Here is a 243,793-nt window from a genome sequence, read left to right as displayed (position 1 = left end):
ATTGCATCAAATAACAAAAAAAGTGGCAGGGTGTGTCCATTTATTGTTATCTTCAGGTATGTATTATTATTTACTTTTTAATACACATAGTTTAGCAATTTTGTAGTATCGTTCGCGAAATTACGGGAAAATAGGCTCAAAAAGTACTTACATTTATTACTGTAATGGCCTCGTTCGAAGGGGGTTCTAGGTGAATCTTGAAACCCTGCCCCAGTTTCATCGGAAAATCGCTAGACGCAAAGTGCGTCTTCCGATGAATTATCACTTGAAGTTTAATAATTTCACCCTTAAAACGCAGGAAACGGCTCGTAGATATGTAATTTTTGCAACTTTCCTAACCGAATTTTATTCACTTTCGTATTACTCCGCCATATTGTCGAAGTCGTAAAAACAAAAGACAACCGTCCAATAGCGAGTTTTCAACCGACACTTGCCATGACGTCCATATTTGAAGCTAAAGGTGTCCATGCGCGTTAATTTATTATTTTCCGCACTATTTTAAATTGTACAATGAAACAACAACTACTAAGGGCAGTTTTATATTACACTAGCTATAGAAATATCCTTTTCAAAATACAAAAATAAAAAGTTAACATATTTAGAAATAAAAGAACGAAACTCAAAAACAAGCACTTTTACTATTGTTTTCGAACAGTAACATTCATATTATTAAACACCCTGTACACGGTTCTACAGTTTCATCTTAGTACAGTGGAAATTACCTTAATATTATTTACATTATTATCGTTATAGTTTCATTGAAAAAAGATTATGAAAGGCTGAGTATTGAACTTCTGAAATTGCATCGCAGGTTTGTCATTTTCACTCCTATTTCCTGGATAAATAATAAATAAATGAATGGATAAATAATGTCATAAACCTACAAACGTCGCGGGCAGATAAAATACCTGTAACTTAACAATACCAAAAACACTTCGTGACCTCTACTCCTCGTCAATTTGTTATTTTATTAAAACCATGTATAAATAGAATACTTATTTTAATGAAGAATAAGATGTCGAATGACTTCTTTCGCCTATAGCAGAAACGCACAAAACATGTACCTATCTATCACTTGACTTAAAATAAATTTTACTCACACATTCACCACACCATAAATAACTTGTTGAATTTGGGAAGGTTTCCCGATACTAGTGCAGGTAATTCAGTATTTGTTGTGCTTCGATGTTGAGAGTCGCTGATGCATTAGTAGTGCCCTTGCCTTTGATATATAGAATTAAATCGCGGATCACTTTAAGTTAAGAAAAGCTTTTTTTCCATAAATCATCAAAAAATCTAAATTTGAAATCGTACTTACCGTTAAATGGTATAGCGTCAACTCAAGTTTTACTACGATTGTGAACTACCCCTAGCGAAAATAAAATTTAAAAGAAGTTTGTAATTAAAGGTAAAATCTTAATTAGGTCACGTTGGCAATTAGAGATGACGTAACGATTGATGACGCAACTTCACTAGTTTAATACTCAGACTATTTTTGCACGCAATATGGTGTGTTAATAGGGTGTCCCCTTTACTTTTTGAGCTCGATTAACTGTTGTGTGATGCTCATATAGGTGCGAAACAAAAACTCTCAAAATAAAGTAGACACACTATGTATTTTATCGTTTTTAGGGTATATTGTTGGAGCTTAACGTAAAAATAAATAGAACTTATTTACAGAAGAATAAGCAAAATATTCGTGACGATTACTGGTAATAGTAGTTATTGTATATACAAAAAAATCGTTTTATGATATATACACACCTAAAATAAACGATATAGCTTAAAAGTAAGAGTACTGGGTTTACGTAGAAATAAAAGACAAATTTATAGCCTAACATACACGGTATTTGTACCTAATAAACGAGCCCAGATGGTCGGAACTTTAACCTTAAATTTAGGACCGGAATATGCTATTAACAACTGAACGATCTATTTAAAATGCTACGAAGTTTATTAAATCAAATCCCCGATCAACGAGGTACAAATATTCACTCATACATTTAAAATTACCGAGTAAACGATTAAAGTGGCGACTATAGACAAACACTAAACACACAAATTAATTACATTTCAGTCTTGGTAATGAGAAAATAAATGTTACGTTAACACTACTAATTATAACAATATTTGAGTCTTTAAGACACTAAGGTAGATCGTAAGCCATAGGTGCATAAGACAGATATGCAGTAAATACTGCTTAAAGAAATAGTGGCCCAAATTAGCTTAATTAAAACAGACGTCTTACGAAACACTGCCAACTAAAGGAACGTATGCAAATGTTGCTCTGGAATCCGATACTTAAATGGATGCAATATTCATTTAAATTCAATTCAATTGCATTACAATATCTTCATACAGTAGCCAGCGCATGTTTAATGTGGCATGCACCTGTGGTATACGACCGAGCTTAGACAGTACAGTGTGTCACGTGAATTTGATAAACATTGAAAGTCTAATCTAAACTTTTACGACTTTACCTAGCTCAACTTTTATAGCTCCAAATTGTTGATAGTTTAGTCAAAATTGTAAGAATATTGTTGAACATTTTTATCAACTATTTTTTACAAATATTATATGACTATTTTGGGTATTTTTTTAGAATTTTTTTCTCGGCAATTACGGTAGGAACTGAAGCTACAAATCCAAATCGTATAGAACTATTAGCTCGCAAATTACTTAACACCGCTTTTCTGCTGTTGCACGCATTTTAAATTACCACGATTCCCTTACTTTTAGTCATACAAAATCCAGACGAGCAGACAATATTAAGTATTATTAAGATGTTTCTCATGGAACACTTGACGCTAATAAATTTGTCTGGCGACAGTCCTCAATTCCTAATCATAAAACTCCAGAAGATATTTCTGTCCATGTTTTCAAATGCTAGAACTCATTAGATCCAAAATAATTTGCTTTTAACCTTAAATAAGACTGCTGACATTGCCTTTAACCAACAAATATTAAACGAAAAAGACCGGAATTGAATTTTTTTAGGTGGTATGTGCTTCTAATTACCCTACAGAGGCCTTTAAACAACCCCTACGATCACTTTAACCATTTACTCGGCCTCATGCTTGCCCGGACAGTTAAACGAATACCTTGGCCAAACCATCGGCGCCTGCGCTCGCGATATAAGGCCGGGACGGGTGGAAGGCCACGTCCAGGATGCTCTCGTCGAATTTCTTGCGATGGGCGGTGATTTCCTGCACGCACGTCTTGCTATCCAAATTCCACAGTCGGATCGAACAATCGTGTGAACCTAGACAATTAATTAGCAAGGGGAAATATTTTTCAATTACTAATTTTACCAGAAAGAAGGTATAAGCCGTTGGGATCTACTGCCAGACTAGTGACGGCGTCCAAATGAGCCACCATTGAGTGCACCATTTTGCCTGTGTGATTATCCCAAAAGCGGATGTGTCTGTCCTCGTGAGCGGTTACAGTAAGCGGCAGCGTGGGATGACAAACCACTTTGTAGATCTGCAAAAACACTCATAGGAAACTATATTTTATACACACTAATACCCACCTTCTTAGCACTTAAAGTGACCCCATCTTGACTGGTCGATTCCAATCGTAGCAACTGTTTCCCGGTTTCCACATCGAAAATGACGCTATGAGAAGACGAAAATGATGCGACGATCCGACTTGGATCGTCTCGGACAAAGTCTACGCTTGAGGGAACTCCGTCAGATTCGGAAGAGAAAGTATTGAGAAGCTGAATCTGAAAAGAAACAATAAGGACTTTCAAAAAAATAAACATTTAATTGTACAGGGTGTACCATTTATTGATAGCACTAGTTTTCAAGACTTACCCCTGAACGTACATCTAACACTATAATTTTATGTTCTTTTCGATAATTTCATACTAATTTAGCATTGAACGTAGCATTGTATTTACTTTGTTATCTATTAATTACGATTTAATTCATAAATAACGGAGACGGAAAATATTCATCTCTTGGTTGTGGAGAATTCAGTAATGTGTGAATCGATTTTAGAACACATGGAGTATTATTTGCTATGCACCTATTAATTATTCAAATTAATACAGTTCCACGGCATAAGAAGAGAATTTGTATAGATAAACCTTCCTATAGGCCTTACTCTTTGTTTCTCCCATTTTTTCTTCATTCAATTTGCTGCATTGTATTTTTCCAATTATCATTGTAATAGCCCAGCAAAATGATACTGCAAACCCACACTCCCCATATCCTTACCTTATTATGAGGTGACCACAGCTTTACGGTACCATCAGCTGATGAAGAAACCAACTGCTGCTTTGAGTGCAGAACCGCCAAGCCCCAAACTGCATCTGAATGTCCATGTAAAGTGGTGTTCAACACATCCGGTTCAAATAAATCATAAGGGTCAATATTAGAGTTCGGTACATTCCAGCAGTTGATCACCCCATCCAAACCGCCAGAATAGCAATGTTCACCCGTTCCAGATATAGCCAATGAAAGCACCGCACCTAAAATTTTATCTCAGAGAATTACTTAAAATTCAACACCACAACTTCAACAAACCTGTGTGACTCCTAAAGGTATACAAAGGTTCTACATCAAGGCTCGCGCTCTTCTTGGCAGGAACAGTTTTCTGCAGATTCCACAACTTCAAAGTGTGATCCTCGCTGGCAGTAATCAAAACCGGTTCGGTGGGATGGAACGCGAGGGCTCGGACTCCGTCAAAATGACTCCGCAAGGTGTATTTAGCGTTCCACGTTTTGCGAAAAGCCTCTTTACTGCTCGAAATATCGTAAGTGCTCTCAGCGTCATTGTTAACTGTTAATTGAGCCAATTCGCCCAGGCCTAAGGTGGCATCGATGTTGTCCTCGTCGCCCATACCGAGACCCCGTTTGGGACCCTGCGAGGTTACTGGAAAATACTCTAATTAGACGCTTTATTAGAGTAAGATTCCTACTTACTTTTGTCCCATTCGGCCGGAACAACGTTCTTCATTTCTTGCTTCTTCTCGGCTTCGCTCAGTCGGTTTAGTTCGTTGAAGACCTCCAGAGCTAGTGCGTCAACGTCTTCCCCTTCTAAAGTGCAATTAAGTTTAAAAAATATATAACACTTTTCCAGTTCTATAATAGTTCACCTTTCTTGATGGGTTTAACTTCATCCTCCATCTCCACATTGCTAGAATCCAAATCTCCGTCATCACTCATGTCCTCATCGTCGTCCATATCGATATCGGTGTTTGGTAGGAAGTCCAAATTGGCCATAACAGCGGCTTCAGAGTCGAGCATCATGGCCTCAGCCAGCGAACTAGGCTGACTCTTTTTAGCCGGAGTTCTCCGTCCTAATCACACACACATTTCGCATTGACAACAAATCGGATCAACACAAAACAAATGAGAGATTATTTTTTCTAATAATAACAACAGGAAAGAGGTTCCAATAAAACCATTTTCAACTATTATAATAGATCCACTAAAACCTTATTATTAATCTGTAATAAAACTTATAGGTTTCAGTATCTTTATAGCAGATAATCCTACATAACCTGAACTATGTAATGAAAGTTTTGGCTAAACGTTGCACTTGAAATCATTGAAGACTGCTTATTTATTGAACTGTGTAATTCTTGTTAAATTATCTTCTCGGGAAGCACGCTAACATAAATATTCTATTCACAAACAAAAGGTTGTTTTAAGAATAATTACTAAGCCTCGCTTATTAACCAGTTTTCAAAATGTATTTAAAGCAAATTTCCTTTTGGTTAACTGTTCCAGTTATCTCAGTTTTGAACACACAGTGTGTCTTTAATTAATATTATTTTTTAACGTCTTTGAACTTCAACATATAATTACAAGTCAATTTTCCTTAAATAAAAGCTGTTATCTATCTGTTTATTCTTACCTTGGGTTTCACTAACTCTTTTGTTCGACTCGTTGCCGTTTACAGGCCCTCCATTAAGATTTTCCTCCTGATCCGCATTATTGTTCAGTCCCAGTAAAGCTCTGACTCGAGTTGATCGCACATCAATAATTCTATCTGTGTACCCAATCTCCTGTAGATATTGCCTTAATAGCTGCCTGCCTTGTTTCCAAGTAGCATTGGATACTGGAACGTAGCTTTGATCCTGGTCAAGTTGCGAATCTCCAGTGTCATCCAGCACTGGAGGCTTCATATCACCTTGTTGCAGCTCAGTACCATACTTCAGCTTATGAAACTTGGCACGCTCTTGCTTCAGGGCATACTCCAGCATCTTAATTCGGCGCACTAGATCATTTTTCAAGTTTTCTTGACCCTTGCGTTCTCCTTGCAAGAACGCTATTCGAGCCTGGAAACGTACAAGTCTATGGTTGAATGAGTAATGTCACAGCACTTCCTAAATAAAAATTGAATTTAGTTGTTAATTATCAAAAGAAATAGTCAACAAAATAAGTAGTTTTGCAACGTTTTTACAACACTGTTGGATGTTGAAATCAAGCTTTCCATAGTGCACTTCAACCACAAACAATTCATTTATAACTTAGAAACAGGTAGCGAGGTAGTCATTAGTATAGTAAGAACTTATTGCTTCTTCCTTACTACTAATAAAATTAGAAAGTGAAACATCATACATGTGTTTATTGTCTCAGAGGCGTACCATAATAATTGCAAACAAGGACTTAATGAAAAATGGTGCTTTTGACATTTTTTTATTTTTTTTTTAATTAAGACTGACAACAATTGGCTATGTTTGAGTAGGTAAAAGGAAGTGATTACGTATTTCTATTTTGTGATAAAATCAATAAAATACACACCACTGGCAGTAATTGTTACGCCTAATAATGTTATTCAATTCATTTTAAGAAGGTTAAAAGAATAATTTCTATATATAAAATTGTATAAATACATTGCAATTTCCTAAGATATTTCAATTTCGGTGCTACCCTAACCATAAGTGGCTTTAATCCTCTTAATTTAATCTTAGAGTTCAAGGATATTGTATGTGCTATATTTATTAGGTGTATGTTCTAAGACTTTTTGCATGAATAAGAATCGCTAGATCAATGTCCTGGCAACTTTACTGAGAAGATAATATTCATGGGAACCACAAAACTGACCAATACCCTTATTTCTCTGTTTCTTTTCACTTTCTAAGCATATTATCCTCTTGATAAAGTTACCAGGCCTTCAATTTATTGACAAAATTATAAGATTGATTGAATATCAACTTGACGTCAAAGTTAATAATTTGGTTCTTAGTCCATACAACCAAGTAACCTAAGGATACTGACAGTTAGTCACTTGGTTACTCAGGTATTTTTTCAAAATACCCAATGGAAGAAAGGGGACCATTAGACTTTTAACTCAAACCAATCTGAGAATACTAATAGTTACTCGCTGAGTTACTTTCTACAAGAAACCTAACGGAAGAAACCCTGAATCGATGAATGTTTTGGTGAGTTTTTCAATGTGATAATAAAGGATTTATTGGAAAGTAATCCCATCTTGATTTATATGTGTAGAAGATGGGATATTTCTAACCAGAGAAATGTGAATGTAAGTTCTGCCTTAAAATATCAACTGAAACATTAACTTGTGCACAAAATAAATTATTCAAATAACAGTTCAGTTCCAAAAATAGACAAACAGGATAATTAAGAAATGAACCTTGTAAAGACATTGGGTGGATTAGATTTTTGGATTAGATAGAACTTACAGACAAGTTAAAGTTGTTAATTCAAAGGGCAATCAAGTGCCTTACCTGCAGTTCAGCCCTATCCACTTCCCATTGCGACCTTTCCAGTTCGAACCTGGCCCATTCGTGTTGGATAAAATGTAAGATTCCCGGTATGGAGTAATGGTTTTTGGGCTGAGGCTCCTCGTTTTGCTTGTTATTTGAGGCGGTGGCAGCCTGCGAGCCCATCTGAGCCCCGTTCTGGTTCAAAGACGACGTGTCTTCCATTGTGCCCGTTCGTGAGAAATCCAAATCAAACGTCTACCATTCCTCCTGTTCAAATCGCCATTTTACTTTTCGGACGGGCCCGTCTCTCCGTTTCCTTCAAACGCACATACACTGAAATAATTAAGTCCAATTTGTTGGGAGTTGGATGTCTAGACGCGCCAAAGGGTACAAATGCTCGATTTAGCGTAAATTTTTCACGGAAATATGGATTTTTTTGAGAAAATTTTCCAATCAACTCCTTAACCAAAACCAACCCATCAACATCTGGCACTTTTTTCTCTCTCTGACACGAAGGAATCTGTATCGATTTGTCTTTGTTGTGTGTTGAAGGCATACGACAAGTGAGCATGCGTCCTTGATCTTCCTTCAAAAATCTTTTGTCAGTTTTTTATCCCCCTCTTCACTCTATTTACAGATTTTAGATAAATAAAAAATAATGAGTTTAACTCATATTCTTCCACTTCTTGAATTAGAGAGTTAATGAATATTTTTAAGCATTCGAATAGCTTGAATGCTTGCATTTATCGAATTATTATGCGGCAGTTTAAAATAACTTTAAAAACCAAAAATGCATAGATAAATAAGTCTATAAAAATGTTAAAGTCTTAGCAAAGTAAAATCCTAAAATAGAATCCAACAAATTCACCAATCAATAGTGTTCCATTTCGCAAATAATTATTCAGTTGACATTTTACTCTAGATATGTAATGTACACAAAATGGTGACTGCGAAAATCAAAGATTAATTGGTTTTTTCAGTGGACTTTATGCACAATGCAATGGTATCAACTAACGTGCCTACATCACACCTTTTACATGAAATGAAGGGGAATATTCGGATAAACGTCTGCATTTTGTTTTATATAGTACATCTAAAAAGAATTTGGCTTGAAAACAGTTATCATACATTTTTTCTTTATTAAAAAAAATTATTATACATAAAAGTTCACAAACTTATGTTATTTGCTGATGCATTGGCCTTTCATTCTTAAACAGGTCTACAGACTATTCAAGATGCCCATCAATAAATTCCATATATTCTTTTTAGATACTACTTCCCATGATTCTAAAACGCCCGTCACTAATTAAATTATAGTCAAGCTCTCTTTGCTTCACTTCAAATTTCTGTTTCCTATTGGACTTCGATCCAGAGAAAAAAAAGTAATAATATTTATGTTAAAATGCTTTAAAATGTTTTGATAATTGCTAATTAAATTAGTCAATATCAAGTTAAGTGCAAGTGTATTTATTAAAATAAAATTCGCTCTTATTATAAAACATATTATGCTCTTAGGTACAAATGCATATTTACATTAAATTTCTACTCTTTTGAAGCTATTATGATGACGATAAAAAATTCACACCAATTAATGCCGGATTTATACAGTGAATAACATAGAACTTAAGATGCTGTGAAGACCTAAAGTCTGTTCACTAGTTTATATATTACAAAATAATATCAAATATAAAAGTTGCAGGGTTTCATTCAACCTTTTCGAAGGAGTAATTTATTAATCCTAAAACTAAATTTTTTTATGGGAGACCTTGTATATTATCATAATTTTGGGTCTTACATATAATTCTAAGCAGAGTTTATGTAACAAACCCTACCTATACCCAAATTCAACTGTTTTCACCTAATGAAAGCCATTTTTTTTAATAAAAGCTAAGTCTTCAAATAGGATAAATGGAATCATAAAACTTGTATTTAACATTTTTTTGTAACATTTGAAATAAAAAAAGTTGCAGGGGGACTGACAGACTTTAGATCCTGCTTGTATAAAAGTTTCATAGGAAGTTAAACATATACCTTTCTATGTCATTTATGTGCATGTTATGCATTATATAAACAATTATAGGTGTAACTATAAAGTCAATTTTCTATGCTATTCCTTCTATAAACTCAGCATAAGAGGGTTTAATATTGTAGTATTAAATTTTGTATTGCAAAGTAATTGGAACTCTTAGAGATCCCCACTTTTACAACTTAAATACATACTTTGATTTTCGTAACAATACATAAAACTAATTTACAAAAACTCTTCACACCAGTCATTGAGGCACTGCCAGCAATCATTTGCTTGCTTAGAATTGGCCGAACATACATCTTTCATCCAATCCCTAAATAGGTCTTGATTCTTCTTGAGTACTAGAAATTGGCCTAGTACTACATAGGCCTGAAAGAAATATAAACATGAATTAACTTGAAGCAAGTGTTGGTATCCAAGAATGCATTTGATAGTTTCAAAAACTGCTTTTTGAAATGATCAAATGTAGTTTTTATACAAACATTTGTATCTCTCGTCCATTAAACTAGCATATTAACCTTATCAAAGCCGTTTTCAGTAAGCCGGTTACCCAAAACTTCACCCACGCCAGCCAGCTCTGTAACTGGCTTGCTCCCCATGGGTTCCGCCACGAAGTTCCTATGCTTCTGCGAAGTATTGGTCATTGTCATATGTCTGATATACTAAATAAGGTCTTTTTGAATTGGTTGGTGGCTTACAAATAGGTTTTTTGCTCTAATTAAAATACGGGAAAACTGCTTTTCTTCAACTATTTATGCTGATGATGCCGTTTGATGATTCTTGCTTGTTCTGATGACTTTTGTTGACTTTCATTTTTCAACATAACTTCGACAAGTGACTTACATTGACAGTCTTCAATTATATCTTGAACCTTGTCTAGCACATAAGTTTTGTTTGTATTACCAAATTTTTTTAACTTTCTGGCACTTCTTACACCGATCCGTTATTTATAGTCAATTTCATTGGTTTGTGGTAGAGCAGATGGTTCAGGGCATGTCAACAATGTCAGAAATGTACATAAAGGTCATTTTGTTATTTATTTTATTTAATCAGCTTTCAATTTCATTTAACTTTAAGCTGATAAAATTCACATCACAAAATTTATGAATTAATGTCTGGCACTGTGTGGCAAGGCGTAAATTGGAATCCATGGAATTCCATGAATCGTTATGACAATTGTGCTCTGCTTAAAAATTCCCGGGTCTTTTACCCCAACAGTGCACCAACTGTCAGAAGAGAAAAACTAGTTGATTTTCGAACTAGTGTAAAAAAGTATCAAATTAGTTCGGAAATAAAAAAACAAACCTATATATTTTCATTTTTGCCAGTATCAAATCAAAATTTTCTCTTTTCAGCCGTGTGTTCTCTGTTGATTTGCTTCGAATTACTAGAAAAACACGTAAAATTACAAAATAATAAAACTGCGAAATAGCAGTGTTTATTAACACAGCATTTACTATCTTAATTGTAAAATGTGGCACGAAGCCAGGCGACAAGAGAGGAAAATCCGGGGGATGCTGGTGGACTACCGGAAAAGAGCAGAAAGGCGACGTGATTATTACGAAAAAATCGTATATATTGCACTGTTACACTCTTTTTCATAAATTACCAATTTCCAATTTTCTAGAGAGCAGACCCTACTCAGTTTCTTCAAGTTCATGGTCGCCAGTGCAGAATTCACCTTGATCCAGCTATTGCAGCTGCTGCTGACAGCACTGTAATGTATGGCCACATTTATTCAGTTCCTAGAACTATCCTCTAAGTGCTTACTTGGTTAGGATGCCATGGCAAGGCAATGAGAACAACCTCATAGACCGGTTTGATGTCCGAGCCCACTTAGACTATATCCCTCCTTTGAAGAAAGAGGAAGACCCGGATCTCACCCAGGAGGAGAGGCAGTTAAACTATGAAAGATACAGAATTATTGCTCAAAATGCTTACTTGAGCATATCAGAGGAGAAATTCCTTAAACAGCTTCATTTGGAGGAGCAGTTTGGATATACTGAGACAAAAACAAAAAAGGAACCTAAAGGGACTGGTGCTGCTATTGGATTTAATTATGAAGAAGGAACGGGTGAGAATGCTTTTCTTATATTGCAACAGAAGTGTTAGTATAAGTGCTTTGGTACTCAGCCATAACTGCCCCACCTGCTCCTGCATCTCCAGATGAGCCATTTGAAGATGACAATTCAGACAGTGATTTAGATGTGGATTTGGCTATTAATGTCTCGAAAATTGAGTCAGCTCAGGCTCATGAAATGAACAAACAAGGCCAACATTATGGTATGGCTGGAAATGACTTCTATTCCTTCTTGACAAATGATTTAGATGAAGCTGAAAGCTATAAACTGGCTAAGGAAGAGGAGCATGAAAAAGCGTTGTATTCAGGCAGAAAGTCAAGAAGAGAGAGAAGGTAAGTATAAGCTTAAAAGGAATTTGGTTCTTTAAAAAAAAAGTTTATTCTTGTAAACAATTATGTAATTTCATTAAATGGATAGAAACTTGTAATGCCTTATTCAATTTTTATATCATACACTCCTGAGATCTTGATTCAGAGGTGTAGCTTTCAGGTGATTTCAGTCTTTTTTACCTGGTGGAATAAACATTTTTATTGTTATTTTACACTAAGCATTAGTTGCCTTAGACATTTAATTAGCAAGTTTCAATTCATTGATAAAAGAAGAGGAAGTGAGTTTTTTCAATGTTTAAAATTTTGCTGTTAGTTTATAAATAGTTAAATAAATATGTGTTTTATATCTCATTAAAGATCTGTCTGCATTGACGTTTTCAACGAATTTTTTTCACAGAGCCCACAGAGAGAAAAGATTAGCCAATCGTAAAATCAGCCCTCCTAGCTATGCAGCTAAAGAATCGCCCACCAACTTATCCATACAAGACGAGAGCAGGTCGCCCTCAAGATCCCCATCACCTGATGCAGGGAAAATTACATACATCACTTCATTTGGCGGTAACTTAACCATCTTTCAATTAAATTCTGAAAATTATTATCCCAATTCATTAAGGCGACGATGAACCTACATCCAGCAGCAAACCCACCTATGCAGATAAAGTAAAATACGGTCGGCCAAAAGCGAAGCAATCATTCTCAGATCGAGTAGTATTCTTTGACCCGTTCAGTCGATCTGGAAGCAGAGACGTTTCTTACGAAAAAAGACGGCGGTTCTCGAGGTCGAGAAGCAGATCAAAAAAGCCCAGGGAACGCAGTATTTCTCCTCGGCCTAAGCGTAGAAGATCCAGATCTACTTCAAGTAGCCGGCACGCTATGAGACGCTCTAGAAGCAGGTCTTTGTCGTTCAGACGCAGTAGTAATTTGAGAAGGGAGATGCGGTCATCCTGGCCCCGAGGTAGACATCGGAAATCGTCCAGTCCGCGCAAGAAAAGTCCCAGTAGGTCAAGAAGCAGGTCAAGAAAACCGCAAGGAAATAGATCTAGCAGTTCTAGTTCTAGAAGCCCTTCTCCAAGAAAGAGTCGGTCTAGAAACTCAAGCAGAAAAAGGTTATTATTAACTAGTGAATTACATAATTCAGTGCCTGCAAAGTTTTTGCATTTATTTAAGAAATGACCGCCACTCAGAATCAACGTCTCCTCTGTCCAGCGACGAAAGCTCACAAGGAAAAGCCAAATCGAAATCTATATCGCCAGTAAAGATGAGTAGTAAGAGTCCAGAAGCGCCTGCACCACCTCGCATTAGGTATTATGGCAGAAAAAGGAGTGACGTAAGCAGCTCTGAATCTAGCAGTAGCAGCAGTAGCAGTGAAGATGAGCGTTCATACAAATCAAATATTCCGTAAGTTTCAATTTAAAAAAAGTTTAATCTCAGTTCAAGGTGTGTATTATTTCAGGGGCAGTAGTTCGTCTAACAACAGACCTGGTAATAATTCAGGCCCCACGTCCAAAGTCAGTAAGAACCATCACAAGATAAACAGTTTCCTTTATAGCAGACCTTACTGTGCTCCTTTGTGATCTTAGATATTTTCTTTGTTTTGTTTCTTATACTTCACATGCACTTTTTTCAATTTTTAGCAATCTTCCACTATGACCGTTATAGAGCGTCTTAGGCTGAAGAGACAGGCCTTGATCAACAGACAATGTAAATATCTTTGTTCATAATTGAGAGAGTATTAGCTTTTGGTTTCAGTTAAGAAGGATAAAATTGCGGAAGTGCAGAAGATTATGAAGGAGAAGCAGGCTCAGCAAACAAGAGAGGACGAGCTTAGGGAAATGGCGATAAAATTGCGCCGGAGGTAAGAATCGCATTTGTTAACTTAATTTAGTAGATGCATAACGTTTTAAAGGCAAAGGGAATTACGGCACGCGTACGACAGAAGCTCGTCCTCAGACTCAGATCGAAGTGATAAATCGAAAAAAAGTTCTTCTTCGCCGCGAAATAGAGACAAAGACTCGAGTGGAGACAGAGAAAAAGATAGGAGGGAAAGGCCAAGACGTTCGAGCAGAGATAGAAGCAGCAGGAGGGGAAGCAGAAGAAACAGCAGAGATAAAACCCGACGAAGTAGGTCCAGATCTGATTCTAGGAGAAGGTATGACAGGAATCGAGAGGATAGGGAGTCCAAAAGAGGCAGGTCGCCTGAGGATAAAGAGACTTCGAGAAAATTGGTGGATTATTAATCAAGAAATAACTTCCTATATTTTCAGTTGTTATACTTTAAGGCAATAAATATTTCAGGGGAATATTCGCATTTATGATTTCGTTTTATTGATTGATAATAATACATTGTTATTGCTTCTGTCAATTCCTTTGGATAAAAAAGGGGGAAAGAAGAAAGCAATCTCTCCCTAAAAAACTTATTGATAATCCTGATAAAGCGTGTATTTAGGGTTGCATAACCAACGTATTCGCTAGTCCGCGAGAATAGCAAATGTCTGTTTCAGCGTTGCCACGTTGTAGAATTTTTCTGGTATCTTGGTAATATCGAAATGGTTACTAACTTTTAACTCTAGTTTTTAAACTAAAATTTTTTACAATTCCATAACGACTTTGAATGTCTAGATATTTGCTCCTGTAAAAAGTACAATTACTGCATTTTCCAAATCGAAATATCTGTTAAGCTATTACCAGTTTATAATTTTATAAAAATATTTGGCTAAAATATGGCAATGTCGCATGTTTTGGAGCATGAGGCGTGACTTAGTCACCTTACAAAATTTTCAGAGGTCAATCTAGCTCTTTACGTGCTTTTCCGGTTTTCCCTTTTTCGAAATATTAAGGGTAAGAAAACGTTATTTTCTAATTTATTACAGGTAATACGTTAACTATACATGTAAGACGCCTTCAAGAAGAGAAAAGTTGTACCTCTAATAAACCCTTCTTCACTTTCAGTTAATCCACTCCCAATAAAACCATGTCCTTACAGACGCTTAAAGTTATTTTAAATATTTGTACCGGTAATAAAACCTACTGATTCCTAATTTATAAGCTCAAAAAGAATTGTAAAATTCATGCATTTATTCGCCTGAATTCATAGTCTAACAAATCCCTTCCTCAAAGATAGATTAAAATGTAAATCCCTCTACGCTTTTTCAAAAATTAATTAAATTTGATATTTCCATCCTACTTTGAACCTGAAGTTGTAAATACTAAAATCTCCGTTTATATTAGTCACTGTCAAAGTCATCAAAATAACCACAACATGCAGGACCAATTTATCTCACTATTAGTAACTACACATCTCCAGTATAATAATTCTTCACATTTATCCTTTAGGACACACGTTTTAATCATATTTTGTAATAAACTCACCCACATTCTGCAACAAAATGCCATTATCAAAAGCAGTGCTTTTGTAATTGAAAGACACTTTCAGCAATCATCTACCATGGGGCGCAAATTCATCGTAGGGGGGAACTGGAAAATGAATGGCAACAAAGCTGAAATAACAGCACTAGTGGACTTACTGTCGAAAGCTTCATTGAATGCAGATACTGAAGTTGTAGTTGGTGTTCCAACAATATATCTGGATTATGTTAAGTCAATAGCACCTGTAAATGTGCAAGTTGCAGCTCAAAATTGTTACAAAGTTGAAAAAGGAGCTTTTACGGGGGAGATTTCACCTGCCATGATAAAAGATATCGCCGTTTCCTGGGTTATTCTTGGTCATTCTGAGAGGCGTCAGATTTTTGGGGAGTCTGATGAACTGATAGCTGATAAGGTAGTTTTGGCCCTCAAATATGGACTAAAAGTGATTGCTTGCATTGGGGAAACCCTGGATGAACGTGAGGCAGGCAAAACTGAGGAGGTTGTTTTCAGACAAACTAAAGCTATTGCTAATAAAATCAAAGACTGGTAAGTACAAAATCAATTTTCTTAGACAATACTTATTAGCAGTTGTGATGTAAAGGTCCAACGTGGTAATTGCCTATGAGCCAGTTTGGGCAATTGGTACTGGCAAAACTGCCACTCCTCAACAAGCGCAAGAGGTGCACCAATCTTTACGACAATGGATATCAAAAAATATCAGTGAAAATGTGGCCAATTCAATCAGAATTCAGTATGGAGGCTCAGTGACTGGCGCCAATTGTAAGGAGCTGGCTTCCCAACCTGATATTGACGGTTTCTTAGTGGGGGGTGCTTCTTTGAAGCCAGAATTTGTCGATATTGTTAATGCTAAACAATAAGAGAGTGACTTGTAGCAGTCTAACTCAGTTAGAAATGAAGGATTTTGCAAATGCAATGAAGAAAAGCATATTTGATTTTTTTAGTCAAAGAAAATTGTTATTGTTATTTATGTCATCAATCTCGCTTTATTTCAAATTTTATCTTTGATTTTTATTTATAGCAGGCATGAGTTTACTTATATTTTAAGACCTTATTATAGAAGCGAAAGAATGTTTTGCAGTTTTATTGTGGGTTAATTTGCTGACTGGCTCAAAACGAGGATCGTAGATAGTGACCGATGTACTGACTGGCCACTGCTGACATCAGCATCTTATGGCCACATAATGAGACATCCGGACATATGCCGGTAAACCGTTTAACTTACATGTGTGCCAGAAAGAAATCTGTTTTTACCTCTTCTCATTATGTTTTCTCATCATCAGTTCAGCCAAAAACATCCTTCAGGTTATCAATAAAAATCCATGTGCAATAAAAATTCCTATAATATAGAAACTTGCTTATATAAAATAATAGCTTACCTATTATTACATAAGCCTTTTGTCCAACACATTACCCTTGACCTTAACGAAACCCCTTGATTCCAGTATAAAAATTTAATAAGAAAATTAATCCTTCTTCCTTAGCCTGGCGCTGGACTTTTCGATCGACTTTAACCAATCCTCCAATTCCGGCGGAGGTGTCGGCCTATAAGTAACATCTTTCCCAGTCAATTTGGCCATCACCTCTGGAACATTGACTCCAATAGTGCTCTGCTTGCTCAGGATTACGGCCCTCACAAAGTTATCCGAAAGGGTAACGAATTGTTGCTCGATAAAAAGCGTAGTTTCATCCCAAGTTATTATCTGCGAAAGCTGCGATGTTATTAACACCAAAGAAATTATTGTATATTAGTTTAACCTTTGTAGTGATTTTATAGGCGTTTAACAAAGAAATAGTTCTCCTGTACCGAATATTTGAAGCAGTTTGCAGGACGTGGCCATTGACTTTCACGATTTCCTCGTAGATGCCCGTTCTGTCGTAGAAATGGAATCTGGCAAAGTCCAATTCTCTAATATAGCGAGCGTTGTTCATCTGCCTGAAGAAAATGTCAACATCTTGAGTGGTACAGAACCCTGAAGAAAATCAAATTGAGTCTCGTGTAAAAGACAAAATCATATTGAATAATACCGTAAATTTCCGTGCATTCATCGACCTTCTTCTTGCTTCCAAATAGTCTTCCTCGGCCTATAGTAAACAGGATTCGCAGGAAATAATTTACGTCGAAAAATACGTAGAGTAGCAGAAGAATTGTTATAATTACTGCGTAAATTGTAAGACACACGACCATTTTTTAAAAATTATTGGAATGTTCTCAACTGTCTTGCTAGAATTTCAGTTTATACTGCCGATTAGAAGGCCACCGAACTTGACCTGTGTGCGACGTGCTAAGTAGGTATAACGGTATAGGTGGGGAACCCATCGTAAGTAATTTCAACGTTACGGTGTAACAATTTCCATTCGAGGAAATAATGCAGCAACCTTCGATTTATTCTTTTTAATAAGTGTTTCTCTTATCGACAATAAAGATTCAAACATAATATTATCCTTCAAAATAAATGAAAAGACGCAAACGTATTTTATTTGATCACACAATGCTCAAATCCACTCCTTTTTTCCTATTTTTCATATGGGCCTCAATAATTTTCGCAAATTCCTCTCTATCTATTAGTCTATAATTAGTGCTCAAACAGCTGGCAATAGTTCGATTCAAACTATCAACTCCATGGGCCAAAATGTCCAAGCCCAACTCAATCCCTGCACCAAAATCGCACTCATCTGTTGCTATTGTTACATTAGTTATGATGTCTTGAAGCTGGGACAAAAATTTCCGTTTTTGCTCAGGTGACGCTTCGGCAATGTCTGTGAGCATTTTTTGGAGTTGTTTGTTTGTCACACTCAAGCTGCGATAGCCTACTTGGGCTCTAAAATGCGATTTTTAACTTTCTCACCTTTGGATATTGAGGAGTCTTACCTCCTATTATAAGGAATTACAATTCCTAACTTGCTAAAGCTCCTAAAAACAATTTTCTTATCTCTAATTTTTATTTTCTCGCTCTTTTCAAGTAAATTTAACTGCAGTTGCTCAGCTCTCTTCTTCAATTTGCGATGCAAGTTTTTAACTGTAATCTTCTCAAAAGGGTTACAACTCTTCTTCCAGTCCTCAAGATAGATACTAAAAAGATACTTTTTATTTAAGAAATAATTGACTGAGTTATAAACTCACTTGACAGCGGCAAAAATGTTATCTCCAACAACTCTAAATAATCCATCAACATTCGCTGAATTGTTTACCAAAAATGCTGGATCTTCTTTTGGAGAATCCCTATAGTAACCCAGGTGATATCCAGTACTGTCAGCTCCTTTAAGAACTGTTTGGCATTCTGGAGGGTCATAGTAGTATCTCCAGTGGATTAAATAGTTTTCTTCAGATTGATAAGGTGTATTATAAAACTTTCCTGCCAATACATCATAGGGACCTACTAAGATAAGATGAACACTTTTAAAGGCTTCTTCAGGGCATTTTTCATTCAGACTTTTACAGAAGTCCCAAAATTCATAAAAGTCTGTAGGCATATCAACTAAAAACTTTTGTTTCATAAAAATCTTAGGGTCACAGTTTCCTGGTGAGTTTATGGTTGCACTTTCAAGAGAAAGATCACATTTCACTGGTGAGTTTTTGCCTGTGATATCACTAATGATTTTCTCTGGAACTTCACAATTGGCATTAGCTGCTTCATTGTTTGGGTCCATTACAATATCATCTTTTGTCTTAGGAGGTTTACAGTCTTCACTTTCAGGGGATTTCCTTGAAATATCTTTTTGAGCTTTATCTGGGACATTATTTTGCCGAGCATCATCAAATTTAAACTTTTTAGTTGGTTGTTGAACAGGCGTCTCATCTTTCTGTGTTCTCTGAAAGGGGTAAACCCTCTGAAAGGGAAAAGGGGTTTAGGGCTCTAAAGAAATAGCATTTTTAACTTACTTTTGGAGGTGGGTGTTTGTACTTTTGCAAATGCACTGGATTCTTTTGGTAGCACCTTACCCCGTATTTACAGGCCATTCTCGGGTCATTCACATTTTGATCTGAAACGGTTGTAGCGCCGGTCTCGGCCATGTTTATTTCAGGTGTAAAAAAGGTAAAAATTCTAAATAAGAATTTTTTTGTACTTGAATTTGTTATTAATCTCGAATCCCGCCAAACCCCCAAACAACGGAGTTCCTTAAGTATGTTGACAACAAAGAAATTGCGTCATGGCGTGACATCGCCCGTCAAATCATCATCAGCTGATTGTCAAGAGGAATAACAAAACTGTGTTTACATTGATTTTTAACGCAATTATAGTTAAAATAATCATTTAAATCAAATTTAACGTTAAATATGAAAATTACCAGATGCCTAACGCATACTTGCATGTATTAATCTATCCATAACGGAAAATCATAACATGCGTGTCTGTGAATTTATTATTTCGAGCAGTCTTTTTGAGCACTGCAGAAGCCTTTTGGGTCACAATATTGATGGTGCTTATTGTGAGCTGTATGATTAAATAATGTTATGATAGGCGTAATTTAGAGTATTTGCTGTATACCAATAATAGTTCGATTTATGAGTAAGATAATGAAGTGAACAGAAATTGATTAAAACCAATGAATTTACTAGTACAATAGTAACTTTTTGATATTTTATAGCAAATATTCCTCTTTGTTTCTTGCGTTTTCTTAAACAACTCTATAATTTTGACTTTCTCCAGGTTTTTTAAAACTTTCACGAATCAAATAGTTCAGCAATAAAAGAAATTCAAATGGCATAGCTAATACAATAAAACCTTTCTGTTCTCAAATAATTCTTTTAATAGATCCTTTATGAAATCTTCATTACCAGTTGACATATACTGAGAGATCTACATTTATTCTGCCTTTCTCTATATGAAACTCTTCCAAATAAGGGTATTTTGTGAATGGTCTAGAAATATTGGTCTCAGTTTATAACATCTTTTATTGTTATATGTGTGTTTCATTAATACTGCTTTAATAAATAATCATCTGCTTGATAAAATATAATATTTAAATAAGTAAGCAAATACACAATTATTTGGCCCTTAAATCTGCAAATCATCCTGGGGCACCACAATAGTGAAGACCATGAATTATGAGATGATATCCTGACATCTGGATTCAATAATTAAAATGCTTTATTGTCAGGTCAATGGTTACTTCTTGGCTAAAGGATTTGGGTCCTTTTTCACAAGGAAACTCTAAAGATACTCAGCCTGATCTTCTAGCAACTGGGAATGTAGCCAACTCACTAAAATCTTAAATTTGAAGGCAACCTTCCCCAACTCCAAATCTGTTCCTGAGGGATAAAATGTCAGGGTGTGAAAGTTGCTAATTGCGAGTCAACTTGGTTGTTTCCTCCTTTCTCTCTCATAATATTGTAGAAGGCATTGCTGCATAAGTTCCTTGTTACTTTACCTCCCATCATTCAACCAGCAGGTTTTCTAGTGTTAATGCATTCGCTCTTGCTCTCATCCTGTGTCTTTGAGCGTGAAATTAAGGACGTTGAAAATGCCTCGCGAAAATACTCTGTGGAATCTATGTCGACGCATCGTCTGCACTCTGGCGCAGTTTGTACCACAAGGTTGCTGTATTGCCTGAAGCTTTTTTGTCCGCTTAACTTCTTTCGTGTCCGTACATTAGCCATTTTCGAAGGTTAGGAGTTAACCTCTTTGTCCACTATTTTTGGCCTTCGGAGTTCGCCCGAAGTACTTGGGTCTACATAAAAATTAGTTTTTCTTCGTTGTTGTATCAGCCTACTGTTTTTTCTTGGCAGAATCCGATTTTTTTTTAATAAAAACGCAATAAACTGTGAAATTTTAATAAAGATCCATAAAATAGCGATGAGCTATTCGGATTCTCATATAAACTTAGGAATTTTAGGTTATGTTTTCCTTCAGCCAAGCTGAATACTGTTCTGTGACGTCACATATACGAGATCAATCCAAAAGAAGACTTGTTGTGACGGGTCAATTTGCTTATAACTACTTTTTTAATATGTTAAATTAACTGCAATTGATTTTAAGTTGATTACCTACAGACCAATTAGTTAAAAACTGTTCCTTAACAGTTAACCCAAACGCACAAAATGCGAGTTCCTAGAATCTATAGCGACAAATTTTAAACAAATATAGTGAAGGTGTGGCTTGGCACCTTTGATTAAGATTAGATATCACAATAATTACAAGAACTGCAACTTATCGGAATTAGAAAAGGGCATTTTTTCCTCATTTTTCCAAATGGGAACACTGCCTGTATTAGACTTTGACCGGGGATTGCACAAAAAATATCTTAATGGATTCCTACACCACCAAATACCCTCCTTTCTATCAAACATGGATACAAACAGGTAAACCCGCATTTCATAGGGCTTTTTCAGAAAGTTACTCAGGTTAACTCAGTCACAAGTGAACTTTGGAATGTCAATTTACTCCAGATTTAGAAAGTGTAGAGTAACCTGAGGTTACCAACAGTTGTTCAGGTAAGTGGCCTTAGTAACTTTCCGAAAAAACACTATAGTATAAGGCAACAATTTATCTTGTATTAAATTGAACTGGGACAATTTGTATCAGTCCTCTACTGTGTCTTAACCAACCCCCAGGAAGAGACAGAGAAAATACTTTTCCACCACAGGGGTAGATCATTGATGAAACTCTTGTTTGCCAAAATATCTAAAAATACCTTGTAATATCTAGAATGTATACACAAAAATGCCTCAGCAAACTGCCTCTCAGTGTTCCATGTTAGTGATATCCTATTTAGCTATTACTTTTCTTTTTTTCAGATCAGTAATTTTATTCTTCTGCGTCTCTGGCTTGGAAGTTTTAGATGACATAAAAGAAACTCCCCAAGAGCGTAAACATGAAATGATAGATTGGCTATACAGTTTGCAAGTAGAAGATGATCCTGTCAGCGGTTTCCAAGGCTCAACTACTGTCAATACCTGTATAAATAGAGGCCAAGGTGCTCCTTACAAATGGGGACACATAGCCACAACCTATTCTTGTTTGCTTAGTCTCTTAATATTAGGCGACAATTTAGAGCGTGTAAATCGCGAAGAAATTGTAAAAAGTATGTTTAATTTAGAGACTTTATTTAAAGTGGTTGTTCGATATAGGTAATTTAGGTTTAAGGGTTTTGCAATTGGAAGATGGCTCATTTAAAGGGGCAATAGAAGGAGCTGAAAATGACATGCGGTTTGTGTTCTGTGCCTGCAGCATATCATATATTCTTAATGACTGGAGTGGTATTGATGTTGAGAGAATGGTTGATTTCATCTTGAAGAGCATAGTAAGTTTAATAATAAAAAAATTGTTTGTGAAATGCTGGTTAAAGTCGTATGATGGGGGAATTGGACAAGGCCCAGGACTAGAAAGCCATTGCGGATCCACTTTCTGTGCCATAGCTGCCTTAGCATTAAGCAATAACCTTCACAGACTTTCTAAAATGCAAATAGGAAATTTGAGGAGGTGGTTGCTATTCCGTTTTGATATAGGGTTCAATGGTAGGCCTAATAAGCCTTCAGATACTTGCTATTCTTTCTGGACGGGGGGAGCATTGAAAATACTGAATGCCTATCAATTTATAGAGTCTAAGGAGAATCCAGGCTTTGTTTTAATGACCCAGGACAAATATGGGGGATTTTGTAAATGGGTCAGTTTCTCACTAATTATAAATTAAGTTTTTAATTTAAATCGTCATCGCAGGTAAATTCAGGTACCGATCCAATGCACACATATTTCGGACTCGCAGGACTGAGCTTAATGCGCTATGATAATTTGAACGAGATGTTTCCGGCACTTAACTGTACAAAGCGTACACATGATCGCTTGAAGAATCTTCACGCAAGGTGGAACTAAATCAGGGTAAAAGCTGTTGAAACTACTGTGATTAGTTTTATTATTATTTTTATCGACCTCCCCGAGGCGTATTTCGATGTTTTTTCTTGCAGAGTTTGTATCAAATAAAACACAAAATAGCAAAGAATCCTCAATTTTATTTCACCCTCATTCGCTTATACCGAGAGAATAAAAAATCACAGACATCTTATTGTATGATAAAAATAATTTTGGGAAACATACAATTTAACACTTATCAGCGATACAGTCATAAAATTTACAACGGCCTGAGTACAATACCTGGCATATTGCAAAATATACATTTTACAGGAAAGCAAAATGACCTACTAATTTTATTTAAGTTAGAATTTTTAGTACTTATGCAGAAGTAGGTACAATGAATATGAAATAAGTAATAAAATTGTAAAGAATTGGCTTAGCAACTCTCAACATTTTGGAACAAATTTAGAACGTCCGAGCCGTGAATTATGGCTAAATGAGCCAAGTCCGCCACGGATGTTCTTCTAAAGAAAATAAACTGAACTTACTGCAAAAGTTCTTTAGTGTGTGTCTATAGTCATTAATCAGGGGAATAGTTACGGACGTCCGGGGGGGGGGGGGGGGGGGGGGGGTAAATGGCAGTGCACACTATATAGAGACACCAAAAACGGTAAAAGATTTGTTATCAAAACGTTAAGAAGCGTTCGACCAAGCCCTCGCCAAAGCGTAAACATTATTTTCATTTAGTTTTAACTGACAATAACGTGTGTAAAGCGTTATTTAGAAAGAAAAAATGAATAATCCGTCTCAAACGTATAGAACATTTTTCCATTTAAATAAAGTAATTTGAACGAAGTAACAAATAAAATCAAGTAAATGGATATTGATGCCGCCTACGAACGAGTTGATCTTGTTTGTGTATTTATGTGGTTTAATAACGTAAACAATTTTTTTTATGACTTACTATGTTTGCTAACAGATTAAAGTAAATACAAAAAAAATTGAAAAATAGTAAAATAGTAAAATCTCACTTTCGGTGATTTGCGGGATACGAGGTACCGTACTTCAGCCTTCGACACATTTATATGTATGGGTAAAAGGGGCCGTTAGCTCCCAATATCAAAACAGGAACCACCAAAAACACAAGTTGCAACGTACAATAGATAACTACAAAAGATTAAAATAATAACAGTGTCTTAGTGGGTTGCTTTACTTCTTGAAACGATGGCACAGCTACTAGAAATTAGTTCAAGAAAGCTAATAAGAGTTGGTAACTAGAACGTATTGGTTTTTCAAAGATCTCATAATAAACATTACTTGCGGTATATAAGTTTTGAGATATGTTCCAAAGTAAGATACAATTTTTAAATCTTGAATGAGACACTTAATAGTAATCCTGAGTAACAAATAACCGCTATAAATTCTTGTCCTGGACCCTAAGAAGCCACGTCAATTTCTCGGGGCGAAGCCAGGGATGGCGGCACCACCTGGGGAATAATATTATGCGAGGGGGAATTACCCAATGGCTGCATCACTCGATTTTCGGAATTTTTTCGGGCCTCAGCACTCGCCTGTTTGATCGCCTCTTTATATGGCCCTTTCTTTTTTTTGTTGTATCGAATCTAGGTGGATATCAAGCCTTGATAATCCTTCGCGAATATCTTTAATAAAACATACCTTAAAATTATCCAAATAATGGCTGAGTTGATCGCACTGCATGAGACTTGAGGTGGAGGATCCGTACCACGCAACGTGGGCTTGAGGCCCTTGGGCGTTACAGTTTGTGATAGTCAGGATTTTTCCTGGCCACCAGGGAAATCCGTGGATTTTTCCCCATACCACGTCACCAACCAACAGACGAACTCCTAAAGAAAACCTTAATTATGCGTTGTGATGATATTAGAGAAGTTCCAAACTCCTCTTCATAAAAAAGATAGGCCATTGAGCGGCAAAAAAGGCCCCCAAGAACGTAATTGCAGGGATTCGACACCTTAGGTTTACTAGTACTAATACTGTGATCAATAGTATCTTACCATCAGCTCCAAGTGCACTGGCAAGGGTCTGAGCATTGATGCGCAACATTAATGGCGGATTGGGTGGTGGAAAATCCGGCACCACCTCACTGTGCTCATCGGAACTGGAGGTGGTGTCCTCTGGAGTTGCACAAGAGGTGTAGGTATTTTTCAACCTTTTAAGGTTGATTGACAGCTTCTGAGTCATGCATTGCTCTTTGGTGTCTTCCGGAGTCGAACTACTTACCTGAGAAAATAGAGGAATGCCTCTAGAAACTCATTTCTCTTCTTAAGAAGATAAACTTTACCTCACTCTCTTTGTGTTTTTTGTCTTTATCATCCCTATGCTTTTTTTTATGTTTCATCTTATGCTTGCGTCTCCTTGGAACTGCCAGTTCATACGGCGACATCATGTACCTTGGAGAATTATTACCTAATAAAACATAAATAATAAATCTCGAGTTTTTTTATAAATGGAACATATTTACCTAAACCTTGCCTCGGTGAAGCGGCTCCCACAGTGTACCGGGGGCTAGAGCTCCCTAAAGCATACCTGGGAGACGCCCCAGGACTGGCCAAATATCTAGGCGAGGCCCCACCTTTATAAAACATCAAACTTTACCTAATAACTTTTTTAAAAGGCAAATTTAAACATACCCAAATAAAGGGGGCTCCCCCCAAGCAACACTTTCCTCCGGGCCTCCTTCTTCGCCCTTTTCATCGCCTTCCTGGCCGCTTTAGTGTTGAGCAGCTTCACCGAAACACCTTGTGTTGGTATATTGAAATTCTCCTCAGTGTCATCATCAGCAATGTTGTCTGTGTGTGCGTGGAAATTAGGAACATTATTCTACGTCCTATTTATTTATTGCTCAATATAAACTATCTTGCTATAAGTTTTCTATTGCGTTTAAGAAGACAAACAAAACAGCAAAGAACGCTGAGGTAAAGTGTATTAAAAACATTTACTCAAAGTATAACAATAGAAAAATTAAATCAAGTAACCTATTTGCGCTGGGATTTTAAGTACAGTCCCCTCGCCTTGTGGGCCATAAGATATTTTCAAGGTTCTAGTGTTCCCACTTAAGGAGCTACTTGCTCCTCCTTGGTCCCCCGCTGAGCTCTCATCATCGGTAGTACTCGTACTTTTTTTCTTTCTAATATATCACAAATGAGTAAGGGCTGAAATAATAGGAACAATCTTACCTGTTCCTTCTTGCAACCCTTAAAACTTGCGTTTGAGTGGGCTGCTGAAACACCACTTGCTTGACGCTTTCGGTATTTGGCTGAGACTGTTCGGAATGTTCGTCGGAATGCTTTATAAACAACGGGTCTTCTTGAGGTTCGTTTTCAATATTGGATAAAGGTTTTTTGTTTGTTGGTATCGTGTCTGGATCAACCCAATTGGGATTCTCTGCTACTGTCATTATAGAATTATATAAGCACTTATTTCTTAGGCTTTGAACAACAACAAACTTACCTAGGTCTCTTTCTTCGCTTTTCTCAGTTTTTTTACTACACCTTTTAGTATTTTCCTCCGCCTCCTCTTGGCTATAACTTCTAAGCTTTTGTTTCGCACTTAAATAGTTTTTAACCGACCTAGAAAATATGGTTACTTTGATTTTGTCACATATTAGCTTTGGACTTGCCTTGTGACGGGAGCATCGCTCGCACGTTTTGCTGAAGGCGGATTAGGAGTAATTTCTGAAGATTTTCGTTTTCTGGAGACATTCTCTGTATCATAATTATTAAACACTTTAGATTTGGGGATTAAGTCCTAATCACAGCGTTTATATACCTGAATTTTCGTTGCAAATTCCTTTGCATTTTGAACACAGTACTTGTCTAGGTCTCAGTCTTACTGTCATTTTACTGTTTTTATATTTATTTGGTACCTAGAAAGGGTTAGGAGGAATCATTGTTAGACTTAAGTGTGTGAGAATGAATGCGTGAAATTGATGAAATCTTGGCTTATAACGGGTAACCATTAAAAAAAAGCTCATAGTAGGCGAACAATTGTAAATGTATGATGTTAATTAAACAATTTACTATTTACAAAGAAACACATAACTAACTCTTAGACTCTTCCAAGACATGCCTTTGGTATTTCAGTATGTACTTGAGACTCATTTCAATGATTACTCTTTACATGCAGAAAACTTTTGGGATACAAAAGTTTTTAAGAAAGTAAATAAAGAAGGCCATCCCATGCTAAAGCGTGGGTACCCAGGAGAGGGAAAGGGGATGGACCCTAAATTAGATCCCGTATCAACCAATGTAGACAAGTCGCAGAAATTAAGACATATATCACATTTCTATTGCAATCAGCGTGTTATAAAGTATCATTTGCCGCACTTGTTAGGTAGATACTTTTTTTTCTTATAAGAGCTTAAAGAATATAATATTAAAAGGGGAGGTAGAACATTAAAAAATTAAATAATTAATTTATGGCCCAGTATCCACAGATGTCTTGACACCTTTTCAATCACCATTAAAGGGGAATAAGGTAATTTCTAACCTGTGTATCATAATTATGGACATTTCCCTGAGCCACACATAAAGCAATGTTTTGCTTTACCTATATCAATCATTCAAAAATATGTAGAAAAAGCACTGTTAAAAACTCGAATGAAGAAGGGCATCATATAGTTGTCCTTTTATCCCAGACCCATAATGAATCTCATAAGCTTCTTTTGCAGTGAGAATCTTTACTCATCTTCACAAAAAGAAACAATGTAAAGTATACTGATCTGATCCCAGTGTAAAATATGTGAGATAAGAACCACACCCATGGCTTCTATACAATGTTTCCTCAACCTTCTTCCCTTTTCATCCTTCTGTCCTTAACCTTTCCCCCCCCTGCCTGGTGAAATACACACAATGCGTGCAAGATGACTAATCTGGGGAGGTTGGAAAAAGAGTTAAACCACAATTAGAGAACCCAATACCAGGATCCCAAAAATATGCGGAACAGTCATCAAGTGTGAAATTAGAGAAAGAATTTTGTTCTAAAGGCTCTGTGGTAAAAAAAATATGTTCACAGCTAAGTGATTCTACCTTGGACATGTTGCTCTTATTGAGAGAATTTTTGCATGTAGAAGAGGTTATTTGATTTTTACCACATTATAAATTTGTATGTATAAGAGCTTCTATGTTAACATTACGAAAATCACCGACATGCTCGCCAGGGGGGTGACGGATTCAATCAATAATTTTTTAAAACTTAATTTCTAACACTAACCTGAACTTTTTTCTTTGGTGCATTTGGGTCTAAGTATGCAAACCTCTGATTAACTGAATACAATGGATCATCATCTGGTTTTTTCGGAACATTAAAGGCTGGATTTAAACTGGAAATACCACAGGGCAAGTTCCTACAAGCAAACATAGCCCTACATGAATGAGTAATATACAAAATGGAGAGAAGCAATAGGACCCCAATAGGAATACTTTTGTTATCAGCTCACTTTAAGTAGAGAATTAGAGTTTGAGATTAAGTATCCAAGATCCAAAAAGGGTGTAGATTTAGTGTAAATTTTGAGGGCCCCAAAACAGTGTTCTATACCTTTTAGTAGAATCTAGTAGCACGCCCTTGAATATCGTAAGTCCGAACTCGTATGTAACCACTAAAATATCGGGCAAAACCTCGTCTACATGCACGGAAATGTTAGTTTTTTTCAACAAAGTTATATCCCCCTTTGGGTCCGCCATATTTGTTAACTAACTGGAAAATATCTGTGGTTTCAGGGGTCGTCTTTATGTGCTAATTTCCTTTATTTCCAGTTGAAACTCCGGCCTTGACGTCTCTTCCTGAGAAACTGGAGAGATTTCTTGACTCTCCTTTCAACCCCTCATCATTGCATCGTTTTTCCTTTAAATTTTGTATAAAATTTAAAAATTAAATAAACGCAAAACGCCAAAAAAATTGCAAAATTATCCTCCAAAATTAAATGTTCGACGGTTGACAGTGACCAGTGAAGTTTTTGTTCCAGGTTACAACGGTTAAATAAATTGTTATGTAGCATCAAGCTTCTATCCTCTTTTGTTGCACTGATTAATAGCACGAATTAAAAGAGGACAATAGACTGAAACCATAAACGCGGCGATAGCTACAGTCCTATCGTGCTCCATTGTAATTGGTCAGGTAGGAAATGACAAATAGGCACTTGTCAACTTCTCACTGTTTTTGAAGGGTGCCAAAAACTGTGGCCAAAAATAAAAGGGGTTTTTCGCTTTGAACTTAATTAAGAAATTCGAATATAACAGCGCAAAATGGCTCTACAGTTTTTCAAGAAAGTGGTAAGTAATTTCCATCAACTGTTATTGCATGCCAGTGCTGTTTCGCTGCCTTTGTCCAGTCGCGAATGTGAGTGCCTGAGGGTGCGAAAAAGTCTCAGGAATGTCTGGTTTTTTCAGTGGAAGGAAAGTGAATGAATTGTTCAATGTGCTTTTCAAGTTCCTCTTTAAGAACCCTCAAGGGAGCCCTGTTGAGAATGTAAGAATTTCTAAGTGTTATGTAACCCAAAGCCCCCAAGCTTTCTAGGTTATATCACATGCCAGAAATCGGCCTGCTTTAAGAAAAAAATGTTCCAATTTTAAATCTAATTAATTGCTATTTCTGGCTGTAGATTTTTATTTCATATAACCTATCACATGCAATTTCCCTTGTATACAAACATGTGTGGGGTGTGCACCCCAAATTTCCCTCCTATTGCATAACACATAACATTAATCAGGTGATAAACAAACCCCTTGGCTCGCGGCTCTACAGCGGCGAAATAAAAAAGTGCACCCTCATCCCTGGAGATGGTATTGGCCCCGAAATATCCACTGCAGTTCAACAGATTTTTGAGGCAGCTAAAGTCCCAATTGACTGGGAAGCAGTGGATGTCACGCCAGTCAGAGGTCCAGATGGAAAATTTGGAATTCCACAGGCTGCCATTGACTCAGTTAACAGGTATTCATATTGTGATTATTATGTCATTGTAATGTTCCTAAGCTTAAATAATGTTTGTCGTGGTGATGCTACTTATCATAAGTAAATGACCTTTGCTAAATCATTGTAATCCTTAGATAAAACTGTCTGATGAAAAATGTAGTGACTCAATTTTGATAATCAGCCACGAGTTTCAAGTGATCTTATTATCTTTTATGTGACTCATTTACCTAAGGAAATTGTTGCTATATAAACCAATTTTGAGAAATGCGAATAATATTTCTCTCTTTTTCTTCTAGAAACAAAGTGGGTCTGAAAGGGCCACTTATGACCCCAGTGGGTAAAGGCCATAGATCTCTTAACTTAGCCTTAAGAAAAGAATTTAATTTGTATGCAAATGTAAGGCCATGTCGCAGCTTAGAGGGTTATAAGACTCTCTATGATGATGTTGATGTGGTCACAATTAGAGAGAATACTGAGGGTGAATACTCAGGAATAGAACATGAAATTGTTGATGGTGTTGTACAAAGTATCAAGCTCATTACTGAAGAGGCCTCAATGAGAGTTGCCGAATTTGCTTTTCAATATGCTAAGGACAACAATAGGAAGAAAGTGACTGCAGTGCATAAGGCCAACATTATGTGAGTTTTTACAGAAGTTTTAGAAGTGGAAAATTTTCATTGAATCATGATTATACAGGCGCATGTCTGATGGCTTGTTCCTTCGCTGCTGTCGCCAAATGGCCAAGAAGCACCCAGATGTGAAGTTTGAGGAAAAATACCTCGACACTGTCTGTCTTAATATGGTTCAAGACCCATCAAAATATGACGTCTTAGTAATGCCTAATTTGTATGGAGATATTTTGTCAGACATGTGCGCTGGTTTAGTTGGAGGTTTAGGTCTTACCCCTTCAGGAAACATCGGCCTCAATGGAGCGTTATTTGAATCTGTAAGGAGAAAAAATTCTGTTTTGAAAAAAGTCACAGAAAACTGTTGTTTAGGTGCATGGAACAGCCCCAGATATAGCTGGTCAAGACAAGGCTAATCCCACAGCTCTGTTGCTCTCGGCCGTGATGATGCTAAGGTATATGCAATTGAATCCCTATGCAGACAAAATTGAGCGGGCCTGTTTTGCCACAATTAAGGAGGCAAAGTACCTCACAGGTAAGAATAATTTATGGGAAAAGGAATATGTGTGCAATTGGTTTTTTTATCAGGTGATTTGGGAGGCAAAGCCAAATGTTCAGAGTTCACGAACGAAATTTGCAACAAAATCACCCAGTTGTAAAAAAATTTCGGATTCCGATTGCTTCAGGGATATCATTGCGTTTAAGTTATAAAGCAATAAGGGCCTTGGTTGTTTGACAGCTGCTCTGGACGTCTTGCTTATATTGTATTTACCGACAGTATGAAGCTGTGTAAATACCCATTGACTGGTTTCTTATTGAAGGCAAAAATTAAATTGCCAAAAACTTCCTGCTGGCGAATTTAAGTAGGAATATGAAAATTTAAATTGTATCTTTTATTACCTGATTGTAGTTATAATAACAGTCAATTTTATAGGTCAACCTTAAACTGGTGGCATTTGACATCTTGAGTTAAATTTAGGAACGGTCTTGTTTTATCGACCGATTCCTCAGTTTAACCATCAGATTTATTTTACGTGAACCTATAAAACTGACGGTAACCAATTTACGTTTACCTACAGTAGTGGTGTCAAATAGCAAAGGCCTTACCAGTAAGTAAGCCAAAAAAAAAATTACCATAGACCTATTTATTTATTCATTATTAGTTCCCTTGTAATATATTAATTTAAAAATACCCTTAGAAAGTAAAACCCCGTGATCTTTTGAGAGATAATCGTGTTTAATATGCTTTCTATGTTAACAAAACCAATGTCCCAGCTCATGTTATTTCAGGATACAAAAGTTCTTGGAAAAATAAGTGATTATTGAACGATAGGGAGCCTTTATTGGCTTTGTATATAAATAAATGAGAATAGGTATTTGATTAAATCTTGTAGGTAAAGTAAAAATGAATCTAACAGTGATTTAAAATGATAATAGTTTTATTGCCGATATCGTTTAGTTATTCTTATAATCGAATTAATTGATAAAAGTGTTTAAATAGATAATTACCATAATATTTAACTCAAAGAGAACGTTTCAGTATTCTTTCAAATGCGATTATTATCGAATGATTTCCCGTGTGTGATTTTTATGTTTATGTATTCTCATTATTATGCGTTAAATAAATCATCTCATTGTATAATTGTTTTTTATTTCAAACATAATTTGCCACTACAACAAAGATTAGGCGGTGAAACGTAGCGGGTAAATAGGGCTAAATGTCCTCTTGTGTTTTAACTTTATTACTAAGAGAACCTAGACGATAAGGTGAACAAAGTGTTTTCACCAAATAACGGCAACGATTCTAAGCGAAATAAAACCAATGCGAGGCTTTTACATAATTTATTTTCACATAATATATCTTTATAAAGTGTATTACCAAAACATTCAGGTTAATACGATCTATGAGAAGTCAAAGTAACGCTACAATAACAAAAATTCTTAGGCTTAGCTTAAAATAGGTATATATAAATTACAGCTATTACACACAGAGTAGTTATCCGGCTAGTAAATTCCGATAGTGATGTTTTCGAAATAAAAACAAACGTCTACAAAAAAGGACTTTCAAAAGTAGCGCTTTGAAAATTCCCACAAATCAAGATAAACTGCAGCATCAACATTCAATATCCTTAATCTGCAACCCCTGAATAGAAGCAATAAAAATAAACATCACAACATGCCCTTTAGGGGGTTAAAACAAACCATTCTGAATCCATTGTTAAGGGTAATTCAACTATTAGATTTTAAACAGTGGAATCTAATTTTATTTTTAAGTTTCTACAACTTAAGCTAGGCATAGATAAGAGAAGTCGCTTAATTACATGTATTATGTACAAATGTTATAGACACCACTTGAATATTGCTAATAAATTACAATGTCTGAAGGAAAAATGATGTTGGGGAGCTTGTTCTCAGTATTGCACTACTCTAATGCACCTTAAAGCTATTTGAAGCAACATGGACTTTTATTGTTATTTACAGTTTCGAGCTCCAATTTTTAATTAAGACTGATCGTGGAATCGGTGCTAAGTATTATAAACTAGTATTCTTTAAATAATAATTATGTACAGGCATTTTTCAAACGTCCTCTCTTTATGTACTTTTGAAATATTTCGAAATTACTCTAAATTTAAAGCTTCGTTTCGAGGGAGGCTTAACAAGATCACTCCTTTTAACAATGATTTTTTGTCACGAATGATTACCGTTAATTGTCTGTGACATACTGCAAAATTAATTAACTGCAATAAAAAAAAAATCCTTTAAATTTAATCATCAAGGTACTAATTTCAGCTTTCAACCTTGCGCGAAAAATCGTTCAGGGATTGTATCACATTACTTAAAAAACTGATAATTATTCTTTGCTGGCGTGTAATCTCTTTGTCGATGAACCTTGTGGTGCCCCTGCTCTAAGTTAAACCCTATTAAACATCAATCAATTATTAAACAACATTTTACTAATAATTAATTTAAACAATATGTACTTACAGTATGTAGCGTTTATAATTTTTAATGTACATTAAACAGCGAGTGCTAGAGACTGTGACAAGTCTACGTTTGGGCAACCTTGCACATGATGAGTATCATATTTTACATTGATGATTATATCACAAATTCAATTAATGAAACACTTCCAGACAGGAAATAATATCTCGCAAACACTCCCTCACATTCAAACTATGCGTGCGCCCCTTAATCATACTAGTTTTCACCTATATATAGAATATTTTCAATTTAACAGGTAAGTATTGAACCAGAATACGACGATGTCTTAATTACAAGATCGAGCAGGAGGCTGAACAACAGCTACTGTTACCACCTTTGCTTTTTTGTCGTTGATCTGTGAAATTAAATAATGTATTAATTTCAAGTGTTATTTGTCAGTCAAAGATGCATTAATTTCCCATCAACCTTAACAGTTTTATTGCCAGTAATACCAGCGATAAAGTGAACGCCATTAACGTTAGAATAATTGATTTTAACGCTTTGGTTTTGGATGTTAATAGGCATATTGGCAGAATAATTAAAACTAATTGATTGAATAATAAAAAAAAAACCACCAAAAAGGGTTTATAGAAATTGTTTGAATTTACCATGTGAATTGGGCTCGGGGAGGTTTTCCCTAGGGACCAAATGCATTACTGTTGTTTTTCCGAAGGGTAATCCTAGGGCTCCGAGCGTCACGTTGCTATGCAGAAAACGCCCTTGATAAATGAGTCTAAGTATTTCGGCCTTGGCCACTGCCTCCTGACTCCAGTCTGGAAACAACACTTTTGTTACCTCTAATTAATAATGAATCTTTAATGGTGACCATCCCAAAAAAATGGATTAATAATATTGAACTGAATCGGTGAGACCTTAAAATGTCTCAGTAGTAACTTCCCTTTGTAACGTTCTTTTGGCTTAGAATTTTTGCTTATGCTGTACAAAGCCTTCAGGCTATTTATACGTATTTGTCTTTAGAGGAAGTCTAACAAAAAGGAAAAATTGTTAAATCTTCAATGAAAACATGAAGTTTTTCTGATAAGCTACTTAGGTTAACTCGATCGCAAGGGAGTTCTGGAACGTTTGTTTATTTCAGATTTAAAATGTATAGTGCGAAAAAGGCGTTCACATAGAACCTTTTATCAGCAGTACCGTTCTTGGGGAACGAGGTTGGAGGACAGCTCTGGGTGCCAGACTTGTTGCGGCCCTACTTAGCAGTACAACTTCTATGTAGACACACTGTATTTCCAACATTAATAATACGTTTCTCCGGTATACTGAAGTCTAAAAAAATTTGAAACTGCTTGAAGCCCAATTCCTCAGTTGCGGCTCGAACGTCTCTAAGCAGGATCCCCAATACTTTCGCTATCAAAAAGTACACAATTTGTGTACTATTTCTTTAGATTCGATGTCCTCTGTGAGTCGAAACTCTGTTCATAGTAAATAGCAGATTTTGGCTTTGTAACTATTAATACAACATGAGTGACGAACATGTTTCGGACAATCAACTCTGGATCCGGAACAACGAAAAGAAGCCTAACAAGGAAATATCGAGGAAAGTAATACGGAAATCAAATCATAGGAGTGGCCTCTCCTGATCAATAAACGAATAAAAGCATAATGCAACAAAGGGAAACCGAAACCAAAGACCCCAACAACAAGACACAGCACAAGTCGTGCCTTAAACTTTAATCCAGAATTGCGAGTCCAGATCGCACGACAAAATATATATAATAATTAATAAATAAAATCCAAAACTCAAAGCACTCAAAACCAAATAATAAAGCTGGACGGGAGATCATTCAGGGCCATATGTAGGCCAGGCGCATATTGTAACACATGTAACGCAACCCAAGGCAGCGCAGAGTCATGTACAATTCTACGCAAGTGAGCCATCTAGCGGAAAGTGGCTCGAGAATCGGGGATTCTGCTACCCTCCGCAAGAGGTCGCGTCGGGTCGAAAACAAAAAATGAAACGTCCGTACACGAGGTGCTTCTACAAGAAACATATGTCTTCTAACATTTACGTTGTTAGCGGGAGCAAGAACAATAAATGTTCTGGAAGAAGACATTGAAGACAAGTCGATAGATCTCTCTCCATGTTCATTAAAATTTTGAAATAAACGGTGCATTTTAATATATCTAAAACTGACAACTGCAACACCTAGTTAGAAAATCAGCATGATTTATTAAAAAACGATTTTTTTAGCAGAAGCGCAAATACAAATCATATTATGTTAAGCATCGTATAATCCGTTATAAATCTAATTCAACTATCTGAATCATGCCACACTTTTTTCCAATTCATATAGTGTGTCCAAGATAATGGTAGTGAATAGAAATCTTGGAAACCATAAGAGATATAAGCTTAACAAATTTAGAGAAAAGATATATAATACATGATAGAGCATTTATTAAGTCCAACTGACATTTATTTTCACTTCTGGTTTAGCCAGAATTGGTCCTAAATTTTTAAATTTATATGGACGCCTGTATATCTTTCTTGTGTATTTTATTCGTCTTAAAATTACCTTTCTGACCCTGTGTAAGAAATTTATATTTGTTGCTTTATTAAGACATGAAATTAATTTTAACAAAACGCGTGTCTGCAGCTCAAAAAGTTGACTCATTTGTAACGTTAATGGGCTGGATCTCAAAAATATGAAATTCTTAACCTTTTACATTATGAGTGCCTACACCTACTCTGATAAAATGAATTTCGTCCCTCAATAATGGCAAAACTCAGCTTGTAATACATAATTAAAGGGGTGACGTTAAGACGAATAAAGTATGGTAGAGAAGTATGCAGGATTCCAAATAAATTAAAAAAACTTACCACTAGTTTCAGCAAACTAGAAGTGGGAATAAATGTTAGCCCTCCTTAATAAATGCTTAATCATATGTTCTTTGAGATTTCCATAATTTTACTTACGCTTCAGTCTATTGTCATTGCAACAACAAGGAGTGAGGAGCCTTTATTCTTATTAAAACAAGTAACCTTAGCAACTTTCTAAAAATGTCTAATGTTGATGGTCGAATGATACTAGACCCATTTAAAATTAAGGGTTATCCAATAATCACTTGGTCACCAAAATTGTTTTAATAACTTTTTGTTGAACTGCATACACTGGAATATTTTCAACATACCTTCAGGCCAATGATCAAAAACATGCTGGGCTATGTCTCCTGCAGAATCACTAGGACTAAACAGGTATTCCTTTGTCTTGCCGCTAACCAGGATTAATCGCAGGTTTATCTGGAAATAAGGAAAGGCTTGAAACCTGAAGAAAATAATGAGATGTTGCCTAAATTATCTAAGAAATTCAATAAATTTACACACTTAATTATTACATTACTCATTCTCAATGATGAAACTATACAAGAATATGGAGGTCAAGTTTGTAGAGTTGCTCAAAGAATAATTACAGATCCACCACAAATTGCTGCTTCCTTATTTTTGCTTTCTGACTCAATTAAAGAGAAACTAAAAAGAATAACCACACTGTACAGTGTTGAAGACATTTGGCCCTAACTACAAGCACAGTTAGTTGACAGTGAAAGTTTCATAGATAAATAATATATTTAGAAATAAAAGAATTCTACACCAGGTAGAGGAAAACAATGCAAGTAACAGTTTCACATCAAAATCGTGAAATAATGAGGGTGAAAATGTAGGTCGCCTTATGTGTTCTAATCAGGTTTCTAGCCTAGAAAGGAAAAGGGTGCGGTTGGTTTGGAAGGCCGTTCTTACCTTGTCCGCGGGAATATGCCTGTTAGACATTGTTATCACCAGAAGAGCATGAATTTCAATGTTTCTAAGCTGGGGAAAACCTTCGCGAAACTAATTTAACACACTCATTTTTACACCATGACAGATAGTACACTTTGACTTTGATGATTCAGGGGCCCAGCAAAACAAACATCCTGCAGCTTCGCGCGGCCCCAATCCTGCTGGGTGGAACGATTTGCTTTGGAGGGATTTGATTTTGGCAACAGCAGTACGCTCACGATGAGAGAATTTTCACCAGATATGGGACAATTTACCAAAAATAATAAACACAATGCAATTCACTGCAGACGACAAATCGTTCTTTCCAATCTGCATTGGCGAATGCGCACTGTCAGAACTTTCTCAGACCAATCGCATTGTCGTTCTTTGTTCAATTGTTTTTATAGCGACCTTCAGAGAAATGTCATTATTATATTTGACGTAACTAGAACTGTGGGGTTCATCGAGAGATGGAACCAGTATAGCGAATAGCGGCGTCTTTCTTTGGCTTATCACATTACGAACAGATGGTCATACTCTCATAAATTAACATTGATCATTTATTTAACTTATAATTAGAACTGGCAATGATGCACTAGTGCTAATCAGTAGTGCAAGTTGGCCAACAAATTAAAACTAGTGTGATTTATAACTTCTTTTATGTGAGGTGTAGGGCACAAAGGCAATACCCGTTCACACCGATTCAACGAGACTCAACGTTTGTAACTGCAACATGTTTCTAAAAATTCTCAATGTCGTATTTTCAATATTAATAACATGTCGTCTAGGACTAGAAAGGGCTAGAAAAAAAAGATATTTTGTGGAAGGTTAATTACCCATTTTTACAACATCTTTTCACTAAAGAAATATTGTTTCACAAAGTTTAAATAAATATGTCGACAATTTCCTTAGCACTTTATACACTTAGACTTAGACTTAGACTACTTTAGACAAAGCTAATGTAAAATATGACTGACATCTAAATACATAATTTTCAACTTAATTTTAAGAAACCGAAAATTCGACTTAACCATATTAACACATGGTACAAATTTAATAATTTGTTAAACATTTAGTGTAACAAAATTAGTAGGTGGTGACCTCTAGCCTTAACTGCGACAATGTCTTGCTTCCACTCATGGCTGAAAAAGTAGTTGACAATGTCCTGTTGTCGATGTATGGAATCACTAGGCGTTTTCCGTTGGGTGTCAGAAATGGGATTGCCACACAGAATTCATAAAACAGGAACGTTATATGTTTTATTACTAAACTTAGAATAAACTTATATCTACTGTGTACAGAATATGATTGTTACCAGTTGGAGTACATGTGGAGGAGACGAGGCCCAAAAGAGGAAAGAGACTGTTGGTGGTGTGATCAACGGTTTTATATGGTTTTTGATCGAACTATCCAGAATGTATTCCCGGAAACCGTTACGGAAAATGTTTTCCTGCCGTTGTTTTAGTTCTCTACAGAACCGAGATGTTGCTCTGGTTCGCAGTGCACTGTCACTATCATTAACAGACGGGTGACATTGCACCGCGCTGCTGGCTCCGCCACAACAATGTTAAACGTCAAAATAAATTGAGGTTAGATTATAGATACATGAAAACTGCAATCATTTCACAGTTATTTCAAAACTAAATAAAAGTTCTTGTAAAATTAACCAAAATGGAACAGCCCCAATTTGCAGTATTCAAAACAGTCCTGGCATATTCAATATTCATATTAGCATCTCCCGTTTTAACCTTTTTCTTCACAAAATTTGTCTTTTTTGAAGGTAAATAAACCACAATTAGCATCATAAATTTCTTCTCTGTGTTCCTTTTAGGTATCTTGGGGATTTCCAGCACTAGTAGTAATGTTTGGTCGGCGGTCTTGGCTGTGACTATGTTGCATATCGCCCTTGGGATGTACATATACAGGGCATATTCAGAGAGTGACAAGACCAAAGCAAAACCAGCCGAAAAGGTGGACTAGTCATGTGATCTGGTTTTAAACTCTGCTGAATTTTGTATATTGAAAAGTAGTATTAGTTATTATACAAATCTAATCAGTTGATAGTGTGTTTGTGATGAAGTGTATGGGTGTTAAGGGTTTATAAAAATCAGAAATCGCTGTTGGAGTTTTGTAAGTTTCTAAAAAATGAAAGTAACCTATAGATGAAGTGCTACTAATAATTTTTTTAAAATTGTAAAAATGCATTTTCTAGTTTTTTGAAGGTCTGGTATTGTTTATTTAAGGAAAGTAGTGTTTTATGTTCATTCCCATTTTGTAATGAAAATGTGACAAATTAAAGGAAAGTTTTCTCTAAAGGTTTTTGGAAATAAAAATCTGGATTGGTTGATTATTGTTTCAGAAAAAGGCTTTTGTGAGTAAAGTAATAAAACAAAACCCAATATTAAAATTTATTGAAGTATATTTATTGCATTGTAAATAAACTTTATTCTTCATATTTATATATTTACAAGATTCAAAAAGATATTAAAAAACAATATTACAATAATTATACAATAACTAGTAGAGACAAAAATTACAGAACTTACATAACTAAATAGGCATAAAGAGACTTTTTCATTGCAGGTGTACATGAACCTGATAATAAGAATCTTAAGAGGTGCAATGACATGTCTGAAATTATTGTTTTAGAACCTTATAATTAAAACATTATAAGGATATAAAAGAACTTCATTAATTTACCCTTAAACTGAATATAACAAATATTTATATTGAGCCAAGGTTTAGGTGAAGATATGTTCCTTATTGCATTTTTATAAGTTTTGACAAAACTTAAAAAAGCAGTGGTTGTATGAGAACGTAAAGTTGGCAAGGATTGTGGTCTTTTTTTGGTTTAGAAAAAATGGGAAAATTGAGTATAATACAATTATTATGGAAGAATAAATTGTAATATATTACTGAGTTTCGTCATTTCTCTGGACCCTTGGGTAGAGCTGAAACATAGAATGTTTAATATAGTTGTTAAATCGTCACTTTAATAGTCTCACCCCCAGTAGGTTTCGAGGCACGTATCCTTCTTTGTCCCCTAATTTGGACCACCACCACTCCCTTTCATTTTCATCCCCTTTGCGCAAAACTGTGAACTGCTGGCCGGCTCGGAAAGTCAATTCATCGGGCTGCTGTGCCGCATAATCAAACACCGCGTAAACAGTCCCTGCATTCAAAATTCCCAGCTTTTCCTGCACACCTGCACAGCAAAAAATTAATCGACAACTCACTAAGAACATCAAATACTTACTGTACAAATATTCAGAACACCCATCAAACCCTTCCTCATCCTCCTCGCACTTCTCCGCCGCAGTTTCATGGTCACTGAGGGTCGTGGCAAAAATACAAGCTCCATGCTCCACCAGGAATTTCACCATAATCAAATTATTGCAACTAGCTGCGCAGTGCAGGGGCGTCCACCCATCACTGTCTTGCGCGTTTACGTCGCACCCGTACTCCACCAGGAACTTTACTATTTCTATATGCCCAGCACAGATTGCATTATGCAGGGCTGTGATCCCTTCATCATTGGCGGCACTAGGGTTTGGTACCTGTGTAGCAGTCTTTTTAACCAATTCCAATTCCCCTTCGAGGCTGGCGTCCAACAAAAGGGCCAAAGGGTCGAAGCTGACTCTTCGTGATAAGTTGTGTTTACCAGTTTGCTTGAGGTTGCCCTTTTTGATTCGCTTTATAACGTTGTCCTCCTTGGGTTCTTTGGAGTCTATGCTGCTGGTGTCGTCAACTGAAGAGCGAGAGCTTCGGTCTGTCTCGTCTTTCGATACAGGTTCTTGATGGTTAACGTCTGATAGTTTATCTTGTAGCGTCGATCCCTGCGGGAAATGAATCGTAGAAATTTATAAAAACTAACGGGAACTTCTATTATATTCTATCAAGCACACTGATGAGAACTGTTGGGATTCAGGAAATGTTTTATAGGGCTCATAAATGTTACGTGGGATTAGTTTCAGTAAGTTGAATTACGCATTTTAACAGGGGAAAGCTGGCAATGAGAAAAACTTTATTAATAAAAGGGTGTTTAGGGATGTTAAAGGGGAGCAAGTTTGGGGCAGTTACATTGAACGGGGGGAGTAACATGTGTTGCAAATCTCTCATTTCTTAATCTCCATGTAAAAAGACACAGGTCACCAGTTTAAATGGAAACGTAGAAACTGTCCAAGTGGGAGAAGGACCGCATAAGTTTTAATATGCCTCCGACAAAGACCAATGAAATGGGTTGAGACACTAGCGGCTAAAGTGGACAGTCAATCCAGTGTTTTGCCGGACCTCTCACCGTTTTAAAATTTTTACTAATGTAAGTTCTAGTGGTGGATTAAATTACTTTCGAATTTTTAATTATTTATAAATCATTACACATTTCCCCATTACAACTTAGTTGCGTCGTTAATGAATTCGCTGATATTTGGATATTTATGATCTTTTGGTGGGTCGAAGGCTGAGCCGGCAGCATTTGCCTTTCGAGGTTTGTTTACTGTTTAAAACGAAGTTTAATAGCGATCAACCGCCGCATTGGGAACGTTAAAGGATAATACGTAAAAACGCGTATTTATGCATGCTTTAATTTATTATCGCAGTTTTTTTAAATTTCCATAGCCGCGAGAGCAGCCAAATCGATATTAATCGAAACATTGAAGTGGAGACGCCTGCCGGATTCCGCCCACTGCATTGTTGGTCTTTCTCGGAGGCACGTTAAACCTTATGCGGTCCTTCTCCCACTTGCACAATCCCTATGTTTCCATTTGAACTGGTGATACCTGTACAAAAGTTTTAACAGTGCTTTAGCCCTCTCCCAACAGTAATCAACTAAAACGTCCATTCTTATCTCCCAAAAAATTACAGTGGATGCTTATAACGTTGTTCCAACAAAACTTTCGATTATCCACTCACCTGAGACTCCTGGTTTTGAAATGGCGGAGGCACCTCCTGCAACCTCCTATTATTATTCAAAACTAACCCATTCAATTTGTTGGAATGAGTAGCGAGGCTGCGCAACTTGGGCTGCTCGCTCAGGGGCTGTTTCTTAAAGTTCAGAGGCTTCGCCTTAATGATCATCTCGGCAGATTGAGCGTTAGGGGCTAATTTACTAGAGGTTTCAATCGCAGGAGGCTTTTGGCCAACTAGCGGTTTAGCAGCCAACGCAGGGGAAACCTTCTCTTCTGGAGGCTCGGTGAGAGGCAAAGGAGGAGGCCTGGCCGGCTCCTCGTTGAATATCTGAGTTTGCCTTGGAGGGGGTTTGATTGCGGGCTTGGGAGGTAAAGCTGGTTTTGGTGTACTGTCATGGGAGGCCTCTGGAGTTCCAATAGGAGTGCTGCTAGACTGCGGAGGAGACAATAAAGTTCCAGGAGGCGATTGCACTTGACTGCCGTGCAAAAACGGCGCTTTAGTGGTACTCTGCGGCTCTACCGGTTGTACTTTAATCGATGAAGTTTGATACACGGTTGAAGGAATGCTGCTGTGTTGGATGGAGGTGGGGGCCACGCTGCTTATAGGTTTCTGCACACACAATAATTTTTGTTCATAAAAAAAACGGAAAAAATGAATTAACAAACCTGATATGTCGTCGGAGTTCCCGTTACCTGTGGGTCATTTTGGAATTTATTGGACCTTAAAACCACCTCTTCCTTATTGGAACAGAATATATTCGGATCCTTATTCCCATCGCTAGTTTTCCGACTGAGCAAATCATGTTGATTTAACGGAGTTGCTATATTTTTGTTGACTTGACTCAACGGAGCGCTATGCACCATCATATGCGCCGCCTGCACTACATTATTTGTATTCCCATTTACAACGTTAGATATGTAATTATTATCCTCTTTCTCGATATGATCATTCTTTAAATTTTTATTGTTAGTCAGGAGATTCACTGTGAACTTCGTGTTATAGGGCAAAGTCTGGTACTTAGGGTCCGACTTTGATACTGCGAAATCTTTAATGTTGTCCTCTTCGTTTCTGGCTATGAAAACGTTCCCCATTTTCTGCACCAGTTGGTCAGCTTGGACATCGTTGATGTTGGCATTCGATTCCAGTTTGATATGTTGAGTGGTCTGTTGATATGCTGGGTGATATGAAGTAAACTGCGAATGATAAATTACTTCACAACCAAGCATTTTTTAAGTGTAGTTTATATAGAGTGATTCCAAAGTTGAGAAACTCCCCATAAGCAAATAAAGAGGAAAAAGTAAGTATTTGTGGAAATACTTGGAATTTTTTTTAATTTCTGACAAACCGCTTAAAATATTCGAAAGAAATTTGGCAGTAGGAGTTTTCTACATAGAAATCACCATACATAGCAATTTTTTTCAATATAGAACACCACGTCACCCTGTTGTTATTGAGTAGCAAATTTTGAGACTGAACGAAAAATTGCAACGCCGCGATTTTCTTTTGTCGCTTTAGGTCTTCTTAATGTTATGGGGGTGACGTCACGCAGGACGACTTTAACAAGCGAACAATGTTGCCGTAGTTGAAATTTTTTATGTCGATTTCATGAATAGAAGACTATATTTCGAAAATAATAATTCCCTCTATTCTCACTCAAGCGATAAATTGTAGCATCTTAACCGCCTCCAAACAATCCCCTGCATCGAATATGTCAGGCTCAATTATCTAATGTTAATTAACCGCTGAAAATTCGATTATGTCAGCCATGCATTAGTGCCATCCAAGACTGATTTCGCGGTTTCGAAATGAGTTTACCACACTCTTACCTCTTGCGTCTGATTGTTTCTGAGCTGTTGATTCTGCTGTAGAGGAACATGGTTGTAAGGCTCGACTGCCGCAATGTTATTGCGAAGAAATCCGTTCGGAGGAATGTTGCCTTGCAGATGGCTTCTCGCGTAAGCCTCATTGTTTTGCTCTGGAGTGCCGGTTAACCTGAAATACGCGTTAAAATTCTAGTTTATTCGAGAATCAATTTCGGGGAAACGAAAACGAATTTGGGTTGTTTCCAAGACGATTTAGACCCCGAAAAGAATGGTCTTATTCGAATATAATGCAGCACCAAATTGGAAATTCGATTAGGGCAGGGCAGGAGGGACTCGTGGTTGATTTATCGGTTCGGTAACATATTGCATCGTTGTATTTGTTTTTGACGGGGGTATTTTCCACGAAAGGAATCGTCTATCAATACTGTTTTTTAAAGAAACTTTCGCAGAAAACGAGAAAGAAACAATGGTCTGGCAGAACCGAGAGTCATATCAATCATTTTCTACGGTCTATAATCGAGGCAATTTCGATAAATCAACAGTTTTGGTTTGCATTATCTCTTTGCCTCGTTTTTCTGCAAGTTTAGTCAACTATTCGAACAGGAAAAAAACTCCGATATCATTTTTCAGCCTCAATTGAGTATTTTCTATGTCTATTCAAGTCAGCTCCGGTGAAATTGTAAAATTAGACAGTGCTTCAAGGCACTGACTTCCAATTCCCTAATTATAGAACTTAGTTATTAATAAATTATTTATTTATTTACAAAAATAATGAATAATTCACTAAAATTTCTTGACAATGGCGAATGTAAATTTTATTATTGCCTCCCTTCAAAAGTTTGCCGAATTTCCCATTAGCAGAAACCGAAAAAACCTCCACCTAGGACGTCGTTGTTTAATCTCCCAAGAGAAAGAGTTTGCCCCTCTTGTCACGAATTCTGTGTATCCGTGCTCCCGGTGACTGTATGTCAGTTATTCGTGCTTCATCAATATACCAAACTTAATTGTGGTGCGATGGCGGCTGAATAAATTCGATCGCACATTCCTCTCTGGAATATTCACTTCAAACGACTGTTTCAGCCTTAGTTTGTCATTCGGACTCTCCTTCTCTAATAGCAGGATTGGAATATTTCGTCTCGTGTTTATTCTCACTGTTTTCAGGCTTCAATGTGAATTCCATAAAAAGTGATTGCTCCTCCTATGGGAAGCCATAGCCTTCCTCTTGATTCAGATTAAAGGCTCCCGCAACCCTAATAGGGTGCTGAGCGCCGCTCCTGGTGTAGTTCTCAATGCATCAGTGAGGAGCAGACAGACCAATCTCTGCAGTATTGTCAAGTTCAACGCATAACAGGTTCTTATGCATCGCTGGCGATTAAAACCATACAACACCCAGGATATGCGAGTCAACGATGGGTGCGTCCAAACACTAAGTGCAATCCTTTGTGGAGCATTGTCAGGATTATGTCGTTGAAATCCGATGGCATAATCCTGACCCAGCGTCCAGTCGTGGTGCACTAGATCGCCCCTCACGAAGGGCGGCTTCAGCATAAAAAAATCTATGAAAAAACACAGAAAAAACAGACATCAAAGGTAAATCAACATTGATGTGTAAATGGTGAAGTTAAAAGACAATAATTTGTGTGTGTATATGAATATTTCCGTAAATAGGGCTACAAATTTCAGTTTAAAATACCTTGTCAGCGGTACAAAAACATACATGATCAATTGAGGCGCATAAAATGGAAAACTAGAGAGTATTCGGATTAGATTTCGGAGTGAAATGGATGAAAATCGACCAGGAATCGGATCTGGATGGAACTGCAACTGAAAGTTTCAATTGCATGCGTTCCGAATTTCAAATTGAAAATTAATGCGGCTTAGCCAAAAACCGTGCTAAAAGAATGATTTTGTTTTAATCGCGAATCGGCGAACCGGAAATCCGTGTCTGAGCATCCGACTGGCAAATTTGTTAAAACCATCAACCGAAACGAAACATTATTATTATCCACCTCTGCCTAGCAATTACCATTATTAAACCCAAAGCATTTCTTGCAACTTTCCAGAAACTGGAAAAAATAAATTTAATCTCTTGCACGGAGGACGAGTATTGTATTTACAGTCCACTGACTGCTTCAATAGCAAACCGAGTTAAATGGACGTTTCTCCAAGCTCCCGACGTTTACACTAAACTATAAAACAATTCAGCTGTTTATGTGGACGGACAAGAGTGGACAAGGCAAGCGAAATGCATTATTCATCTTAAAGCAGGAATACAACTAAATATTTCTGTCGACGACCTGACGCTGGGGCATAATAATTCTAAGGGCCGTAGATTTAACCGGGCCTATAAATTTACATGAGATTTCCGTCTACTCGAGCGGTAAACAGCTCTTAAATTAGATCCGTTAATTTTTCCTTACCTGACAAATTGGTGGTAAGCCGCCTTGTGCGACGCCGCACTAATCTGGCTCGCCAGCTGCTGGTTGAGACTCCTCTTTCTCTGGAGCCGCTCCTGAAGCTCCGATATCCGCTTATCGATGGCGCTCATTTCCTCCTGCCTGGCCGTGAGAGCCTCTCGTTGTTGGTTTAGCCTTTGATTTTGCTGCTCATTCAGCTTATTTCGATACTGCAACACAGCGTACAGATTGATGAGGGTCGGGAGTTTTTTAAAACCCAAGCGAGGAAAGTTCTAATTTAACTGTCTGAAGACGGCCCTGCAAATCTATCTTACTAGCAGAGGAAATTATCCTGCGACTGGTCTCGCACAATAACGAATGGCCTGAACTCCTTTTATTTGGAAACTGACTGGAGTCATTTGCAAGACCTAGGCCGAGAAGATAAATAAGTTTAGGCGGCGCTGGCAGGAAGGACGTTAATGAAATGGAAAAATTTAGAGAATTTTTGCGACGTCCGCGTCGCATTGTTTGGAAATGACAAGAAAACATTTGGAATTTTCTCTGCCCGAAGAAAATATAAATTTAAACTACTCGGCTAGGATCGATCGCGATTTGTCTGGCTCTTAAAGGCAAATTCTAGTCCAAATGGACTCGGCAATGGCATATATAAACTGTGTGAGGAGATCAAATTTGCAGGAATGCAGATGCATGCAACTAAACGTCTGTAGAAGATTTACGGGCAATGGAAATTCTATTCCGGGGAAATTGGATGTCGATGCAGTTTTAATGCTATCTGTTTTTTGATTATTTATCTGTCACCGGTGCTTCGAAAGCAATTTATGGCGATAAAAGGCCTGTCGATAGATTCTGATATTTACCAGTTAAAATCAAAATGTTGGGAGTCAGGTTGTGCAAAAAAAATGGGCTTTTTGGGAGTCTTTTACCTGTTTTTTCATGCGCCATTTAATAAAAATCACTATTAAAAATATGTCTGATATATATAGAATATATATAGAAGTTTGTTCAGGATTATTTCAGGATTATTTTAGTATACAGTATGACTTTACTACGTATAATTTCTATTATTGCATGAAAGACACGTTAATCTGCGTTTTAGGAAGAAGTACAAAAAAAAATCAATTGAAAACAAAACAGAGACAGAGTCTATTACTCCCATTTAGGTGGCTGATTAAAAATTTTTACTCCGCACCTGCGGATAAGTCACGTTGGAGCACTCTCTTAGGAAAACCAACAGGGGTGCGTTGAATGGGCGTGTCACAGTAAATCTCATTATTGGTGCCAGTACGTGATCATCTAAGCTATAATAATTGAAAAAGACGTATAAGGCAAAGAAGATTGTGGGGAATGGCCTTAGTACAGGAAATATTGAGCTGCCGAAAGCTCAATATGAATTAAAAAATTACTTAGAGCTGGCGCATTCGCCAATTCATCAACAATATGACGAAACTAGCTACTAGACACTTAATAATATATCTTGCGTATTATCTTATGATGGATGTATTTTCATTCATCTCCACCTACTACGGCTATTAAAAACTGCTCGATAACAATCAAAATTTACGACAAACTTGGCAGGTGGAACGCCAAAAGGGACACTTCATTTAAGGCGACGGGAAACTGGCGCGTGTAAGCGTGGAATCCGCTGTCTCAGATAAGGGAATACAGAGTAAAAATATATTTCCTAAATGTTGTCAGCTTGTTTTTTCCGCTAGGTGCGATAAAACTGAAGTTTCTTCAGCTCCATTCGTGATTGGGTGTAATTACACCAAAAAAACCGTCGTTCGACTCTTAATTTGGAAACTTTGCTACGGCGATTTTATCAACGGGTAATTATTAAAGTAAGTGATTAAGGTTAGTATATGTCAGCAAGTTGGAGTCTTTTCACTGCTGCAATTACTTTTAAAACATTTTTTTTGACCCGTACCAGCAACTTCACAAACTGGAAACACAGAGACGGGTCTCTCCACTCCCTAGAGATCAAGACGCAACAGGAAAATTTAACGACCTATTTTCCCCGATAACATTGCCTTTTTATTGGAATTTCCCTCGTTTGGGGCGGCTTAATGCCATTGTTCAGTCAATTGACGTCAATACGAATCTGAACACATTTCTTTGCATGCTTACCATGAGCTCCCTTCGCAGTTTATCCAGTTCTAGAGCTGAGGCGGTCGGAGGCTCTCTGTTGGTCTTGCCCCGTCTCAGTTCCTCGAGTTGGCGGGTGAGCTCCTCCACTTTGGCAACGGCCAAGGAGAGCTCCTTTTCCTTTTCATTGAAGAGGGCTCTAATTGAATCAAGGTCACTTGCTAGGAACAAGGAAAGAGAATGTTGTTAACAGCAAATAACAATAAAAGAGGAACTCAGTGTAATTTATGTTTGTGGAAATAGGAAATGGCTGTGCAAAATACTGCCGCGTGTGCGCTAATTAAAATAAATAATGCCGATTCTCTAGTTGCGGGGCGTGCTTAATTGGGCTAGAGTAACAGTCAATAAAAATGCGTCATATACACCCAAATTATGTCAGGCAATATTGGCGCTGATTAAATAATTAAATTGCTTAATTCTCACAGCTGCAACTTAGTTAAAAACCAATTTCCTTCGACGAGACAAATTTTGTTCCGGAAGTACATTTGTGCCCGCCAACCGCATCGTAAAGGCCATTCTGGCGCCTGTGGGCGCAATTCGTGCCAGATTCTCAACCATTTTCCCCTAATTGCTATAGTTTTATATGGAGCTCCGAATTTATCAACTTCTTCTCTAATAGCCCGAAATGCACTCCACTCGGCCCCGCCATAATCCAGTTTAATTCGATCCAGCAGCTTTAAAGTTGACAGATGATAGGGGATGCGCGCCCGTCCTTTGTTCACGTTAACACTATTGTTCCTGCATTTAGATGTTTCCAGAACCGGGGACGCGGGTATTTACGATTACAATGGGATCGAGGATTGATGGAGTTGTCCGAGTGATTTGGGGTAAATTTGAGTCAAACTACGTCAGGAAACAAAGAAATTTAATGGCAATCTCTGTGATCAAATACTTACTGAGACTAATGTTATTTTGCTTCTGATGGTCGACTTGGCCCCTAAGCGCGCGCAGTTTGCGCAGCTTGAGTTCCTGCGCCTCGACCCGATCCCGCAACCTGCGCAGCCGCTCGCTTTCAGCTTGGACGCGTTGCGCTCGCGCATCCTGCTCCTTCAAGTAGCGCAAGCGCTGCTCTTTCGCGGTTAGCAGCTGGTGCTGGGAGTCGATCTGCGCTTGCTGTCTACACGCCATGTCGCGCAGCTCGGTCAGCGTCAACTGCACTCCGTCTGGTAACTGAAAACAAGACATATTCCGTTAACGTTGATACAAAGTTTCGTTCAGAGCATGCATTGCTTACAACGCAAGTAGACATCGAGGTGGTGGGGTTTTACACATGAACGAAATTTGATACTGCAAGCTTCAAATTTCTCAACAGACAATATGAGTAATTTCCGTTTTACAATTGTTTTTTGCGTCATTAATCCCGTACAGTAATGCACGGTGTACTGAAAAAAACTACAATTTCCCAATGGTCCGAACGATGAGCTCCGAAATTGAATCACCCTGTGAATACTTAAATAAAGTGCAAAATATTCCTTAAAAGTCTCCTTTTCTTTCATTTTTAAACAAGAGCGTAACTAAGGAAGCAGCAACTGTCCTGGGAGGTATCACTGTCGTTATATTACTGCTCTCTTTTGATTGATTAATCGAGGTTTTATTTATCGGCACGAAAATACCTAAAATTCAACCTACAAGTCTTATAACCGAACATGATCAGGTGCTCTTGAGGGATGAGCGAACTTTAAGCGGCTGCTCATAGACGACGCCACTTAATATTCACATTTTTGGTGATATTACCAACAGTTCATTCGCCAAATAATCCAGAATTTATTAAAAACTTTAATAAAACCACTTTTATTGGAATTGGTTTATTAAAATAGGAACTTTTAAGGACAAGTTAGATAGGAATTTAAAGTCAGTTGCCTGAGTATCAAGGGCGAAAACTCTGGTTTTTGTACACACTAGAATGTTTACACCTGAATGGTGCTTGGTTACTGAGCAAAGAAGTTTGGTTTCGCACCTGTCCAAACTTGTATAAGTAGACTGACAGTTGAATAGGTGTAACATGCCGCGAGCAACATCAATAAGCCGAAACTTCCCACGCGAAACTCTTGCATAACTGCTAAATAAATCTGGATTTTTAAAGTTAAATCGATAGTTCCTTTGGGCATGACATAAGACGAGAAGAAGTCGACTCGAGGCGGGACTTAGAGCAATTGTGTGTCATACTTCGCTGAATTATGATATACTTTGTTTGTAATGGTGATATCCGAATTCAGTCCGTTCAATCTAGCTGATTGAACGTCGCATGCAGTACCTATACGTATCGCAAACGAACAAATATTTAATTTACATAATTTTCGGTTCGGATACGTTGCGATTCATTGAGCCATAAAATGCTGACAGATCCCCTTTTTGCGATCGACGCGCCTGGAAAAAGGACGATCGTTTTGCCTGGCATGCGAATAAGAAAATTGCTCCAGTTTCCAGGCGTGTTTATTGAATAATTTCCAGCGAGTTTAATATTAAATTTTAAGCGGTGCTCTCGATAATAATACGAGAAAGGAAGGGGCTAACAGGGTTTCCCAGTTATTTTAATGGAATTACTCTTTTACAAAGTGTCAGCTCGTTTCAAATAGCAACTAAAACCATAAGAAATGAAAGATCGGGCGCAGCTCATGCCGGAGAGATTAAACTTTAATGAAGTTGTCCCTAATATGTTTCAGAAAGATAAATTATACAGCCCGGAAAGAGCGTCTTGCTGACGTTTTATCGCATCCCTTTTAATAAAGCTGCAAAATGCAACAAACTGGGAATTTTTAATATTTAAGGCCGATTTTTTCGAAGGGAACTGATAAGACTTTAGGTCTTATATACCCATCGAAACCCGGCACAATGAATCTTTATAGTTTTTGTAAAAGAATAAAAGCGATATACCTAATAAATTCCCAGCTTCATTGCACAATGAGGGCGCTTAACATGAAAACCCTTCCAAGAGATAAGTATGTTCTTTTGCGCCCAAAACTTCTGTCTATGCCTCAGGGATTTACAACTAGACACACTTTCTCATCTAACACAACAACCATGCATCTACGAAATATACCTCATCCAGATACAAAACAGAGCTTCCTTCGCTTTTGAAAGAATCCCTGTTGGCTTCTGTGTCAGCTTCAGCTGTAGCTTGCAACTGATGCTTGTCACAGCTATCATTTTCTCTGTTTTTCTTTTTCGTTGCGGTTGCTTTGACATTGATCTGGACCAGTCTTTCCGAACAGCCGAGTTTATCTAGCGGGTTGGCCGAAAGGTAAGGAGGACTAATTCGCACCGATCTTCCGGGCTTAGGACGGACACCCTGGATTGAGCACAGACGTTAATTAAAAGGGACTCCTCGGTATGTCATTTATTTGGCCGGGGTTGAATTATGCTGGTTAATGCATCAGATTTGGAAAGTTTAATTTGGATTGGATACATGATAAAAAGAAGTACTGCGTGCTTTGTTAACGATATTGATCGTTTTCCACAGTCAGTGGATTAAGCACAACAAAGCATTCTCGTTGAATATGTTCAAATTTCTGCCTTATTCTTCTGATATCTTCAATGTACTGCAAAATTAGAAAAAAATCATGTGTGAAGCTTATTGGGAAATGCTATTTTGTGGAACTTGTATCGAATCGCGGGAGCTCGCTTCGTTCGTTCCACGCGTTACATAAAATTGTGCATTTCCTAATTGGTTACATAAATAGCTATTATTTCACACTGTCACCGAATTACAAAGATTTGTGTTGTATTTATCTAGTATTTATCTACAAGTAACAATCGAATGAATGAAAGTTCAAAACGAGCAATGTTTCTTGAAAATATGGCGAAGGTGTGCTGCCATATTGTTCCGGTGCAATTATAGATTTATCGAGATGTGCCAGTGTCAAATGTATTCGTTGAAGTGATACGCAGAAATATACATTTGGAGAACTCCTGAAGCCAGTGTGAAAATTGCAAAGAGGTTCTTTTTAATTCACAAAATATTTAAGTTATTCGCGATGGAAGCAGAGCCATAAAGTCTCATTGAATTGCAATTTCTGGCCACCAATGGTTCGCCAGCTGTCAAGAAGAACGGTAGCTCTTGAAACCTTATTCCCAATACTTGCCGCCGAAAACTTCTTAATGGTTACGAGATGTTGTGGGGCCCCCGCGACATCTCGTAACGTAGGCATCACACTCTCAAGAAGGGGAAATTTAAATTTTACCTTGTCGGTGGGGATTTTCAGTGGCGGCGCCCCTAAAGGGATAGGGGATCGTCTGAACACAGAGGGATCAGCCGGCTGGCACACGCAGGCCAGCATCCTTTTTAATTTTGTTTGTCAAGGAACCCATTCATTTTGCATGCCCTCGAACGGGCGGGTATCTACAAATAATTAATTTAATCAGTCCGATAACAATTTGAGGAAGCACAGGACCGGCTCGTATGGAGGAGTCATTCACACACACACCATTAATAATATCTGACGCGAACCTAATTTACAAGCCCCTTTTAGCCTGATTAATTTCATTCAAGATGTTTTGTATATTATTGTATATTAATGATGTCAGGGCCGGGCCTTTTTGTTCCATGCGAGGGGGTGTTTTACTTTTGAATAATGTATGAGCCTCGTTCAAATTTCTAATCGGATGCTTCTGGAATTTAATGATTTTCCTATTTATCTTGCCTGGATACAGACGATACTTTGCAATTGACGCGGATATGTATTTATAGGATTTTCTTTAATGTGGGTTTATATATACGATGACTTGACAGAAATTAGGAAAGTTAGTGTGTCGTACTTTCCGAAATTGTGCTTGATGACACGATAAGCTTTCATAGATGGGAAGACCTAATGGGATTAACTCTGGTTTTCCAGGAAATATCGTAGACCGCATAAAACAGAATATTCTACGGTGTGCCGTAAAGGTAAAATACACTATCTCATGAACAGCGAACTCCAATAAATTGCGGTGAACAGAGAATGGAAAGAGCGAAATTGGTACTGATAGAGAAACGATATAAGAAAGGTGTCAAGAGAAGAGACAGGCCGATCTATTTGCTGGACGCAACGAGAAAATTGTATGGGCAAATGGCTGTGGAGGGACTAAGGCAAGAAATCCAAGAAGAGGGGGAGGTTTTGCCACAAATCAATGCAGGTAAAAACCAAAGTGCAAATCACCGCTAAAAGCATTAAACAGAATTAGAGGAATAGTGAAAATTGTAAAACAAGGCCGGTTGTATAAAAAAAAACGGGGATTCTATTCGATGGGCAGTTCTGAACATAGAGCATGCGGTCGATTGGGCAGACTGGACAGAATTTACAAAAAGTCTAATAATCTTCATTGTTATTTTCTACACACCTCCCTTTTCAGTATGTTAAAAAACGTGCTAGATATGACAACAAATAACACATACATTACTACTACAAATGGCAAAGAGATTAGAATTACATGCGGAGTGCCTCAGAGATCCGTGCTAGGGCCGAAACCCGGGAACATTTATTACGGCTCAGTATTGAAGGCGGAAATGCCGGAAGAGATGGAAATAATAGGCTTTGCAGATGATACTACAATAACAGTATACCGCAAAAATAACGGAACTGTTACGACACAAAATGGACCTGGTTCTTTACAAAATAGACTGGGCAATTCAATGGAAAGAATTAAAAGTAGCGCCAGAGAAAACTGGAAAAACGAAAGCGAATACGAATGGGCTCAAATAATCGTACCTAATTTTGGTTTCTCGTGTTGTTTAAGCACACAGAGAAACATAATTTCTTTGAATGCAGAAAACGGAAATAATATAGAGTCCTCCGTCCGAGGAGAAAAGTAACAACGAACGTGCTCAATACAACGATCAAATACTAAAGACGGTAAAAAGAAGCGAGCACGAATGAAGGTGGATCGGTAAAAAACTATTGAGAGGAAAAATAAAAGATGGAAGGATAAGGAACAATTAAACGGTACAAACACTGGAGAACTACGTGGACTCAACAAATCTCTTGCTTCGCAGCAGAGGATAGAGGGATGGAGTTTAATCCTGGATGAATGCGAAACCGACATTATGCGGGTGTTCAATCGCTTTTAGCCCATATATCTGTAAACAGCTTCTCCCCGCCTCCAATTTTGAGCACTTTTCAGCCTGTGTGGAGGCATCAATTATCCCAAAATTTAACTCCAATTTTTTCCAGAAAAAGCTCGAATCCTCGAAGCACCATCTCAAAGGGCTAAGGCTGTAAATTATTGCTTCCCAACTCTAATACATTTAATAAATTTTCCCTTTTATTACTACAAATCTACAATAAATAAGGAAAAGCACTAATTTAAGCTAATAAAGTTGCTTCACATAAGTTAAATGGCGCCCTCCTGAAAGCGCTGGATCCATTACAGTATTTTGCGTTTTGATGATACTTTATCCTTTTCCAGGCTCAAACTGCCGTCTTAAGTGTCATGGATTTAAATTTATTGCCCTCCTCGTGACGTAAAAAAAATATAAAATAACCACGTTAAGGGAGGATGGAAATTAAATTCCCTTTTCTTCGTTACACACGCAAAAGACGTTAAGACGTATGGCCCGAAGGGGTGGTTTGAAAATTTGCTATTGGAATAATATTGTTTAAGGAGTGCCCTGCAGGTGTGTGCGAAAAAACTTCGGTATTTTCCGAGAGCAGCTTATAATTTACATTTTTCTTTTATATCAGAATTTATGTGTCAACGATGATAATAAATTCGGCTTTCTGACAAGCAAAAAGTGAGTATACGCTTAAAAAAAGGGGTGAAATATGGGCAAATCCCGACAGAACAGCCGGAATGCTTTACTTTTTAGGAGGCTCATCGCTCTGCTAAAGTGTATTAATGCTGTTTTTCCATAAATGACTTTTTCGGTCTAGAATGATACACAGGGCGTCCCTGAAATAACTCCACAACGCTTAACCACTATGTGTGCACACCTATTTGTTGCAAATGCCGAAATAGTTGCCTGCTAAGTCAGAAACGGGCTGCTAATAAAAATTGCAAGTTTTGAACGATTTAACGAAGGAGAAGATGCCGCTGCAGGGTCGCGACACGACGCTTATGGCTATTGTTCGCAAGAGAATTCAACTTATAAGCAAACATATATTATTCAGTCCTCGAAGTGGTTAAGTTTTTAACAGGCACAATGTTGAGGTTGATAGTGGCTTTGTCTCTCCTACGCAGGGTGCCCCAAAAATTGCGGAACACCTCCACACTACGTCTCGAAAGACTCTTCGAGCAATAGGGGAAAAATACTGAAAACATTCCCGGGGGGCTCTTCATCGAGTTATTAAGAAACATGTGTTTGATAAATTTGACAACACTGCTAGCGAGTAAAATACACCATTTTAATTAAGTGTCCCCCTTATCCACACATCCAGCAGTTGTATGACGTTGAAGGATGGATGTCTTCGGTTTGGGCATCTTCCTGCGTGAAGTCCTGCAGCAGCAGCTGCATTGTTGCGGCTTTCGCCCAGCAAATGAGACATATCGGGGTATTCGCGATTTGAATGCATGATAATAATTTTTGTACTGCTGTCACTCTGACGTTTGAATTGACATTTTACAGACAGTGGAGGTTCAACGCGCATTCCATGGTTGCCAAGTGTATTTTTTTAGGTGTTTCCATTGGATTTCCAATTTTAGTTTCTTCGTTATTTGAGTACTCATTTCTTTATGGAGACTTCTAAAAAAACCTTATATTTCTAGAATAACACAGGCGGAACTGCAACATACTGTAGAACAAAGAAGATACATGTTCATATCTCCACCCTTATATATCTGAAAAATAGGAAATCAAGAATTTTTTGGGATTTTTCCCATATGCCTTGGAGGGTTTTTCGAGACGTAGCGTGGCGGTATTCCGGCATTTATGGGACACCCTGTGTACATATGTACATTAATTACGGACATGACGTGTTTAATACTGTATGAAATTCTCAATTAGCATTGTTCTTGAAAAACCTGAGGCTTCTTTCCATCCAAGTCCTCTTTACAATAGGAAACGTATTTTTTATTCCATCGGGGTGTGTTTGAATAATGAAAGTGCTCCCTCGAATTCGCACCTTTTCCCCCATTTTACTAAATCTGGAAACATCGCATTTATCGATTCAAGGGCCGATCAGCTGTACCTTTACAAAAGGCAGGTCGTACTGATATCACTTCGTAGTTGATTCATTCGAATGTTAGCGCGGCGATGAGCAAGATGTCAATAATGTGCGCTACACTAACAATCGGGATAATCAGGTTCTCTTTTGTTTTAAAGACTCGTAAGGTACGCCGCTTGATTGATTCAGTGAGTGACTGATTTAGTGAGTGAAAGTGGGCGGTGTTTAACCGTTGTTTTGTGAGTGAAAGTAAATGTTGCCGATGCGATTCTGGCTCGCGTTTTTGGTGTTCGGAGATGAGTTCTGATGGTAGTTTTTGTGATTCACGGTAAAGTTTCGTCAGGTCAATGAGAACGACGTGCTTAGAATTTTAGTTAAAAGTCGAAATTATTTACCATTTTGGCTCTTCTAGAAGGTACTTAGAATTATCTTTGGACGTGGCCGAAGAATGATGTAACCTGAGCAGCTTTAAAGGTTTTTAAAAATTTGTTTGTGTTTCAGGTTTCAATTGTGTACGCCTCTGCTTTATAACGAAATTAATTAGAAATTTGAACTATTTCGAAGATTTAAATTTTTTTTCAGGAATTAATATTGTTTTTTTGTGTTACAAGTCTCAACAGTATACGCCTCTGCCTTACGTCGAAATTAATTCGAAATTCGCACTGTTTCGAAGATTTTTTTTTTTTCAGGAATAAAAATTTAAAACTTTTCAGAAATTAATATTGTTTTTATGTGTTTCAGGTCTCGACTGTGTACGCCTCTGCTTCCAGTCGAAATTAATTCGAAACTCTAATTACTTTAAAGATTATTTTCCAGAAATGAATACTGAATTTTTGTGTGTTTCAGATTTCAACTGTGTACACTTCTGCTTCAAGTCAAAATTAATTAGAAACTCTCTTTTGAAGATTTCTTCGCAGGAATTAATATTTAATTTTTTTGTTTTCCAAGTTTCAACTGCGTACGTCTCTGCTTCGAGTAAATATTAATTCGAAACCCTATTTTCAAATTTTTTAGCGGCAAAACGAAGCAGCATTAGATCTAAATAAATTTGTCTAAAACGTCTAATTTTTGGTTCGGGAATTTTTTGGTCAAGCGTTGCACAGTAATTTTGGAACACCTTGTATATCTAATAATTCCATACATTTAGACATAAGGGTCATAAATTAAAAAAACATTACGTTAAATGTAAGAAAACTACTTTTTCCATTATGCATATAAAGGGTTGAAAGGTTAATGGCGCCAAGATAACCGGTTCTTAGGAGCGCTAAGGTCTTAAATCCAGTTTTATCTGCGCTCAAGTCCAGTTCGGATTTACACTTTTATGGACAAAACGGCCTTCGAAGGCGGCATTTTTACTCATGCACTGCTATAATATTCAATGTAGCGGCCCCAATTATCCGCGCTATTAAATTTGTAATTAAAATCGTAGTACCAAATAGCCGGCATAATTCAGGTCCGTTACGGAGCACTGTAATCATGATACATATTTATGAAGCCCTTTTAAGGCTAAATATTCCGCGAGAGAGCTGCAGTGCAGCCATATTTGTTCAGAAATATATTTACAGGGCTGTCTCCTTTAGCATCTAATTTCAGTCATTGCAGAAGGTAAAAAATAGTGAGTTTGGCAACATAGCAGAAGGTAAGTTGGTGCACCGTCCTTGCTGAGCTCGCGTGGCTCAAATACAGGTCGACAACTGAACGAAGCCACGTTGCCATTTTTGTTGAAAATTGATTATATTATCTTTCAATTGCATGCGCCCTCTGTATATTATACAAGGGAGTCGAAAGAAACTCAGTTTGTTATTATTTTGTAAAGGCATGTGATCGCGATACGTGATCTTGGTCACGCACTTTCGCCTGCCCCACCGTCATTAACGTCGTCCAGAAATAGGAAAATCTACCCATAAGGCTCTAAGCTTATGACCCCATTAAGACTCAAAGGTGTGAGTCAACTATATGAAATAAGCGAAATAAATGATGCGTAAATAAAGGTCATTTTCCGAACCGAAAGACATTTTTAACATTTCCAAAATGTGAGAGGCATTTCACTTCACCCTTTTAACCACCATTTATCTACATATATGTATAAGATATTCTTATTGAAAACTGCTTTAATATTACTAAGGCCCTTGTTAACTCCCTAAACATAACCTAGCCCGTTTTCCAATCAAATTTCGGCATGGACGAATGGCACACTAAAGGCCCACTTAAACTCTTAATAAAGTTTAATTAAAAGCTTTAAATAACAAAACGGAGTTCGCAAATTTTCCGCTCGTTATTGTCGTTTTTAACGGGGTTCTCCCGTCCGACATCTTTTGAAGGGCGCATTCCCAAATGTGGGGCCTTTTTTTCCCAAAAATGTAATTCCCGAATGATTGACAATAATCTACGTCTTTGTGCAAATGTGGACCATCAGGTAGAAGGCATGTGACATCTATGGGTGTGGTTGCATGTTGATGGATGATTTATGGGGCCTGAATATGTGAACAAAAGGGAGTATAAGTTTCGTCCGCACATGGAATCTAAAAAAAAAATAAGGACTCATAGAATAAAGTTGAAATCGCTTTGAATTCTAGGCATGGCCTGGGAAAACAACCGACTTTCGGGGGTTTAAATGAATTTGGAAACGCCGGCAGTCAGTTAAATGTTCCAGGCATGCATTTGAAGGTAGGTTTTTAATATTTAGCTGCTTTTCAAAGCACTTTTATGCCTGTACTTATAAGAAGTTACTTTAAGTTTAGAGAGGTTGACATTGAGTCTGTCCTTCTTTTGGACGAATTGCTGGAATCCACGGAAACATCTGATAAATTTTAATGAAGTGAGGTGATACGTAACGTTTTAACGACCCAGTAAACGACAACAGGGCAACGCTCATTTGTCAAAATGATATGAATGACGTAGTTAGAAATGGAAATACGAGTGTGACAGAGATAGCGAAAATACGACTAATATCCATTGGTAGAGCCGGGTTGTCAAGTCTTGATAAATTGTCTGACAGTATAAAATCTTTGAGAACAAACATTTGTAAACAGAGATTTGACAGAAAAAGATTTAGAATTTTTATTTAAATGTTCTCAAGGAAACACTAAATGACTGAATTTAAAATTTCTTAAATATATATTTAAAAGTCATTCTTAGCTGACCTTAGAAAAGGCAGTTTTGTAGACGAACTGTGCAGGGTGACCCATTTTAAAGCGACCATTTAAACATCTCGTTAATCATAATTCAGGTATTTCTCAATTAAAATGTCACTTTGAGGACATAATATCTCAAAATTATTTAATGGCGCAGATTTTTACGGGTCCATAATTTTGCCACATTTTGAAGAATCAGTGGTTTTAGACGGACAGTTTAATAATATATTAAAGGCCGAAAAATTCTCAAGAAAGTGACGTAGGAAGTAGATTGAGAAAATAATTAAGTTTACGTTTTTATAAATATTTCTAGCTTCTCATTTCTAAAGTGCTCTCTCAGTACGCTCTCGGTTTTGGGACAAGAAAGTAACACGTTTGCAGTACGTGTAAAACAATAAAGTGGCATGTCCGCAGATGAGCATTTTTTGAACGCCTCTTTTTGAAAATTGATTAGTTAAAGTTAATTAAATATTAGCTGTTTATGAGGCCTAGAATACACGCAATAAGCCCTTGATCTATAAATAGTAAGTTCAAATTTGCATAAAACCAGTAGCAAAGCATGTTCCGAGATCAGCAAACAATGTTGAAAACTAATTAATAGGAATGCTTCACCTATTTGTCAGGGTTTCGACTTTAAAACCGTCTCTCGCTACAGTGCTGAATTTCCAATTCTCCACTGAAAATTTTGAGGATTATATCTGTATGAAATCAGTGGCGTAGTGTCTTTCTAAAAATGGAAACAGATTATTGACGTCGTTTACATTTTTACAGACATTTCTAGAGTCTCAGCTATAAAATCACTTCGCCCCCGATTTCGAGGTAAGAACGAAACAAATATCTTCTCAAATAAAAATATTCGAAAGTTGGATTTAATAGTAAGCCAGTGACACAGCATGTAAACAAAGGGGCAAATAAATTCTTAAACCATAACCGCACAGGTAAACGAACTTCTTTTAGTTTCAGAGCAGCTCCATCTTTTCAGGTCTAAAATTTCCTATTAGTATGCCCCTGATCTTTAGGCAATAAGCGGCAAACTTCCAGTTTTTTATACGAATATTCGAGGATTTTATCTTCACGAAATTAGTAGCGCAGCATGGACCCAGAACCATTTAAATATCTCGTAAACCGTAGTTTTTATAAAACTTGTGGGGCACAGGGGGAGTGGGAGAGGTGCACACTGAGTATCGTTGAGAATTTATTTTATTATACTAGTTTATTTGAGAGATCTGCTACAAATATTTAGAAAAGTTTCGTGCTACAAACTGTAAAAAAATCGCTTAAATTTTGTAATTTTCCGACTTTCTAAATCAATCACGGTCCCTTGAAAGGAAGAATTAAAATTTTTCAATTCGCATTTAGCTCAACTCAGCTTCCAGACTATCGCAGATAATTTTAAAATTGTCAAGAGATTTTTCGCTTCGAAAATCGTCGGGGCATGTAAAAAAGTGTGATCTTCCTATGGCGACACGGCTCTTAGAATTGTTGGAATTTCTTCCTCTTCACTTTAACACAAAAAATTTCTTGATATTCGAAGATTCACTCCATACCGCCAACCAGTAGCATATCTTCCAAACTCGCTTCATTTTCATAAGCATAAAATTATCTGAACAGCTGTAAACAGGAATTAAGTACCTCGTTTTATTTTAACTCCCTCCAGATTAGCATTCCAGTTAAAACATCATCAAAACAGTTTCCATTAAAAACATTCATAAAGTTTGAAGCAGCAAGTTGATAAAGAAGTTTGAAATAGACGGAAGACTTCGTTCCTGGCTGAAAAAATTAGCAAATCTCAACACACGGTTTTTCCTATTTTCGCAGATTTTTTGCTAATAAATTACACAACCAAAACCTGCATCCACACTAACGGGTCCTTCCTGAACACTACCAAACCAATTACATACCACTTTGATGTCTGGTCGATCGAGAAAAATTGGTCAACACCGGCAAAAACTTGACCACCACTGAAAAGCCCCCGGGAAACAATCGAACTGAACGGGACACCACATCCTCGAAGGGCAAAAACGAATTACTTCCGGTCCGGTTTTTGGGTACGTATTTGAAAAAGAGCCGATCGCGCCCTTCTTGGAACAGCCCTACGGGGTGAAATGCCGGCGCCGCACTGTCATTCACCAGTCGGCGCGTCATATGATATACCCTGTGTGGTGCGGTCCTGCATTCCATGACAGTTCAACCCCTGGGGGTGGGTTTCGAGGGCCTGAAGGGGAGCATGGGGCACCTGCAGTTTTTACTTCCCAATGTCATCATTATAGCTACAGCAGCGTTGTCGGATTCACGAGTTCAATGATGCGTTTCTCAAGGGCCACAAATCATTAAAAGAGATAAACAAGAATAAAAAAGCTTTAAAAACGAATTAAAATAAATCAAGTCGAAGTTATTGTCTGGTTCTGAACGGAGGGCTCAAAATCAAATACCAATACGAAATCAGTGCCCATAAAAAGTGGTGTTCTTTAGAAAAGTTGGGCAATAAACATAAAACAAAGCCTAGATAGGTGTATGTGGACGGGTCCACTGGGCCGAACCATCAAAACTGCCGGCCAACTCCTTCGACCATAGAAAATTCATAAAAGAACATACAGAATAATGGCTCTCATTGGAGTTCGGATTGAACGCAATCGGGAAATATTTCTCCTTTTGTCTCAGCTTGACGTTGAACCGAACCACTGTTGAGTCAAGAACTTAAAGCCGCATTTTTTGAGAAAAAAACCCAGTCGGCATCTAAATGGCTCCTTTATCCACTTGTTGGAAAGTCGAACTTAGATAAAGGCATCTGAAACTTTCCACTTACAAATCCACTTATAAATTGTTTATCAAAAAAGTTTTTGTAGTCGAACAAGCACATTGACATGCAAATGCCGCATAAGTCAGACGTGTGATGGGCCTGAGACGCAACTTCCGGCACTTGTGCCTTCGTGAAGAAAAGCAAAACGCAATTTAGTCAGGTCACTGGGGCATAAATCGTCTGGGCGGGATGTCTCATGGTTATCTGCGCGCAGGCTTCCCTGACGTCTACACACTTTAAAAGCAAATATTGGTACTCACGTCGTGAAAGTTTCATACCTCGAGATTAGGACTTGTGGTAACTCACTTACCTGGAGGTAAAAGATAAAACGAAGTATAACAAGAATTCTTGAAGTCGCATATTTGTAAACGATGTTCTAGTAAATAGCATCAAGGGGACAATCATTTGTCGAAATAGCGGGGTGGCCATATTAGAAAATGCACGAGTTAGACAAAGAGAGTGATATTATGGCTGTCGTTTATTAGTAAGGGCTAGGTTGTGGTAACCTTCTGCAAAAAGTAGAAGGAAAATTACGAAAGTAAGGAGAAATTCACATGGAAACGGTAGGAAATGATTGATGGTTTAGGTCCATGTAAGACCACCCGTTTTATGCCCACACAAACAAACTGCAGGTAGCATAATAATGAAGAAATCGCATATTTTACTGCCTTATAATCTAGAAAATGAGGGTGAAATTTAGTGAGATCGGCGGCTGCCGGAAAGGCGGGGAAACCTTCCCAAGAATGATTCTTTAATCACTCCCATCGAGGGGATTACCCGCATAGTGATGAATTGGATGATCATGGAGATTACCCACGTAGTCAGGTCCTGGACTGTGATTGGACCCTGTATTGCCCAGCATCAGTTTGGAGCCGTACCTAAGGACTACCCCATTGGGGTTTCCAATAGAAGATGCATAGACTTAGTGTGCATCAGCGCCACATGTGTCTGGATTGACCTCGATCTTCTTCGGCACCGTCTAACATAGGAAGCAAATCAACCAATACTCCTTTCATTGAGGTCTCCACGGTTTATGGTTGTTCTGAGAAATTACGCCTCTCAGAGGGTGCAACATTCCTAGATCTCAAGCCTTTGCAGTCTTATGTAGGCGGCCAAGACATGGGGCGAAAGAGGTACTCATTGTGTAGAGCTCTCCTTAGCGGGGACATTGGGACTAATGAGGATTCGTAACCACGATGTGTTTGGGGCGTGCCTCATATAGTTAGGTACTGCCCCATCTACAGACCGCAAAGACGTGCCAATAATACTGAGGGTGGACGGTGTGCCATATGAAAAATGCAAGTTTAGTTTGTCGTGAATTTGTAATGAGTTCTGAGATATTCACCAAAGAATCTGGGACTCCCACCTTAATGATCCTTCAGTCTCCATAGAAAAAATCTTAAGCTGGGGTGATTTTCAATCGTTTGAACAGGCCAAGCACCTAATAATCATTTGTACCATCGTTTAGGAGACACACTGGAGGACCATTTGTTCAAGCATCTCGACATTTTTCTTGAGGTGGCCAACGGCAATAAAATCTAGCTGGGCCGCTTGACCTTTACAAATGTAAAGAGTCCCACGTGGGCCGAGCCGCTTTTCGGCTACAAGACAAACATTTTTCAGGTGTTTAAGGTGTAAATTTTGTTTGTCCTCTTACTTAGTCTCATAAAAGGCCTCGAATAAACGTCGAAAAAGCTTGAATGAAATATGTCGTGTGAACGGAAACGGCGGCAAAGCCTTCGGGAATTTATATGCCGACCGAACTACCCGCATACTATTGGGACAGATTTGTCTTTCTGGTTTTCTGATAGGTTTATTGGAGGTGTGAGATGGAAATTGCATTCATTTCGAAACTGTTTTTTCTATTTCGTCGTCGATATCGATTTTGCAATTTTATCGTGCAGTAGGACAATAAAACAAATCTGGCGTTCGCCTTGAAGCTGAAGCTAATACGAGCGGCAGCTGCAAGGGTAGAAAAATATTAATCACCCCGGGGGATGTCGGGCTCCTTTTTATGTTGATTCGCACACATTTCGGCGATAATCTTCGACGTTTTCGAGGGAGAAAAATGAGGAAAATTGATAATGATTTGTATCTGACGAGCTGACGATATAATAATGGCGCCCCCTCGAAAGAGATATTAAATCGGGTCCTTATTAACACCTTTAAAAGATCTCTCCTTCAGGAGCATCTAGCACTGCCGGGGTAATAATAGTAAATAACTCGGCTCCATTAGGTGACACTCAGTTGACAAAACGACGGTGTTCCATTAGGGACCGACCAATCACTTTGCTGTGAAGCTAGCATGAGGGATAGACTAAATAGGGAAATGTGTCTTTATTACCCTAGGAATGGCAAGCCTATTTACCGAACTCTAGCCCGTTAAAGGTAGACAAACTTAAACGCTAAATAATTGCTTTTGGGGCAACGCAGTACTCGAAAACTCGCAAACAACGGAAATTGTTCAGTCATTATGGTTGCCTAGAGGATCGGGCATATTTGCCCTTAGAACGGCGAGATAAATCAAAGTCTTGACGCGGATAAATTATCGTCGTGTTCCCGTCATAATAACGGCAATCAATGAGAAACTACACGCATTTAGACCGATGAGTAGAACGCATTCGACAGTGATCTAGAAGAACGGGATGTAGCATCGTTTTTTACATTTTCGACAAATAAGACAATCCATGGCGGCGATTCCGCCATGGATTAGTGTCTCGCATTGATCGCGCCTGGCAGCATCTGTGGACAAAACGACGTTTTAGGTGCAGGTCGAAAAATTCTCTCACTTTTAACGGAAAAGGAGCAATTGTTTAATATATCAAAATAACGTTCTTAAGAGAAATTCCTTGCTTTCTAAGCTTTTGTCTCGTAGGGATTGCTTAACCGTATCTGTAAGCACAGTGCTGCTGAATTGTTTCTACTTCAAATTTACGTTCGGCAAGCAACCAGGATATTCCCCTAGGTATATAAAGAAAACAAAAGGCTTTCAAACAATGTCTGCTGGCTTGGGACGCATTCGACCTATAACGGGGTTAATGCATATAAAAACATTTACGTATATCGCTTGATTTATAGAAAATACATAATTGAAATAAATTCGGTCAATAGTTAATGCGACGCTGAGTGGGCGTAGTGGGTTGCAGACATTCGGGGTGGCTTATTGTAACCTTGACTACGTTTATGTCGTTGACAGTTATTCCATATCGGGCAAAATAAACGAGAGCAAATATAACTTGTGGTTAAGACGCTTATTAAAACTTAAAGTCTCAGATTACCAATAACAAAGACAAACCCCGTAATTTTCGTTTCTTTTCTTAAATACACATATCAAAATCGAAGATCTTCACTTAGACCAAATTGCATGCTCTAGTTTTAGATTCTGCCTGGATTTATGTCTCAGATTTGACGAGTATTCCATTTAAAATACAAACTCTTAAATTTAATTGCAGATGGAGATTAAGACCAAGCTATAAAATAGAGTCTTCGAGATAAACCTAGACAATACGATGATGCATGAGTATGTATGGTGGGTTTCCTGCATTTATGGTTATTTCTTATAACTTTATTTACGTTGGTTTATCTCGTGGATGAATGTTCCAGCGCAAAACGTGAAAATTCCATGTCAGTGAAAAACGGATCGAACAACTTATTTTTTTTCGAAGACGAGGCTCATCAGTTAGAGCTTTTAGAAAACATTAATTTGAATGTCATCGAGATAAACCTAGACAATAGCACGATGGGTATGTATGGTGGGTTGCCCACGTCCAGTTGATGTTTATTGCAATCTCAGCTTTGGCCGCGTTTGTATCGTCGATGTTTGCAACGACGAGAAAAATGTGCTTTTGCGTGATCAAAAAGCTTTTTACGACGTAACACTTTGAGGTCGTTGGTGTCAATGTAACGATAAATAAACCTGGCGATTTCGATATTTTTCTGAAATAATTAATTACCGAAAAAATGTTAAAACGCCCTCGAGGTAGCTCTAAGCCACGGCAAGGTATTTGCTCACTTTTGGTGGGCATGCGTAGTGAGTTGCCTGCAGATAGGTGTTTATTGATCTACAACTTTAACTATGTTTACATCGTTGGTGACCATCCTTCGATACACGTTAAAAGAGGAAGTACAAGCAACTTCCTTTATCAAATGCGAAACGTGTTCCATGCCGACTACGTCCATGTTTACATGCAACAAACAAATCACATGAAAGTACCAATCAATGCACTTCTGACCTTTACTACAAATTTACGATGCGGCCACGATTGACGCTTTCCGCATTTCCTTTTATAGTCCCAAGATTCTAAGTAGACCTAATGGACTGAAACGTCTTATTGTTTCATCAACATCAAACGGGCAGTGCCTTTCACTAGTCCGCCCCTGTGGGGGGGATCTCACTTAATCCAGCTCTCATGCATTAAACATGGCAATTAAGCCAAATTACAAAGTAATAAATTTTACTCACAGGTTTAAAGCCCGCCCAGCGCAGCGCCCTTTGAAGTCGTTCGGCTTTTGTAACCACGGCTTTACCAAAATCTTCACATTCTTGACCTTCGTTGGCCATTTATTGAGGTAGATCTAGAATTTTCCGGATTAATTAAAAGGTTGATTTGCACGGGAGTGGACACAAACCGGCACTAAATCACGGTAGCACTCCAGTTTTGTCAGTGTATATTTAGCTTTTCCGTCACGTGACCGTCTGGACTAATTTCCAGCATTAGTGAAGTAGTGCTATTACAAAAAGGAGGTGCTTTTTTACCGTTTAAAGTGGGTGGATTTGGGACTAACGTTAAGCAGACATGAAATTTGATCCGTTGATAAAGACTCGCATGGTGTTGCAGTTCGCATTTAAAAGCTCTTTCCGAACCCAGTAGGTACGTCACTTTCATCTTAACCCAGTTCGCAAACAAAGCCACTTTCCAATTTCCACGGCTGTTGTCGGGGCTCGCCAAGGTGGCTACAGTTTTTCAGCCCACGAAGAAAAGATTTAAACGTAGTTTCCTTCGGCTCTTTATGCGACAGAAAAAGGAAAACAAAGCCGCGCGTTCGACTCGACATTGTTAAGATGGAAAGTTTACAGTGTTCCGACGAAATTTCCCAACTTCCTCCTAGAGAAACATATCGTTAGCGAAGTCTTAAACTGCGAATAGAACAGCCGAAGTTTCAAAAAGTTAAATTAGTGTTTAATACTGAGTTTTTCAGATTTCCTCGAGAGGAAATTGTTACCACTTTAAGCCAGAAAACGTTTTATAATAAAATTATGTAGGCGAGTGTCATACAACACAGGAAATCTTATTTTATCAAATGAAGAGTTATTTTCTGGGAGAAGATTTATGTTCCACGGGAAATGGCCGAAGCGGAATTTTTAGCGTTTACGCGGAGCTACGTACAGTGAATATGAAGTAATTGCTCGCTAAAGAACACTAGTGAATATTAAAAAAAAGGGAGAAATGTAGGGAAATAAATCAAGCATAAATAGTTACAGAATAAAGCGGATAAATAAATAAATTCAGCAAAAAGTCACATGTGGTTTTGCCACCGTCAAAGGAGTCTCGTTTCTTGCGTAATTCCTTCAATTATCTGCTTCATTTGTACCCAATTTCTTTCCCGATCTCTCTGCAATAACCAATTGCAGCCACTGGAACGGCAGATTTGCTTGTAAATTCCCATTTTGCAATCTGGAGGGGCAGGTGGGGCAAGTTGACGATGCTAAGGGGCAATGTGACGTAAAAAGCACGACATGATCTTGATGAAAATAAAAGCGCATGGATAATAAACTTTCATGGGTTGCCTTATGAGGTAAAACAATATTAGTGGAAAATTATTTTCGGAGAAATTGTGAAAAACGTGATTATATTTGTTTCGTAAATTTCGTCCTCCTACGCCAGTGTGGGGCAAGATGGCGAAATGTAAAAAAAATAAATTAGATTTAACATTAAATGCTTTGGTTCGGCTTGCTTTTATTTTTCAAAAGCTCATGTTGGTCTTCCTCTGTTTTCTTTTTTCTCTTTCGCGTTCCTGTTTTTCTTCGCCTTCTAAGCGTTTTTTAATCGGTGAGGAAGTTATCACGGAAGCTTTTTAAATGGTATTAAATGGCCTTCTTGCCAGGATCGTCGATCACTTTTACGCTTATAATTTCTCATCATCTGTAAAAAACGCACTAAGACTGGAAGATGACGAGTTCGTCATCTTGCTCGCGTCATCTTGCCCCGGTGTACATGTTCAAGAATTCTTTTGTAAAGATTCAAAAAAACCTCGAAATTAGAGCGACACCTGCAGAATATTTGAACTATCAAGAAATTTCTTGGAAACATAAGAATATTTTTGATCAAAAATTGCCTTTTTGTTGAGAAATCCCTTATTTCCGAGCTGACATTTATTATATCGAACAGCGATTTTTTAAATTTTGCGGTTAGAGACTAAAACAACAGATTCAATCGCCACCTACTGGCTTAAATTATAACTTCATACATAAACGTTTCAAAAACTGTCATCCGATAAATGAAACATCTTTCAAATTTTGACATAGCTTGAGTATGTCATTTTACGCCATACGTCATCTTGCCCTACCTTATCATAGCCATTTCTGCTTAAACGCTAAAAATATGGCACTTAAACTAATTTTACTGCACGACCATTAATGTACATTAATACTCGTTAGAAAAACAGAGTAAACGATTAACCATAGTTCACGTGGGCGATTAAGCCGCATTCTTTCGAATTTGCTTGTAGCTTTGACTCATGCATGAGTGGATTATGGGATGAAAATTAAATGAAACTTTCAAACTGCATCTATACTGGGAACGTTAAACGGGATCGGACCTCCGAGTGGCACTCAAATCCATTTAATTTAGCGGAAAGCGCATTCGGATTTCTGATATCTACAGGAACAGTTAGTGTACTTACTGTTGCCGGCACTCTAAGAGCCAGATTAAGTTTTATGCAAACATTAAACGCTCACACTAGAAACCGTTTACTTCAATGAGGCCAAGTCGAATTGTTTAAGTTTGAAGCAACAACCTAGAAGAAGTGGGGCAGAGCATTGTTATTATAGTTTTGTCCCCGTTTTTGGCACATACAACAAATGACGTCACCATGCACCGACGCATGACGCATCTCTGGCAACAAAATGACGTCATAGGGACACTAACGCATGGCCACCCTCCGTCCAAAACATGGGACACATTTTCGTTAAACGCCCGTTTGCTACATCCATTTCTTCTAGATCGTTGGTAGTATAAAAGCTTATTCAGTTTGTCTCGTTGAGGAAATTCGTCGATTAATTCGTCGACATCGTTTAATTCCCGAAATCAATGCGAGACGAACAAGAATGATATTGAGCAAGTTTAATTGCAACTGAAGAAAAAAAGAACATTACATCAGTGAAAGGGAGTTGAATTACTTAAGGGTCCAGCACCTTCTCAGGGAATTCGTGTTTACGACGACATGGGGATTAAAACTTTTAAGGGCCTTTAGAATGATTGTATAGTCGCCGATAAGAATCGAAGTTAATTTAAGTTAACAAGGTTGAACATAAAGTGAAATTTGCGATAAATCTTTAATTTGGAAGATTTGTTAAAACTATTTAAAGGCAGTGGCGTAGCATTTCCTATAGGGAAATGATGACTTTTCCTCAACAGTGGAGTGTTGTTTGGACGTTACGCTTTTCAGTTTTGGTCCCATTGGCACCACCCTGTTTTCCGTACTTTCCCTGCAGTCTCCTGGCTTTGAAGAAGCATGTGTGTGACTTTAAGCTCTCTAAAACCAGTGGCGTAACTGGCGCCGGGAAAATGGAATATACATTTTTGACACTGACAATTGATTTTGATGGAGATTTCGATTTTTTCTTATCACGTTTATTACGGGTGATTTTTTAAATCGATTAATTATCATACGAATGACAAGGTGACGCTCTGATAGTGATGAAGCTTAATTTACGGGAAGTGAATTTTTCCTGTAAAGAGTATTGTTAAGACGACTGCCCCGGGGCACTCTCCGCGAATGCAAATAATCGCCGTGCTTCTTTCGGGCATTGAAATGATTTTAAAACCTGTTTTCGATCAAATTAAAACCTAATTTATTCCTCGTTTTATTATCTTAAATAACAATGCAGGAAAGTGGCACGAAAATTATAATTTTCGTGCTAGTTTCCTTGTTATTTCTACGAGTGAAAAATGCGAAGCAGTTAATAATAAGGCAATCTAATACTCAGTTAGCTTCTTGTATCTGCCGGCTTCGGAGCCGAAATAAATAAACCAAGACCGTTCCACCTGTTCGTTAGATACGCACAACAAATTTATCGAAAAATCTCAAATTACGTCTCAAGGTTGTTTGGTACAACCATGTAATTAAGTTCATTCACTTCCACGATAATGTGACGTGAGGCCTATGAGGAAATTTGTTTGCTGTTAAAAAGTGAGTGGGTCTTTGTTCCTCCAACAAACGTTATTTTATTCGAAGAATTAAGAGGCCAGTGCCGCACAGATCGAAAATCGCCTCCCATCAAATAATAATTTCCATTGGGCTGCACACCTGATGTGTTTGATGTTTCCCCGCATCCGGATAATCTTCTAATGGGGTCAAAGGTGCGACTAACCAGGAAACGAACGGGAAATGCGACGCTACGAAGTGATTTTCATTACGTGGCCGTCCAGGGGAAATTTCCTGAAATTGGAGAGTCAAAAAAAAAAAACTTAATTTGCAAAGTTATATTGCGGATTAAATTGCCGCGAAGCATCGATATTTTTCCTGTAGGGCGCTAATGTGACAAACCTAAATTACGCACAACAGAAACAGATTCCATAGGAATTTTTCGTAACATCAGGGAAATGATACCGCCCGCAAAGCAAACCCCAATTTTCCTCGACAGGATGTATATTTATGGCGTAGTTGGTATAGGCTGATATGAGATGACACTTTATTGATTTCTCGTAAAACATGGATATTTCTTCCAGAGGTTACATGTGGCCGAAACGTACGTTACGGTAATTTAAAACTCGCCGCAAAATAACAAATTAAAACCGTGTTAGACGTAATTGAATGACACCGACGGTGTAATCTCCATGGGTCCGCGGATATTGTTCAACCGTAACCAAATTACCCAAATCACCGAAAAGTTAAATGAGAATTTAAAATATAAATATCTGGGGGATTTGCACTCTAAGCGAACATCAGTTTTCGCGTGACCGTTTTATGCTTTACCTCAACAAAAATTACTTAAACTTGCTTCTTTTGGAAATTCCTCATGGTTTAGCCTTGAATCCAGAATTATGCAAAATATCCGGCAGATCCAGCTTACACAGCCGGGATTACAAAGCCGGTTTCATTAAAAACAAACTTGGCTGGTCTTTGTCAGTTTAATCCCACATTTTCGAGCGGGCAAATGGAGTATGAAATCCAGTGACTTCATTTACTCACTACACACTTTCATAATTCGCTTCTAATATGTAAATTTAACAAACTCCCCATACGGAATGCGAATGCCGGGATTAGTTTAAAGTGGCAGTAGGTAATAAACATCGGAACTCAGGGGACCGAAGCAAATTTGGAATCGGGAAAGCGAATCGAGTGTGTGATACCATTGGAATACACGTAGGTGTGCATTTGTAAATTCACATTTCGAAAAAACTTCCCCCTTCGGGGGAAAAAGAAGGCGGAAGCCCGACGTTCTTTTAAGGTAATTGAATGCTTTATCCCTGCTAAATAGGCTAAATTTCATTAATTTCCATTCTCCTTCAACCGCCAGGCGGTTCATTTGAATTCCATTAAGTACATAAAAAGTGATAAAAATAAGTAAGACCCAATAAAATACAAAGCGAGCCGTTTTAAATGGAACTCGCGCGGATTTGCCTCGGAAAGCTCTAATTTAAATAAATGGTTTTGATATTTAAGCCAAATCCTCGAGTTTAAAACTCCCAATCATACAAAGAACTGGATTAAATTTTTCCCAAAATGATCTGCTGGTAAAAAAAAAACGGAGGCAACACCACTGTAAGTCGCAATAACTGAACCATGCCCAGTGTCGACACTCCTTGAGAATTCCTTCAAGAATAAACAAGAAATGTTAGCTTTGTAGGTGTGATTCTGTTTATATAACATAAGTAGCGATTTTTTTGTCTGCTACGTAGTTGGTACATATTTGAGTGTCACTGGCCTTATAAGGACGCGAATGTGTCGCAACTGAAAGTGTCCCATGAGAAAACGCGAAATCCCGACTCTAATTGTTGCCGAAAAGTAAAAAAAAATGGCAACCCTGCCACTTTCATTTGTTTATGTGTCACTGGTATGTCTACATGAGTAACAGCTTGAGGGAAAAATCCCTCTGCAGAGAATTTATTTACAGAATTGTGCGAGGCAAACGGAACCTGCGAAACTCCACTGTTACGGTATCCGTGTTATGGAATTTGGGACACCCTTTAGTACAGTATTTTCCTGAAAATAAATTTTAGGATACCCAGTGGGAAACAGAGCTGTAGAGTATTTTTATTATCAGGTGAAACTGCGAAAAACCTTTTACCAGCATGCACGAAAGAATTCAGGGCATAGACGTCAAAATGATATTTTTTGAATGATTTTAACTAAGTTTAGTAGGTACTTAATATTTTCTCTTATTTCTGGCCTCTGCAGGATTCGCATTTACTTTACTTTCCAAATGGACAGAAGTTTACATATGAAACTACGAATGGCTTAATTGAACCGTGCAACACCAGAAATGGACAACAAAAATTCAATTTTAAGCGCCCTTCGTCGGCGCCACTGGTTTTAGTTTGTTTACACCTACGAGTACCGGTCTCCGTGCGGAGTGGCGGCGCACGTCAAATATTCATCGTTTCGCAACCCAGACAGGGGCAATATTCACTTTGGTCCGCTGACTTAGGCATCCGAAATGATTCAGGGCCCAATCACCAGATAGTAGAGGAAGCTAAGCGGTTCTGATTTCATTTTGAATCGCAACATTTTTGATCGTTCCTTCTATAAACGAGTTTTAAACTGATATTGAAAATACTATATATTATTCCTTTTTTCAAATCGTCCGTGACGATTTGCGGAAGCTTTTGATTGGCAGATGTGGAAAAATTTTAATTTTTGGACGTCATACTGGAATGAGCGAAAGCCCGATAAGTGCTCACGGCATTTCTAGCGAATTTGACATGATTTGTCCCGGGTAAAAACAGACAAATTGAGGCTCAATGCAAGTCCAGAAAGCAGTGGATAAATTGAAAGTTTAACTGCGGGAAGTACTGACTGTACTCGGTGTTATCTCAGAATCTTACACAGGTGTCACGGATAACTCGAGTAGCGAAAATAACACAACTTCACAGTGATAATTTTTGTTTTTCAAAAATGCCCTTTCTCGAATCACTTCGAATACGTTCGGGTTTGCAAAGCCTTCACCCACTTGTGAAATGGCTAAAAATGGAATAAGATTCAGCTCTCACGGTTAACAATCCTCGCAAGTCTTCACTTTTCTTACTTTCAAAGTAAAAGGTGATCATTAAAAAAGCCCCAATTGGGCGATGAAATATCAGAAGCATAACAATTCGTCTGCTGGTCCGACGTTTGAATGCAAATAGCAAATGGCTTGATGAACACGTAAGTTCACGGTTCGCCGCCTACTGCGAGGATTTTTCAATGATCACCCGTTGTATGTTCACAAGTAAGTAGAGGCCATAGTTCTCTCTTTTTCTAATGCGTCGGAATTAAAAAGACGGAGAGCTATGATTTGTCAAATCGTCTGCATGGCCTCTGATTCGCTGACGTGGAAAAATCACAATTTCGAGCGCCGTTGTGAGGATTGATGACTGTTATTGGCAGCTTTTGGGTGAAACTTTTCTAAAAAATTGCTGGAATACATTAGCGTTTTCAGTAAATTTATAAGATGTTGCCTTAAATAACCCTTCAGAAATTCCCGGTCATTAACCACGAACCTAAACGACATAGCCCTTGGCAAGTTACCCATACATAATACATAAAGGTCAATTTGCATTACACCTGCTTTACGAGCTTAGGAGGTCTCCCAGTTAATTATAATTAAATTCCTCTCGAAATTAATAGGTTTATAAACTAATGTCGCGAGGACAGAATTTCACATATAGTTAGCGTTCGATTTCTCCGCATTGTGCTGGAATTTTAACAAAAAATAAAGGCATAGTTACGGAACTTATGACATTCTCCTATCTCTCGACTGAGTTATTTAACTTAATAAGGGCGTCTTCCTAAATTATATACATTTTCGCCGCTAAAATACCTACGTCGAAATATCACACTCGTTTAAATTTACAATGGGGACGACGAAATTGGATTTTCCTGTCTCCGTATCCTTTTCCCGGGGATATCGGAAGCGATAGCCCGAAAATCCGGGCTGTAATATCATATCTATGACAACTATACACTTTAAATTGATTTCGGGGGCCCTGGGGAGCGCCCTTAAACAATGGAGTCTTAACAAGTCCTCCGTTGTAGTCCTAAAGGATTTTCTTTTTTAGAATGTGTCTTAAGAATTCTTCTGCTGCTGTAGGTTTGGTTTTCATTCAGTAAATTGTTCCATGCTTTTGTGTATTGTGTTGCGTTGCATTGAATTGGGTTGGGTGGACTGGTAACAGTGCTCCATTGAAAGGTTGAAGAATGGAAAAAAAGTTGAATCGTCTGGGGTCCTAGACTAAAAGCGAAACTGTGATCAATCGAGTTTGACTGATTTAGAACCTTCAGCTGGGACTGGGAGTGTTGAAACTTTGGGACCACGCCACGTCATTGGCCAACCATGAATCACACCTCACGGTTTCGGAACACAAACATAATCATTTGGAATATACATAGTTCCAATCTAATGAGCTCTGCGAGTGATATGGCGAACTTCTCTATGTCCTTTTAGGGTAAAAAAACAGGTAATTTTCGTGAGTGAAAGAACGTTCGTTTTCACTACAAAATGGACTGCTTTTTTGGAAACTTCCCAATCCACCCTGCTTGGTCGTTTTGACCGGTACTGGGGACATGGGGTCCAGTCCCCATCCAGAATCAGGCTTCCTAAAAAATAGCGGTTCACTGGAAGCTTTAGCATTTCCCTTCCAAAGGAGGTCAAAGAATCGTTTGGGAGTTGGGCCGGCCCCAGCTCCTGTTCCTCCTATTCGGGAAAGGTGGTTTTGTGTAATTCACTATATAAATAAAATCAGTGAATTATCAGATTGCGCAACATTTTTCATTGATGGGAATTTAATTTAATTTTCGTTTACGGTTGGCATTATTTGCCCTGTTTCGATATTAAATTTAGAGCAAAGAGCATTAATCATTTAACAATGCGGGGAATGAATATTTATTTTTCGTGTGGCATAATATAATATTTTAGAATCACGAGTTTTTGATTACTTGACCCCACATTAATTCAGCAAATCTATGTACACAATCGTATATTGCAATAACCGTTTTAATGAATGCGTTTAATTACTATTGGCTTTTGAAACGCTCCTCTTTTAAATGGCAAAACACATTTTCAACTTGCTGCACAACCGCAATTTACAAACTCACTGCTTAACTTCTTGACTACAGCCAAAAACAAACGAAACAACCACAACTCCGTTGTTTTATCAAACTTCCTGGAATTGCGCAATAATTGGGAATTTCTCGGTCTCTCTAATTAGTGCACAAATTACACGATTCTAATACCTTTATTAGCACACTAAATATCAACATAAAAGAAACTTTTTCGAATTAAAATAGTTCGCTAGGCTTCAAGTCAAAATAGGTTATTAAGTTAATCCTAGATGGGTAACCCTTTGAGAGCTGAACGAAAACAATGAAGAACGTTAATTAAATCTTTCAGCCAAGCTCTTCATTACGAAACCTTCGTGAAACAACCATGAAGCTGAAAGTTTGTAAAGTCCATAGTTATTAAGGAAAACCCGGAAAAATGCTAAAGTAGGTAGAGCTCGGAAGAGATTAATAATAATTATTAGAAAGTTGATTTCAGGTGATTTGCAAATATCTGTTTGTTTTTTCGTGAATATTGGTAATTCATCACAGAGAAAGACTGAAAATGGCAACCGCGCAACTCTCTTTTGTCTTGCCGACAATGGAGTTTCAAGATGACGTGGAGTTATATGCGACATGTTAATAGTTTTGTCAGTGCTTAAGTAGAATTTAATAATGAAACTTGATTATAGAGGAGAATATGTCCTTACATGCTTGAAGATCAGGACATCTAATAGAAAAGCTCCCGTTTGAAGGAGACGGAGCTGACAATGGTCAATATTTTTTTCGTGGCGACGCATATTCTGATGTCCGCTTTAGGATGGCATACCATCCAACCATTCATTTGGATAGCGGCAACTTCGCAGCGCGCTTTCGTCTAGCCGCCAACGAAGCTCTGACAGATCAAACAGTGTTGTCAATTTTTAAAACACTCTATTGATACAAGGAAATTATTGATCGCACCTATAAATTGATCGCGGGTGGTCACCACAGTGGTACCGAAATTCCCGCAGTTGCACGCAACATCGAGCGCACATTCCTTCCTCTTCTTCGTTCGGACTGGGCCCAATCAGTGGTACCACGGTGGCGTCCTTGGGAGGATAGGCAATTGTTTAGTTCAAGGCCATCCGGTTTAGGAATGTACGAATCGCGGTTCCAACCGTTTGGTCGTTAAAAAGACTTCCGACCTTGAATTCGAAATAACTGCGTGAGTCTGATGGAACCCACCACCATCATCATCATCCTTTCATATTTGCTTTATTTTGGTCTTCGGTTCATTGCGTGTTTCGAGTCGCCATCAGATAACGTCGGTACAGTATCAACCGTAATGACTGTTCGTTTTTCGCTCGCCTTGTCAGCAGGTGTTGGACTTGTTTTTCGTAACAACTGCATTCCTTTTATTGAGTCGTACTGCGTATGTCAAACGCATTTAATCAGTCTGGGAGATGATGCTTAACTTAACTTAGATCAATGGTCGAGCAATGGTAGCCACAGCAAAAATAATAGCGTCATACATCAATGATTCTCCATTATTTCCGATTCACCCAGATAGCCCTGAAGCAATAATAGGAAGATAGAGACAGAAATGAGACGATAAGTCACAGACAGGCATTCGTCTAGATTATGTGCTTAATGCACCATAAAGGGCCGGTCTGCGAAGGGAGTATATTGAATATTGACGTATCCGGGAGGAAAAGCACTACTCCCTAATGCTGTATCTCGGATTGCCCGTCGCTTTGGTAATTGTTTACGCAGAAATAACGAGAGCATTTAGAAAAATCCGGGTTAGATAAAGTTTTAATAATGACCCAATTATGGCGTGGGCTCTAAAAAGTTAACAGGAACGATCCCTTTTTGCATTCTGCGTTAAATTATATTTTTAATTTCGTTAACGGAGGAGGCGGATCTTTCATTTTCGCGATAAATCGTTGCAGAGAGATGCCGTCCATTTACTCAACGAAATACGACGGAAACGTCACGATTTTTACAGTTTTCCAATTTATTGCGAAATTACTTTTGCAGATCTAGACAAGGGCAGAAAATTGCAGTTGGAGTTCAAAATTTATGAATATGTTGCCATAAAAGCATAAAACTGACAACCTCGTATGTTGAGGCTTGAATTGCAACTTGCATAATTACGAACAATTTAACAAGCCATGACGTTGGCTGGCGCCGTTTTGGTTTTACACAAATTTGGTTACACGATACTGTTATTTACATTTAACATACCTCAAAATAGACATGATAAACGGTTTTCAACGGACGGCGGCCGATAAGAATCCGGACCGTTAAGCCGCTGCTTGTTAAGGTCATTAAGGTTAAAACACCCTCACAAATATGCGTATTTATCAGACGCCCATTGTAGTATTTCCTCTGCAATTTCCAAATTCTCCATTTTATTTGGCGAACTTCGTCCTGCCACTTATTTACGTTTTTGACGCGCATGCTATCAAATTTCTTCAGAAACATGCCTTTCGCTTAGGCAGTCAGGTGTTTCACCTAGGAGGTTTGCTGGAATGTGTCGTATGATTTAATAGAACTTTTTGGATACGAACTATAAAAGGATTGCGATGGACAACGATAAATATTGGACGACACACGGCCGATACGTACATAACGTACAATATACAATCAACAACAAATATACAAACTCCAGCCCTGCACGTTATTTATTCGTTATCGACATTGTAACGTTATTAACTATTTCGACACAAATGTTCGGATTTTTGGCAGCATTGATGTATATACTCGCAGTTTAGTTCGTCTATAATTTGTGAACCCAACTGCTACTGTCTACCTTTTTTCATTTATATTTTCCTCTGGAAACTCGTCAGTTTCGATTCGTCATTTGAAATTGCTTGGAAAATACTTTGCGCCGGACGCCCGTATTTTGAGAATCCCAATGTCATGGTAGTTTAATGAAATTTTCAGAAATTTACACGCTTCGAATTTCTTGCGCCAGACTGCCACAACAGTCTCCCTCATCGGGTCGACTTCACACGGATATCACGAGAAACATTTCACTCTCGCATGCATGAGCCCTCGCGGTATTTCGCAGCGCAGACAGAATGAAAATTACGAGTGGGAATTCTGCAAAAAACATGTAAATGTGTCGGAACAAGGCCATTTAGCACTTAAGCCAACCGTGTTGATGGTTGGTGAAGGGTAACGAAAATATGACAACGCCGCATCGTTCATTTGTATGCCTGTCAATGGGTCTAGGACTCGATGACGTCAGGCCTCGGGCGATTTGACCGCAGAAGGTGTTGCCAAACGCTCAAAATTGTGTTAGATTTTTTGCTTTAAGGCCGCTTTGGGTAGATGATTAAGTGTCAGACATTTTTCGTATCGAGTCCTTTTCAGCCTTGAATATTATCACCCCCCCTCCACGCCCTGGGAAAACCTGGAAAGGCCCGAGGAAAGTTCCTCATGGATTGGACCGTCTTAGCACTGTCCAATCATTGAGAAAAATATGCTTTTTTCTTTTTGATTAGCGCTAGTGTTCAGCCGAATGTTTGTGATTTAAAAGGCTTCTTTTTGTGAGATAAAAAGCTAAAAAAAAGAGATCCAAGTCCCTTAAAAATTTTATTGAATAAGCGGAGCAAATGGCAACTTTAAAGCATCGACTTCTCACCAATTGGTACAAAAAGTTCTGAGGCTCAGATCAACTGAATCGGAGACCAAACCGCAGTAAAAATTAGTTTCCAATAATTGCTGGTAGATGGGCGCGAACACCCGAAGCCCAGAGCTTGCCCACACTTGTATGGCTAAAGTAATAAAAGCGGCGTTACCTAGCAGTCGCGACTGAAAGATTATTAAAACTAAAGCCCTAATCGTAAAGGGGAAATTAGATTTTAAAACAATTAATCTCTCCAAAGAGCGTTAGCTCGACTGAATATTTCAAAGTCAACGATAACTCCAACAAAGTTAAAAGATAAAATCAAAGTTTTTTTTTTATAGCCCACGCCAAACCTTCCAAACTGTATTAGATGTTTAATGAAAAACTACGTTTTTCAATTAAAATATCAAAGTTAATTACCGACAGCTACCGCCTTATTATTTTTCCGCCGTTTTAGCACAATGTATGATTTAGTAGAATAATTAACTTCGTCCGCTGTGAGCACAGTACTTTTCATCAGGGCGTTTAAAAAGCTGCATGAATTTAGTACGAAAGTTTGAAGTTTTACGTAAAGTTTCTCCGGCTTATAAAGAACGTAAACAGCTTGTAAACTTTTCAGGATATAGCCGTGTTTATGAGCCTCTAAAATTTTTATTAATACTCACTTACCGTTTCACCAAAGTGTTCGGGCTCCTTCATACCATCTCTATTTTCGGTGATCTCCCCTGCAACAAAGAAGCTGATTAGCGACCGTAAAAACTAAGCCTCATTGAGTCGGAGTAACCGCTGTAATTTACAACAATACAGTAGAAATCGATTTCATGCACAAAGCACTTTGAATAATTGAGGGCGAACATGTTCGACTAATAATGGGGTGCCGTTGTCAATTCGGTTTTTATCCCTAATAACAGGCAGACAATATCTGCATTTGATGGCACTTTACTCCCGCACGGAAAATGACGAATGACCCTGCGAATCTCGGTAAATGGCTACGATATTTAAAGAGATAATGAGTTAGATTTAAACTCGCAATTACTGCCGGTTGAAACTCATTTATTTCCGCACAATGGAAGTCTATTTCCCATCATTTTCGGGTGACGCAGACGATATTATATGCAAACGAGCCTGTCTGGCTGAGTAATGTGGAAATTGGGATGCTTTATGGCTTTCCATTGTAAATAACCACTTACCAACTAAAACAAGCGGTAATTATTGCTCTGGAGGAAGGTTTAAAAAAACTTTCCGCAAGAATCGGGTTTTGAGTTCATAGGAGTGTTTGCATAACTAAAAGGGAGTTTACTTATATGCTTTAAACCAAAACCTCTCTACGAAAGCTTAATGCGGGCCCTCGCCTAGAAAAGCCAGCCGGCTGCGGCATTAAAGACACTTTAGAACTTTCAATTGAAATTTGGCTCAAATTCATTCAATATTCATACCAACGATGATATGTTGTGCTTCTGGCAACTTCGCAGCATCTTTTTGTCACTTGAGAATTGTTCTGCACACGTTTTCTGCTGGCATTTCGTGTCCATTTCACACTTGGAAAAGTTTCCCTCTAATAAAACTGTCGACACCGCGTTTAGCTCATATCTGGGCGGAGATGCGGATTCCGAAATTAAATTCCGGGTCTCCGGAGGATGGTCGCCGTGGAAATTTGCTTCAGAGAGTGAGGTTCAGTAATTATAAAACTTCTCACCGAGACTCAGTCCTCAAATCTCTGTCTCAAATAGTAGAAAGATGTTAGGACGAGTTTCTCGTTCCATTAACGACGTTCCGGCCGTCCGATTCTCATTTCTTCCTCCGTTTCCGGGCTCCTCACCACTTTCTGGTAAACGCACCATAATTTGCAAAACCCATCCAAAGGCAAGTGAACTCATCTCAAGGTCGTTACCACCACGATGTTCACATTTCTAGTCATGTTCCACGCGATGGGCTTTATCGGCGAAAGTGTTACATAACTCGATTTTATACGGTCATTATCGGTGGTTATTACGCAATACCTCTTGGCTTTTTTCTCTTATTTTATTTGGGAACAACGTTTCACATACAAGCAGGGATGGAACGGCTCACTATTCCCTGTTGAAACTATTCGAGGATAACGTCCATCTTTTCCTAAGGGCTCGGATGAAAAATCCTTGTCAACGTGTTGGTTTCGAGCCGTCCTCGGAACTTACAGTTAACGCCAAACTAAAAGTCTCACACGTCATCTATGACGAAATAACATGGCCACATTGGTTATGTTTATCTCGGAAGCAATGTGTCTCGAACTTATTTAGTTATCATTATCATACGAAGGTAAAATGTGCTAATTACTAAAAATGTAATGAATATAGTCATATGGATAATATGATAATATGGTAATCACCCTGTATATAATAAAACATAAATATAATAAAATGTGGTCGGAAATTTTGATGTTACGTCATTTAGCTAAAATTCGATGATTCCAATGAAATGTAAACACGACCACTGGAAAAATTTTAAACCGACAGGGTTGCCGTCAATTGCAAACCCATGTTTGTTTGTGTGTCGATTATTTTATAAGGTCATCTTATAATACCGGTGATCGTGTCGATTTTTGCTCTTATTTTTCCCTTCCTTTAGAAGCTTTATTTTTTCATTAAATCTTACGATTGACTGTCCTGAATCAAATTATATCCTCAAGGATTTTTTCGGAAGTCTGGCAACAGCGTAAGATAGCGCGACATCGAACTTTGATGACGTGCGAGACTTTTAGTGTGACGTTTACTATGGGAAAAATTATTAGGAAAACGATAATCTCTACAGTTAATTAAAATATATTGAAAGTAAATATGTAAAACGTTTTAAAATTCTAAAATTTCTCCTCAAGTTCCCGAGATATCGGAGTATAAAGTTCGCACTGGCAAAAAGTAAGTACTTCTCTGTTTCGGAAATTTTGAGGTGCGATTTTCGGTTTAATGGAGCGATATCGATTCTGGATTCCTCAATTGAGGCTCTGGAGCTGTGTACAAAAATTTTTATAATCCTCAATTTTCAACACTTTCGAAATCTCGAAAATGGGTGCAAAACTTGATCCCCTACCTCCGAAAATAAAAGAAATGTTTATGTAGCGCATCGAGGCGATTAATTCAGCTTTTCTCCAAGGCAATTGCTCTACAGGTTCCCGTGATATCGAAGTTTAAAATTTAAAGTGGGCATCTCCCTCTTTTTTTTTATTTTCAGAAAAAAACAGGATTTTTTGAAGTGCCGTTTTTCGGTTTAATGCACTGCTACGGAAATGATATCGAACGCGGATATCTCAATTGATTTCTTAGTAGCATTTTAATATCATTATCGTTTCGCGAAGAATTGTGTGAATGTGTTTTTCTAAAATTAGTTTTGACCTAATTTTAAACTCTTATTAGTGTTCCTGTGGTAAGGTTTGAGTTGTTTCTTTTATAGCTGAAATGAAGTCACGTTTAGAAACGTATTTGGGAGTGACAGAGTAATTTAAGTTTTTAGAAACGACAAGAGTTTCGGTCTCGAGAGGTTCTTGTTGAACTCATTTATTACTGTTTTTGCAGCTACATCGTTATTATTATTATTATTCAACGTTCGAAGGTCGCCATTAGGTTTTCTTGCACGAACTTATCAAATTTATTTAAATGAGGATATTTATTGTTCAGCTTTTTAAATAAAATTCAACTAAATCACTTTTAAAATTTTAATTTATAACATTATTTTTAAGGGTGAATTTATTATATCTGTACAATTGTATTCGCCCTCCGACTATTTACATCTCTGCGCTTTCAATCTCAAGCCCTTTAGAATAATGCCATGATCTCGACATACCGAGGTACCGCAAAGTAGAGTTTTTATTTTTAAATGTGCATTAATTTTCCAGTTCAAGCGCAACTTTTCTGTTCAAAATTCAAATACTTTCCCCGATGAAATTATCCGAGACTTTACAGGTGCCTCTAGCTGCCACATGTATTCAAGGGAAATTGCATTTTCCTCCGTTTCGCAAGCGCAATATTTTAATATATTCGCGAATATTTTAATGAGTTCGGTGGTCTGAATATGAAGCCGGGAGTTTTTAAGATTGAATTAAGAAATTAATTTAAAAGAGCAGGGAGGCGGCATGAATGGGCCGGATGCCTGGTTAATTTGGCGAAACTTGCTCTGAATTGAAAGTCTTGTGACTGAGGAAAAAATATCAATTTAATCGGAAAATGCCGAGAAAGATGAGTTTCCAAAAAAGTAAATAATTAAACCAAAAGTAAAGAGCTGCGCTGCCTGAGGTCAGAATTAATTTCTACAGTTCAAAAGCGTAGAGAATGGTATAAAATATTCCCAAACGGCCTCATCTAATTTTACACACGTTTTACATCTAATTTTACACTTAATTTCCTTAATTATTCATAACTTCTCGGACATAATCTTGATTTTATGCCAGTCTCGTGAAGGCTTTCCTCTCCATTTCTAGAATTTCATGTTCATTCATGTTTTTCACAAAACTTTGTCCTCACTATTTTCGTTCCCTACACGCCTCCTCCAGTTACCGCCAAACCAATATCTGCCCCACCAGTCTGATCTTCCAATTCTTAGTGATGTTCTTCAACGAAGTTTTAGCGTCATTTTTGACCTTTGCTACTTATGCGAATTATTAAGTCCTCAGTTGAACATAGAACTAGAGAAAACTACAACGGCTTAAAATTTGAAAAGCTGCCCTAAGAAGGTTTCTGGACGTTTTTAGGAAAATTTCGAGATTTTTGTGCCGCTATTTTTCACTCAAATCAAGTAATACATAATCAATATGAACCCCGGATGCGACATGGCACATGCTCAAATTAGTGGGAGAGAAATGGGGCTTAAGACCCCACGGCCTACACTGGATTTTCTTTGCGGTAGTCAGGCCAAAGGTCTTCTTCGGATTCATAGCTTGCTGGCTACTAATGGTGAAGATCTGCTTTATATTAAAGTTGGCAAGACTGCAAGGAGTGGTTTGTCTGGTTTTCCATACATCGAGGAAAGCGTCAATAAATATGTCAAATAATATTTAAAACAGTCAGTAGTCAAAGGTCACGTAAGTCAGTAAATGACAACATTGTGTTTGACTTTTGTCGGAATGGCTGTCATAAGATCATAGACGAACCTTTTCCAAAAATGGATGTTCATGAGGCAGGGCTATTGATAAGTATGCGTTGTTGCCAATAATTTTTTTAAGGGTTTAAATAAGGACTTTGCATTCAATATGCGGGATTTGGGAGGGAGGCAACGTTGAACGAAGTGCGCTTGGTGGTGGTATGAATTACAAATTCGATGGTTCCTATATTTCGCGTCACATTTACGCGCATCATTTCTGGATCATCTATTACCCAAAACTCAATGCCTCAGGTACCCATCCGTGGAGCCTCTTTTCTAGACGACCATCAACTCCTAGCCATATTTTAAACTCCCAGTAAAAGCCCCACTGTCATTTTACAGCTAAACCAGTGCACACGAGAGCAAAGTGCAATCAATATATCAATTATCGTTAGCCACGTTGATCGGTTCCAGCTTCTGGAAAGTGACTGCAACTGAGCGGTAAAAATAATTAATTCATTAAATTAGGTGAAAATAAAAACGTTTCCCCGTTAGATATTTTATAGCTCGCTCCTCTAGTATATGGTCGGGGCACTTTAATTTAATTTCAATTAGTCGGGATCGCTCAGCCGTCTTCTTCCATTGATCGAATCTTGAAATGGAGATAAAAGCCCGATACTATTCAATGGTGGAACGTCGAGGCCGCCTTCTTCCGCTACTTTTTGATGCGATTCAGGTAAAACGGTATGTGCACAAGAGCCTTCACTGATGGAAGCTGTCAGGTCCTCATGCACTGTTAAAGAAAATTGCAAATTGAACGAAGAGGTGACACAGCTAAATGTTTCTGCGAAAAACTATTGTGGAAAACAACTGTAAGTAGTAATATCGCAGATGTTGCGTGCACCGTTAGACTTGCAGACTTGAAAGTATGGAGTAGTGAGAAAATCGAGTCAAGAAGGTACCTCGTCGTGTAATTCATTAAAATCATTTGAAACGTACAGTAGGTAAAGGTTAGAAAATTGTTTCATGAGAAGTGTATTTTTTCAGAAGTGGTTGGCTGTATAGCAGATGAGAGAGGTCGGATGTAGTAAGAGATATAAAAGGGGGGTAGAAGAGAAATACATGTACGTATATAACAATAAATACAGGGTGTCCCAGATAAGGATGAACAGCATGGGGATCTCGGAAACGGTAATAGATACAAAATGGTTTAAATTGGGAAAAAGTTAGGCAATTTAAAGCAAATTAATAATCTGTTTTTATATCGACGAAATTCCGAATGGTTACGAAGATATCCGGAAAAAAACGAATTTGGCGGTTTTCGTTTTTTGCAAATAACTCTTATACGGTTATAGTTAGAGGAATAAAAGTTTTACATTATTAAAGCACTTTTTTGAGAACTGTTTAGCAGTGTTGCCAGTTTTCTTGTTACATCCTTACTTTCGGAGAAAAATGAGTAAACTTTTGATTTTCATATGGGCGTGATATCAATTATTTATATTTTCAAAATCGTCATAAAATTCCCTTTTCAGCCATGCATTACATTTAATATTTTTCTCAGAAACTCTATGAGTTATAGCCATTAAAGCATTTTTTGATAAGTAGGCCATGATTTTGACTTATAGTAATGGTGCACATTAAATAAATGAATGCTGTGGAAACGTCAACATTATTTAAAAGTATAAATATATTACTGGTATCACCCTAAAATTAAAAAAATAATTGTTTCAAATTATGTATTTAATAACAACAATGCGGCTAAACTTGGATCGAATCAAAATCTCAAATTATAATAAATGTTCAAATAAACCACCATTATTTTCCAGGCATAGGTATGCTTATCAAAAAATGCTTTAATGGCTATAACTCATAGAGTTTCTGAGAAAAATATTAAATGTAATGCATGGCTGAAAAGGGAATTTTATGACGATTTTGAAAATATAAATAATTGATATCACGCCCATATGAAAATCAAAAGTTTACTCATTTTTCTCCGAAAGTAAGGATGTAACAAGAAAACTGGCAACACTGCTAAACAGTTCTCAAAAAAGTGCTTTAATAATGTAAAACTTTTATTCCTCTAACTATAACCGTATAAGAGTTATTTGCAAAAAACGAAAACCGCCAAATTCGTTTTTTTCCGGATATCTTCGTAACCATTCGGAATTTCGTCGATATAAAAACAGATTATTAATTTGCTTTAAATTGCCCAACTTTTTCCCAATTTAAACCATTTTGTATCTATTACCGTTTCCAAGATCCCCATGCTGTTCATCCTTATCTGGGACACCCTGTATATGTATATACAATAATAATTTCTTTTTAATTCGGCGTAAAATGTTTGGTAAACGTACAAAATTTTGTCACTGTACCTCAAACCGTCTCGATAATATTGGGGAAAAACCCTCTTCGGGGGCGACCCTTGGGAGGGCCGTACCGCCTTTAGTGGCCGTTTGCCACCCTACGTTTATAGGAACTTTTCTTAATATTTTTGGTCGCAGAATTGGTCCTTAAATTGTTGCTACTTAATTTCGGGACACCCTGTATATACAACATACAGGGTGAGTCTTTAGGAATGGGGCACAGAATAATGACGGATCTTCGACACAAAATAATGCAATTTAGCTAAACTTATGTTACACCAAAAGCTAATAATAGCCGAGATACAGGGTGTCAAAGTTGAAAAATGGAATCATATCTCCTTTAATATCTCTCGAACACTTCGAGCTAATTTCGCGAAATTTCCTGTCTAGGAGTTTTGCCAGATGAGAAATTCAAATTTATCGGCGATTTCGGTGTATCTTCTAAAAGGCACAGTCGACGATTAGGACCCATTTAAACCGCTTCAACTTTTTTGTGCCACGGTGTATGTCACTTTGGACTCATAAATTTTGTTTCTACCTTTTCTGCTTAAAAAAGTTATACTTTATTGGTATCGCTAGAAGCAACGGTTTCCGAGAAATTAAATTAAATTCCCATTTCTTCTGCTTGTTGACATGTAAAAACATAATTTTTTTATATCGTTAAAAAGACAAAGATAATGTTATAGCAATTTAATACCACAGTTGGTCTTCTGTTAACATCTCTAAAAGCTTCAAGCAAATATTTTAACAATAACTAAAACAATTAGAAATGAAACATATCTTCCTGTGACCACAAACGCTCGACGTGTCCACCATTTACTTGGATGCCTTTTGCAAACCTTTTACAGAAGGGCCCCTTTATTATAAATAGCAATTGTTCGTCCCGAAGTAATGTTGCTGCACTTTGCACTTTGTTTAATAATTCTTCATGTTTATTTCTTGTATTTTGGTAAACTAAAGATAATTTTACTAAAGTAATTGTTAACGTAAGTAATTGTTTTAATTATTGTTAAAATATTTGTTAAAAATTTACGTCAAAAACCCGTCATTGCTCCGTGTCCCATTACTAGACTCACCCTGTATTTCCAGGAAAAAAAAGTGATCGACCATTTGTCCTTTATGCCCTTGAAACAAAAATACTTACCTCTATCTATAGATGATCATTCATTGAATGCGAAGCAAAAAACGTTTACATTTGAAAATGCTTCAATAGCCTTGTTAAAGGGAAAAGGCTGCGGGATTGTCTTATTTGTCTTGTAAGGCAACGAGGGTTCAGAATGGTCCAGTTGTGAAGATTGTTTTTCCATTTTGCCTGAATTTCTAGCTATTTCAGTTATTCTTGTCAAGTGTGTGTTCGTATAGTAATTGGTTGGATGAATTGTGTAGAGGGTTGTCTGGGTGATTTATCTTTGTAATCAGTCTTAGTCCAATCTGTTGTGTTGTGTTGTTGGTATGCATTGTTTCGTTTTTTCGTTGGATTTGCCCTCGGTATGTGTCCGTGGTCTAACTGTAATGAACCCCTTTACTATGCCTATGTGCAACGCCCTTTTTTAATTAATTTTACTAATGGATTTTGGTACTAGTCGCTCTCAAAAGGCCCTGTCTGTTCAAGGACCTTTATGGCGATATTTTCACTGAAGCAGTACCACTGCTGAATCATTGTAAAAAATCCGTCTTGGTGATCGATGAGTAAGGATTTAGCCAATAGTCGCTCTTTAGCTGGTGGTACGCCTATGGATGTTTATCACTCTTAATACAATTATCGTTGTTGATTCTGTGATTTCTTACACACCCATGATCCTTACAATCGCGTTTGTCGCGATCCTCCTCATTTTTGTAATTAGTGCATCGCAACCAATGGAATAACCTATTGTTCGAGTGTTCTGGAGTTTTGCTTTAATTCGAAATATCTACGATACAAGTGGAAACATTACATAACAATGGTCTGCAGAGAGACTTGTACGTTTTTGTTACAATTTCTGTACTAATGCCGCTACAACTTGGCTATTGAAAATGTTTTGTCCGTTCAGTAATTTCTATTCTCACATTTCGATGGTGTTTTATCGATTTCAGTTTTTTATCGATTGTTACATCCAAGTATTTTATGTTGTTTTTTGGTTTAGAGGTGTGACCATCTGGTGTTAATGTTGGGGATTCCGCTTTCATTCGATGCTATTTGCTATTATTGCTGCCATTTTACAAAAAAAAATCGCATCTCTAACCGTTTTCGAGACATTTTCAATAAAGTTTTTGGGTGCACAGCTTGCATTACGAGATAAGCAATAAAAACAATAAAACGTTACACGGATGCCACTTCTAATGGTTTTACTGACGTTTGCAAAACTGATTAGTAGTAGATTATACTAACTAAAAATAGATTATACTAACTAAAAGTAGTCGTAAGTATCCTAAGAAATAGCTTGTTTCATTAGTATGACAAGTAAATTGTTTTATATCTATATATCACATGAACTTCCGGCAAAACTGAACGAAGAACGGTATTTGAGCTTCTTGAGAAACAATTTACCTAGTTCTGGAGGACGTTCTTCGAGCTTGAAGACGATGTTTTTGCTTTGTATAAGATGGCGCTCCTGTTTATTAGTCTATACACGTATTTGTTTGCGATTAGTCGAGGTAGTTATCAACTAGGGCCACCGCGAAGCCCCGACCTAAACCCACTAGATTTCGTTTTTTGGGTGTTTCTAAAGTCATTGTATATAAAGCTGTATTTAACAGTAAAGAGGCGTAATGGGGTAATATTCAAGAAGGCATAAATGCAATCAGAAGCAATAACTAAACTGAAGCTGAATATATAGCTCCAGCACCTAATACTCATTTATATTATTCTCTTTGAAATACCTATATATCATGGCAGTATACATTATAACCGAAGGCTGAAAGCGGCGATTCTTGAGGGAGCCCTTGCTAAAAGAGAAAAAGAGAGAGAAAGAGTGTCGTCAAATCTTAATTCTTGTTGTCTGTTTTCCACTAAGTTTTTGATGATATAAGATGGGTATTTCAGCGTTTGCAGTTCGGGTAATTTATAAAGTCGACCACTGTGCCAGACACTGTTAAATGCCATATTAATGTCCACAAATACTGCCGTTTAGAAATGTTGTTTGCATGTTGTTCGTCAAAACAAATAGTGGGTGAATAGTCGAGTGTTTCAATTTAAAACCAAATCCTGAAGTCTGTTTTTAATTTCGTGTTAAAAACCCGTACTTTGCACCAGGAGTGAGTAATGCAATAAGTTGGTAGATTTTGTACGAGTATTGTCCAGTCCATTTTTGTGCTGTATATTATTATTCCCTTTTTCCATGTCTGCGCTCGTGAATTTTTGAAGTTAAGCTCTAAAGAATGTTACTTTTTATTTCGTCCTTTCCCGGTGCCGTGTTCTCGATTGAGCCAATGCTTCACGGTACACTTCTTCTATGGAACTAAAAGAGACTTTTTCAAACATCTTTGGAATGTAAAATAATAAGCGAAAATGTGAAGAATCTCCCCCGCTGAAATTTTTATTCGATCCGGCGATCAACCAACTACAGTAACAATTCAAATAACTTTTGTCATTACGCAAAGCAACTTTCAAATCCGCAGAGGTGACATCCTATAACGTTTTGTTGTCTCTCGAAATGAAAGCGTTCCCCACGAAACCGAGTTCTTGTGTTACTTTAAGTTGTCTTAGTAGGAAAAACCTCATAATTTCGAGCGTAATGGCAGAAGCGTAGAATTTGTTGGTTTGAAATTCAGGTTTCGAGGCCACAACACGAGGCGAATGGGCTGTTTACATATTATACAACACGAAGACCGACTTTTAAACACACCAGATTCGGATTTTAATTTCTCGTATAGTCACTTTAATAAACCTGCCCGAGAACAGGATGTTAGATTTGCCAAACGAAGCTATCGCATTTTTATTGGGAATTTTTCAAACTCGGACTCCTCGAGGCTCATAAAATAAATTGCTTTAATACTCACTGCAACTATCTTCCGTGTTTCTCTTTAACTTTAATTCCACTTTACGCGACATCCTGTTAAACACAACTTAAAAATGGCGCAAAATCTGTTCCGCACAAGTGCCTCTCCTAAGCTACTTCCAATTAAAGCAGACTTATTTCTTAATTAAACCTTTTAATAACAATTACTTTTTAAATGACAATAAAATGCTAGGTGAAAGACGCATTGCTGAAAAGCATCGCCATTGTCTGATATTAATCCGTCTGTCATTGTCTGGCGCACGGAGCAGGCGTGAGAGAAAAGGAGACATTTAAGTGCGGCAAAGGGGAGGCTCCGTATACGTAATTTTAATTGGCTCTAAGAATTCAAACTGACCAATCGCGAAACATGGCATTTTTTACATTGCTCCGAACCCCGCATTGCCTAGCGCCACTTCGGATCAAAACGCTGATGGTTTTAACGATTCCCCATTAAGTTTGATTAATTTATACCTACTTAACTACTGGAATAGGCAAGACCGCATTCTTCCCATCGGTTTGAGCGAAATGATAGATGCATAGCAACGAACGTCGCTATATTTCACTAGTAATTTGTGTTATCAAGTTTTTACCGTAAATTTCCGCCAACGTTACAGTGAAGAACAGTCAATTAATTTTGATTATGGCCGCATTAAATTCAAGTATAATAAATGGATGCTTTACGGGCATTACAGAATTTTAATTAGATGCTGCGTAATAAGGGTCCGATTCAAACGTTATCAAGATGTTTCCGATAACGCATCTTTTCGTTACTTCTTTTTAAATCCTCATGAATGCAAGCAACGTCGCAAATTTTTATGGAATTGTGGTGCACCAGAAGAACGCCGATGCATTTTATTTTCGAATGTTTCCGCAGCAATATTCCGAGTGACTTACCTTATTGAAATTCCCGACACAGAGGCCACAAAGCCACTCCAGAATGGCAATATAGACGGTTTTATCGTATGTGTTATCGCTCGGGTAGTAGTAAGTACTAATAACATATCGTGGCTTTAAAAACGTTTTCAAAGGGCTATAAGTGTCGAGTTTTATTATCGATAATCTTTTGTCTGGTATGCGAGATTTGTTGCTTTACAACCGAATTTACTTACTTTGTGGCAAATAATTTGCAAATTGCGAATTTCTCCGGGGAAATCTTGCCGCGCAATCTACTGATGGCGCAAAACTAATACAGTTGGCATGGATACGAGTGCTTTCCTTTCACCTACCGCTTAATTCTTGCCTTCTTTTCACCAACCACCTACATGTTTATATCCGGCAGGTAAACCGGCACAATCGGTTGGGAACTGAGGAATTTCAGTTAATAACCAGAGTTCATTATGGAAGCAGACAGGAAGTACATTAAGTCCGAGCTCGTATCGCACTTAGGTATAAACACCATTGGTCAGGATATCCGGTTTTGCTCATTTTTGCTGCAGGCCGATTGTGAATTGATGGAGTCGTTCTGCTAATGAGAATATTATGCTGTGGTCCTGGAACGTCAACAGGTTCACGTCGAAGATCGAATGTGGCTATATCTGCACAACACGTCGGGACCTTCTACATAGGGTGTCTTAGAAACGATGTCGCCAACGGGTATCGGGTGCCAGAGGGCAGAAAATTGGGGCGATTTGCCTTATAAGAACGTTGCTCGTTTTCATTCTGCAGGGCATCAAAGCATTTTTTTTATTTCGTAAATTGGAAATAAATCTCAGTCTTCGATCGTGGCGGTCAGTCCCATCTGCTCACCAGTCCTAATGTCATTTGCCCGGAAGCAGTTAACATCCTTCAGTCCGTGTCTTGACCTCGTGCATATGCAGCAAAGGCTTGAGATCCAGGAATGCTGCACCCTCCGTGAGGCGCCCCAAAGTGGCGTTAATTCTTCCCTCGCCAATTCGTCAGAATGACCATGAGCCATGGAGGCCTGAATGCACAGGTGTTGGTTGATTTTCTCCCTGCGCTGGACGTTGCCGAAGACGATGAGGATCATTCCAGGGCCGCATGTGGCGCTGGTGCGCACTGACTCTAAAAACCTTCCATTCGAGACTCAAAGGAATTTCAGCGAACTTTAAGAGTCAAGTAATACGCAAATCACAATGGCCTTTGCAGGAAGTTGAGTGGCGTCAACAGTGTGACTAACAACAACAAACAATAAATCTCACATTCCATTCAAATTCTCGAATTGATAAACATAAGCAAGACAATAGGGACGAAGATATTAAGGCATTTAATCTTGCCGGTGTACAGGATGATATCGACAATGATGATTTTCAGTTTTCTCGCAGTCTGAGTAAAAAACACTACAGGAAACAATATTCAATCAAAGCTTGAAAAGTTTCAAAAGCGGTACCAGCTGTGTACGAGGCAGATCCACAGATCTTCTGCGCTGTTAATAATTATATTTATAGTAATGTTGACCATGGTAACAGAATGGCTGGATTGTATTTTGACCTTTCTAAGGCGTTTGACACAATTACTTTTGCGCATTTATTACGAATATCATGGTATCGATGGAGCAATTCCCATTTTCTTTCCACGGATGAGTGCAAGTTTACCGATTCAGGCATGGTCAATCGTCACCGAAAATCCACGCAAACACCAAGGACGTCGACCACAAGCACGTTTCGGGCTAAATGTATAGGTTGATTTATTTGGCGATACGATCGTTAGCCCATACATTTACGAAGACAATTTGGCCGCAGATAAGTATTTGCACTTAAAGGCCCTACTCTACGGATTACATCGATAACAACATTTGTCTCAGCCGCTTGAATAATCTTTGGTTCCAATAAGATGGTACTTCGCAACATAACGCTAGGAGAGTGGCTGATTGTTTGTCTAAAATATGTCTCCATTGTTTGAAACAATTCTAATGGGAAATATCACGTTGGCCGGCAAGTTTACCAGATCTTTTCCCACTTGATTATTATTATTTATACTGCGGATTAATGAGCTGCATCTTTAAGGGCCAGAATAAGAAGAGGGGACGTTTTAAAATCATTACAGAGCCGTGCTTCTAAGTGGAGATGAGCCCTTCCGGCACCTCTTCTTTCAGATTTTGTAAGAAACTTAAATACAATAAAGTCGGTGCACCTCAGTGGATTTTCGGATTTCTCCAAGTTCGCTTTCAATATTTAGATTTAATTAATACAATCTCATCTTAAATTCAAATTTTTAGTTTCTAAATTTAATTTCATAGTCGAACAAAATATGTAAATAATAAATATGTAAAAGAAATTACCATTAAGAAAAACTAATCAATGCCGCTATATTAACGGCAACAACTAACCTCTACGTTCCACTTTATTATGCAAAACTTGATATTTAGTTTATGGCATAACACAAAGCTGTAAAAACTGTTAATTAAGTATGTAGTAAAGCTAGTCCACATTACAGCTTTTACTTTTACGAGCGCATTTTTTATATTTATAGCACGTGGCGTGACCTAAAAGGCTTAAGTTAGTTAGTAAAATAAGAGTTACATTGAGTTGATCAACAATAAACAAAAGCTTTTAGGCCATGCGTTTTCGCCATTAAGCTTTGTCATCAGACAAGGGCAAGTCTAAATTACCTTTTATCTATTCGAAAACCTTTGCTCGTTGATTAAAACTGTCCCGACTTAAGCCGCCAAGTTTAAATTAGTTTCGTAATTTCTTGAACTTTGCTAAATAAAGTAATACTGCTCTGCGCCGAGAATCGAGAACTTGTCAAGGTATTTGGGTCGGGCGGTTACTTGTTTAATGCGATATACATATACAGCGTCATCCTACGAAAACTTGACCCCTCCCCAGAATCTTGACAACTAAGTACTTTTCGGAAAATCGCCAAAATACGCCAGAGCAGTTTTTGAGGGCGAGGAATTTTTATATAAAATTCAACCCCCAAACTTCACCCTTACGCGCATCAAAGCAACGAGGGTGTGACGCCTCAGATTCAAGATCTTTCAAAACTACGTTCAATGGTGTAATGCGATTCAAAATCTATACGCCCATAAGGGTGAAGTTTTGGGGTTGAATTTTATACAGGGTGCCCGTTTCTGCAGCTTAACCATGAGGATCTCGGTTATTATAAGAGATGTTCGAATAATCCAAAATTTTCATTTAAACACATACTTTATATGTTTTTTTTTTTTAAATTAATAACAGTTTTGTGGTGATTGTTGCCTTTTTGGATACCGTTGGAGATATTTTTCTGCTGTAATTTTCACATTTCGGTGCGATGAATAATAAAGTTATAGCATATCACGTTTCTCTTCATTAGAATAAGACATTTTTGCGTAATTTAGACGAAGCACTCTAATAAGGTACTGACATCTAGTTTTAACTTTGACAGTTCGTGTCAAAACCATGTTTCCGCCATATTGATTCCATAGCACACTATGCAAATTCATTTTTTTTTTCATTTTCCTCTTTACCTTTAGTCTGAATCATATCGTATCGCACATCGTTTAAATCAGAAAAAAGAGCTTCATCCAAAAATGTAAAAATCCAATATGGCGGTCATAAGGAATAACAAAGTTGGGTGTCGTAACTTTTAAGCAAAGAGTGCCTTGAAAACTCTGGTAACATTTTCAAATTTCTCTTGAAAAAGTGTTCCAATAATGTATTAGTTAAAAATGTCCAATTCTATCCGTTTTCGTTAAAAAAAATAAAAACAAAAAATCAAAATTTGAATTTTTTCCAAAAATCTCGGCAACGTTTGAAAAATGCTAAAGTTTTGCAGCGGTACATTTGCACCCTCTCTAAGACGCAACTTTATCTTAATTTAACCGACCTCGTATCTCTTGCAAAAACGGGCATCTTGTATAAAAATCCGTTCACTGTTACGAAGTATTTTGGGAATGTTCCCAAAAGGCCTTATTTTTCAAGATCGTCGAGGGGGGCCAAGTTTTCGTTGGAAGACCCTGTATATCTAGTTTAAAAGTAAATTTCGATATTGATATTAAAATACTGAAATTTGCAGCAAATTGCGCTCCACAGCCGGACAGCTTCAGCAATAATTAATTCGGTGACATATTTTATTCAACAAGTTGTCAAAAACCGCATTGGGACGAAATTAATTTATATTCTCTATTATTCGCTCAAACGAGTTCCAATAATTGCTGGGCCTGAAACTGAATTATTCTAATTATGGACTATTTGATTTAGACAGTTTGCCAGGCGAAATAGGATTGTCAGCATTAAATTTGCTTTAGTTTCACTGGGCATTATAATATTCGCTCTGCAATAATGTGTGGATTTAACTAGATTCAAGCTTTTCCCATTGGTTTGCACTTAATCCATCAAAAACTGAACGACAATGTCGGGAATTGGGGCGCAAATTTCGCCTCATTAAACCATATAATTGGAAGATCCGGCTCTAGACAAGTCACAAACGCATCAAATTACCAACCGAAAAGGTCTTATTATCTACAGTTTCAATACTTACGAAGCGTTTATGGGGGATTCGAAGGAGGAAAGACACGCGACGCAGGCCTGAAAGAGATATTAACACGCAAAGTTTAATTGTTTGTAAATTTACCAGCCAAATGGAGAAGAAATATTTATCTTAAAAAGTTGATGATTGCTTTAGGACTGGGTTCTCATGGGAACTTTACTCGGGCTGGATTTACTTATTGTGGTATCAAACATTCTTTAATTAACGAAGAGTATTTTTCTATCATCAGACTTTAACAGCAATCAGACAAGCTTGAAAACTCGGGTTACGGTATTTACGGCAAAAACTTCCCATAACCGATCAGTTTGTCACGATTTGTTAGTGAACTAGGCACATTATTAATATTTAAATACTGTTTTTTGGCAATAGTGGTGCAACAATCGATTATTCTTTGTGCCATTATCAGCGTCACTCAAGACAAGAAATAGAATTTAAGATAAGCTTCGTACTTCGGCAACGTCGCTCTCTGCTAGTCAGGTTTTTGCAACAAAAGACTATTGCAGTGTTGCCATTTGCTTGATACGTCAACTGAAAGAACCTTATGGATGCATCTATTAGTAGTACTTAGTATAACAGGGGGCGAGAGCGAAGCCCTGCGATCGGGCTCTTGAGAACCCTATTGGCTCCTCAGTACATTCCTTTTCTTTCCACCTTACCACCTTTTCCCTCTAAAAAGTGGCCCGTTCTTAAACGGTACCTGAACTGAAATTTAGAACACAGCTCCGCAAAACAATCGACTTCTACGTATACAGGTAATGGGAAAATATTGCCTCTTACGTTCCAAGACCAACTTCATTATGGTGAATTCAATGCTGTTTTATTATGATACGTATGAATTTCATATTTTATTATTTAATTTATGTAATTATTTAAACAAGCGCTAGAATGTACAACCAAAATTGAACCGATACTTGCGTTGTTATTTTTATGACTTTTTCGCTCGAGAATCGGGACATTTTGCCCGTGGTGGATAACGTCACTATCTTTTAGCTTTTTGACTGAACCGCAAAAGACTCTTTAAAGCTCGTCACGAGAATTTAGAGGACGGATTCATCTGAAGACACTTGAGTGCACTTTTTGAGGATTGTGGCGACCCGATCCGACCCGAGTCCATCCATTTGAAATGATTTATCGACGCTGCAAGTCTTTAACCGTATTTTTCGCACAAATCAGCGGATCCCATTCCGAAATTGATGAAGACGTGTCGGCCGGCCTCGCCCAAAACAAATGACCGGTTCTCGTCTCAGGCAGTCCAAATACCAATTTACCAAAAACTCGTCCAAGATGGACACCGCACCGGAGGGAATCATCGGCTAAGCCCGCCAAGGAAACGTCATTAATTAGCGCTTAAGCCAACAACCTCCAAGAAACGGCGTTGTTTTGGGTTTGCGAACAATTTACGTAATAATAGCGAACCAACAATGATTTTGAAGGGCCCTTGCACTCTTTGTTTAAAGGGAAAGGAATTTGTTCTTGCGTGCGTTAAGGCCACAACATTCTTGTTAGGTCCAGTTCCGAAGCCACAACCATATTTGTCAAGGGCATAGCGCGACTTGGGTACGCGTTCCCATCCCATGTTGTCATTAATTTGCTTTAGAACCCGCCATGGACGATGTTCCCATGCACGTGCTAGGAATACTTAACGTAATAACTAAGATCTTTAAACTGCTGTTTTATGCGCGCAGAAGTGGATAAGTCGGAAGCTTGCGAAACTCATGGAAGTTTTAGGAGGGTTAAAGCGGTTACTATCGCCTTTCGTCACCCCCCAATAATTAATTACGACATTAACAGGTATTTAGAAGAGAAACCTCTACTATAGATTTGCGGTCTGAAATTCGCCCTTGGGCAATCCTATGTTGCCATTAATTTGGTTTAGAACCCGCTATGAGCGATGTTCCCGGGCACGTACTGGGAATACTGAACACAATAATTAAGATCTTTAGATTGCTAGTTCAACTGATGATTAGGCTGGTTACTATCGCCTTTAAGCACCCCCAATAATTATGATATTAGCAGTCAATTAGAAGAGACACTTCTGCTCTACGTTTTCGGTCTGAAATTCACCCTTGGCCATATCGTGTAAATAATCGTTCTAAAAGCGTTTTCTCTGTTGCCCGGAAAACAATAATTTCAGTAACGGTACCACTAATCAAAACGGAGAATACAATAGCTTTTCTAGGCAATAGGGGGAACTGATTTGAATTCGCAAAGCATCTCCATTGTACGCCTTTTTATACCCAGAAGTGGGAAAATTACACCGGCACGTAAAGTCCTCGTCAGTCTTCAATAAAATCGAAAAAACAGCTTTTATTTGATCATAAACTGTTTCAAGATTTCCTGCACTCGCAGATTCAGTTCGTCTTGTGGTACTTTGACCTTCTCCATATACACAGGAACGTAATTTATTTCCCTATTTAGACCTCGGGCTGAATCACGTCCCGAGCCATTAGAATTTATTCGCGGTCCCCGATCAAAACAATCTTTCTCTTTTATGGTCTTTTCGACGGTGTTTTTCACCCATTCCCCTTTTAAAGTGAAAATCGTCCGGTGACAGTTAAAACGGAACTTTACCGCCATTCACCAGATGGTCGTAATTTCCGGTTACTTTCAATCTAAATATTTAAATATCCGAACTCACGTCGGAACGTGCTAAGAGAGGATCCAAATGAAATTTGCAGAGTAGGCAGGTCTACTCTTTCCTACTTACTTTAGAAAATTCTAGTTCGGAGGCAACCCGACTACGTCCTAGGTGTTAAAACGCTAAAAACGCTTTTAGTTTCCTATCAAGAAAAATATCTTAAAATCCTACGATGTCGCTGGTTTCGAGTAGAACAAAAAGGCAGCATTAACGAAAATGTATTTGAATGAAAGAAAGAGAGCACCCCGTAAAAACCAGGGTAATAGAGTTCATGGAGTCCGTTTGTGTTTTAATGTAATTGCTCTTCGGGTTCTCGAAAGATCGGCGCTGACAGGTTGGAAAGTGGTAAAATTGGGTACCTTCCGCCTCTTTTTTTCTAAAAAAAAATCAGGACGATCTCGAGTCTTTCAAGGTGATGTTTTTTGCTCTAACGGACCGACATGGATCATATGTTGGCCCTCAGGCTCTGGAACCGTAAATGGGTCGTAGGTTACTGCTGATCACGGTCCCCATTGTACAACCCAATAAACCCATGTATTTGCAATACCGGTAACGATCAAAGTGGATTTCCTGTGCTTTACCTCTTACTGGCCCCCAGTGACAGATGTCGTTACACTTTGTGCTTCCACCTGCGGCACTGAGGACCGTTAAAGCCGGCTTCTACTTGCAGTGCCGATTGTCCATCATCGTCCTGATAACGCTACTTTTTTCTAATCTATCGTACGAACCTCAATTCCATCTAGTGTTTGTTCCTTTTGTAATGATCCCACGTCCGCGACAAACGCAATTACCATATTCATAATAGTAAACAATAAGTAAATTTGCTCGCATTATTGCCTCAGTTAAAGCGTAGGAGCGCCGTAACATAAATCTGTCATGGAAGTCTGAAAAATAAGCCATAAGTAGGCCTAGTAGTAAATCTGGTAGTAACAGTACTCGATTTACACAAAATAGGAATTTATAGAGCGTGCAGTGTCATAAATATCCCCAACGATCGCAATATGCTGGAATAAACATAGAGATGTTGCAGATTTGCATCCCGTTAATTTCCGGTTGTTCTTGGTCCTTTCACGGTCAGCCATTCCACAGATCAAATCAATCCGGACCAATAATGGATTTCGAAGATCATAAGGGCCAGAAACACGCGTTATAACCTGCAGATGTGTGTTAATAGAAGAAAGGAAAGTAGGTAGACAGGTAGAAAAATTAAAATACTTTCTTCGGGTATGGAGAGAGAGAGAGAGAGAGAGAGGAGCGGCCGAATTCCTTTTGACATGGAAGAGTGTTAATATAAATCAAGTTTGTTATAAATATAAATGTGCTTCACGTGCAAATTGGGCAGGAAAGGGGAAGACCCCCACATGACGTGGTTGTTACCAAATAATACAAACCATTGAGCCAGCAAATTGATAATGTGTTCTCTACTTAACATAACTAACTGTAATATTATTAATTAAATCCGCAGGTAATTGCGTAATGAATAATCATATTATAATGATCTAACTGTATTTGAAGCCATAAATCAGTCACACACATGCAGCCTCTGTCTCATGTTAATTGCAATGAGCTACTGTAATGGCAGAAAACTATGGGAGTTATGTTAGGAGATGAGAAAGGTCACAGCAATTTGTTGATCTATATATGATGAAGGCGATTTATCACAATTCTTCTTTCTTTCCATCGGGGCAAGATTCTTCGATCATCATTTAACTCAACTTCTTGTGCGTTTCACTACCTCAACATCCTAATGTGAACGTCTGACGGTTTGACCCCGATCTCACCGCAGTCACTTCAAATATTTGGACAACAATTAGCGGCAAATACCGCGTATAACTGACCCTTGGAAATTCATTGACGAATGGCCCCGATGCAGCTTGTGCGGATCAAACGTTAAAAGGTTAAAACCAAAATAAGTACCTAAAGAGCGGCAGTTGCTTCGTGTCCGATGAAAGTCGTGCTTAACTTTTGCATTCCAAATCTCCCTCTCTTTCTCTTCGGCGTTCTCGTCTCTCCTAAAGGAATGTGCACTAGATATCCATGACACTGCTGAATCACTGGAATTTCACGCACTTCACACACGCGATAGGGGTCGCGTCTGCGTCACAAAATGGTTGAAAAATTCAAATCGTTGGCGAAAAAACCGTTGGAAATGGTTCCGCGGCGAGTCCAGCCTACGTTCGTACTAGTGGTACCGCCGCAACTCGACGGCAACCTGCGAGGTGGTAGGGAAGCGTGGGGCGAGGGAACCCAGCATGGTCTTACCTGTAAAATGTGGTCGCGGTACTGCGTGGTTTCATTTCGACGCCAGTCACGATCCGGCTCTATACCCGGGATAAGGGTTTAACCATCTTTCCCGGAATCACTTTATGCTAATTCCAAAACAATAGCAAAGGAGTCTCACAAAAAGTTTGGTTTTACGACCCATTGAGTCACTCCTAAGCCGGGCCCAGTTCCTCATTGTTTCGTCGAAAGTGCCTAATTGGGACTACATCTTAATTTCAAATGCTCTTAACGGCGACGTTAATCTGTCGCAAAAATGCCGGCCTCGAGGTGGGACGTAACAATACCCATTCATTCATGTTTCCAATGTACCATGTAAGTTCGTCATTGTCATTTGATATGAATTCATTTAAATAAACATTAAGCGGTACATACAATCTGACCTGAAATTTTCATTGTTGTTTGATTTCAATGCCTCCAGGTACCCTCGAAGCACCTAATAGAAATTCTTAAGTTAAGGTACGTAAACAGGCAAACGAAAATCAAGAAAATGGCATCCCCGCAATGTTCTTTTGTTGCACCCTCGAGTGCCTGTTTGGCGCAGAGCAACGTTGCCAAACTCGGGACCAATTAATGGAGTTACGATTTATAAGAAAAATTGGTCAGAAGGGTACAGAAATATTGAGTTTTTCTTAAAAATAGCCCAACGGAGGTATCCAAGGTCAAGATAGGACCCACCCCCTTCTATTCAACCAGAAAACGGCACGTCGAAAGTCTCGAATTTGCCTCTAAAATTATCAAAAGGGGGGAGGTACCTGTTTTTTGCCACTTTTCATACCTCGAACACCGATATTTCGGGAACCCGTGGAGAATTGCCTTAAAAAAATGGTTCAAATTAATCACCTCGATGCGCTCTATTACCCCAACCAAAATGCTATGCGGAATCTCGTTTAGTTTCTGAGATACAGGATTGCATAAACACCTATTTTCTGCGATTTTAAAAGTGGTATTCCAACTATTTAAAGTTATTATCGTATAGAAGTTGATTAGGAAAATTATTGAGGATTTCCTGAGCATTAGAAGTGCCAGTTATATTTCATCCTTAATTTATCATCTGTGTGGTCCAACAAAATTCCCTTTCGACACTTTTATAAAACGAGTTAATTTCCCATTAAACTCCAGCACCGGTAAGAACAATAATAATCGGCTTATTTAGTAACCACACGTCTATCTGTAGATGCTTATTTTGTCTCGAACTAATGAGAACCCATTGAGGTAATTGCTGCAATTAGAGAGAAATGTCAAGACGAACTAAGACGATTTCTTCTGTAGAAAAGCGCCATATTCGCCCTTCGGCCTTTGGCACGAAACCGCCATTTCACAAATGTTGAGAGACTCTCGAAATTCTTAAATTAATTCAGATAGGCCACGTTAAACGCAATGGAGACTAGATTGCAATAACAAAAAGCCCCAAGATTAATGAGGCGAAAACGGAAGTTTAGACTGCGCAAAAAGAGCGCCCTCTCGACGAAGTCATCAATTAATCTTTCTCGATACAAATTCTGGCGGTCTTAACCGTGACTTAACCGAATCGGGGAAAGTCTAGAGGGTTCCCAGGAAAAAAACAAATTGAGGAGGAAATTCACTCGAATCAGCCCACTTTCCATGCAACGGATTTTTCATCGTCTGCACCATCAGCTCTCGTCAGATGTCGCAAGATCAGTAAGGTGAAACTAACAAAAATGACAACACCGCGGCGTTCTTTTGTCACTTTGACAAAGGCACAGCGCAAAGAACTGACGCCAGAATAATCGTTTGGCAAAAGCAATGCCTCGTTGCCAAACTTCAATTTTTTTATCAGGTTAAGGGAAGTTTTCACACTTTTTTGTTTAAGCAAATTCGAATTTGATATTTACTGGGAATAAGAAAAGATGCCCTCAAAGGAAAGTGCACCATCTGAGCGTGAAATTCTAACAGAGCTAACAACTTTAATAAGGGCGCAAATTGCATTTCCACTGCTGAAGATATAATAGAGGGTGCATTCGCCATCGTTATTAGTTTAATTTCTGTTAGTTATAGACCGGTTAAAGAAGAGAAACTGCTCATTAAAGTCTTCGTTTGAATGGGCAATAATATCGAAACGAACTCATGGGCATGGTAAAACTTTGCGTTTCAGAAACTTTTTTAATATCCAAGCCAAATGGACGAAACCGAACAAAGCAGTTACCCTAATGGTTTCGTGATGAATGGCTGGATAGTTGACGAAGTTTTCTGGGAAAAAGATGGCAGTTTTTATATAACTGTGTTTATTCGACTAGAATGGAATTCTAGAAATTAGATTAAAACATCGTTTAGAGATCCTCACGGATCAAATGGGCAGGCAATTAAACAGCTGCATAAAATAGAGATTTTGCTGAAAAATTGTTGGGGTCATTTGTAATACCCAGGAAAGAGAGGTTCTATCTATGATAAATAGTCGGGGTAAATATCGGAGATGTTGCAGTTTAGGAACTCGAGCCCGAAATGAGATACTTATCCTTCCTGATATCTTTCCGTCATATGTGCGGTTCGTAGAGATGAAAAATTGATTCCTCTTTTGCTGAATAAACATTTTGACTGATGGAACACGGCTCTTTCATAATCGTTTCGAAAGTTACACACGCCACGCAAAAGTTTGCAAAATGCGAATTCGCTGGTTCAATATGTAACTCTATCAATTCCTGGGGTATTTGCCCAGCCATGTAATTTCGGATAGTTTACCCAGAGTTTCTGTGCATCTTTTGGACTGCACAATACACGTCAACTTTGCACAAATTTACACGTCAACTTCCAGGCTCCTCATTATTCGTCGCTACCTATAGTTTTAATAAGTTCCCTAGTCGACTTGTGTATAGCTGCTGAAACTAAACTTGTTATGCCGAAGCTTTGCTAACTTCAAGGGCTTGTTCAGCCCGGATACACTTAGATTAAAAAGTTTTCCTATTAACTGTCCCAACTGCTTAGAAAGGACACTCCTTTGATGCTATTACCTCAGAAAGATACAAATTTTTCATTTCTAATAAGCGGGTATGTATAGAGATTTCTATTAAAATCTGCAGCATTTGCTTTAAGTAAATATGACATGGAAATTACATATGCATTTTAATACTGATTAATGCTGGACAATATTAAATTGGATTATGCTCGAATTGTCAAATGTTTGCAAAGGTCATAAATCCTGAAGATTATATTATCAATTTCAATAGCACTGTCCATTTATATCCGAGCTTACGATTTTTACGGCGCTTTTTACTGAGGCTACAATTCATATTTCGACTTATGGAAACTTACCGTTAACGCTTAGAGTGGTGTATCGAAGTTCTAGCCTGCCAGATCCCCATTTTTGCAAAATTTCTAATGGATGATCTGTGCTTCTCAACGGCCCATCTGGAACAGACAGAAATATTGGGTAGAAGCAGCTTTTTGATAGTTTAATCCTATCTAAAAACTTGAATAAAGATTCTCATCTGCGCTTGCAAAAAAAGCATGAAAATAGACTTTCTCAAAGCCAATTTTTCTAGCTCAATTAACCTAACATAAAATTGCCACCCGACACCCTTTATAGGCCTACATGTCAATGGAAGGGCTTATCAATCTTGCGGTCTCGGCTTGATGTATGGCGTCAGGAGCTTCTCAATCCACATGATTGATTTTAGCCAATGACAAAATATACAGCGACGGCTTCGATTGTGGCCCAGTCCAATCTTCTGCTATTAATCACGGATCACATCGGTTAAGTTCAATTGAGCAACCCATTTAATTTTCGTAACCTATCTGCTTATTATCGTATTAAATTTGCCCTTCTGAGAGGAGAGATTAGGATTAAGGTACACGCATAGCTTAGAAGTGGTAATATTACACCGTTCTTTTGTCAACTTGCCATACATTGGAGCCATATATTTGTGATCTTCTTCGACTTTATACTCTATAAAGACATTTATTGGTCGTTACTCTGAGGGTTTACTTCGGAGGTCGTTGATAGCAGCAGGCCTCACAATACGAGCGTCATTGTAACGTCAAAAGCATTCGACAATTTTTGCAGAAATGTGATGTCATAATGGACCTCCTTTTTAATTTGACTTCAAGTGAGGCTGAAGAAAAAATGGAAAACTGGAGTATAAGGCGCGGGACCCAAGGTCTGAAACGAAATAGATAATGGTTTTTGATATTCGCCGAAGAGCTTTAAACTTCTTTTCCTAAATACTCCGAACACGAAAGGTCGTAATTTTCATATCCAGGGTCTCTGCAGCGCTCAATAATATCAGGAACCATCGTTTACGTTTCGGCTATTCATCACGGATTGCATCGAGTGGATCCAATTGAGCAACAGCCCCTTTAATTGTCGCAACTTATCTGCTTATCATCGCGTCAAATTTGCCATGCTGAGAGGCGAGATTAGGATTAAGGTATACACAGCTTAGATCTGGCAACCTTGCAACGTTCTTTTGTCAACCTGTCACAAGATGATGTGGCGTTACGTCAAGGATTAACAGACCCCGATGAAATTTTGCCGCACTATTTGGATTCGCTGTCAATTAACAGGGCGATTTGGGACAGGAGTTTTCTAATAAATTAACTTACTTTTGATCGCGCCGTTATTGTTGATATATGCTTCGCCGTGTTTCGTCTGTGACGAAGTTACGATCATCATTTTACCGTTCTCTGAGTCTACAACGGAGACACCACCCGATATGAAACGCAAAAAGCCAGCGACTAAATCCAATATTAACAGAAGCCTACACTGGACTCTGGATCGATGGATATGAATGAATTACGATGTTACAAACACACCGTTGCTAGTTGTCTTATTCGATATTGTTCCCTATCAGGGACATTCCGCAAATTAAAAATCTCCATGATAAACCTGGCTGTGATCAACTTTCTCGGAGAATGCCTTTCGTTGTATCATAGCGTGACTAACTATCACGGAAACCGGTGCCAGGCTATATTGACTCCAGTTGAGTTCACCTAAAATAGTCTTCAGTTTTATGGATTCGTTCCCTACATGTACGAACTTACGACTGTCGCAATAATTCAGAACCTGCTTACAAGCGTAACTGAATGAACCGAATGAAAATATTCGCATATGTATCTCAAATAGATTTATTAAGCCCAAGCGTTACATGGCGGCTCTAATGCAGCCCTATTAGGAGTTGCCTTGAGGGTATATTTAGATGGCACTCGATATTATTATTGCGGTAGTCATGAATTTATTAACCCGACATTATTGCCCGGAGGACTCACACGTGAGGCTGATTTATTATTTCCCTTGCCATTTCAATAGTAAAACCGCGGCAACCGCAAACGCGCGGGGAATGTAAATTATTATGGCTTTCGCCCCTCTTCAACCGCAATATCCACAGCTTTCAACTGGAATTATAGACGCGAACATGTTAGATGTTGATCTTGTTAGTTGAGAGTCCAAATAATAATTATAATTTCGTGTCTAAGATAATAACGGGGTTATGGTCTGGTTGGGAGAGACGCCACTGTGGATGACTTTTATATTGGGGCGAACATTAGTTTTATTTCGAATCGCCAGGTGCGTAACTTGCATAAACCGTCTTACGGATTCCAAATTGACAGTGGAGAATTAGCAATAATTAATTAAAAATTCAGAAACTCGGCCGCAAGCTTGATTCAAATATTTGGTCATTTTCCTCTAAAGCCTGTATCTATCTTTGCTTGCTGCTACTATTGCAGTATTAACTAACTAATAAATGAGGCCACAACATACAAAAAAAGTAATATTTTTAAATGAGTTTGACTATTGGAAAACGATCGCCATGTGTTCGCGCGCCGCCCCTGAAGCGCGCCGGTGTCAAGGCACCACTTTGCCCATTTGATTTGATAATTAGTTTTTAATAAATTCTTGATTAAATCTGTTTTTAATCTTCTCTGATGTTGCGTTATATAAAGACGTTTAGCGTACGTTATTCCGGGAATTTACTTTGAAGGACATAGGTACATATATTATTCTTGTATAAGCAGTAAGAGTCACCAGCAGATGTTACAACATGAGCAGGTTCATTGAGACGTAAAAAGCACAGGGCAGTCATTGTAGAAATGTGACGTCACAATAAACCTTCTTTTTAATTTCACTATAGGTGAGACTGAAGAAAAAACATAAAACTGCAGTGAAAAGCGCGCAACGCAAGCTCCGAAACGGGGTTGACTAGGGTTTCTAACACTCATTAAAGAGCTTTAGCCTTCTTTGCCTAAATGTTCCGAACACAAACGGTCGTATTTCTCATCTCCAGGGTCTCCGCAGCATTCGATAATATCAGACAGCCTTGTTTCTGTTTCGGCTATTCATCACGGATCACATCGGGGAACTTCAATTGGGCAACCCCTTTAACTTTCGTGACTTATCTGCTTATTATTGCATTAAATTTGTCTTTCTGAGAGGAGAGATTAGAATTAAGGCAAGCGTAACTTTGATGTGGTAACACTAGAACCTCCTTTTTCTCCCTTGCGGCGCATTGGTGCCATAAATTTGTAACCTCTGACGTTACATTCTATAAAAACGTTTAGCGGACACGTTCCTCTGGGGCTTTGCTTTAAAAACCGCAGAAAACTTGCAGACCTCAAAATATGAGCTCATTCATTGTGACGTCAAATGTATCATTGTAGAATTGTGACGTCACAATAAATCTCCTATTTAATTTGAATATCGTTGAGACTGAGAAAAAAATACAAAACGGCAATGAAGGACGCAGAATGCAACGTCAGGAAGAAGCTTGATCATGATTCCTGACACTCGATGAAAAGTTTAAAACTTCCTTACCTAAATACTCGGGACACAAGAGGTCGCAATTTTCATCTCCACAGTCCCTGCAGCACTCGATAATATCAGAAACCGTCGTTTCTGGGGTCACCGGAACGTCTGTTTTGGTCCCATAATTGAACACTGTCACTATCATCTGAAAAGAGGATTTTAATGATGAACGAATAATCTGAAAGACTGGCTGGCACATTGAAAATGATCGTGTTCAAATTGGTCGGTTAATTAACGCGCGTTTTTAGCCCTTTTATTAGCGCTTTTCAGTTATTAATTACATTCCCCGAGGAAAGATGAAATTCATTAAAAAAATTCTTTGGTGTACGCTTTTATGCTTCATTAGGGACGGGGCAATTAAACATAAAAACCTGTAATAGTATTCTCTTTAATAAAAATCCAATAATGACTGCTTGATATTATGTTTCAGCCTCAAAACAAAAAAAAAAATAGAGATATAAAACGAATGCGAGTTTTGGGTTACTAAAGCCCTATTAAGTGTCAATATTTACTGGGGTGCAGTAACGGCCTGACAACAGTAAACAGGGACGTCTTTTCGTTCTCGCAAATACTTGCACAGTAAACATTCTGAGAAAACCTACGAATTCCGTCCCTGTTGAGATTAATTATTGCGACTCAATATTCAACAAACTAAGACGGAAAGTCGACACTTGAAATTAGTGGTGCGTCAAGTGCACACTTTTGAACAGAAACCGCAAACAAAAGCTCAAATAAAACATTCAATACCCGGACAATGAGAAAGAAGCAATCCATTTCGGTGGGGACGTTGACCAGACATGTAAAGCGGCTCTGGATATTGTATTTCAACGCCCCGGTCGTGTTTCAAAGACCGTGTTATTACCAAATGAGAACGGAATTTTAAACATTCTCCCAGAATCCATACATATTTAATGTTAGTTTGCTAAATATTGAACTTTGGAAGGTCAATATCTGATTGCATGCGTGACGATGCACTCTCGTTAAAATACTCCTCGCTCGGAAACCGAATTAGCCTTTAATGAATCCAAATTCCCACCTTATTAAACACAAATTAAATCAACAACGTTATCGTGCTCTGTCAGAAGGCGAATTTGATATTGCCGTTAATGAAGTGTGTTCACACCATTCACTAATGGAAATCTAATAACTTCGATAATGAGTTCTCTTATCTGCGCATCCTGACAAAGGAACGGACGGGAGGGCTATAATGCACGAAAATGGATTCCTTCACCAAGTTTAATAGACACCAACTTTTGCGTGTCTACCAGAAATTTCGCTCAATTAAAAAAAAAAAAAATGGAAAGACTGAACATCTTTTCGTGGATCAACAAATTATAACCGATTAAGCAGATGTCATTAACGTTCCGGATCTCATCATGAAGCTTCATTGTCTAATTTGTATTATGTGCGTTCTCGCCATTCAGGCCGAGAAAAGGATCGGTAGCGGCAGAACGCTTTAAATATCACCGAAAAGGCCGTAGCTGAAAATGCCATGCAATAGCCAGGAAAATGAGCTGCTCTTCAAGTTATCAGGAAGCTAGACAAAAAGCTGCAGCTGAAACCGCTGAAGGAGTCGAAGCTGCGTTCGCAGCTAGTTAAAAGATCTTTAGGAACTCTTTTTTGTGTTCTCTTGTCTGGCTGTGCTCGCTTTCAACGCATGAGGAAAAGAACGAGAGATTTCGTGTTGAAGATCAATATTGATAGGAACACCTTCAGGAATTCCACGTACATCCGCTGAGATTCCTATATATCCACATCCTGTCTACCTTTTCCTGACACTCATAATCCCGCTCTTCTGACTCCATAACCCCTACCATCGCCTATCCTATAACCACTGCCGCCACTTGTCCTACAGCCACTGCTTGTCCACCCGAATCTCCTCTTCCTCACTGTCCTAAAACTGCCACAAGAGTTCTCCCTGCGACTGCTCGTTAAAAATTGCAAAGAGGTAATTGAGCAAAAGTCTCGTTTACTGATCGCGGATTATTCCGTTGTCCCAGGCAAAGAAGAAGTTGTGGCGATGCGGCAAGAACGGTTGAAAAAGGCTGAAGTAGTGGTGAAAAAGGAAACTGTCCCCAACGGACCCAAACTGAGCTCAAGCTGTTTAAAACCACTCTACGGCTGGTTCGAAGCACCTGTAGAACGCACTCGGATTTAATTGGTTTGTGCAGAAAATTCAACGAAATAAACAACCATTTGAGAAACTTCATTTTCAAACCTGCTTTGTCCAATGGAACAGGCAACGTTTCCTGAAAGTATATCAGATGTACGATTTTGGAAAAAGGCGGCAAACTCGCGGCAGACTCTAGAGAGATCTCAGCAACAATCGAACGATAAGGCACACTTGGCAGAGACAGCTAAATACGTAGTTTTGCAGCTCAATAGGGACATGATATTAGTTAAAGCGCAGCTGGCTAACACGCGAGGGGCAGTCAAGAAAGCTGTATAGACCGCAATGGAAGCTAAGCGGTAAATTCATACACGGGACTTGATGGCAAATTAGGAGCTTACACGTTCTTATTATTCGCAGACGTTACCAGCTTTAATTGCCAGTTTTATCCACTTGCACCTGTTGGCAATTGACTGACACTGTCAGCACACCATCAAACAAACCCAACAAGTCACAATGCAGACTTTTTTCCTCTTCCTTTGCATGTCTACACTGATAGCCGCCAAAAACGATTCTACAAGCTTGGACAGTGGCAATGAATTAAAGAGCCAAAAACTGGAACAGGTGACCACGAGCATCGCCCAAAAGGCTGCGCAAGACGCCAAAGCAACCCAAACGGGGCAACAAGCTGCACGACAGGCAAAGACGCAGCAGGCCGAGAAAGCCTTGGAGGCAGCCAAAGTTGCGGAAATTGCTTTATTAGGCAAGTAAATCTCAATGTCCTTCACTCTTATGTTATTAGCAACAATAGACAAGGAGAAGCTAGCAGTGAAGCTGCAGAACCAGCTCAAAGAGGCAGAGATAGCGGTTGGCGAAGAGTCGGCAAATCTGCAACAGTTGCAGCTAACTGTGCAAGCTGCAACCAAGGCCGCGCAAGAAGCCCAAACCGAGCTGAAGCTGCTACAAACCGCACTGCAACTCGCTCAAGGTAATGGAAGGAAATGTTAAGTATTATATTTCATGTCAGTTACACTGAGCTGCTCATTGAAATGAAATCGGAAAAAAAAAATGAATTGAAAAGAAATCGTGAGTGTAGCGGGCTGGATGGGAAAGTTTACTAAGGCCGATGGCCCACAATAGCTGCCCAAGGGGCGGTAAACGGTGGTTTTAAGAGTAAAGTGAATATTTCTTGGATAAGATAGTGACTGACATTCGATTGCAGCAAACGCAGCAAACTCGCAGCAAGCTCTAGAGGGCATGCAGCGTCAATTGGGCGAAAAAGAGAAATTAGTGGAGACGGCAAAATCTCGAGTAGAGGAGTTGAACAAGGACCTGAAGGACTGCAAACTAGAGTTAGCCACGATGAGAGATACTGCCATGAAGGCTCATCAATTTGCAACTGAAGCTAAGCAGGCGGCCAGCAGGAGCAAGAGAAGAAGCAAGAGAGATATCAGGAGGCGAGACAGGGAATAATTATTTATTGTAAATATTTTTCTGATTGTGCTGGCAGTTATTGTAACACCACAGTAAAGGTTTTGCTGCATGTTCAGCCTCCGAAATGGGCAATTTTTGATAATTACGTGAAAGTTCTGTACACGTGTCGAATTGAGTGTGTCAAGGACTGTTTGAAACCGAAACGGAAAAGCTTTATTTGATATTAAAAATGTTCGTTTTCCCAGCCACGCGGAGCTTTACAATGCAAACAATCGAGTTTAATGGTCAAATTGCTTATTGTTCGCGGATCGGCCCACGCATCAGTCAACAACGCCGGTTACCGAATTAAATTAAGCCCCCTGTGTAGGATTCTTATTGTTGTCCATATTTATTTTAATTCGGAATTATTTATTTGAATACATCGAAGGTGTTAACAGATGCACGATTCGATCATTACCATTAATTTCGTCGCATGCTGAAGTTGATGTGAGGTCCCGGCGAAGTTGATCGATCATGGCTGAGAAGTCTTTTTGTTCCTGACGAGGAAAAATACCCATAGCTTATACAGGGCGTTCCAAATGGAGCTTGTTCCATGGGGATTGTGGAAATAGTAAGAGGTGCGAGAACTCTAAAATTAGGAAAAGGATGCGCACTTTCGTGCTCGTTCAGGAAATGTTCTGAAATTGAAAATATATACAGGGGTTGTCGAAATATGGTCAAAAAGTTGAAAAATCATTAACTATGAGAAAACCGTCTGAGCAAATTCTACGTAATTTGACAGTTCTCTATTATCGACAACTGCCAATCGAATGACTTTTTCAGAATTTCACCAGGCCTTCTAGATGTCGAGCAATCAAATCCAGCTTTGTCATTTCTTATGGCCGCCATATTGGACTATGGTAGCGTCGAATGGGCAACAAAGCAAGCTACTAAGGTGAAATTTGTTTATTTTTCCTACTTTGGTAGGTCCAAAGGCACCTTTGTCATACATGGTTGAAAAGCTCTTTGTTGCTCACTCGACGCCACCAAAATCCAATAAAAAATAACAAAGTTGCATTTGATTTCTCGAAATCTAGAAGGCCTGGTTAAATTCCGAAAAAGCCATTCAACTGGGAATTGTCGATAATAGAGAACTGCCAAATTAAGTAGAATTTACTCAAAAGGTTTACTCATAATTCATGCTTTTCGAAAATTTTCAGTTTTTTGTCCATATTTTGACAGCCCCTCTACATATCTTCAATCTTGGAATATTTCCTGGAGGGGCACAAAAATGCGCATCTTTTTCCTAATTTGAACCATCTTGTACCTCTTACCGTTTCTGCAATCCCCATGGAACTCGCTCTATTTGGGCCACCCGGTATAAGCTGCCGGTTATAATGCCAGACCTCTTCTCATGAAACCTTCGAGTTCATGCTTGGACTTACGAAATTGACATAATGAGACGTCGAAATTAATGATATACTATAGAAAGTTTAAATTGCCGTGAAAGCGCGCCGATTTTACACTTATTGTTAGACGCACACTTCTATGTGAAGCCTTTATGACGGGTAGTTATACATCCTTAAAGAGTTAATTGGTAAAATCAAAATTCGCCTCACCATAGTTTCAGGTTGTGCAAAATCCGCATCCTAATTGTTCAAACCGCACAGTGACACTGGTGAAACATACGTAATTTCGGCACCGGACTTAAGTAGGTATAAGCACCGAAAAAATTAACAGAGACGAGATGTTTATTATTAAATCTAGACCTTCGCACTAACGAAACCACAAGGCCGCCGGAGTAAATTCATGAAGAACTTAATACGTATTTGTTTTGAATGGCTCGTTGAATGGTGCGAGCGGACTCCGAAACCTCGTCTGTGGGAAAACTCGTATCATTCACGCACAAGCTCAACGTGTGTATAGCCGAAATTATACCGGGTGAATGTTGGATATTATTGATAAGTCTCACTAATATCTCTTATGTAAGGCGATATTTAGCAATATGTCTCATATTAGGCTTGGATAATGGCTCGAGACCGTACCTAATGACCTGGTTTTGGCCACATAGGTTTCAGCAAAATAGTGTACCTAATGGACTAAATGATGGTATTGAAATATGAAGGATGGGCCGAAGAGAACCGGCATCCCTAAATCACCTCAAAACCTTGCAATTAATTTGTTTAATGATTTCAAATGCATCAGGGAAAAAAGTAACCGGAGAGAGGTGTATACATATGTGTTACGGGTATATTGATAGTCTCGTATTAAATAGGTTCATTTTACCTCTCCCATCTACCAAATTTGCCATTTATTAACAAAGCACTACATAAATGTCTGTTTTATCCGTATTTTAAACCACAAATCTAAACGCTTTTGAAAATAAATTGTAACGTGTCTGGTTGCCTATGAAGGATTCGCTTCATATTGGCGAATACGAATATACGAGGGCAGGTTTAGAGCTAAATCAAGTTGCAGCTTCGTAAAATTTGATATTAGTCCTGATGACTAATTAATTTCGATGCCTTTCAAAAAGCTCATCGTTTTAAATTAAATCGCTACGGATCTTCAACACTTATCATTTGAAATACACCCTGCACGGGTACTTTAGGATCTCCCCCCGTAGCCCTCGCATAGGGGCCATTTCAATGAAGCGCCAATCAAATAAGAAGAAATACCTATTAATGCAAAGTGGTTTAAAGAAAAATTGGAAATATTATCGATTTTTCATTGTATTGATAAAATAAATTGAATTTGCGCTTCAATTGGCATGGAACGTTTACATTGTATATTATACAGCAATATTGGCCCGGTTCGGTAAAACGTGTACCCATGATTATTCATTCAAGGTAATACATAAAAAAATATATATATTTTATTGTACCTCGTGATAGCCAGTACTCGAGAATCAAATCCTTCCTGGTCCTTGTGTTATGACCATGCTGCCCTCCAACGTGCGCGTTTCAAGATCCAGTCATATTTTTTGACCCAGGCTAGGAATACCAGCATACAGGGTGTCCATCTGTGGAGCTCAACGATGGGATCTCAATAACCATAAAAGATACGAGGCCGGTTAGATATCTCCTATAGCGCTGCTATATTTGCTCTTTCGCTTATCAACATATCCCACCACAGCCTTAGCCTTATTAAAGGTGACTTCCCTAAATGAAAAGAGAAGAACTGTCGTAGTCTATGTGCCGAACGTGGTCCCAAGGTTCCTTGTTACCAGGGGGCTTGCCTTGTACCACCATACGTGCAATCTGAGGAAAAAGGAATTAAATTTAATAGGAATCGTCCTAAGATGCCGCGTTAATGCCGCTATGTTTGTTTATGACCTGCTACATGGTCCTTGTAGGATTCAGCGATGATCGAGGCCTGGATCGCGTTGAGGCCTTTCTATAATTTTTCTAAATTCATTTAATCTCTTCTACACTTCACAATGGTGGTTCCATTATCCCGGAAACTCCAGATGATTCAACATGATCCTCAGTAATCATCCAAATGTTATGAAATTAGTCTGATTTCATTGTATATTGTTCATTCCGGGACAGTTGGCAAATACGCTTCCTATTCGGAGTGTCCACAAAACACTAGGACACCTTCACATCTTTGTGTACGAAGTCCTATGGCGTACTGTTACCGAATCATTGGGAAGATTTGGCAGCATTATCATCAAACTAGCACGTTTCGGCTGAAGCAGGAAATATTGATTATATCTTTAGGCAAAAATTCAAAATTAGAGGTATCAATAAGGGAATAGAAAAGGAAATATTCTAAAAATGTCTGAATACGGACGCTTGAGGAGACAGTATGTGAAAGAAATTAAAGCAAATTTAAGAAATATTTTAATTTACTAATGATAGGTTATAAAAAACTTTTAATGTTATTATGTAAATACTTAATAAATTTGTTTTTTACGTGATATTACTTACTTTGAGCGTTAATATACAGTACATACAACTTTTGGCAGTTTTTACATCAAACCGTACAGTTTCATTACGTACAACATAATGAGTTGAATCTGCCAACTATAAGAGGAGTTTAACTATAAAATTAGCCCCTTTATTTTATCTAAATCACCCTTAACTCCTAATCTGAGGTAACGCGTTTGGAAATGCATTCGAGCAGGGCCTCGAAGAAGTCTGGAAATCCGTCATAACCTGAAACAGAATCGAAACCTAGAGAAAATTTACAAATACCGCCTTTAACATGGTTTTGCCTAGTTATAATATTTTCGTTTGAGAAACTAAAGGACAAAAACAAAAACTGGCTCTACCTGGATATGCATTAACGTCGATAATCCCGTAACGGCCGCTCGTATTCTCTATCACAACATCGATCCCCAGCAAATCCATGCCGAAAGATTTCCTCAAAGTACTTGCGATAACTTCCATGACTTTAGGATCTGGTTCCCAGGCCTCGTTCCCGACATCCTCGGGATCCAGCACTGATAATCTGCTTCTTGAATCCGCCTTGGACACGTCACTGCTATCGAAATAAATGGACTCCCTTTGACTAGCTTGGAAGTTCTTTAGAGAGGGTCGACCCACATAGCAATGCCGCTCCCCGACTATGAAAATTTTGTACAATTTGGCGTTGTGGTTCACGAAACTTTGTGCCACACAGGGCGTTTTGCAGTCCACCAAGTACTTCTCGTCGAAAATGATGGACATTTCGTGGGCCTGCCGCGAACCATGTCCCAATATAGGTTTGCAAATGAAGGGATATGTCACTAGCGATTTTTTTAGTTCGTCTCTAATTACGTCCAAGTCTCCGTCTCTAAGTACACAAAAATTCGGCGTGAACACTCCGTAATTGTGCAAATCTGTGTCCTGCATTATGCTATAACAATTGTATCTATCAAGGAGCCTCTTCACGTGTGGAATGGGGTCGAAAACTACAATGGAAGGGTTCTCTGTTAGGTATGCTTCTACTTCATTTATTACTTCTGTGCTCTGAAACAAATAACATAAGTATGAGCCAGCAGAGTGATAGAGGTGTTGTAGTTCATAACACTAGGTGATGCAAATTATTAGGGCAAACAATACCTAAATTTGTAATATTGCAGAAGAAATACCATAGCTCCACTTAATTAATATACTAGGAGTCTACCACCATTGCATGACAAACTGCTATTAGATAGGGAGTCACCAAACTTTGGAGGAATCACTTAGTAAATCATCAATTATGCATTAGATAAAATTATGAAAGGAACAAAGTAATTAACAATATTGAAAATATAACAATGGTAGCAATAGCCAAGTGGCATGGAATTTAAAGGATTATTGGTCTATAATAGCTGAAGAAAACACATTATTATTTTGGTTGTTAGGTTATCTTAAAAAAAAACAGATGATTAGCATCAACCATTTTCAACTGCAACTTTTCCTGAATTTATTTTCACAAATAGTGCAGGAACTGTTAAGATTTATTCATCAAACTCCAATGACATAATTGCATTAACAAATGTGTATGTTTATCTAAGATTCCATCACATGCTGAATCCCTAAATGTGTAAAAATTTTTTATAAACACAAGCTTTAAGTAAACAATATGTAATTTTTCCCATACATTTAAGAGTTTGTTCTGATGAATACTAGGCAAGGCCTAATAAACAAATTATTGGATGTTCCCACAGAAAACACTACAGTCTCAACAGGACTAAATGTAATTTAGTGGAATTTGAAAACATTTTAAAGGTCAAATGATGGCATAATAAAATAGTACATTGCATGCAATTTTTACTTCATTTAATTGTTCATGAAATATAAAATAAAGGTGTCAGAAAGCTCTAATTCCAATTATAGATCATAAATGTTATCCTCTTTTTAAAAGTGTTGACAATGCCAAAATCCTTAATATTTATTGAGCAAATAAAAAGTTAATATGATTGATGTCCTTCTGATAATTTGCCCCAAACAGATGGGGCTCTGTCCTAACGGGACAGAGTAGATGGGACAGAGCCCTTTCTATTAGAAGGAGAGTTTAGGCAATTAAGGCTAATTTGGGATTACATTGCAAAGATTTCACAACTTCTCAAACTCAACACTGTGAGGACGCCACACCCCAAAGCAGCTAGTAAAAACCTCACTGCCACTTGCATTATTGTTATTATTAACATCACCCCTTTAAGCTTTGACCAAATGACTCATGGGGGCAGATGTAACATACTTACCCGTATATCTCCCTGATTTGCAGAGGCAATGATGTCCGTTAGTTTATGAAGGAAAACACAAAAGGGGCCTTGCTCTTCCAGGCCTTTATTGAGGTCCAACTAAAACCATTAACACTTGAATTAGAGATGGAACGCTCCAAACGATTAGTGTTTAATCAAAGTGCCATAGTTACCTTAAAGACATCGAAACCGTAATTTGAAGACGCCGCTACCAGCTCCTGCCAGTTGATTTTCTGCAGTTTCTTCTCCGACATCCAAACTGCGATTCGCTTATTCGCAGGCATTATCCAGCCGTTCCGTTTTAAAGCTGGTTTGATATTGAACTCTAGTTTATACAAGCCATGCTAGTTATTCAATTTTCGGCAAAATAAACATTTTTGTCAACAAACCGCTGTCAGAGAAGCAGCCATGCCATGTGCGTCATTGTCCATGTCAAATGTGTTATAGATAATCGATGAGCTGTTTCTCTTTGTTCTTCTAACTGATTTCATAAATTAGACAAGGAGAATAATATTTTCACGTAATCTAAAGAATTAAAGACTTCTTTAAATCTAACCTTTATTTTGCTTGATCATATGAGAATTTTTTAATCAAACTTGATGTTGTGGTGATGGTATTTTTATTAATTGTTGTTAGTAATTATTATTTTTATTAATATTACTAAACTATGTCCGAATTCGAGAAAAAGAAAATGATCTCCTACAAAAACCGAAGTTCCCCTCGTGTAAGTCTGCAATTGCCTTCCTTTCAAAATCTTAAAAAAAAAACTCTTGTAGGAGGCTTCATCCAGCAATAGGACATTCTCTGGTAAATATGCTTCCAAAATCAGAGATTTAGACTCTTCTGACGTTAAACAGCCGACGATTTTGTTAAAAAACAAAGATGCCCTCCCTGAAGACAATGCCACAAACATCAAGCAAAAACCGAAAGACCACGAAGCAACTCCTATAATCTCATCAAAGGATGTTGAACGTATTAAATTCGTTTGTTTTTAACGAAAAATCAAAGCTTAATTGGATTTTTACAGCTCAGCCTCATTTGAAGTACATGAAAAAATCTTTAAAACTTATTGAGGACGGAACGATAAACTCTGATCACTTACAAGATTATTTGCAAGAAAACAGTGATTTTATTGTAGTGGGGGTGGTTGGACCTCAAGGCGTGGGGAAATCTACATTATTAAATCTTCTGACTGAAAAAAAAGTAATTTATCCAAAAATATTTATATATATTTCGACACCTACTTTAAAATTTTCATCTATATACAGGTAACAGAATCAGTAAAAAGGTCTTTATTTAAATCACACACTGAGGCAGCTGATGACTATAATAATGGAATTACAATATTCACACAAATGCTAGAAAATACTCATTTAGATGAACCAACTTCAGTATTTAAAGTTGAGTCTTTAGAAGATATTGAAAATTGTGAGAATGCCACTCAAGGCATAGATATTTATGTCTCCCCAAATAGAGTGATATTCCTAGATTGCCAACCATTTTTATCGGTAGCAGTCGCAGTCGATCTTAGTGAGAGTGAGAATAAAAGATCTAATCTTGTCAGCGACTTTATTCCTTTAGAAAATAGTGGGGAAATTCAAGGCCTTCAGTACACAGCCTTCTTAATGTCGGTGTGTCACATCTTGTTAGTGGTTCAAGATTGGTTTTTTGACAGTAACATAGTTAGGTAAGATTGTTTTTTGTGCAGACTTTGGAATTTGCACTAACTTTGTGGGACTAGATTTATACAAACCGCAAAAATGCTGAAACCGACTATATCGAATCCGGAGGATGAATACTCTGAGCATTTTCCACACCTCATTATGGTCCAAAACAAGGCACAAATGGCTGATTTTACTCCAAAACAATTTGAAGTCATGCAAAAGGTAATTCATTTTAACAGATGAATTTGGCATTGAAATCATTGTGATCTCAAGGTGTATGAAACTTTATTCCAAAAGACAAAACTACCATTTCATACGAATTTAGGATTGGGATCTGGGAGAATAATTAATACGCTCAAACCAGAAAATTGCGGCAACAAAGTGAATTTGTTTTTAATTCCAGAGATAAAAGGAAATAACCAGCCAAATACGGAAAGCAAGTTATTATTTTTATTTGATTTGGGAAATTAATATTTACAGTTATTGCTTCAGATGACGTTTATAGTGGCCATCCGCCATTGGAAGAGCTGATAAGGAGGCTTAGAGCTAACATATTCGGGGTCACTAAAAACTCATTGACTCACGTTCAGTTGACTGAAAAAACTTGGTTGATTTATTGCAATAAAGTGTGGGAGACGGTGAAGAAGAGCCCGTTCTTTGTGGAATACACTAAGCTTATGCCTTAAAAATACATATATTACCTATACAGATACAATCGTGTTAGAATCTGGTATAGTATTTATTAAGAAAAATTAAATGTTTTGTAAATATATTACATAGAGATATTCCTATTTTGTGTCTATTATAATATCAAGCAAAAGCAAGGTGTGTGTAACGTGATAGAAAAACATTTTTCAATGGCCCTAAAAATCACTTATAAACCGTCTGCAACAAAGACCTTTTCCTCAACTGGATAGGTTTATATGAATGCTGATAAACTGTGGTCAGTCTCCAGTGTTCCGGATAATCTTCGCGCCTATGCTTCTGCAAAGAAAAAGGTGCTGCTAAGCTGTTAATACTATAGCTGGGTGTATAACGGCGTTTTAGTTTTGGCACCGTAAACTTATAACATGCCCTACTTACGTATTTCTGGGGAACGCCGGCTTTAAACGCCATTTTGTACTCGGTTTTGATTTTTCTGTCCCCTGGCAGGTTTTTTAGTTCACAAGCCACGCAAAGACGGCCTCCCAATTTCTTACACGAGTGCTGCGTGCAAGCTCGATCAGCGCATTTCTTTCCATTAACTTTATTTAAATTAGGAGTGCTTTGATAGGGGCTGTTATTCTTTTTGTTCAAGTCGTTTGTATCTTCGTGTAAGTCATAAGCACTTTTGGCTCTTTTGACCTCACCAGAACTACTACTGCCTCTACTTTTGGACACCGAGGTTTTAGGTCTGTCTAATATAAAGTCTTTTTCTTCGTTGGCCTTAGCTCCATGGTCGAAAATGGGTCCGCATACATGAACTCCGTCGCATTTCGATACTTTCTTGTTTTCATCTTTTGGAGTGTGAACTAAAGAAAACACCGCAGGTGCTTGAGAACCATTTGAGCCATCAATATGGGCTGTGGGTTTAGGTTCATCCTCTGGATCTTCCGGAGCCAAATCCCAGCATATCGCCAGGTCTATCGGAGACACTTTGTTTTGCCTTATAAACCGCCATTTGCGCTCAAAGCTTCCAGCGGTATTAGGTCTGTCATCAATGAGGTCTTTCTTATTTGGATGATGGGCACAGGTTTTTGGTCTATAGACTTTAAGTTTCGTGCATCTTGTAGGACCATATCCAGGATATCCCTTCCAACCAACTCCACAAGCGAAGTTTTTGTCTTCCAGCATTAACCCAGGATCTTGTTCCATCTTCCTTTGGATCTGCAGCTTTCTGTATATCGCGTCGGTGATCGTGTCCGGTAATGGATCATGCTCAAGGTTTTCTTTATGCAGTTTTTTGGCCAAATTAAAATTAGAAATGGCGCTGATGATGGGGGTCAATATGCGGCTGCTGCTTTTCTTATCGCTCACCATTTCCTTGTCGCAATTCTCTACGACCTCTTGCACCTGCTCGTCTAATGACTTCGCAGATTCGGGAAGAGGCTTTGAAAAATCGTCACGATGTTTGGGATAGCTAGGTTTAATTTCCTGGTTATTGTTAAATCTATTCTTTGCCAATTCATCGTAACTGTCTGGGCGATTTCTTTCGTCCGTTAGATCTCCTGGAATGTAAGGAACTGCTGTTGGTTCTAATTGATGAACCTGCATTGAGAAGTTTTAAACAAATTATTCCGCGTAAACTTACTTATCTGCAATTTGCCTTATTCTCTCTTTGGCCGCTTTCTGCTTCTTCATTTTCTGGATCTTCAAGCTTCTGAAATCGTTTATTATTATCTTTCGTGTTCTCATTTAAACATTCAGCTAAAAGCGTAAAAGAATAAAGTCTGTAAATTCCTAGCTATTTGAAATCAAAATTCACCTGTTCTCTTATCGATCTTCTTAGGTAAGTTCCAAGTGCTAATGAAACCTCCCCAAGGTTGCTTCTTTACCTTTTTAATTTCAGGCAAAATGTGTCCTCTATCATTTGCAATTATTTTTGTTTTACCTTCTCTTTGTCTCGGGGTGGTAGGATATAACTTGGGTACTTCCCAATTTCGCAGGGTTTTTGGTCTGTAGGCTGATTCAAACTAGAGTTTAAAACACGGTTTGAGATGAAATGTACTTATTGCTGAATAAATTAAAGATAAAATAAATAAAGCAACATTTTTTTACATCAATTTTTATTGCTTTAGCACAAAAATAGATTATTTCTTATTCTTCCGGACTTTTTGCTTTTTTATATGTTTTTTAACTTTCACTTTTCTTTTCTCAGCTTGCGCATCCTTAATTGCCTTTTTCCTCGCCTTCTTCTCTTCTAATGTTTCATGTTTTGGCCTTGAAGCATCCACAAATTTCCTATCATCATCTTCATCAGAATCCTCACTATCTTCCACATCACTCTGCTCTTCATTTTCTTGGTCGCTCCCCAGTATTTCTGGTCGTTGAACTGTTTCACTTAGATCTGCCTTAAGGCCTACTAAAGTTTTGTAAATAAGATCATCAGCAATGCCTGATTTGGCCAGGTTTATGTCCCTCTCAAAATCTATCACTTCTGTAAGCCTTTTGGGTATGTATGCTTGTTTGAAAACCTCCTCATCTACCTGTTGGCAATAGAAAAATGTATTATTGTTTAAGACTGTGGATTCTTACCTGTTCAGTAGCAGTAAGCTCATTCCTTTCAGCTGCTTTTTTTGATAATCTATTTAAGATTTCATCAATGTTGTTTTCATTAATAGAGGGATCAGTAATGAAATCAAATAGGTCCTTAATGGTCATGGTTGCTACATCTCTTTTCTTGAAATAATCTGTGATATTTGTACAATCTTTCCTCAAAAACTCCAGGGCATGTGGATGGTCATGTTCAACACTTTGAGACACATCAATAATATAAACTTCTTCATTATAGTACAACATATTAAACTCTGATAAATCTGCATGCACTAGTTTGCACTTGTTATATAATTTCCATATAATCACAACAATATCCCTATAAATCTGTCTAGCTTTAAATAGGGGCAACTCTACATCCTTGAGCTTTGGAGCAGGCCAACCATTTTTACCAATAAAAGTCATTACAAGAACATGAGATCTTAGAATAATGGGTTCAGGTACATTCAGCCCATTGGAGTGCATTCTCATCAAATTTCGCATTTCTTTCTCTGCCCATGTTTTCACCATTTTCCTGGGATTGTGCTTGCAGTAGCCATGTCTGAATCGAAATTCCCCAGTAACATATTTGTCCCTATCTTTAAAGACTAAGATTGAAGTTTTGTAAATTTTGATTGCAAAGTCCTTCTCAGCATTAGAAGAAGCATAATAGACATTGGCTTCCTTGCCTGTGGAAATACATCCACTGATATCATTAATGAGTTTGTGATGCAAGAGTTTGAATATTATCATTCTAGTACGAAGGTCGAACACTTGCTCAGCAGTGGCCCTATCATGCTTATCTTTAGTTTTCTTTTTGTTGTTCTCAGTTTTCTTTTGATTTATTAATAATTGATTATCTGCATGGTCCGACAGGGACTGTGCTTCATATTTATCCACATTTACCTTATTGACATACTTCTTAAAAAGGTTTTCGTTGGGCTGAAAGGTGCTTAGTTTATTGGAATATTGTTGCTGGTTTGAATGAGACCCTTTGACGTAGAAACCTTCCTGTTCATCATAATCGTAAAAATTATCGTCTTCTGAACATGAGCTATAGCTTTCTCCCTGTGGGATTTTCATAGATTTGAGAGCCTCATTAATAATGTCATCCTCCTCAGCATCAACAAACAGATCTTCTTCGAGTAGATGGTCAATTGTTGAGTTCATTTTTAAGGAAAAATTGCTGAATTTAAGGTGAAATTAATTGATTTTCGGGGAAACAGACACGTTGCGATGGATTTATTTTCGATCGAATAGTGAGGTTATGTTTAAGGTCAATTTAAAACAGTTGTTGGATATGTCTCCATCCTTCTCAGGAAAAACGAGTCGCAACATGGCTAGAGCTAGCAGCTTTCTTCTACCTCCAAAAATGTTGAACATATTGAACATTTGAACATACTCTGAAAGATAAAAAGTCTCTAGATCTCCGACTAAATCTCTAAATTACGAACGTTTTGATCATTTCTTTTCATTATTTTTTATCATTATTAACTCGTCGTTATTGTAAAAATTAATCGAATAAATCTCCTGATTTTTTGCAATAATGCACACTACCCTCGTTCCTTACGAAACTGTGTGTCACAAAATTTTAATTAACGTAACACTTTAAAAGGTTCATCTTGTAGATGCGAGCGATTACCATGCAGTCATCCATGAAAGCGGTTTAAGTGTTACTGGCTCATGTAGGGAAGCGCGGACGCCATATTTTAAAAGTAATTAATCATCCTTCACCATATTGTCTAGATTAATATCTTTTTGAATTTGTTACTATAATTTTACTTCATTTTTATATATTTTTCCACGAATCCTTTTATTATATTACGATTTTCTCGAAATTTAAACGTCTATTTCGTTCTATTAATGGGAATTTAAACATCACATACCACTAGTACAAGGACTTTGGAGTTATCCAATCTCTCAATTCTCTATTAATTCTTAATTGCTAATTTCTAAGGAATTAATAACTTGTAACTAAAGACGCTGGATTAAGAATGCTAATTTTATTAAAGCTCTTGGGGTACAAGGTACTTAAGCCGCGTAAGGGTTTCAATGTAGCTTAAAGGGTTTATTTGGGTTGACCAAATCTTGGAAGAATTCTGTAATAAGGTATTGACGCATACACGTTCTGAAAAAAAATTTACGATTTTATTGGGGAAAAATGTGGTTCGTCTCTCAAACAATCAATCATCAATTAAGAATTTGAGGCAAGGAATTGAGAATTAAAAAATTGGATAACAATTAAAGGAAAACGCTTTAGCAAATTGCAAACGATTCAATTCAGCTCTTTCCTTTCACAAGGACGTAGTGGTTAATTTGGCAACTTCGATACATTTCATACATCTCATAAGGCGGAAAAACTCGTTTTGGTCAAAGTAATATGTCAAGGAGAACTTAAGGCAGATAATGGAGATAACGCAGGTATAATTATTTTGTTACGACTTTCGGCCACAGTTTTAAGTTCACCTTGATACGGGATTTTTACTTTCACCCCCGCATTGCGATGTACCCACTCAAATACCTTACTTAAATCTAAATCTGTAAATATCTTAGCAGCGCCAGACAATGCGCATATCGGAGATTTGGTAGTTCGTAAGTTTTTAATATTGCGGGATTAGAGCTAGTGGTAAGATAATGACGAGCAAACTGACAGAGCCATCTAGGAATGAAGCACTGTGGAACGAGGTTACTACTGCCACCGCTACTAAACGGTTGGGCGTCTGGGGATCCCCTTTCAGCCTGAAGTATCTCCCCAGAGCTGAAAAGGAAAGGGGAGAAAAGGGCAGTTGGCGTGTAGGAGGACGGTTGTGTGGAGGAGTTAGTAGTTAGTTTGTCACTGTTTCGTTAATATGTAATATGGAGGATGTTCCCAATATTATTCCGACGCATGCAACATATAATACTACATGGCACATTTGTCTAACATCTAAATTAGGGCACCTACCTGTTGCTCGATTTTTGCCTCTCTATGATAATATGCTTTTTCCAGTCTTCCCCAAAATTCAATATGCTCGAATTTAGGTATGCGGATCTAATATAATGTCATGAACGCAACTAAATGACGATATCGCCTGGAAACATGGCCTTACCCCCGAGTTCGTAACGGCATGTGATTGATTCATTCTACTGAACCATATCCTGCGCTAGATAATAAGGGAAATTTATTGTTGGAGCAAACAATATAGCGTGCCGATATATAATATTGCTGGCGGTAATTCAGGAAATGAGTTTTATTGCATGACAAATCCCAAAAGTCTCGTCAAAATTTGAATCCGCCTAAGAAATGTGTGTTAATCAACAGCATTCAAAGAAATGGCCAAGGCGGGGCTCGCAATGCTTATTCCTTCGAAGTAAACGGAGAATACATGTATGTGTGTTTTCGTGTTAATTATGCAAACCTTGGGATTAATTTTGGTAATCGACCTAGAACACGCCCATCATCAAGTGAGGCGGATTTCAAGAGTAACTTGAACGAGGATTTGCGATCGCAACAGCGACTGTTCTAAAATAATCTAAATCGTTATGAAACATATCAGTTTTTCATACAGAATTCGGGTGAGACGACTAGGCCCGAAGGCGGGGCAGATTCAGATCTCACAAGTGGAATTTTAAATTTCTGTTTGATGATATCTAAATCGCCCAAAATGGGCCCGTGGACCGAGTTATATAAACTTAAATGAGCGCGATGATATCGCCTTCATTACGCCGCTACGGCAAACTCCTAGGCGATCCGTTGCTCTCCCGACGCTTTCTCCGACGCTATTAGTTTCAATGCCACTTAGTTCCCTTTTAACTCAAAACTACGTTAATTATTAAGAAATTGAATTCCAACGAGACACGCATACATTAACATTAAAATATCGCTCACTCGTCCGCGCCTTTAATTGTACGGCCCGTTCTTACGCAACGTGACGTAATCGTCAACTTTTGATAGCCCACCAACGAGTGCTTCTGAGCTGGTTTGTCTACTCCAGATTTGCACACAATTGCTCCACTTCTTTTCAGTATATAAAGATCAATTCGCGGTCAGGATCACCATTGCAGTCTGAAGTGTAATCAAACCAACCTCATACACGCAACATGGCTTTCAAAGTGAGCGCTCGTTAGAAATTTTTCCCGATGCGTCTTACTATTTGCTCAATTACAGTTCCTCGCAGTAGCAACCCTCTTCGCCTACGCCAATGCCGGAGCTCTGTACGCCCCTGCTGCGCCAGTGGTGGCTCACGCCGTTCCCGCTCCAGTGGCTTATGCCGCACCCGCCCCAGTGGCTTATGCCGCACCCGCTCCCGTGACGTACGCAGCTCCCGCTCCCTTGGCTTATGCCTCCCCAGTGGCCAAAACGGTGGTTGCTGCCCGTGCCGAAGACTACGACCCCAACCCGCAATACAGCTACGGATATGATGTCCAGGATGGTCTCACCGGGGACAGCAAAAGCCAGAGCGAAACCAGGAGCGGAGACGTTGTTCAAGGAACCTATTCCGTCGTTGATCCAGATGGTAAGCAGCATTCACTTCCTTTGATGTGTTCTATTAACGTGTTCGTCGCAGGCACCAAGAGAACAGTAGACTACACCGCTGACCCCGTCCACGGATTCAACGCTGTAGTCCACCGTGAACCTCTCGCCGTCAAAGCCGTAGCCGCCCCTGTCATAGCCAAAGTTGCCGCTCCAGTAGCCTACGCCACCCCCGTAGCTAAAATCGCAGCTCCTTTGGCCTATGCCGCCCCCATTGCCAAGGCTCCTCTTGCTTATGCCGCGCCAGTTGCGGGAATTGCCGGTCCTTTGTCTTACTCAGCCCACCCGTCCCCGGTTGCCTTGGCCGCCCCCGCGATCGCCAAGTTCGGTTATGCTGCCCCAGCTTATGGAGCCCCGGCCCTTATCCATTAGGAATATTTCGATCATTTAAATGGCTGTTTTGTTGATGTCGAGGTGATATTGTGTATATAAAGAGTTTGTTATTTATTTTTACATGGCTGAATAAAAGTCGTTTAAATGCAAATTTTCAATTTCATTTTATAAGTATGGCCTTCCATCCTTAATAGACTTCAAATAAGCTGAACGTCGAACCTTAAGATATACAAGGTATTTTTTTACATGAACCATAAGGACTTTAATACAATTAATTTCGCTGTTTTCTTTCAAATAAGCCTTAGCTAAAATTGTCTAATATTTCACAGCAAGCATTGCCTAAAGAGTGGTGTCAAGGGCATTCAATAAAAATGCAAACTTTAACCAAAAATAAATTGAAGCTTCCTTCTGTATTCCTCAGGATCGACTAGCAGAAAAGGTTGTAATATGTCCTCAATAGAATTTTTATTAAAAGTCGCTTACCCAACCCAAAAGGTAATGAAAAACGTCCCCTGAACCACCTTCGTAAATAGTGACCTGTTAAGTAATTCTGGCTAGGGCTCATTTGAAAAAAAAAACAACAAAATGCATGAACTCAAAGTGAAGTGGAAATTTGCCCTGCTGAGGGCTTAATTCGACTGGTGTGAAATCTACAGGGTGTTTTGTTGTTTTAGTATAACTTACAGTCGTTCCCCAAACAGAGGTGTTGAAGTTTTTAAATTCATTGAATTTTTTCTTAGCTCTTAGAGTTTTTGAGATATTTAGCCAACGTATTTTCTTTTGATTTCGATTATCCACTGGGTGCCGTTTTCTCTTAGGTTTTGCCTTATTTTGCTCCTCTCCTCCAAATTTCTATGGCTCTCTGAATGTGAATTTCTTTGAATTTCGCTGGCTGTTTCTTCCGAAAGACCTCTTATGGAAAAATCTTTATTATTTTAATTTTTTTACTTATGGAAAATCATCGTTGCTGAAAATAGATGGAAAACGGTGACAGAGGGGGAAAACGTAAGAAACGAAAAGAGTTTATCTAAAGCAAACAGCTCATTAGGATATCTATAAGGAGACCATTAGTGGCGCACTACAAAAAATTCAGGAGGAGGAGGTAATGGTAAAAATACGCTCCTGTAGATTCTCGCAGTCACCTGGCGAATCTTACAATGTAGGCCTTACATCCCAAATTAGAGTTAAATATCTCACAAACTCTATGAGGGATAAAGAAAAAAATTAACAAATATTTTAAATCTTGGACACCTCCGAAACAAGCGTTAGCGGGCTCAAGTTTACATGACCTTTTTGTGCTCATTTTAATAGTTCTATCGACTATTGAAGTTAGGCTAAAAACCTGAAACGCCCTGTACGTTAAACCTGCATGGCTCAGTTGAGTTAAGGTTCTTCAAACTGAAAGTATCTTACTAGGTATCTTCGTTAATACCAGTTACCCCATAGTGATATGTAGATACTTTAAGACTCGCTGCGCAGGCTTACACAGCTATCACCAGCGTAGGTTGGAACATAGGTGCGCATGTGGGAGAAGGACTGCATAAAGTTCAATATGCCTCCGACAAAGACCAACAACAAAGTGGGTGGAGTCAATCCAGATCCAGTTGCCAGATCTCTCACCTATTTAGAATTTTTACTGATATAAGTTAAGCATAGAGCTCATCGAGACTATTAATATGAAGTATTTAATAAAGCAATTACTGCTTGGATTTTCGAGATATCGGAGTTCAAAGTTTGAAAATCGGAAAAAAGCTGCTGCTTTTTTGCTTAAATTAATTAATTGGGATTCGTATGTCGCTGCCTTTAAAATGCAGTTTGGAGCACTTCTACTTCTAAAATTTTCTTTTTCATACACCGTATCTCTTCAGAAACTTAAAGAGCCATTACAACCCGGCTTGCTCAGGCTTATAAAGGTCATCGTGACAATTAATTTCAGCCTTTGAGACTGTACGGAATTGAACAGCACAAAATTCCCAGAGATGTGAAGCAAAAATAATCGAGTCCTTAATCGCGTTTGCAGGTGATTTCAACAAAGGTACAGATACACTCATGTAGTGTTAACTGACCAAAAATGCATTTGCCTTGCACTTTCGATACCGCATCCTTGACAACTCTTTTCGGCCTTCTACAGCGGCGTCCTGCATTCACCTGTGGACGGGCCAGCGCCCAATTCACTTCATATGCCCAATTAAGTTCAATTTTATAAATTTACATATTCAGCTTGTGGAGTTAGATTTGGTCAGTTTCTTTGCCATCTAAACTTTCGTTTTGAGGCACTCCACTGATGACCTTTAATTAAGACACTTCAGTTCGTCTTCCTGCACCGCCCTGCGTCTGATAATGATATTTGATTCCGCCGCAGTCATTATTGCTGTTCAACCTTGGCAACAAAAAGTGCCCAGCTCTTGTGACATAATGTCCCATTCACGAATCTGTACGGCTTACCGGTTTTCGGGTGATCTGGTCCAGGCACATACGCATTTTTGCTCCACATTTTTCGAATATAAAAGATCATCGGAACCGGGTCGTATCATTGCAGTTCGCAATTCGACTAAGCAAACATCAGCAAAAAATGGCTTTCAGGGTAAGTGGTCATTTGCTCAACTGCCTTGAAACACAATAGGATTTGTCTATAACAACAGTTCATCGCATTCGCCACCCTTTTGGCTATGGCCCATGCCGGAGCTTTGCTGCAACCCGCAGCTTACACCTCGGCTCCAGCCCCATTGACTCTCGCCAACCCCGTCGCAAAGACCATTGTGGCGGCACCTGCTGAAGAATACGACCCCAATCCTCAATACAGTTACGGATACGACGTCCAAGACGGGCTTACCGGAGACAGCAAAAGCCAAACTGAAACCAGGAATGGGGATGTAGTTGAAGGCAGCTACTCCCTCGTTGAACCTGATGGTACTTAGTGAATTTCATCCCTTAAATGGGTTTATATATCTTCGTGGTTTGTTGCAGGCAACAGGAGAATCGTAGACTACACTGCCGACCCCGTGAACGGATTCAACGCAGTGGTCCGCAGAGAACCAGCCGCAATTGCGGTTAAAACCGTCGCTGCTGCCCCCGCCATCGCCCATGCCCCCATCGCCAGATTAGCCCCCGTAACAAGAGTAGCCGCCCCTGTAGCTATCGCCCCTGCTCCTATCGCCAGACTAGCACCTGCTCCCGTCGCCTATGCTGCAGGCCCCACCTTGGCTGCCGCCCCTTTCGCCGCCAGAGTCGCCGCTCCATTGGCCGCCCCCTTGGCCTTGGCCCCTCACGCCCCTATCACCTACTCCGCAGCACCAGCAGTAGCTAAAGTAGCCTACTCTTCTCCTATTGTTTCGTACCAATTGTAATTTTTCTCTTTGTAATTTTGTACATTGTTATTTATTATTGAATGCGTCGGAAATACATATCATAGAAAACTAGAATTTTTTGGTTTATTACTCGTTTTGGCGGTTTTACAATTCAGTTTTAACAATGGAAAAACTTAATTTAGTTAAATAAATTACCATTTTTTTATAACTATAAAATATTGATGAGGGTGTATATCTGGTTGCCCATATCGACCTTTTAGACTTTCAAGCTGGCGAGCCAGTCTACTACCAAGTAAAAAAACTGAGTGAAAAAGGAGTTTAAATCGATGGTAATAGTAAGTAAAAATTAATTCATTAGGGATGTAATATCAATTAACAAAGAGCAATTTTTCAATGTAATTCAAAACGGTATTTTGACAATATGGTGAAGGTACTAAGTACAGGGCGTTTGCGATCTTACATTCATAGAAACTTTTATGTTATCTTGATGAAAAAAAAATCGCTCCCCGCACGTTTTTCCGCACTCTTTATTCACACCTTGAATACAACTAAAATTTTACCTATTCGAAGTATTAAATTAAGCGAAAAAATGTCATGATTTGTGATTTATCTCAGGGTTTAATACACTTACTCCCATTCCATTAAAGCTCGTCACTGAAAAGCAATATCTATACTCATTACCTGATTGGCACTGTAATTTTTCGACATACTAATTCACTTGTAGCAACGAGTGCAAGAATGTTTAAGCAACTAGTAACGTCACATATTCGGTCTTACACACACGATTTCGTCAGCGATGGAATCCGAATCGATGTCCGCAAAATTAGCACATTGTTGAAGGTATCAGGCCGGTTGGGCCCTATCTTGGAGACAGTTCCAGCGTGGTTTGTTTGGTCTGATTTCCTAGACAACCCGACGTGCCAGTGTGCGAATAGGGGGTCAAATTCTATTGAGAATCATCAATCACGACTGATCCTATAGATAGGAAAATCGCTTTGCGAGTTAAGTAAACTTTCCGGAACGTAATTCTATAATATGTTTTGAGAAAGCATTGGGTACGAATATTTCTGGAGGTCCTATTTAAAAAAGGCCTTCCTTAGGGATTTCATACCGTTTGATATAGCTGCTTCGGTGAAGTTATGTATTATTTGACCTAGATATCGTTAGATTATACGAGATGTAGGACAGGGAAATTGAAGGACATAAATAAACAGTTTGCAAATGCAAATCGATGATTTCTTTAACTGGTTACTACGCAAAGCAAAAATGAAATCTGTCACCTTTTATTTTAAGATTTTTACATTTGAGATCTAAAGTTTTACATGTATACTTGCACGGTAACAAATGAGAGAGTTTCAAGACTTCGATGTTTTGCAGAAATAGGCGATATACACCAATTAGCCATATGAAAGAAGACCGTATTTTGTTGTCGACAGTGAAAGAAACATACAGTATTAAAGTATCTATAGAACTCACCTTTACAATAAACTTTTCAGGTATTATATGGAGGAAAGATCGATCACCACGAAAGATACAAACAATATAAGCGCGGCAAGCCTTTAAAAGCAATCTTTTATACACATACCTTTGAGTTTTATTCTTAGCTATTTGAGTATTTTTATGTATAGGTCTATTTAGTAAATTTCCAGCCACTTTTGCTTATAGATACCTACTTAAATCTAATAAGAAAAAGTGTTAATAAATAACGTATTACTAGGCATGATTTAAACTCTATGTCTACTGTTTTCTTCAGATTGTCTTAAGAGACTTCTCAAATAGTTGAGGACATTCGAATTCCTTTGATAATCCATCGGTGACAAATTTCGGCCAAATCTCATGAAGTTGGAGTTGGAGGTCCTGCCAAAACGCAAGAAGTTTTCGTGACGTTTCGACGAAATTTCCCGTTTGTCTCTCTTTTTCTTGCTGCCATCGCCCACACTTCTGCCGAACCTCAAGAAACTGGATTGATCCCTCACTGTGCGTTGTTGAGGGTCACCGGTGAAGCTACAATCAGTGATTATATTCGGTGGTTTAATAGAATTCGACAATATTTTAGAGAGTAATTCCTGACAATCTGGCGGATGAAAAGTTTCTACATAATGTGATTCGAGAGCTTGAAATTCTTTGGAAAAAAGATTTTACACACGCCAAATATTCCTACCGCAAAAATTCCTGTTTACTACGACCGAATCTAATAAAGTGATCGTTTTTCCCTTGCCTTCCAGTTCTCGAAGGCCTCTGTAACTGTTTGCCATTACTCAAATTGTCGCTGGTGCTGTCGTAGTCCCAAAAAGCCTTGCCGAATCTCAAAAACTTGTCGCTATTTCTGGCCTGCCTGTCTAGGAAAGACTCGATTTCGGACTCGTCCTCCGGATTCGAAAGATCGAATCCCTCGAAACTCTCATCGGTAAGAGACAGGGCCGACCGAAGCAGGAGTAATGCTAAGATCGCCGGCGGCAACCCCATGTGGAATCAAAGTCTGAAACAAACATGTCCTGAACTGCTTTAATATGCTTACACATTCTGTTTGGTCCTTGCTTAACTAATTAAACTCCTCGCTAATTATGTGTAGATCGTTAAACGAGGATAATTCGTTTCGAGAAGTCTGTACCGCACGCATCAGTAATAACGAATATTATATTAGGTCACAGGAGCAAGATTTGAAGGATTTCCAACAGGTAAAATATTCATATTTTCTCTTCAGAATTCACCAGTAAAGTTTCCAGCAGAGCAGAGGCATCAATTATGAGTTTTCCAAGAAAGAGTGTTGAATATTTAATCACGAGACAAAAGCCTTTAGCGGACGATTAAGAAGAATTTTCGAAAAGAGCGACGGTCTTAAGGCACATTGAGTCGTAAAATAAACACTTCGGCGTGTTTTACCAAGTGTTCCTAAAAATAATAGATTCAGTCATGTTTTAACAGTGATCTCATACTTAAAGATAATAAGGACAACAGCTTTTTACATTATTAATTCATCAATTTCTCACTTGTGCCGTCTCCCAGGGATAAAACTCCGTGACATCATTATTTACCATGTTGTCAAGAACAATTGAATTTTTTAATCAAAAATATTATTTTTTTTATATGGAAAGTCAAATCGAATTTAAAACAATGTGTTATTGTATAGATACATTTACATTCTAACCGATGGAAAAATGTTTTATTTTGAAAATCAACAATAAAATGGGCTTCTTGACAAATGGTGAAAGATATGTTTTCACTAAATAAAATATTATTTTAAGCTTAATAACAGTTAAACTATAATCCACATATTTAATAATCTATAGTGAGTTATATTCTGGTCACAATCCCCATAGGGCCATCTGTTAAAGCCAATCCCTTTTTGGCACTTTAACATCACTTTTTCTGTAATATCATATATTTCATAAAGGGGATACTGTTGATTGAAACAAATGTGCTTGTATATTATATTTACGACAATAAAATATACCGGATGCCCTTAATAAAATGAAACGATTTGTCTAAATGCGCATAGCATAGATTCAATATCAATAATAGAAATATGCAAAATGATACTTTTGCAAAAATAGGCCTCAATGTGGCTTATTCTCTTGCTTCGCGGGCCAATTCACAATTGAATATGTAATACAATATGCATTTCTCTTATTCAGAATTTCTCGTCTTATTTTGCTTTTACCAACGATGCGATAAAAATAAATCTTTCGCTTGATTTTAAGTTAGTTTTGTCGATTGGTCAGAGAAATGCATATATAGTACCAACTTCCTATATAAAATGCTTGAATTGTAAACGATGTAAATCTAAAGAGAAAAGTCATAGATAACTAAAGGGTATAGCAAAAGGCAATTAAATAAGGGTACCGGAGTTTTGAATTTACAAGCGTTTGTTTACTTGCACACCCAGGTTCAGGTGTGTAATTTACGACGTTAAATGAAAATAATGTCTTCAGGATGGGGGTTGAAAAATCGCTTAGTTACGTAAGCTCCTGAAACAAACTCAAAGCGAAACTTTAATGGCCCACATACGCATCAGCAACAGAAGGATAAATTTATTACTAGTTATTTCAGTTTAGATCAAAAATCCATTGTGTAAGTCTAAAAATCTAAGAAATAAGGTTGCAAATTTTTTCTAGACATAACGGCGAATGAAAATTTTCAGGTGATACAACTTCATATCTATTCAATGTAGACTATACATAAAAGAAAATTGATTTTTCTTCTATGCATTTTCTACTACTTTGATTTGTATTTCTACGTTCGTCTAACTGCTGAAAAAAAATCAGTATTTTCCTGGATACACTTTGTATATATAGACATTTCCCATCTCAACTAACGAAATGTTTATTTTTCCTTCATTTCAGCCAATTCTTTTCTATCATTGAGACAGACAATCGCATTATTATCATTTGTAGATTAATCTTTCCTCCGCAATCTGACAAAAATATGCTGGCAAGTTTAGCCTTGCTTTCTAACCTCAGCCTCATTATTCCAATTTATTAATTGCTCCACATTTAGCATCCAAGACGTAAGGCAAGATGGAAGTTGTGATGTGATTAAACTAATCACACCATCTCAACTACGCGAGAACTTCTTTTAATTTCTCCTCAAGCTCTAAAATTCAGCAACAGTTTTGCGGTTAAGTAGTAACCTTAGAGCGTTTATTTTACGTTGAAATTATGTTACATTAACTACATGATGATGGGGTGCAGGTGTAGCTTACCGAACAACGAGCTCATTTGGGGGATCCGTACTTTATCAGGGGCGTCTGGAAGTTCCATTTTAATCTCATACAGCTTTAGAAAACTTTTTTGTAGCTTGCGTAACTATCGACTAATAAATCTTTTGTTTTAAACTGCACAATGGGGATTTTTCAAACTGAAACAAGGCATGAAAATCAGTCACAATACACCTAAAAGGAGGACAGTAATTTGAGGATGTATGGCCATTGCTAGGGCTGCGACGTATCCCTAATACGCAAACGTCTTTTGAATGTAAACTTATGACACCCATCGTTAGTTTGAATTAGTACACACAAACTCGCAATTTTTCCTTCAGAAGTTTTGCCATTGAGAATGTCGCCTTTTCTTCAGACCGATTAAGGCCACGAACATTCTAAAACTTTCTGAATTATCCGAAAAACTATAGTAAAATGGGTTTACGAGGGGGTGCGGATTTGCATTCTGTGAGCTATAGATAATGAACCATAGTCCACTTGGTCAACAACAACCGCAGTCCTCTTAAGAACTTAGTTCCGGTTAATTATGAGACTATAACGACCTTTGGTGCCTCTGAGATTTGATTTTCGCTCCCTTGAACGTATTTAAACTTGAAAGGGTCGAGTGTCATGCAAAATCATCACAGCACGTTCACTCTTTATTCCGGGTGTTTTCTATGTAAAAGGAAAAACGAATCAGTGACAGAAGTTTTGTCGGATCGATATGTTAAAAAACTTCGTGACTAGAATTATTCGGTTTATTGAAAAATATCCCGCTTTCGTCTCACATCTACCAAAACTTAAGACATCTCGATCGAGTTTGAGATTACACAGATTTGAAGGCTGTCGTCCGTTATTTATTGTCTTCGCACAATTCGAGCACTGACACATAAATTTCTATGGGCACATAAAGGCTAGGAGATTACTTTAAATCCAGAAAACGGCATTTCTAGATGACGACGGCGGTGTGGATTAAGACCGAGTTAAGTGCGGGTCTTATATTTTTATTATTTTGACGTATATAGAGCAAGACCGCGGCTAAAAACACATATAAGTCTCAAGGATGAATGAAGCTGGGAATATTAGAACTATTTACTATTACTGTTCATTTACTTGGTGAGGCATGGCCTCCTGCCCCACATCTTAAATAAGTCTGAGTCAATTCAAAATTTTTGCATTTATAAGTCTTTACTGTGATGTTCCCCTCTGTAGCAAACATCAAAGTTGGTGAGAGGGCAGAAAAAACCTAAATCACTATTTGCCAGATGTCCGAGGGGCGAAATAGGCATAAATCCTCTCGACCTTCCATGATCCATTTAAAAATGTAACGGAGTATATCACTATTTACAAATAGCGATCATTGCGACCTCTATGAATTGGAAGGACCTCGAACTTTAAGAGAAATTGCTGGTTGCCTAGTTTCTAAAGAACTCGAAATAATGGAACTTTTACTGGAATTCTAAATGATTAAACAATTTTTGATCCTCCACGCTAATCCTTGGTCTCTCCCTTCCTGAGTTCTGTAAGTTTTCATATTTCAAGGCGGTCTCTTTTCGGAAACTTAAGTTGGAAGATTGAGTTTCCCTAGGGATTTCAAGACTCCTATGTTAAAAAGTTCAAGTTGAGATCTTAAGGGAAACCGAGGACTTTGTAGATTGTTTATAGACACCCAGACATATGTTTAACTACTAGAAACAACCCAAACTAAATAAGTTAACTATAAGTGGAACTTACTGTTGAAAATTTAATTTACCGCACGCACAGATGTCTCACCGAATACCTACTGAAGTTGCAACGGGAGCCCATTCCATTCGGTGGCTTTACTCTATATAAAACTAATAAGCAAAAACTGAATTTACGATCAATTGACGGAATTAAATCCCAGCTTAAGTTAGTTTTAATTAGTTATGTTTAGATTGTTAACAATCTTCGGAGCCAAAACGTGGTTAATAATAGCCGCTTTTCGGCTTTTTTACAAACTGGATACAGGAGTCGGCAAATTTTTTCAATAAGCCATTATTTCTCGTTTGTTTGGGTTACAATTTCCTGCCATTAAGGCCATTTAAATTGAACAATTATAACGAAAAACCGAAAATAAATTTTACATTTAAACGTTTAACAGGGGCAGCTCTCTCTTCGCTTCCTGAATTAAAAGTGGAAATTAAAAATATGTTTTCCTTTGCAATGGACTAATCGCTTTTGTAATTAATTTTTAACCTCCAATTACGATCAGTCTATTAAACGACGAACCGAAATTTTCCTTCAGGATGTTAACAAACCTGGCGCTTGGGTCCTCGTCGCGGCACGAAAATCTGATACCTACCTCGTGAAAGTCACTAACAGCCGCATTAATTATAAAGTGAAATATTGAAATATCTCTAGTATAACGTGTTTAATTGTGATTCTTATGTTACCTCTCCCTTCTGATGGGCTTAGAAACCTTCATAATTCCATCCTAATGTCTCCTAACACGAAGCATTAAATAAATAAGAACATTTGTTTTAAGTTCTTTCCCATTTTCGTGATGGTTTATGCAGAATTTGCATTTCATGAATTTTAAAATCACGAACTAGTTTTCACTTTTTCTATACTTACGTTGTAATTAGAAATAAAAATAATCCGATCATATTTTCCTATCAAATAAGGGCTTAATAAAGAGCTAATTCGGCCCCCACATGTGGTAGATGAGTTATAAATCAGACAGGAGCAGCAAAAGGTGCTATAATTTCCGTGTTAAACAAAAACAAGGAAAGGAAATTTCAGGATAAAGGTGTTATTTTACTTTGAAGAGACACTAGAAGCCTTGGCCTTTTGTACGTGTTTTAATTTCAGAATAAGGATTGCACTTTAAATTAAATTATTATGAGAATTTCGTTCATCTATTAAATTTGATATTTCAGTTATGCAGCAGAGGGTTCTCATTGCTGCGCCGAACTAATCACTGGCGAGTTGCACCGGTAATTTGCACTAGTGCAGTTATAGCGAGAGTTCCATTCGCCACAGTAAAAATAAACTACTACATTTTCACAACTGCTAAATAATACTTTTATGAGTCGTTGCCACAAAATACGAGCAATAACTCGGACAGAGAAAATTGTATACAATTTTAGACTAACATGCATTCAGGCAATCTGGACCAGTAAAAAATACTCTTGCACTATACACACTTGGGTTTTTTTCCATCCCAAATAGCACTCCTGGATATTACCCTAAAAATCAATCGACAGTTTTCAGTGCACTTTATTCGAGGATGTGATTCATTAAATTCTTAACTCCAGTTTCTGCTACGAGAATGGTTCTTTGACAACTTTACACTCGTGCAACTTAAATTGAAAAAGGCGCGAGGCACATGCTCTTTTTGCATTCGTGGGACCCTTCCAAAATTAATCAGTAATTTTCGTTGCGCAATACGGTTGGTCCACAAAAACATCATTCAAATTTCTTTCGATCTTTCAGAAAATATTCGTTTACATTCCCCTCTTAATGTTTTTTTCTCGCCAAGCCACATTAAAATGCGTTCATTTTTTTCAAGGTAACCGCGCATTTTAATAGAAAAAACTTTCCATAACAACACAACAATAATAAAAATATTAAGAAGCTATTAAACTTTCTCTGTACTTACTTGCAGCGTTCGTCTGATGCGCTTCTTCGGAAACAACTAGCAGCACAACGACCGCTCTCAGCTACGCTCAACAAGCGGGCAACAGGACAAGAAGAGGACACAGCGATGCTAGGGATAACTAGGATTTTATCCTACCCAGGGCGCCTACATAGCCTCTCGCAATGTGGTGGGGGAATCATGGTCTAATAAATGACGTAGTACATTTCGCACGAAAAAATGTTACCGACGAACACCCTCTGGAAATTTGGGTCGTTGCTGCGAAGACTGGTGCCTCATCAAGGGTTGAAAAATTAAAATATGCACGTGTAAATTTGATTCATCATATTGTCAAGAATCCGCATGTGGGATATTGTACCATTCTCGACGATGTGGCGAGGGCAACTTTTTTGTTCTGGTGCAATGTAAAATTCGCAGTTATGAAGCAAAGTTAATTTACGCCCTATCCTATGCCCCGTTTGTTTGTTTAAACATTGGACTTCATCAGTTTCCCCTAATGAGGGAGAAATCGAAACAACATTGCTAAACGAGTCCAAATTATTTGTGTTGAAATTTAACATTCCGAAATAAACAGATGCTTTTGGTTGATGCAAAAGCAAATAAACGTCGATTTCCGTTCGAATTGATAAAAGGGCCGTTATGTTAAGTTTATGTACAATTGCTGGTGGAGTATGGTGGATAGCGCGATTAATTTTTGCACAGATCTCGCATGAGCTCAAGTTTGAAATTACGACCACAAAACTGCATGAATCATACAAAATTAAATCGTTTTCCTGGTTGAAACTAATTAGAATATGTTCGATTTTCCGCAGTGTTTACCCAAAAAAAATATATAACCTTCAATTTGAATTCGATTTGAATAAAATGCCGCAAACACGAATTCGTTTCGTTTGTTTTAAACATGAAGCCACTTCCATAAACATAACAATTTCATTTGTACATACACGTGTATTTTGGTTGGATATGAAGCATGCACGCAAAAGTCCATCTTGTCTTATTTCGAAGTTGACCAGTAATCAGCAAGTATACTAACAGTTTCCGGCAATTCTTGCGGTATATTTGCCATTAAAGTTAACTATTTAATTGCCGCAAAATTAAGATGGAAATCCGAATAGTTTCCGTCCTAAACTAGCCACATCCCCCTGATTTACGGCTTTAAGACCCACGACTCGATTATTCAAAATTTACATCGTGTAGGTGCAACCTTTTATATGACACCAAAGTGAATTTTACATATTGTTACATGGGGTTTGTGTCCACGTCGAAACTAATTTGTGAAACTTTTTGGAGCGACGGCCCTTCGAAGGACTAACGCATGGGCATTTGGCCGGTTTGTGGTATGTGGACGTGAGATTTATCATTGTCTCAAAGCTCGGATTTCCGGGGAAAACACAACAAGCATTAAATTTTCCCTAACGGTCAATTAGGACGCTTTATACGAGAAATTTATGCCCTTTTTAATAACTAGGTGTACTCGCTCCCATACTGAGATAAATGATCAACCACCGAACTCGATATTTTGATTAGCGTCGCGTTATTCAGATAAGTGTAAAATTGCACTTCAAGAAAGCATAGACTGAGAATTCGCAGCTTTAGCAGAGCTTTCTTTCCATCCTGACACCCGAAATACAACCGGCATCCTTTTATAACTTAATCCTTATTTATCGTTGATATACGGCTTTGCAGCGTGCCAAGGTTCTCAATACGGCATTACTATTGCACTCATTGCAGTCAACATACCTTAGAGTTTACATTGTAATAAGAGTACAAATAGAATCTGGGCATTATTTGCTGAAATTGAGCTTAATCAAAAGCACAGTTATTGGAAATCGGCGTGATCTCCATTACTACCCGCGGTCTTTTCCCAGTTACCCGGTACATGACGGATGTCCTCGCAATAGAAGCTTAGTGGTTTCGAGGCAAAATAGTTAACGAACGTCTTAAACTCTAAAGAACCGATGGTTGGCCTGATGAGGCTACAGTGATCTGAATAACCGAAAATCGCAAGGGGCCAGGTCTGGAGAATACGCCGCAAGCTGGAGAATTTCTCAGTCTCAGGAAAAGACGAGTTCCTGGGTTGGTCTTGATGCATGTAGGCGAACATTGTTAGGCAACAATATTACTTAAATGGTTTTTTTCCTCCTAAACTTCACTTAATTTGGCCATTTAGGCCTGATAACGTTCAGTTGTAACAGTTTTCCCAGATTTCAGAAGCTAAATGGCTCCCTTCCAATCCCATCAGACACATAATAAAATTTTCTTCACATGAACGACTGGCAAAATTTTTACTAGGCATCACCTCTACATCAGGTACTAAAACATAGTTCATCAAAGCCAAAGTTCTTGCAACGTTCCTAGCAACATTTATTGGGTAGATCGTTGTGTCATCAAAGTCTATGTAAATAGGTCTTTTTCGTCGCATTTAATGCCGCTTTTAAATTAAAAAAAAAAGAGTTAATAAGTTAACAGGGGGGATAATTTAGAGCCGTATGGTATAATAGAAATTAACTGGTTTTATGCTTTACTCGTAATCGGCGCGAAGCAAGTCTGAAGAAGTTGATGGCCTGCTTGGAAAAGGCCACTAGTGACCATATGGACGGACACTGTGCATTTAAGGGCAGCAGTAGCAAAGCTGGGTTATTCGCTTTATGAAGTCAGTGGAATTCAAGTCCGGCACAAAGGCTGCTACTGTTATCAGGCCCTCTCATCTCCAAACGCATTTATGCATTTTCTTTTAATTTTAAAACCAACAAATTACCGTAAAAGCTCTGGTATAAAATAGACGAAATTAGCAGTCATGTGAGTGGCAAAGGTAATTTGCGAAACGTCCTCGGTATCGTAAGCTTCAGTTACATTATAGAGAACTCGGTACGGGGATTGTTTTCCTAATTCCAGAGGATTTAAGTAATCTTCCCTCTTGTAGATTAGGTCGTTAGGCACGCCGTAGTTGAATTTACAGTAGGTTTGGTTTTCAGGGATTGGAGTTCAGTACCTGAGGAAAGCTAAAAAGCGACGCATATGTATATTAGGGGTTTAAGTATTTTTGAAATATAAAATGTTTAAAATTTATAAAATTGGCAATTTAAAGGAAAACTTAATATATTCTTGATGCGATGGTGAATGAAAATTTATTGATTCGCCCTAGTTGCCCCTGTAGGTACGCAAGCAAATTTAGGTACATTTACTAGATTTTGCATTGATGTGTTTAATTTCAAATGTACTCTAATTTATTTAGCCTTTTCTTACATATTTACAAGTTTTACTAAAGGGTACTGCGTGGTTTAATCGAATACAAATAGCAATTTGAGATTCATAAAAACGAGGTCTTTTTTGCCCTGAATGTCGTGGAACAAACCTCAGTCTAAAGCTTCTTCACTTATCACGCAAATAAGGAAATGAAAAATAAGGCAATATTCAGTAAGAAACTGAAAGGAATTTTTATATTACGTTACTTGTGCATTGTAATCTAAAGCAATGGTAATACCTCCGTACATATCATCATCAACCTCTTCACCTACTACTTCTCCTGCTTCATCCCTGCCGAATAGTCCATTTAACAGTGCACCATTGTCGGTGTTTTGTAACGTACCTGGAACCATTCCTCTGGCATCGCTCTGCTCCTACTCAACCTGAGTGTAGCGATATTAATCAGAGTTTTGGCAATCAAAGCTGTAGTTCTAGCTTATCGCACCACTGAGATACTCCTCTTTAGTTGCTAGGAAGTCTTGCACTGCTAAAGTTCGTAAAATTCCATGCTTGGTGGCTGCAATATTATTGCCACAAAGGCAACTAGGATGAACTTGAAGAAGCAAAAAGCACGGGACATGGTTCTAATGTTCACTAGATTCTTAGACGAGTCATAGTCGCGAAAATTGCTTGTTGTACTTATGAGTTGTACTTATGAGGTGGCATTTTCACATGCCCACATCAAGACACGGTCGATATTTCAAAAATCTGCCGAATTTTATCTTGGCCAAAGCTTAGGAATATATCAGTAGATAACAGTTAATTTGATATAGATACTATGACATGCACAGGGTGTAACACATCATAATGGAGATATTTTTTAATTATTTTGCAGACTACTATCGCGCCCTGAAATATCTCCACGATGATGCGTTACACCCTGTATAGTTAGTGTTAGAGCTACTTGGTCTCCTATAATTAACATTCATTTATGGCATATTTCCTTCTTATAAGGGATTACATGTGTTATCAAGCTCTTGCCTAAAGTAGATATACATATGTGTGGTCTGGAATATTGGTGAAAGAAATTCGTTCAATTCTCAATATCACTGATACCGAGGGTTTTAAAGGGATTAGTGTGAAGCTTTTCGGCCTGATTTTGCAATTTCCTTAATTTATTGCCCCCGAATCAGTGACATTTCAGCGCTATGCTGACCCCCAATCTCAGCCCCATTGATCCTCCCTATTTAATTAACGACACTATTTTAAAAATAGAAATGACCTTATGCCATTCATGTAATCTTTCCAACTAGTCAAAGAAAATCCATTCGCAGCTTTATTTAAGCTGTGAGGTTGCACCTTCTGTCACATGGGTTTAGGCAGAAAATCGTTAAGTCCCATGATGGGGCGCGCCTCCATGGAAATGCCGCACCCCTACAATGGAAACTACCCAAATATTTATTCGAAGCCGCAGTTTTCCAGGTGATCCAGACCTTACGCGACGCCGTTGGAGTTAGTTCAATAAGTCCATCGAAATGGATCGCTGTTTAAGGGTTGTGAGTCGTGGGTTTAAAGAGGAAGAGACTTAAATAATCTAGTAAGTAATTAGTGAATGTTGTTGCGATTTTTGGATAATCGATATATGGAGTCTTGAATGAATGGGGAATCAACATTAAGCCAATGCGTGTGCTATGCACTTTCAAGCACTCTAATTAACGAAGAATAATTCATTTGAATTTTGCTAGAACACATTCGCTTTCTTCTTTTCGCCGAGCAACATGAGTTCTCACGACTCAAAAGTGCAACATGTGTGCTACGCGAAACAACTTCTTCTGCAAGGGTTTTCTTCGCTTTGCTGTCTGGCTAATAAAGGCTTTCAAAGCAGGCAAGCCTACCATGTACCAGCCGGTCCACACCGAGTGCCTTTCCTCCGTCAACCCGCAAAAGTACCTGAGCTTCACCCAAATCAGCACCGTTAACATCATGGATTTGGATAACAGGCGTCATGGAGATGACCGGGGAAATAATAACAACGTTATAGAGGACCAGAAACCTTCCATAATCAGGCGGTTTAGCCTGAGGAATTCCTTCTCAGGTGAGCAAATTTCCGAGCTTATCTCATGTTTATACCGAAAAATCACGTGTGGCGGTAATTTTAAAGTAATCACTAGCGAGGTATGACGGTGATTTTCAACAAATCTAACAACAGAACCAATAACGGGTATAATTAAATGAATACACAGTGTGTTAAAAAAATTACGTAATTTTTATTCCTTAATTTGTGCAAACACATTAATATTTCATAGCGTGTCCTGCTCTGATTACTACTTCTCACCTCTTTGCCATACCCGCAGTTAAGTTTTTAATATCAGCTCGGTTATTTTCATCCCACATTTCCGTGATCCTCAGTGACAGCTCATTTGAGTTCCCAGGGGGACCTGTAAAGCTCTAGCTTGTCAGCTGTGTTGTCCCATAAATGTCGATGGGGTCCGGATCAGGGCGTCTTGCTGGCCAACGTAAGGTTTGAATTTCCACGTCTTGGTAATTTTGTACCCCGTGTGGACGTGCATCGATAAAAGTTCCTTACTGATAAATGGCACTGCTTGGGGCTCTAAAATGTCTGGTATGTATCGGTGGGCTGTCAAGCCACCGTTCTAAAGCACGACTAACTGCGACCTTCCAAACTGCTGTCTCCCTATATCATAACAGATCCATCTCCATAGCAGCCTCAGTTGCGCTCGCATCACCTCGGTGAGACCGTACTGCCGGCATAAAAATTTTGAATTATTCCATAGCGACAATTTCTAATTACCATATAATAAGATTAACCATCGCTAAAGTGCGTCCACGACAGCATTCGATTGGACACAGGGAGTCACGTGCATTACATGTATCTCCGCTCGGCAGATAAACAATTTCGGTGCTTTTAATGATCTTCCGTGTAATCCGCGAGTTGACACAGTTTACAGCTTTATTCGGTAGCGTGCAATTAAGTTGCATTACTTAAATCTCACGGGAATTAAGTTCAGATGTGGAGCATGTGAATCCGGCAAAAACTGACACACATACCATACTGTCAGGCAAAATACTGACATTATGGTGGAGCTTTGGGACACCACAAACAGGAAGATTTCTATGGGTGCTAATGGGCGTGGATGGTGCTTTGAGAGCGGCAAAGAACATAACACCGGGCTGAAACCTGCTAATTGTTTCAGGAGACAATCCCAGTGAAATGAGAACTGGCACTGGAGACTTTTATGTCGACATTGACCATATCCACTTAGGGCTTACGAATTCCATCAGCAAAGGGGAGCCCAGTATCGCAGATGCAGAGGTTCAAACCACGCATTTAGTGCCTTATAGGTAAAAGCACACTAAGTAGCTGTAAATGTAATAAATTATGTGGTTTGTTTCGTGGATTTAGGTTGAGGTTGTGGCCAAAAACCGACTGTGATTTCAAACTAAGCCCCGCAGAAACGAGCTGTTCCTTGAGATGCAAATGCTGCCTTCAGGTTTTCAGCCAGTGGCTGCTGTCGCAAGCCGGACTTACCCTAATCCTCTTTATATGGGCCCTATTAGGAGCTTTTGCGTTCTACAATACTGAAGGTAATAATGCTAATAGGTTCAAAGTCAAAGGTTTCGTGTTGACCAGACAGATCCACAGACATGTGATATTTCTCATAAGCCCGACAACTTTCTATAGCAGCGCGCATTAATCAAAGCCTCGCGTGCTTTAGGGCAATTTTACCTCTTTGGATCGTTTTCAAAGTTATTGGTTAAATTATGACCAAGTTTTCTATATGTGACATACATGGCGAGACTTTTTCATGAACTATTTTAATATTCAAATGGTCTATAAAGCGATATGAGTGAGGTATTGAGTATTTAAATTTGAAGAAATCGCGAATCCCCACCAGGTCCCCGCGAGCAAAAGCAAAGCCAGACCTTGGCAACGATCCAAAGGGACCTCTCCAGAGCTCTGGCGACAGAGCTCAACCAAACTGAAAACCATCTAGCCTCGTGGTCGAGTACCATACACAAATATTTCGAAAAGCACGAGCTGCTCTTCCTTGAAGCTGTGGGAGCTGGATATGGGGAAGGAGGCGGCGGCAACATCTGGACATATCCTGGATGCATTTTATTCAGTGTCTCCTTACTCACCACCTTGGGTAAATCCCCTCACTCCTTCCCATCTCTAAAAAATTACTAATTATTTCTTTTCATCCATTAGGATTTGGGGCTCCAGTACCGAGAACCCCCCTAGGGCGAGGAGCAGCGGTTTTATTCGCTCTAGTAGGCATTCCCTTGCACTTCCTCCTAGTTCTAAACGTAGGCAACTTAACTGCAATCAAAATACAGAAACTGGCATTCAAAACTGATATTCCTAACGTGACTGAGCAACCTCGCTGGTTAAACTGGTTTCCCTTCATCGCAATTCTAGTCTATTACATTCTAGGAGTGGTGCTTTTCGGATTTGTAAGAGAAAGAGATCCGGTGCACGCCTTCATGTTTCCTTTGGACTTCACGGCGAGTGGAGGGGTCGCCAATGTACCTGGAGCAATCAGGATTTTTTACGCCTTATATTTGGAAGTAGCGGTGACTTTAGCTGCTTTGGTGGTCAGTTTGATACAGGCTTCCGCCGGTACGGGAATTGTGGATGTGGGGTTGAGGTGGGGATTATTGACCAACACTTGAATGTGAAAGAAATTTGGCTTGGTTAAGTTGAAAAATTGGCTGCAGAGGTAGTGGCACGAATTGAAGTGCTAATTTAACGTATCTGAGATCGAATTTTTAAAATATTTATTTGTGCATACTTATAATTAAGTATTAAAGTAGTTGAAGAGTGTTATGTTTTATAAGAGTTTTAGAATTATAAAATCGTATTATGGATCCATTTGTTATTTGTACAAATCACAATATCACAGTTCAGTGCAAATCAGGAAACTATCTCCAGGAAAACTGGCGACAGCACATTTTATATGCTGGTGTAGAATTATCTTCCTATTGCCCCAATCTCAAAGAGCATTTAAAACGGTAATGCTGCCAAATTCGCTTCTCGTTTGCATATACAAGGTGTCTCTGAAAACAGTCGTTGATATGAAGTTTTCATTCTTTCTTAGAGTTTGAAATACGTTATGGCATTATTATCAGACACCTTATTGTATATTAACAACTTTCCAGGTTCTAACCAAATAACACACAATAACAACATAATAATAAAAAATTTATTAAATAAATAAATGCTAATAAAAGCTTCATACAAATGGTTCAATGCTCAGTTCCACTGCAGAGCATGGATTGGTCAATTCAAACTTTGCTAATACGTCTGGATGTAACACTCCAATTTTACCTATAGAAGAGCCGTTGTAAATTATTTCAGCGCATCTTCCCTGAAAATAGGCTGGATCTGGAAATATTTTATCAATAATGTACCAAAAAGCATTCTTAATAGATTGAACCTTGGGCTGATCTCAAGTAATAACCGACATTATCACGGTTCTGCGACCAGGGTACTTCCAACAGGAGCATTATTCTATCTAACAACCCATGAACCACCTCAAAGCCCGCGTTCTTGTTGCAGTTAACCGCACATATCCTGCGTTCGTTTCTAGCCCCCACCTCTAAATTATTTTAACATAGAAATTGATTGTAAACTCTAATGGGAATTGTCACGAAATAACTCTCACTCTTGAAATCATCTTCAGTCATACTTTGACGATGCGCCCTCTTGGCCACTTTCACACTTTTCACAACCATAGTCCGCATGCTCGCATATTCTTTAAAATGGCTATCTAAGCCGGACTTTTTATACTGAAAATATAGCCGCTTTTTCTGGCTAACTAAGTCGAGCAGCTCTTCAGTGAACCAGGGTTTACGAAGAATTTTTCTTTTATACACGCGACGTAGATCTTCAAACAGCGTGTGACAACCACCAATGACAAAATTGAAACTTGATACTCACCTGATTTAGGGTCTTTTAGCACTACGTCCGATACCTCAAAGATCTTTATTGGTAACGGCATCTTTTTGTTGGCAGCAATAGTTTTTAGAATCCCTGGTAATAGGGTGGTGCGACACACTTGGAACTCGAGGGTTTTCGGATTGGAAATGTGCACTGCTGGGACTTTATTGATTGAATCAATTCCAAGTTTTATGGACACATCATCGCGTGAACACTAAAAGTTCTGTGGGATTAATAAAAGTGTTTTTGAAGCATTACTTAACTCACTAAAGTGAATGTTAGGGCTTCAGTAAAGCCCGCTTCAGCAATTGGATATCTTAGCAAATCTGACAATTTGTTTACAGGGAGCTGTTCTCCTATGGTGTTGGTATTTGGCAGAGTTCTAAAATTTGCAATTAAAATAATGAGTAATATAAGAAACAAGGCACAACCTCTTGATGTTATTGTAACCAAAGGCAATAGCAACATCCTCATAAATATCGCAAGGGTGTATTACATCATGTCTGGTAGGGGGGACGGTTACCTTTAGCTCTTTGCCACCAGGAAGCAGTTCAGATTTAAGGCACATTCTGGACAATAATTCAGCAATACTTTTGGTCTCCTCTCTATCAAAATAATTCATTAAAACTGTAGGTTCAAGGTGAAGTTTCATTGGGCAATTTTTCCCAATGAAATTAAGCAAAAATATTTACCCAATCCCAATAAGTTTATTAGCCTTATCAGCCAATATTGTTTCATATCTATAGCTCAATTCAGGATACAAACAAGTCTTTCCATCTGGATAAACCACTTCAACATATTCTGCAGAATATTTATCTGAACAATACTGGCTAAACATACAAACCAATGTATCAATGACGATTTTTGCCTACAATTAATAAATCTCATGCAACTCAATACATTTAACTGCAACATTACAATATACCTTAGATAAATCTGTAGCTGTACACTCTATGAATACATTCTTTGTGTTAAGAGTGATTTTTGAATGGTTCCCATTAATGATTGGAGGCAAAGACAGTACTACTCCATTAGAATCAAGAATAACAGGGTAAACAGGGCTATCCTTAATAATGGGCAAATATTGCTTAAGCTGAGCATGACTCTGTAAATTTACATGGATTTTATTTATTGTTTAAACATGAATAAAACAACCTACTGAATAAAACATCATTAGCTCTTCAGCAGTATATTCTTTACTCTGGTTTAAAGGAACAAATTTTATATCACCAGGGGGCTTTGCATCATAAGTAAAAGGGCCTTTTATAGTGTCATAATCATGAGTACCTAAAAATTCCCTTTGATGATAAGCTTATTGAATTAAGAATTAATGTATAATTAAGATAAAAATATCAGGTGTTTACTTACCTATTGCAACTAAAGCTCTCTTTCTACAAATATTCTGATGCAACTTATCCTGGAGATCAATGAAACTATTATAAGAATCTTTAGTGAAGCTCAAGTCTCTTAAGATGGCTCCCACAACGAATGGTCTAATTTTCTCAGTATCAGGTTTCACAATCAACTTCTCCACACTACCCTTAGAAGGTTTGATGGCTTTGAATACTGGAGGAGCCATACTAGTAGCCCAGAAATGGATAAAACAAATGTTACATCAACTGGAATTAACTTACTTTCCCTGGAACACTAGGAGACCCTGTACTAAGCCTTCAAGGCAAAGCAAGTCATAGCGATTTGCAGGAATGTCAATCCTGTATATAACTTCTTCAGAAGCACCTTGAGATAGCTGGGAATCGCCCCCTTGTTCTTTAGTTATCATTTGCTTTTCAGTAGTCTGCAATAGATTTTTTTTTCACAAAATAGTATACATTTCAAATAATTAAAACCAGAGTAGTAACAGTGGAAAAAACTTGAAGGGTCTCAAGGTTATAACTATAACTAAACTTACAACTTCATCCAGTTCCAATCCAAAGGCAAAGCAGACCTTTTGGAACTCATCGTCAGCTAAAAGTAATGTATTTAAAGTTATGGTTTTAAGAGTTTCAAGAAAAACTCACTGTAAGTCTTTCCGAGGGCTTGAAATAGCAAGTCTCGTTTAACTCCAATTGTGGGCATATTGAATCGGTTTATTGTACTAGTTATTACAGGATTATGGTACGGCAATTAAATGCAAGGTTCGTAAACTATAAAGAATGAACAGTTAATTATTGTGCTATATAACATTCGAATATTTAACCTATACGGAAAACTAATAATTCTGATGCAAGACAAAATTTCAAGGAAAAAATCTGAGAAGCACCGCACTCAGGAAGTTAGGTTGGGTTCAGATATATAAAGGAAAGTGGTAAAAAATAGACGTTGTCAAGTTTCTAAGGTTATTTTTGTTTACAAAATATTTCTGATTATAAAATTGAATGTGTTATTCGGCTAACAAACTAATTATTCCTAAGAAAGAATTAAGAATCAAGATTTTTCCTATAATTAGGCAACGTGGCTACCTCTCACATATGGCATCTGTCATCTACTGTGACATGTGTCAGCCACCATATTTATTTTTTACGATTCGAATGAAAGTTGTCTAATCAATGGTGTTCGTGTTGTAAATTCCTCGTTTGTATTTCCATTATACCCGTACAAAAACTTTATAAAAACCTAAGTAAGTTCTTCCAATCGAAGCACATTATCCCCAATTTGCACCTGCATAAATCTCTCCCCTGGGTGTACTGCTTTTAACTGCATTTAAGCCATGTCAAGTGGTTGACCCCTACCTATCCCACTTGCTGTTTAGGTTTTTACAATTCGGTGCGATTTTCTGAAATCCTGAAGACTATTTTTACGCGTCTTTCATTGTCGGTGATTTGGTATGGTCAGCCTTTGATTTCCTAGTTGAATTTTTGTTGTTATGGATGGTAGCAACAAGGAGTAAGTATCCTATGTCGAGCCATATCCAAGTTGAATACTTCATGAAGATTTTATTCAACTAGTTTTGTGTCTGTATAGTAGATTAGTAGTATTGCACATCAATATTTTAGTTGTTTGCCAGTTTTCATAGGTTTTCTTTTAATTTTGTTAAACTTAGTTATTTTCAGATATGTATATAAAACAGGTGTATCTATAGAAGTAACAACACAAGCATACTGTAAATTTTGTGATGTTAACACTCACAATCTTTGTGTAATATGTTTCATTTCAGTTAAGTGCACAGTTGAAAGTCATGTTTGATACCTAAACCTAAGAACAGATTTAGAAAAAAAACAAAAATATTCTATTAACTGTTTCAGATTTTATGTCACATTATTTTGTTCCAAATTTGATTCGTCTACACTTGAACTACGAGCAGATTTTTATCTCTGATCACAATGTCTTAATATGTACTTAATTACAATCTCTTGAAGGCCTTTATTTTATACCTGAACAGACTGGAGAAGAATATTTTTAGAAATAACGTCAACGAGCGCATTACTTATTTTTTTGACTACCAATCCTCTTCGTACAATAAAAAATTTACCAAATATCTGGTTAAAAAATAATAAACAATGAAAAATTATAAACATATCTTCAAACCGGTCTCATTAACTCCTAATCCAATTCACATCCCCCAGATCGATATTGTGAAACCTGCAAGCAGTAAAAAAATTAAGCGATCCCCCTAAGGATGTACGCATGCTCTTGCCCCAACGTCATCAGACGCCCTGCGTCCTTTTTATCGTTCGTAGGGCGTCGGGAAGTCTGATAAAAGGAGGGTCATGCCAAGATCAGTGTTGTACTTTTTTTTGTACAATTTAGTTTAGTGTTTAACTAAAATACTAAACTACTTTTAAGTGAATGAATAAATATTTTTAAAATGTAAATTTGTAAATAGAAAAAAAAGATTAGATAAAAGCTGTATTACAATATTTATTAATTAGTACATTTATGATGAAGATTAGTACAAGCTTCCCCTAACGTTCCGCGTTATGCAAGTGGCTCTGGTTTGGATGATTTTAGTAGAATTTGCGTCGTTCCGTAGCGTAGATCAATCCAATGTATCTTTAGTTTCGGGGAAATTGTTATTCTAAGTTTCAAAAAAATGTAGGTGTTTTTAGTTTGATAGGAAGACTCTAGCAAGACATGGTGGTTGGTTGAATTGAAGAAGCCAGTTCGAAAATTTGATCTTTTTTAACAAGTTGACGTCCAGAAGTTCAATAATAATAAATATGGTAGGCTGCTTAACAGTTTAAGGAAAATTCACTGCTATTTTGTCAAAAGTCAAACTTAGTGAGTTTTCAGCCAGATCTATAAAGGAATTGATCTTTGAGAAGGTGAACACAATCGATTTTCCTCTCATGTACGTTTCCCTAAAATTTCCTGATATCAGAAATCAATATTTCAAACATTTTTTTGTTTCAGATTTACTATCAACTATAGCCACAAATAGTTATAATAATCTAAAGTCAGCATCTGTAAGATGATAATTATTTTGTACGCCAATCAATATTAACAAAAAGCTTATCCATATTATACACAAAGCTTCTGTTCCTCAAGAAGTTAAATAGCGGTTGTAATAGTGTGATAACAAAGCTTAAGAAACATTAACAATAGTATTTTCACAAGACTGACACGCAGTAGAGCTCAAAAGTATTTTGCGAACGTAGTTGTGGGTAATGGTAAACTGGAGCTGGTCCGAAAATGTCTAAAACCATTAATGCCTATAGGATGTAAGTTGGTTTTATTTTATTTCCGCTTTTTGTGTGTGTCCACTTGCACTTACCACGCTTACACACCGAAAATAGAATAGTTTTATCCTTGTCTTTTGTATGCACTAACATGATGTGACACCCTCATGGTTCCTTCGCTTATTTATTTATTTCCTTGAAGTAAAAAGATTGAAAGCCTGGGGAAGATGACCGCAATGACCCAAGAGGAAATCGTGGCTGCTGTGCGCACCGTCGCTCAGGGATTAGAAGCTCTGCGCAGCGAACATGCAGGTCTACTGCACAGCCTACCACCTGATGCGTCGGAGGCTCAAGAAAGGCAGAATTTGGTACATCAAAGCCAGGAGATGATCGAGCTTGGGCTAGGAGAGGCACAAGTAAGATGTTCAGTTATATTTAGGCCGTAAAGCGGCTGCATTTGCAGATGTAGCTAATTTTACGAAACACGCGGAATTTCCAATTTGCTCGGGCGGCGCTTTAAAATTCAAGGTTGGACGTTGTCGCAGGCGATTGCAATTTCATTTGGCAAGAGCTTGGCAGACTTTCATTGATCGTCTATGCATGAGTCATCGCTCGTTCTTGGCTTTGTGGCGTGTGTGGCGGCCAACATTTTCTATTATTCTCTTTTGGGGAATTTGATTTACAGCAATTTCAGTTTATTAAAAAAAAATGACATTTTTCTTTACTTTGGGTTTACATTCATAAGTAGTCCAATCGCAAAGCCAAGCAAACTGTGTATTTATTGACTGATCGACATTGATTAGAGGATGTACGGTTAATGGTTGATTGTTTACGGAGGCATTAAGTCCTTTAATTATAGTTTTATGGATAAGTGTATTTGAGTGTAAAATTCAGGGAAATTAGGTTCACCTGAATGCCTTTCATTTATCTGCATTAACCCGGTCGCACACCAAGGATGCATAACACATAAAACATGCAACATGAGATATATGGTATATACCTTTTTCTCACGGGGACAAATCTTCCAAAGCTCCTAGTCCGGTCTTTTCTCGATCGGGTAGTTCGGTATATTATACAGATGAATAACTCAAGTGTTCTTAAAATTAATTGGAAATGTTTCCATTTTTTCAGGTAATTATGCACCTGGCCAATCACTTGCAAATTGTCGAAGCAGAAAAGCAAAAATTGCGAGCCCAAGTTCGTAGATTGGTACAAGAAAATGCGTGGCTTCGAGATGAGTTGGCTTCAACTCAACAGCGGCTACAAGCCAGTGAACAGGTGCGTTTCTCCGAATCTTCAGCTCTCTCCGCAAAAATAATTCTACTTCTGCTTCCAGGCAGTGGCTCAACTTGAAGAAGAGAAACGTCATCTAGAGTTCATGCGTTCAGTTTGTAAGTATGATCAGGACCAGGAAGAGGGCCAGGGAGGCGAGGGCCGGAGTCAAGAGAAATCCGATCCTGTCGTTGATTTATTCCCAGACGATCAAGACGATGATAGGAATAGTAATAATTTTTTTACAGTGTTTTTAATATTTTTAAAATTGTTTCTGCTTTGTAGATATGTCTCCAACCCCTCAGAATCAATTGAATTTGTCCCAGCAAGTCAACGCGGGGTATGAAATTCCAGCCCGGCTACGCACTCTACACAATTTGGTCATCCAATACGCCTCCCAGGTTCATTTCCAGTACTCCCATTTGGTTTAAAAAAATAAACAATAAATCTTGTGTTTTAGAGTCGATATGAAGTTGCTGTTCCTTTATGCAAACAAGCGTTAGAGGACTTGGAAAAAACAAGTGGACACGATCATCCAGACGTCGCCACCATGCTTAATATACTTGCCTTGGTTTACAGGTAATAATTCTCCCAAGAAACAACATTTTGTGGTAACGTTTTTATTTACAGAGATCAGAACAAATACAAGGAGGCGGCCAATCTTTTGAATGATGCCCTAGCTATTAGGGAAAAGACTTTGGGTGAAAATCATCCCGCAGTGGCTGCTACACTTAATAATTTAGCAGTTCTCTATGGAAAACGGGGCAAGTACAAGGAAGCCGAGCCCTTGTGCAAAAGGGCTCTGGATATTAGGGAAAAGGTACTGGGAAAGGACCATCCCGATGTTGCCAAGCAATTAAATAATTTGGCATTATTGTGTCAGAATCAGGTAAGCCATTTTTATGGGACAGAAGTACAGATGTGGGTGCAAGTTGTAGATGAATACAGTGGAACAAGATCCTAAACATATCGTTATGACAATTGAAATACAAAACCGTCAAAGCGACAAAATTATATTTACTTTTATTCTTCAAAATCTCCTCCTTTACAGGGTAAATACGAGGAAGTTGAAAAATATTACCAGCGCGCCTTAGAAATCTATGAGAAACGCCTTGGTGCGGACGATCCCAATGTAAGCAAAACGATGAACAACCTTGCATCCTGCTATCTCAAACAGGGTAAATACAAGGAGGCCGAAGTGTTGTACAAGCAGATCTTAAATAGGGCGCACGAGAGGGAATTCGGAGCTATCGATGGTGAGCCAGAAAAATAATTATTTATCATTAAGGACATAATTCATATTCTTGGTTGTTAGTATAAAGCGATGTTGTTAGCCCTTTGCATGATATAGTACGCAATCTATAAAAGTTTGTACATATTTATCGGGGACTCTTGCAATAAAATGACCAGTACTTAAATTCGGTACCTACAAATGACCTAAAGTACTTAATAATGTACATTCTTTCTGCATTACTGCATGTGCTCGAAAACTAGTTCCTGTTTTATAGTTGTAAATTTTCTAAGGCGCATAAATTCGCGTTTTATGGATCAGGAACTTAAATCCAAGTTTTAGAAGCAAATTTGTGCGTCATTAACTACATTCCTAGACAATGGGTTGTTAATAGAATATCACTATCGTTATACAGAGTGTTTAATTTTGTATATTTTTTTCCGTTTCAAGTAATATAGTCAATAATTATTATGCTTGTGTTTTATTTTGTGACAAGTCCTCTTTTTGTGTCCTGCATGACTGTATCATTTTAAACACACTGTATAACTGCCTACATAAGCAACACTCACACATATGAGAATGTATTTAAGGGTAAGTATTTATTGGATAGAACTGTATTTTTTCATTATTAATGTCCCATAGTTGCACGAGATAACCAGAGCTTTCCTTGCAGTCGATAACAAGCCGATTTGGCAAGTGGCCGAAGAAAGGGAAGAAAACAAGGCCCGTAACAGAGAAAACGCTCCCTATGGGGAGTACGGAGGGTGGCACAAGGCGGCCAAAGTTGACTCACCCACTGTTACGACAACCCTCAAGAATTTGGGAGCCCTTTATCGGCGCCAGGGCAAGTACGAGGCTGCCGAAACGTTAGAAGATTGCGCGTTGAGGACGAGAAAAGAGGTAAGTGTAATGAATACGAAATTATAGTTTGTTTGTAAAAGTGTCTTAATTAAAGAATGTTTTCAAAGCTTTTGTAAGACATATATTGTGATACCGGTTGTGTCAAAAAATATGTGTCTCATGTGTGATCCTTCCAGCATACTCATTGACTTTTGCCTGCAAATTTCAGCTAATTCTCATCTTCTCGATTTTATGTAGTGCAAAGTACAGGGTGGGTCACGAGAAACGGACGTTTTTAAACAAAAAATAACCCTTGCCATTTTACGAAAAATAAGTTTATTTTCATAGAAATGACCATTAGACTATGTCATTTTATATGCCTAATTGCGAAAAATAATATCTGAAAAATGATCGTTTCCTGTGACTGTATAAAAGGAACAATTTATATCAGAACATGCTTGATTATTGAGAGTGGCTTGTGTTTAATAGTTTGAACCTCCTGATATCTAATCAAGGCGGTGTGTTTAACAGAATAAAAGTGTACACCAGCAACGCTGCTCTTTGAGACCTGTCTGGTATAAGGTCAAGGGTAGGCAAGTCACCGTAAATTGCTTTTAATTAGTTTGTTATCTGATTTCTTAGAGAACACACCTTCCTGTATTCACACATTTTTTGGTAATTTGCTTATTCAAGATAATAATTTTAACGACATTCTTTCAATGGGTGCGAATAGGAAATCCAATTTCGGGATGAAATAAAATAAGTTAAACAAATTGAAAGGCTACTTACTACTGATATTCTGCTGCTTCCATTAGGGTACGTCAGCAGTCAAATATAACTAACGCAGACTTTTATTAAATGTACAGACAGTAAGTCCAAGAAGTAATGCTTAAATTCATTTAAAATTCAGCGATGTGTTTTTTGGAAAATCGCTCACACCTGTCGATTTTTATTTTTAATGCAGTTTTTTTTATGGTAAATTTATGCATACAAGTTAGCCCACAAATAACTGACGACCTCCAACTCCATGTTTTCAAATGAAGACACCTATTTGTTGTTTCATTTTCGGAATCGGCATGGAATTCTAAGCATGTTTCATGTACCATGTCCTATACCTAAACGCAACAGGTCTCGAGAAATTTACGATTGAACCTATCAATAAATAAGACCAGTCAGGTGTACGTTTAAGTAAGGCGGCCTTGGATTTCTTTTCAAAATTTCTGTTGTCCTGAAAAGAACCGATTTATAAAATGTTTATTATTAGTGTTTTTCGATATACCAAATCAGTTAAATAGCTGGTGTAAGGAACTTGCTGCTTTCTTAACAATTATCACCGGGATCCCGGGATTGGATTCCCCAGTTGTGAATTATTAAAAATAGGTGATTTAGACTGCCGCAAACAGCTTTAAAGTTCTTTATATATGAATATAGGACTGCGGCAATGGCTGTAACTTTATGAACATGATTGAAAGCTTAATCGCTTACTAATGTTGCTTTTTTTCCTTATTTTCACGCGGCAGCATGTACAACAAGTAAGTTGGCTTTTAATTATTATTAATTTGCTTTAAGTATGTCTGTGGTTAACTACTTTAATCATGGGGCTGTGGAATCAGTGTATCCTTAAATTAGAGTTCACATTATGAATGCATTTCTCATTACTTACTTAAGTGTTTTCTTTCTCTCCATATTATACGTGTTCGTTTTTGGGGCTTTTGGACCATTTTATATTACTAACGATGAATTCAATTCTCACTTTCGCACACATTTTTCTTCAACTCTTCAGTCTCTTATTCTTGCGTTAAGTGGCGTTCAAAGAATCTCGTTAAACTAAGTCTCAGCACTCTTTGGTATGTGTTGCTTATTATATAAAGCAATCTAGAATCATAAATTGGTACGGCCTTATTGCAGCAAGCCCTCGACATCGTAAAGCACTCGAAGGTGGGCTTGTTGGTAGGAGACGAGAGGCGCAAGAGCGCCAAAACGTCCCGCCGTGGTTCGAGGGAGTCCCTCGAAATGTCTTACGATGGAGATGAGGTAGGTGAAGGTGCACGAACAACTCCTCCAAAGCTACACATGGTATGAAAAACCGTTGACCTGCATGGTAGCTCTGGAGGGGGGGGCGTTTACAGTTTGTTTGATTGGAATAAATACTTGAGAATTGGCCCAATCAAGCAGACTTTAACACTGCATTCAGTTTGCTTGTTATAATTTATTTCAGTAGCACTCACATATTTTCACCCTTGATGATGGACATTTTATCAACTCCATTTAATTATTTGTTTCCCAATTTTCGGGTGCGATTTAGGAATTTCTGACAAATTGCAAACGGTTTAAAAACTAGCTTAAGAGTAGTACTCTAAGATTAGCCAACTGATGTGTAATAGACCGTTCTACAGAAGTATTCTTTCAAAGTTTCTATTCTGTAAAACGGTGTTAACGTGGGCCTCCTGAATTGTTCGTTGAAACGCCAAATTTATTTTTTGACAGACCAACCCAGCAAGGACTCCAGATACGGAAAAAGGCGGCCTCAAAACCAAACTGTTTAACGCCCTGGGGATTAATTCGCCAGTGAGCAAGCCTAGCTCGTAAGCCTAGCAGTTGCATTAATTTAGTATTTTTCGAACCGATCAAGCCACGTTTTTGTACATCGATGAACTAAGACGTATTAACTTTTTGATAATAGTTTCTTTATCAAACTAGGTACTAATAGAGTAACTGTTAATTGCATATGACGCCCTCTTTGATTGATTGGTTTTAATTATGCATGAACCAGAAAATATATAACGATTCTAAAAACTGAAAATTATTAAATAATTCTTTGATAAGTCGGATGTAATAGGAGAACAGAGTTTGGTGTAGCTAAAACTCAAATTCACCATATTTTCAAGAATATTGATAAATAATCTTGACATTATGGAGTAAGTTATTAAATTTACTCATACTCCTCATCCGCTTCCGTTAACTTCCATTTCGTACGTATTATACCATGTTATTAATCAAAAAGTGATTATTACAACGACTCTTACCGGTGATTTTGTTATGATTGACGAACAAAATGAGAAAAATATCTCCTTGGCTTTTGCTTATTGCAGCTCGTAATACACTTTAAGCCGTCACAGTAACAAGTGAAATGGAAATAAACGACATTCCACCTTCCTCTTCCGTAAAACTTTTATGTGTTTCCCATCTCCAGCAGGACCTTCTTTCAACGTTAACTCCATGATATGTGAAGTTTTGCGACTAAACTGCTTTAAAGGTATTATACTATACGAATTTACGCCGTATTTAGTTTAAGACTTACTATAGTGTTTAGAGGTGACAGCCTTTTTTATAGTGCATGTGCAACGTTTCGATAAAACATCCTGAAATTTGCCCCTTGTAGATACTGTTTTTCTAATGTGTATTTTATTTTTAGTATAATTTATTTTTCTACAAAATGCGGATTTGCTTAATATTATCAGGACACGTTTTATTATATCGCACTTGAGCTTGTTTTCTTAATTGAGCACGCTTAAGGATTATATTTGCATTATTGGGTATACTAATTGGTTATTTTCAACTTATTAGGAATCGCAAGTATTATATTTGAAACTCTGGTAGGCCGTTGAGGACAAATTCGCGAACCTTAAGCAGTATCACAACGTTCTACATATACTTATATAAACCAAATACATACGCATACCTGCAGTTTGTCAGATTTGTTTATATAGAAATTATAATAAACCGTTTTTTTATTTGGTTTTCTTTTATTTGTCCCTGCATGCCCTCTCCTTGGTTATCAAACATTATGGAGTTGATAACGTGTGGATTTTGCACTCTCTCTCACTATGTTGTTTTGTTATTATTGTTTATGTTGCTGTAGGTATTTGCTTCTCTCTGGTTTTGACGTAAATATGCAACATTTTTCTTTTTCAGAACGGGCTCAGAAATGGAAAATAAGTTTGGTGGAAAGTAGTACTAAATTGTCGTTTGATTCCAATGCTTGGCGGTATTGTGTCGGTTGTATTACTTTACTATTACAGCAATCAGTATAGTTTTTTCGAGAAACGTTGAATTCTCTCACACGTCAGTGCCCATATCGGACACTTATTTGTACTTTAATTTCCACAGGATTATTATAAGCATGCAAAAGTTGCATAGTACTGATGCTTAAATGTCGAAATCAAAGTATTACATAAGTACGTTTGCATTTTATGTAGTATACAAGCTAGGTCATCAGTCGATTTGCTTTTTACCACATATTTTAAGTAGGGGTTCGGTTCGGTTATACGCCTGATATAAATGTAAGAGAATAAACAGTTTTATTATGAAGAAGAGGGGTCTTTAATTACAAAAATTTAGTTTTCTTAACTTACGATAAAATCTTTAAGAATCGTTGAAGTCTCATTAACAAAATGAAAGCCATGGAAACTACTGTGATTCATGGCTTCGTAACATGAAATTATTGAGCTATTTGGCTGCGCGACCTATTACTACATTACAACTTTAACCGGAAGAATAAGTCTGCAACATTTTATTCCACTCTTTGGGGAAGTTTTCTTGCACGTAAACCAAGACTTTCTTGATCTGCTTCTTTTCCTGCTCACTACATTGAGGGCAGGCCCCTCTTAGGACTAGTGGAGCCAAACCTTAAACAAATAGAAGTATTGAGTATCTTACGCTGTGGCATCCACAACTCTCATCATTTTGGCAAAGGATTTTTTTGAGAAATACGACACGTAGTGTTCTTTTTACGCATGAAATGTATAAAGTGCGGAGCTTTCTCTACATAAGAGAAAGCTGCATTGATATGAGTCACACATTATGCAATTACATGCGTTAACGGAACGCTGTAAATAATGCCGGAAATATTACTTTTAAGACGTCTTCCAACAGGATCGCAGGGCGCCTCCCCCAGGGCGCATTTTAACTGCCTTTGAAGGTACCGTTTGTCTGTTAAAGACTTTTCCAGGGCTTCGTCGGAAATCGCAGGTCTAGTTGTTGATTCCGGAGCGGCGTGGCCTTTCGCCAGAGAGACTAAAGTCAAACAAACCACCAGAAGGGTCATGCGAAAATGGATCTGCAACAAACACACCTTAATTTGAGGTCAGTTTTCATGGACATGGGAAAGAGATTGGACTTTGATTTCTTGTATTTGCGCATCGGTTCAGATTTGTCGATGTTTCATTTTAAAAATTAGTGGAAATCCCATGACGAAATCGGTTTAGAACCCCGAGTAAGCTGCGTGGCGTCGGCACGGTATTGAAATTAAGGACAAGGTTGGGACTTTTTCAAATGAGTATTGATACGCCCCCCTCCTCCCCAAGAGCGGTCTTATATAAGTAGAAGATACGGTCTAAAAATGTACGAAAACAGCATCTATCTACAACGTTCACCAACCTTTTTCAAATTAGCCATCGTGTTGTTCTCCGCGACACAAACAAGATTTCTTCACCTACACAAAGGCAAACAAAAACGATGTATTTATTTGCTTAAAGCTTTTAATCGCGACACTGGCATTTATCGAATGCTCTTGAATTTTAAAGAACAATCAATTTGTCTATAAAAAGTGAAAGTTCTTCGGTGTCTGGACGCTCATGTCGATGTCGGGAACACTAATTTGGTATCATTATACCACTTTAACGTTCCGGTGGACCGTATGTGCAACAATAGAATGTTTAAAGTCATTTTTTAATTTACGTGATATAACTCTATATTAGGATCATGCATGTTGTTGAAAGACGTATGCTGTAATAGTATATGGTGGCCATTAAACCTGCCTACTATAGTAACGGGTTCTCTTGAATATTTAATTTTTATACTGAATGAAAACAACCTAAAGCTAATTAAGTCTAATGTATGGAAGAATCAACTTCCTTGTCCATATTTGTTCCGTAGAATGACCTTCAGTTTAGTATTTCTTTTATCATTAAAATTCGTGTTATGTTTGTGTTTTTTTAATAAATTTATTTAAAACTTCGCGGCCTATCGTCGCTTCTAGGCGGGTTATTGTATTTGCATCCCAGCGGCCATATTGTGACAATTCATTCCTTATTCATGACATGTCAATCTCATAGAAAGAGACAGACATATATTTTTCTTCTCACTGATTAACATGGGATTTCCCCCAGGCCTTCTTCCGCCTCGCCGCATTCGGCCTTGCGCGGGTCAAAAGTGCTTTAGGCAAGAGCCGTCTGAAGCACTTATCCGCAAAAAACACCTCGAGTTTTCCGGAACTGCTGCAAAGCATTACTTCGAGACATGGGCCTACAGGGACTGGATTGGGGATTTTACTTTTGAGTCCGGCCACATCCAGTCTGCGGAGGAGCTTCCCGTGTACCGCCAGTGTACACAGAACCACCTAATAAAAAAAATCGTGTGGCTGAACGTTGCTAACGCGATGAGAGGCCACCAAGCCCGGAAAAAAGTCAGGTCTTTAAGCTAATGACGTTTGTTTTTGTTGTAAAGTTTAATATATTGTTTATTAATTTTCTCTTATCTTAAAAGGAAACAAATAAAATGGTAATCATTCAAATTATGATAAGAATAAATTATCGGACAAACCAATGTTCCATAGTTTCACGGTAAAGTTTATAGCAGCAGACATCAATGTTGTTCAGGTAATTATCATAAGGACCAATGTCCACTGGACTGCAGATTACGTTAAATGCAATCAAATCGCCAAATTTGCTGTACTGAAATGCTCAGAATTACACGAGCGAATCTTGATTAAATCACCATAGATAATCGGGTCCAAAAGCAACTGTGATATGAAATAATACTTGACCTTAAATGTCTGAAAAGATCAACCTAAATATGTAAACAAACCTCAGTAATTAGCGATTTACATAATTTACCCTGTTATACCCTAAATGACCATTGCATAATAATTGTGAAGTGTTGCCAAATATTTCAGTGTTCCATCACAAGCTGCTTTAAACACCTAATATTTCAACCAACAAATCTGGAAACAGTTCCCAAATGAGTGGTAACAATCAGTCAAATGCACCATTCCAACGAAGCCAATCTGCTGATTTTGCAATTCAACAACCAAGACACGGACTTTTAATGGCACATTCCAGTGGCACCTTACCTGCAATCTCTTCGCCTACTAACTTTCAACGGAGAACCTTTGAGGGTGCTAGAAACTTACGAGATAGGTATCTCAAAAAATTGGTTTTCACCCAGTAAACACTTAAAATGGGTTTTAAGTTTTAACAGTACCATTCGTCAAATTGAACCTTTGGTTGAGACTGCACGGAATGTTAGACAAAATGTGTTTACGTTGTCAGAATTGCTGTCTCATTCGTCTGCTACAGAAGAAAATAATGTTAATGTTTCAGTGAATGGGCAGGAAAATAATCCTCCACCTGTGTCACTAAATTACGTATCTATCAATCTGGAAGGTAACTTCAGGGTTTTTTAATAAAAGTCATGTGTGTATAATGTGAAGCTTAGGACCCTCCACTAATGAGTCACCAGGCCAAAACGAGATAATTCCCAATAATAGTCCGCAAGACCATGTTCAAATTCGAGGTGAAGATATTGAAGTAGGAGAAAATGCGGCGGATAGGGCAAATGTCAATCCCTTAGAAACGCAGCAGGCCTTGCAAGTACATTATTCTTTAATTTTAAATATACTGCTTTTAATAAATTGATTTGCTTCAAGATAATTCTCAAATACGTACCATTCCTGCTTATTTTGCTTGCCAAGGCAGTCTATGATTTCCATGAAGGAATATTTATTCTGGTAATCTTATTTGCGACATTCTCACATGCCAATACAACAGTCAAACATGAAGCCCTCAAAAGGGCCAGAAGAAGCAAATTTATTCTAGCTTTAGAACTATTTTATATTGTGGTATGTATATTGGCAATTCATCTCTTGTTTGAGGACGATTTGCACAACTTTAACGTGGTTTTGAATCTAGTGTTAATACGATCGTTTACGCATCCTTTGACTGTGTTAAATCTCTTGTGGATTGTGACTATTACTGGTAAGTTTTGGCTGAGGAATGCTGAAGAAATAATTGTAAATTTTCATTAATTACAGATTTTACTTTGAAATTGATAACTGTTATGATTAAGATTGGGATGACTATGTTGCCAGGCAAAATTATTGATTTCAAAAAAAGGGTAATTTCCAGGACCTAAATATACATGCATTCTTGCTAATGACTTGTATTTAGGGCAAAATTTATTTGTTTATTGAAGCATTGTCGCAGCTGTACCGAAGCATAGCAACAATTCAGCCTTGGCTATACTATTTACTGGAATCGTATCAGGGACCGGAGAAAATCGTGGCCGTATTTTTATCAGCCTTTTACATGATATCAAAAGGGTCAGATTTGATGTTTAAAGTGCGACTCCTCAAGACTGCCTGCTTCAAATTACTGCAAACTGTGGTAAAAATGATTCATATACAATTGGAGTTTTCAGAATGATTTGAGTTTTTCTCAGTCGCTCGGTACGTCCCCAAGCAAAGAACAAATCCAGACCGCCGGAGATCATTGCCCTATTTGCCACGACAATTATGACACACCCGTGTTGCTGCAATGTCGTCATATTTTCTGCGAGAGTTGCGTTTCCACATGGTTTGATAGGGAGCAAACTTGCCCTTTGTGCAGGGCAAAAATTGTTGACGATCCGTCTTGGCGGGACGGGTCAACGTCATATTTTATTCAGTTGTTCTAATAAAGATATAAAAACCATAAAGTGGTGGATATTCGGTTGTTGATAATGTTATTTACTAGCAGCTTTGTAAAAAAGTTTACCTGAAGCCCGACCTTGTGCTTTGGTGTGGTGAAGCCGCCGATAATAAGTTTTCTTTACTTCCGAAGGAAATTTTTATCATTCTGTAGTTGACTCAAGATGATAAGAAATTGTTTGTTTTTTTTTATATTAGTAATCATAGAACCTAAGGGAAAACATTAAAAACGTTTTTTCAAGCTAAAAATGGGAAAATATGGATTACCTTACTGTTAGTTGCGACACCACTGGGATAAAGATAATAGAAAAGATGGGTCTGGGCTTCATTTTTTAAATCGTATGTTGGGGGATGCTCAGTGTAAATATTAAATATAACACTATACAGGATGCTACAAATTTGCAAGAATGTTTGGGGGCATTCTAAACCATAAGAGATACAGAATCGGTTAAATTAAAGCAAGTTCGAAACCTTAGGTTTTCGCGAATATCTCCGGGACTATTTGGAATCTTTCCTACCTTAAAGCGGATCCTCAATGAGCATTAAATTACGCGCATTAGTCTTAATTTAATCGATCCTGAATATCTCTTGTACTTGCGACAATGCCGATACCTTCCTCGAATCTCTAGCATGCTATATATACAAGTGATAAATAACTATAATTTTTATATGTATGTTATAGGATCTACATTAAAAAAAAAACAAATTGGGTAAAAGTTGTTTTATTTTTCTCTTCCATACGTCCACGAGTCAGTTAGAAAATCATTGATAATTAATTATTATAGGGAGACACACACATTCCTTAATCTAAAAGTATACACATCACAGATAACAGACCGTTATTAATTTACTTAAAAAATTAATCACGAACGCTTTAAAACGAACATCAGCAACTTATTTCACAATCTCACTAACTTCATTAATGCCCTCCCTACCCGCTTCCTTTTTCATTGAGTCCTTGAGAGTTCGCTCACTGCTCGATTTGCTTGCCAAACTGTTAATGCTGTAACTGCTCGAGGACAGCTCGTCGTCGATGATCCTCACAGATTTCAAAGTGGGTGTTGCCCTATCTTCCACTATAGGCATTATTATCTCCTTGGATGAGTATTTGAATTTGTTGTCTTCAAACTCCTGTTGAAAGGGCATAAGTATTTTTAACGTAACTGATGTATCACTTACTTTATAGCTGGGGCAGCAGTGGCTGAGCTTGCACGTAGCCCCTTGGCAAGCCATGAGACACTCGTCCCTAGGGGTTTTTGATGACACAAGGCTTTCGAGGCTTGAGGTAGATTGGAAGAATTCAGGCTGGATGGTTACTTGGGTCACTCCGTTTTCGATGAAGAATTCCTTTATGTCTTTCATCACTGTGTGGTACACCTAACGATCGGTTGTTGGAATATTTAGAATGTATCTGGAGAATCTTACCTGGGGATTTTCGAAAATTAGATGAACAGTAGAAATCACTTTCGAAGCCGTCATCTGCCAAATGTGGAAATCGTGCACGTTCTTGATGTCCGGAAAATGCTTCATCAACTCGCTTTTCATCGAGTCTATGTTGATCGTGTCCGGGATGGTTTGCAGCAGTATCAGGCAACTTTCCTTGACTGCTTTTCTCGTTATTTTGCGCCCATATTTGAACTGCTAGTACTTACTGTAGGGATAGCTCAAGATCATGATGGCCGTTGAAGACACCAGAGCGACAGCCGGGTCCACGTACTTGGCCATTTGCGGGTCGATGAAAATCACCGTGAGCGAGCAAACGATCACCAAGACGCACCCCACAACATCCCTCGTCATTTCCCACAGACCTTGCCGCTTTTTCATGGCGTTGTGGAGTTGCTTGGTGTTGCCATTAACGACAACCTTGTTGAGTACCACGTCCCCGCTCTCGGTTACATACAGAAAACTGCCTTGATGGAAGGTGAATCCGCCTATAAGGAGGTAGCAGAGTCCGTGCAAGAGCAGACCCGCACTCCCTGGGTCAAGGCCGATATTACACATCAAAGCAGACGGGAGAAATTCTCGGTCGTAAACTTACCAATGCATAGAACGGAGACTGGTTGGTGCATGGCGTCTTGATGGTCGATATGGACCAGGGTTTGTAAGGCTTCCACGTACACGGAGAAACTAAACGAGGCCAGAAAGACGCAACACATGAGCATGGTGATTACGTCTATCCTCGCCCAACCGAAAGTGTTCCTCAGCTTATTTTCTTGTTTGCTTTTGGCCAGCGAGAGCTTTTTGCCTTTTTGATCTTGGCACTCAGTTTTTAAGGTGCTTTCTTCAACGTTCTGCGGCTCGGATTTGCCGCTGTTTGAGTCGGTTTTGCTGCCCACGTTCTCATACTGGAAAAATCATCGCCAAATCTTGATTACGCCACAAGCACTATTTAAATTCAGGCATTAGGAAATATGGTGAATATTCAATAAGGACTTATCTGCAATATCAGAAACGCGTATGTTCTTTGTCAATATTCCGTACATGTGGTTCATTAAAATGAGTTAATGGTTACGTGTTGCCCATGTTAAAGAAGCCTCGCTGAATGGCTTGTTGTCGATTTTTTTTCTTAATTTATATGGGTCATGATGACGAGAAATGCGGCGGAAAAAATCTCTTAAAAAGGACAATTTGTTGCATTGAATATGGCGGTGGAACCAATTTAATTAATGTTTGAAACAAAAAACTCATAAGATCAAATTTCACCGTTTAGTCGTAAGTTGTAACTAATTCGAGTCGACCCAAAAACCCACTTTTTGAGGGAGAAATTTCGATTTTCATGTTACAGAACGATAATTGTATAATAGCATGGCATTCATACATTATTGCGCATAATTATGGGTTATTTCATAGGAAGCCCTGTATGGTTTTCTTAACAAATATACTGATTATTTAACTTTCACGAGCAAAATTTTATAGAATGAAATTTAAATGATTGAAAGAGGCAGGAAGTGCCTTTGCCCCATGCAGGCCTTAAGATTCGGCCCGCCTAAACGGAGCTCCAGTAGTTAGATGAACCCGATGAGTCCATTGGGCTGTAACTCCTTTGCATCCTTGGAAAAATATGGGCGTACCATGTACATATTGCATTTAGGCACGTATGAAAAATCTGATGGTCAGCACGTGTAAAGGTGTCTTCAAGGCATCGCCCGCACTCGCGATCCTCGACTACACCCATCTGATGGTGATGTCGCTGAAGGTGACTGTGGCGAGTCAGTAGGCCGGTCACATTTAAAGAAGGACCCGAAGTGGTAGAGTTCAAGAAGAAACCTTCTCCGTCGGCCTATGTGTGCCTTTAGCCTGCCGCATGCCATGGGCAGGTGTCTAGTTCTGCAAAAACGTCCGTTCAATCGTCGATCTTGGAGATAGGATCGCCACACTTTTGGAGATCCCCACGCTCGATTCAGGTCCCTAAGGCATTTTTCAAGAGCCCCGTTTATTTGCGCTCTAGTTGTCCCTCTTTTACGTGTCGCTCAATCATCCTCTCCCGAGTCTTCAGTAGAAAACTTATAAAATTTGTTGAAATTATTTTGGGTAAGTTAAATCCGGCAGAATCATTTTTGAGACGGACAGTACTTTTATCGCCCGCCGCAGTGTAGGTACGTGTCCCAATACCAGATAGGGACTCAAGATCCTCACAAGACAAAATAAAATATTTTCTAATTATGTTGCCTCAGAGCTTCACGAGTCACGGAGGGCAGGTTTGTAGTCACCTCCGGAGGCATGAAAAACCCACGGATTTTCTTCCAATGTTTCTGCAGTGCGGTGCTCCATCATGGGGTGGTTCTTATGGGGCAGCTAGCTGCCTTCGACAGCCTTTTTAACAACCTCTGAAGACTAGTTTACTGCACTGTGAATCTCATGAGTGCATGCGAGCCTCTTAAGAAAGCCCAAGAGATATCCACATAGTTCCTTTTTGAAGTTGGGTGCTCTACGAAAGTTTCCTTTTTGACGCGTCTGTCGCATAAGACATGATGGTGGTCTGACATTGAGACCTACTTGGGCATCATCCATGTGTTTTGCCTGATATGTTAGTCGTACCGCTTAAATAGATAAGTAGAACGAGCAGATCATTATGTCTTACACGCCCAATCCTACCCGCATCTAATTGCTATTACGTCGCCTGTGCAGCTACATGAAGGAAGAAAGGCATCAGTACCATTGGTAGTGATGCGTGTGGATGGGTCCTCTTCGAAGGGACAGAAGGGTACTTTACCCCAAAAGCAAATATTTTAATAGTTTTCTGATTCTTGACAATATGGCGAGTAAAGTTCCACGCATAAAATTTTATGAGACCAAAAATCGCTCGTACATTTCTGATATATACAGTTATTAAGAACTTAAAGTTGAGCCTCATTTCAGCATGCATAAGCCTTGTAGGAACCTTTTAATTAAAATATTTTGGTGCTTATTGGCCGTCGAGGATATGAGGCAGGTTACGCGTAGAATAACAATAATTTCGACTGGCAATTAAGCTTTAATATTCTAATCAATGCCTGCCATTAAACCGCTAATAAGGCTTCAAAGAGGTGTCCTTACCTTGATGGTGACAATACAGCCGGCTAACGCCAGTATGTTGCATAGCATGTGGTAAGAGTCCATCAGCAATGTCAACGCATGCGTGAGGTGACTGACAATGAGTTCAACAATGAAGAATAGCACTGTCAATGTCAGTACCGCGTACAGTTGTATTGGCTGGAACTTGCAGAAGAAGTCTTTGACGGGCATCTTTTATCGTCTGTGAAACATTGTGATATGAACGATCGGTCTGAAAATACGCACACACTTTCGAAAAAACCTTCAGTGTTGGCAAACAAATCTATTTTGAAATGGCAGATAAAACATGTGGAATGCGCGCTTCTGGATATTGCAGTGTTCTCATCACCGAGATTTATGCTCGTATTATTTTTGATCACTCCGACGACCTCGAGCAGACGAAAGTGTGTAAACGAGAATAAAATCTGAAACTCCTATTCAAGAATTATCAAAAGCTCTTATCGGTTACTTTCTAGAGTGATTAATATTGAATCTTGTTATCTCAGTTATAGGCCCCTCATAAAACAAAGTTATTTTTGTTGAGGACTCCGAGGTTGTATTTTCAATTGTTTCGATAAATACCCAGATATGTAAATTATCAGTTAAATATTAAAAGGCAGCAACTACTCAAATACTAATTATGCCACCACACCAGCCGACTAACACACATGTGTTATCTCAGCTAAAGCCGTAATGATAATGACGAAGTTTGTATGGAGAATTGTTGTGGTATCTATATTCATTATCTTGCGGGTTAATGTACGAAGATAATAAGGTCTTACTAACTCAAAAAATTACTAGAAGATAACATAGTGCAGTTAAATTGTAAAGTCTTTCTCCTCGATTTTATTCCTCGTGCTTGAGGACACTACAGAGGATCCAAACACGTGTTTTTGCGCAAAACGCATAGTTCCTGCAGCGGGGATTTCGGGGGGTTTTCAATGAAAAAAACGTATCGCCAAGGGGCAATTAGTTATGACCAGATAATGATGGCATTACTCACTCGTTCGTTATCATCATTCCTAGGTTCGGAAAATGGTTCTGTACCAAAACGTTAACAAGGATTTTAGTCCGAGACCTTACTAAAGGACGAGTATTATTCTCAGTTAGTTTTATTGCGAATAGTGCCGGCCTTATGGGGGGAGCGGTTGGGCGACGGCCCAGGGCCGCAGACCAGGAAGGGCGGCGGACTTCCCTGATCGGCGGTTTTTCTTGGGGGCAGGGGACGTTGATTAAAAATTTCGCCCAGGGTGCCAGACTTGCCGAGGCCGGTCCTGTGTGCACTGCCACCTCTACCTGTGCATGAGGCGTTGATCCCAAATAAAATAATAAAAAAAACAATGAATAATCCGTCTTAAACATATATAGGGTGTAACATACCATCGTGGAGATATTTTGGTGGGCAATAATGTGCAAAAATAATAATAATATACATATAGAAAATTTTGAGTGAAATTTTTGAAATTTCGTACACCTATTTTCCTTTAGACCTTTTACAACAAAATGTAAATCTCGTTGGTAGCCATATACAGGGTGTTGTTTTTTCGAGTTATGTACTATTTTGTGCTTTGTACCTTTTTTGGAATACCCTGTATGAATTCCAATACCAAATTTAAATTCCTTCCTCAATTCTTTAGCTTTTCGGTCTCTTGTAATATTTTCCTATTTTTCACAATTTTCGTAAAATTGACAAAAATATATATAAATTCAAATTAAGAACGTAAAGGAAATAAGGGAAAAAAAATCATCCAGCTTAATTATCAACTATCTGAAGCAATTCGCAACATTTAATAAAAATTTTCAAAATAAAAATAAATGTAAATCAAAAGAAAATTATAAAAGTGTGTAATTTTGCCCCTCGGTATATATCAAAAGTGATGCGTTTTCGATTATGGGTCTATTAGCATTTTTTTTAATATTTTACAAAGTACTATCGTCCCATGAAATATCTCCATGGTGATATGCCGCACCTTGTAGAATTTAGATGAGTGTGAGTTGAACCGATTCTCAAAGCGCTCAGAGTTGCTTATTGAACTTAATATTTCTATTTATCATGTTTTCATGGCGAACTGATTTCGTTTGGATCCACGTTACCACAAAATGTTTCCAGTACCCCATGGAAACGAGGTAATCGATTCTCCTACCGAACTTTGGCGCAACCGAAACCTTCGGAAACCTCTCCAGGAGGAGGGGGGGGGGGGTACCCCCTCCCCCTCAAAGTCGCTTACATAATGGCAATAACCATAATCAAATTGCCTTTGTTTTGATTGAGTTCTTCAAGCACAAAAATGTTTGTCAAGCACTAAGCATCAATCACCATGTTAATCGAGTTAAATCGACAAATTGGCGTTGGTTATATACTTATCAAGCGATTGTTACCGCGAAAGGAAATTGACCGGAAATTTTCATTAAAGTAATGGACGTCTTCATTATGCACTTATGTATTGATGTCTAAGCCTAATTGCTAATTATCTCACATGCCCACAAAATGTTTGATAAACTTACCTGCCGTTAACGTGAACCGACAACGGTATGATGGCTCGGATTTCTCTTGCTGATGATTTGATGATTCCGAAATCGGTCCTTATTATTCCGCTTGTTTATTGAAAGATAAAGGAAATGTTTAACTGAGTGGTGCAGTGTGGAAAAGAGATGTTGTGATTGTGAGCATAGCTATGTCAATGCAACGGGCCTTTGTTTTCAGCTTATGTGAGGGATCAGCGTTTTCTCAGATTTCCAAATGAGCCTAATTGGTAGCAGCTAAGAGTAAATAACGAAAAATCTTTTATATAACACCCGTAAAACGTTTGAAGCTAATTGTAGCTTTTAGGTGGTTTTAAGTAGGCCACTGCAAGTAATTCGAATTCGACACGTCTTTCACGGCAGAGTCTTGGAAAAATTCTTTTGCAACCCAAAAACCGCTCATATAAATACTGCGATTTGATGTTTTATTAATTTTCGTGTTCATCTTGGTGGATTTGCGTCATATGCAAATCCGCCTAATTTCAATTTTTCCAAGATCAAGACAGTCGTGCATTTAATACTCCTCATGTTCCAAAATACAGTTCTGCAAGAATTGAAAGTCGTTGATATTGCTCAAGAGGAGGCAGTTTTGATCATTTGTTTCTCATTTGCAAATCAAATTACCTAGGAAAACAAAAGATAAGCAGTTTTATAGGTTACGATTCTTTTAGTGACAGTTCAGAACTTCTCAGAAGTTGATCCAATTTTGAGCGCGCCCGCCGTTAATGCCGACGTTGATTTTTTACCACGGAAATTGAGTTGTTGCCGAGAAGAAATATCAAACCAAAAAATTTGTCTAAAGACGAAAGTAATGGTGTTTTACGAAGTTTACTAAATTACTCCGGCAAGTCGAATATAAATTCCAAAGAGGTACAATAAATGAAGTTGCGTGACGTAACGCGTCTAATCGCATCAAAAACATGGCGGAAAGCAAAACAGCAACATCCTGAGGGTAAAATCTCCTCAAGTGCTTCATCATCTAAAAAGAATTTGTGGTCGAAAGGCAGAGACATGAAAAAAATCAGAATCGTGCCTTTGAATCGGCGGGGCATGTTTTGCGGCTCAGCAGAGAGGTCAACGTTATTCCGGAGATTTAAACAAGGTAACGATTTCATATATTCACCTTTTCTGATCGATCAAAGTAAATTTAAAAAAAGATACACTCGGAATCGTTTTCCTAACTTTACAAGGTTGCATGGAGCAAATTATGATGCTTGGGGGTGGGAACAATTATTCAATTCCTCATACGAGCAAAGCCAAACTTGGCCGTCAAGGCAGGCTTTCTGTATACGTTATGCTGATAATGTTTTGCCAAATCCTCAAAATATTCAGTCAGAAATGCTATTGATTAGACTAATAGGAAAAATAATTTCAGTTTATTCGTGACTTTCAAAACTCTAATTAAAGTTATCTGTGGAGACCTCTGTATATCCTATGTCGAGACAAATTTGCATCAGAAATGTATCCCATATTTTACAACACAGGGAGTAATAACCATGCCCACATACCTATTCAGCATATTTCAAAAAGATTTAAATACAAAAAAGTCTTGCCTTAAAAAGTTGGCTTCGTACCGGGCGCCACAATCAACTAACGTGGTTCTTATGGCACATCTATCCCTGCGAGTGTATGCAAAACAACCAAATAAGTGAAGGCGACTTTGAGGAGGGGCAGAAAAGTGCAAGTTTTAGTCCCTGGAAGTCAATGATCTGAGAAAGACTTTTAAGTGGGCTATTGCCCACTGATTTGCCATTCCAAATAACAGCGTGGGTTAGGCTGAGATTAGCATCACCGTCACATATTTCAGCTTAGTTCTATCACAAACTAATTTTTCTCTGCTTTCACTGATGATGATTAAAGCTTTATTAAATTTTCAGTTTCCTTATTGATATCTGTTGTTAGGTATCAATAAACAAAGAGATAATTATTAAGATTCATCGCGGAATCGGATTATAAATTGTCGCTGCGAGAGTAATAAATGTTATAAAAGGAAAAGCAATTAAGCAATTATTGCGGTAATGTGTAAAAATTGCTATTACATGGTTAGTGTGATATCTGGATGAAAAGAATTGTTGCCTAGTGACTGGCGGTAATTTTTGTAGTGAAAATGAGATAATAATTGCCCTGTTTGTAAATAAATTGAATAAATGAAATGAGGATAGAGCTTTTAATTGTGATTCGTGTATGCACCGAAAAAAGCTTAGAAATTATTGAAAAGTCAAAAAAGGTTGTTTATAAGTTATGTAAAGACTAAATGCGGTATCAACACAAGAAAAGCGGACTGGACAGAAACAGAGAACAAAAAGGAGATGAAGATGCAAAATGGTAGTTAGATAATTGTATTTAAGTAAACCAAATGTTTGTGTACTAGAAAAATTAATAATATTCTTTTTTTTCAAAAAGGCTTTCACCGATCCCGTTATATATATATCCGTATGCTAATATATAGTGCTAAAAAACAAAAACGCTAGAACAATCATGAAAATATTTTTAATGAAAAAAATATTACGTGTGGTAATTATCAAAGCAGTCTCCCACGCAAAGGCATAAGTTTTCACGACATTTTTCACTAAAGTGCAAGCTAATTCTTCGAATTTTTATTTGTAAAGGAACTCCGCAACGTTTTCTGATAGTTCCATCTTTTCCATTTACAGTTATAATTTTGTTTGTAATATGAGCCGTAGGGTTTTTCACCCCATAGCTCATGCTATATGCAATACTTTTTCTAATATAGAGATCAACTCAGATGTATTAACTATGTGTTAGACTGCATATGCGTTCATTCGAACAATGTGCAAGGCATATCGGAAAATAAACTGCAAATCCACATATGGCACGAATCCGTGCCATGCGTACTCAAGGAGTTTAGTTAGGCCAAGCCAAACTCAATACGCAAACTCACAAACTAATACATTGTAGCGACATGAATCCCATTATAAAAGAAGTTAATAATTTACATTATAGGTCACAAAATATTTCAAATTTATTAACGTTGGAAATTAAATACTACAATGATTGCGTTAACTATCTTAAAATATTAAATCTGACACAAAAACGAGTGGAAGATAAAAATAAACAAATTGTATTCCATCCTCAGAGAATCAAAAGAGGTTTAATAAATATAGTGGCTCAGTCTCATAAGAAATTTAGACGCCGATCATGGATTGCGATATGAAAACCTTATTAGCAAGTTGCCATAAAACCAAAATAATTTAGTGGTCAATCATAAGCAAAATTCAATCTCCTTAAGTGTAATTGACAATTTATTAAATAGCTAAAAATATAAAATTAATAGAGGGTCGAATTGAACAAATTGCATTCATTGTACAGAAAACAACGAGCAAAGAAAATGTGTTTTTTTATCAAAGACATCCTAAATCAAAACATTAATCTATATGAAACTATCGATTTAATATTGCAAGATGTTGAAAGGTCTATTATATTTGTTAAATTAGAAATCTTCCAATTCAGCACAATGGAAACCACAAACGTATTTTCCGAACTGAAAACTTGAAAAAAAAACATCTCCAGCAATTTACTTTTAAAGGTAACTTTCAAAATATTTTTGAATATGAAAGAATAATCATAATGAAAAGGTTGATTTTAAACAATAGAATTATTTATTTGCCGAACATCCCAATGATAAATCTTAAGAATTTCAATTATTATCATCTCTATCCAAGATCCATCAGACAATAGAGTCAATTTAAGGTTACCATATCTCGCAATAAATATTTATAATGAATATCTATTATAATTATAAGTCCAACCATCATACCGTCATACATCTATCCGGATTACCATGCAAAAAGATATCACCTAAAGTAATCTGTGATTCAGAAACCTAAAGGAAGTCGGAGCAAATAGTCCTTGTGAAACTCAGTCACTAAGTTCACTACAACCCGACACGCATTGTCAACAAATAGAGGTCACTATTACCCATCCAACAGACGATCAATTGGACACATTTGGATAAATTCAACAGAACAATTTTTAGCGTGAGGTCCCTTTATGTGGTCCTTTTACCAACTAAAATATTGTTAATGTAATTCAAAATTCCCTTATCATATATCGTATTACATGGTTTAAGTTTCGAATATTTAGCGTTTACACAGAAATAGGGCCATGGAATAAAGTTACAAAATCGAAATTTCCTAACAAATGTGCTTTACGGCCATTGCATTGGTTATAATTAATTATTACGGATAGACAGGCAAACCTCATGTTCTTAATGTGTCTATTAGCATTAAGGTATCGATAAGTATTAAGGTGCTTTCTCAGTAATCTTATCCCTCGCGCACACATGCATTTCCGGGTGTTGTGACCTAAAGATTTAACACCTGATGTAGTACCTCCACCGCTGACACAGATGACAATTTTCAAGTTTTGAACGATTAACTCCAACGTATAAATAAAATGAAATTCACTTTAACGTTGTACTAAAAGTTTTTTGTGCCGGTAGTATTTTTAAATCACGACAAACCATTCATTTTCGAAATCCAGGAATTCAAGATCAAGCAATCCAGAAACTTAGTCGTTATCTTTTAATAGCAAAAGAGGCAAAACTACTTACCAAACACACAATTTTTTTATAATAAATAACTATCTTTCTTTAAGCTATCCTTCAAGCCATCTTCGAGATTTTTTTGAACAAGGCTTCGTCAAAGTCATGCTGGTTTTCAAATTTTATAGTGTACCATTCATAAAATTACGTCGAGCACATGCCAGGCGAAGCGCAGCAGCCCACACAAACGCACCTCTCACTTTCCAACAACATTCATCACTAAATTGTTTATAAACGCGGCTCCCGAGGTTTTATCGTCGTCCACTTCTTAATTTGAACCAAATTTGGATGGAGTCTACCTTTTTTCTGGTAGTACTTCGGTGTCAGGGACGTAAACAGTAATGTGCATATTAAGTGGATCTTGTCCTTGTGAAGAAAGTTATAAATTATACTATAATTTTGCACCAGATTCGTATAAATAGTACCTAGTATTTTTAACACAGAAGGACCTATATTTTGTTTACTTCCCTGTTTTATGTTTCATAGATTCCTTTTGTCAGGTTTTCCTTGCTTTGTTGTTCTATATTTAACACACTTGCGAAACACAGTATTTAACTGCTATGGGAAAACTTCAAATTCATAACATATTTAACTCAGCCAGATAAACGTTAATGAAAGCCAAGTAGGTGTATTCACCATTTGGTCAAGACAAATTTTCGCCGCTTGTAGATACTTTTAATTTTAACTTAACGATTTTCTATAATTGATTACTTTTTCTTCGAATTTGTTTCTTGAGTGCGAAAGAAGGTACCATTGGGTAGCATACTTGCACATTTAACAGTTTAGTAAAACAAAACGGCAACTTTAAAAAACCATTTTTTTCACCACCTCAAGGTTTTCAATTGAGTACACTCAGGCCATGGGAGGTGTGAGACATCTGGATCTTATTTTTCAGAATGTTCCGAGTATGTTTTTATGGAGACGTTTAGAACAGATTGCTATACAGACGAGGCAGCTTGATGAATTCAGAATCTGGATGTGTCGTTCTAGTTTGATATTGTTTATTTTTTATATTTCTCTCATTTATTTATACATATCTTTCTTTTATAATTAATATTCTTATATTATGTAAACTTAACATTTAATAAGCATCCTCTATATTTTATTGGATGTGTGCCACAAGCTAAAGGAATAACGAGAAAAACGTAGTTAAACATGATACTGCCGCTCATGAATGAAACAGAAAATAATCGAATGTCCGATGTGTTACATTTAGTGATTACGAGGGTCGTGTTGAAACTTTGAAATTGCAGTAATTTTAACTAATGGAACTTTGGTTTTTCCAATTTTGTGATTATTTAAAGTCAATGCTATTTCCTGCCATCCCGTTTTAGTGTAATTTGAGAGGTCAGTCTGATAATAAAACTTGCATATAAAAATACTACTGCTATGTATTGCCGCACGAGAGGAAATTATTGAAGCGGAAATGTTGGTATTCAGACGTTAAAAAAAAGATATTTAAAGCATCATCATTTGGTAACCGCATATCGTCTTTGAAAAAGCTTTTTGTTATACAACGTTCGGTTTTTAGAACCTTGAGAAAATTTTCCCCTCTGTCCTCTCGAAAAAAGGGATTTGACGAATTCTAAATTATTGCATTTTTGAAGTATAAAGAAATAAAGATTTAAACTGTTATCAAGAATGTTGAGCAGGTAAAATAATAAAAAAATACGTGTATTTCTGATTTTTTATCTGCAAATGCGTTTAAGTTGATTGATATTGGTAAATCAGCCGTTTCTGTGGCGCGAAGTATAAATACGCCGCAAAACTGTTTCGCCCAACGGCCTAGAAAAAGTCGATGTAGCATTAAATTTTACCGTTTTGTTCATCCTTTTTGACCAATTAAGCACCAACTCATGGCGGCGAAATCGGAGGAAGTGACGTCATCATTACATCTTACGTGTTAATTCTTTGTTAACCTCGATTTCAAAGAGTGAGGATGAAAGATTTTACTTATACTCGGTGGTGTATGGAGGCTAAAATGTTAGAAAAAAAATTATCCCACGTTATCATTTTATAAGTCGTCAATGTTTAATTTATAGATAAACTGGCGTTACTTGAAAAATTGATTTCTGCATTTAAGATGGTTTTCCTGACAAAATACCAAATTATAGATCTAGCTAAACAAAAATAACAAAAGAGGGTTAAATTTTAGCCAATTAAACAAATTCCCCATTTCCATTCCTTTATTTATTCTTCGTAAATACACAACTTCCTCCTTTAGCTTACTCTCGTTGAATCGCTCCCATCCTATTAGGATCCTGGCTCGGATAATGCACAGGTACCTTCGGAGGCGGCACACTAACATCTCCGACACCAGGAGGTGCGGTTGACGTTGTTGCCGTACTAGTTCCAGTGTTGTTAACTACTGGTGGTGCGAAGGGGGGCAATTGAGGAGGGCCATGATTAAAGAAAAATGGCTGCAATGGTGGTGTACCAAACAGCGGTGGCACCATTAGAGAAGGAGGAGGCGGCATGCTTGGTAAGGGAATGTGTCCAGGTTCCAAATTGAAAAAATTGTTACTGAGTTCTGGTAGCGCTCCTGGGAGACCTGGAACTGCCGGGTATATCTCTTCTGCTTGTTGATGTGCTGGCCCTGTACGTCCCTGAGAGCGTCCCCATTTAATCGTAATTCTACGTCCTCCCAAAATCAGCTTATTGAACGTTTTTTCTGCCGCTGTTTCTGCTGCCGCTCGAGTTGTGTATTGAACGAACGCGCATTGTTGCTTTGGAACCAGGCTGATCGAGCGAATTTCTCCATATTGATAAAAATGATCTCTGCAATATTTTCAGGAAAATAAACACACATTTTTTAGCAAAAAACAATTTTCACCTTAGATCACCTTCAGTTAGAGTCCCTAAATTACCCAAATATAAAGTAGTTATGGTTTTGTCATCCGGAGGCTCTAAAGTGGGCATAGCAGCAGCTCTTTTGAGTAGTTTGTCAGCTACAGGGTCATTAACCCCATAATAGCGATCTTTAATGTTTTGATCAGCCAAAGGATCTTCTGGATCGGTCGGTTTCTCATGTCGATAAGGGCACTCTTCACCTGCAACCAAATAAATTAATCACATATTTCTATCACTGTCTAGGTAATAAAAAACATCACCTCTTCTGCACTCTCCTTTCACCCAAAAGGAGCAAACATGAGGCCGATTTCTTTTATAATAAGGAGCAGTCCTGGCTAGTCTTACCAACAAATCATTGGGTTCTCCAAGCTTTGCATTTAAACTCCCAGCATCTGCTTTATCAAGCTAAAAACAACAACCCATTTATAAAAACAAAAATCCTAATTTTTAAATTATTTACTTCTTTCTCCATGTTCTGAATGTAATACTCCTTATTAACATCACTCTTAGGTAAACTATCTTTGAGCTTCAGAGCAGCATCCCTCACTTGTATTGGCAATCCATATTCCAAGTCCAAAAGGCATGTCTGACAAACGTTTTTTAATTTACTGCAAGTTTGGCATACTTCAGTTTTCTTAAAACGCATGTGAGCTCCTGGACACCATCTGAACACGGTGAAAGGTCTGGAGCAGATTTTGCACTCTTTGCCAAATCTTTCTTTTGTCATTCTTATGTATGGGTTGTCTCCCAGACAGGTTTGGCATAGTATTGGAAAATCCTAGTAAAGGTGTTATGGGGATGTTGCTAATAGTATTGAAGTACTTACAGCATCTTCCCAGTTTTGCCTGTTGTAGGTGTTGGTAGTTTTTGACGTAGCCATTGTTTCTCCTGCTCAGATCTGGAAATCAAACTAAATACGACTTGTCTTTATAGTGTTTCTGTTGGTTTAGGGACTTGTATTCAAGCAAGTATTTGCATAAACAATAAAATAATGTTAAAATAATAAAAAATACCATTAACAACTCCATGCACTACTGGATTGTAGAGTAATTGGATTTACCAACTGGAAATTGTCCCGAATTCCTCAAAAATAAAAAAATCACAATCAAAAAAAGAAAAACAAGAAACCACAATCATATATTAGCATTTGACATTGACGCTGACATCTTCGGCGTTAAAGTTCTTATTAGTAAGTGAACGTGAAATTAGAACTGGCAACAGTGCATTAATGGTGCTGGTAGTGTGGTTATTTCGATTCCCTCTATTCCCAATTTTCTACTTTTTAAACTATATGTGCAGCGGGACTTTCTATAGTTTGTTATTTAAAATTTTAATTCTCCTATTTTTTAAAATACATGGCAATTATATACAAGACAAATCTTATATTGGCATTTCGTTAAGTTTCATAGTAGAAAAACTCGAAAAAACTTCATTTAAATTTGAAAATCTTTTTGATTACTATTGGTTAACAAGTTAACTTAATAAACGGTTTTACTGATTTTTTAAAAGAAACATTCTGGGGAGTAAACTTTATGAGCCTCTTACAATTAGTAGAACAAGGGGGGCTCGCAACACCACTTTGACGGATGTCGGATTATTCGCGACTTCAAGGATGAATCGGCAACAGTGTCAACACCACCGCAGCGCCGATAACGATATATAGTTATACCTCGCAACGCACTTCGTTGATCTTTGTCAGAGACATATTAAGTCTTAAGCGATCTTTTTCCCACTTGTGCAATTCCTACGTTCAACTTGAACGGTAGAGCATCACTATATAATTTCCATCCAGTAAGCACAAATGTAAATATTCACCGTAGGGCCGTAAGTAGAATTGAACGGGTACCAATCACACCATGAATGACTTTGAAGCAGAATCTAAAGAGTATGAAAATACAACTACAATCAATTTCAAGCCATCATTTGTATTAATAGCCATTGATACACATCCATGCATGTTCAAAGTTATCACAGACTCGGAGGGAAATGAAACCCATCCATTTAAGGAGGCTATAACGGCTTGTTATGAGATAGCAGACTCCTTAATATTTGCCACAAGTCGAAGCAACTACAATCAGTTTGGAATTGTTCTTGGTAATCATAAAATATCTGATATTTTGTATATTGGTCTTATAGTTCATTTTCTTAATAGTTAATGAAGATCAGAAAGCCAGTTTAACAGAGGTGGAAGGCAACTTTCTTGAATCCATTAAAACGTTAAAAGAAATATCAAACAAATCGTCTAATGAATTGCGTGTTACATATGAACGAACTGGAGATATTGATTTGGCAGCATTTTTTCTACTCTGTCGCAAGAAATTCAAAGAAATTAAAGCGGCTTATTACAAAAGAATACTAATATTAATCACCAATGATGATGATCCACTGAAGGGTGATAGTCAAAAGAAATTTGTAGCCCTCAATGAGGCGAAAACCTTTGAGCCCTGTGACATTACCTTTGAACTGATTCCCATGACCCCTAATTTTGACTACAAAATATTTTACAACGAACTGTTTCACTTGTACTCTAAACCCCCAACATGTGAGGAAATTTGTAAAGATAAAGATGGTCTAGTGCAGAAGCTATCAAACTCGCTTATTTACCGCTACACTAAAATACAATACAAATTGTTTCCCTTTAAAAATGATTATGGTAGGTTTCTTAAAGTCATGAAAGTAAACTTTATTCGAGAGGCCAAATTGTACAATACTAGCAGAGCCACTAGGGATGGTAGAATCGTAATAAAAGCAAAACAAAATCCAGATGTAAGAAACCGAGAACAGAAATTCACAATATTCACTGATGCCATAGAATATCTAGAGTTTGATTTAAAAGACAAGTATGATATGTACAACAAGCTGCCATTGGGAATCCATTTACAGTACATCTCAGATAGGCAGACAGATTTTGGAGTGGTTATTAATCAAGTCAGTCTGATAGTTTTGGATCCATCTGAGGAGCTTCGGGATTATTTCGAACAGTTTTGGCAGTACTGTGCCGAAAATAATAAGGTAAGTGATTAAAGAAAGTTCGATTATGCATGAAAGTTTGTTAATCTTGCATCTATATATAAATAATACACTGTTGTTTACAAAAACCGCTCTTCGCCTCTTGTTGAGCATATTCATGACAATAAGTGGTCCCCGGTTTTAAGTTTTAAAGCGACAATAGCTTCAGTTCTTGAGTGGACTTCCGATACTCTACTATAAACAGAATTCGGCATTTCTAATAATTTCTTAGGATTATTTTTAACGCATCCACAGTATTTCTGGACGTTTTGGAGGATAACATTTATGCAAAACGCGACACATTTACAATGTCTATCATAGTTGTTCCCATTTCTGAACCGTCGTCTATATACTAGACAGTGAGCATAACTGACTGAGTCATTACAATCCGGTGTTTTCATTATAGTGCCGTTTAGGTCCTTAACTTCTTTTGGACAGTTTTCTGATATATATTCGCTTCCACTGTGAAGACCGGTCGGCTGGTAAGATATCAATAAGGCTTATTCTTTTTTCTTTCAGGTATTAATTTGCATTAAAAAATACCGCCATCCGGTCGAAGTTAGATACGTTGAGTTAATTCCAAAATATGCGAACGAACAAAAATTGTTTATGATTAAAGATATTCCCTTTTGCGAGGAATACAAATTGCCGAAATGCCTAATCGAGGCGAAACCTCTTGTATACAACACAAGTAACGAACAAAAAGATGCCGTAAATAGTTTAATACAGGAACTTAAGTGGAACTACGATCCTAAAATGTTCAGCAATCTGAGCTATTCCAAGAAGAAGGCATATGTTAAGTCGAAACTGTTGGATTTGCCTGAAGAGGAAGTGGAAGACCCTATGGGCGATATAACAAGTATGGACGAAGTGATTGAAAGTATTGTTCCTAGAATTGAAAGATTGTTTGGATTCTCTGCTATCCCAAGGGGCGAAAAGCGAAAGGCCGGCGGAAGTGCTGCTTCTAAGAGAGGAAAAAAGTAGAAATAAGACCTAGATATTCAGTATTAGGGTTAAACTTCTTTTCCAACCCAAATTTAGGATAGTTGTTGTTTAAACATTTAATGTGTTTTTTATTAGTTTAACCAGAAAAAATATTCTTGTTAATTAAATCTTTCATGTTTCTTACTTTTTCTATTAAATATTTGATTTTTGCAGAAAATCTTATTTGATTAAATAAAATATCCCAAAGAATAAAAACACAAATTTCATTTTATTTATTACAAAATCAACCATGATGCTTCAAAATCAAAACTAAATAAATAAAAATTGGTTAAAGATTAACTTCTACAAATAACATGAGTCTCCAAATACGAAAACACTTCTTTGCTCAGTGGTACATCTTTTAAATACCCAGCAAAGCATTTACATACATTAAAGAGACTTCTTTTAACAGCTGCAGTTACGGCTCCTTTCATCTTGCAATTGAAATTGTCATATCCCACCATTTTTCTTGTCAAAGCAGGAACTTTATTTAGCTTATCCAGGCTTTGCTTCAAGCTCACCAAACTAGTAATTATTGCCGGAAGATCTTTTTGCACCACCCCAAACTTATCTTCTTCTAGGGATGTGGTGACAAGTTCTGCAATTCCTTGTGAAGTCCATATAATCAAATTTCCATTAGCTAGGCATTTACGTATGTTAGCTTGTGGCAATTCCCCAAACATAAAGTTTATTCCAGTCACCACTTTAATAACATTCCATGTGGCAGTAATACGAGTGCATACATTTAAAAATATCCTGTTAGGAAATGAAAATTCTGCCACAGGACTTTTAGACACATCCACATCATAATTATAATTGTCATGATCAACTAGAGCCATATTTCTCAGGTTTCTAAATCGATCAGGTCTTTGAATCAGAGGCGCTTGAATCACCTGAGGTTTCATCTGCTTCTCTGGCAAGTCAATGGTCTTGTTCAGCAGTTGGGTGTATTCACTAAACAGTTTCAAAATGTTCTCCACCAGCAAATTCCAATTGTGAGGATGCCCTCCTGGGACAGATATAGAGAAAAGCACTTGCCGTCTTATTGGAGACCACTGTGCCAACAAGTAGAGATCAAGGCAGGCCAAATTCTGGACTATCGGCCATTCAGAGTTAGTTATACTTTCCTGAAGAGTCAGACTGTTAGAAGGGTGTTTAACTAGGGGGAATTGCACTGGTTCTGTTAGAAACAAGTTGAAGTAGAATCTCATTAAACTCATGTTAGTGTAATAGAGCGTTCCAAAGAACCACAAGCGAAAATATATAAAAATGTTGGATTGCACTTCATAATCAATAAGTCCAAACATGGTTTTAAAGGTCGTTTTCAGAGTAAATCCATAAAAGTAATAAAAACTTATAAACACAATGCAGGGCCAAAATGACTGGATCACAGACTCTTTTATAAGAGGCATCAACTGGCTTTTTAACTGCAAGAATTTTCTTTGATGTATCACTGGAAAAGCTAAATTTTTCTCAGCCATACATATCTTCACAAAATAATACAATCCTATCCATAAACCACTCAATATAAGGAAAAAACTTCCCTCATTTAGGCAGTAAACTTGTCCCATACAGAGTTCAGTCAAATTTTCATAAGGGCTTCTGGATATGGATAAATATAACCAAATTAACATTGCCCCTACACCAACATGAAGAAGTAGTAACACAAAATTATGGACCGAAAATGCTGCAAGAAACTTTTGGAATCTTGTTGAACTGTAAGATGGTTTCATTTTGTAGTCTTTGGCACATGTTATGCTTTGAGCGAATATTATGGTAATAAACGGTATAATGAAGACTCTAGTGTTGGCCGAAGTCATAGTATGTAATGCTGCTAGAAGCCATTCCATGGGATGTAAAACACTGATATTGGCAAAAAACACGTACAATTGCAGGATGATAAACTGTGATAATACACTTGAAATTACTGCATAAGACAACTTCTGAAGAAGCAAGTCTTTATAGGTAACAGTCTGTGGGGCACCTGTTAGGTTAGGATACATTTTCATTATATTCCTCCCAGGAATATGACTAAACTTTAAGAACAATGTTTCATTGGTTTGAGGCACTAATTCTATTTCGCAAATGTAAATGTTAAGTTTGTTATTTAAATGTTTTAACTCTTTGAGAAATTTCCGTTGCGATATGAACTTTTCGAAAATGTTTCATGTTTTTATTCATATGACATTGACAATTAAATCATAGCAGAAAAATGTTTGTCAAAATAATATAGCAACATCGCAATAAGTGTCGAATATGTATTAACAAAGGAATTTCAAATTAATTTCACAACAAAATTAAGCTTAATGGTATTTTAAACGTTCCACTTGCAGGATGATATCCAGGGATGTTAAAAAATAAAACAAATAATATTAGTAAAATATAAATAAAATAAAAAATACCTCTTAAAAACAAACACCTTTGCCATTTGCTTAATCTAGATTGTTTATATTATGTTACTTATTTATGCGTTGTTGGGCGATTATAATTTGCTGCATTGTTGCCTTTCTGTGTCATGGCTTCTAATGGAATATACTTAGTATGTATGTGACATTCATGTCAGCAATATTAACTTTGACAATACTCGATACTCGTTTGTGATTTTCGCGGCATGTTCGGCAAAATCCACCAATTTTAACATTTTTGTTATTTTTATTTTTATTTCAGCTTTTATGTTATTAGACAAGCATAAAAAATTTAAACATACACCATGAAATGCACAATACCCGAGATTTCGTGGCATAACACAGAGCCAGTGTTTTCGGTAGATATTTATCCAGAAAATGACCAGTTTTACAGGTTAGCCTCAGGAGGTGGCGATTATCATGTTTTGGTAAGTTTCACCCTTAATTTTCACTCAAGTCTAAATAAAAGTTTCACATTTCATGCTAAAATATTTATTTAACTTTTCAAAACTTAAAAGCCAGAGATCCAATACCTAAAATCACCATACTAATATAAAATTTCTTGCTGACCAATTTCTTATTCAGATATGGCAGTTAAATATAGCTCAGACTGGAGCAGTAAATCAAAATTTAATATGTGATCTTACAACGCACCAGAGATCTGTTAACTGTGTCAAATGGTCCAATTGTGGGAAATATTTAGCATCAGGAGATGATGATGCTAATATCATCATCTGGAAGCTTAAAAAGGATACTGCCTCCTTAGTTGAAGGTAAGATATATCATCTTGATATTAAGAGAAACTGAGAGAGACTACTGAAATTTATAATTTTAAATAGGTGACAATGGTGACAAAGAAACGTGGATCATTCACAAAATTTTAAGGGGACATAAGGAAGACATCTATGATATATGTTGGTCAGTTGATAGCTCTAAGATTTTGTCTGGAAGTGTTGATAATACAGCTATTTTATGGGATGTAAATAATGGGAAAATGGATCATATATTGTCTGATCACAAAGGGTTTGTTCAGGTTAGAATTTAAAACTAATGTTGAAAGAGAGTTTAAGGTCTTTTATCTTTACGCTTAGGGAGTTGCTTGGGACCCACAAAATCAATTTATTGCCACAATTAGCACTGATCGTATTTGTAGATTGTTTGACACTGCAGGGAAAAAGGTTAAAGCTCGAATTCATAAAGGCAAAATCTCTGCAGGTATTATTTATTATTCATAGATCTCATATCACACCTCATATCTATTCTAAGCAGTTCCAGAAGGACATTTTCTTAGAGACAAGGAGGTCAAATATTTCCATGATGACACATTTAAATCTTTCTTTAGAAGACTGAAATTTACACCTGATGGTTCATTATTAATAGTCCCATCTGGCTACTTGGAAACTGAGAACTGCAAAACTGCCCTTAATGCCACTTTAGTTTTCACCATGGATGAGTTTAATTCGTAAGTAAGCCACTCCTAGGAAACATCATAAAACAATTGTTCCTTTTTAGACCTGTAGCCATACTTCCCATACCAAAGCATAGTAGCACAGTGGTATGCTGCTGCCCTGTTTTATTTGAGCTACGAGAAAATGGCCCGGACCCTGTAATAAAACTGCCTTATCGCATGATTTTTGCTGTGGGCACTGATCATAACATTATTTTATATGACACCCAGCAAAAGTTGCCCATTGCGAGATTCCAAGACATCCACTACACTCGTTTAACGGACCTCTGCTGGTCCTATGATGGGTTGCTATTAATAGCATCATCTACTGATGGATTTTGTAGCTTAATCACCTTTAAATTGGATGAACTTGGAGTGCCTTGGAAACAGGCCAAGAGTGAATGTGTGGATGATCCTATGGATGTTAGTGAGTGTACATAAGCAAAATCGCTTGTGCACGCATGTATATAGCTCCCAGAGGAATTATTGTAATGTTGGTTGTCTAAAATGGATGTTCTTCGTTCTAAATTTTCCTTTTTTTTTTAGAGTCTTCATTGTCCAGTCTCAGAAAGTTGATTCTCCCCTAAGATAACAAACTGGTATCATTCACCTTATGTGTTACGTGAACATTTTCATGCTTCGCCAACAATTCTCCACACCCACTCACATCTATTGGATTCTCCACAAATTCTCTTTTGGCTTCCTTCCAACGCATGAATGTAAAATATTTTCAACAATGACAATTTTTCCGTAAATTTATGACTTCTAACACATAAAAAGTACCAAGTATTAAGATTATAATGAAAATGTTTGTTTATTTACTTAGAAGATGCTAGTTTTTTTATCTTTCGCGTATGATGGGTGTGCAAAAAGGTGTGTGATATAAATTAAAATTCTAATAAATAATTTATAAATATTTTTCTATTTTTGACAAATAAAATTACAGTTTTCTTAATTAAAACCGGTGATTAAACGCGTTTCATTTCGCAATTGTTTACTTGATGAAAGTAGGTAGGTAATTTTTCATAGTAACTGAAATTCTAAAAGTAGGTACGTGGTAGAGCTTGAATATGTTTAAACGTATCAATTGTCCTATAATTTTTTGGTTTTACAGTAAAAAAAAAACACGTGTGAAACTCCTTAGAGAATGCTATTTTATGTATTTCGTATCACTGGGACACCGCTGGGCCCCTCTCGTCACATAAAATGATGTATTTTCTAATTGGTTTCATAAGCAGCTATTGTTTATAAAGAAGTAGATGGATAAACTGACTGAACCAGAAATTTGAAGCTCCAGTCTGCGAACTTCGAAGTTGGTGTAAAATCAGCAGACTTCATAAAGAAATTTTCAGTATATCACCTTAAGGTTTGGCCACGCATCCCTGATACGGGCACTGGTCGAGTGCGAGATGAGTGACCAACGAGAATCGTTCCGGTTTCACTCCGTATATGTCAAGATCACATTCTCACGAGCTTGGTAGTCGCGTTCCCCGTGTCGTCATACTGTTAAGCTTTTCAAGAGTATCTTTCTAGAGTGCTGTTAGGAAGAATATTCTCAAATTTCAGTAATACTGATTTGTCCATTGTGGCAATGGTATTAGAAGACGAGCATAGAAAGGAACACGAACGTATCTCATATTCGTGATAGGTCTCGTCGATGTGAGGCCAAAAACATTCAAATTCCTGTATTCTCTTTTGAACGGGCGTCGTGCGTGGGCCGTCGAACACTCGTCTCGCGCCCAGCCCCTGCCTGTATCGCAGATGTGAGGCCGGACCTTTAAGGGCCCTGCGAAGAAAAAAAAACGTGAATGGGTTATATGTAACAGCATTTGTGGGCCATCTAGCCATGATAATTAGAATTGAGCACATATATTAGGCTTGCATATCAGAGATTTTCCAATGCAAGTCCTATTGTTGCATGTAAGACGATAGAGGGAGCGACACACGAACGGTTTTCTGAATTTTTTTACGGTTACACATTTTATAAATAAATTTCTAGTAATCATTGGTACACAACGGGAACACAAAATATATCAGTGACAGTCAAATATATTTTGGTGCCGATTCGTAATATTTAAATTAACAACGAAAACAACCCGAAAAACGTAACTAGTACCGTTATTCACTTCATCTGCCGTCCCCCGCAGAAGTTTGGCAACATTGTCGGCGCTCTAGTTTTCAGTTAGTGGCGTTTCGTTGCGCAACTGTCGACTCTAAAATAATAAAAAATAAATATAAATAAAAGATCAAAGTCGGTACAACATGCATTTTGTGAATTACTCATATTTTATGTAACCGGTGGTGAGAAGTGCACGTTGCTTATAGAAGACAGAAGCCCTAAACCCATGAAATCGTTAAAAATGTGGTGCAACATCAGCTGGAGGCCATTTTGTTCATAAATTGTCATAAAGATGGAAATAGACTTTTTTCACTCGATTTTCTACCGTTTCCTTGCGTTATTTTTCTGAAGAAATGTTAAATCTACCCTGACAGGTTAGTGCCATAGGTAGTTCTATACGATTTATCTGAATTTAACTCTTTTAGTTTATAATAAATTGGTTGTTAACTTCTTCTGAAGATATGCAATATGGCGCATGCATTCTTGACTCTTTAGCGCCAATTTTTAAAAACTTACTACTGAAACGTTTCTATCTCAAATTAGACTAAGACCTTTTATATAGAAGAAAAGCTTTTAACTAGCTTATTAACTACACATTGGAAATTGTCATAGATCTACTAAATATTAAGGCTTTAAATGCTTTTTACAGACTTCTCTATTAGTTTACCATTCTAGCTATTGCTATTGAAATTAAATGAGCTTTGTTTATTTATTCTAAGTGTCAGTTGTTAACTATATAATGCCTATACATAGTTAATTCAGATTTAGTCTTCTTTACTTAAATGAGTTCTTTAAAGTCAAATTGCAAGGAATACAATCCATACCTATTTTTTTTCATAAGGAACTAAATGTGAAAACTAAAAATCACATTCCATTTTTTTGGGGCAAGTTTCAAGTGCCATTTATATAAGCTTTTATCTCCTGTCATCTCCAAGTCTCCTTTTGGCCATCCTTAAATTGGGCAAAATGCTCAAATAAACATGTATTCTGGTTTCCCTTTTCAGATAAATTTGTTATTAATAATCATTATTAGTAGCATTATGTTCATTTTTTAGAATGGCAGCTAATGATGGTGCCACAACTGAACTTTTTACTGGGTGGTCTTCAGTTGTACACCAGCCTGAAGATGAACCTGAAGAGTCAGACTTACCTTCCACTGTCGATATTGGAGCACTTAGTGCTGAGCCTCCACAGCTGAGCCAAAATCAAAATGAAGTTGATAGTGACTCAGAAAGTGAAGATTCTGAAGCAGATTCTAGTGTAAGTAATGGTGGAAGAAATTTAAAACTTAATTTATTTTTAGTGGGTGTCTCTGAGAGATAGGTCATCCTTATTAAACTATTTTATTTGTTGTTTGCACCCTGTATAAAATTTTCATTGCAGAAAAAACGTTTTGGTGTGTGTTCTTTGCCTAACTCATTCTCTTTATTATATAGTTATTTCAGCAAATATCTTTCATCTGTGAGAAAACAATTAGAAATAATTATATAAAACCTTATATTTTTCTCCATATCCATTCTCCATCAAAGTCTTGATTAAACATAGTAAGAATATAGAGGAGATTTCATTTGAAATTAAAGTATTGATGTTGATTCTGATTAATGTGAATTGATTAATTGATCGGTAGTTTTTGTAGAGTAGTAAATGTAATAGGAAAGTGCCCTTGAGTTCACCACCTCTCAGAGACACCTGGTATATAAAAAAAATGATTCACTTTCATGGTAGACGGTCTCTAAATCGATTTTAAGAAAATGCTTTCTCCCAACTTTTATCTTTAACCAAGCCCAGTGCAAATTCAACTCAAACCCAGTATACTCTGTTTGGGTTGCAATGTTGCAACTCAAACAATCCACCTCAACTTGCCTAATGCGTCAAATTTAGTGCCTTTTATTGTAATGGAGACGTCTTTAATGAGCGCATACAGCGTTCTTCTTGATTTGTATTCTGAGGCCAATATAAAGGATCCAGCTATTTTATATCTTTTAACAAAAACGAAAATAGAAAGCAGATGAAATGTTTATTTACGTGACACAAGTACCCATGGAAAATACAACGTATGTCAAGAATTTCCTGCAGATGCCTATAGAAAAAATTTTTGGCTTACAAAACCAGTTTATACAAATCCATGAGCTGATAAAAGAAAGTATAACTAGTAGAGAATACAACGCTCAAAGACAAAATGGTACAGAAGAAAAATTATGTGTCTGTCTAAGGTAAGGTGATATTTTATTTATCATTCCTTTAATTAAAACAGACGTGTTGCTAGGTGATACCTGTTGCATTAGTTTGTCCCCATATTTTGCTCTTTCTTTGCAGTTTCCAAGGAACTCCTGAATTGCAGGCCACAGGACTTTTTTTTTAAGAAACGAAGCAAAGTTTTGTTTGTTTTTTTCTTGCTCATATGAATGTCATCAGTCTTTTCGTTTTGCTATAAAAGTTGAGCATCTTTATTTATTTGTCCATCCCGTAACGTCCACTTTTTTCTTTTGCCTTCAACTTGTCTGCCTATGACAATTTCTGAGTTTTCCCCATTTAACTTTTACAACAATAACTAAATATTAGACCGTTAGATATTACATATGGAAAATCGTATAATAATTATTTTAATTATTACTGTAGAAAATACCTATTTTTTGTTTAATCACTTTTAGGTACTTGTCAACTGAAGATATGTTCAAAAGTATAGCATGGGTTATACACTGGGAGAAAGGACTGTGTGGGAAATTGCTTCTCAAGTGTACAAAGCTATTTGACGTAGTTTCGAACTTATTTATATACCAACACTAAAGGGGCAGGTTTATAACTGCTTTGGATCGATAGATGATAAACGTGTGTCTGTTAGAAAACTACTTCGTAATGACTCACAATTTTTTACAACAAAGAATTCTATTTCATTGTTCTAATGATCATCGTCGATGCTCACTATCGATTCATAATAATTGACGTAGGTTCTATGGGTAAATTTAGTGACGAAAACTTTTTTCTTATCACAAATTTAAGAAAATATTTAAGCCACAAATCTATTGAGGTGCTAAAACTGATATCGTTACCCGGTCAAGAGGAAACTACACCCAATATGTTTATTGGGGATGAGGATTTTCCATTATCGTCTTATTTAAAGACGGCATATCTGAAAATAATAGCAATAGGAAAGTCAAGTTTACAACTACAAGATATCTCAAAGATTACTACCACCGGAAAGTGTATGCTGTACTTTTTTTTGGCTTTTGAATGCTTCGAAGTTAGAGACCGTTGATTATGTTGGAAAGGCGACACCAATGCTTACGGTTATTTGAATCAACAGCATCGGATGAGGAAAATAAACAAATATTGAACAACAGCCCTCCATAAATTGACTTTGCTTCTTTATCAAGAATGTCAAGGAAAACATTTCCTATTGGAGAGAGGTTTGAAAACTGTTTTAATAGTGCACGATAATTTTTTGAATGGCAAAGGAAGTCCATTCAAAGAGGGAAGTACTCAAGCATGAATCGGGAATTATGATATTAATAATTTTAATTGTTTATTAAAATTTAATTGTGAATGTCATTGTAAAATCACTAAGGTAACACAATTTTTTTGTAAGTAATTATAATAATATATACTTATGGTTAAAAATATTTATGTTTTACTTTAAATTCTGCTCCAATTTTTCCTAAACTATCCTTCAGCATTGTTCTTATATAATCTGGTAGGCTTGTGTTATAAAACACAGGATATTCTTGTATTAGACAAATCAGCCTCTCGATGTCTATGTTGCTTGTAAAATCGGAAAAGAACAAGTCACAAGTGCTTCAAGTAACAAAAAAAAGGCTGACAATAGTTGGATGAGCTGGAAGCATCGTACATTATTTATAGAAAACTTTTATTTTGCAAAATTTTCCCAACGTTGGTTAACCGTGTGTTAGGTCTGTATTGGGGTGGACTGGGTTCAATTTGTACCCGGCTTTATACAACGTGCTATAAATTCAAAGCAATATGTGCCTGCCTTTTAAACCTTAAGAGATACAAGATCGATTAAATTAAGGTAAATTGTGCATTTTTGAACTGAATACAGTTCTGTTTTAGAACTTAAGATTAAACTGACTTAAAAAATCCCATCATTTTCATTATTATTGAAAATATGGTGAAATTTTACAAAATCAATTTTAGTTATTTGAAAGACGACCTAAGTTAGATTTATATATAAACATGATTTAAAAGACTATTTCTTTTAGATTTAAGCGTAGTGTATATTTTTTCAATATATGGTTAATATTTTCAGAACTCAGATGCCAGCGATGGGTCTCAAGAATCTTGCTCACATAGTGGTAGCTCGGACAGTGATAGTTCTTCAACCTCACAGGAATCTTCTTCGCGATCACCCAGCCCCGAGTTTTCGGTGACTAGTAGCCAAACCAATGGATTGAGGCTTACTATAGCTACAGTTCGAAAAAACAACAATAGTCCCATAAACACTGCAAAGAAGATTATTGAAGGGAATACGGTTTGTAAAAGTGAGATTAAGAAATCGAAAGATAGGAAGAAAAGCACCAGCAGCAGTAGTTCTAATTGTTCGAGTGATTCTGATGTGAGTGACGACTCTGATGATAAATGTGAAGTTAAAATACCCCGAAAACAGCAGCTTAATGCGGCTCGAAAAGCAGGAATCACTACCAAACTGCGACCGCCGTCACAGAATAATGGAAAAAATATGAAGGAACAAGATCGGGGAAAGCAAAGTCCTTTGGTGTTGAGAAACCGTATGGGTGTCCAGAAGGATTGTCCGGTGCCCAGATTGAAATTATCATCCAGCAGTAGCAGCGTTGGGAGTCATTCAAAAGACAAAGATCTTGGAAATAGAGAAAGGGACTTAAATAAAGCGCGTATTTCAATAGCCAATAGTAACACTAATAATCTCATACTTCCGAATATTGGTAAAGATCACAGCACTTTATTGTTGCCGAAATTGCGAAGCAGTAGCAGTGTTTCAAGTGGGCATTTTAGTAAAGAAAAAGATACCGGCAGTACTGTGATCGGTAAACTGCGCAGTTCAAGTAGTGTCGGTTTAAGTGTGAAAGAACATACACTAAAAGATAAAGAAATATCTAAAAGAGATATTGATCAAAAGGATTCCAGAGTTTTGGAGACTAATGGTAGTGGTAATGGAACAATTGGAGGGAATAGAGTGAAAGAGCATGACGGGAATTGTGAAGAAGCTACAAAAGAAAACGGGAAAGGCACTGAAGGAAAGGGCAGCAACAGGAGGAAAATTAGGCTAAAGAAGAAGTCGAAGAAGGTGAGTACAGTTTTTCTTTAACTTGTTTTGTGTATGCTTGTATAGATCTACGAATGTGTCCTATGTAGAAAAAGTCGATCTACCTGGTACAGGATGGCTCAAAATTAATGCTTTTACGATTAGACACTAAATACGTCTAAAGGATGTTTTTTTTTTTTAATAAGACACTCGTTATAATATCAAATACATTGAAAGACTATTAAATTTTCTTTAAAATGATGTATCATGTTCCTATACCTAAACCCTGATATGTCTCAAGTAAATTCTGTTTTGGTATCGCCTCTAAATGTTGGATTATTTTGGCATTTTGGCTGAAGGTTCTGGAACGTCATGATAGTTGAAAACAATTCAATTGTTGAAGCAGTTGTGAATAATCGTTTCCGCGTTTAACATTTCTACAGTGGCTCGAATCCAGGTTAGTGGCGCAGATAACAAATTAAGTTTTATGACGATGTGGTAAAATAAATGTATTATCCAACATTGTTATGTAACAATCGGCTTTTTTATATTTCCCATTTTGTCCATAAAGACGTCTTTTAAGGCTTAGAAAACGCACCAAACTCGGGTACATTTCTGACAAGGAAAGAAAATAATATCGACCTGGTTGTTTTTTTGGATACCGTTGTAGATATGTTTCCAAAGTAACTTGCACATTTCGATGCAAAGCGTAATAAACTTTTACTAATTTGGTAACTGTAGGTGACGTTAAGCTATATTCAGTTATCTTAATAAACAAATCCTAAATAGAAAATGTGAAAATGCACGATGATGGTTGCCTAAAATCAAAATATCGGATTTCAGATAAGACATTGTCACGTTGTAGAAGAAGAAAAGTTACAATAATTAAGTATTCACCATTGTCAATTCCCTATTAAAAAAACTGGAGAAAAATGAGAACGTTTCTCCAAAATTTCGAAAACGAGCATCAATCGCCATAGTGGATTAAACGACATTGATCTCCTTCGGTACTCGATGATGGATGCCCTAGTAGATTCATCCACCATGACGCCCCTGTATAAAATTCGACTCGATTTTTTTCATGGCTCCTTGTAATATCAACTCTATCGAGGAGATGATTTATTGCAAAAGGTGTATTAACTTTTGTTTGCAGTGCAGTATCTCGAAAAGGTAGGTTTTACAGGAAAACTTTAAATTTCAAATATTTTGGGAATTGAAAAAGGCATTCAAATGGTAGGAATAAAATAGACGTCTGCAGTGGAAGTTGGGGAGATAAATGTCTTTAAAAAAACAAGTTTTCAGTTTTTCCACGACTACTTGAAAATAATTCGTTTTAATGTCGGTTATCTGAAAACGAGCCAACGTATAGTTGCCATTGAAGTTCGTAGTTGTCGCCTTACTTTCTTCCCAAAATCGAGTCATACATACTAGTGATCGTCTCGAAAAATGAGTCGAAACTCATTTTTCTGCGCTATAAATATCTTCACATGTTCCATTACTTGACTTTGGTCTCAATTTGTCAATCGCACTGTAACCTTCTTCATGTTTACCATAAAGTAGTAGGTAAATTAGGAGCAACTTGTTTACAAATTAATTGTTGTTTGACTAATCGGATTTCTAGGCCGTTGATGTTTACATATTTTTCGCGAAAACGCGAAAAAATCCCCTCCGTAATCGCGAAACATCAATTTCAAGTTAAAAATAGCGGCAAACCGTCCTTGAAGCGAATCAGCCCAATGGATTGCCGAGAGAGTAGTTAGTACATAATTATTTAATGTAAATCCGGTTAACCATGCCGGCATTCATTTGTTTGTTGGTGTGCGTTAGTCGTTTGTTTCACTGGGCGGTCCCCATTCGCGACTCCTCGGTACCTGCTTGAGTGCTGCGATTTGCGCGGATGATAATGGACGTGGAAAGTGCCGGTAACTCGGATGCTAAATGCAAATGTTCCATTAAGAAAAAATCTTGGAAAATCAATGGTCAGCTCGAGTGGACATTTTAATGTTTCAAAACAGCAAGGGCTGCTCTAGTGCGTGACAAACTGTAGAACAAATAGGCGCATTAAAGTAAGGTGGTGAATGAAATTAACAACCTTCTTCGAACACCATACACGCTCACGCAAATAAGAGGGATAGTTTCGCCGGTCTCGTTTCTAAAGGTGATTCATTGGGCCTGAATAATATTACAAAGGGGAAAAACTGACTAGACACGTTTTTTTTGTTATGGGCTCAAACCTTTATCGGGTACGCACTTAGTATTATTCGTGGTTAGGTAAAATCCGCGCCGGGTCAATTAGATTAATAGGCGTGTAAGAAATGTAGTGATTTGGAGTCCTCAGTTCGATGATGGTGCGAATATTCGAGGAGATAGTGTCGAATTGTACAGGGTGCGGGTATGAGCAGGGAATATGGGAATATGTGAGTGATCTAGTAAAAACTTACGATGTCTCCCATTCCGGCGAACCGTCCGCAGTCCAGGAACATCAGCAGGCATATCATTCGGACGACTTGGAGGACGAGGGTTATGGAGACAATGCCGCTTACTATGAGGTTAATATCAAGGTATAGAGATTATTAAGAGAAACTTCCAGTAGGCGCTAAAATATAATGTCTGGCGTGTCTAGGATCAATTCGTCCTATAGCCAAATGTTTGATGAAATTGCTCAATCAACGCCCTACGTTCACGGTTGACCGCCTATCGCGAGGTTTTTTTAATGGTCATCTGTCATTAATTTGCTGCGCGGGGATTTAGGGCGCGAATTATTAAATGTTCATGAAATCGAGAGAAGGATGTTGGTTGACACATTAATGACCCTGAGCTGCACATAGGTGACACTTACACTCATATGCATTCGATAATGTTGTGAAAACAGGAAACTCGACCCGTATAACGTTTAATGCGTTAAAAACAAAACGTGTCCCTTAATATAATGTAACGAGCAGTAATTTATTCCGATGGTTGATCTCTCGTTGAAGTCAAGGTCAGCAGGTCTGTCGCTTCTGCTCCTGCGGAGATCGATGTCTCGGTCAATTGTTACTTTAAGCTGCTGCTAGTTATGCGGACGCCCCTGCAAGACCATCCTATCTTTCCCGTTGTTCAAACTTCCTGCCATTCCATTTCATTTGCCAAATTTTTTTGTCTTTGTCATGGAAATAACATGTTATTGTTTATTCTGGTTTAGCCACGACTGTGTCGAGGTAAACAACTGTTTTCATCGCATTCAGTGAGAAAGGAAATCTCGTATTTGTTTCGCAATATGCCAAATAAGCTACCACTTTGTCGATCTCAATAATGAATGTTATTTTCAGTTAAAAGCGAACTAACGTAAATTATCCGCAATAAAATTAATGCATTAATTTCAAGCTGGCGAATGAACAACACGTTTATATTAGATCATGTCGGATTTTTTAACTGGGACGTAAATGCCAGAAATAATTGTATGAGGCTATTGTGTTTTAATTTGGCGTCCATGCGTTGGTATGTATATGGTAATAATGACATTTTACCAACTGTTATATCATGCATTGTTGAAAATCTGTGCTATGAAAAATGTTTGCCGTTAATCTTAGGGTGTCTTATTGAAATATTTGTCGACGATATTTAGGAAATATAAAAGATATATTTTTAACCGGAACCAAACAACTTGATGGCAAATCTTTTAGAGGCTGTTCACCTCATGATCTCTTTTGAGATTTCAAATCGCGAACGTTTTTTTAACCGATCTTTTTAATGTTAGACCGGGTCATCGATTCCGCACAAGGTTACCATTCTTGACGATAATTTATGTTGATAATCTGTTTTACTAAACCTGTATAGGTTTCTTAGATTTTAACGCTAGAGGGAATTTAACACATTTTAAGACTATTTTGAATTACACAGGGTGACCTGGAAAAATTATACAATTGTCAGTTTTGATTTTTGAAATGGAACCACTCAGTCTTTTCTAATTGAATGATGTGTACAATTGTAGATATATTTTATGTATATTAGCTCCCTAAGCTTGATTATTTCTGAAAAATTTAAATATGAAATGACTTTAGGGCATAATACTTTATCGTCTGTGCGTAGGTACTTTTGTGTTGAAAGGTAGATTTTTTCTAATTTTGGTTATGTGATACGCGATTCCGTAGTGGCTACAACAATCATCGCCAGACTTACACTCCTTAAATTTTTTCTTTGGAGTTGTATTCTGTACACCGTACTACAATAAATCCATTTCTGTCGAAGCTTTTAAAGATAGAATAGTACTGGGATAAGCACGTTTCAGCCTAAAGTAGTGTCTAATGTCCAGCAAAAGTTTTCAACCCTCTAGGACACTATAGAACTGTAAACGTTCGTTATATTCAACAGTTGTCGACGTGTTTTGTGTTGGTAAATTCTGTCGTTAATATAACCCCAAAGAAAAAAAAATCTCATCAGTTCAAGTCTGGCGACCTTGTCGGCCACTCTATGATACTACGTTCCTCTTAATCAAAATTAGGTGTAGTTAAATTTCTTACAAGACCAAAACCACTTTTATTCTGCATATAAGTGATGACGTGATGAGGTCTAAATAAGTCCTATTTTAAATTGTAAATTTATTACCGTGGTTTTTCACTATCAAAGTTACCTTTTTTTTTTAAATAAATTATGCTCTTATTCGATGCTTCGTTTATAATCTAGGAAGCCGCGTTTTGGCGTTTTTTTATATTTATTCCGTAAAATGCAATTTAGTCGTCAAGCTCCCTTTTTTATTAAAATTACTCCATTACGGTTAAGAATTAATTACTATTTAATCAAACTTGAGATTTAGGGGATTTGAAACGACTTTCAGGCAGAAGGGATTATTGACTCAAGGACGCGCGCAAATTTGAACGAGTAAAACCTTCGCAACAAATATGTTGAAATTTCAAGGGTTCTCGGTGGTTCGATTAGGAACGTTCAAAATAATTGTCGGGCGCGTGGGTGGGTGTCCACGTGAACGAGAACGAGAACGAGAACGAGAAAAAGGTTTGCTAACGGAAAGATCTCCCGGATCAATCTACTTGTGATGATCCTTGTGTAATACTTGTGAGGATTCATGCCTAACAAACGATGGATACGTGAAAGCGCGAACTTGAGAAATACACGATTATCGCTGGTGGAAATAATTGCCTTCCTCTTCACCCCTTTTTTAGGGTCCACGCGTGTTTAATTTGAATTTCACCGAGTCCCTTGTCCTACAGGGCTCCCCTCTGTTTGTGCAGTTTGTCCTTGCGTAGTAGCAAGCATGCGGCGTGACGTAATGGGACGCTTGCAACATCTCTGGTTATCTGTTGTGGCTGACGCATTGAAAACTCATTTTTAATGCATTCTATTTGTGGAAAGTCGTGTATATTTACTTTTTCATGTTGACGTTGAAGCGGTATATGTAATTAGTGTTTTTAAATTTAATTGGGGTTGAATATTTCATGCTGCAAAGGGGACTTCCCGCGTTTTTCGAGCAGGTTGCGTCGCATAGTGAATCGTGCATTTCTGTCGGGTTGTTGCTTGTAAACGCGAGTAGATTTACGTTTAAATAAGTATAAGGGAATTTGAAAGTGGTAATGACTGAGAAACGCAATTGGGATAATACTGTCATTAGTGCCATCGGCAATGTAAGAATCTTAACGGTTCTCCTAGATAAGGTCTGTTCTTGTTTAGTATTAATACTGTAATGTTTTTAGTTTTTGGAAAACTTTAAATTCGCATATTCGGTAGTATGTTGAACATGCGTGTATGAACATCCATTCCGTCACAAATTCGTGTTGTTAACAAAAATCAAAATAGTAGTGGTTCGTTAGATTCTGAATTTCTAACCACTCTTCACTTTCTAAACACCGTCCATAATCTGAAGTGTCCTTTTGTGGATTACCACCCCTCAGCTAACAAACTACAGAGTGTTTAATAAAGAATCGGATATATGGGGTAGTCAGCACCCCAAGCGGGTACTCTATTACCCGGCTTTACTGCCCTTTCAAACCTGATATTAGAATAATACATTTTTCCTTTTATTCCGTTCGAGACTAACGTTTTACACACAAGCAGGGGTTGTTCGAGCATTGGAATTGCACACTCTTTTCTGTTAATAACCAATTGACAACAACATTCGTCCTTTCCTAAGTGCTCAGATGGAAACCTTTGTTAACGTTTCGGTTCGGAGTAGTCTTCTGAATCTAAGAACAAATTAAAAAAACGGAAATTAACAGTTAATTGAAATGTATGAAAGGTAACGTGTAAAATGTATGAAACATTGAAAAATCTTAATTGCTAAGAAATAACAATTAAATCCACTGCAGTGTTATTCTCAGTTAGTTTGAATTGAGAATAGTCTGCATATTTCTAAGCAATAAAAAAAAGGATTAACAATCCTCTTCCAACATATAGAACATATTGACCGTAGAAAATACCCACTAGGGGAAGTTAACTTGTAGAGATAAGATGAGGTCTTGGAATAACATGATACAGTCTGAGGTGAGGAAATCGATAGAGAGGAAAACTGGTTATCGCAACTTGTGTGAACAATCCAAACGAGTTTTTTTGAATTGCACCAAGTGATATACACATCACAAACTGTGGAGGTAGGTGGTGTATAAAAGAAACTTACATGAACACAAGATTTGTGATGAGCATCTTTAATTAAAGTATCTGTAGTTTGTCGGTATTCGCTTTTTTGCCAATAAATATTTTTTGAAATTAAAGGGACAGTGTCAATTGGATGTATATTAAAACAATAGAGATAAAAATAGTGCTCAGCCAGATGTAATTCCATTTGAAAACGTAGTTGCTTTAATAAGCGGCACAGGTGAGGTGTCTAATCCTCAGTCTAGTCTGCTCGCCAATTCAGTAGGAAAGCGAAAAGCTAAATTCTTATTACACGTGAGTGTAACTGTATATGTATAGGTAGCGGAGCAAGGAATTTTGTTTAACAAACCCTGTTTACTAAAGAACGTTGAATTACTCCCTTAAAATTTTGCAAAATAAAAAACCATTTAACGTATTTTCCATCAGGTTTACTAAAAGTTGACATCACATGTATTCAGTATTGGGTTACAAGTAGGACCAATACTACAAACTTGAAGTACAATTACTTTAAATTTTATCGTCTCGGGGCATTATGACAAAAATGTATAAAACAGATTCTCAGGGTGAAAGTAGATACATAAAGTTATAGTTCACTTAAAAGTGGAGTATCTTAAGAAACATTATTTCAGATGAATTTATTAGATTATTATCAGAGGAATTTAGGAATTTTAAATGTTTAAAATGCTTGTTTAAATCATAGTTTAATGAATAAAATTGTAAGTTTCGGCTTTTTGCATTCATGTAAATGAAGCAAGTTATACAAAATGAATGTATAAGGTAGATAATTTAACTCGTTCCACATAGCCTGTATTTAAATTATATTTCTGATTGATTGATGAAATAATTTTAATTTTGGAGACTGTCAATATCGAAGATCACCTATTAATTTTCAGGCAGCTGAAGAAGTTTAAAGAAGTAGTTAAACCATATATTTCATGCACAACATTCAACGTTTTTATTATATTTTACATTAAATTGAATAGGTTAATGTTAGTTTTCAAATGACTTCAATAAAGAATTTCATAGAGACAGATTTATTATTTTCAAAATGTATTCATATATATTTTGGCTTACAAAGTCTGAAAATGTTGCTAAAATCCGCCAAAATTTCAAAATCCCTAAGTTTTAAAAAATATAAAAAAGTTTACAGAAGCACAGAAGTCCCCAAAAGTTGTAAAAATTTTCTAAATGCTAACAGCAGTTAGAGGTTCCTGAAATTTAGAAATAATATTACGTAAATGGTAAGCTTTTAAATATCTTGGGTCACCCGCCGCATTCTTATCAATATTCAGGTACTTTTACTGTACTTTATACTATGTACATTTAATCTCACTTCCAGATGGCATCGCTGCCTCTCTCTAGAAGCTCCACATATTCTACATCAGATTCAGAGTCATCAGACGATCTTCTCCCTGCGTCGTGTAGTTTACAGGAAATTCGGCAAGAAGATTTGGCCGCTATTCTCCCCGACCAGAGTGAGTGTAACGATTTCAACGATTTCGATCAAAATCATAAGGTAGGCATTTCTTTAACGTCTCATCTTTTCTGTATCTACAATATTGAATTTTATAAAGGACTCGCCAGAAACTGGAGATTTGTCCGGTTCAGACATGGAGCTTCCCCAGCAAGCCATCAATTCGTTAATTCAGAGAACTACCGAATCGTCGAGCGATGGTGAAGGTCACCAGCTGCCCAATCCCCAGACCTTGTTTGCTAACAGTTTGTTGCAGCAGTTTGTCCCCAACAATCCATTGCTTAGCCCTTTAGGTGACACTGTAACGTCTTCCATTAATGACAGCCTAAGCCCTCCCAAGTCCTTAAACGGAAGTTCTGGAAGCGGTAGCAGTTGTCAGAATTCTGTCGTTCAATCGGGAATCAAAAATGGCGACTCTCTGAATGAAGTCTTGAAGCCTGATATTTCTTCTATGAAAAGGGGTAGGGGTAGACCTAAGAGGGTGTCCAGGGACAGAAAACTCAAGAGTGACGAGCGTTTAAGAGGCCTAGAAGGTCCCGTAGATAAAACTATGCAGGATTTTTGTGGCGCTCCCAATGTTAGTCCAGACTCTGGTATTCAAAACAGTCCGGAACATTCTACAAGTCCAGAGCCACCACTTTCACCCAACCTCAGGTTAAGGCACAGTAAAGAGGATGTGAAGCGGGATTCTGCTACCAGGGCCACCAAAATGGAAAGGACTTGTTGGAATCCCTTGAGAGAACGTCATTCAGAGAGGATTTTATCACAAGACAAGCACAATAAAACTGTGTCTTTAATTGAGAGAACGTCAAGGAGAAATAGGCCCCAACAGCTATGTAGCTCTAGCCGAAATTCATCTCAGGATAACAGCGATTCGAGCAAAACTTTGTCTTCTAGAAAATTAGCACAAATCAAGGAATATTCATCCAGTAGGAATTCGTCTAGGGACAAGCTCTCGAGTAGAAATTCTTCAGTAGATAAAGTGAAAGAAACAGTTAGTAAGCACCCAGTTACGTCAAATCAATTCGATCGATTATTATACGGGAAAGGAGATCGAGTCTTATATCCACCAAGGAGGAAAGCGGGGAGACCGGTCAATGTTCGTAAGCCTGGAAGGCCTCCGAAAAGCAAAGCTGAAGCAGTAGATGTGAAAAGACCAACTACCTTCAAAAGTAAGTAATAGCGATTCTAGTTAATACTTTTAACGCAAAAATATGTAATGTCCAGTTTGAATTCTTGATGTCCATTCTTGTGATGTACCTTCAAACATTCATTTGGGGCACTACTGAGCTGCAAATGGAGGCCATTTCAAACAATAAATGTATAATCATTTTTAGCATCATGTTTTGTCCATTGTTATTAAAACAAGTATCTTTTTTAAAGTTCATTGTTAGTTGTTTAATTCCTATTGTTTTAAACCCGGAAGAAATTGTGACAATTCGTTTTAAGTGCCAAAAACATACGTCGTTTTACCTTTGCTTAGGATGCAAAAACTAAAAACCACAATTGGGAGGATTATAAGAAAGTGGCAATTTTAGAAAAATAAATGTTTTTTTCAAATTAATGTAAAATTGCATAACTTTGTTCTAATTAATAGAACTATGCTTACTTCGCTTTAACGATTTTTTATTGTCATCTGAGTATGTCATGTTATACATATTTAATTAATTATTTCGATCAATTATTTTCATTTCTACAATCGGAACTCGTATGCTTGAATTCCAATAATGTGAACAATTTGCTCATGTGCGACAAACCAAGTACATAATTAAGTTGTAGGGACAAGAGAAGGGGGCTAGGGCGTAGAGTACTTTTTAACAGCATTTATTGCAACAAGTCTTCTAGATGTAAAGTGCAACTTTAGATTTTATTTTAGACGCCATATTCGATTTTACATCTTTGGTACCCCTTTTTCCCTGGGTCACTGATTTAACACGTGCATGCGAGAAATTTTCTTTTTTGATAAAGAGCCACCGCTAAGCGTTGCGGTGCTTTCTTTTGTTTTCGACAGAAAAGAAGCACTTTCCCCTGGATGTGTAATTCATTATTATTTTTTTTAATGAACGCAGCTAACGTCATTAATTAGTTTAACCTTTGTTTTTTTAAGACAACAGCGTTTTTAATCTAAATTTAATTCATTGTCTTTTCAGGTAAAGGTAGATCAAGGCTACAATCAGTCAGTACCTTAAAGCCTCTGACCGTAAAAAGCGGTAAATGTATTCTGAAAGTGCCCAAAATCCTACATTCAAAACATAAACACAAGCACAAGAAACGCAAATTCAAAATATTGAAGCCAGTAGTAACAATTGACCCAAAGATTAATCAAGAGATTGAGAAATTAATCATAGATTTCGTGAAATATTGTGTCATCGGTGCGAAGCAGCCTAAAGATAGTGTCCCGGAGCAAATTTTGAAGACTTTAAAGAAAGTCACTAAAAAAAGAAGAATGACTGATTACATGGAAAAGAAGAAGAAGAAACAAAGCGTTAGTGCTGCAATAAACAAGACACCCAACTCGAACGATCAGTGTCTACCCTTGAAGAAGCGTCATTATCACTTGGTGAGCAACAGCAATGAAGCCCACAAATTGGATACCACCCGTGACGAGAAGACAATGCATGACAGTACGCTTGACAAAATTGAGGATGGCAAAGGCAAAAGTGAAAAGAAGGAAAAGGCAAAGGAAAAGGAGAACAAAGTGTTAGCCAAGAGTATGCCATTGACCAAAGGACAAATGAATAATAATGAATATGAAGTGAAAGTAAGTATCATCGTCACGAATACATAATAATTATACACGTTTTATCTAAGGCTCAACCGTATAATTGCGGTTCAACGGCTCAATGTTATTGTGGGCTGGTTTGATTTCCAGCTACAGCTTAACAAAGCACAGATTGAGTTCTAACCGGGCAATTGGAATCAATATTGTCGTACAAATCGAAAATGAAGCTTTCTATAAAACGTGGTATTTTCAACATTCAGTCTTCAATAAATTTCTTGTCGTCTAAACTGAAATAAACTTTCCTCAAGAAATATAACTTATCCATATTTTTTTTATAGATTCTTTATCATATCGAATGCATATCTTGTATTCAAACGCAAGATATCTAAGTCTATTTTTAGTATGTTTAACTTTGATTCCTTCTATCGTCTTATTTAAAGAACATAACAAAACATGTGCAAAATCCACTCTGTATTTTGTTCTATTAACATTTACTTTTCCAGTCTGAAAAGCCTGATAAAGCTGCTAATGTCAACACAAAAGAAGCCACTGAATTGAGCATTATCAAGATTGTAGATAAAAAACCGCCAAAAAACGAAGGGCTATCATCTGAAGCCAAAGCATTACCCACCACCCCCAAGAAACGTCATAGGCTTGAGAATCTAAATCCTGACAGTGAGGAGATTTCGATCGATACCCCAACCTTGGAAATTAAAACCGAAGTTACTTCTTCTGTCCTGGATGAGAATACAGAAAAAGTAAAGTCTTCAATTACTGTTCAATCGTTTATTAACGAACTGAAGGTAAAGCGGAACCTTCTTAGTCAAAAAAGCGTAGAAGAGTCATGTACACGTGATGGAACTAAGATAAAAGATAATTCCTCAACGGTTCTAGAAGTACAAAAAACTGTTCCCGTATCGCCAGAAAGCACTAAAAAGAAGGTCAGAAAAAGAAGAGCATACAATCGCACCGGGTTTCCAACTGTGAAAAAGAAAAAGAAAAAAACGTCGATAACTGAAAACATTGAGGCTGTTTTGGAGGAACCTAAAACAATTGAGGAACCTCCAGTTTGTGATAGAGTGCCTAAGGAAGGTACGCTTTAAGTCGCCTCGTTCTTATAATACATCATACAATGTGTTATTTTTCAGGAGAAGAAATTAACGAGTTCTTAGAACGAAGTAGTGCGAATAATTCAATGCAAGATTTGTCAATTGTTAAATCACGGGAGCAGTCAATTTCTGAGGATCTGAGCGAGTGCGAAAGTCTGCCTGAAGATGAGAGGATAGATTATGAAGGTGATGATTGTAGTAGGTGAGTTGGTTTTGAATATTATCCTTGTTAATTTAGATATATAAAGTAATTGTTTTAATATTCGAAATGGGTGAGAAAATAGATTTAATTTTGTAACTAAACTGTTTATTAAACTGTTTACAACACTTTTAAAATGATTAAAGGGATTTAACTGCGACTTTTATAGCGTAAGGAAGCAGTTTGTTGGTGGAGATTGTCAAGTCGGCAAATGAGAGGCCAATTTTTACTAATTCAGGACCAGCATGTAAAGCGTGTCTTGAAAACAGAATTTTATAAATCAGGGCTGTCTTACCAGAAATCGATAAACTACAACTACCAAACATGATTTTGTTTAACTTGGTGACGAATTATGCAACTCTAGCACCGAAATTTTCATTTAAAATTCAAAAACGACCCCTCATAACTGACAGTATTTATTTTTTACACCATTGGACTATTTTATATAAATGTATTTATATATAATCGATTTCGTCTAGCCGAAGTGAAAGTGTCTTAGACGGACCGTCGGGCTCTCGAACTCCATCAGATGCAGTTGAAAATGAAACACTATCTCTTCTTGAATCGTCCATAGAACGTCTGAGATCTAGGTTAGATCAAAAGAAACGCAAGAGAAGTAGGGATTTGATAAATCTTCCAGGTATGTTAAATGATATAGATTTTGCTAAAACTATTGTATTTATGAATGCATGTATTTATATATCTGATTTTTATAGAAACGTCAAATACTTATCCCAAACGTCGAAGGCGAGAAGATTCACCTGCCAGTAGCATAGAGCCCTTAGAAAACAGGCTCAGGGACAACACCAGTGTATCCGGTGATGAGCTCTCTAAGAGAAATAAAAAAATTCCTCGTTGGCGAAAGAAATATTTAGTGGCCGGCTTATTTTCGAAATACTACAAAGAGGACGAGTATGGTTGCATTTTTTTTTTTGGTTTCTTGGGATTTACATATATCACTACGAATAGGCGAGCTGAAACTTCGAAGGCAGCGAGGAATTGTTACAATCCGGAAGAGCACCCTTTTGGATTATTACCAGCGCCATTGCATTGCGGAAAGCACTTAAGGCGTAGGAAGGTTGATTTTCTGTTGCCTTACGACCTATGGTGGCAACATACCCATTCGCAGTTGCCCGGTAGAGATGTTGTACCGTCGTGGAATTACAAGTAAGTGGTGATGCATTTCTAATTGTTTCAGACACATACTGAGTGAATAAATAAAATAATTAAACGGCAATATTTTAGAAACCGTTTGAAATTATTTTCTTAGTTGTAAGTTAGTCACTAAAGGGCTTAACGTCAACAATTTGCTGAAGTTCATTAAATTTATATTCTCAAGTAAATTTCAGAAATAATTCAGAGACTAATAGTGCTGTAAATTAAAATTAGTTATAATAGGTCACAGATTTTTTAACCGTTCTAATTTTTCATATTGTTTTTCGTTAATATCTCATGTTAGAAAAATATAAAGACTTGCAGATTTAATCGTTATCTATAAGCTTCAATTTTTTTCTGTAACCAAATGATTAAAGATATATCAGCTGACCCTCACCTACATTCTTTAAATCATATTTTAATTAACGTTACTTCATTAAGGAAAATACGCACTAACATTTACAACGTCAAGTCAAACGGAGGCGCTTGTGAACCTCAGTCTTGTAACTGCAAAAACACTTCCAACTGTTCCGATGATTGCATAAACAGGTTGGTTTATGCTGAATGCCCTCCATCTCATCGGTGTCTGAATCAGCGCATTCAGAAACACGATTGGGCACCTGGTATCGAAAAGTTTATGACTGAAGATAAAGGTATGTATAAGATTTTTTTGTTTTAATATTAAGCTTTTTAAAGTAAATTTACTTAGTAATTAAGGAAATGAATTCAAATTAAAAAATTGTTAAAAACTTGACGCTCAGGTTGCTCATTTACATAGCCATTCATGCTCGCCACTGATGACCGTTACAAGCTGGCCTTTATAAACCATTAGCAATTATCACAAGTGGTCGTGATCATTCACTCCATTTAGCTACTTTGATCTAATTTTTCTAATCATTAATAGGTCAATCAAAACTTTAACATTAATACAATTAGATGTTGCAGGTGGCATAGATTAAAAAAATATTGCCGATTTTGAATACCTACATCCAATCTTAAGCACTTGCGAGAAAGGGTCAATTTCACATCTTTTTTGAGGATTTAAAATAGCATCGACAGTTATTTTTCTAAATAGTTTTGAATGCCTTTAAAAATGTTTAATAAATTTATATATTTGTTTGAATATTTGCTTATATTTCTGTATGTATACCATCTATTTTTTTAATTATTTTTAGGTTGGGGTGTTCGCACAAAAGAACCAATCAAACAAGGCGAATTTATTCTCGAATATGTTGGTGAAGTAGTTTCGGATCAAGAATTTAAAGAGCGAATGAACAGCATTTACGTTAACGATACCCACCATTACTGTCTGCATTTAGACACAGGTCTGGTGATAGACGGCCATCGGATGGGCAGTTATGGTCGGTTTGTGAATCATTCGTGTCAACCGAACTGTGAGATGCAAAAGGTTCGTCTGATTTACTATTTCGATTGTTGTCTTGATCAAGGATCAAATATTCAACGATAAATCCCGTTGTCGTTGTGTACTAAAATTGACAAACACTCAAAAATTGACTTCCAACATGGGAATTGCGAAAATAATTAGGAATTGAAAAAGGGATTAAAATCTGTCTATAGTCCAGATAAAGTTTATTTAAAATTTCATAAATATCATGCTCTAATTATTATAGTAGAACATCATAAGATGCAAGATAGATTCTTGTCGATTTTCATTATTTATGTGCCCCTGTTAGTTGGTTTTTAGCTTAGATAGATTTTAGATCTAATTGTAACTGATGATGATATTACCAAGTCATCTTTTTCCCATGTTGGATGTAGGAATTGGAATATTTGACACCTCGTATACAAATTGACCGTTTTTTAAGTTTGAGCGTAGGAGTCTCGGTTGTTGATAGTGTTTAGACGGCGGGCCAATGAGTAAGAGTAATATAATGTAGTAAAGAGTAATGTTGCTTAATTTGGAGTTCGATGAAATGCCCTTTTAATTTTTTGTAAATTCCGACTAGCTCCGAAAAATATGTAAAAAATTTACCATAGATCTGTAAACTTCTATAATTCGACGTTTTTATTGCACTAAAGAATTCATTTGCAATAATCAACTTGCGATTACTCACAGAAAATTATGAGAAAGGATTATATGATTTCAATCGTTAAGGGCGGTTTTATCTTGTGGTCCTAATGGACTTCACTTATCCGTCGCGCTAAGCGACTTTGCACAGGATAATATAATGGGATAAGATATATATAATCGTTAACTGATTTGTATTGCATTTTTAGGACATTTATTTTTTTCTATTTATAGCTCTTTTTCTCAAAAACCGATCGATTGTAAATCACATTACACCATTAAATGTAGTTTTGAAATACCATTAATATGAGGTATCACTTGATCTATGTTTTAATTTTAAAAAATGGTCACCGGTGGCGGAAGTAACATTTAGAAAAATAAATAAACGTCAAAAGATAGTATTTTTTATCCTATTTAATGCTGCTTTTAGAGCCACACGGTATGTCTAATACTATTGTATTAAAAAAAAACTGCAGTTGGTTGCCGAAAAATATATCAGATTTTGAATTCTACAACAGCATGTTATAGAGGGATCATTTTTTGATAATGGGTTAATTATTCTTAATTCTTTTATCGAATAGGCCTCTGAAAAGAAATTCTTTTGCAACTAGTCGGAATTTTAGTTTATCAAGTTTGAAAACGGTGTATTATTGATCACCACATTACATTATTCAGCACTAAATTATCCAACGTCTTAACTCTTCAAATAACTGAGATCTCATGTTTTCCCCAGAAAAACAATTACCCAATATGTGCAACTTTCTTTTTAGTGGAGTGTAAATGGTCAGCTTAGGATGGCATTGTTTGCCTTAAGAGATATAGAATCTTATGAAGAATTGTCTTACGACTACAATTTCTCCCTTTTTAATCCGGCAGAAGGTCAACCATGTAAATGTGGCAGTGAGCAATGCAGAGGAGTTATCGGTGAGCACTATTTGTAAGATAAATATTGGTTAAATCCCTATATGTTAACTGAATCTTATAAATTATGTGATATGGTTTACCGTAATTCAAAAGTACTCTAAAATATCTTGAAATAAATTTTAGGTTTTTTGACTTATAAATTATTACAAAAAAAAATACAAGGGTTGTTCATAAAGTTTAAATTTTTTGCCAATGTTTTATAAAAATAGCAATATCTACGTCTTTAGATTGCCACTTAAAAGCTTCTGGGAAAATTTAACCGGAATTAACTTGGTTTTCAATAAAAACTACTATGGCATATAGGGTACTTTTGCTTTTTGTTGTTTTTTGCATTTGCATAGTTGATACAACACTTCTTCCCGTCCGTTATCATTTACTTTTCATTTTTAACGATTCTCGTATATTAGGGGGGAAAACACAGAGAGTGCGGCAACTTCTTGAAGCGTCTGACAAAGCGAAATCTTGGTCCAATACTAAAATTCCTGGTCGAGTTGGCCGGCCTCGTAAAACAGAGGCCAAGAAAAAGGCGTGCACCTCCAAAGATTCTGGTACATGCACTGCAAATCATCCTCCCCCAACTGCTCAGGTTGTTCCGCAAATCCAAGTTAAGCCCATGAGTCATCAGCAGAAATGTTTCATTTTAGAGCATCACTGTTTTCTTTTGCGAAATCTCACCAAGGTACGATTCTTGAATTCTGCTCTTTGTGATCAAGTTTTATTAGTTTTTATGTAGGTGCGGAAAGTTAGAGATCGTTCTCAAAGTGTCACCTCAAATACTTCTCGACAACAAGCCGCGACGCCCACTGATACGAGCTCATTCATGAATCAGTTGAATGCTTTGCAGAAACCGAGGAATATGAAAACTCGAAAAATAGCTCAGGCCGAGGATAATCCTGAGCTAAATAAAACCATCAAACTTGCGGCTATTCTAAAGAGCATTTTAGGAGAATTATGTATCATTAAAGGTTTGTATTTTTGTATACGTTTAGGAAAGTATTCTTTGTTTAAATTTGTTTATACAGTCCGATTGGTAATATTTATGCGCAATTTTGGTAGATGAAGGATGATGACGTTCTAAAGGAACCATGTCATATGTATATATGCCACTTTTTTTTTAATAGAGCGCTTTCTTTTATTTATGCATACTATTCGTGAAATTGCCGATAACGTGACCTCATTCAGCAAATGAAAGATTCAAGATCCTTTATCATGAAACTAGGACCGTTCTGAACTTTAGTTTAGTGCTAAAGTGTTAATCGAATTTGAATAATTTTTATGTTTCTTTTTTGTGTAATGTATTACGTGACACGTTTTTTGTGATATTTTATTCTTGGGTTGGCTTTACCTTTTGTCTGTGTTATTATTTGGTTATAAAAGGTATTTTTTAGGAGATACGGAGGAGAATCTCAGCAGTCATTTACAGCAATTGCCGTCCAAGCGAAAAGTTCCTGAGTTCTATTTGCGAGTTCAGGATGCCATTGATCTGTCTAGTATAGAGCAAAATGTGGCCACTGGAGTTTATAAAACTCCAGAAGCTTTTGATCAGGACATGAACAAGCTTTTCTCTGGTAAGTATATAAAAAAACTACCCAAAATCGTTAGTTTTGCGACAGAAAAGTACTTCTACAAATTTATTAGTTATCTTAACTATAGAATTTATTTACATTTGTCTAATTTCTTAGGCTTCTCCAAATTCTACGGTCGAACCACCACCGTAGGAATTGCAGCTACAAAATTGAGAAAAGTGTATAATGAAACAAAGCAAAAAAATCTAATGCAGTTCCAAAACGGATTTGGATCAAAACCGCCCTTAAAAGTCATGAAAAATAAAAAGAAAAGTATGTTATAGAATCATTTGACGAGTGAGTGAACAACCATTATTATCTGTCTCGTTTCATAGATGAAGACGAGGAAGACATCATCAGGTGTATTTGTGGAATTCCCCGTGACGAAGGGCTCATGATCCAGTGCGAACGTTGTATGGTGTGGCAACATATTGAATGTGTTAAAGTGGAGGCTACAGTAGCCAGTTACCATTGCGAGGTGTGTGTACCGAGACCTGTGGACTATGAAATTCCTATGGACGATTTCACTGAGCATGGACATAGGTAAAGAATATTGCCACTTCATAAAACAGATCCACATTTTTTTCCTTTAGATACTATATGACGTTGATGCGGGGAGATTTGCAGCTACGTCAAGGCGATACGGTTTATGTTCTCAGAGACATTTCCATACAGGGGACGAATCAGAAACACTCATACGAGACCATCGGAAAAATTGACTACAGTGAGCTGGATATTTTCAGGATAGAGCGACTGTGGAAGGACAAGGATTCCGGCAATAGATTTGCTTACGGGCATCATTATTTGAGGCCGCATGAAACTTTCCATGAACCAACTAGAAAGTAAATAGAAATTTTTTTTGCATATGCCTATTTTGTTTATGATTAAGTTGAAACAAATAATTTAATAACGAATGGTGAAAATGAACTGGTCACAAAAATAATGAGAACTAAAAACGTTTCCTTAATTTTTGAGAACACTTTTTTTTGGAAATCTCTACGCCGAGTTTCATTTATTCAAAAGTGTTTAGCAGTTTGATTTTCTTTTTAGATTTTTCCCGAATGAAGTAATGAGAGTTCCCTTATATGAAGCAGTTCCGGTAGAACTAGTAATGGAGCACTGCTGGGTGATGGACATCAACACGTTCTGTAAAGGACGGCCGGTAGATGCAAAGGAAGAACACGTGTACATATGCGAATACCGGGTGGATAAAGGGGCCAAAATGTTCAGCAAAGTTGCTAAAAGCAAAGTAAGTTATTGAAATTACTTGACTTATTTTATAATTGAAAGAAAATTAAAGCTATAACTAAGCAAAAATTTGCCTTTATTTCATACTTAGTGGCAAGGTGAAACCAGTTTTTAGTAATCTGCTTCAATTGCGAAAATTGTAACTCTGTCAAAAGTAGAAAACAATATTTCTGAATTCCCTGTTCATTTCTGAAGAACAAAGCTTTCTACAATTTTTTTTGCACGACGCACCGTTTTCCAGTGAAATAATACTGTTGCTTTTTATGTACCATTTCTTTTTGTAAATGTTTATTCCATTATTATGGAACTTAAATACATAAAGTATGTTCAGGTCTTACTTTCTTGTAAGTAGGCATTGGAATTTTGACCTATTTCAGTTTCCAACCTGCACCAAGAATTTCGCCTTTGAACGCTTTGAGTCTCGCCTAAAAATCTCCAGGACCTATTGCCCGCACGAAGTGGATGAGTCACTACTCAAGAACGGGGGTGTAGGCCGGCGAAAAATGGACAAAGACAAGCCGTCATCTAAAGATGTAGCTACAAGTTCATTGGGCACGCAAGTACAATCTTCGCCGGCCTTAATCCAAAAAGTAAATCTATTTCGCATCACAAATGTACCGTTTTTATAAATTTTCCTTTTTAATCTGCAGACTCCTGCCCAACAAAAGAGCAGACTGAACAAAATTCTGTTGAATCTCCTAGGTAAAATACCCACGAGACAAGTCTTAGATGTTTCGTACTTGTTGGAGGGTGGTCGCAGACGGAAAAAACAGGAAACCAAGCAATGATAGTGGCTATGGTCGGTTATCATAGGTACATTATTTCCGTATTTACACTATTTGTACGACTATGTAATATGCTTTATTGGCGGAATATTGTTTTGAGGGGTTACAGGTGTAAGTTGAGAAATAATAGTTCTTAAATTGTATAGGGTGCCAATTTGAAAAACGTTATTAAAATATGTGCTGGGTGTCTCGTTATATTTAAAACTGTCCATTTACAGGCTCGACTATGAATGATGGAATAAAAGGGTAGTGTAAGAATTATTGGGAAAACGAGGCATATTTTTGAATTTAACTATATACAGGGTGACGCAAAGAAATCTGATGTACATAAATTAGATTTATTAAAAGATTTAATGGGTTAATTAATACATTCGATATAAGTTTTTATTTGGTGATCCCTACAAAGTGATTTGGAACGTTTTTTGCAATAGGTTCTTACCATTCGTTTTATAAAATAAACATACATCGTGTTGTTTTCGTTCTATTCCTTTTTTTCTTCATTGTTTAGTATTGATTTAACATATAAATCAGTCTATTTTCTGAGTGCATTTTAGTTGAAGTCAAATTGTGATTATACATGACAAGAATTTACAGCAGTTATACTTATTGATGTTATAGAATACTGCAAGGGGCCATCCTTTTATACTTGTACTAGAACACAAGTTCTGGCTCATCTGATTAAAAATATCTATGGCTATTTTAGTACTACTATATACATGGATCGTTTCCGGTTTTGATTTATTCGAAGTGAATTTATTTGTGGTGTGCTACGTTAATATGAAAATATTTTTGTTGGATTTTGGTTTATAGAATACCAAATTACTGTCTTCTGTAAAAACAGCTTCCGCTTTATAAACACTCTAAAGTTTTAGCCTTATCGTATGTCGTACTGTAATATCGGTTTACCCGTTGCAAATCGATATAATGCTGCATAAGTCTACCGGGACAGTATGAAATAAATAACTTTAACCCTTCTTAATGTTAATTATCTAAAAGCTATTTAATTATAACGAGAAGACCTGGTACATTTTTTCTATAACAATACAAATTTCAATTGCTGTTGGGAAATGAGAAACTGATATAATTTGTTTTGGGTGCCTTTTTTTGAATTTTTTTGAATACATGAACTTTGTAATGTATAATCGGTCAATTTGACACCTTCTATGAAATAATTAGGATCTTGGGTGATATTGCATAGGTAAAATTAAGGTATTTTTAAGCCCGTGTTATTGTTGGGAAAGGAATAGCGTACCGACTGACAGATATTAAGAAAGAGATATTTGATTGGTTGATGATAATATTATTATTAATTTAATATGGACACAATTAATATGTAAAAGGGTTAATTTTGCGGCACGGTTCTGACACATTTTTGCTCCTCTGGTGTCTAGAAGAAAGTGACTTCTGATAAACCACAGGAGTGGGAATGGAATATTGTCCCCGTCATTGAACAGCTAGTCAGTATTGTTAATTCTATGAACTTGCGAGCATTTTATTATTTATTTGTATATAGTAAGTTGTTGTATTTATGCCCAGTTTGTATACCTTTTTTTTAAACTCCACCTGCAGTTAAAATGGAGATTTTAGCTGATAAACGATGGAATTTAAAACTAGGGTATACAACCGGGCCTTAGCGGAATTGGTTCAGGATTAAACTGTTCAATTTGTTGATTGCTTGCAGCTCCTCGTACGGTAAATTCGAATCGCCTAATTTAGCGAGAAAGAAACAAAAAATAATCAAACAGAATGGATTTCGTGTTTATGTGGGGTCGCAAGTCAATAATGTTAACAAAAAGTGGTACAAAACTTATGCATTATTATATTTAAATTTGTCTTTTATTGCTATTTATTCTCAACGTTACGTTTTATAACTAGTACTAACGCCCGGTGTATATAGTTTTACGTATATATGCTATTTATTTCTTTTTAGTTATTGTACAAGGTCAGACAGTGGAGACTAAACATCCCTTTCTTCTGAGCCACTTCGTATATATTTAAAAAAAATAAGCCACTGTACTCATAGAATTGCAAACATTAAAAAAATTCTATTGTTAAAAAGACGACGCGACGGAAAAGAGCTATGATATAAAGTTTTAATTTTTGTAATATAACATCCTGTATATTATTCTTGAATTATATGTGCTTCTTCATACTGATTTTAAAAATATAGGATTTTATGTTACTATCTTTGACCGTTTTCACTTAAATGCATTATTTGTGTTCTGCATAGCGGACTTTATGTAAAGCAGAGGAAGTATTCTCAATTTTGAGCTGCTAGTGCTCATTCAACAACATTGTCAGCAAGGGGCTTGAGCGGTGCGGACGGAATCTACATATATGAATATACAATATATTTCACGACACTGGCAATATGAAGGAGTGTATACTTCCGCGCATTTTCATTTATAGTATACAAAAAAACGCAGTAAACATAGTGATCAGCTGACGTACTGTGTAGGGTTTACAATGTTACCGATTGGTTTTATTTAAAAAAGTCAAATACATATGACTGTTTCATGTTTAAGAGTTGTATTTATTTTCTTATTCAATTTTAAAAAAGAAACAGTTGAAATAATTTCGATAGCAGCCTTTAAATAAAAATAAAGCAACTTGGATGTTTAAAAGCATGTCAGCTACAATGCCGGACTCATGTACTGCGACAGTTGATCTCCGCTATGTTTACTTCGTTTTTTGTATACTATAAATGGAAATGCCCGGAAGCATACACTCTCATATCGCTAGTATCACAAAATATACTGTATAAAATGGTGTTCAGTCCTCACTTAATGACCCGTGCAATTTGTTTTTCAATGGATCTTGCCTGTCTAGACTAAGGTTAGACTATTCTCACATTAATTCTGTAATTATAATATTAATGTTTATATCACACAATTCAAAAATAAAAAATTGTTATATTTTTTAAAATGTTTGTTTTAATTTGGCTTCGGATCAAATTGTCATGTGGAAATATTTATGGTTTCGTTGTTGCTGATAACGAAATTATTGAAATATTGTGGAGAGCTCAAACAAGTAGTAGATCAAACCGAATATTTTATTAAATATTTGTTTTTTCTTTAATATTCTGGTCATTAAACACGAAGGAGTCAATAGTGGTAATATCAACAGTCGGAAGTGGATATAAGGATCTGCTAGAAATCTCGTAAAACTATGAACTTTTCAGTTGCAAATTCCGACTTTTAAAGTCGAGTGATAAATGGCTACTGGAATTGTTGGGAGTGTTTTGGTCGAAAGTTGCCAAATCTCTCACTATATAGGAGAAGGAATATCTCAAACCATCCCTTGTCAAGATACCTAAGAAATACCTCGTTTAACAGACAGCAAGTTTAAGAGAATAGTTTAGTTTACTGACTAGAGCCGCAATTGTTTCCGTGTTTGAAAGCAAATAAATTTCGCAAATTTGTTGTTTAACAGGAAATATACGGTGAGTTTTTAACGAAGTACAAAGAATTTCGTCGACATGGATTAGTATCTTATTTACCAAAAAGGAAAAAAAAAATGCTACGTCCAATATTTCTAGCCCGTTGACATTTTCCCATCCCGCAACTTTGCTTTTTTCCATGAGAGTGCTCAAACTACACTGTTACATTTTATGGGGTTCGTACAAAGTACCATTTCTATGGTTAAGAAATGAATTTTAAAGCTGAGGCTTCTGTGTTGCTTTGGCTTAATGATAATATTCCCAGTTCCAAGGCCAAGTTTAGCACAGTTTCAAATACCAGATGCAAGTCTTGCGCTTCTGGAGTTGGTCTGATTTTGAGAAATTGTTCTTTACTTGTTTTTTAGTTTACCAATGTATACTTATTCACCATAATCAGGTATTGATGGGGGACAAAGGCCTATCCGCCCCTCCACACGGTGACCCCCTGGATACCGAGTCTGAGTAATAACCGCGGAAAAGGAGACAAGTACCGGGGTAGTGCCTGGACGCGAGCCTGCTGAAGGAACGACCTATTGCATCATCACAAACCAGCCCTTGGGATATATCTAACAATCAATTGCAGCCAATGGAATGATCGTAGAGCAGATTCTCTTGCAAATTACCATTTTATAATTATATTATTATACATTGCACCTAGTTCTGCGTAAATGCTAAAAATTTCAAAGTTAAACTCTTTCTCGTAGAAAATGTATTTTCTCTTTAATTAAACTTTTGCCATTAAATGTTTTTTTAGTACTATCCGCTTTTGCTGCATCCTCCGTCCATACATATTGGGCCACTCTTTATACTTGGATTCTCAAGTAGGAAGGCAAATTTGTTCAGTCCCGGATACGCGTCGAGCCAATAAAAAGAGAATGTAAATAATAAAAAAAAATGCAATTTCTACTCTATTCGATAATTCGGAATTAAGCACGGCTGGTTAATTTCAATTATAAGGAGCGAACGAAATAGTTGCCTGCTCAGGGAAATCGGAAAACTAATTTCCACACTCAAACCGTGTTAAAACCGAATAACAAGGTACGACAAACAGGAATAATTCGAAAAGCCGTCTCCCAGAGAGAAATTCTTAATTAATTTCGACATAGTGTCGACTGGAACGATTCTAGAGAAAAATGAGTGAGAATGCCAAGATAGGGAATTCATTATTGTAGAAAATGTCGAATCCACGTATGTATATAGTAAATTTTAGGCCAATCGGCCAATAGGAATTTATGCATTCTATTAGTTACAAATGCCTGCAGTTTGAATCGAAATTATTTTGGATGCCGCGACAACGAATGGGCACAGATAAAACCAGAACACATAATCGGGAGATCTACAGGAAAGTAAGTGTTGGGTGTAGGTTGCAATATTATTTGCCATAAACTCGAGCGTGAGCCAATCACATTGTATTTATAAATTCTTTATTTGCTTCAAATAACAAAACTTTCAAACCCAAAACTTTAGACCTTAAAAAATTTGCCCTCCGTGCCAAAGCCTCAGGGGCTCATACCCATTTACCACTAAGAAAATAGAGTTGCCCCAAAAAGGGCTTAATGGCAAAGTTACTCTAGGGTAAGTGGATGTATTTTTTGGCGCAAGATACGTACCATGGCTCGGACAGGCTTGAGGATTTTCGACAGGTATTAAATTTCCTAGGGGTTGGGATATAATAATATTTAATTATGCGAAAGCCACGGGGGTCGTTAAAAATATTGAAGGAACGTATGCGATTGGTTAATGGTGATATTAAAGCAGATTTAAAAATAATTGAATTGCACTTCCCAATAAATTCGGCAAACATCAAAATCGCATTTCGACCAATTATAAAAACATTTACCTTTTGATCGCATATTAATTGATTGTTCGGTAATTGAAATTCTAGGTACCGCTGTGCGTTTAGCAATTCCGCATTGAAAGATATTTATACACATTTAAAAACCGTGAAAACAGCGATAATGTTTTAAATAAAATGTTTTATTAGACGAAACAATTTTATTTCCTGGATGACAAACCGCAGTTGTCACAAAACAAATTCTAACTTAAATTCAGCCTTGAAGATGCGACATGAAAACACCCCTGGAGCGGAACTTTAGATAATCTACCCCAATCAAGAAAGACAACAAATCAGTGCCTGGAGATTTCTCCCGAAATTATAATTTTCCATCTGATAACATAAAACAAATGAACCCAATAAATGGAAAACATACAGATGGGAGTTGGAGGAGCGGAAAATGTACTGCACAGCCAAATGAGATCTGGGACCTGGCATTTACCTGCGTCATTGGCTAAAGATAAAAAGTCGAAGTCCACATTTCACATTTCTGTGTATAATGGCTGACCTGGAGGCTTTTTATGGCCCCAAAGGAATATTTACTAATGCGAATTTAAAATCAGAGACGAGGTTTACCATCGATATTATTGTGGCGCCTACTCAAAGTTGAAAATGGAAAGAATGGTTTTTCATGCTAAAATTCGCATTGTGACAAAATGCGAGGAATAATTGCTGAAATTTGCCGTCATTAGGGAAACCTATTTATCAACAGTGTGCACAAAAATTAAAATACAGCTGTGAATCCTAGACAGAGCGCGCCGCAGTAACAATAAATGTGTTTATTTTCCCCAAGAGAGGAGGCAGCCATTTTTACGATTTTTTGGTGTCGAAAATGACGGTTTGAAAAAACTGCCTTTCCACGGTTTTGCGACCTCAACTGAGCAATCCACGGTCGATATAGGACCCATATGGGTCAATTGGGCCGATAAAGAGCACTTCGAAAATTTCGAACTTTTTTCGAAAAATGTTGAATAGAAGGAGATACTCATTTTTTCCATTTTTTAAACTTTGAATTGCGGTAACTCGGGCACTTCTGGGTTATTTGCTTTCAAAAGTAACTCAAATTAATCGCCTCGAAGGGTCCTATTATACTTTTTTGTGTTACCTCGAACAATTGGATATTCAAACTACGAGACGGTTTTGAAAAAACGAAAAATCTATCGACCTTCGTGAATCAATAATTCATGACCGCACCGATTAATTAAAATGGGAATTATTCTTTCTAAATAATTTATATTAAATAAACAATTAAATTGAAACATTATGCCACATTTAAGTTCTGTGACCAAGCGTCTGGTGTGCTTGGAGATCAAAGCGGTTTAACATATGAAAACTTTCCTCTATCAAAGTGCACTTAAATTGAGAACCTCAACTCCATTACCATTAATTTAAACGTATGCTAATGGGCGTTTTAGTTCGTATGGACACAAAAGATATGACTGCTTATTTGCATTTTGTGAATAGAAATGTTTTAATGAAATGTAATTTTCTGTTCTAACCCCTTCTGGAGCAGATAAGTCAGCATACCACGAAGGTTAATTCTTCCCTGTTTTAATGGAATTTTAAGGCAAAAGTCCCTTAACGTATATCTTATTCCAATATAGCAAAAATCTTGGGTTGCATAAAATGCAGATATTTTTGCCGTGTGTTACAGCAACATTGAAATCGAATCTGAGTTTTTTTATAAATCAATTTAAAAGTCTGCGCAGTTAACCCTCAGCGTATCTAATCGCCAATTTTAGTTACCCCTTATACGATTGGTATATGTAGAACTATTAAAAATCGTGTTTAGTGCTATTTGTTACCTTTACACCTAGAATACGTATAACGTGTCAAAAACTATACCTCAGTGTATAAAGCATTATGGAAAACAATACCACATTACATAGCCTGCCTTTAAGAGGAAAGCGCAAACATTAATAACTTTGTATGCAGGTCATGTAAGTACTCCGGTTACTTATAATCAACTATTATACTCCAAGGTTGTGAAGTACATTATTATGCCCCGAAGGTCAAGTTTAACTGCTGCTGCGCGCATCTAACACGTCACGAGGACGACATGAGGGTAATAAGTGTTTCATATCTGGGGTGTATATATCATTCCTACAAAATTTATCTCAATGTCTTAGTATTACGGTAAACATTTCCAAGTTAACTGTTAGTTGAATCTCCATTACAAAAAGACCACGTGCCTCGAATCATAACATCATCACTGACCATTTGACCCTAATTTCCATGGCAATCATATAATACGACTATAAAGCGACAATGGAAATGATGATGACGTTGCTGCGGATTAGGTCACTAAATAAATAATGAGCTATAAATGAGTCATTATTAACCTGTTATTGAATGTTATCAAAAAGAAGCGAGGGAATGTATGTCACAGTCGTTTAACACGTTAATATTCTTTTAATATGCCAATAATTGGGGTCTTAGTAGTTAGTCCTGCTGTACTGAGTGGTAGAAAGTTAGTGATCTTATTTGTAATACGTACTTTCAGCGATAATAGTTTGCTAAGAAAATGATTGTTTAATTTTCCTAAAACGTCGTAATTTTTTTTTCGTCAACTGAGTATTAACACCTTAGTTTAACGTATAGGAAACCATTTACAAATGATCCCCATGAATTCATGATTATTAATCGCATTGATAAATTATTTGACCCTATCATCATCATGTCACTGTATATATTTTGTTTGAGAATCTGAAGTTTTGGAGTGTTGGTCTGTTTCCCTTTCACCGATACATCTTGTACATACAGATACATATTTCACTCACTATTTATCTAGCGTCAGCAGATTCAGATTGTATGGTGTGTTGTGTATTATGGTATGAAAGGAAAATAATTTATTATTAAAAAAGAAATCTTTCTCATTCATCAAACATGAGGGCATTAATGGGAGGTTTCAATAAAAACTTAGAATCATCTTGCTTTGTAAAAAAATACGTCTCTTGTCTGCGAATAAGAAATTTGCGTAAAAAATATGAGGAAGCCGGTGGTAATTTATTATATTAGGGAAGATAAAACTAGATTTTTAATTTATATTAATGCCTCGGGTTTATAAGTAAATGGTTATTAATAATATTCAAGCAGAGTAGTATACATACTTACTACGCAAATTTTGGATCTGTAGTTAAGTACGGTATAATTTTCTGAAAATCACTTCCACAAATTCAGCAGCACTGAATGTAAAAAATTAGATTTTATGACAATGTATGCTCTGTATGCAGTACCTTTTTTGCTGCTATGCACATGGAGTTTGAGTGAAAGCAAGCGAAAGGCAATTAGGCGATTGATAAGTGCGAGGGAGACAGGCTACCGCTTCTCCTTCCATCGTCAAAGATCGGTTAGCGTCGTGGACTCACAAGCAGTACTCCTCAATCCGAAGATAGATTATGTCATAAAAAAGGCTTTTTTAATTAATGAGTTCTAAAAAAACCATTTATTAATGAAAGTTTGAATGCTCAAAAATATCTAGAATTTCTTGAATATCAAGTTGTTCCGGCTATTACTGAGCTTCCTGATACTGAAATCAATAAAGTTTGGTTTTAACAAGATGGTTGTTCTGCTCACAACAGCCAAGCAGTGCGGCAATTCTTAAATCAAAATTCTCCTAATCGTCTAATTACTGGATTTGAGAATATTAGATGAGCCGCCAAATCACCTGATTTAACTCCAAATGACTTCTTCCTCTGGGGTTATCGTAAATAAAAAATCTCCCAATATGAGGAAGATCGAACACTTGATTTAGCAGGATTGAAACAAAAAAATTCTCAATACCTGTCAATCAATTACGCTGGACGTGCTAAATAATGTTCGTAGGAAATTCTATGATCGTCTTGGGTATTGTTTAGCACAAAGGGGTGGTCGGTTTGAGCACCTTTTATAAACCTCTTTTTTAGAAAAGATAAATTTTCTTGTAGCTGCGGTTTTTAATCTCAGAAATTTAAATTTATTATAAAACGAAATGTATGCGCGCAATTTGCGTCCTCCGAAATCGCGTAGAACTATACCCACCCTTAGTTTAAGGCGTACTGCCTTTGAGTCAACGACGCTAGCCGATCGTTGACGATGAAAGGGGAAGCGGTAGCCTGTCTTTCTCGCACTTATCAATCGTCTAATTGCCTTTCGCTTGCACTCACTCAAACTCCATGTGCATAGCAGCGAAAAAGGTACTATATATATGAATGTTTGGTGTTTTATACCAGAATAAGGGCCCTCTTCAGATTAATACCGGGGCGCTTTTCTCGAAGCTTTAACGTAAATTACCCTGCCCTCAGGCGAGCGCTGGCAGAAAAATGCCCCTATTACTTGTTAAAAATTTTACAGGGTGTCCCAGAAGCAATGATATAAATGAGTATTGGGTACCAAACAAAAAGGTTTGGAAGTCGTAGTGTTTGAAAGGTACTTGGATTCCAATAAGAGACAACCAACTCATCGGACTTTCAAATGACTTTACGATCAACTGGGTGGGATTGGTACATTCATTCAAAACTGGATAATGGAAAACTAAAAATTTTCACTGTGGATCAAGAAGAGGAACTCCTCGTCTGAATACTGAAAGATCCAAAGAGAAGTGCCCGATGTGTCGCTAAAATGAGGAGGGTCAGCAAATCATCCGTTTCTAGATTCTTATTGAAAGAGAAGCTGTTTCCATACAATTTCACACCTGTTTAAAGTGTCTTGCCAAGGAATTTTTAATCCAGAATTAATTTCTGCAATTTGTTACTTCAAAAGCAACATCATGATATTTTTTTAAATCAATTATTGTTCGCCAAAAAGTCAACGTTTACAAGAACAGTTATATGATACTTAATTGAATAAACAGCAATTTTTATAACATATAAATTTCTCATTTAGGGAGAGCATCACTTTCAATATGAATTTCCAATTAATGTGAGGTGTGAGATGTTAGGTAATATGATTTTGCGGTCAGTTGGGTCCTGGCAAAACAGAATGGGAGAGAGAATTTGACCTTTTTGAAAAACGACTCATCTTTAGTTTTGGAAGACTCTTCTAGCTTTAAAACATTGTCTTTAGTTTATGCGAAACTGAAAAAAATATTGATGAAAATAGAACTATTTTCAATATTAGAAAAATATTCTCATATTCAACGGTTTATCTTGTGATGACCTCTTTTAAACATTTTTTAACATAACGAATTTTTGAATTTCTGTGTAATAGAAAGAGTCGTTGGTGTGGCCCTAACGGACCCTTCTAAGATTAATCCATTACTTTTATATATGATTTCTACACATTTTTTCTTCATTCATGGCAAAGACTGCAATAAACTGTACTTCATAATTATGCCAACTTTTATATTCAGTTCTCGTGCCCACGCCAGTTGGTATGAATTGCATTGTGGGGACATGGAAACATGTAAAGATAAATAGCACTTTTCAAACTCATTTGCCCAGTCGCAGAGCGGCATTAATTTAAAACAGAAACTTGAGGCTCGTTTAAATTGAAAGCCTCTCAAGCTCGTTCCGGAACGGTGTGTGTGACCCAAAGTTTGAAATATGGAATTTCAAATTGCCCTACTCCTGACTGGAACGTCTATGTATTATTGCATTAGTCATTGCTGAAATTAATAGTCTATTCCGTAGATTTTGGCCAGTGACGAGCATATTTCATGAACGGGCTAAAGTTTTGTAGGGTCGTATGCTCTTTACTCCATTAACTATTTCTCAGGTTTCTGAATTGTAGGGTGTGCAGTACGTGAAAATAACAAACGACTGCCATAATTTAGGATTAGTGTTGGAGGCTAAGTAGACACCTTTAGGTACCCTTATGTAGGAAGAGGGTAGGGGTCGTCTGGGACCATATGTCAAATTGCCGAAATTAATCAACTTGCTGTACCGGATTAACCGCTTGATTAAAAGAGGCTTTGAGCAAGCTTCTGGGAGATTACAGCGCCTACATTTACAATTTAAATCAATACTAAGGGGAATGGATAATTATACCTATATGTATTTAGAACGTGTCGTTAGTGCTCAATTACGTCACGTGGAAATAAACTTAAACGAGTTTCTGTAAATTGTTTCAAACGTCAACAGTTGGAAAATTGATGGTTGAAGTCTATACGATATGTCTAAGATAAGGACGCCTAGTATGGGCATCTCGTAGGTGGTAATAGATACACTTAGTTAATGGGAGAAAACTTGCGTATTCAAGGAAGTAGTTTCGTTGTGCAACAGATTTTCAAAATTATTTTTTGTTTTTGAGTTATTTCGAAAACACTTCCTTTTTCCGTCTCAAAGATATTTCGATAAATATGATTTTGGATGTAGCTCGAAGAAAAAAACTAAGGGGATGATATCTGGAGAATTGATAGGCCAAGGGTGATCCGAGTGGGGGTGTATCGTCATGCATCTTTCCAAGTATTATAATACAGTGATGTCGATTTTGAAATACAATGTCTCGATTTTGAAGTGCGACAATTTCAAGATTGTAAATAAAAAATTCAAATTAGCTGGAAATAAATAAAAAAACATTAATCAGATTATGAAAAATTAATAGGATCCACAATTTGCCTTACTGAAACAGAAAAAATACATTTTGGAAATATTTTGATAGTTCCAACAGAATATGGACGTTTTTGCCAGTGGAGGCCAAAGAATGATGTTACTTTTTCTCTTATAAACATTTAGAACGTTTAAAAAGGATTACTAAATTGACGAAAAAAACTTCGTAGCAAACGTTGAACCGTAAACGTATTGCGTTGATTAAGCTATTTGCTATTTACCATCAAACATCTGACTGATAAATGATGACAGATGAATTTATGCAAAACGTATCTTTGATATTTCATCAAATACTTTTTTTTTCAATGATCACCTTGTACAATATCCGTTGGTAAGGGTACACAAACTGTGGGTATCCCGCGTGTAACACCGCATAGTATTCTTATCTAAGGAGTAGATCTTGTTTGAGCCGGCAAATTATAAACAGATAAGGTGTGCAACTACGTAAAATCCGAATTTTTTTGTTTTTTTGGGTCAGCAACTGATTCGCCTGCAACAAACTGTTATCTTTCCCAGCTGCAGCAGTGTAGGGATATTGGGCTGCAGTTTTAATCAAGAAACCGTAAGCAATAGTGCTCTAAAATGCACGTTATTGAGTTAAACCTAGTAATGAAATAAAATAAACATAAATTCATTATAATGACAATTAAACTTAGTAAATTAAAAATAGAATTACCGGGAAAACGGATTTTGCATATCACATGAAGCACCAATAAGCACTGGCACTGGCATGAAAATATTCCGTGAGATAAATACGAGCTTAATTTGCAAGGAAAGAAATGTGGTCAAGTTTAATTTTTCAGACACGTGCACCGACAAGTAAAACTCCCCCAGGTTAAACGCTTTTTTGGTCGCCTTAATTTAATGCATTAATACTGAAAAGCAGACAGTTTAATTTTAATTTTATGTATAAAATCCGATATTTAAGACCTTTCAAAGGGTCCGATGCCATATTGGTCAAACAAGTTCTTCCACAAACCGTATGTTGCCTCTGCCTCGGTTTTTATAGTGAGATCAGAAATGATGTCCACATATTGAAGGTTAACCTTCAATTTAGGACAAACAATATTTTGTAGAATCTTATCCGATCCCAAAGACGGATTACTAATGCAAAAAAGAAAACAATCAAAGCGAGACATTCCTATTAATGGAGGTTATACTAACTTCCCAACAACGAAGTTGTTCAAATCTTCATCATACGTTTGTGTACATGGTGATCAGTTTCTGGATAATCTGTAGGTTTGTTCTTCTGCCAGATATAGTTATCTTCTCCGTCGTAAGACACATTGGACGTGCTTTAAATATACATCGGGCATTAAGATAAAAATACATATTTTAAAGGGAAATATAAAGCGATACGTCATATCAACCCCTGCAATTTGCGCAATATGCCATTCATTTTTCAAACGCGAATCGAGCTTCAATTTTCCATAAAAGGTGACACCCTCGCCGTGTAAAGGGAATATTCCGAATTTATAGCTTTGTGTTTGAGCGTATCGCGTCAATACTTACCTGGATATACCTGAGCGGTATTTCCATCCATTTGACCCGAATAAGAAAATTTATAAAAATATAAGCCCGTATTCTCCGATTGGAGTTCTGCATGTTTCACCAACGAATTCTGGAAGTTTTGATCGGTGAAATACTGAAAATTATTTAAGCTTATTGGATGCCTTTGTTAACCACATTTTTAACTTACATTAATCCCGGATATTAAGTTGTCTTGCCTGTTCTCAGATGGAGAATATTTGTTTTTAATGGCATCGTCAACAGTTTCTTTTATGGCAGGATCAGTAATATGTATTTCTTCAGGATCCAATGTGGTCCGAGTCGTAAACTGAAAGCATCTACTCCATTTTTTCAGATAGAACGTTATTATGGTTCTTCCAATCATGTAACTTTTTATACACCTCATAGGCTTTATGTCAGCAGTGATGCCACATCTTTTTAAAATAAATATGTAGCAGGAATTTGTCAGGTACTGGTCTAACGCTATGAGTATTTAGCAGTATTTAACAGTATTGTTTGATTCATAGCAAATAATTATCATACCAATGAACAAAAAAGTTTTAAAATTAAAAAAAAAACTAAAACGTTAACAAATTAAGCGGCAACCGTGCAGAAACATAGGGTTATATTTAGACAGTCAAATGTTTTTATTCTTTTTTAGCATATTAAATTTGTATGACTTGTCATTTTACGTAAGACGACTCTCAATTGTTTCATGGCGTCGGTGAAAAGTGAAGTGATTTAATCCATGTATTCATAAATAAATATTCAAGTAAGATCTATTAATTACTGTGAAAATTTATCAAATCCTCGTTGACATAGAAGCCGATTAAGGTAGGAAGTTTGTTGAGATTTTCGCTTTCTAACAATTCATAAGCTTTCTCCGTTAAGAAGGGATTTGAGTTGGAAACTTCTACAAATGGTGCATAGAAGGCACCTTGCTGCAACTGTCTATTTATTGCCCTGTTTATGCCCATTTCAAAATACGTTTAAGCCCAAAAAAATTACTTAATTACCACTTAACCCTCCATAAGTGACGTCCGGTGTAAGAAGCCAGTAACGCTGTTAAATTTCGTAACCGCCCGTTAGATGGCTGTATGCTTCGACTTACATATACATATCAATTTTGAACTTTTACCGCCTTCGGGCGTCTCAATTTAGTACGAACATTTTAAGGGGTAGTAAATATCTTTCGGTACACTAGACCGAACAAGATATAGACTGATAAATTGTTATTATAAACTTGAATAATAATTTTTTATTCAATTCTAAGAAAATGAGTTACACAGGTATTTGGACGTTGCCAAGTATGCAGTTCCAATCAAAGCAGAAAAACAAAATATTTTTATTAAATATGTAATAAGTTCCTTTATCTAGAACATTTAACCGTTATATGCAGTAATTGTTCTGAAGAAATCCTATAAATGTAAAAGCATTTTTCTTACATTTACTTTTTATTCCTTAATTAGACGAGCAGTTTTGTTTTTTTTTTTGGTTTTTCGCATTGAGAAGAAATATAATATTACTATATTGGTGTATGAGACTGATGTCATCAGTTATGTTACAGTAGCTTACGTCACTTATGGAGAGTTAATTACCCGTGCTAATTAAAATGCCACTCACCCAGCCTGTGTAATTTTTGGAAACAGCATCAATAGATCGAATACAAGATTTTACTAGTATTCCAAATATTTCGATACTCCAAGTTAATTCTTACACCCTGTACATATTTTTTTCGTAATATCGATCATGATGTTCATTCTGTCCGAACTACGAGATGCCGCGGGTGCTGATTCGAAAGAGAAATGTTTGAGATTTCTGACACAATTTGTGCAAAGACGATCCGACAAGGGGAGCCGGAGCAGTGGCATAGGAAAATTGAATATGTATCGCATAATCTCGACGAATCTCGGAGAATCAAGGCACCTTGGAGGCCTATACAAGGCTTAGGGTGGGTGATGAAATTAGTCGAACAGGGAAAGTTGTATGAAGTTTCCAAATCTTGCAAAATTTTCAATATTGTTAAGAAAAGATAACTGGTGAAGCAGGCGCACTCTGTCTAAAGATGGGTGACTGCTATATTAATTTATTTCATATGTTGATTTTGATTCATATTTCGAAACCAAATCCCTTTTTTTGCTTAATTTATTCAATTATGTGCTTTATTTTGCGACTGTTTATGCTCAAATTCATTCTCTATCTAGATAATGAATATAATAACGAATCAATGAAGTAACTGCAAATAAGATTTATTTGCAAATTTTCCGCGCGCAAATCATGACACACTTTTAATCATAACGGCAGGAAAATTATTTAAAAAAACCCTAAAAATCGAACCAAAATTACCCCACATTATAGTATAATGAATATGAAGTAAGTAATAAAATTACAAAATGAATTGGACAGAATTGAAATTGCTTGCAAATTTCTATGCGGGAATTATATTGTTTACTTCATATTCGCCTAAACGCCAAAAATTCCCAAATTATATTATTTCTAGCAGAAAATATACTTTCTATTCAATTAAATATTGTTTGTGAGGCATATAAATTACGTGAACACACCAACAAGATGTTCTCAAGAGATTAATCTATCTTGCTTTGAACGGAAATTGCCTCCATTGTTTTCCAATTTCTAAGAAAATATACCAAGTATTTATAAATAGCTCCCTTTCTTAAAATCAACTTTAACATTAATACTAACGCTAAAATTAATATTTAAATTGAATTCTACTTTCTAAAGTATTTTTTTTTAACTTTAATTAACTCCCCGTCTTTGCTCAGCACAATATGTAGGTATCACTACACCTCCTTAGAGAAGATGCTTCTATAAATGAAAACTTGAATTGTTCTAAAAACTGGGGGTGATATAAATAGAAAGCATATGTTGTATATGAACTCTTGGAAAAGCATCACTTCATTATTTCCAGTTTAAATTGCCTCGGTATGCTCGACTAGTTCCTAAAACTCTCCTCATTAAGTTCTTGTTGTCCAAACAATACAATTGATACGCCTGCAACGAATTGTGGTTTTTCCTATATTTTTTGTCGAGCTGCAGTATCGGGATATTGGGCTCTAGTTTTAATCAAGGAACGATAGGCAATAAAACTTAAAATGCATGTTATTGAGTTAAACCTAGTAATTTACAATGAAATTCAATTAAGAGCAGCATTCCCGGCAAAACAGATTTTCCATACGACATGAAGCACCAACATGCACTGGCACTGGCATGAAAATGTACCGTAGAATAGCTACGAGCATAATTTGCGAGGGAATAAGTGTGCTCAAGCTGAATTTTTCAGACATGTAAACGGACCGACAAAAACCTCTCATGCTAAAATACTTATTTGTTTCACAAGGCGGAAAAGTAGCAAATTTACTACTGTAGCAATACTCACAGAAAGTAAGTTTTTTCTTTGATTAAAAAAAAAGAGATTAAGTGAAAAAGTTACTAACGACACAAAACAGGCTGTAAGGGTTCACGTTCAATACTTTTGCAATAAAGGTGTTTCTTTACAGTCTAGGCATTAAAAGTAGCACTTTACAGCCTATTTCGTGACACTAAAAGGCAACTTTTTTGTCGAAGAGAAAAACATTTTCTACGTCCCTCCTACTACATGCGTTCTTTGCCTCAAAGTTTACCAAAGAAAAAAAAATTACCTAACATGTACGAAAGTGTGAATTTTAGCCAACATACCAGAGAAAAAAATAGCCATAGCAGCATGGTAATAATCAAATTGTTTGCAGTGCAATAGCTCAAAATCAAACTGCTGGCAGTGCAATGAAGTAACTAACAACCGTTTTGAATTAGAAAAAACTCTTTATAGCACGTGTACGTGTAAATCCATTTATACATTAGTGGAATGAAAGCTAACAGACATAGCCGGAATGTACGCGTTTGCTTTTTATGAGTTTCCTCGATGTTTGCATGTGGCCAACACTGTATACAGGGAGTCTGAGTAAAGGCGCCTGACCCTTTTATTTGGATAGTTAGCAGATTTTCGAAAAAGTGTTAAATACAAAAGCTGTTGAGCTGTAAATGTTGAGATTTATTTTTTTACAAATGGGAACATACAGAAAATTTCATAAAGTCGGACCACACTAGATTTATCTTTGTTCTTAAATGGAAGACGCTATAAATTGTGATACCCCACTTCGAAACATCATGTTAATTAACATTAAATTCTAGGGGAGTCCAATATTAACATACATACATATATTCGTGGATAAAATAGTGCAGTTTATATATGAGGGAGTATCCTTATCGCACTTGATTATTGACCGAATGAGACGAACCGGTCTACAGGTCAAGTGATGCATACGTATCACTTTCTGCACTTAGTAGGTACCTAAGTACCAAATTATTTTGCGTACACATAATTTGATTCATTAAGACTAAAAAGCTTTGGTTAATTTTTATTTGAATACGAAATCTCACATCTAGAAGGTTTCAAATGTTTCGACGCCATATTTATCGAATAAGTCCTTCCAAAAACTATAGGTTGCCTCTGGCTCGGTTTTTATAGTGAGATCGGAAGTGATATCCACGAATTGACGGTCACCCTCCTTCAGTTTGGGCCAAGTAATATTTTGCAGGTCAGGATCTGTTCCCGCAGATGGGTTCCTAGTATAAAAAGAGCAGTTAATGCAAGGTACACAAGTTCAAGAAGCACAAGTCAACAAGACTCACATTTCAATAATAAAGTTGGTCCAAATCTTTACCATGCGTTTGTGCACTAGCTGATCGGTTTCTGAATAATCTGAAGCGTTGTTCTTTTGCCAGATATAGTTTCCTTCTTCAGTATGAGTCACATTAGAGGTGCCTTAAATCAACATCTGGCTTAAAGGGGAGTATGATTATGGAATAAGAACAAATATTATTGGGAGAGTGCTCTCTCGACATGTAAACAACGATAAAGTAATAAACGGGAAGATGCACTCATACCATTATATAATCGCTTAATATTCCTGCTGTGCCACCACTTACCCTTGGGACCCAATAATGCAAGTAGCATTATTACAGGAATATTCCGAATTTATAACTTTATGTTTGAGCGTATCTCGTCAATGCTTACCTGGATATACATGAGCGGTATTTCCCCCCATTGTACCCGAATAAGAGAATTTATAAAAATATACGTCCGTATACTCCGATTGGAGTTCCGCATGTTTCACCAACGACTTCTGGAAGTCTTGATCGGTGAAATACTGAGAATTATTTAAGCTTATTGGAGGCTTTTGGCAATTACATTTTTAACTTACGTTAATCCCAGATATTAAGTTGTCTTGCATGTCGTCGGATGGAGAATACTTGTTTTTAATCGCATCGCCGATAGTTTTTTTTGTGGTCGGATCAGTAATATGCATTCCTTGAGGAACCAATATGGAGTGGTCAGAGTCGTAAATCGAGAGTGTCCATTGAGTGCCTTCTACGAACGTAATTAGTATTTTAATAAAATGAAGTTCAGATACTGGATCTGTGGTTCAAATCACTTAACTTTTTATTCACGTCACAAAATGTAACGATTGAAAGTCACCTTACGTAAAATGGCAAATCATACAAATTTAATATGTTAAAAAAGAATAAAGGTATATTTGAATGTCTAAACACGACCTTATTTTTCTACTCGGTTGCCGCTTAATTTGTTGACGTTTTAGTTTAATTTTTTTTTAATTTTAAAACTTTTATTCATTGGTATAATAATTATTTGCTCTGAATTTAACAATATTGTCAAATACTGCTAAATACAGCTAGCGTTGCACCAATACCTGACAAATTCTTGCTACATATTAACTTTGAAAAGATGTGGCATCACTACTGATATGAAGCCTGTGAGATGCATAAAAAGTTACATGATTGGAACCATATTAATTACGGTTGTAACTCATCAATCCCTCGTCGGCGCAGGTGCCGATCAAAATAGGAACTTGATTGAAATTTCCGCTTTCCAACAATCCATAGGGTTTCTTTGTTAGGAAGGCATTCGTGTTTGAAGCTTCTACCACAGGTGCATAGTAGAAACCTTGCTGCAGCTGACCATTTATTACTCCATTAACACCTCCATTATCTGATTGCGCCTAAAAAATCTATTAATTCTCCATTATCTCTCCAGATTAAAATGCCACTTACCCAGTTTGTGTAACTACGAGAAGCTGAGTCAATAGACTTAGCGGTAGCAGTTTGCAAGAACGTCCATAAGGTTTTGCTATCTCTGTTAGTTTCAAATTGCGAATCAATGAAGCTTGCAGTCTTGAAGGTGATTTCGGTTTGATTTCGCTGATATGCCCATGGGCAGAGACAGGTACCAGAAGCTAATATGGCAGCGTGAAATAGGCCTATAACGATATTGCGTGGCCAGTAACTTTCGCAGTTTTGTGATGGCTTAATGCCGTAGTTTTGAATATTTATTTACCTTTGGATGCTGGACTTATGATATGATATCCAACAGAGGCACCTCCAGCTGATTCTCCAAAGATTGTAACTTTTGAAGCGTCTCCTCCGAAGACTTCGATGTTGTTCTGTACCCATTTTAAAGCCAAGAGTTGATCCTTAAGGCCTGCATTCCCAGGAATAACGCTGTCACCAGTAGCAAAGAATCCTGAAATAAGATTGATTTCCCGTATGAAAAAATGTATATATGGCACCCTGTTTAAATTTTTTATAAAGGTTTTTTAGGAATTTAATTTTCTAAATGTTTTCGAAAATACGAGGTGTCCTAGAAAAGCTAGATAACCACAAACTTCCTTAATTCTAACAGAACAATCTGTCTACAGGGTGACAGGTATTCCGACTTTAAACATGGGAAATTCGATTGCTTAAAGACTTACAACGGTAAATTAATAGAGAAAAGCAAAAAAATCCAATGACCCGTTTATATGAGATAAATTGTACTTAGTACATAATTTGCAAATTGTTACATCAATTCTAATATAGATTTAGGTTCACTTTTAGTATCTATGTTATTTAGAGTTCTTATCTCGGGTATGTTCGTCTTGTTGCTTAAAGTGTCTTTTATCCAATACATTTGCATACTTACCAAACGGTCCCAGGCGGTAGTTAATACTGACCATCACCACTTCGCTAGTATCCATAAAGTATTCAGGCCTAATGCCACCGGTAGCTCTTTTAGTCTGACCTGAGCCCCAGTTAAAACTTCCACCATGAATATAAAAGAGCACTGGAAGCTTCTGGGTCAAGGTACTAGGGTCCTATAGGTTTCAATATCCCTTTAGTGTTCATCAAAATAGTAGACAATTACCTTTGGAGTGTAAACGTTCAAGGAAAGGCAGTCCTCGTTCTCATCAGACGAATCAGTATTGACTTGATAGCAAATGTTACCTTCAGCTGTGGCAGATCGCACTCCTGTCCAGGACTCGACAGGTATTGGGGCCTTCAAAGAGTATGGTAATATTTTTAAATTGCTGTAACTTCTACAACCCCTTAGAACACTTTTATCCGCATAAGAATTATGCCAAAGTGTACCGACAAATGTTTGATGATTTGTGTCTTTTGGTAACTGTTTGAAACAGACGAAAATTACTTAGATTATTTTTGTAGTAAATATTGATGAAATAATGAAGAAAATGTTCTATATTTTTTTGAATTTCGCTAAGAAAGTCATAACGGCTGTGATCATCTGCACATCTATATGCACACCTTATGTATAAATCAATAATTTCTGATTTAAAAGTGTCTTGTTACCGTCAACACTGTTGGCATAGCCCCCGAATCCACCTATTTATTTAAAATTAACATGTTTTGACATAGTTTCTGTTCTGTCTGGACTGCGAAATACCACGGGGGCTCATGTGAAAGAGAAACGTTTAAGTTCTAGTCTATCTAGTCGTGATGTTCGTGTGTAATCGATCTGGTAACAGGAGACCGAATCGTTTGACATAGGAATTTCGAAGCATGTAAATTTCATTAAAATTTCGTTTTCGTATTTGAACCCCTACAGGTCACAAGTGTCGATTAATCACGACGAAACTCGGAAAATCCAGAGTCCTCTGTGGCTTCTGTATTGTTAAGTTAATTTTTTGGGATAAATATTATTATTCGTTCCTTTTTCCCATGTCTCTGGAATTGTGTTATTTAAAATGTATGTTTTCAACTGGTACAGTATGAGTTCAGGAGTTTCGATTGAAATATGGTTTTCTATTGAATGTCGAAATCATGTAAATGTAAACCGACTCACCACATAGGTACATTAAATATTGTTTGTGTGCAATACCAACCTGGAAACGCAACGCTCCAGTTGGTGGTTGAGCATATGGAATAGAGTAGAAGGCATAATAGGTGCCACCAGCGTAGGTGGTTTTTTGAGCGCCTTCCACTTGACCCTCTTTGATTGTTACTGTAAGTCCATAACTCTGAAATTTAATTAGTGAGATGCATATAACATAATGTGAAGTTATCCAGGATTTTACCTTAGAGGCAATGGCCAGGCCAACGAAAAAGCTTGCGAAGATGTTCCACATTGAAGTTAGAGTGTTTTTAGCACAGTGAAGGGGAGAAAATTAATTTTAATAATACTTCAATGCTGGATTTATTGGACACACAAAGTATTTATATAAAGTGGGAAAATACTTGACATCAAGTGTTTATGTAACTGATAATAATTATGAGTTATTTATATTATTTTATTGCCTACCAGTTGAGTAGTATGTATGGAAGTGCAATAATTTAATACAATTTTCTTAACAAAGAATTAAGTCTAATTGATCTCATACACTTACTCTTATTCAATCAATATTTTCAGCTATTGTTCCCAGAACACGAATGTCTTTGAGAAATTTCCAAAGCCAGATCTTGCTTTTTCCATAAAACCCATAGATACTTCTCTAAAAGGTATACAAGTGTTAAAACTTTTCGCATTACAATTCATCCAGAATCCATATTTCACACAAAACTCTCCCAGGTATGAAATTGAAAAACAGATATATATCTGCATTGTGTCTAATAGAAGGGATCTCTCAGGGGAGGGATCGTGTAATAGATACAGACTTGATTAAATTGAAGAAAAGTAGCGCGTTCAGGGGACTAATTTCATGGTGGAAACATTTCTAAAATAATTATTTACACAACAAGGGAGATAAGTGCTTCTTTTAATCCCGCGAGTAATTTGATGCTGGACGCGAAGCGGAGGGCATCAAGATTCGACGGAGTAAAAGGCACTTTCCTTTAGATGAATAGATTTTCATTTTTTTCTACGACCGCTGATTTATCTTCGCCTTTCTCTTACCTAATTCAAAAATCTTTAAATCTTCTATCTTTTACTTAAGGAATTTGCGTAGCGCGTATCTCAAGCACCATAAAATAACTTTAGGAATTTTGGAAATGATGCTTGGCGTGTGTTCCACCTTACCGAGAAAAAAACCCTTGGCTTTATGGAGGCCTTACCACGTATAAGCTTAATTAGAAACATTCCGATGAGACCCAAAAATACCTCACGTTCTTGTTGATTTAGTTAAATATCCGATAAAATTTACATACACTGACCTTAATTCCGGCAAGAATGTCATCCCGGAACAGTTGGGTCGGTCTACTGAGGGTTTCCGGTCGTCAGGCTGTCGATTTCCCTGGAAATACGTAACCCAGGAGCAGGAGCAGTTTTAAATTATTGCTCTCATAGATTGCCTATGTCCAATTGAAATGATCTGGAAAATTGCTAGTTTAACATCCAATTTTGAACGTTAAACAAACAATTTTGTTAAAATTTTGTCGTAACAAAACAAAAGTCGGGTGTAGGATCCATTTTTAGGATTTTCATAAGTCTTTATTATTCATGAACAATATCATAATACATCAAAGATAGCGGCATTATCCATTATATTTCAAAATTGGTGTCGACCTCACCGCTGAACTTTTTAAGCTCTTGTCGAGCGAGTTTTAACGCAATTTGAATGATAACGTTAGAAAAGTGAATGCAAATATAATCCTTCTTAAGAATACCCACATAGGGCGATGTTTGCCATACTTCAGCCCATTTTAGCCTCCCATTGTTTGATTATTTGATTTATTTCCATTGTTGATGGCCTCCCACCTCCCATCAAAAGTCTTGCCTTCATTTTAAATTTTCCTTCCACATTTCTCAAAAAAATTCGCCTTCTTTCTTGAAGAATTTAGTGTTTTCAAACCATAGGCTAAACTCGTTAAAAAGACGCCTCATCTTCAGTTTTTTCCTACCTAAAAATGTCCTTAATAACATATTACAGAGTGGGTGTGGGAAGTAGGTTATTACCGCACACATTGCATACAAGATTCAATAAAAACTTATAAGAAAATGGATCGTGGTGCTTCAAAAAGGTTATAAAAAAGAGTTGTGAGAATAGTGTTCAAAAATAATTATAAACGTCTATTTGCTTTAACTCGAACCTTGGGACACGCGTTATATTGAGTGAGTTTAGCCATTACCAATGGTGTTGTGACAGAAACATTTAATAAAAACTCTATTGAAACTTGAAACCGTGTTACAAACGTGCTTGCTATTCGATCCTCATAAATATAAAGAAAACATGAATTTATTGAACGTTCCTCTCACAATCCCAAAGGTAATGTCAATTGGAAAAACTCCACCTAAATCACCTTCATAAATAAAGACTATATCTGTTACGTAATTTCGGCTGAGGCTCAGTTGAAAAAAACCAGCGAAATACGTACGTTGAATCGGATTCCCTACGGCTCGTATCAAAAAACTCACCTTATCAGCCAATATACGTACTTTTTTTTTCTAATTAAGTGACTTGAATTTCAATGATAAATATTCTATAAGTCACGTCTAAGTTTATAGCAAGTTCCTTCTAAAAAAGTACAAAAGTGGTTGGGTGTAGTCAAGAAAACGCACAAATTGTGTGTATTTTTCTGTACAAATATCTATACGGAGTCCCAATCGGTAACATGGTTTTATTGAAAACCTGAAGACATGATACAAAGATGGGTTGTCGCAATTTACATTGGAAAACTAGCGGGGCGCCTTTCACTTTGAATATCTGAATATGTTTTCAGTCCTTCCTGTGGAAAACCGCTTATTTTCTAAAAGCGATTGTCATATTTGTTCAGTGCGTTCTCCTATTGCCTAGGACTTGGATATAGGAGAGCTTCATATTATATAAATCAACGAAAGAGTTTGCTCTGGACTAGCTGGGGAATGAAGTTTCAAACGAAACGCTAGTTTGAGTTGAATTAGATAAGGGAGTGGGTAGACCCAAACTAATATGTGATTCATTCATTAGACAATTCCGAAATCGAGATGGTTATATGCACAGCTTTAGCTATACAACGTACTAATTTAGATCAATATATGGATCCAGTTTGCATTTTCCCATTCGCAATAATCGTGCTCTTTTTTGATATACGGATATGGTATATGCTAAGATGCCATTGAACTTTTGTGTTCTTCTTCATAGGTCATGGAATTCTGCTATATTGCAACATAATTTAAAAGATATTGCAACATTTTTTCGTCCATCAGGGCGTAAAGTACAATTTTGCGCCTGCACAAGATTTATGAAAAAAAACGTCAAATATGTTTTAATTTTTTGGCCTCGATGCCCGCAAACGGAGCACATATGCAGGATCAACGAAAATGACACTTACAATTTAGAGCAAATAGTGTATCACTGCAAGAGCATAGAATGAAAACTATCATCCCCGACGGAGAAGTATGTGACACGACCGAAGTAAATGGTGTAATTGTCCTAAGGGATAATGATCATTATATGGGAGTACAGTATTTTAGCTGGCCAATGGTTAAACACCCGTGCTTTCCACAAATTAAATAAAAGTCGACGTTAATCAATGTCGTTAAAATACAAGAAGCTATTCTTGTTTACAGTTTGACGCGAAATCCCAGTGCTTAAACAGAAAAAATCTATCGAGCATGAATGACAAATTTCTCATCCCCGTTCTAAGTTGCGTTGAAGCTTAATTTTTGTTTACAGTTTTTACGAGTTATGAGATATTTGGCTCAAATTTGGAATTTAATGGTGATTAGAAGGGGGTGTAACCCTAAGAAATGACACCGTTGAGGTTTTCGCAATCGATTGCCATATTTAACGGTGTATGTAGGTTCTAGAAGATTAGTTGGATTCCAAATTTGAGCTAGATATCTCAGAAACTCTAGGGGTATATACAATAAAGAAAAAAACGAAAACATCTAAACAATTTGATATCTCGTATCTCGGTGCGATAAAAAAAATTACAAGTATATGTGCGGAAAAAGTTTTACTACACGGATGTCAATCATAATTTACATTGATGTATGTCACTTTGTCAACGTGCTACACATTTTTACCGCTCGTGTATAGCAAAAATGCAATGAGTAACGTGCTTCTTTTAGGTTTTAGGTTTTAGGTCGCAAACGCGTGTAATTTTATCATAGCAATTTTACTGCACACTTTCAACAAAAAAAAAAACAGTTTAGATCACACACCATGGACGTGTCTATGGCGGACTCAGAGACTCAGAAGTTGACTCTTCAAACCACCATATCGTAGTTTACCTATACTATTTCAGTCGCATTCGCTGTAAATTACTAAGGCAGAGTGGTATAAAAATATTTTAAAAATTCATTAGTCCCAGTTCAGTGAGCATGTATGTACAAATATTCGTATTATTCAAAAAGGTTTTTACATATTTACGTGTTTCGGAAACGTTAAATATTTATGCCTTCGTAAATGGGCAAAATAAAATCAAAATTGTATAAATATGAATGTATGTATATATCCCTTGTTTATAATAATTCGAAAAATTTTATACAAATAATGGAAAGAGACTGTTTAAAAAATGCCTCATTTGCGGCACATGCATCCGTATGCTCATATATTATTTTGTTTATTTTACTGTAGAGTGCATAGAGCAATATTTCGCTTATAGAACCCCCAGAGGTAATTTAAACAGAATATTAGTGAAATGCTATTTTTAATCCCCTATTCAATACACCTGCTGATCGCGAAAAATATCTTCTCGTATTGTTGTTATTTATAAAAAGGTAGATGCATCACCTTTTAGCACGTGTTGAAGGAGTCATAAAATAGTTCGAAACGTGTACGAGTTCATAACATGCTTCCTGGAATCTAAAGAGTTTACTGATGACTTAGGAGATTGAGTTCCAGAATGTCTAACGAAACTTGCTCCAAATTGCCAAATTAACACACAGCACTGATCTTGCTTGCTAAGACTTCCATTGTGTGCGTTAAGGAAGCAACAGCTGATGTCGTTCCGGACGCTGCTGTCATGCAAATGGGTTAGGAGTGTTATTTATTCCGGTAACCGGGAAACGGGTGCTTGGTAGTCGATATGACAGGATTATTTATTTAATCCCTTTTTTAAAAGACTATTAAATTGTCATTTAGATACAAATTTGAAAATGTTTACTAAAGCTTAATTTGTACACGCGGCTTAGGGTAAAAACATAGTGAGGCATCGCATCTCGCCGGGCACCTCGACGTTTACCTCGCCGTCCGGCGACGGTAATCGAAACAATAGAATCACATGAGTGTAAACAAATTGAAATTGTTTACAAAGCGTCGCACCTCGCCCCCCACACGCCCCCCGCCAGTATATGAGGAACGAAATGCCTATTTTGTTTTTCGGCACCGACGTACTTGAAACTTGCTTTGTGATTGGTTCTCTCAACCTCCCGTTCCCCCCATACGGCAGCAATGCACTTTGCATTTGATCAGCAGTACCTCGCATGTAAAGCATAATAATTAATAATAGCCACCATATCACGGTATTTGGCGAGTAACTATCACTATCTGAATCAGACAATATTTTTACTATCTCTCTGTTTGTAAAAAACCATAGTTGATCTAAATGTCGAAGAAATTAGTCATTACGGTAAATCGCACAAAAATGGGTCAGAGATAAACATGCGTTGTGATTACAGTGGTTCAAAACGTTAAAAATGTACATCCATATATCATCGCTGCTACTATCATTGCTGACTTGGATAATGAGGGCCTTTATTATCGTATTAATAAAATTATCCATGCTCCACATTGTTTCCTCTTCTTTTAACACAATTTTTATTATATTTTGTCATGATAAAGGCGTAACTTGGCCCTGTGATGTTACGGATGGCTACATATGTAACTCACGTTCAGAAATAATCAGAAACTATCAGGTGAATGCAAACATAGATTTTACTTGGGAAACCGATAGATATCTAAATAAATTCTTGACTAATTGTAAGTGCTAATAAAATAACCAGCATTTGTTACTACCCTTTATTTAAAAAAACTACATATGAAACGCACATTGAAATTTACGATTCATAGGATATATTAACATTTTCAATATATTGGGTCACTGGACGATTTTAGCAGGTATCTAGACATGTTTTGCTGATTTTTTTGTGTGGCCTATGACGATGACTAATTTCTTCAATATTTATATGAACAAATGACAAATAAACTACAATGAACGGCGATGCGAACTTTTTCGCTAAGTTGATCAGCGGCAATATTCAAATCCTGGATGGAATGAAGATGAATGGTCAGGTGAATGTTGAGGTTGCCCGGCGAGGTGCGGTGCCTCACTATATTTTTACCATTAAGTACATGTGATTTAAGTTTGAAGTGTATTAGTTTTTATGGGATTTTTACTTTCAGTTTAACAGATATTGCATATCAGTATTTCATGTTTCTAGAACGTCAATTTGATGATCATTAAATTGTACAACTTCGTCTCCATTTAACCAAATTAGTATCCCTCATCATGGTTCTGTACATAACGTTCTCTACACATTTTTTTCTACTAACAACTTCAAATATAAGGCCATATTAAATTGTGAGAGATGACTGCTCCTTGCACTTTAGAGTTTAGGCGCTATAGAATTTCATCGTCTATTATTTCCAGCATTTGCTATCTCAAAATGTATCATACGGGCCGAGACCAAATGATGCCTCAAACCCTATATTTTGGAAGGAGAAGCGGTGCGGGTCCTTTTAAGAAAATTGCTTATATATTTCACTTAAGAATGTCTGTTCTATCTTATGTACCTGCATAAAGAACAGCGACACGTCTATTTCCCCGATAAAATCTCGTTTAAAACGTTTTAGAACTTTGCAGCCGGAAGTCCAGGGCACCATATTATGCACTACAAAGGCGTTTCCAGAGTGTGATTTGCTACTTCTGGGGCTTCTCCTTGAGATGGAAGCAAATTAAAAACTATTACGTCGAAGTAATGCAAAGGAAACATGCATAAAATACTCGAGAAGCCACAGGTGTTTCAACTGATGCCTATTTCCTATTTCCAAGCACGCTATCTTTTTCATGATCCCATCAATGAAACCATGGCGGCAGATTATATAAGGAAAAGCATGATATACAGACTCCCAATTATTTTTTTATACCCAATCCCCGCAGCAAAAGTTTTCCTCCATTTGAAGTTACCGAAGTTTTAAAACTAAACCTTCAATTTAAAGGCAAGTTAACTGAGCATCGTTTGTTCGTTCAGTTAAGGCGTTGCAACGTTGTGAAAATATCCTAGTTTACTTGTCTCTTAAATAAGGCCATAATTATTGCTTAAGAGAGGCATAACAAACCCGCGCAAGGCGTGACTAAAACACTAAACTTTCATGAATATTTAATGGACCGCCCTAAACTAGAGCTCTATACTTTAAATAATGGACGAAAACAGGGACCTTAACCACATTTGCCAGGAAAT

The 243,793-nt window shown here is 37.3% G+C and overlaps 31 protein-coding genes and 1 long non-coding RNA gene across 62 annotated transcripts; 14 read left to right on the top strand and 18 right to left on the bottom strand.

Moving 5' to 3' along the window:
• Positions 1 to 523: 523 nt before the first annotated feature.
• Cka (Connector of kinase to AP-1) lies at positions 524 to 8,200 on the bottom strand. The gene is made up of 9 exons (XM_066388747.1): positions 7,705 to 8,200; positions 5,868 to 6,291; positions 5,104 to 5,307; positions 4,931 to 5,044; positions 4,533 to 4,880; positions 4,224 to 4,477; positions 3,533 to 3,727; positions 3,312 to 3,483; positions 524 to 3,262 (listed from the first exon to the last, which is right to left on the bottom strand). The coding sequence occupies exons 1-9, from the start codon at positions 7,903 to 7,905 to the stop codon at positions 3,090 to 3,092; spliced, it is 2,085 nt and encodes a 694-aa protein (XP_066244844.1). The 5' UTR covers positions 7,906 to 8,200; the 3' UTR covers positions 524 to 3,089.
• Positions 8,201 to 9,134: 934 nt separating this feature from the next.
• On the bottom strand, positions 9,135 to 10,490 carry baf (barrier to autointegration factor). The gene is made up of 2 exons (XM_066389003.1): positions 10,231 to 10,490; positions 9,135 to 10,081 (listed from the first exon to the last, which is right to left on the bottom strand). The coding sequence occupies exons 1-2, from the start codon at positions 10,360 to 10,362 to the stop codon at positions 9,935 to 9,937; spliced, it is 279 nt and encodes a 92-aa protein (XP_066245100.1). The 5' UTR covers positions 10,363 to 10,490; the 3' UTR covers positions 9,135 to 9,934.
• Positions 10,491 to 10,954: 464 nt separating this feature from the next.
• On the top strand, positions 10,955 to 14,422 carry LOC136408157 (CLK4-associating serine/arginine rich protein). The gene is made up of 11 exons (XM_066389000.1): positions 10,955 to 11,283; positions 11,340 to 11,434; positions 11,491 to 11,786; positions 11,846 to 12,125; positions 12,520 to 12,680; positions 12,736 to 13,228; positions 13,290 to 13,520; positions 13,576 to 13,630; positions 13,757 to 13,823; positions 13,872 to 13,977; positions 14,029 to 14,422. The coding sequence occupies exons 1-11, from the start codon at positions 11,185 to 11,187 to the stop codon at positions 14,357 to 14,359; spliced, it is 2,214 nt and encodes a 737-aa protein (XP_066245097.1). The 5' UTR covers positions 10,955 to 11,184; the 3' UTR covers positions 14,360 to 14,422.
• Positions 14,423 to 14,858: 436 nt separating this feature from the next.
• Positions 14,859 to 16,580, top strand: Tpi (triose phosphate isomerase). The gene is made up of 3 exons (XM_066389750.1): positions 14,859 to 14,960; positions 15,556 to 16,034; positions 16,090 to 16,580. The coding sequence occupies exons 2-3, from the start codon at positions 15,568 to 15,570 to the stop codon at positions 16,364 to 16,366; spliced, it is 744 nt and encodes a 247-aa protein (XP_066245847.1). The 5' UTR covers positions 14,859 to 14,960; positions 15,556 to 15,567; the 3' UTR covers positions 16,367 to 16,580.
• Positions 16,036 to 17,747, bottom strand: LOC136408644 (protein THEM6). 2 transcript variants are annotated; one of them, XR_010752117.1, is made up of 4 exons: positions 17,535 to 17,747; positions 17,265 to 17,479; positions 16,886 to 17,209; positions 16,036 to 16,805 (listed from the first exon to the last, which is right to left on the bottom strand). XR_010752117.1 is itself a non-coding variant. In XM_066389751.1 (3 exons), exons 1-3 carry the CDS (start codon positions 17,692 to 17,694, stop codon positions 16,973 to 16,975), a joined length of 612 nt encoding a protein of 203 aa, XP_066245848.1. In that variant the 5' UTR covers positions 17,695 to 17,747; the 3' UTR covers positions 16,036 to 16,972. The 2 variants fall into 2 exon arrangements, 1 of the variants encoding a protein (XP_066245848.1); XM_066389751.1 differs by having other exon boundaries at positions 16,036 to 17,209.
• Positions 17,748 to 17,973: 226 nt separating this feature from the next.
• Hpf1 (Histone PARylation factor 1) lies at positions 17,974 to 19,588 on the bottom strand. 2 transcript variants are annotated; one of them, XM_066388885.1, is made up of 4 exons: positions 19,390 to 19,588; positions 18,631 to 19,337; positions 18,379 to 18,579; positions 17,974 to 18,328 (listed from the first exon to the last, which is right to left on the bottom strand). In XM_066388885.1, exons 1-4 carry the CDS (start codon positions 19,519 to 19,521, stop codon positions 17,992 to 17,994), a joined length of 1,377 nt encoding a protein of 458 aa, XP_066244982.1. In that variant the 5' UTR covers positions 19,522 to 19,588; the 3' UTR covers positions 17,974 to 17,991. The 2 variants fall into 2 exon arrangements, with proteins under 2 accessions (XP_066244982.1, XP_066244983.1); XM_066388886.1 differs by having other exon boundaries at positions 18,631 to 19,319; positions 19,390 to 19,583.
• A 1,812-nt stretch (positions 19,589 to 21,400) lies between these two features.
• Positions 21,401 to 23,439, top strand: betaggt-I (geranylgeranyl transferase type-1 subunit beta). 2 transcript variants are annotated; one of them, XM_066388890.1, is made up of 5 exons: positions 21,401 to 21,810; positions 22,246 to 22,532; positions 22,588 to 22,751; positions 22,797 to 23,114; positions 23,168 to 23,439. In XM_066388890.1, the coding sequence occupies exons 1-5, from the start codon at positions 21,701 to 21,703 to the stop codon at positions 23,318 to 23,320; spliced, it is 1,032 nt and encodes a 343-aa protein (XP_066244987.1). In that variant the 5' UTR covers positions 21,401 to 21,700; the 3' UTR covers positions 23,321 to 23,439. The 2 variants fall into 2 exon arrangements, with proteins under 2 accessions (XP_066244987.1, XP_066244986.1); XM_066388889.1 differs by having other exon boundaries at positions 22,588 to 23,114.
• On the bottom strand, positions 23,438 to 29,269 carry LOC136408082 (PWWP domain-containing protein 2A-like). 3 transcript variants are annotated; one of them, XM_066388862.1, is made up of 13 exons: positions 28,874 to 29,269; positions 28,550 to 28,682; positions 27,107 to 27,203; positions 26,958 to 27,042; positions 26,789 to 26,907; positions 26,515 to 26,728; positions 26,314 to 26,465; positions 25,969 to 26,127; positions 25,800 to 25,910; positions 25,620 to 25,744; positions 25,333 to 25,558; positions 24,977 to 25,164; positions 23,438 to 24,921 (listed from the first exon to the last, which is right to left on the bottom strand). In XM_066388862.1, the coding sequence occupies exons 1-13, from the start codon at positions 29,017 to 29,019 to the stop codon at positions 24,736 to 24,738; spliced, it is 1,941 nt and encodes a 646-aa protein (XP_066244959.1). In that variant the 5' UTR covers positions 29,020 to 29,269; the 3' UTR covers positions 23,438 to 24,735. The 3 variants fall into 3 exon arrangements, with proteins under 3 accessions (XP_066244959.1, XP_066244960.1, XP_066244961.1); XM_066388863.1 differs by having other exon boundaries at positions 26,515 to 26,725; XM_066388864.1 differs by having other exon boundaries at positions 29,034 to 29,268.
• A 185-nt stretch (positions 29,270 to 29,454) lies between these two features.
• Positions 29,455 to 32,515, top strand: Idh3a (isocitrate dehydrogenase [NAD] subunit alpha, mitochondrial). The gene is made up of 6 exons (XM_066388891.1): positions 29,455 to 29,607; positions 30,045 to 30,265; positions 30,544 to 30,885; positions 30,944 to 31,193; positions 31,246 to 31,408; positions 31,462 to 32,515. Exons 1-6 carry the CDS (start codon positions 29,581 to 29,583, stop codon positions 31,530 to 31,532), a joined length of 1,074 nt encoding a protein of 357 aa, XP_066244988.1. The 5' UTR covers positions 29,455 to 29,580; the 3' UTR covers positions 31,533 to 32,515.
• Positions 32,516 to 32,700: 185 nt separating this feature from the next.
• UBL3 (ubiquitin like 3) lies at positions 32,701 to 37,987 on the bottom strand. The gene is made up of 4 exons (XM_066388897.1): positions 37,607 to 37,987; positions 37,003 to 37,111; positions 34,464 to 34,628; positions 32,701 to 34,210 (listed from the first exon to the last, which is right to left on the bottom strand). The coding sequence occupies exons 1-4, from the start codon at positions 37,634 to 37,636 to the stop codon at positions 34,146 to 34,148; spliced, it is 369 nt and encodes a 122-aa protein (XP_066244994.1). The 5' UTR covers positions 37,637 to 37,987; the 3' UTR covers positions 32,701 to 34,145.
• A 1,229-nt stretch (positions 37,988 to 39,216) lies between these two features.
• LOC136408098 (vacuolar ATPase assembly integral membrane protein VMA21 homolog) lies at positions 39,217 to 39,653 on the top strand. The gene is made up of 2 exons (XM_066388899.1): positions 39,217 to 39,404; positions 39,456 to 39,653. The coding sequence occupies exons 1-2, from the start codon at positions 39,296 to 39,298 to the stop codon at positions 39,602 to 39,604; spliced, it is 258 nt and encodes an 85-aa protein (XP_066244996.1). The 5' UTR covers positions 39,217 to 39,295; the 3' UTR covers positions 39,605 to 39,653.
• A 372-nt stretch (positions 39,654 to 40,025) lies between these two features.
• Positions 40,026 to 114,922, bottom strand: ASPP (Ankyrin-repeat, SH3-domain, and Proline-rich-region containing Protein). 2 transcript variants are annotated; one of them, XM_066388860.1, is made up of 14 exons: positions 114,905 to 114,922; positions 108,507 to 108,642; positions 105,011 to 105,106; positions 80,673 to 80,728; positions 71,453 to 71,584; positions 49,811 to 50,084; positions 48,897 to 49,075; positions 46,776 to 46,981; positions 44,359 to 44,524; positions 43,198 to 43,725; positions 42,536 to 43,141; positions 40,881 to 41,460; positions 40,630 to 40,829; positions 40,026 to 40,575 (listed from the first exon to the last, which is right to left on the bottom strand). In XM_066388860.1, the coding sequence occupies exons 2-14, from the start codon at positions 108,640 to 108,642 to the stop codon at positions 40,537 to 40,539; spliced, it is 3,198 nt and encodes a 1,065-aa protein (XP_066244957.1). In that variant the 5' UTR covers positions 114,905 to 114,922; the 3' UTR covers positions 40,026 to 40,536. The 2 variants fall into 2 exon arrangements, with proteins under 2 accessions (XP_066244957.1, XP_066244958.1); XM_066388861.1 differs by lacking the exons at positions 71,453 to 71,584; positions 105,011 to 105,106; positions 108,507 to 108,642; positions 114,905 to 114,922 and adding an exon at positions 101,378 to 101,712.
• On the top strand, positions 111,150 to 112,121 carry LOC136408347 (tropomyosin-2-like). The gene is made up of 2 exons (XM_066389275.1): positions 111,150 to 111,595; positions 111,830 to 112,121. The coding sequence occupies exons 1-2, from the start codon at positions 111,385 to 111,387 to the stop codon at positions 112,078 to 112,080; spliced, it is 462 nt and encodes a 153-aa protein (XP_066245372.1). The 5' UTR covers positions 111,150 to 111,384; the 3' UTR covers positions 112,081 to 112,121.
• Positions 114,923 to 115,852: 930 nt separating the features above from the next.
• LOC136408094 (inositol-tetrakisphosphate 1-kinase-like) lies at positions 115,853 to 118,598 on the bottom strand. Of its 2 annotated transcripts, none has more exons than XM_066388893.1 (4): positions 118,369 to 118,598; positions 118,196 to 118,294; positions 116,297 to 116,975; positions 115,853 to 116,198 (listed from the first exon to the last, which is right to left on the bottom strand). In XM_066388893.1, exons 1-4 carry the CDS (start codon positions 118,477 to 118,479, stop codon positions 116,110 to 116,112), a joined length of 978 nt encoding a protein of 325 aa, XP_066244990.1. In that variant the 5' UTR covers positions 118,480 to 118,598; the 3' UTR covers positions 115,853 to 116,109. The 2 variants fall into 2 exon arrangements, with proteins under 2 accessions (XP_066244990.1, XP_066244991.1); XM_066388894.1 differs by having other exon boundaries at positions 115,853 to 116,180; positions 118,369 to 118,596.
• Positions 118,599 to 118,779: 181 nt separating this feature from the next.
• On the top strand, positions 118,780 to 120,679 carry LOC136408090 (nonsense-mediated mRNA decay factor SMG9). Its single transcript, XM_066388887.1, has 7 exons — positions 118,780 to 118,919; positions 118,972 to 119,167; positions 119,223 to 119,398; positions 119,464 to 119,882; positions 119,937 to 120,081; positions 120,133 to 120,295; positions 120,352 to 120,679. Exons 1-7 carry the CDS (start codon positions 118,863 to 118,865, stop codon positions 120,543 to 120,545), a joined length of 1,350 nt encoding a protein of 449 aa, XP_066244984.1. The 5' UTR covers positions 118,780 to 118,862; the 3' UTR covers positions 120,546 to 120,679.
• Positions 120,680 to 120,702: 23 nt separating this feature from the next.
• Positions 120,703 to 122,014, bottom strand: LOC136408091 (uncharacterized). Its single transcript, XM_066388888.1, has 2 exons — positions 120,943 to 122,014; positions 120,703 to 120,843 (listed from the first exon to the last, which is right to left on the bottom strand). Exons 1-2 carry the CDS (start codon positions 121,876 to 121,878, stop codon positions 120,730 to 120,732), a joined length of 1,050 nt encoding a protein of 349 aa, XP_066244985.1. The 5' UTR covers positions 121,879 to 122,014; the 3' UTR covers positions 120,703 to 120,729.
• Positions 122,015 to 122,605: 591 nt separating this feature from the next.
• On the bottom strand, positions 122,606 to 124,333 carry RIOK1 (RIO kinase 1). Its single transcript, XM_066388879.1, has 2 exons — positions 123,094 to 124,333; positions 122,606 to 123,044 (listed from the first exon to the last, which is right to left on the bottom strand). Exons 1-2 carry the CDS (start codon positions 124,258 to 124,260, stop codon positions 122,649 to 122,651), a joined length of 1,563 nt encoding a protein of 520 aa, XP_066244976.1. The 5' UTR covers positions 124,261 to 124,333; the 3' UTR covers positions 122,606 to 122,648.
• Positions 124,334 to 126,942: 2,609 nt separating this feature from the next.
• LOC136408236 (calphotin-like) lies at positions 126,943 to 131,355 on the top strand. The gene is made up of 7 exons (XM_066389111.1): positions 126,943 to 127,182; positions 127,238 to 127,586; positions 127,638 to 127,960; positions 129,416 to 129,515; positions 130,351 to 130,520; positions 130,579 to 130,846; positions 130,904 to 131,355. Exons 1-7 carry the CDS (start codon positions 127,171 to 127,173, stop codon positions 131,281 to 131,283), a joined length of 1,602 nt encoding a protein of 533 aa, XP_066245208.1. The 5' UTR covers positions 126,943 to 127,170; the 3' UTR covers positions 131,284 to 131,355.
• A 1,156-nt stretch (positions 131,356 to 132,511) lies between these two features.
• Positions 132,512 to 139,700, bottom strand: FMRFa (FMRFamide). 2 transcript variants are annotated; one of them, XM_066388895.1, is made up of 3 exons: positions 139,563 to 139,700; positions 133,406 to 133,723; positions 132,512 to 133,248 (listed from the first exon to the last, which is right to left on the bottom strand). In XM_066388895.1, exons 2-3 carry the CDS (start codon positions 133,708 to 133,710, stop codon positions 132,969 to 132,971), a joined length of 585 nt encoding a protein of 194 aa, XP_066244992.1. In that variant the 5' UTR covers positions 133,711 to 133,723; positions 139,563 to 139,700; the 3' UTR covers positions 132,512 to 132,968. The 2 variants fall into 2 exon arrangements, with proteins under 2 accessions (XP_066244992.1, XP_066244993.1); XM_066388896.1 differs by having other exon boundaries at positions 133,463 to 133,723.
• Positions 139,701 to 144,145: 4,445 nt separating this feature from the next.
• Positions 144,146 to 147,658, top strand: LOC136408392 (potassium channel subfamily K member 6-like). Of its 3 annotated transcripts, none has more exons than XM_066389337.1 (6): positions 144,146 to 144,342; positions 144,631 to 144,840; positions 145,961 to 146,108; positions 146,170 to 146,351; positions 146,663 to 146,914; positions 146,977 to 147,658. In XM_066389337.1, the coding sequence occupies exons 2-6, from the start codon at positions 144,642 to 144,644 to the stop codon at positions 147,438 to 147,440; spliced, it is 1,245 nt and encodes a 414-aa protein (XP_066245434.1). In that variant the 5' UTR covers positions 144,146 to 144,342; positions 144,631 to 144,641; the 3' UTR covers positions 147,441 to 147,658. The 3 variants fall into 3 exon arrangements, with proteins under 3 accessions (XP_066245434.1, XP_066245433.1, XP_066245435.1); XM_066389336.1 differs by having other exon boundaries at positions 144,628 to 144,840; XM_066389338.1 differs by lacking the exons at positions 144,146 to 144,342; positions 144,631 to 144,840 and adding an exon at positions 145,465 to 145,903 and having other exon boundaries at positions 146,977 to 147,655.
• Positions 147,659 to 147,956: 298 nt separating this feature from the next.
• beta-PheRS (phenylalanine--tRNA ligase beta subunit) lies at positions 147,957 to 150,935 on the bottom strand. Of its 2 annotated transcripts, XM_066389208.1 has the most exons (13): positions 150,726 to 150,935; positions 150,617 to 150,672; positions 150,342 to 150,502; positions 150,076 to 150,287; positions 149,867 to 149,994; positions 149,633 to 149,812; positions 149,400 to 149,575; positions 149,139 to 149,312; positions 148,975 to 149,089; positions 148,708 to 148,921; positions 148,433 to 148,654; positions 148,205 to 148,366; positions 147,957 to 148,152 (listed from the first exon to the last, which is right to left on the bottom strand). In XM_066389208.1, the coding sequence occupies exons 1-13, from the start codon at positions 150,781 to 150,783 to the stop codon at positions 148,001 to 148,003; spliced, it is 2,010 nt and encodes a 669-aa protein (XP_066245305.1). In that variant the 5' UTR covers positions 150,784 to 150,935; the 3' UTR covers positions 147,957 to 148,000. The 2 variants fall into 2 exon arrangements, with proteins under 2 accessions (XP_066245305.1, XP_066245306.1); XM_066389209.1 differs by lacking the exon at positions 148,433 to 148,654 and having other exon boundaries at positions 150,726 to 150,934.
• A 257-nt stretch (positions 150,936 to 151,192) lies between these two features.
• On the top strand, positions 151,193 to 160,980 carry Klc (kinesin light chain). Of its 13 annotated transcripts, XM_066388867.1 has the most exons (14): positions 151,204 to 151,324; positions 151,457 to 151,590; positions 153,058 to 153,365; positions 153,526 to 153,739; positions 154,455 to 154,601; positions 154,660 to 154,825; positions 154,881 to 154,996; positions 155,056 to 155,174; positions 155,226 to 155,484; positions 155,647 to 155,851; positions 156,500 to 156,726; positions 158,187 to 158,198; positions 158,575 to 158,700; positions 159,154 to 160,402. In XM_066388867.1, the coding sequence occupies exons 3-14, from the start codon at positions 153,337 to 153,339 to the stop codon at positions 159,253 to 159,255; spliced, it is 1,722 nt and encodes a 573-aa protein (XP_066244964.1). In that variant the 5' UTR covers positions 151,204 to 151,324; positions 151,457 to 151,590; positions 153,058 to 153,336; the 3' UTR covers positions 159,256 to 160,402. The 13 variants fall into 13 exon arrangements, with proteins under 13 accessions (XP_066244971.1, XP_066244964.1, XP_066244965.1 ...); XM_066388868.1 differs by lacking the exon at positions 151,457 to 151,590 and having other exon boundaries at positions 151,216 to 151,324; XM_066388876.1 differs by lacking the exon at positions 159,154 to 160,402 and adding an exon at positions 160,582 to 160,980 and having other exon boundaries at positions 151,221 to 151,590.
• A 17-nt stretch (positions 160,981 to 160,997) lies between these two features.
• Positions 160,998 to 162,346, bottom strand: LOC136408097 (ejaculatory bulb-specific protein 3-like). The gene is made up of 3 exons (XM_066388898.1): positions 162,046 to 162,346; positions 161,521 to 161,725; positions 160,998 to 161,294 (listed from the first exon to the last, which is right to left on the bottom strand). Exons 1-3 carry the CDS (start codon positions 162,061 to 162,063, stop codon positions 161,152 to 161,154), a joined length of 366 nt encoding a protein of 121 aa, XP_066244995.1. The 5' UTR covers positions 162,064 to 162,346; the 3' UTR covers positions 160,998 to 161,151.
• A 716-nt stretch (positions 162,347 to 163,062) lies between these two features.
• LOC136408088 (E3 ubiquitin-protein ligase RNFT2-like) lies at positions 163,063 to 165,424 on the top strand. Of its 3 annotated transcripts, none has more exons than XM_066388883.1 (8): positions 163,063 to 163,167; positions 163,562 to 163,805; positions 163,858 to 164,051; positions 164,104 to 164,258; positions 164,315 to 164,642; positions 164,699 to 164,781; positions 164,835 to 165,050; positions 165,106 to 165,424. In XM_066388883.1, the coding sequence occupies exons 2-8, from the start codon at positions 163,627 to 163,629 to the stop codon at positions 165,337 to 165,339; spliced, it is 1,389 nt and encodes a 462-aa protein (XP_066244980.1). In that variant the 5' UTR covers positions 163,063 to 163,167; positions 163,562 to 163,626; the 3' UTR covers positions 165,340 to 165,424. The 3 variants fall into 3 exon arrangements, with proteins under 3 accessions (XP_066244980.1, XP_066244978.1, XP_066244979.1); XM_066388881.1 differs by having other exon boundaries at positions 163,078 to 163,265; positions 163,620 to 163,805; XM_066388882.1 differs by having other exon boundaries at positions 163,079 to 163,265.
• A 700-nt stretch (positions 165,425 to 166,124) lies between these two features.
• On the bottom strand, positions 166,125 to 172,796 carry ZnT77C (Zinc transporter 77C). The gene is made up of 7 exons (XM_066388880.1): positions 172,391 to 172,796; positions 169,889 to 170,087; positions 167,391 to 167,697; positions 167,005 to 167,328; positions 166,778 to 166,956; positions 166,532 to 166,729; positions 166,125 to 166,483 (listed from the first exon to the last, which is right to left on the bottom strand). The coding sequence occupies exons 2-7, from the start codon at positions 170,075 to 170,077 to the stop codon at positions 166,247 to 166,249; spliced, it is 1,434 nt and encodes a 477-aa protein (XP_066244977.1). The 5' UTR covers positions 170,078 to 170,087; positions 172,391 to 172,796; the 3' UTR covers positions 166,125 to 166,246.
• A 6,348-nt stretch (positions 172,797 to 179,144) lies between these two features.
• Positions 179,145 to 180,968, bottom strand: LOC136408300 (pre-mRNA-splicing factor RBM22). Its single transcript, XM_066389199.1, has 6 exons — positions 180,836 to 180,968; positions 180,649 to 180,732; positions 180,283 to 180,600; positions 180,083 to 180,227; positions 179,806 to 180,022; positions 179,145 to 179,750 (listed from the first exon to the last, which is right to left on the bottom strand). The coding sequence occupies exons 2-6, from the start codon at positions 180,700 to 180,702 to the stop codon at positions 179,198 to 179,200; spliced, it is 1,287 nt and encodes a 428-aa protein (XP_066245296.1). The 5' UTR covers positions 180,703 to 180,732; positions 180,836 to 180,968; the 3' UTR covers positions 179,145 to 179,197.
• A 635-nt stretch (positions 180,969 to 181,603) lies between these two features.
• On the top strand, positions 181,604 to 183,901 carry Irbp (Inverted repeat-binding protein). Its single transcript, XM_066388990.1, has 3 exons — positions 181,604 to 181,916; positions 181,975 to 182,834; positions 183,351 to 183,901. The coding sequence occupies exons 1-3, from the start codon at positions 181,679 to 181,681 to the stop codon at positions 183,813 to 183,815; spliced, it is 1,563 nt and encodes a 520-aa protein (XP_066245087.1). The 5' UTR covers positions 181,604 to 181,678; the 3' UTR covers positions 183,816 to 183,901.
• Positions 183,902 to 184,027: 126 nt separating this feature from the next.
• LOC136408149 (nucleoporin Ndc1-like) lies at positions 184,028 to 185,976 on the bottom strand. Its single transcript, XM_066388989.1, has one exon. It carries the CDS (start codon positions 185,822 to 185,824, stop codon positions 184,112 to 184,114), a length of 1,713 nt encoding a protein of 570 aa, XP_066245086.1. The 5' UTR covers positions 185,825 to 185,976; the 3' UTR covers positions 184,028 to 184,111.
• A 458-nt stretch (positions 185,977 to 186,434) lies between these two features.
• On the top strand, positions 186,435 to 188,564 carry Caf1-105 (chromatin assembly factor 1, p105 subunit). Of its 3 annotated transcripts, XM_066389319.1 has the most exons (7): positions 186,435 to 186,648; positions 186,806 to 186,992; positions 187,060 to 187,253; positions 187,312 to 187,435; positions 187,487 to 187,682; positions 187,733 to 188,155; positions 188,214 to 188,564. In XM_066389319.1, the coding sequence occupies exons 1-6, from the start codon at positions 186,526 to 186,528 to the stop codon at positions 188,106 to 188,108; spliced, it is 1,200 nt and encodes a 399-aa protein (XP_066245416.1). In that variant the 5' UTR covers positions 186,435 to 186,525; the 3' UTR covers positions 188,109 to 188,155; positions 188,214 to 188,564. The 3 variants fall into 3 exon arrangements, with proteins under 3 accessions (XP_066245416.1, XP_066245417.1, XP_066245415.1); XM_066389320.1 differs by lacking the exon at positions 188,214 to 188,564 and having other exon boundaries at positions 187,490 to 187,682; positions 187,733 to 188,201; XM_066389318.1 differs by lacking the exon at positions 188,214 to 188,564 and having other exon boundaries at positions 187,733 to 188,201.
• Positions 188,565 to 189,700: 1,136 nt separating this feature from the next.
• Positions 189,701 to 198,307, bottom strand: LOC136408768 (uncharacterized). Its single transcript, XR_010752125.1, has 3 exons — positions 197,862 to 198,307; positions 197,464 to 197,564; positions 189,701 to 189,880 (listed from the first exon to the last, which is right to left on the bottom strand). It is a non-coding gene; the product is annotated as an uncharacterized lncRNA (long non-coding RNA).
• ash1 (histone-lysine N-methyltransferase ash1) lies at positions 189,875 to 217,739 on the top strand. Of its 4 annotated transcripts, XM_066389914.1 has the most exons (23): positions 189,875 to 190,160; positions 190,842 to 191,046; positions 194,051 to 195,064; positions 202,944 to 203,120; positions 203,179 to 204,250; positions 205,229 to 205,839; positions 206,304 to 206,892; positions 206,949 to 207,111; positions 207,588 to 207,748; positions 207,825 to 208,020; positions 208,078 to 208,275; positions 208,705 to 208,916; positions 209,439 to 209,671; positions 211,063 to 211,216; positions 211,624 to 211,895; positions 211,950 to 212,181; positions 212,605 to 212,784; positions 212,899 to 213,054; positions 213,117 to 213,324; positions 213,375 to 213,623; positions 213,832 to 214,030; positions 214,407 to 214,619; positions 214,680 to 217,739. In XM_066389914.1, the coding sequence occupies exons 2-23, from the start codon at positions 190,843 to 190,845 to the stop codon at positions 214,815 to 214,817; spliced, it is 6,831 nt and encodes a 2,276-aa protein (XP_066246011.1). In that variant the 5' UTR covers positions 189,875 to 190,160; position 190,842; the 3' UTR covers positions 214,818 to 217,739. The 4 variants fall into 4 exon arrangements, with proteins under 4 accessions (XP_066246011.1, XP_066246010.1, XP_066246013.1 ...); XM_066389913.1 differs by having other exon boundaries at positions 207,825 to 208,275; XM_066389916.1 differs by lacking the exons at positions 189,875 to 190,160; positions 190,842 to 191,046; positions 194,051 to 195,064 and adding an exon at positions 196,805 to 197,571 and having other exon boundaries at positions 207,825 to 208,275.
• Positions 217,740 to 232,508: 14,769 nt separating this feature from the next.
• On the bottom strand, positions 232,509 to 236,673 carry LOC136408227 (venom carboxylesterase-6-like). Its single transcript, XM_066389104.1, has 11 exons — positions 236,550 to 236,673; positions 236,358 to 236,492; positions 235,382 to 235,513; positions 235,160 to 235,331; positions 234,536 to 234,721; positions 234,253 to 234,458; positions 233,999 to 234,200; positions 233,385 to 233,551; positions 233,198 to 233,330; positions 232,813 to 232,945; positions 232,509 to 232,746 (listed from the first exon to the last, which is right to left on the bottom strand). Exons 1-11 carry the CDS (start codon positions 236,598 to 236,600, stop codon positions 232,563 to 232,565), a joined length of 1,701 nt encoding a protein of 566 aa, XP_066245201.1. The 5' UTR covers positions 236,601 to 236,673; the 3' UTR covers positions 232,509 to 232,562.
• Between the last annotated feature and the right edge of the window lie 7,120 nt (positions 236,674 to 243,793).

The sequence above is a fragment of the Euwallacea similis genome, chromosome 4 (assembly GCF_039881205.1).
Source record: "Euwallacea similis isolate ESF13 chromosome 4, ESF131.1, whole genome shotgun sequence".
Taxonomy (NCBI): Eukaryota; Metazoa; Arthropoda; class Insecta; order Coleoptera; family Curculionidae; genus Euwallacea; species Euwallacea similis.
This window is presented reverse-complemented; position numbering and strand designations above follow the sequence as displayed.

Coding starts and splice junctions, on each gene's coding strand:
- Cka (XM_066388747.1), bottom strand. CDS start 7,905: ATGGAAGACACGTCGTCTTTGAACCAGAACGGGGCTCAGATGGGCTCG. Junction 5,308..5,867: donor AAGAGTTAGTGAAACCCAAG/GTAAGAATAAAC, acceptor GTGTGTGATTAG/GACGGAGAACTCCGGCTAAA. Junction 4,478..4,532: donor TACCTTTAGGAGTCACACAG/GTTTGTTGAAGT, acceptor ATAAAATTTTAG/GTGCGGTGCTTTCATTGGCT.
- baf (XM_066389003.1), bottom strand. CDS start 10,362: ATGACAATGACCAATACTTCGCAGAAGCATAGGAACTTCGTGGCGGAA. Junction 10,082..10,230: donor CTGAAAACGGCTTTGATAAG/GTTAATATGCTA, acceptor TATTTCTTTCAG/GCCTATGTAGTACTAGGCCA.
- LOC136408157 (XM_066389000.1), top strand. CDS start 11,185: ATGTGGCACGAAGCCAGGCGACAAGAGAGGAAAATCCGGGGGATGCTG. Junction 13,824..13,871: donor GGCCTTGATCAACAGACAAT/GTAAATATCTTT, acceptor TTTTGGTTTCAG/TTAAGAAGGATAAAATTGCG. Junction 13,978..14,028: donor GCGATAAAATTGCGCCGGAG/GTAAGAATCGCA, acceptor AACGTTTTAAAG/GCAAAGGGAATTACGGCACG.
- Tpi (XM_066389750.1), top strand. CDS start 15,568: ATGGGGCGCAAATTCATCGTAGGGGGGAACTGGAAAATGAATGGCAAC. Junction 16,035..16,089: donor GCTAATAAAATCAAAGACTG/GTAAGTACAAAA, acceptor TGTGATGTAAAG/GTCCAACGTGGTAATTGCCT.
- LOC136408644 (XM_066389751.1), bottom strand. CDS start 17,694: ATGGTCGTGTGTCTTACAATTTACGCAGTAATTATAACAATTCTTCTG. Junction 17,480..17,534: donor TGAATGCACGGAAATTTACG/GTATTATTCAAT, acceptor GATTTTCTTCAG/GGTTCTGTACCACTCAAGAT. Junction 17,210..17,264: donor CCTATAAAATCACTACAAAG/GTTAAACTAATA, acceptor CAGCTTTCGCAG/ATAATAACTTGGGATGAAAC.
- Hpf1 (XM_066388885.1), bottom strand. CDS start 19,521: ATGGCCGAGACCGGCGCTACAACCGTTTCAGATCAAAATGTGAATGAC. Junction 19,338..19,389: donor ACAAACACCCACCTCCAAAA/GTAAGTTAAAAA, acceptor TTTCCCTTTCAG/AGGGTTTACCCCTTTCAGAG. Junction 18,580..18,630: donor AACATTTTTGCCGCTGTCAA/GTGAGTTTATAA, acceptor GTATCTTTTTAG/TATCTATCTTGAGGACTGGA.
- betaggt-I (XM_066388889.1), top strand. CDS start 21,701: ATGGGAACACTGCCTGTATTAGACTTTGACCGGGGATTGCACAAAAAA. Junction 21,811..22,245: donor TCAAACATGGATACAAACAG/GTAAACCCGCAT, acceptor TCTTTTTTTCAG/ATCAGTAATTTTATTCTTCT. Junction 23,115..23,167: donor ATGGGGGATTTTGTAAATGG/GTCAGTTTCTCA, acceptor TCGTCATCGCAG/GTAAATTCAGGTACCGATCC.
- LOC136408082 (XM_066388862.1), bottom strand. CDS start 29,019: ATGGCGGACCCAAAGGGGGATATAACTTTGTTGAAAAAAACTAACATT. Junction 27,204..28,549: donor CACCAAAGAAAAAAGTTCAG/GTTAGTGTTAGA, acceptor AACCCTTTCTAG/GTACCAAATAAATATAAAAA. Junction 25,165..25,332: donor CAGTGCACTTGGAGCTGATG/GTAAGATACTAT, acceptor GGTTTTCTTTAG/GAGTTCGTCTGTTGGTTGGT.
- Idh3a (XM_066388891.1), top strand. CDS start 29,581: ATGGCTCTACAGTTTTTCAAGAAAGTG. Junction 29,608..30,044: donor TACAGTTTTTCAAGAAAGTG/GTAAGTAATTTC, acceptor AACATTAATCAG/GTGATAAACAAACCCCTTGG. Junction 31,409..31,461: donor GGAGGCAAAGTACCTCACAG/GTAAGAATAATT, acceptor TTTTTTTATCAG/GTGATTTGGGAGGCAAAGCC.
- UBL3 (XM_066388897.1), bottom strand. CDS start 37,636: ATGTCTAACAGGCATATTCCCGCGGACAAG. Junction 37,112..37,606: donor GGCATATTCCCGCGGACAAG/GTAAGAACGGCC, acceptor CCTTATTTCCAG/ATAAACCTGCGATTAATCCT. Junction 34,211..34,463: donor CCCCGAGCCCAATTCACATG/GTAAATTCAAAC, acceptor TTAATTTCACAG/ATCAACGACAAAAAAGCAAA.
- LOC136408098 (XM_066388899.1), top strand. CDS start 39,296: ATGGAACAGCCCCAATTTGCAGTATTCAAAACAGTCCTGGCATATTCA. Junction 39,405..39,455: donor AAAATTTGTCTTTTTTGAAG/GTAAATAAACCA, acceptor TGTTCCTTTTAG/GTATCTTGGGGATTTCCAGC.
- ASPP (XM_066388860.1), bottom strand. CDS start 108,642: ATGATAGTGACAGTGTTCAATTATGGGACCAAAACAGACGTTCCGGTG. Junction 43,726..44,358: donor GAAACAATCAGACGCAAGAG/GTAAGAGTGTGG, acceptor TATCATTCGCAG/TTTACTTCATATCACCCAGC. Junction 41,461..42,535: donor TTCAAAACCAGGAGTCTCAG/GTGAGTGGATAA, acceptor CATTTCCCGCAG/GGATCGACGCTACAAGATAA.
- LOC136408347 (XM_066389275.1), top strand. CDS start 111,385: ATGTCCTTCACTCTTATGTTATTAGCAACAATAGACAAGGAGAAGCTA. Junction 111,596..111,829: donor CGCACTGCAACTCGCTCAAG/GTAATGGAAGGA, acceptor ATTCGATTGCAG/CAAACGCAGCAAACTCGCAG.
- LOC136408094 (XM_066388893.1), bottom strand. CDS start 118,479: ATGCCTGCGAATAAGCGAATCGCAGTTTGGATGTCGGAGAAGAAACTG. Junction 116,976..118,195: donor CAAATCAGGGAGATATACGG/GTAAGTATGTTA, acceptor TATTTGTTTCAG/AGCACAGAAGTAATAAATGA. Junction 116,199..116,296: donor CGACGTTAATGCATATCCAG/GTAGAGCCAGTT, acceptor AATTTTCTCTAG/GTTTCGATTCTGTTTCAGGT.
- LOC136408090 (XM_066388887.1), top strand. CDS start 118,863: ATGTCCGAATTCGAGAAAAAGAAAATGATCTCCTACAAAAACCGAAGT. Junction 119,168..119,222: donor CTCATCAAAGGATGTTGAAC/GTATTAAATTCG, acceptor GGATTTTTACAG/CTCAGCCTCATTTGAAGTAC. Junction 119,883..119,936: donor TTTGACAGTAACATAGTTAG/GTAAGATTGTTT, acceptor TTGTGGGACTAG/ATTTATACAAACCGCAAAAA.
- LOC136408091 (XM_066388888.1), bottom strand. CDS start 121,878: ATGGTGAGCGATAAGAAAAGCAGCAGCCGCATATTGACCCCCATCATC. Junction 120,844..120,942: donor CCGGCGTTCCCCAGAAATAC/GTAAGTAGGGCA, acceptor TTTTCTTTGCAG/AAGCATAGGCGCGAAGATTA.
- RIOK1 (XM_066388879.1), bottom strand. CDS start 124,260: ATGAACTCAACAATTGACCATCTACTCGAAGAAGATCTGTTTGTTGAT. Junction 123,045..123,093: donor AGCTTACTGCTACTGAACAG/GTAAGAATCCAC, acceptor TATTGCCAACAG/GTAGATGAGGAGGTTTTCAA.
- LOC136408236 (XM_066389111.1), top strand. Junction 127,587..127,637: donor TTCCGTCGTTGATCCAGATG/GTAAGCAGCATT, acceptor TGTTCGTCGCAG/GCACCAAGAGAACAGTAGAC. Junction 129,516..130,350: donor CGACAAAGACCAACAACAAA/GTGGGTGGAGTC, acceptor CTCTTGTGACAT/AATGTCCCATTCACGAATCT.
- FMRFa (XM_066388895.1), bottom strand. CDS start 133,710: ATGGGGTTGCCGCCGGCGATCTTAGCATTACTCCTGCTTCGGTCGGCC. Junction 133,249..133,405: donor AGTAAACAGGAATTTTTGCG/GTAGGAATATTT, acceptor CACTGATTGTAG/CTTCACCGGTGACCCTCAAC.
- LOC136408392 (XM_066389337.1), top strand. CDS start 144,642: ATGTACCAGCCGGTCCACACCGAGTGCCTTTCCTCCGTCAACCCGCAA. Junction 146,109..146,169: donor ACGCATTTAGTGCCTTATAG/GTAAAAGCACAC, acceptor TCGTGGATTTAG/GTTGAGGTTGTGGCCAAAAA. Junction 146,915..146,976: donor CTCCTTACTCACCACCTTGG/GTAAATCCCCTC, acceptor TTCATCCATTAG/GATTTGGGGCTCCAGTACCG.
- beta-PheRS (XM_066389208.1), bottom strand. CDS start 150,783: ATGCCCACAATTGGAGTTAAACGAGACTTGCTATTTCAAGCCCTCGGA. Junction 150,288..150,341: donor CTCCTAGTGTTCCAGGGAAA/GTAAGTTAATTC, acceptor CTGGGCTACTAG/TATGGCTCCTCCAGTATTCA. Junction 148,153..148,204: donor TTACTTGAGATCAGCCCAAG/GTTCAATCTATT, acceptor AAATATTTCCAG/ATCCAGCCTATTTTCAGGGA.
- Klc (XM_066388867.1), top strand. CDS start 153,337: ATGTCTAAAACCATTAATGCCTATAGGAT. Junction 153,366..153,525: donor ACCATTAATGCCTATAGGAT/GTAAGTTGGTTT, acceptor ATTTCCTTGAAG/TAAAAAGATTGAAAGCCTGG. Junction 154,602..154,659: donor GGCTACAAGCCAGTGAACAG/GTGCGTTTCTCC, acceptor TTCTGCTTCCAG/GCAGTGGCTCAACTTGAAGA.
- LOC136408097 (XM_066388898.1), bottom strand. Junction 161,295..161,520: donor TGTTGGAAGACGTCTTAAAA/GTAATATTTCCG, acceptor TATTTGTTTAAG/GTTTGGCTCCACTAGTCCTA.
- LOC136408088 (XM_066388881.1), top strand. Junction 164,052..164,103: donor CGTATCTATCAATCTGGAAG/GTAACTTCAGGG, acceptor TGTGAAGCTTAG/GACCCTCCACTAATGAGTCA. Junction 164,259..164,314: donor AAACGCAGCAGGCCTTGCAA/GTACATTATTCT, acceptor ATTTGCTTCAAG/ATAATTCTCAAATACGTACC.
- ZnT77C (XM_066388880.1), bottom strand. CDS start 170,077: ATGCCCGTCAAAGACTTCTTCTGCAAGTTCCAGCCAATACAACTGTAC. Junction 167,329..167,390: donor AGTCTCCGTTCTATGCATTG/GTAAGTTTACGA, acceptor GCCTTGACCCAG/GGAGTGCGGGTCTGCTCTTG. Junction 166,730..166,777: donor TAATTTTCGAAAATCCCCAG/GTAAGATTCTCC, acceptor ACCGATCGTTAG/GTGTACCACACAGTGATGAA.
- LOC136408300 (XM_066389199.1), bottom strand. CDS start 180,702: ATGGCTACGTCAAAAACTACCAACACCTACAACAGGCAAAACTGGGAA. Junction 180,601..180,648: donor GGCAAAACTGGGAAGATGCT/GTAAGTACTTCA, acceptor CACCTTTACTAG/GATTTTCCAATACTATGCCA. Junction 179,751..179,805: donor CTAACTGAAGGTGATCTAAG/GTGAAAATTGTT, acceptor AAAATATTGCAG/AGATCATTTTTATCAATATG.
- Irbp (XM_066388990.1), top strand. CDS start 181,679: ATGAATGACTTTGAAGCAGAATCTAAAGAGTATGAAAATACAACTACA. Junction 181,917..181,974: donor TCAGTTTGGAATTGTTCTTG/GTAATCATAAAA, acceptor TTTTCTTAATAG/TTAATGAAGATCAGAAAGCC. Junction 182,835..183,350: donor ACTGTGCCGAAAATAATAAG/GTAAGTGATTAA, acceptor TTTTTCTTTCAG/GTATTAATTTGCATTAAAAA.
- LOC136408149 (XM_066388989.1), bottom strand. CDS start 185,824: ATGAAAATGTATCCTAACCTAACAGGTGCCCCACAGACTGTTACCTAT.
- Caf1-105 (XM_066389319.1), top strand. CDS start 186,526: ATGAAATGCACAATACCCGAGATTTCGTGGCATAACACAGAGCCAGTG. Junction 186,993..187,059: donor TACTGCCTCCTTAGTTGAAG/GTAAGATATATC, acceptor AATTTTAAATAG/GTGACAATGGTGACAAAGAA. Junction 187,254..187,311: donor ATCACAAAGGGTTTGTTCAG/GTTAGAATTTAA, acceptor CTTTACGCTTAG/GGAGTTGCTTGGGACCCACA.
- ash1 (XM_066389913.1), top strand. CDS start 190,843: ATGGCAGCTAATGATGGTGCCACAACTGAACTTTTTACTGGGTGGTCT. Junction 205,840..206,303: donor ATAATGAATATGAAGTGAAA/GTAAGTATCATC, acceptor TTACTTTTCCAG/TCTGAAAAGCCTGATAAAGC. Junction 213,624..213,831: donor TTCCATGAACCAACTAGAAA/GTAAATAGAAAT, acceptor TTTTCTTTTTAG/ATTTTTCCCGAATGAAGTAA.
- LOC136408227 (XM_066389104.1), bottom strand. CDS start 236,600: ATGTGGAACATCTTCGCAAGCTTTTTCGTTGGCCTGGCCATTGCCTCT. Junction 234,459..234,535: donor CATAAGTCCAGCATCCAAAG/GTAAATAAATAT, acceptor ATATCGTTATAG/GCCTATTTCACGCTGCCATA. Junction 232,747..232,812: donor ACCAACTTTATTATTGAAAT/GTGAGTCTTGTT, acceptor TTTTTATACTAG/GAACCCATCTGCGGGAACAG.